The sequence below is a fragment of the Lissotriton vulgaris genome, chromosome 2_2 (genome assembly GCF_964263255.1).
Source record: "Lissotriton vulgaris chromosome 2_2, aLisVul1.2, whole genome shotgun sequence".
Lineage (NCBI taxonomy): Eukaryota > Metazoa > Chordata > Amphibia > Caudata > Salamandridae > Lissotriton > Lissotriton vulgaris.
The window spans coordinates 333,208,982-333,497,339 of record NC_141688.1 but is presented as its reverse complement, the minus strand read 5'-3'; the positions used below and the strand labels follow the sequence as shown (position 1 = coordinate 333,497,339).

Sequence of the window (288,358 nt, the reverse complement as noted above, 5' to 3'; positions counted from 1 at the left end):
TGAGGGGTGTGTGCTTCTAGGACTGTGAGAGCACCAGCAGGGCTCTTATTGAGGGGGGTGCTTCTAAGCGCTGTAAGAGCAGCAGGGCTCTTATTGAGGGATGTGTGCTTCTGAGAGCTATGAGAGCAGCAGGGCTCTTATTGAGGGGCGTGTGCTACTAGGACTGTGAGAGCAGCTGGGCTCTTATTGAGGGGTGTGTGCTTCTAGGACTGTGAGAGCAGCAGGGCTCTTATTGAGGGCGGTGTGCTTCTAGGACTGTGTGAGTAGCAGGGCTCTTATTGAGGGGTGTGTGCTTCTAGGACTGAGAGACCAGCAGGGCTCTTATTGAGGGGTGTGTGCTTCCAGGAGCTGTGAGAGCAGCAGGGCTCTTATTGAGGGGTGTGTGCTTCTGAGAGCTGTGAAAGCAGCAGGGCTCTTATTGAGGGGTGTGTGCTTCTAGAACTGTGAGAGGAGCAGGGCTCTTATTGAGGGGTGTGTGCTTCTAGGACTGTGAGAGCAGCAGGGCTCTTATTGAGGGGTGTGTGCTTCTAGGTGCTGTGAGAGCAGCAGCAGGGCTCTTATTGAGGGGTGTGTTCTTCTAGGACTGTGAGAGCAGCAGGGCTCTTATTGAGGGGTGTGTGTTGGACAGGCCACATGAAGGGCCGCTCTCCCCCGGCTCAACCAGGCCCGAGCCCGGTCACGCAAGTACCACACACCACCATTGCACGTCCTCCGTCCCCTCAGGGACCCCTGCCCCCGAGCACGTTAACCTCGTGGATCCGATCCACTGCCGGCCCACGCGCCCAGCCCGGGCCGCCATCTTGGACACTTCACCACGAGGCCGCCTGGCCCCCGATCGACCTCAACCCGGGGCCTAGCCCGGCCTCAGACATTCCGGCACCACCCTCCACCCAGGAGGTGAGCGGGCTACTTGGCAAGTCAATGGGAGAAAGAGGTGCCGATGGCTCTCCCCCGCCCAGTGCCGCTCGCCCATCGCCTCCCCGGGCACTGGCTCCACCCCCCTGCTGGGTGTCTGGACTCCCTCATCCCGGACCTCCCGACCTCCAAGTGCGAGGCTCCGGACATCAAAGCACACCAGCCCTATAACTGGGGCAGCTCCAGAGCAGGAAGGCAGTTGTATCTTGGAGTCGAGAGACGTAAAGAGGAACTCATCCTGGACGGACTACTGGCGCTGCCATAGCTCTGTCCTGTGCACCATCGTCCTGCCTGTTGGCGCTGCCACAGCCGTCGTAACCTTCATCCTTCATCGTCGTCGGGATCTGCTGGCGTGGCCGCGGACCGTTGTAACCGCCATCTTTCACCGGGACCTGCAGGCTCCGCCGCGGACCGTCGTCCTTCCTTCATCCATCTCGGGACCTGCTTGGCTCCTCCACGGCCCGATCATCTAGAACGCCGAGCTCGAGGATTGAGAGCTATTTTGTACTCATTGGTAACTAAGACTGTCCCGCTACCCCTTTCCTCAACCAAAGACTAGAATCGAGGGGACCCCTGAGTCCAGACCTCCTTGTATCATACCAACGTAACCTAAGAATTGCATATAAAGTCTCGTTAACCTTCAATCTTGTGTGGTGTCCGTCTGTGGGGGGGGGAAGTTACTTGTCTGTACAGTCGTTGGAGACGGCTCTCCCTGGAGACCTCTCCCCGTAATCTCGGCCGACCCTCCCGGTCCGTCTAACATTGGTGGCCAGCGGCGCGATCCGAATCACCGCATAACGTACAGAGAGTAGCTCACCCCACAACGAACCACAATGACAACTAAAGAGAGCGGATCAACTGAGAAGTTCCAAATGGAAAAACTAGAGGAGTACAGCCATCGTGAACTAAAGCAGTTCTGCATCGAACTAGGTATCGCTACCACCGGACTAAGCACCAAGGACGATTTTAAGCATGCCCTAGAATCTTGGGCAGAGACCGGGGATGCCGAAGCCCCTGAGCAAAGCACCGCGAAAAAAACCAACACGGCCCCTGAAGGGCAAAGAACCGGTCTCTCGCAAGACGAGATCCAAGAAAGAGAAAAAAACCCGACTACACGAGCTAGAAATGGCCCGACTCAAGATGGACGTAGAACTCAAGTTGGCCGAACAAAAAATAAACTTAGAGCACCTACGTCTCCGAGAAGAAAGAGAGGAGAAACAGAGACAAAGGGAGCTCGAGGAAAAGAAACTAGCGTACGAGCACGAACGGAACCTAGCCGAGATCAACCTGCGCAAGCAGAATAAAGAGTTAGGGGTGCCCGAGAGACCACACACCCCAGGGACCACGGAGAAAAAAGTACACATCCCCAAGGATGTTGTCCGAGAATATTTTCGAGAGGACGACATCCAGCAATGGTTTAAGGCCTATGAAATCGCTATGACTGCGCACCGGATCGATAGAAACGATTGGGGAGCCGGCCTATGGGGCAGATTCCTCAATGAGGGCCGCGATACCCTGTTACAGCTCCCAGACCACCAGATGACCTCCTACGACCATATGAAAGCGGCCCTCCTCACCCGCTATGGCCTCACGCCCGAGATGTACCGTCAGAGGTTCCGAGACTGCACACGCATCCCGGGTACAACTTGGGTGGACTATGTAACGTACTTTAGCCGAGCTTTCGAAGGCTGGATCAGAGGGAACAACGTCACGACCTACGAGCAGCTGTTCAATCTGATGGTATGGGAGCATCTGTCCAACAATTGCTTCATTGAACTACGCCAACACCTCCTCGACAGCAAGTTAACCGATCCCCGGCAGCTCGCAGCCGAAGCTGACCGGTGGGAGATCACCAGAGTGGGCCGGAATGGGTCCTACGAGCAGAACAGGAACAACAATGGTCACCACCGACCCAGAGGAGGAGGAGGGGGCCAAGGACGAGGAAGAGACAACACTCCGGCCGCCCCCGCTACCAGCACCACCCCCCCGGCCAACCGGGGCAGCACCCCGGCGCGACCGGGGTACAGAGCCAATGTCACGTGTCACCGATGCCAACGAATCGGCCACTATGCAAACGACCCAAGCTGCCCGCAGTATCAGAGTCCAAAACCCCGCCATATGGCCGCCGCGGCACTAGGGGAAGAACAGATCTCCGAGGAACAAGAAACAGACGAGCAAGAGTATCAAGAGTGGGAGCCAGCCGCCATGACTCTCGCGTGCTTAGGGGGAAGAGACATGGTCCTGCGGGTCCCCCTACCCGCTAACACCCAGAAATACAGCCAATGGGTGAGCATCAATGGACAACGGGCCGAAGCCCTTCGGGACACCGGGGCCAGTGTGACAGCCGTCCGCTGTCACCTGGTGACCCCAGAACAATATCTACCGAACATTCTCTGCCCTGTGCGATCAGCCGACAACTCGGAAAGTCTGTGTCGGATGGCCTGCGTCCCCTTTGAGTGGGGAGGGGTCTCCGGCATGTTGAAGGTGACGGTCCGAGACGACGCCCCCGTGGACTGCCTCCTCGGAAATGACCTGGAGAGCTCCCCGTGGGCAGCCGTGGAGCGAAAAGAACACTTGGGGATGTTGGGCGTCCCGGACTGGGCGTGCGTCACCACCCGGTCCATGGCCGCCCGTGCCAACCATCACCCGGAAGAACCAGAATGGCCGGCGCCACCGCCTCCGGTCGCCCCAGCCGAGACCCCCGACCATGACACCCCCCTCGAACCTGCTCAACCTTCCGACCTCGCTAACCTTGACCAGTGGGCTCAAGAGGGGGGACCCACACAAGAACAATTTCGCCAGGAACAGAAGACCTGTCCCTCCCTCGAGGGGCTCCGCCAACAAGCGCTCGCCCAAAGCGCAGGGGATACCTCCGGAACTCATTGGGTCTACTGGGACAATGATCTGTTGTACAGCGAGCAACGAATCGCCGAGCTGGGGGCCAACCGAGTACTAGTAGTGCCCCTCCGCTTTAGAGACTTCCTGCTAAACCTGGCCCACGATGTCCCCCTGGCAGGGCACCTGGGACAAGATAAAACCTACAGTCGCCTAGTGACCCACTTCTTCTGGCCCAAAATGAGAAACGATGTGCACCAGCATTGCCGATCTTGCCCCACGTGCCAAGCCAGTGGGAAGAGCGGCCGCAAACTAAAGGCCCCCTTGCAACCTTTTCCAGTAGTCACGACCCCATTTGAGAGGGTCGGAATAGACATTGTGGGACCCCTGGACCCGCGTACAAGACAAGGCCATCGCTTCATTCTGGTGCTAGTGGACCACGCCACCCGCTACCCTGAGGCTGTTCCTCTCCGGACCGTGACAGCCCCAGTGGTCGGCCGGGCCCTGATGGGGATCTTCTCCCGTGTGGGGTTCCCCCGAGAAGTCGTCAGCGACAGAGGCACGAACTTTATCTCTAAATACATGAAATCCCTCTGGCAACAGTGTGGGGTCACCTACCGATTCACGACCCCCTATCACCCCCAAGGGAACGGACTTGTTGAGCGGTTCAACCGCACGCTAAAAGGGATGATCGGGGGATTGGAAGAGCCCCTCCGTCGCCAGTGGGATGTGCTGCTGCCGTGCCTCCTCTTCGCCTACCGAGAGGTCCCACAGAAATCCCTAGGCTTCAGCCCATTCGAACTGCTATATGGGCACCCAGTGCGGGGGCCGCTCAGCCTGATCAAAGAAGGCTGGGAGATGCCTCCGGCCAAGAGCCCTCCAGATGTCTTCCGGTACCTCCTCACCCTCCGCAACCAGTCCCGGCGGTTCAGAGACCTAGCAAAAGCCAACCTAGAGGCCAGTCAAGAGGACATGAAAAAATGGTATGACCAGAACGCCTCATCCATTGAATTCGAGCCGGGGCAACAGGTATGGGTAATGTCCCCCACGGAGCCATGCGCTCTCCAAGACAAATGGACGGGACCCTTCAAGGTAATCGAGCGCAAGGGTCCTGCCACCTATCTGATCGATATGGAGTCCTCCCGGAACCCACTCCGAGTCCTCCACACCAACAGACTGAAACCCCACTTTGCACGAACAGAACTCAGCCTACTGATGGCCACAGACAATGGGGTTGAAGACGACTCCGAGCCTCTCCCTGACCTCCTGCGGACCCAGGAGCAAGACGGCTCCGTGGATGGGGTCCGACTCTCGGAGACCCTCACCAGAGAACAACGCCAAGAGTGCCAAGCCCTCCTGTCACGGTTCGCCAGTCTGTTCTCCCTCACCCCAGGTGTCACTTCCTGGTGTGTGCACGATGTGGACACCGGAGACAGCCCTCCTATCCGCCACCGGGCCTACCGCGTACCTGATCGGGTACGGGCCTGCATCCAGGCGGAAGTGGCTAAGATGCTCACGCTCGGGGTCATCGAGCCCTCAGACAGTCCATGGGCCAGCCCGGTCGTACTGGTCCCCAAAGCAGCCGCCCCCGGAACCACACCAGAACTCCGGTTCTGCGTCGACTACCGGGGCCTGAATGAAGTCACCAGAACGGACGCACATCCCATCCCCCGGGCAGATGAACTGGTCGACCGAATGGGAGCTGCCCGCTACCTCAGCATCTTCGACCTGACAGCAGGTTATTGGCAGATCGGCCTCACACCCCGAGCACAAGAACGTTCTGCCTTCTCCACCCCCGATGGCCACTACCATTTTACGGTCATGCCCTTCGGCATGAAGAATGCCCCAGCGACTTTCCAACGGCTCGTCAATCAGGTCCTGGCGGGGCTCGAAGGGTTCAGCGCCGCCTACCTAGACGACATCGCTGTGTACAGCCACCATTGGACCGAGCACCTCCACCACCTCCGAGCAGTGCTGCAAGCCCTTCAGCGAGCTGGCCTCACGATCAAGGCCAGCAAGTGTCAAATTGGACAAGGGTCTGTGACCTACCTCGGACACCAGGTGGGAAGCGGCCTAGTAGCCCCTCTACAGCTGAAAATTGCCGCCATCCAGGACTGGCAGCCCCCTATCACCCAAACCGAGGTACGAGCCTTCCTGGGCCTCACGGGCTACTACCGAAGGTTCATGAAAGACTATGGTACCATAGTGGGGCCTCTCACCGAACTCACGTCAAAGAATCAGCCCAAGAAGGTGAACTGGACCCCAGAGTGTCAAGCGGCATTCGAACAGTTGAAGGCCGCCATGTGTTCCGCTCCTGTGCTCCAGGCCCCAGACTACAGCCGGGAGTTCGTCGTCCAGACGGACGCCTCCGACCAGGGCATTGGGGCGGTCCTGTCTCAAGTGAACACCGAAGGCCTTGATCAACCGGTGGCCTTCATCAGCCGGAGACTCCTACCACGGGAGCAACGCTGGAGCACCATAGAGAGGGAAGCCTTCGCTGTGGTATGGGCCCTCAAGAAGCTCCGGCCCTACCTTTTTGGCACCCACTTTCGGGTGCAGACCGACCACCGACCCCTGCAGTGGTTGATGCATATGCGGGGGGAAAACCCAAAGTTGCTACGCTGGTCCATCTCCTTGCAAGGTATGGACTTCACAGTCGAACACCGGCCTGGGTCAGACCACGCCAACGCGGATGGCCTGTCCCGGTTTTTCCGCCTCGATGAGGAGAGTCCCCAAGAGGATGGGTAACTCTCCCCGCCTTCAGCTGGGGGGGACGCATGTTGGACAGGCCACATGAAGGGCCGCTCTCCCCCGGCTCAACCAGGCCCGAGCCCGGTCACGCAAGTACCACACACCACCATTGCACGTCCTCCGTCCCCTCAGGGACCCCTGCCCCCGAGCACGTTAACCTCGTGGATCCGATCCACTGCCGGCCCACGCGCCCAGCCCGGGCCGCCATCTTGGACACTTCACCACGAGGCCGCCTGGCCCCCGATCGACCTCAACCCGGGGCCTAGCCCGGCCTCAGACATTCCGGCACCACCCTCCACCCAGGAGGTGAGCGGGCTACTTGGCAAGTCAATGGGAGAAAGAGGTGCCGATGGCTCTCCCCCGCCCAGTGCCGCTCGCCCATCGCCTCCCCGGGCACTGGCTCCACCCCCCTGCTGGGTGTCTGGACTCCCTCATCCCGGACCTCCCGACCTCCAAGTGCGAGGCTCCGGACATCAAAGCACACCAGCCCTATAACTGGGGCAGCTCCAGAGCAGGAAGGCAGTTGTATCTTGGAGTCGAGAGACGTAAAGAGGAACTCATCCTGGACGGACTACTGGCGCTGCCATAGCTCTGTCCTGTGCACCATCGTCCTGCCTGTTGGCGCTGCCACAGCCGTCGTAACCTTCATCCTTCATCGTCGTCGGGATCTGCTGGCGTGGCCGCGGACCGTTGTAACCGCCATCTTTCACCGGGACCTGCAGGCTCCGCCGCGGACCGTCGTCCTTCCTTCATCCATCTCGGGACCTGCTTGGCTCCTCCACGGCCCGATCATCTAGAACGCCGAGCTCGAGGATTGAGAGCTATTTTGTACTCATTGGTAACTAAGACTGTCCCGCTACCCCTTTCCTCAACCAAAGACTAGAATCGAGGGGACCCCTGAGTCCAGACCTCCTTGTATCATACCAACGTAACCTAAGAATTGCATATAAAGTCTCGTTAACCTTCAATCTTGTGTGGTGTCCGTCTGTGGGGGGGGGAAGTTACTTGTCTGTACAGTCGTTGGAGACGGCTCTCCCTGGAGACCTCTCCCCGTAATCTCGGCCGACCCTCCCGGTCCGTCTAACAGTGTGTGCTTCTAGGACTGAGAGCAGCAGGGCTCTTATTGAGGGGTGTGTGCTACTAGGAGCTGTGAGAGCAGCAGGGCTCTTATTGAGGGGTGTGTGCTTCTAGGACTGAGAGCAGCAGGGCTCTTATTGAGGGGTGTGTGCTTCTAGGACTGAGAGAGCAGCAGGGCTCTTATTGAGGGGTGTGTGCTTCTATGCGCTGTGAGAGCAGCAGCAGGGCTCTTATTGAGGGGTGTGTGCTTCTAGGACCTGTGAGAGCAGCAGGGCTCCTATTGAGGGGTATTTGCTTCTAGGAGCTGCGAGAGCAGGAGGGCTCTTATTGAGGGGTGTGTGCTTCTATGACTGAGAGAGCAGCAGGGCTCTTATTGAGGGGTGTGTGCTTCTAGGAGCTGTGAGAGCAGCAGGGCTCTTATTGAGGGGTGTGTGTGCTTCTAGGACTGTGAGAGCAGCAGTAGGGCTCTTATTGAGGGGTGTGTGCTTCTAGGAGCTGTGAGAGCAGCAGGGCTCTTATTGAGGGGTGTGTGCTTCTTGGAGCCCTGAGAGCAGCAGGGCTCTTATTGAGGGGTGTGTGCTTCTAGGAGCCTTGAGAGCAGCAGGGCTCTTATTGAGGGGTGTGTGCTTCTAGGACTGTGAGAGCAGCAGGGCTCTTATTGAGGGGTGTATGCTTCTAGGACTGTGAGAGCAGCAGGGCTCTTATTGAGGGGTGTGTGCTTCTAGGAGCCTTGAGAGCAGCAGGGCTCTTATTGAGGGGTGTGTGCTTCTAGGAGAAGTGAGAGCAGCAGGGCTCCCTTTGAGGGGTGTGTGCTTCTAGGAGCAGTGAGAGCAGCAGGGCTCTTATTGATGGGTGTGTGCTTCTAGGACTGTGAGAGCAGCAGGGCTCTTATTGAGGTGTGTGTGCTTCAAGGAGCCTTGAGAGCAGCAGGGCTCTTATTGAGGGGTGTTTGCTTCTAGGAGCCTTGAGAGCAGCAGGGCTCTTATTGAGGGGTGTGTGCTTCTAGGAGCTGTGAGAGCAGCAGGGCTCTTATTGAGGGGTGTGTGTGCTTCTAGGACTGTGAGAGCAGCAGCAGGGCTCTTATTGAGGGGTGTGTGCTTCTAGGACTGAGAGAGCAGCAGGGCTCTTATTGAGGGGTGTGTGTGCTTCTAGGACTGTGAGAGCAGCAGGGCTCTTATTGAGGGGTGTGTGCTTCTAGGGCTGTGAGAGCAGCAGGGCTCTTATTGAGGGGTGTGTGCTTCTATGAGCCTTGAGAGCAGCAGCAGGGCTCTTATTGAGGGGTGTGTGCTTCTAGGACTGTGAGAGCAGCAGCAGGGCTCTTATTGAGGGGTGTGTGCTTCTAGGACTGTGAGAGCAGCAGGGCTCTTATTGAGGGGTGTGTGCTTCTAGGAGCCTTGAGAGCAGCAGCAGGGCTCTAATTGAGGGGTGTGTGCTTCTAGGACTGTGAGAGCAGCAGGGCTCTTATTGAGGGGTGTGTGCTTCTAGGAGCAGTGAGAGCAGCAGGGCTCCCTTTGAGGGGTGTGTGCTTCTATGAGCTGTGAGAGCAGCAGGGCTCTTATTGAGGGGTGTGTGCTTTTAGGACTGTGAGAGCAGCAGGGCCCTTATTGAGGGGTGTGTGCTTCTAGGACTGTGAGAGCAGCAGGGCTCTTATTGAGGGGTGTGTGCTTCTAGGACTGAGAGAGCAGCAGGGCTCTTATTGAGGGGTGTGTGCTTCTAGGACTGTGAGAGCAGCAGGGCTCTTATTGAGGGGTGTGTGCTTCTAGGACTGAGAGAGCAGCAGCAGGGCTCTTATTGAGGGGTGTGTGCTTCTAGGAGCTGTGAGAGCAGCAGGGCTCTTATTGAGGGGTATGTGCTTCTAGGACTGTGAGAGCAGCAGGGCTCTTATTGAGGGGTGTGTGCTTCTAGGACTGAGAGCAGCAGGGCTCTCATTGAGGGGTGTGTGCTTCTAGGACTGAGAGCAGCAGGGCTCTTATTGAGGGGTGTGTGCTTCTAGGAGCTGTGAGAGCAGCAGGGCTCTTATTGAGGGGTGTGTGCTTCTAGGAGCTGTGAGAGCAGCAGGGCTCTTATTGAGGGGTGTGTGCTTCTAGGACTGTGAGAGCAGCAGGGCTCTTATTGAGTGGTGTGTGCTTCTAGGACTGTGAGAGCAGCAGGGCTCTTATTGAGGGTTGTGTGCTTCTAGGACTGAGAGAGCAGCAGCAGGGCTCTTATTGAGGGGTGTGTGCTTCTAGGAGCTGTGAGAGCAGCAGGGCTCTTATTGAGGGGTATGTGCTTCTAGGACTGTGAGAGCAGCAGGGCTCTTATTGAGGGGTGTGTGCTTCTAGGACTGAGAGCAGCAGGGCTCTCATTGAGGGGTGTGTGCTTCTAGGACTGAGAGCAGCAGGGCTCTTATTGAGGGGTGTGTGCTTCTAGGAGCTGTGAGAGCAGCAGGGCTCTTATTGAGGGGTGTGTGCTTCTAGGAGCTGTGAGAGCAGCAGGGCTCTTATTGAGGGGTGTGTGCTTCTAGGACTGTGAGAGCAGCAGGGCTCTTATTGAGTGGTGTGTGCTTCTAGGACTGTGAGAGCAGCAGGGCTCTTATTGAGGGGTGTGTGCTTCTAGGACTGAGAGAGCAGTAGCAGGGCTCTTATTGAGGGGTGTGTGCTTCTAGGAGCTGTGAGAGCAGCAGGGCTCTTATTGAGGGGTATGTGCTTCTAGGACTGTGAGAGCAGCAGGGCTCTTATTGAGGGGTGTGTGCTTCTAGGACTGAGAGAGCAGCAGGGCTCTTATTGAGGGGTGTGTGCTTCTATGAGCTGTGAGAGCAGCAGGGCTCTTATTGAGGGGTGTTTGCTTCTAGGACTGTGAGAGCAGCAGGGCTCTTATTGAGGGGTGTGTGCTTCTAGGACTGTGAGAGCAGCAGCAGGGCTCTTATTGAGGGGTGTGTGCTTCTAGGACTGTGAGAGCAGCAGGGCTCTTATTGAGTGGTGTTTGCTTCTAGGAGCTGTGAGAGCAGGAGGGCTCTTATTGAGGGGTGTGTGCTTCTAGGAGCTGAGAACAGCAGCAGGGCTCTTATTGAGGGGTGTGTGCTTCTAGGACTGTGAGAGCAGCAGGGCTCTTATTGAGGGGTGTGTGCTTCTAGGCGCTGTGAGAGCAGCAGCAGGGCTCTTATTGAGGGGTGTGTGCTTCTAGGAGCTGTGAGAGCAGCAGGGCTCTTATTGAGGGGTGTGTGCTTCTAGGACTGTGAGAGCAGCAGGGCTCTTATTGAGGGGTGTTTGCTTCTAGGACTGTGAGAGCAGCAGGGCTCTTATTGAGGTGTGTGTGCTTCTAGGAGCTGTGAGAGCAGCAGGGCTCTTATTGAGGGGTGTGTGCTTCTTGGAGCCCTGAGAGCAGCAGGGCTCTTATTGAGGGGTGTGTGCTTCTAGGAGCCTTGAGAGCAGCAGGGCTCTTATTGAGGGGTGTGTGCTTCTAGGACTGTGAGAGCAGCAGGGCTCTTATTGAGGGATGTGTGCTTCTAGGACTGTGAGAGCAGCAGGGCTCTTATTGAGGGGTGTATGCTTCTAGGACTGTGAGAGCAGCAGGGCTCTTATTGAGGGGTGTGTGCTTCTAGGAGCCTTGAGAGCAGCAGGGCTCTTATTGAGAGGTGTGTGCTTCTAGGAGCAGTGAGAGCAGCAGGGCTCCCTTTGAGGGGTGTGTGCTTCTAGGAGCAGTGAGAGCAGCAGGGCTCTTATTGATGGGTGTGTGCTTCTAGGACTGTGAGAGCAGCAGGGCTCTTATTGAGGTGTGTGTGCTTCTAGGACTGTGAGAGCAGCAGGGCTCTTATTGAGGGGTGTGTGCTTCAAGGAGCCTTGAGAGCAGCAGGGCTCTTATTGAGGGGTGTGTGCTTCTAGGAGCCTTGAGAGCAGCAGGGCTCTTATTGAGGGGTGTGTGCTTCTAGGAGCTGTGAGAGCAGCAGGGCTCTTATTGAGGGGTGTGTGTGCTTCTAGGACTGTGAGAGCAGCAGCAGGGCTCTTATTGAGGGGTGTGTGCTTCTAGGACTGAGAGAGCAGCAGGGCTCCTATTGAGGGGTGTGTGTGCTTCTAGGACTGTGAGAGCAGCAGGGCTCTTATTGAGGGGTGTGTGCTTCTAGGGCTGTGAGAGCAGCAGGGCTCTTATTGAGGGGTGTGTGCTTCTAGGAGCCTTGAGAGCAGCAACAGGGATCTTATTGAGGGGTGTGTGCTTCTAGGACTGTGAGAGCAGCAGCAGGGCTCTAATTGAGGGGTGTGTGCTTCTAGGACTGTGAGAGCAGCAGGGCTCTTATTGAGGGGTGTGTGCTTCTATGAGCTGTGAGAGCAGCAGGGCTCTTATTGAGGGGTGTGTGCTTCTAGGACTGTGAGAGCAGCAGGGCTCTTATTGAGTGGTGTGTGCTTCTAGGACTGTGAGAGCAGCAGGGCTCTTATTGAGGGGTGTGTGCTTCTAGGACTGAGAGAGCAGCAGCAGGGCTCTTATTGAGGGGTGTGTGCTTCTAGGAGCAGTGAGAGGAGCAGGGCTCTTATTGAGGTGTGTGTGCTTCTAGGACTGTGAGAGCAGCAGGGCTCTTATTGAGGGGTATGTGCTTCTAGGACTGTGAGAGCAGCAGGGCTCTTATTGAGGGGTGTGTGCTTCTAGGACTGTGAGAGCAGCAGGGCTCTTATTGAGGGGTGTGTGCTTCTAGGACTGAGAGCAGCAGGGCTCTCATTGAGGGGTGTGTGCTTCTAGGACTGAGAGCAGCAGGGCTCTTATTGAGGGGTGTGTGCTTCTAGGAGCCTTGAGAGCAGCAGGGCTCTTATTGAGGGGTGTGTGCTTCTAAGAGCTGTGAGAGCAGCAGGGCTCTTATTGAGGGGTGTGTGCTTCTAGGACTGAGAGCAGCAGGACTCTTATTGAGGGGTGTGTGCTTCTAGGACTGAGAGCAGCAGGGCTCTTATTGAGGGGTGTGTGCTTCTAGGAGCTGTGAGAGCAGCAGCAGGGCTCTTATTGAGGGGTGTGTGCTTCTAGGAGCCTTGAGAGCAGCAGCAGGGCTCTTATTGAGGGGTGTGTGCTTCTATGAGCTGTGAGAGCAGCAGGGCTCTTATTGAGGGGTGTGTGCTTCTAGGAGCTGTGAGAGCAGCAGGGCTCTTATTGAGGGGTATGTGCTTCTAGGACTGTGAGAGCAGCAGGGCTCTTATTGAGGGGTGTGTGCTTCTATGACTGTGAGAGCAGCAGGGCTCTTATTGAGGGGTGTGTGCTTCTATGAGCTGTGAGAGCAGCAGGGCTCTTATTGAGGGGTGTGTGCTTCTAGGACTGTGAGAGCAGCAGGGCTCTTATTGAGGGGTGTGTGCTTCTAGGACTGTGAGAGCAGCAGGGCTCTTATTGAGGGGTGTGTGCTTCTAGGACTGAGCAGCAGGGCTCTTATTGAGGGGTGTGTGCTTCTAGGACTGTGAGAGCAGCAGCAGGGCTCTTATTGAGGGGTGTGTGCTTCTAGGAGCTGTGAGAGCAGCAGGACTCTTATTGAGGGGTGTGTGCTTCTAGGACTGTGAGAGCAGCAGGGCTCTTATTGAGGGGTGTGTGCTTCTAGGAGCCTTGAGAGCAGCAGGGCTCTTATTGAGGGGTGTGTGCTTCTAGGAGCTGTGAGAGCAGCAAGGCTCTTATTGAGGGGTGTGTGCTTCTAGGAGCCTTGAGAGCAGCAGGGCTCTTATTGAGGGGTGTGTGCTTCTAGGAGCTGTGAGAGCAGCAGGGCTCTTATTGAGGGGTGTGTGCTTCTAGGAGCCTTGAGAGCAGCAGGGCTCTTATTGAGGGGTGTGTGCTTCTAGGAGCTGTGAGAGCAGCAGGGCTCTTATTGAGGGTTGTGTGCTTCTATGAGCTGTGAGAGCAGCAGGGCTCTTATTGAGGGGTGTGTGCTTCTAGGACTGTGAGAGCAGCAGGGCTCTTATTGAGGGGCGTGTGCTTCTAGGACTGAGAGCAGCAGGGCTCTTATTGAGGGGTGTGTGTTTCTAGGACTGTGAGAGCAGCGGGGCTCTTATTGAGGGGTGTGTGCTTCTAGGACTGAGAGCAGCAGCAGGGCTCTTATTGAGGGGTGTGTGCTTCTAGGACTGTGAGAGCAGCAGCAGGGCTCTTACTGAGGGGTGTGTGCTTCTAGGAGCTGTGAGAGCAGCAGGACTCTTATTGAGGGGTGTGTGCTTCTAGGACTGTGAGAGCAGCAGGGCTCTTATTGAGGGGTGTGTGCTTCTAGGAGCTGTGAGAGCAGCAGGGCTCTTATTGAGGGGTGTGTGCTTCTAGGACTGAGAGAGCAGCAGGGCTCTTATTGAGGGGTGTGTGCTTCTAGGACTGAGAGCAGCAGCAGGGCTCTTATTGAGCGGTGTGTGCTTCTAGGACTGAGAGAGCAGCAGGGCTCTTATTGAGGGGTGTGTGCTTCTAGGACTGTGAGAGCAGCAGCAGGGCTCTTATTGAGGGGTGTGTGCTTCTAGGACTGAGAGCAGCAGCAGGGCTCTTATTGAGGGGTGTGTGCTTCTAGGACTGAGAGCAGCAGCAGGGCTCTTATTGAGGGGTGTGTGCTTCTAGGAGCTGTGAGAGCAGCAGGGCTCTTATTGAGGGGTGTGCTTCTAGGAGCTGAGAGAGCAGCAGGGCTCTTATTGAGGGGTGTGCTTCTAGGAGCTGAGAGAGCAGCAGGGCTCTTATTGAGGGGTGTGTGCTTCTAAGAGCTGTGAGAGCAGCAGGGCTCTTATTGAGGGGTGTGTGCTTCTAGGACTGAGAGCAGCAGGACTCTTATTGAGGGGTGTGTGCTTCTAGGACTGAGAGCAGCAGGGCTCTTATTGAGGGGTGTGTGCTTCTAGGAGCTGTGAGAGCAGCAGCAGGGCTCTTATTGAGGGGTGTGTGCTTCTAGGAGCCTTGAGAGCAGCAGCAGGGCTCTTATTGAGGGGTGTGTGCTTCTATGAGCTGTGAGAGCAGCAGGGCTCTTATTGAGGGGTGTGTGCTTCTAGGAGCTGTGAGAGCAGCAGGGCTCTTATTGAGGGGTATGTGCTTCTAGGACTGTGAGAGCAGCAGGGCTCTTATTGAGGGGTGTGTGCTTCTAGGACTGTGAGAGCAGCAGGGCTCTTATTGAGGGGTGTGTGCTTCTATGAGCTGTGAGAGCAGCAGGGCTCTTATTGAGGGGTGTGTGCTTCTAGGACTGTGAGAGCAGCAGGGCTCTTATTGAGGGGTGTGTGCTTCTAGGACTGTGAGAGCAGCAGGGCTCTTATTGAGGGGTGTGTGCTTCTAGGACTGAGCAGCAGGGCTCTTATTGAGGGGTGTGTGCTTCTAGGACTGTGAGAGCAGCAGCAGGGCTCTTATTGAGGGGTGTGTGCTTCTAGGAGCTGTGAGAGCAGCAGGACTCTTATTGAGGGGTGTGTGCTTCTAGGACTGTGAGAGCAGCAGGGCTCTTATTGAGGGGTGTGTGCTTCTAGGAGCCTTGAGAGCAGCAGGGCTCTTATTGAGGGGTGTGTGCTTCTAGGAGCTGTGAGAGCAGCAAGGCTCTTATTGAGGGGTGTGTGCTTCTAGGAGCCTTGAGAGCAGCAGGGCTCTTATTGAGGGGTGTGTGCTTCTAGGAGCTGTGAGAGCAGCAAGGCTCTTATTGAGGGGTGTGTGCTTCTAGGAGCCTTGAGAGCAGCAGGGCTCTTATTGAGGGGTGTGTGCTTCTAGGAGCTGTGAGAGCAGCAGGGCTCTTATTGAGGGGTGTGTGCTTCTAGGAGCCTTGAGAGCAGCAGGGCTCTTATTGAGGGGTGTGTGCTTCTAGGAGCTGTGAGAGCAGCAGGGCTCTTATTGAGGGTTGTGTGCTTCTATGAGCTGTGAGAGCAGCAGGGCTCTTATTGAGGGGTGTGTGCTTCTAGGACTGTGAGAGCAGCAGGGCTCTTATTGAGGGGTGTGTGCTTCTAGGACTGAGAGCAGCAGGGCTCTTATTGAGGGGTGTGTGTTTCTAGGACTGTGAGAGCAGCGGGGCTCTTATTGAGGGGTGTGTGCTTCTAGGACTGAGAGCAGCAGCAGGGCTCTTATTGAGGGGTGTGTGCTTCTAGGACTGTGAGAGCAGCAGCAGGGCTCTTACTGAGGGGTGTGTGCTTCTAGGAGCTGTGAGAGCAGCAGGACTCTTATTGAGGGGTGTGTGCTTCTAGGACTGTGAGAGCAGCAGGGCTCTTATTGAGGGGTGTGTGCTTCTAGGAGCTGTGAGAGCAGCAGGGCTCTTATTGAGGGGTGTGTGCTTCTAGGACTGAGAGAGCAGCAGGGCTCTTATTGAGGGGTGTGTGCTTCTAGGACTGAGAGCAGCAGCAGGGCTCTTATTGAGGGGTGTGTGCTTCTAGGACTGAGAGAGCAGCAGGGCTCTTATTGAGGGGTGTGTGCTTCTAGGACTGTGAGAGCAGCAGCAGGGCTCTTATTGAGGGGTGTGTGCTTCTAGGACTGAGAGCAGCAGCAGGGCTCTTATTGAGGGGTGTGTGCTTCTAGGACTGAGAGCAGCAGCAGGGCTCTTATTGAGGGGTGTGTGCTTCTAGGAGCTGTGAGAGCAGCAGGGCTCTTATTGAGGGGTGTGCTTCTAGGAGCTGAGAGAGCAGCAGGGCTCTTATTGAGGGGTGTGCTTCTAGGAGCTGAGAGAGCAGCAGGGCTCTTATTGAGGGGTGTGTGCTTCTAAGAGCTGTGAGAGCAGCAGGGCTCTTATTGAGGGGTGTGTGCTTCTAGGACTGAGAGCAGCAGGGCTCTTATTGAGGGGTGTGTGCTTCTAGGACTGTGAGAGCAGCAGGGCTCTTATTGAGGGGTATGTGCTTCTAGGACTGAGAGCAGCAGGGCTCTTATTGAGGGGTGTGTGCTTCTAGGAGCTGTGAGAGCAGCAGGGCTCTTATTGAGGGGTGTGTGCTTCTAGGAGCTGTGAGAGCAGCAGGGCTCTTATTGAGGGGTGTGTGCTTCTAGGACTGAGAGCAGCAGGGCTCTTATTGAGGGGTGTGTGCTTCTAGGACTGAGAGCAGCAGGGCTCTTATTGAGGGGTGTGTGCTTCTAGGACTGTGAGAGCAGATTTGCTCTTATTGAGGGGTGTGTGCTTCTAGGAGCTGTGAGAGCAGCAGGGCTCCTATTGAGGGGTGTGTGCTTCTAGGAGCTGTGAGAGCAGCAGGACTCTTATTGAGGGGTGTGTGCTTCTAGGACTGTGAGAGCAGCAGGGCTCTTATTGAGGGGTGTGTGCTTCTAGGACTTAGAGAGCAGCAGGGCTCTTATTGAGGGGTGTGTGCTTCTAGGACTGAGAGCAGCAGCAGGGCTCTTATTGAGGGGTGTGTGCTTCTAGGACTGAGAGAGCAGCAGGGCTCTTATTGAGGGGTGTGTGCTTCTAGGACTGTGAGAGCAGCAGCAGGGCTCTTATTGAGGGGTGTGTGCTTCTAGGACTGAGAGCAGCAGCAGGGCTCTTATTGAGGGGTGTGTGCTTCTAGGACTGAGAGCAGCAGCAGGGCTCTTATTGAGGGGTGTGTGCTTCTAGGAGCTGTGAGAGCAGCAGGGCTCTTATTGAGGGGTGTGCTTCTAGGAGCTGAGAGAGCAGCAGGGCTCTTATTGAGGGGTGTGTGCTTCTAGGACTGAGAGAGCAGCAGCAGGGCTCTTATTGAGGGGTGTGTGCTTCTAGGAGCAGTGAGAGCAGCAGGGCTCTTATTGAGGTGTGTGTGCTTCTAGGAGCTGTGAGAGCAGCAGGGCTCTTATTGAGGGGTGTGTGCTTCTAGGAGCTGTGAGAGCAGGAGGGCTCTTATTGAGGGGTGTGTGCTTCTAGGACTGTGAGAGCAGCAGGGCTCTTATTGAGGGGTGTGTGCTTCTAGGACTGAGAGAGCAGCAGGGCTCCTATTGAGGGGTGTGTGCTTCTAGGACTGTGAGAGCAGCAGGGCTCTTATTGAGGGGTGTGTGCTTCTGGGACTGTGAGAGCAGCAGCAGGGCTCTTATTGAGGGGTGTGTGCTTCTAGGACTGTGAGAGCAGCAGGGCTCTTATTGAGGGGTGTGTGCTTCTAGGACTGTGAGAGCAGCAGGGCTCTTATTGAGGGGTGTGTGCTTCTAGGACTGTGAGAGCAGCAGGACTCTTATTGAGGGGTGTGTGCTTCTAGGACTGTGAGAGCAGATTTGCTCTTATTGAGGGGTGTGTGCTTCTAGGACTGAGAGCAGCAGGGCTCTTATTGAGGGGTGTGTGCTTCTAGGACTGTGAGAGCAGCAGGGCTCTTATTGAGGGGTATGTGCTTCTAGGACTGAGAGCAGCAGGGCTCTTATTGAGGGGTGTGTGCTTCTAGGAGCTGTGAGAGCAGCAGGGCTCTTATTGAGGGGTGTGTGCTTCTAGGAGCTGTGAGAGCAGCAGGGCTCTTATTGAGGGGTGTGTGCTTCTAGGACTGAGAGCAGCAGGGCTCTTATTGAGGGGTGTGTGCTTCTAGGACTGAGAGCAGCAGGGCTCTTATTGAGGGGTGTGTGCTTCTAGGACTGTGAGAGCAGATTTGCTCTTATTGAGGGGTGTGTGCTTCTAGGAGCTGTGAGAGCAGCAGGGCTCCTATTGAGGGGTGTGTGCTTCTAGGAGCTGTGAGAGCAGCAGGGCTCTTATTGAGGGGTGTGTGCTTCTAGGACTGAGAGAGCAGCAGGGCTATTATTGAGGGGTGTGTGCTTCTAGGACTGAGAGCAGCAGGACTCTTATTGAGGTGTGTGTGCTTCTAGGAGCTGTGAGAGCAGCAGGGCTATTATTGAGGGGTGTGTGCTTCTAGGAGCTGTGAGAGCAGCAGGGCTCTTATTGAGGGGTGTTTGCTTCTAGGAGCTGTGAGAGCAGCAGGGCTCTTATTGAGGGGTGTTTGCTTCTAGGAGCTGTGAGAGCATCAGGGCTCTTATTGAGGGGTGTTTGCTTCTAGGAGCTGTGAGAGCAGCAGGGCTCTTATTGAGGGGTGTGTGCTTCTAGGAGCTGTGAGAGCAGCAGCAGGGCTCTTATTGAGGGGTGTGTGCTTCTAGGACTGTGAGAGCAGCAGGGCTCTTATTGAGGGGTGTTTGCTTCTAGGAGCTGTGAGAGCAGCAGGGCTCTTATTGAGGGGTGTGTGCTTCTAGGAGCTGTGAGAGCAGCAGGGCTCTTATTGAGGGGTGTTTGCTTCTAGGAGCTGTGAGAGCAGCAGGGCTCCTATTGAGGGGTGTGTGCTTCTAGGAGCTGTGAGAGCAGCAGGGCTCTTATTGAGGGGTGTGTGCTTCTAGGAGCTGTGAGAGCAGCAGGGCTCTTATTGAGGGGTGTTTGCTTCTAGGAGCTGTGAGAGCAGCAGGGCTCTTATTGAGGGGTGTGTGCTTCTAGGAGCTGTGAGAGCAGCAGGGCTCTTATTGAGGGGTGTGTGCTTCTAGGACTGAGAGAGCAGCAGCAGGGCTCTTATTGAGGGGTGTGTGCTTCTAGGACTGAGAGCAGCAGGGCTCTTATTGAGGGGTGTGTGCTTCTAGGACTGTGAGAGCAGATTTGCTCTTATTGAGGGGTGTGTGCTTCTAGGAGCTGTGAGAGCAGCAGCAGGTGATACGGTCTGTCATAGCACCCTTGTTCAACGCCTCAGTATCATTGGGATACAAGGAAAAAGCACTGGACTGGATCATCTCACTCCTCGCCGGAAGAACCCAGAGAGTCCGCCTCCCCCTTTCAGATCAGAGGCCACCGAAGTCATCTGCGGCGTACCACAAGGATCATCTCTCAGCCCCACCCTCTTTAACGTCTACATGAGCCCCCTCACATCCATCGCACGCCAGCACAACCTCAACCTCATCTCCTACGCCGACGACACCCAGCTGATCCTCTCCCTCACCAAAGACCCAAACACCGCCAAAACCAACCTACATGAAGGGATGAAAGATGTAGCCGAGTGGATGAAGAACAGCCACTTAAAACTGAATTCAGACAAGACGGAAGTCCTAATCCTAGGATCATCCCCCTCTGCATGGGACGACTCATGGTGGCCACCGGCCCTGGGCAAGGCACCCAAACCAACGCACCATGCTCGCAACCTGGGATTCATTCTGGACTCCTACCTCTCGATGACCAGACAAGTCAACGCCATCCCATCATCATGCTTTAACATCTTACGCATGCTCCGAAAGATCTTCCGATGGATCCCCACCGAAACAAGAAAGACGGTCACCCAAGCACTTGTCACAAGCCGACTGGACTACGGAAACACCCTCTACGCCGGAACCACAGCCAAATTACAGAAAAAACTCCAACGTATTAAGAACGCCTCCGCCCGACTCATCCTAGACATACCCCGCCACAATCACATATCTGGTCACCTGAGAGACCTTCACTGGCTCCCAGTCAGCAAGAGAATAACGTTCCGTCTCCTAATTTGCCTTTGTCTCCTCTTCTGTTATGTTCCCTGTAGGTGTTGCTTATTACCTGCCATGCGCCAGGACGCCCCTTAACTGGGGCAGCTGTGCGCAATACAAAAGTTCGTAACATAACCCACGCACACAAAGCCCTCTAGGACCCAGATACCTCAACAGCGCCTGACCTTTTACACCCCCACCCGCCAACTACGATCGTCCAATCAAGCCCTCGCCACAATTCCACGCATCCGAAGAGCCACCATGGGAGGAAGATCATTCTCCTACTTAGCGGCCAAAACCTGGAATTTTCTCCCCACCCACCTCTGCCTTACACAGAACCACCTCTCCTTCAGAAAACAACTCAAAACTTGGCTATTTGATAAGTAGCGAACCCCCCAGCCCCCTCAAGCGCCTTGAGACCCTCTGGGTGAGTAGTGCGCTATACAAATTTTGACTTGACTTGACTGCTTCTAGGACTTTGAGAGCAGTGTGTACCTAGTGGAGAAATAGTGGGAGTTTTGGACAACCATGATTCATGTGAGGCGTTATTATTGGACTCAATGGTTCTGTATGTGCGGTATCTGTCAGTTTAGGAGAGAGCAAATAACCTGGCCATTCACATCACTAAAATTTGGTACCTCAGCTATATCCACCTGGAAGTTCAGTTCAATGGTAACAGTGCTAACAGTCCCAACATCATGATGATCAAAGTCAAAGATAGCTTTATTCGGTTTTTGTTAAAAGACCATAAAAGCACATAAAAAATACATCCTTTTTTATCATGATAAAAAATTATATGAAAGAATTTTTATAAATACAATGCTAAAAAGGCGTTGCCGATGAAACATTTCATGCGAAAGATATCTAGAAGAGAACAGACATTAAAGTGGATTTTATCCTTCTTTTAAGTATTTAGGCCATCGTAGATCTGCATCTCATTATGAATTTAAAAAATTTAGCAGTTGCAACTCTGGTAGGTTCATCTTGTAGCAAATATAGTCTAAATAGGGCAATTCTACATTGTCTGAGGCCCCAGGCCTTTAGAAGGGGTAACAGGTACTTCTTCCGTCCCCATTCGTAGTACTTACAAAAAAGAATGCTGTGAATGTTTGACTACGCGGAGACATCGTCACATGGACAGTTTATTAATGTGCCAGACCAGTCATTGGGTACAGGAAATGTTATCATTCTATAGAAACATTCAGTCCTCATCCTGCTGAATAGCATCCGTGTATAACAGGAAATTTCGGGTGCCAAATATGGGTGTAGTCCTGGACCATGAAGAAGACGACGATGAGAAATGACAGAGGATTTATTACCGTCCAGATGCCATCGCCTGCCTTCTAACAGATCTAAACACATTTCCTTCAATGCTTTTTTAGATGTCAAGGAGCAAGAGGTAGGGGTTAGAAAGAATTCTGGATGGCCAATGGAGTTACAAAACTTTTTTACATACAGAAGCCATGTGATCTTTCTGGCCGCGGCTAAGTTCATGCAATCCTGTATCACTTCTCTATTAAAGAATGTTTCATCTGATGTCCAAATTTTATACCACAACATAATTGGTTGTATCTTAATTAGATCTACAATGTGTACTGTGACAGACAGTAGTGGATATCGATTTTGGGACTGCTAGCAAGTACTTAAGAAATGCATTTTCAGTTAATTGGATTTGATTGCAGTCACCTGTCCCCCAGATACCAGCCCCGTACGTTGCGGTGGAAACGCATTTAGCTGTGTAGACCTTCAGCAAGATATCGACAGGTTTACCACCCAGTTTCTTGGCGAACTGTTTAACCGCGCCAATGGTGCGTGAGTACGCCAGGTTACGCGAGGTGATAGCTGTGGTCCAAGTACCTCTGTTGTTAAAAACAATGCCCAAATAAGAGAAAGTTTTGGTCAGGTCTATCTTTGTACCATTTACGAAAGTTTTACATGCTAGTTTGGGATTTGGATTTGATGCACAGCACATCGTGTACGTTTTTCCCACGTTGATCTTTAGCCCTCTGGAGCCCATAAAGGTGGAAAAACCGTTTAGGGCCTTCTGCAGGCCCAGCTGGGTTCTAGACATGATGACGGCGTCGTCGGCATATAGTAAGATCGGGACCGACGCGCCGTTGATTTTAGGGAAATCCACTTCCAGACTAGACAAGTTATCAGCCACTTTATTTATATAAAGATTAAAAAGTAAGGGCGCTAAAATGCATCCTTGTCTCACGCCCTTCCCAATGTGAAATTTCTTGGAGCATTCACCATTTTTACCGTAGCGTACAGAAGCCCCTGGATCTCTATATAATTCTTTTACGAAGTTTAGTATTGTTGGGTCTATCTCCAGGTCTTTTAGGGTGCTCCATAGTACGTTATGACTCAGGCAGTCAAACGCCGAGCTCAGGTCGACAAACGTCATATAGAGCTTCCCTTTTTTTGCCACTGTGTATTTACTAGTGATCAATGCCAGGTTAAGGCCCTGCTCTACCGTGCCTAGCCCACTCTTAAACCCATATTGGAATTTGGACAGTACCCCTTCCATTGTGGCCCAGGTTTGTAACTTAGAAAGAATGACTCTACCTGCTACCTTCATCAGGGAGTCGAGAAGTGATATGGGCCTGTAACATTTCGGGTCCTCTCTATTTCCCTTCTTATATATTGGAATCACAATGGCTTCCTGCCAGGTAGCCGGGAACCCTAGCTTACTATAAGAGTTTACAACGTTTGAAAGGAGCGGGGCCCAAAGCTCCATGTTTTCCTTAAAAAGATCTATGGGGGTGCCGTCTGGGCCTGGGGCTTTGCCACTGGCACTCTCTCTCAAGGCCTGCTCAATCTCGTGTGGAAGGAAGGTCATATCTAGTGGGAATATGTCAGTGGTAGATGTCTCTATGGGAGGTGTGGGGAGGATGATGTGAGTATGTGCCGCAGGGGGGCCAGCCGTAGTCAAATTGTCGCTTGAATAAAGCCCTGTGAAGTATCTGACCCATGTATCCTCTGCAATGGCTACCTCTAATAAGTCAGTTTTCCTATCTGTGCAGAAGGGAGCGTTGACTTCTTTCCAAAAAGAGGCTCCATCACGCAAGGAACTGGCCTTAATCAGGGCCTCCCAGGCGTGGGCTTTGATCTCTTTTTTCTGATTCTGGATGGCATGTCTATATGTTGCCCTGACTGATCTCACTACCTCAGTTATTTTAGGTTTAGCTTTTATTGCTTGGAGAAGGTCGGTGTGGGCCTTCCTGCAGGCAGTGTCAAACCACCCGGTAATTTGGCTGCTTTTATCGCCATTGCTTTGCTTCTTTGTTAGTTTTATGTTAACAGTGTTTACTATACTGTCATAGGCTATTTTTATTTTATGCGGGTCAGGACGAGCTTCTAAGCATATCATGATCTCCCCCAGGTGTTCTGATAGCAATTCCTTTAGGAATTTTTTAGGGTCCACCTTAGCCCACTTGATCGTATACCCATTACGGCTTGCCAACAAGATGGAATGACGGTATAGTGATTCGGATAGTTTATTATCATTAGTGGCCATAGTACCTGTAGTGAAGATAGCACTGATTGGAAAGTGGTCACTCATCGCCATTTCCTCTGTCGCAAAGTCCTGTACTGTAGCCTGATGACTATTGGACATTAGCATGAAATATATAATAGTCCCCCTGCCCCTAGCATGGAAAGTTGTTTGAAAGGGAACCATCGGCTCACATAGTTCATTTACGAAGCCTAAGTCCCAGGTGTGCATAAGTTGGTTCAAGTGAGTACCGAGTAAGGTGTGCTCAAAGTGGGTACTCGGTTCACCTTTTAAGTTATAAATGCCACACCGGTCAGCACCACTGTGAGGGCACAGGTGGCAGTTAAAGTCCCCAACTATGCGGATGCCACCCGCCGTCTTAGACCCGTTGTTCAAACAGTTGTTTAAATCCTCTAGGAGCAGCTCACCCTCGTTGTGTATGATCTTGTTATATAGATTAATTAGCGTGAGACTCGCACCATTGCCCCTGAGGAGAAACCCTTGCCAGGGTTTAGACTTGCTGTACACGGGCCCCCCGTGATCTATTCTCTCTATTGTCAAATTTGACAGATAGGTGCATAAACCTCCTGAGCCCCTCCCCCGCTGCCCTAGGCTTGGTGCTGAGAAGAGTGTACTATACCCCTCGATATGGGTTGCCTCTTGATCCCAGCACTCCTGCATGCAGATTAAATCAAAGTTGTTTATAAAGGACAAAAAGGTAGGATCCTTAACATTTTTTGAAAGGCCTGCGATGTTCCAGGATGTTAAGGCAATAGTGCCTATACTTGCTACATGTGTCGGGATTTTTATTTGGGCGATTGGACTTGCACTTACTTTTAGCCTATGCAGCTCAAAGTTATATGAGAATCAGTCTGACTAGGGGTGGGAAGTTCATGTGTACCTAATAGGTCAGAATTAATGCGTGAGGGGGGCTGGCTTGTGTGATCAATCGGGTAGGTACTGTTGCTCCCTATGGGTTCACTCACTATCCTTGTGCGACATGGCTGAGAGCTATAAATCTGTGGGGTACTAGTTTGGGCCTCTCGTGGTCAATCGACCATGTCGAGACACTCGTATCTGTTTCTAGTGGTTAGCCCCCTCCAACCCTCTGTGTTAAAGTAATCCCTTCTAGGGGGACAGTATCTCGGTTCCCAGGCCCTGGGCCTATGCCTGTTCCATGGGTCCACCTGGTTCCAAGACCAATCCGAACCTTGATCCCATAACGATGTGGCTCCATGGTCATGGATGTTGGGAGATGGATAGAAAAAGGATAGGCGAGGGGAGTCGACCCTTCCCTTTTTCTCTAAAGAGGGCCATGAGCAGATGTAGTTGACTGAGGATGGATCATCACAGGTGACTATGACACAATCACCTTGTAGGCTTTTCCTGGTGTCTCCGATCCAATAAACTCTGCGAACGGTGGAAATTCTGCACGCAGAGTGTTGATTAAGTGGTCGATTGAGACCTAGCCATTGTAGCACTTTATTTTTGAGTGACCAAGATGGTTCATCCGTGTTATCTGCCAATTCAGGCAACCCCGTAAGTACAACAGTATAGGGGGATGACTCAGGTGGCAGATGTATAGGGCGCCTGGGTCTCGCTCCTTGCGTACCAGCCGCTGTGGGCTGAAACGCCACTGCGTTTGATGGTAGCAACGGAGTGGGTTTTTGAGGGCGGCTTTTTAATACAACAGGGGTTGGCTGTGACTCATTTTGAGGTGTGTTTATCTGCACTTGTTTGACTTTTAGGGGAGCCTGGGGCATGGCTACGGGTATCGTGATGATCTATTTTAGCTCGATCTGTGGGTTGCGAAACTAATACTGGGGATTTGGCTTTGCCTATAGCCCCTAAAGAAGATCTTTTATGACCCATAGATGAGCCTAGGGAAAGTCTTTTTTACGTTAAGATTATTTCACGCTGAAGGACTGATTCAGCCCTGTTTAAAAAGCATCCAAGGTTCCAACCACAACACCCCCCACGTTCCTTCCGTCCAGTTATTTTCCGTTTGGTTGCCATTCGTAAAGAAAACAAAGTCCACAAGAAGAAATAAAATGAACTAAATAACACTAACCAAGTTTACAATGGTCCTTAAAGCTGGCGAATTGCAGATGAAAAGGGAGCCCGAGCATCCTTTTGGGCGCCTCCTGGCGCTCTGGGCTGCCATCAGCGGTGTGCGCGGCGCAGGGGATGCTGGGAGGTGTAGTTCACTTCCCCTCCGGCGTCCGTCCGCGCTAAAATGGCCCCGGTGACTCTCGATGGTGGCGGCTGCTTTGTCCTCAATGCCCCCAGAAGGTGAAATGAAGAAAGCTGACTCTTGGCGGTGGCGGCAGATCAAGAACGAGAATATTGGTGGGGGTGTGATTAATTGCTGCCAGTTAATTGAGAAAATCTAGAAATTACTAGGCATTCCTCCCATACCAATAGTGTATAATCCCACTTCGAAAGTATCAGACAGCAACATGTTTTTTAATAAATATCTATGGGGTGAATCCAATGCAGCCAGTCAATTGAAAAGTGTAAGAAATGACTAGACGTGCCTCACAGATCAACAGTATGCAATTGGGTTTTGAATGTATTAGGGAGAAACATGTTTTTTGAGGAAAAATGTAAGAAATTTGCCTTTTGGCTGGAATATTGAATAGAAAAGTGATCATATAGTGATGTGACCGTTTATTATATATGTTTGTTTTGTGTAGGGTAAACGATAAAACATTGTGGAAAACACGAATAAGAGACAAAAAAATTGGTGTCTTGATAAAGATGGTATTATAATTTGGAAACCATCGAAACGCGTCGACTCTGTTGAGAACACAATTCAAGGAATGACACAACCTAGTTGAATGTCGATTGGATCAAAATATCAACTGTGGTGTCCTAGAATTCCTTTGGATGTGTACTGGTATTAGATAAGAGTTACGTCTAACATTTGTTTTGTCTCTCTTTTCATCTTGGTCATAATTGGAAATTGTCTTAACACAGAAAATTCTGCTTTTTGATGTATTAGTAGTACGTGTAGGAAGGAGGAATTATTTTTTACAATGGTATAAGTGTCTAATTTGATGTGATTTTAACTGTTTACAAATGATTTTTTTAATAAAAGGTAATGATCATATATTGAATGTAAGATGCTATATTCTATGTGTTTGACTAAAGTGTGTGCACTGGCCAAATCGACATGGCAGTTACAAACTGCGCCAGACTCTGCATTGGCAGGTCTGAGTTAACTTTTCAGGGCTACTCAATCAATCAGGCGTTTGTTAAGCGTGACTACTCACCCGTGAAGGTCTCAAAGGGCGGGTGGAGGAGAAGGGTTAGCAGGCTCCAGTCCATCAAGGGGTGGGGGGTCTTACCAAGAGCCAGGTCTTGAGGTTTCTCATGAAGATGGGGAGCGATGTCTCTCTGAGGTGGAGCGGAAGGGCATTCCAGGCTCGGGCCGCAAGGAAGGAGAAGGAGCGGCCTCCCGGTCTGGTCTTTCTGGTGCAGGGACTACAGCGTTGGAGAGCTGGGCAGATCGTAGGGTCCTCTGGTGTGTGTGGAATATGAGTGGGCTCTTCAGGTATGCTGGTCCAGTGCCATGGAGGGCCCTGTGGGCGTCGGTGAGCATCTTGAAGGTGACTCTTGGTTAGACGGGGAGCCAGTGGAGTGTGCGCAGGTGCTGGGAGATGTGGCAGTGTCTTGGCAGATCAAGGACCAGTCTTGCGGCGGTGTTCTGAATGTTCTGTAGCTTGCAAGTGAGGGTTTTGTTTATTCCGGCGTATTGTGTGTTGCCGAAGTCGAGTCTGCTGGTGACCAGGGCGTGAATGACGGTCTTTCTGTGTTCAAGAGGGATCCATTTGAAGGTCTTACGAAGGAGGCCGAGGGTGTGGAAGCAGGAAGGTGAGACAGAGTTGATCTGGCAGACCATTTTGAGCTCAGAGTCCAGGATGATTCCAAGTTTGCGTGCGTGGTCCGTGGGGGTGGGCGGACTTCCAAGGGCGAGGGGCCACCAGGTGTCGTTCCATGCGTCGGGGTTTGGGTCCATGATGAGTACTTCTGTTTTGTCGGTGCTTAGTTGTAGGCAGCTGTTTTTCATCCATTTGGCGACGGCTTCCATGCCTTCTCGAAAATTGTGTCTGGCGGTATTGGGTTTGTTGGGTCGTCTGCGTATGACACAATGTTGAGTCCGTAGGTTCTGACGATGGGGGCGAGCAGAGCCATGTAGACGTTGAAGAGTGTAGGGCTGAGGGAGGAGCCCTGGGGGACTCCGCAGGTGGTAGGTGAGAGTGGCACAATCCGTGCTGCAGGCCCACTAGTAGCATTTGATTTACGGGCCCTGGCACACTCAGTGCACTTAACTAGGAACTAACAAGTAAATCAAATATCCAGCCACATTCAAAAAGAGGAAAACATCTTTACGCGATTCCTCCTATCAACATCACGAGGCACCTCCATCTATGCCTCGCATATTGAATTGGGAATCCCCCTCATCGAAGACCTGATCAAAATCCAACCCTTAATGCTATGGAGAAGAGTCTGGTTATCCGAAGATAACAACTTGACAAAAAATATTCTTAGAGACATCATGGAGTTGGATAACGCAAAAAAAATACCCTGGCTCACATACATTAGAAACTTCCTCTACGATATGGGTATTGAGAAATACTATAATAACCCAGAACTAATGAGTGAAATCTCTAAAAAAGATCTAAAACAAATAGCATTGAGCCATCTAGACTCCCTGAGACTAGCAACGATGGCCACAAAAAAATCTGCCATCCACGCCATTTTGATCCAACAGACCTTGAAAATCCAGCCATACCTTACACTGGAGATTTCCACCTACGAAAAGATGCTCCTAACAAGGTTCAGATTGAACCAATTTTTTAGACTAGTGACTTTTCCTGATAAAAACAATTGGAGCACCCAAATGGTTCTGTGCCCCTGTGATGATCATTCCCGCCAGTCCACCATTCATACAGTACTTTTCTGTAAGTTCTATTACCCACAACGAAAGACATGGCTAATCCCCTTATTAAAAAAATGGGGTCATAGACAGTGTCGTCCAGCGATGTTATCACTCCAATGTTTGGACTCTGAATGTACAGTATACCATGTACTAAACTTTTTAAAAAGCGTCATGAGACATAGAAACAATTTGTAAACCTGTAATTTTCTACCTTTTTTACTCTTCGTAAAGTCCTCTTTTTTAAAAAAAACCTAAATGTAACTGCTTTTTAAATGATTGTTCTTAATATCATGTTATCTTTTATGGCTTTTCAAATTGTAAAAACCGAATAAAGATCATTATTATTATATAAAAAAAAAAAAAATATCCAGTCATAGAAACACCAATTCATAACACAATTTACACAGAGAGCATATGAACTTTAGCACTGATTAGCAGTGGTAAAGTGCCCAGAGTCCTAATACCGACACAAACAGGTCAGGAAAAAATAGGAGGAAGAAGCAAAAAGTTTTGGGATAATCCTGCAAAAAGGGCCATTTCCAATGCAACCCCCGTCCAGCCTAAAGCCAGGGTAGAGAAATCAATACCTCGATGGGCTTCCCTGCTTGGGGCAATAGAGCATGAGACCTGGCCCGCAACAGCAGGGTTTTCTTATCGTTCTACGCCTTCCTGAACCCAGTTGGATCCCTCTATCCATACTCTCAGGGCCCACTAAGCTGACCCATTGGGAACCTTTTTTCTCACCTGTGAACCCCATCTGTGCAGCACATAAACTTACTTTGCTCACAGATGTGTCCCAACAGGTAGACAGTACCCACATTGCCAACACAAGGGTGTGGCCCAGTCCACCCCCGGGGTGTGACTCTTGTCCCCCTCCCAGGGGCAACTCTGCTCATCTGGACAGCCAGCCACAGTGGCCACTGACAACTGTCAGTGATGCATGCCTTTCAGCCCACTCCAACCTTTGTGGCGTCAGGGAGTGGGGGGCGGCCAAGGCGTTGTCGTGAAGTGAGGCAGTGCGTAGTGCTGTGCCCAAAGGCCGCGGTGCGAGCAGCGGCTTGGTGGCGGCGTCATCGGTGTGACCAAAGTCATGGTGTGGCGTTGCAGCGGTGCCCTCTGCGGTACCGTCAGGACACAGAGTCGGCTGTGTTGTGGTGGACGGCGTTGTGTTGCTTTTTCTTCTGTAGCAGCACAAAATACACAGTCCCCAGTGCTGAGGGCAGAGTACTTGAAGTCTTTGCTGTTCCTGAGACTTCTTGAACAGGCGGCAAGCTCTACCTCAAGCCCTTGGAGAAACTCTCAAAAGTAGATTGCAGAAAGTTCAGTCCAGTCCTTTCACTGCCCAAGACAGAAGCAGCTATTGCAGACCAACACAGCAAAGCACACAGCAAAGTGGTAGTTCCTCCTCACAGCTTTCTCCAGCTCTTCGTCTTGGCAGTCTTCTTGGTCCAAAAGAGTTTTTAAGTTCTGGGGTCTGGGCCCCAATATTTATATATCCCACCTTTCACATACACTGAACCCTGCCCACAGGGGTACCTTGGGCCTACCTTAGGGGTGACTGACATGTAAGAAAAGGGAAGGTTAGTGTTAGACGGGAAACTTGAGGGTCGGCCGAGCAAGGGGGAGAGGCCTCCTGGCGAGGGTCCTCTCCTTAGATCGTACGGACGAGCAACCACCCCCCCACAGATGGACACCACACAAAGATAGGTTCTTAACTCTTTTATCAGTATTCTTTGGCAGGTTATCGTAACGATACAGTAGAAACAGGATTATAGGATCCCCTTGAACTTAGTCTCTGTGGGAAGAGGGTAGCGGGACAGTCTTGGTACCGGTCTGGTACGGGGATATCTTGCGGACAGCTCTCAATCCTCGAGCTGGGGGGATTCTTCGGTAGGGGGCGCGGCAGCGCCAGCAGAACTCCAAGGATGGTTCAAGAGGATGGGCCACGGCAGCAGGACCCCAAGATGGGTCACGAAGATGAGCCGCGGCAGCGCCAGCAGGACTACAAGGATGGTTCACGAAGATGAGCCGCGGCAGCGCCAGCAGGACTCCCAGGATGGTTCATGAAGATGAGCCGCGGCAGCGCCAGCAGGACTCCAAGGATGGTTCACGAAGATGAGCCGCGGCAGCGCCAGCAGGACTCCAAGGATGGTTCATGAAGATGAGCCGCGGCAGCGCCAGCAGGACTCCAAGGATGGTTCACGAAGATGAGCCGCGGCAGCGCCAGTAGGACTCCAAGGATGGTTCACGAAGATGAGCCGCGGCAGCGCCAGCAGGACTCCAAGCATGGTTCAAGAAGATGAGCCGCGGCAGCGCCAGCAGGACTTCAAGGATGGTTCACGAAGATGAGCCGCGGCAGCGCCAGCAGGACTCCAAGGATGAGTTCGTCTCGGTGTCTCTCGACTCCAGGATACAACTGCCTTCCTGCTCCGGAGCTGCCCCAGTTATAGGGCTGGTGCCCTTTGATGTCCGGACCCTCGCACTAGGAGGTCGGGGGGGTCCGGGATGTGCGAGTCCAGACACCCAGCAGGGGGGTGGAGCCAGCGCCCAGGGAGGCTGTGGGCGATCGAAACTAGGCGGATGGGGGACCATCGAAACTCCTTCCCCATTGACTCGCCAAGTGGTCTCTTTACCCCCTGGTCGGATCGTGGTGCCTCGATGTCGGGGCTTTGCTGGGCCTGCAGCCGTGGTCGGGCCGAGGCCACGAGGCCTGGTCGTGGAGGGTCCAAGATGGCGGCTGGGCCGGAGACGATGGTCCGGGAAATGGTCTGGGCCAGCCGGGGGAGTTGAGGAGATGAGATCGAGTTCCGTCGGGGGAGAGCTGGGGGCGGCCCGGAGGGGCGGCACTCGTGGAAGGTGGAAGGTGCCGCTCTTGGTCGTAGAACAAGGGTCGAGGTAGTCCGGGACCCGCCATGCGGGAGGAGTGGGGCCACGCCACGAGGCCCTGCCCAACAGTTAGGGACTGGCAAGTGGGTGCACTGGCCACATCAACATGGCAGTTACAAACTGCACACAGACTTTGCATTGGCAGGTCTGAGTTACCTTTTCAGTGCTACTCACGTGGGTGGCACAATCAGTGCTGCAAGCCCCGGGGTAGCATTTGAGTTGCAGGCCCTGGCACACTCTGTGCGCTTTACTAGGAACTAACCAGTAAATCAAATACCCAATCATGGAAACACAAATCCATAGCACAATTTACACATAGTGTGCCTGCACTTTAGCACTGATTAGCAGTGGTAAAGTGCCCAGTGTACTTAATCCAACACAAACAGGTCAGAACAAAATAGGAGGAAGAAGCAAAAAGTTTGGGGATAACCCTGGAAAAAGGGCCTTTTCAACATACAGGCCAACTGATCTTTTTAATCAAATTAATATTTAAGATATGCCCATGATAATAGTTGCAGGAGATTCTAACAGCACCTGTGAACCACGTGGAGATTACACAGCCATCTCACAAGTGAAAGTCCTATTTTGGGGCTTACCCCTGCTCACTGGTAACTACAGCACCTGTTGCACAAGAGATGGTCACCAATGTGTATTGATCATGCTCGTACACGGCTCGTGAACGTGCAGTGGTAGAACAGCCTTGGATTCCAACTCAAGAAGTTCATTCAAAAATAGGCTGCACTCGAGCGCAACTGAATTACAACATGCAGGATCAGACGAGCTGAAATCTTACAACTGATAGGGCTTTCAGGCGCATCACCAAAATGATCACAAATTTCTAATCCTATAACAGTCAGCGCCTTATTTGCTAAGGACGACATGGCTTCGTCCCAGCACCATTGAGCCTGGCTGTGCTGAGGGCAAGACCATCTCACCCACAGCACTTCAGAGGCCAGAAGACGTCTTCTATACCTCACCCCATGTACTGAGGATTGTGGTTGTAGGAGGCCACTGAAGCCTAGGAGACATCCCATGTTTCAAAAAGACTGCTGAGTGGCTAAGGCCTCTCTTCTGGAGGCAATATAGAGAAGGAACATAGAGGCTAAAACAATATGCAGCAGATATTACAAATCTGCTTTAGTTGAGAAAAGACAAAAGTAGGACAACGTGAGGTGGAAAGAGTTACTCAAGGCAGTCTGGTCAACAGCTGCAAAGGTATTTGGCTGGAAAATTGTTAATAGTAATACTGAAACACAAGAGGACGCCCTGACACATTGCTCATCGTTATACCACAAGACCACTTTGCAGTTGGTGACTGGGTTCCTTTGCCATTCGCCGCTCACAGATTGTGCAAATAGCGGGTGTTCGCAAAATGGGCTCCAAAAATGATCTGTCAAATCACCATCCAATCGGCCTTCGATGCAGCACCTTAAGGAACTCTTTCCTTACCTTCCGTACTGCAGATTTCTCACCTTAGAATCCTCCTCCGGGGTCACAGGTGAAGAGGCATGAAGAATCTGTGGTTAAATAGAGTATCCGCCAGAAAGAGCTCTACCGGAGGCAAGTCATTTGTTCTTCTGATGGATACTTCTACTTACATATTCCTCACCATAGCATCGATACCAGAAACTGCCCCTCACCAAGATGGAGGGTCTGCCGAGTGGACTCAGACCAAAAAGTCCTGCAGGACCAAACAGGCGAAAAATCCTTCCGAACCGACCGGGTTGTCTAGGGAGTAGTGCACTCCACATGCCAAGGCAGTGGCAGCAGCCTTGGCCCTGGTGGGATGGGCTCTCAGACTTCCGGGGGGCGGCCTCGTAGCCAGTGCATGGCAGATCTTCATGCAGAGGGCTATCAACTTCCACTTTTGTTCTGCACAGGCTTCCCTTTGTGCACTCGAAGACTGCCAATAAATGCTGATTGTTCATAATCAGTGTATAAACTTAAAGGCCATTTGTAGTCCAGTCAATGCAGCCTCTCCTCCTCTTTCGCAGTGTGAAGGGGCAAAGAGCACTGGTAGGAGGGTGGATTGCCTAATTTGTAAGGGAATCATGACTTTAGGCAAGAAGGTCTCCCGAAGCCTCAGCACCAGCTTGTCTGTAAAAAAGGTTGCACCAACAGTACCTGTTGACATGATAAACGTCAAACCTTTTTAAGTTCCCCCTGTGGCATCTCATTTTAGTCCTGTAAATACAAAAAGGCCCCAAAGTGCAGACAAACATCCTTTTATAGTGCCCTTTGCAGGGCCTCCAATAAACTATAGAACACCTTATAATTTGGCTTGTAAAAGAGCTGCCTTGTGGACTCCACACGGCCACACATTTGCCCCAGTGCTCATGGTGGGCACCTGGCGGTGAGGATGACATCCAACACTTTGAGGGGCAGATCAAATGTCGTTAAGTGCCTTTGCCTCATTTGTACGCATGGTGTTGTAGATTGTGTCTGCCCTGCTGCTGCGACAGAAGATCTTGTGGACGTCGGATCGGCGGATTTATACTTGTGCTCATAAGTTCCAGGTACCGCACTCTCCTGGTCCAGTACGGCGCCGCTAGGATGATTTGTGCCTGGTCATTCCTGATCTTCTTCAGAACTCTGGGCAGGAGTCGGGGGTGAGGAGGTGTACAGGAGTCCTGTGTTCCTTTCAAGCTGGAATGCAAGAGTTTCTTTCCTGAATCTCCCACATGCAAATCTTTGGACTCTGCGCGTTCTTTATGATGGCGAAAAGGGTTACCCAGGTTTCTCCCAATTTTGGAAGATAGCCTCTGTATCCTCTGGATGTAGATGCCATTAATGATCTGCCAGATGAGGAAAGCTTTGCTCATCTGTCCTCGCAATAAAGGAGCCGGCAGCGCTGTTCACAGTAAGGGAAAATCTCTAACACTCCAGCAACCTCCAGAGGCGCAGGGGGCTCTTCCATAGGATTCAGGACCCCACTGCACTCTGCGTTTATCAGTACAACATGGCAGTGATGTGGTCCTTGAGAAACTTCACTAGCCTCTCCTTGATGGATGGCAGGAAAACCTTCAATGCCTTTCGAATGGTGCACTACTCCATCAGATTGTCATGGAGCAGGGTTTCCATGGGAGACCGGTGTTATCTGAGCTCTACGTCCCCTGATGGCCCCCAACCCATCAGTGAGACCTCCATCGCCACCTTCAGTCCTGGATTGTGAAGGGAGGGGGCGTGCTGGTGGTCCAGTTAGTGTCGAGCAGTCACTACTGCAGGTAGCCTGCAGTCTCCTCCAGGATTTAAATGCCATCAAATAGGTTTCCTTAGCGCTCAGCTAAATGGAACTACAGAGTCCATTGCGGAGCCTGCTTGTGCCATAACTGGTGTCATTTACAAGGAGGATGCATGTGGCCAAAAGGCCCAGAACTGTCAGAGCTGCTATAACCAAGATCCAGGACAGAGGCTGAAATATCAGGACCTTAGTACAAATGTCACGCACTTGCTGTAGCGGACGGAAGGCGCTGACTTGTACAGTATTCAGGACAGCTGTAATGAAGGGAAGCCGCTGTAAAGGAGTCACATGTGACTTTGGCTGAAATGTGAACACTAATGATGTCATGAGGCGCACCGTCTCCAGGAGGTAGTCTATGACTGACTGTGGTGAGCATGCCTTCAACAGCCAGTCGTCGAGATTGGGGAAAACAGGCATGTCTAACATCGAAAGATAGGCGTCAATCACTACCATTTTCGTAAACACCAAGGAACACTGTTGAGGCAGAAGGGGAACACGGTAAACTGAAAATGCTCCTACCTACCTTGAATCGCGGAAAAGTCTGTGGGACTGTAGGACGGGTATATGAAAATATGTATCTGACAGGTCCAAACTCACCATCCATTCAGTCGGGCCCAGGGCAGCCATTATGGGGCCAGTGCGAACATTCTGAATTTGCCCTTCCACAAAAAGACATTATGAGGAAGATGGTCTAAGATAGGTTGAAGTCTCCCATCCTTCGTCGGCATGAGTCAATACTGAGAGTAAAACTTGCACCTCTTGCAACAGAATGGACAGGTGCTCTGCTGAGATTCACTCAGATGTTTGAAAAGATTTGGGGAGTATTAAGAAAGGGTAGGGCACTTCCTCCCAGCCTGGGAGGAAGTGTTGGATCCTTCCTGCTACAGAGTGATGATGTGTCACTTACGGCAAGCTAAGGTGGGTCAGTGGCTGTTGCCACAGGGGGAGGGGCCTGGGAGAACTGATGTACTTGGTGTCTGCCAGATCATTATACTTATTATACTTAATACCATTATCCCAATTCATCCCTCCTGAACACAACACCGTATTGGGTGCTCTACCCTTCAGTTCAACGGGTGACTTATGAGTCCTGGAATGAGGTGTCATACGAAGATCTGTGATCGATTTCTGTAACTCTTCCTTCCAATCTAAAACATTCACCCTGGACAATTGAATATTCTCTTTTATTACTCTGTTGAACCGCTCTAAAGGTCCATTTCTCTCAGGGTGATAAGTAGAACATGTCTTGTGTTCTTTCCGACATGAATTTTGAAGACCCTTCATTAGCTTGGAACAAAATTGGGAGCCATTATCAGATAAAAGAGATTTTGGAAAACTTTCTATTTTAAATATCTCCTATAAAAAACTACTAATACTATCTGTGGTCATTTCCCTCATACGAAAAAGTTACACCCACCTGGAATACAGATCTATCAAAACAACCAAATATGGTGTATGATGCTCACCTTCCAGCGGACCAGCAATATCATTTGCAACTTCTTGCCATGGAACATCTTATCTGACAATTTACAACAAACCACTGGCATGGTCCTTGATGTAAAAATGTTGTCACTATTTTTACATTGTACACATTCTCTAACCCTAGTTTTAGAGAGGGGGACTCTAGGAGCTGATTATTAGGCCCAGGGACCCATGCTCCCGAAAATTAACGAGTACACAAAGGCAGTCACTTTAAGAGGATGAAAGAGGAAGAAACGTTTTTCCGTGTGCCACTCTATCTGTGCGGGACAGTGTGTCCTCCTAATGCCCTCACACACCCCGAAGGATGTCATGATTCATCATTTTGGCTTTGCTCCTCATGGGGCCAGCGCTGCAACGTCCTACGGGTCCTTCGAAGGGTCTCTTTATCGAAGACCTTTTGATGTGAAGCCGTTTGGGTGTGTAGGTGTAAGTGGCAGTGAAGTCTAAAGTGGTGTGTTAAAAAATGACTGGAGGGAGAGTGGGTACCATTTATTAGGGTGATCCCTCTGCCATTGTTAAAAACATAGGGTGTAGTGCTGCTCTAGGGGATTTTATGTCCCTCTGCAGCTGGGTATATGTCCCTAATGGACATATATATATATGTCAACATGTTTCGCGCTGTATGTGGCCTCAGAAGGCGATCCAAAGCGCTTCTTCAGGACCAACGGTATCAGTGGCGGCATGAACTAACCAGTGCAACCAAGTTTTTAGAAGGGAGTAGCGTTTCTGAAAAGAGAGATATTGTAAGACAAAAGTAGGGTATGGTTAATATCTTGTCATGAGTAAGCATGAGCGAATTTTGCGGATCTCGCGTTCGCGAATTTTGCGGATTTGCGGATTCGCAATCCGCAAAATCCGCGAATTCCCGCGAATTTGCGGATTTTTTTTTTTTGTGTTCGCCCGTGTTTCTGCCAGTTCGCGAGGGTTTTGTACACTTTCGCAAATTGCGAACTTACCTGTCGGGTCGCAAGTTTCGCAAACTTGTTGTTTCTACGTGTCCAGCCTGTTTGGGACACTCTTCTTCATCACTGCCACTCTCTGTCACGACTGCCACTCTCTGACTACTCATGCCACCCTCTGGCCCACCCATGCCACCCTCTGTTTCATCACCACACCCTCTGGTTGTCCAGTGTACATTATTTTCGGCAAAGCAAAGCACACCTTCCCTGCCTCAAGTGACCTGAATTAATTTGGGGCTGATTAATGTGTCACAGAATATTTTTTTAGCTGGCACCTGCTTCCTTAGTGCGCCCTGATTAGTGATCTTTTGCACTTGCTAAGTGCTTTCATTGTTGCAAAATTAGTTACAACACCTGCCCTGCCCCAACTGACAATAATGAATTAGGGGCTGATTAATGGATTTTAACTTCCAGCCTGGCTCCTGCTTGTCTCCCTTAGCTGTAATTCAGGACCTTTGTGGCATATGTGTAACTATTCTGAGGTTCAGAGCAGGGTCACATAATAGTTTCAACTGGCAACTGAACTCTGGAGGGGCCCCTCAGGAAGCACTACAGGAAATGGCTACTAATGATGAGCCTGAACTTTTGAACCTGGTAAGTAGTTACTTTCAGTTTTGCTAAGATCGTATTTCTGCAATTTTGCACTTATTCGCGGGGCGCGAACTCACGCGAACTCACGCGAACAGTGCGAGCAAAATCCGCTGCTCGCGGATTTGCGGATTTTGCGGGAGATTCGCAAATCTCGCGGATTGCGGATTTCCCGAAAATCCGCAAAATCCGCGAGCGGAACGGATTTTCCGCCCATGCCTAGTCATGAGAGGTTGTCCGGGTCGTCCGTTGGAGGGCCTGGCGTGCATTACCCTTAGCGTGAACATTATTGCTATAGGTTGGCAAGGGTGCATGTGTAATAACAGTGATGTGAATAATTAAAATGATTTTTCTCAGCATAGTGAAAGACAAACATAAATAGGTATAAGATCAATGGTTAGATTTTGCCAGTGTCGTTCTATACCCATACGTTTACACGGTCATTCATACAGTACCCCTAGGTAAAGTACCCAGGTTGATGCGACTCATTCATAAGGTAAGTATATGAACCATAGCTATCTAGGTAGATAGTACCGCAAAGTAGGCCCCCACCATTGACGGCAAACCTCTACACACTGTTGTCTTGTTTTGTACAAAATACATCATGTTTCTCACCCCGTAATATTAGAGTCAGGACCTCATGAGATCAGTGGGGGCACTCAGGAACTGTGAAATGAGAGAAGGCTAAGAAAATAGTGTTAAAAGGTTTTGTTGTATCCCGCTGTCCAAAAACAAAACTGCTTTGTTTTAAAGACTAAGAAAAACGTAATAGCTGTTATACAGAGTCCAGGGACGATCCCCACATGCAGGAGGGATTTGCCCTGTACAGTTAGGGGGCGTTGACAGTACGCAGAGTTGTCCCGTTTCGTTATGATTTAATGGTTTTGGAGGCAGAGTGCTCTGCATAGACGTATGCTGCTTCATAGTGCCCCACTTATCAGGTCAAAAAAGTTCCAAGTGGGTCACTGAACTATGCATACTACAAGACCTTACTCACATTTTAGCCGGAGTCTAACGCTCCGAAGTTTGACCATGTGGTATTCCTCCTCCAAGGAGTCCTCCCTCTTGCTAGAGATGGAGATCCCTATGGAATTATTGGAAGCACTGGACTCGGCAGATGAAGACCTAGACCTTCTCTGCCTACTCTGAACCCTCCCAGGAAGAATAAAAGGGACCTACTTTTAGGGACACCCTCTGTGCCATCTGCACTATTCCCTCGGGGATCAGAATTTACCAGCGTTTAGCCCCCAGACTCCTCAAGGCCAGACACAGATTTAAGGTCACTAGGGGGAATACTCCCTGACCTCTCTTCTGGAGCATCCCCACCCACATTGCTTGGTCTTCTGACCTGTCAAGATTCTGGAGGTCATCCTGTATAAGTAGCTCCAAGAGATACTTTGTGGTGGGGTTATTACCTGCGTTTATCTTTCTAAAGCTACACAGGGACCTTAGTTCCTAGAAAGTTAGACCACTCTATCTTGAGGCTTGTGATTCACAGAGATCCACATTTAAAGACATGGTGACTAGGTGGAAACTAAAATTCTTTAGGTTGGAGTAAGGGTTGTGCTAGACCCTTCACAGCCAATCTAAAGGTTCAGTAGAACTTTCTTGTTATATGTGCCTAATGCTGCAGGGGGGCGCTAGAGGGCGCACTGCGGAATGGCTGCCTCTTGAGACAGCTCCCCCGGACAGGGGAATGTTACCGTAAATACTACGGTAAAATACTTGTCAGAAATGCCCTACTTCTGAACAGCAGACGTCGGAATGCCAGCGGCTCATCTGGAAATGGTTGATATGCCCTAAAACTGCCCACAAATGCAGGTAAAGACCTGAAAGGATCCTGCCGGCGGCTGAAGGTCCGAAATGGCGGCGCCCGCGACCTGGCGCTGGACTTGGCTGTGAGGCCGCCTGAGAGGTGATACGAATGGATCTGGACATCGCGTTGACCCTCGACTGATGGGCGACACTGGAGCAGAGGATCTCAGTGCTCGGGTGGCACCAGCGGCTATCTGTAAGTGCGAGCCTGCTGTGCATTTCAAGGGAGGCTTGCAAGCGGCGAAATGGCGGGTGCACTGGAACGCAGAGCTGCGGAAGGTGAGATGCGGCGATGAAGTGATCCTCTAACGGGCCGCGCAGGTGGCTGGATCGCTGAATGCATAGCGGTGGTCTACACGGCAGCCCCGCGCTGTTCTTTAGATCGATTGCTGTGCTGTATAACGTACCAAGAACGGGGGACCCATAACGGAGGTGAAAAGCGCGGTGTTGATCTGAGGAGCACTACGCGACGAACGCGGCCCCTAAGCCAGCTATGCTAAATCATACCAGACAGCGTGTTGGACAAGATCTGTAGCTGGGACGAGCTGAGGCACAGGCATAATGGTGCAGATGCGAGATCACTTACCTGCCACTAGTACATTTGCTAAATGTGAGGCGAAATACGACGAGGGACTCATAAACGTACAATTGGCACAATGGAAAATCACAATCTGGCAGTCCCCAGACAGGCAAGATTACCGCGAATGACACGCGTGGAGGATTGAAAACAAACAGAGAAAACGGAGTTGTCGCTGGAGGGCGAGCACACTGCCTCTGCAGGAAAACAGGCGGTAAACTGTAAGCAGTGACCAACTTGCTGACCATATACTCTGACGTTACTGACATTGCAAACATCAGCAACGCGATCGGATCCTGGTGTATTTTTCTTTTTCCTCGCACCGAATGAGTACGGTGACCAGACGGGGACAAGCTCTCCACGCCGTCCCGCGCTTAAGCAGTGGCACATCGCGCTCACAAGATAAAATGGGGAAACCAGAAAAACATGAAAAAATACAGTGGGAGGGTCAAGAAGGGCATTTTTAACGACCAGGGCAACTTAGGCCCTTATGTCAACTAGAAAAACAACAAGAAAGTAGCCTGGTCCCAAATCAATGCTTGTGTGCCATGTAGAGCCTAGAACCTAGAATCCATTAGTGACACTTGAGTGAAGACACTGAGCTAGAAAAAATCCCATCAGCCCACCCATTTGGTGGAGTATCGTCACGTGGGAGATGTATCATGAATCCAGATCTTAGTCAAGGCATCCAATATTGATGCAAAAGATGGATTCTGTAGATATAGTCTTAGCCCACAGTGTTTCACTGGTGATGCCAATGGAGTGCAGTGCAGGTGAAAAAAGTGAAAGTGAATATAAAATTGACTCAAAGAACCAAAAATAAGTTTATTGGGTATGGTGCCAGGGTCAAGATTAAAACAACAAAGCCCAATAGTTTTAAATAATAACTATATCGGGGCGTGATGTGGTGGGGTCGACATGTTTCAGCTAGATGGACAATTGGTCCTAGCTTTCTTCAGGACCTAGTGAATACTGCGACTGCAAATGAAAAGTGAATTACAAAAAGTGATGAACTTGTACACTTATAATGGATAAATCCTACCAGTCACTCTGAGCCCAGATGTATACTAGTGGCAATCCAATCATGCGGTCTTTCCTAAAACAAAAAGAAAGAGTGTACAACTCAATCAGAGGTGTATAATGGTGTCCAGGATACACCAGACAAGACAGGCACACAAACAGAACAGAGGAGAAACTCTCCTCAGTAAGCAGTAGTCATAAGGTACTACCTGGTATTATGTGTATAGATCACAAAACATTCAAAGATATATCAACTCACCCAGCTTTTTGTGGGATTAAGCCTCACCTCACCCGGCACCCACTCGGGAAGAAGGAGGCCCCGCTCTGTTAGAATGGAAATAAAATAAACGCCTCAGAAGAATATCAAAGGTATTAGGGTCCATGCGGTAACCTACTTCCAATATTTAACTAACAAAATCTAGTTGTAAAAGAAGGAGACTCAACCTCTTAAGAACACATGACATAAACTATGCAGGGAAGTCAAAAAGGGAAAGCCAAAACTAAATAACTGTATAGAAAGTATGGCTTGGGAGCATGGCAATAAGATGACAGAAATGCCAAATCAAACAGTATCTATTTGCAGATCCTTAAACATAGACTAGGGGTCATAGCAAAGAGCATCCTACCTCTCCGTCGTTACCTCAGCTTCTACGTCCGAGTGGAAGTGGAGGTAACTAACCCAGAAGCTCACATGACCTTTTATACCCAACCAAATTGGTTAATTGGCTGCAGCTGTTGGAAGAACATTGTTTTGCTGATAGGCTACGGGGTCTCAGTGTTAAAAACATGCTTGCGCCGCCTGACAATAATAATTTAGAACGCATGCGCAGTACACGCGAAGCGTTCTATATTGAGAAACTCTTGCGTCACCTGGAGTGTACTATCTGCTGCACATGCGCGCTGCGAGCAATTCCTTCAGCGCGATCTGCGCAGACTCATCATCCGGGCACTATTATTATCAGAACTCTGTCGGCGGATTCCTTATCTGCTTACATGCAAATGTCGCACTGTCTGCTCATGCGCAATAAGTGTATAGCGTTTGCATACGAGACGCGCTAGATTGTGTTATAATATGGTGTTACTGAAGCGCGCTTTGGACATGTGTGGCAAGTAAAGCGCTGCGCATAAACATTGGAGCTGCCTTTATGTGGTAATATTAGTGGCAGTCCATTAGGACGTTCGTTGTGCAATATATTAAGACACTATAAAGGCAAGTATATGTGCCTATACTGCCTAACAGATGTTCATATGTTTATATATTTCAGGTGTAGCGTCTATTTATACAGTCACGCTCAAGTAAACGGGATAGTATTCCCAAGGCGTGTTGGCACTGTGATCAGGAGGGTATATGTTTATATTACCAAGGTAATATGTAAGATGTAGCGCGATGTGTAATGGGCCTGAGAAGGGGATTTATGCCTTAGAGGACGCAGTGAGTGTGAGGGATACCACTCTGTATTTGGATGCAAATCTCAGAGTCACCTAGTCACATGACTACGTATCAATGGACCTCCTGGTAATTCATAATGATGTCCATGGTATTTCATCATTGAGTCCTTGGATATGGCTTTTAAAAAGGAAAATCCACTTCTGTTCCTTTCTAAATAAAAATTTTGACACATCACTAATGTGGGGAGGGATGTAGGGCTGTTCTAAAATAACCCATTTCATGTCATCAGCTGCATGTTTAGAATCCAGGAAATGATTAGTGAGTTTGGTTGCTTGTTTGCGACACCTGATGGTACTTTTGTGTTCCCCGATTCTCAGTTTGATTTTTCTAGTAGTGTAGCCGATGTATCTCAAAGAACAGGGGCATGTGATCATGTAGATGACGTTGTCGGTGTTACAATTTGTATGTTTCTTAAGGACCCACGTCCTACCTGTCCCGATGTTGACTGTGTTGGTTTTAGTTGTCTGAGGGCACACACTACATGAACCACATGGGTGGTGGCCAGAGACCGGTGGGAGACCCCATAAGGTAGCTGAACTTTCAATGTTATGTGTCCGAGGTCTAGTATGGACAAGGGAGTCTCGCAAACTTGGTGCCCTTTTGAATGCAAACAGAGGGGGGGGGAATGTTGGCATCAGTAGTGTTGAGAATCCCCCAGTGCTTGCGAACTGTCTTCTGAACATTGGTTGACAAAGCATTAAATGTGCTAACAAAAGTGAGTCGTTCCATTGGCGGTTTTGGTGGACGTCTTTCAATCAATGACTCACGATTATTATTAGATGCACGTTTCCATGCTCTTCTTACAAGATGTTTAGGGTACTGGCGTTCCTGAAGTTGGGTAGCTAGAACGGTGGCATGCTTTTCAAACAGATTTCTAGATGAACAATTCCTCCTAACTCGGAGGAATTGGCCTACCTGGAGATTCTCCCTTAAGGAACGTGGGTGATGGCTATTAAAGAGTAAAAGTGAGTTTCTCGCCATAGGTTTAGTGTATAACTCACTTTGAAGACCACCAGCTTCTGGAAAGATAGACAAGTCCAGAAAGGAGAGTCTTTCGTGACTGTATTCCAACGTGAAGTTAAGATGTTCATTGCGTTCGTTCAGCCATAGGTGGAATAGCTGAACTTCTGTCACTGAGCCTCGCCATACTACAAAAATATCATCTATATACCTCTTCCATAGCACCAGATGATCAAAGAATGGGTTGCTATGGTTGAGGATATGATTTTGTTCGAACTGATGTACGTAAAGGTTGGCGAGGCACGGAGCAAAGACACTCCCCATGGAGGTCCCGGAGATTTGAAGGAACAGTTGTTCTTCAAATTTGAAGAAATTTCTCTTCATGGCCAATTCTGCACAGGTCAAGATGAAATTGACCGGGGTGATGCTATCAAGATCTTCCGCCGACAGCAGACTCCTGATTGTGTCCAATGTATCCTGTTGAGGTATGCAGGTGTAGAGTGATTCCACATCAAAACTGACCAACAGGTCAGTCTCTACATTGTATTCCACTGTTGGTAGAAGCCTCAAAACATCCGCTGTATCCTCTAGATAGGTCGGCATTTTCTTGACTAAGGGTCTAAGACAAAAGGCCACAAAGGTGGAAAGCGGTTCCAAAAGGGAACCAATCCCTGAAATTATGGGACGTCCTGGTGGTGGTCTAGTGGCTTTGTGAATCTTGGGTAGACAGTAGAAACCAGGGGTGATGGGTTTCTCTGTCAACAAGAATCTGGCTTCCTGTGGTGTAATCCACCCTTCAGTGTTACCCTCATCTATCAGAGTTTTGATTTCGATGAGTAGATGTGGGGTGGGATCTTCAGTCAGACGTTGATAGAACTTGTCATTGTCCAATTGTCTCAGGAAGCCAGATTCTTGGTGACAGAGAAACCCATCACCCCTGGTTTCTACTGTCTACCCAAGATTCACAAAGCCACTAGACCACCACCAGGACGTCCCATAATTTCAGGGATTGGTTCCCTTTTGGAACCGCTTTCCACCTTTGTGGACTTTTTTCTTAGACCCTTAGTCAAGAAAATGCCGACCTATCTAGAGGATACAGCGGATGTTTTGAGGCTTCTACCAACAGTGGAATACAATGTAGAGACTGACCTGTTGGTCAGTTTTGATGTGGAATCACTCTACACCTGCATACCTCAACAGGATACATTGGACACAATCAGGAGTCTGCTGTCGGCGGAAGATCTTGATAGCATCACCCCGGTCAATTTCATCTTGACCTGTGCAGAATTGGCCATGAAGAGAAATTTCTTCAAATTTGAAGAACAACTGTTCCTTCAAATCTCCGGGACCTCCATGGGGAGTGTCTTTGCTCCGTGCCTCGCCAACCTTTACGTACATCAGTTCGAACAAAATCATATCCTCAACCATAGCAACCCATTCTTTGATCATCTGGTGCTATGGAAGAGGTATATAGATGATATTTTTGTAGTATGGCGAGGATCAGTGACAGAAGTTCAGCTATTCCACCTATGGCTGAACGAACGCAATGAACATCTTAACTTCACGTTGGAATACAGTCACGAAAGACTCTCCTTTCTGGACTTATCTATCTTTCCAGAAGCTGGTGGTCTTCAAAGTGAGTTATACACTAAACCTATGGCGAGAAACTCACTTTTACTCTTTAATAGCCATCACCCACGTTCCTTAAGGGAGAATCTCCAGGTAGGCCAATTCCTCCGAGTTAGGAGGAATTGTTCATCTAGAAATCTGTTTGAAAAGCATGCCACCGTTCTAGCTACCCAACTTCAGGAACGCCAGTACCCTAAACATCTTGTAAGAAGAGCATGGAAACGTGCATCTAATAATAATCGTGAGTCATTGATTGAAAGACGTCCACCAAAACCGCCAATGGAACGACTCACTTTTGTTAGCACATTTAATGCTTTGTCAACCAATGTTCAGAAGACAGTTCGCAAGCACTGGGGGATTCTCAACACTACTGATGCCAACATTCCCCCCCCTCTGTTTGCATTCAAAAGGGCACCAAGTTTGCGAGACTCCCTTGTCCATACTAGACCTCGGACACATAACATTGAAAGTTCAGCTACCTTATGGGGTCTCCCACCGGTCTCTGGCCACCACCCATGTGGTTCATGTAGTGTGTGCCCTCAGACAACTAAAACCAACACAGTCAACATCGGGACAGGTAGGACGTGGGTCCTTAAGAAACATACAAATTGTAACACCGACAACGTCATCTACATGATCACATGCCCCTGTTCTTTGAGATACATCGGCTACACTACTAGAAAAATCAAACTGAGAATCGGGGAACACAAAAGTACCATCAGGTGTCGCAAACAAGCAACCAAACTCACTAATCATTTCCTGGATTCTAAACATGCAGCTGATGACATGAAATGGGTTATTTTAGAACAGCCCTACATCCCTCCCCACATTAGTGATGTGTCGAAATTTTTATTTAGAAAGGAACAGAAGTGGATTTTCCTTTTTAAAAGCCATATCCAAGGACTCAATGAAGAAATACCATGGACATCATTATGAATTACCAGGAGGTCCATTGATACGTAGTCATGTGACTAGGTGACTCTGAGATTTGCATCCAAATACAGAGTGGTATCCCTCACACTCACTGCGTCCTCTAAGGCATAAATCCCCTTCTCAGGCCCATTACACATCGCGCTACATCTTACATATTACCTTGGTAATATAAACATATAGCCTCCTGATCACAGTGCCAACACGCCTTGGGAATACTATCCCGTTTACTTGAGCGTGACTGTATAAATAGACGCTACACCTGAAATATATAAACATATGAACATCTGTTAGGCAGTATAGGCACATATACTTGCCTTTATAGTGTCTTAATATATTGCACAACGAACGTCCTAATGGACTGCCACTAATATTACCACATAAAGGCAGCTCCAATGTTTATGCGCAGCGCTTTACTTGCCACACATGTCCAAAGCGCGCTTCAGTAACACCATATTATAACACAATCTAGCGCGTCTCGTATGCAAACGCTATACACTTATTGCGCATGAGCAGACAGTGCGACATTTGCATGTAAGCAGATAAGGAATCCGCCGACAGAGTTCTGATAATAATAGTGCCCGGATGATGAGTCTGCGCAGATCGCGCTGAAAGAATTGCTCGCAGCGCGCATGTGCAGCAGATAGTACACTCCAGGTGACGCAAGAGTTTCTCAATATAGAACGCTTCGCGTGTACTGCGCATGCGTTCTAAATTATTATTGTCAGGTGGCGCGAGCATGTTTTTAACACTGAGACCCCGTAGCCTATCAGCAAAACAATGTTCTTCCAACAGCTGCAGCCAATTAACCAATTTGGTTGGGTATAAAAGGTCATGTGAGCTTCTGGGTTAGTTACCTCCACTTCCACTCGGACGTAGGAGCTGAGGTAACGACGGAGAGGTAGGATGCTCTTTGCTATGACCCCTAGTCTATGTTTAAGGATCTGCAAATAGATACTGTTTGATTTGGCATTTCTGTCATCTTATTGCCATGCTCCCAAGCCATACTTTCTATACAGTTATTTAGTTTTGGCTTTCCCTTTTTGACTTCCCTGCATAGTTTATGTCATGTGTTCTTAAGAGGTTGAGTCTCCTTCTTTTACAACTAGATTTTGTTAGTTAAATATTGGAAGTAGGTTACCGCATGGACCCTAATACCTTTGATATTCTTCTGAGGCGTTTATTTTATTTCCATTCTAACAGAGCGGGGCCTCCTTCTTCCCGAGTGGGTGCCGGGTGAGGTGAGGCTTAATCCCACAAAAAGCTGGGTGAGTTGATATATCTTTGAATGTTTTGTGATCTATACACATAATACCAGGTAGTACCTTATGACTACTGCTTACTGAGGAGAGTTTCTCCTCTGTTCTGTTTGTGTGCCTGTCTTGTCTGGTGTATCCTGGACACCATTATACACCTCTGATTGAGTTGTACACTCTTTCTTTTTGTTTTAGGAAAGACCGCATGATTGGATTGCCACTAGTATACATCTGGGCTCAGAGTGACTGGTAGGATTTATCCATTATAAGTGTACAAGCTCATCACTTTTTGTAATTCACTTTTCATTTGCAGTCGCAGTATTCACTAGGTCCTGAAGAAAGCTAGGACCAATTGTCCATCTAGCTGAAACATGTCGACCCCACCACATCACGCTCCGATATAGTTATTATTTAAAACTATTGGGCTTTGTTGTTTTAATCTTGACCCTGGCACCATACCCAATAAACTTATTTTTGGTTCTTTGAGTCAATTTTATATTCACTTTCACTTTTTTCACCTGCACTGCACTCCATTGGCATCACCAGTGAAACACTGTGGGCTAAGACTATATCTACAGAATCCATCTTTTGCATCAATATTGGATGCCTTGACTAAGATCTGGATTCATGATACATCTCCCACGTGACGATACTCCACCAAATGGGTGGGCTGATGGGATTTTTTCTAGCTCAGTGTCTTCACTCAAGTGTCACTAATGGATTCTAGGTTCTAGGCTCTACATGGCACACAAGCATTGATTTGGGACCAGGCTACTTTCTTGTTGTTTTTCTAGAAACCAGAAAAACAGCAGACTAAACTGCACTTTGAAGCGAGAAAGCTAAATAAAGACAACACCATCGCGACGGAAACAGACGGGGATCCCGAAAGCGACGTGGGCATGGGAATGGAGGGGGTCCTGCGAGCCATACAACGCAGCCTGCAAGAAATGAATGGTAAACTAGACACCCTAACGCAGAGAGTGGACCACATGGCGGCAAAAATGGACAAACACAGTGAAAGGCTTGAAAAAGCAGAAACGAGAATATCGGCTGTGGAGGACGCCCCCAGCACCAATACCAAGAGCTGTGCCAACATGGAGAAAACATTGGAGGTGCTGCGCAACAAGGCGGAGGATTTGGAAGCGAGATCACGGCGCAACAATATCCGCATAGCAGGCCTGCTGGAATCGACAAACACAGGTAGAATGGAGCAATATGTGGAAACACTACACAAAGAAATATTTGGAGAGGGAGACTTCTCGTCGGTGTTCCTGGTGGAGCGGGCCCATCGATCCCTTGCGCCACGACTAAAACCTAGGGCTCCCCCATGAATCATCATAGCCCGTCTGTTGAATTATAGGGACAGGGATGCGATCCTAAGGCAAGCTCGAGAAAAGGGAGACATCACGCATCAGGGGAATAAATTAGCATTCTACCCGGATCACACCATGGCTGTCCAAATGGCCCGAAAGGAGTACTAATCAGCGAAGAAGAAACTACGGGATCTGGGAATAGAATACTCCATGCTTTACCCGGCGAAGCTAAAGGTCACACATGCAGGACACTCAACGGTGCTCTCTACGCCACAGGCGGCACATGAATTTATCAAAAAGCTAGGTAAACAGAAACAAACATCGAGTCGAGAAGAGCAGCAGAGTGAAGACGATTGAGCGGCTGTGAACAGGTAAAGATGTGTCATTCCTACCTACATAAGGGAAGTGCCTTGAACATTTAATTTGTATATTAACCACATTGACTAGCATGCTGTCGCACAGGACATTTGCGGTAAGCAGAGGTGTAGTGCAGCAAAAACTGTGGTACTGAATATTTAGGTGACTGCTAAGAGACTAGATGGACTGGGCAGCTCATGCTACATGTACCTGTGAACAATTGATTAAAGCAGCACAAGTGTGATACCTAGAGCAGATATATAGACTGCACCGAGGGATGGGGAGGCGGAGGAGGAGCTTTGCCCTGGCACTGCTGCGTAATGACCTGTTGGGGTGACAACACGCTTCCGTAGAACAATGTCGTTTAATAAAATAATATGTGCAAACAAGTACGATTGGGACCTGTAGACCAAACTAGGGCAACAACAACTGGTACTGTATTCATTTGTCATACAGAAATGCGCGATCAGTTAATGAAGGTAACGCGCCTGTCCATATCCACAATGTGGATGGAGATGTGTGCATCTGGTGGACCCCCTACGAGGGTGCTCCCCAAAATATGTTTGTTCTTAAGGTTGTTGGGCTCAGGGACTTGGCTTTGGCAGGGTTGGGTTGCTGAAGTGGGAGGGGGGAGGGTGTGGGGATTTGGGAATGGTTGGTATAGATTGCTGCACCTGAGAAGCACTGCGAACTCCGACTCACATGGCGAAAACGCAATAATAGATTTCTATGTACTACTTGTCGACACTCTATGACACGCATGAGAAAAGGGACTTCAAAACGATAAGATGTATAAACTTAGCTTGCGGATAGGATGAGGTCTAAACTACTAAATGTTATCACCTGGAATGTCAGGGGACTGAATAACCCCCCAAAAATTCGACAAATATTTGCATACTTCACTAGGCTGCAAATTGACATAGCTTTTCTTCAAGAAACGCATCTGGCACCAACAGCTTCAACTACGATAGGCAAACGATGGGCGGAAGCAGTGTACACCTCAAATTACTCCTCATATGCACGGGGGGGTCAGTATCCTGATACGCAAGGGGGTAAATTTTCAAGCCTCCAAGATTTTAAAAGATGCAGAGGGCAGATATCTCATAGTAGTTGGGCATCTTCAAAATCAAAAGATAGCGCTCATAAACACATATGGCCCGAACACAGATGACCCAGGGTTCTATACTACTCTCTGGCATACCATCACAGACCTGCAAGTAGGAAATGTACTGTGGGGAGGTGATTTTAACATAGCGTTGCAAGATGGACTAGATCGCTCCCCAAACACGACAGAAACACACAAAAGGGCACTTGCAGAACTAAATGATGTCATCACTGATCTGAGACTAACGGACCTTTGGAGGGCACGGCATCCAGGCCACCTAGAAGCCACACACGTAACTGCAGTGCATGATAGCTGGTCGAGAATAGATTATTGGCTAGGTACTAGTGAGACCTCACTGTGGACCACCTCCATCAAACACTTGCCACGCACATTGTCTGATCACAGCCCAGTATTTCTCTCCTTGCAGTTTCCACATTATAACCCCCCCTCTTTGCCTGGCGATTCAACGCTACAGCACTTCTTGACTCTACATTTACCAATACCATTCACAGGGCAATAGTGGAGTATTTTGAAATAAATGCACCCACCACAGAGGATAAAGGGCTACTGTGGGATGCGTTTAAGGCGACGATTAGAGGTACATGCATTAGTACGAATGCAGGCATTCTGAAAGATATCAGACGGCAGTTACAAATCAGGGAAACTGAGCTGGGTGAACTAGAGCAGCGATACGCCCAAACGAGAGATTCGACTCTATTAGAAGAAATAAAAACGATCCTGTCAGAGCATCAGACGTACGCAAAAGATGAAATTAAATATATCTCGAAGCGGAGATTGGCAAGGACCTATGGAGAGGGTGGTAGACCAGGGAGGGCCCTAGCTCAAAAGATATGCACTGGACATGCCCCACAACATATACAAATAATTAAAGACTCTGATGGCATAGCGAGGTATGATATAGAAGGCATATTGTATGAATTTCAACTCACATATGGCCAATTATACGAATCCCACCTGAATGTAGCAACGGCTGATGTTTTAAATTACACGGCAGACATTGAACTAGCGTGGCTCTCAGATGCACACCAAGAATACTTGTCCCGCCCCATCACAGTCAAGGAGATCACGGACACCATTAAAGCCCTCCCTAACGGGAAAGCACCAGGCCCGGATGGCTTTACGTGCGAATTTTATAAGGCATTTGCAGACATACTAGCACCACACTTAGTCGAGATGTACGGCGAAGCACATGAGAAGCAGTCCCTTCCAGGATCGCTTCGAGAAGCAATGCTGATTGCGTTGCTGAAACCGGGAAAGGATCCGGAACTATGTGATTCATATAGGCCTTTATACCTGATGAATGTTGATACCAAGATCATAGCGAGTACACTAGCGGCGCGGCTCAAACCATTAATGCCACTACTGATCAGACCAGATCAATCGGGCTTTATACCGGAAAGATCCACAACACATAACACACGTACACTTTTTGCACTATCACATTATTTGACACCTCAGACCAAAGCAGCGGCAGTACTATTAGATGCCGCAAAGGCTTTCGACACAATAGAATGGACATATTTACATGCAGTCCTACAGTGCATGGGATTCCCACTCATATTTCTGCAGTGGATGAAAATGCTCTACACTGACCTGACGGCCTGAATAAAGGTGAATGGATATATTTCTGATCCAATCACAATAAACCGGGGAACTAGGCAGGGGTGCCCACTATCACCGATGATATTCCCCTTGGTGCTAGAGCCGTTAGCATGCAAAATTAGCTAACACCATCATTACTCTGCTATCCAACTTCCTACACGACCTCTGCATATATCCTTATATGCGGATGATATGGTGCTCTATGTAAAAAACCCAGATGTAAACCTTAATCCCTTACTCTGGGAATATATCAAATTTGGACAACACTCCGGCTTGCAAATTAATTGGTCAAAATCGCAAATCTTGGCACTGACAGACCATACCACTCACTCCGCACTAGATTACCCACTGGAATGGCGGGAAGACCCTACACGTTACTTGGGTATCTGGTTCCATAGGGATCCGGAACAGGTAATACAAACAAACTATGGGAGGGTCGTGGTGGAACTGGAGGAAAAGATAGACCGCTGGATTAAAATGCCACTCTCACTGGCGGATAGAACTGCCATAGTAAAGATGGTACTATTGACCACATTTCTTTATCTTTTTAATAATATACCTATCAGACCATCAATGGAAGTCTTTCGCAATATCACCAGACTGGTCCTCAAACTAATCTGGGCGGGTAAGCAAGCGAGATTGGAGTTGCGTACACTTACACTGCCATACTCGAAAGGAGGGTTTCAGGTGCCGGACTTTTACCTTTACTATTTGTGTACACAAGCACAATTTGCGCATTACTGGTATCATGAAGTCCCGTTCATGTCCCATGTGGTGGTGGAAACGGGTGATGCTCAACCCATCCCACTAATGGCAATCCTACCACACAAACGACCGCCATTACACTCCCGCGATATAAACACAATTGACGCAACAAACGAAGCCTGGTACTTGATGGGCAAGAAAGCAGGGAAATTGCCATTATATGGGCCGGCTCTGCCATTGACACATCACCCAGAGCTCTCAATAACGCAGAGGAAGTAGGCATGAGACTCCTAAGACAAGTCGGAATAGACACAATGGGTGACCTATATGAGGAAGGCCAATTCAAATCACTGGGGAGCTTGAGCTACATCAGTAATCCCACACTACTGTTTAGCTTTAATTAAGGGCGATAAAAGGACTGTACAAAACATATCCAATAGAACCCCCACAAAGGACCTCCTTGCAGTACATGATTACAGCACCCACAGCGGCACACATGGTATCTAGACTGTACACCAGACTACAGGGTGACATAGTGGAAACCACTGAGAAAACGAGACAAAAATGGAATGAAATAACGTCTGAACAGATTAGTACAGATGACTGGACCATAGCATGCACGCTGACTCAGTTACTAACTCCCAATGGCAATCTACGAATAATTCATTACAAATACTTACACCAAATGTATTACACGCCACAAAGGTTGTATAAATATGGGCTAGCTCCGGACTCCAGATGCAAAAGATGCAAGGCAGAGGGGGCAGACTTTATTCACCTTGCATGGCATTGCCCGATAATAGCGCTCTATTGGGCCAAGGTAACAGAAGCGCTGAGCATCATGCTGGATGCACCTGTTGAATGTGCAATAAGGGTATGTTTATTGGGACTAGTACCACAAATAAGAGCACCCAAACGTAAGTTCTGTGTGGTAGCACTACTGATGGCAAAGAGAAGGATATCCATCAATTGGAATAGCTCCAGGTGGCCTACACTGAGGCATTGGTTAGAGGATCTAACGTACTGCAAGGACACGCTAACAACTTATGAAGAAGAGCTACCGGCTAGCTCTCGACCCAAAGACTATTGGCAGTATCTCATTAAATATCTACAAGAGCAACCACTGTCAGATCCTGAGTGAATAAATAATGTGGAAGTGTCGAGGTAGACAGAGTAATACAATTTGCACATGTGGGAGGGGAGGGAGAGTGCTGTGGAGCAGTGATCACTGTTAATGTTTTGTTAGAGCTTATACAAGGTTTGGAGTTCTAAACCACAAAAATGTTAAATTGTTCTACCACAGAGAGCGGATAATTATTTGAATACATGAGTGTGCTATACCTGTTACGGACATGCTGACCCTGCCACCGGACCTCCGGGTTGCCGGTATAACGGCTGTGTTAATATCGCATTGTCTCTAATTTCTTTGACTTGCCATAGTACTAATGCACCTAAAGAACATGCCACCGGCCTCCGGGTTGTAGGTGTGAAGCTGTGTCACTTGTGTATACCCTAATAAAGCTGGTTGAACTAAAAAGAAAAATATATGTGCCTAATGCTAGTGAAGGTTATTCAATTAATCCACACCTAGATTAGCTGGTAAAAAAGCAGGCTTGAATCCCAACCACTGCACACCAATGTAGGAAGCTGGCTTAGTGTATGGTGCTCACTTATGTTAGTGTAGCACCCTCAACTAATCCAGACAACACATATGGTCATTTTAGTGGTCATAGACACAATAGAAAGCTCTCTAAGTGGTAGCTGTGGAGAGCAGCCTTCAGGCTTAGTCTAGAAGGAGTAGCAAGCAGCTTGTTTTACCAGTACTAATCATATAGTGAAACAGAACCACACAGTGTAGCTATAAAGATATGTATTTATTATAAACACTCACTAAACATTGCGATATCTCCTTCCCAGAGATATAATCAGAATACACTCAATACTTCAGCAATAGAACATGTAAGTAGCACAAATACACAGTGGTCTCCAGGGGGAGACCAAACCATATACTAATAAAGTGGAATGCGACCCTTGACCTAAGTCGCGACTGGACCCAGAAGACTTAGAAGAGCCATAGACCCAAGGAACCACCAAGGTAAGTACCAAAGAACCCCACTGAGGCCATGTGTGGAGTAGCAACACAACCGCGTGCTCAATACAAGACAATGGTGAAGTTGCAGTTGCAGTTTTCAAAAAGGACCCTTCCCAGAGTACCTTGAAGAAACCCTTTGGAAGATGGAAGGTTGGAGAGGATACCTACACCAGGGAAGCCGGGTGCATAGGTGCGCAGTGACTTCAGAAATCGCCGTAGACCACAATGGAGGACTTCAGTAAAGTTGCCGCTGGCGAAGAAGGTGCAAGAGACCAGTGGAATCCAATGGTGGATTCAGGAGCAGAGGTACCTGCAAGCATAGGGGACAGAGTCTATGCCACTCAGGAGTGACCACGAAGCACGGAAGACGAATGCCCAACGATGTCGGAAGATGCTGGAGAGTTGATGGGGACCTTCGCACTACAGGTGTGTGGCTCAGACAATTATGTGAAGAGTCGGAGGGTCAGTGTCCGGCGGGTGCATCAACAAGCCTTGACAGCGGCAACAAACGTGGCAGACGAAAAAGGTGCTGTGTCTGAACCAGCCAGATCCAAAGGACTAACCAAGTGCAGGAAAGTCAAAGTAGGGCCAGAGCAAATAAGGGGGCCCTCTGAAGACAAAGAAGACCTTCAAGAGGAACACGGACCGAAGGCACAGGAGCCACAGGAGGACCTCTAGCAGCTCACCAATGATGCAGGCCCACAGTGCAGAGGATGTGGTGAGGACAAGATCTTGGTAGCCAGAGATCCTGGAGGCTTGACCTTCTTGAGCCGGAGGTTCTCTGGAGAAGAGAGTCAACAAGCCTTGGCAACTGCTAGTCGACGCAGTGCACAGGGTTACTGCTTCAGTGGTTCCGACGAAGGATACAGACTTTCAAACTTGTTGAGAAGACAGTGCAGGCCTTGAGGGAGTTGCAGAACCTGTTTTGCTGAACCTTTTGGAATCCATGGGAGCTCAGGAACAGCATACACAGCTTCATTGCGATGCCTGCAAATGCAAGGGAGATTCTTTGGGGTGTCTTGGATGCCCACAGGCCTGGAGAAAAACCTGTATGGAGCACAGGCACAGAAGATGCAGAAACAGGCAGGACGACGAGACCAGGAGCAGCAGGACTCTTCCCGGTGCAGTCTCTGTTCCCAAAGCGAAGTCCAACTAAGTGCAAAGAGCAAAGACGATTGAAAGTGAAGTGGTTTCGGATTGGAATCTTGTCCCACAACGAATCTAAAGAATCACCCACAGGTAAGCCCTTAAGTACCCTAAGGCAAGGGTTGGGACGATTCAGGGATCCCTCCCAGAGGAGGGGCTGGACAGAGGGGAGGATACTCCCATGTCCTTTTGTCCAGTTTCGTTCAAGAGCCAGCACCCAGAAAGGGTTGAACTGGAGGATGCAAGGATGGCAACAAATGTGCCCTTCAAGGCAGTCTGGTCGCGCTGGCAAGTACCCCCACCCTGGCCCAGTACACTAAGTCCTGTATGGGAGGTGGTCACACCTCTCTGTGACAGGAAACCTATTGTCCTACCTTCGAAGACACGTGGAGGCAGCACCAAATTGAAAGTAATTTGCAGAGGCGAAGAGTAGTGTAAAAATATATTTTTCTTTTTATTAATTTTTTCTTTTTTCAAGGTGCACAAGACAGCCAACGCGTTTCGCTCCCCAACCTTGGGAACTTCGTCAGGGCAAAATCAAGTGAACTGAAACCTGAATAGGTCTCAAGGTCAGATAAGAATGGCACCGTCCATTACACTGTAGCTTGACAGGCGCTGTGTGTAGGTATATGGCTCAAGCAAAATCCAGTTGGACAGAGATAGTACTCAGAAAAAAGAATAGAAATGACTAATTATTCCACGTCATTACATATTCATATGGGCGAATGTGAGTGCCGTCACGATGATAAGCAGTCCTTGATAAGCTGCAGGGTATAGTGAGTCTCACGTAAAGATGACAACCGGACAGGCCCCCGTGAAAAACGCTGTGAGAAGTTGGCCTGATATGTGATGTTTCCAATTCTGGAACCACCTTTTATCAGTCCAAACAACCCCTTATGGTATCTGGTTGTAAGTCAACTTATTAGACAAGCTATCCTAGTGGTAGCATGGACTAAGCAGCCTTAAAGGCTAAACTCAAGAGGTCGTGTTAAGCGAGCTGTTTTACCAATCACAATCCTGTAATATCAAATGAAAGGACACCACACAAGTACATATTATAAAAATATATGTGTTTATTACTAAAATAATCCCCAGTACTCTTTATGAGCAAAGGGGCACAAACGTTAAATCAAAAGCACAGTATAACATATGAAAGTTGCACAATTATGGAGAGGGCGGGTGGCCACTCAAACCATACATTAAAAAAGTGGTATAAGAGATACCAATCGAACAGTGGTTAGGCCTAGGGCCTAGGGAATCGCTGGGAGCAGTCGGGACAAGCAATGCTGAAGTCGGGAAAAGCCCGCAGGATTCGGGTGCAGCGCTTAAAGCACACGCATGCACCAATGCAAAGTCAATGGTGCGTAAAAGTTAGACAAATAGATTTTAAGGATACTTGCCCTGAACCTAGAAGGATAAAACTTTAGACAGAGACCCTAGAGGTGTGTACCAGTGTGGGAACACCGGCGTTGCTGAGTTACCTCACCCACAGGAAGCGGGTGCATAGGGTCGAAGTGGCGTCGGGTTTCGTCACGCAGGTTGTAGGTGCTTGAAGCTGAAGATGCTGCAGGCGATGTGAAGGAGAAGTGTCCGGTGTGATCCAAGGATGGATCAGAGTTGTAGAGTACCTGAAAGCAGAGGGGGCAGAGTCTGGGTCACTCAGCAGTGACCAGGGTGGAACCAGGACGGAACCAGGCAATGTCGGGCGCAATCAGGTGGTTGTCGAGGAGCTTCTCTCCGCTGCCACGTGGGCTCTGGGGCATCTGCGACATCCAGGAGCAAGTCACGAGCTGTCCCACACAGGCTCTCACCGTCGGCGCTGTCGGCTTCAAGATCAGAGCAAACAACATTTGGCAAGAGCAATCCACGCGGGATTGGAAGATTGCTTCTCACTCGGACCAGGAGGGTCAGAGCGGGTGCTCCTTTTTGGAGGAGCGAGTGCAAGTCTGGAGCAACCAGAATCACAAGTCGTATTTCGGTTTTCGCCGGCACAGGGGCCACAAGCCAGCTGGCAAGTGACCGGGCCAACGCGTTGAGCCAAAGAAAGCAGAAGGGCCCCACGCAGCACTCGTCAAGTGTAGAGGGGTGAGCTTCAGTGCAAAAGTGGCTCAGAATTTGGGATTCTCAAACCCCGGTGTACAGCTTTGAGGGTCACTCGTGGGCTGCACAGTCAACGTCTCGTTGTCTTTTCAAGATGGCGTGCCCCACGCTTCCGGTTGCCTCCACGGGTCTCAGCTCCGCAGGGACTGTGGATCGGGCTGTGAGAAGGCAGGCAAGCTTGATCTCGTCGATCTCTGTCGCTCGAGTTCCGGCAGGAACTGCAAAAAAAGCAGATGTCGAGGTGCAGGATGGTGCCTGTTTGCACAGGGTGGTCACTCCTTGACCACAAGGGGGATTCTTCAGTCTTCTACGTCGAGTAGGATGTCGAAGGGTCCAGAGTTTCATTTCAAATATTTCATCAGGATAATCTGAGTGCGTTGGCACTGCTCCCATTCTTATACCAATCTAGGGGGCTGGATTACCTGCTAGGTCCCCTCCTATGGGTGGGACCCAGGAAGGGGGTGGATACACCCCTTTCCCTTTGATCCAGGCCGCGCTGGGACTGGGGTTGGTGTACCCCAGAACCGGTTTGGCCGGATTATGCAAGGGGCAGCCTTGTGCTCCTCAGGCAGTGTCTGGTTTCTTTCAAACCTCCCTGCTACAATCCACTATCTCCTGTCTGGGGTGATTTAACACCTCCCTGCGACTGGAAAGCCTTTGTCCAGGCCTCCTCTGCTGAGTTTCGGTCAGCAGCAGGAGGTCAGACTTGCGTCTGTGGCAGAAGCATCCATTTTGTGGATCTGAGGCTCTTTTAAAAATCAACCGCGTTTCAGCAAAGTAACATGTCTTCTCCCTCTAGAGGGGTGGAATGCTATCCCCGTCGACAGAACTGTCAAGGGGATAGTATTCCAAATTGTATGACACCTTACACGACATGTTTTGATAAAGCCAAACCAAAGTTGCTATATAACCGCGAGGATTATAATGCACTTAATAGTATATGGTATGGCATTATCCCGGAACAGCTTAGGGAGTTGTTCCCGACAGCTGCAGACAGGCTCAGCTCATGCTAGAGCACCATCTCACATTAAACCACGCACTCTGCCTCCAGGATTGATAAGGCCTTCCATAGGAGTGGCTCACAGGTTTATATGTGTCCAGATATAGGTTTAGATATAGGTATACTATATCTAAGCAAGGGGTGATTACACCCACTTGCCCCAGCTGAGTGATCAGCCAGTTGTGTCAATTTAAGAACCAGACAGGGGTGGCAAAAGCTATGCTTCAGCCCCTGGTAGGCCTTGGTGGCACCTATGCCCTGGGCACCTATAGTGCTCTGTACAGGGGCTGATAAGGTGACCCAAGCCAATCTAGTTATGCACCTAGGGTACATGGAATCCATTTTACATATAGAGCAGATAGCCTGGGGCCCTGATTAGCAGGGAACCAGGCCAACTAAGTCGAAAACCAGCTAAACACAAGGCAAAAAATCTGGGCTAACGAAAGGAGATAAGGCTATCCTTGGCCAGGTAAGCCTATATTGCCTGAGTGGCCATATAAGGAAGTACCTGCACTAGCATGGGTACCCCCTGTCTCATGGTCCACTAAGCAGTCCCTCACCCTTGAGGTATTAGAGGGTCTCCACCATAGGGAATCACTACCTTGGGTGTGTTTATGCAAGGAAAAAGGCTGGTTTGGATATGGAGTATTGAAGTGAGGCTCCACTAATTTAGGGATCAGCTTCCTCCAATTATCTTCCACAATGTGTGCCCTTCTTTCTTCAACTGAGTTGCACTGTGCTCTCAGGGTCAACCTCTGGCTACCTAAAGCTGGAGGCTGGGTCCCTCTGTTTGGCTTGCTGGAGGGACAGTTCAGGTTTGGGCCCTTTGGGTCCCAGGTTTGGCTGTGCCTGTGTTGCATTTGCCATTTTACATGTGCTAAATCATATGTTGTTGCATTTGAAATCATATGTTGACCTCGATTCCATGCAATGCTCTGATCTTCCATTTTGTTGCATCGCACTTCCATCTTGAGCTGCCTTGACCTGGAGTTACACTTCAGCAGTAACATAAACATGTTATTCACGTAAACCAGTACAAGCAGGTGCGAGGCATCTCGTGAGGATGCCTTGTGAGGTTATGTTGTACCTTAAGAGTGTTTTCATGCATTCCATACTTATCGCTAGGACAGAGGGAGGATGGCCGTGCCAGTCTCCAAGGCCGGAGAGTGGGAAAGGAATGTCTTTTGCCTCGACACCGCCTAAACAGAATCTGGCCAGGTCTGTCTGGGTGGGTCTGATGCAGAGATGGGGGCCAGCACTTGTGAATAGATGGGCAAGAGCGCCTGCTAGAGGCTTCTCGAACAGGTTGATTTAAGCTATAAAAAGCGGTGTCTGTGGGGTGGAGCTCAGGAACTCAGTCTTGGAGTGGATGCACTCGCGGGACAACTTTGGTGCCCGAAGATAGTACTCCCTGAGCCCCGGTCTGCAGGGTTCCCGACTTGGCGTTCAGTGCTTGGCTCAGGGATGTTGAAGTCTCCGGTGCTGCAAATGAATCTGGTGAGGTGCTTTGTACATTAACTGTTTATGTACCTGTATGCACAGTTTCATATTTATGTAAATAGTGTGGTGTATTCATTGTTTATTGCCTTTCACTCGGTGCCTAAGACTTTCTTAGTTGCAGTGACTTATTGCCTTTGCCTACAAGATTAATAAAGCTCATTTTTACCTCCAGTGGAGTGTTGGAGTTTCTCTGTGAGTAAGTGGTGTGCGTAAGTTCAGATTACGCAAGTGGGCAAAGCAATACATTTTGGCGTAGTCGGTGGCAGGATTCGTAAATTACGCGGGGAGAAACATGTTTAAAAAGGCAAAAAGTGGTTTTAGTTCTTTGGCACCGAGTGAAATCCCTTTAGCCCCCATGCAAATTCCTGGATGGGAGGCGACGCCGTACTCCGCGCTGGCACGTGAGTATGCTAAAAGCTCAGGATTAAGTGCGAGCTGGTTTGACTGTCTGGGCGAAGCAATGCCAGAAGATGTTTTACATTGTTTACAGAAGGTTCCGGTGGAGAAAGGAAAGGAATTATACACAGTGGGGCGCAGAGGTTGGGCTCTCTTACATGCCTACCGTCAAGTTTTTGACAAATGTTTAACTCTGCAGCGAGAACAGTTGAGCTTAGAAAAACAACTTATTGAAGCCAAGAATCTTTCTACAATGCTTTCATGTCAGAATAAGTTATTACAGGATAAGTTAGAAACATATCAGACGATAGCAGAGCGGGCTGCAGTCCGTGTTGCTGAATACAGATATAAGAAGAGGAGAGGCCGAGTGAGTAAACGGAAGGTTCATTTAGCGATTGCCAAAGCAGGCTTAGATTTCGACCCGTCAACTTGGGACTCCAACATCTGGGAATCATCAGAATTCTCCTCAGAAGGAGAGCTGCCCTTGCAAGAGGAGGGAAAAGACGAGCAAGGAAAAAAGGCTAAGAGAGTGGAAGCACAGCCCATTCTAAGACGTAACTTCAGATTGCTCCAGGGAACCCGGATGGAGTCATGTTAAATAGTTTGGAGGATTTTACACAGCAAGAGATAAGTGATCTTTTAGCGAGGTTTAGACAGAAGCCTGGTGAGAAGCTCTTAGCTTGGATGGTGCGCCTTTATGATCACGGCGCTTCTGGGGTCATGTTAGATGAGGGGGATGCTGCCAAATTTTGTACTCTCAGTACTGATCCCACTGTGCAGGGATACTTTCGGACTTTTCAGGGTGATGATCAAACGACTCTGTTGCAGTTAGCTGCCCGGGGGTGCGGCCATAGGTACCCAACAGATTCAAATGGGCCTGGAAATGAAAAACCATGGTTCACTCTAAGAGATGCATCACAAAGAATTAAGGAGGAGGGGATGAAGTTAGCTGTTCTGGTAGGTGAGGCGCATAATTTAATGTGTCAGTTGATGACTGTGTCAATGCGAAACAAAATCATTCGGTTGGCGCCCCCTGCATACAAAGCAGTGATAATGACTTTGTTAATTAACTAAACTGGCAACACCATAGGCGAAGTAGTCGAGGCAGTCCGTGAGCTGGGAGAGCTTGGGGAATGGGCCAAGCCAGACAGAGCTTCACGCTCAGAGTCCCGTACTGATAACAACAGAGTGACCAGACGTGATATGTTTTTGGCGCTGTTAACGGATGGGGTGTCAAGAAGTGAGATTGATGGTATTGATACCAAAGGCATGTGGGAGATGTACCGTAAGCGAGGACTGGATAGGAAGGAGGGGAGTAGGCATGTGAATAGAAAAGATAACAAGAAAGTGAGTCGTAGGGAATCAGAGCCTGAGGAGAAGCCTGAAAAAGCAGGTCGGGAGAGAGAGAGGGAATCTCAGGTGAGGGTAACGAAAGAGAAAGGTTGGGTCCGAGAATGCACAGATTCAGATGGGGACCGGGATGAGGAGGAGTTGTTCCCTGAGGGTTACCCCACATTGTATTCAGATCTGCGCCGGGACCTGCGCCGGGCAGATGCAGAGCTGCGCAGGCGAAAATTAGATTAGGAAATTGGCCAAGCTCCGGTACAGGGATGGGCTCGCAAAGATAATAGACCACATGTGAGGGTTGAGATCTATTGGAAAAATAGGAATGTCCAGGAGGTGCGGGCTTTGGTAGATACTGGAGCGGAGGCCACATTGATACATGGCAATCCACGGAGATTTAGAGGACAATTTTTTACTATCACAGGTTTGGGAGGACAGGAAACCCCGGCAGTGCAAACAGTAATTCAAATGAAAATTGACAGACTTCCCAAGAGAGCATACACGGTTTTGATTGTGCCTATTCCTGAGTACATTATTGGCATTGACATTCTGAAAAGTATGACCTTATACTTAGATGACGGATGCTATCAGTTTGGGTCAAAGCAGTGCTTCTCGGTGGCTGCTGTGAGGGTGGGGCGCTTGAAGATTCCCCCAGTGAAGGTGCCCCAAGCAACAAAAGTGGTTCACATAAAGCAGTACAGGATCCCAGGGGGACATGATGAGATTACTGCAACCATTCGGGACTTGGTGGAGGCGGGGGTGGTGAGACCAATTACCACGGCGTGGAATAATCCTGTGTGGCCCTTGCGCAAACCGGACGGAAGCTGGCGCATGACAGTTGATTACCGCGAGCTTAATAAGCATACGCCCCCGTCGACAGCCGTGGTCCCAGACACCATTACTTTGATTGGGAAAATTCAGAAACACAATGGGACATGGTATGCGGTACTTGATATTGCCAATGCTTTTTTCACAATTCCAATTGCCCCTGAGTGCCAGGAACAATTTGCGTTCTCCTGGAATGGTAGGCAGTACTGCTTTCAATCTCTTCCTATGGGGTATTTACATAGTCCCACGATCTGTCACCGGCTGGTGGCAGAGCATTTGGACGAGGTGGCAGTTAGTTCTGGAGTTCAACTTTGTCATTACATTGATGATGTGTTGGTTCAAGGAGAGACCCAAGAACAGGTGCAGGCTCAACTAGACAGAGTGGTAGAGCACTTGCAAAGCAAAGGGTGGGTGATTAACCCCGAGAAGGTGAAGGGACCCTCTCAGAGTGTGAAGTTTTTAGGCATTCAGTGGCATCAGGGACACAGGGAAGTGCTTCCACATGTTAGGCAAAAGATCAAAGAGTTTGCAGTGCCAAAAAATGGGAAGGAAGCGCAGCGTTTCATTGGATTGTTTGGTTTTTGGAGGCAGCACATTCCCCATTTGAGTCAGATTTTGGCCCCTCTGTACAAGGTTACGCGGAAGAAGCATGAGTTTGAGTGGGGGGAGGTACAGCAAAAGGCATTTGAGTCAGCAAAAGAGCCTATACAGCGTGCCTTGGATTTATGGCCCATACTAGAGGGAAGCATGGATTTAAATTTAACTGTCCAGGATCAGTATGCAACCTGGAGCCTGTGGCAAAAGCAGGGGAGACAGAAAGTGCCTCTAGGGTTTTGGACAAAGAAATTACCTGATGCTGGAGAGCTGTATACTCCTTTTGAGAAGCAGTTGCTGGCATGTTATTGGGCTCTGGTGGATACCGAGCAGTTGACCCTAGGGCACAATGTGTTTTTGAGACCTGAGATACCTATCATGCAATGGGTGATGAGCTCACCCAAGACACACAGGATTGGGCATGCACAGGAGGCTAGCGTCATAAAATGGAAGTGGTATATACAAGACAGGGCACGAGTGGGTCCCAAGGGGACCGCAGTGCTGCATGAGCAAGTGGCGCAGACTCCCATAGCAGATGCAGAAATGTTGCAAGATGTACCTAAAGTACAAGAGTCCCCGGTGAAATGGGGTGGGCCTTTTTCAGAGTTGTCCGCGGAGGACAAAAAGCATGTGTGGTTTACAGATGGCTCAGCCAGATATGTGGGGACCAAAAGACATTGGAAGGCAGTGTCATATAATCCAGTGACCAAAAAGTTGTTGTCAACTACTGGAGAGGGAAGAAGTAGTCAGTTTGCAGAATTGTATGCGGTTTACCAGGCATTAAAGCAAGAGCTCCCTGGTACATGTCACATTTACACTGATTCATGGTCTACCGCCAATGGGTTAGCCACCTGGCTTCCCACATGGCATGCTCACAATTGGATGATTCACAACAGGAAGGTCTGGGGAAAGGAGTTGTGGCAGGAGATTTGGGAACTGTTGTCCCAGAGTACAGTTACAGTGTATCATGTTGATGCTCATTGCCCGACTGACTCACTAGAGCGTTGGTGCAATTCCTTTGCAGACCAAGAAGCGAAGATTCATGAAGCTGAGTTGGAGACGCAGGATTCTGACGTGGTGGGCATGGCTAAATGGGCGCACCAGAAAAGTGGACATTTGGGCGAGTGAGCCACTAGCAGGTGGGCTGAAAGTAGAGGGATGTATATTCCCCTAGATTTAATTAAGACTGCAATCATTCACTGTCCTGTTTGTCAGCATACTCAGCACAGACCAGTCCCACAGGTAGTGAGAGGCCAGTTAGGCAGAGGGAAGTTACCAGGGCAGATATGGCAAATTGATTTCATTGGGGCGATGCCAATGAGCCGAGGATGTCAATATGCCTGCACGGTGGTGGATACCTATTCTGGTTATCTCATTGCCTTTCCATGCAACAGAGCAACCCAGTCTAACACTCTGAAAACGTTGAATTTGTTGATCTTATACTACGGAAATCCATTGCAGGTCCAAAGTGACAACGGGTCCCACTTCAAGGGAAAGATGGTGCAAGATTTTTGTGTACAGCATAACATTGAGTGGATCTATCACATACCCTATTACCCACAGGCAGCTGGTTTGATTGAGAGAATGAATGGTTTGTTGAAAGAGCAGTTGAAAAAATTGTCTGATGGGTCATTAAAGGGGTGGCAGGATCACTTGTCTGAGGCATTGCAGATTTTAAACAACCGACCCCTTGCTGATGCAGAGACTCCTTTGAAGCGCATGTTGACCCCAGCTATGCAGATTAAGCCCCATGTGGCCACAAACACGATTCTGTATTGGGAGACAGCTCCCAGAGCTTTGGCTCCATATCGTGCCACACCAGAAGCTGCCGGTCTTGATTTACATGCTTCGAAACTCCATCGATTGCAACCACGAAACATTACCTTGATTGACACAGGAATTGGAGTTCAAATTCCCTCAGAGCGTTTCATGCTAATTGCTCCTCGATCTGGGCTTGCCCTTAAAGGCATCCAGGTTTTGGGGGGGTGGTCGATGCCGATTACCAGGGGGAGATCAAAGTTATCCTATTGAACAGTGGAAACAATGATCTGATTGTTCAACCTGGTGACCGTGTTGCCCAAATGGTCCTCATGCCGGTGTATGGAGGAAATGTCATGAAGGGGACCGCCCCAGCCCTTCTAAATGTGCGAGGAAAGGGCGTGTTCGGATCTACTGACAAGAACCCAGGGGCAAAATTGTGGGTGGAGTCCCCAAACAAACCTCCTGAACCTGCAGAATTGATCGCTAAGGGCAAGGATAACATCCTAGTCATCATGAAACCCGGACAGGAAAAGTGGGAAAATGTACCAGCGGAAAAATGTTATTTGCGAGAGTGATTATACCAGTCTGTTTTCTCTTTCTAGATCACAGTATGGCTTGCCGCTGCGATGCTTGCGCTGTGTGGTCGGTGTTTGGGCGTGTCCGGAGGGGTCCGGGAGGGCCCTGGGATGCCGAAGGGGATCAACCGCCCGAGTCGGATGACAGCATTGTTGCAGCAACCGGATAACATCTGGACCTACTTGGCCGGGAATGTGCTGAACACTTCCCACTTCTGTATGAGAAATCTTCAGAGTACAGCTGATATGATATCAACGTGTCTTGTTGCCGTAGCTACCCCGGCACAGGTGCTTCTGCACATTTTTAACCAAACTAACTTTGATGGGGTAGTGGAGGAAAGTGATGTTCAAACACATCTGAGTCTTTATGAGTACTGTCGCTTGTGCCCAGAGGCTACAGATAGCCTCTGGAGGAACATGACAAGTATATCTCTACTGGAGACGTTTGCTATCAATTAACTTGTGACCCTGCCAAGATTGGCAAGTGTGGCCAATTAAAACTAGAGAAAAGCAAATAATTGACCCCTGATCAACAAACATTATGTCAGTCACGACATGACAGTTTTTGTAGTAATGTTACCAATTATATGGTTTGTAATCACACAGTATTAGCCGCTAGCCATGTTAACCATGTGAAATTACCTAAAGGATGGTTGTTCTCGTGTGGTAATATTTCAAACACTTACATACCAGCTAACATAACTGGAGGACCTTGTGCCTTATCACGATTAAGTCTTATGCTTTTTCCATGCATTCTGTTACACGTATTCGCTCTTCTAGAGCCGCTATTCAATTACCTGAGGATTGTGACTCCGATATTGATCTGCTTTCTAGAACAGAATATACTAGTTTGGCCCTTTCCATTGTGGGAGTGCCAGGATTGTCCGTTTATAATGCCAGAACAATTGCTAAGCTTGCCTGTTTAATTGTAAAGAATCACAATCACTCTTCTGCCGCTTTAGCTGAATTATTATTAGATGTTCAAGGAACCAGAAAAGCTGTTTTGCAAAATAGGGCCGCTGTGGACTATTTGCTGCTAAAACATAACCACGGTTGCGAGGACTTTGATGGCCTATGTTGTTTTAATTTATCTGACCATTCTACATCTATCCATGCACATATTAATGCTTTGAAAGATTTAGTGAAAGGGGTTACCCAAGACGTTGACCAAGGATGGTGGGATTGGTTGTTTGGGTGGCTGCCTAATTTTGGACAGCTTCGGTGTATCTTGGGTGTTATTATAGTCATTGTTTGTGTTTTTATCTCATTATGTTGTTGCATTCAATGCATTCCTAATCTTTTCTCCCTTTTTCCTCCCAGATCCATGGTATTTAGACCAATGGGGTATGATGGGTGAATCGAAGGTCAAGGGGTGGAATGTGTTGCATTTGCCATTTTACACGTGCTAAATCATATGTTGACCTCGATTCCATGCAATGCTCTGATCTTCCATTTTGTTGCATCACACTTCCATTTTGAGCTGCCTTGACCTGGAGTTACAATTCAGCAGTAACATAAACATGTTATTCACGTAAACCAGTACAAGCAGGTGCGAGGCATCTCATGAGGATGCCTCGTGAGGTTATGTTGTACCTTCAGAGTGTTTTCATGCATTCCATACTTATCACTAGGACAGAGGGAGGATGGCCGTGCCAGTCTCCAAGGCCGGAGAGTGGGAAAGGAATGTCTTTTGCCTCGACACCGCCTAAACAGAATCTGGCCAGGTCTGTCTGGGTGGGTCTGATGCAGAGATGGGGGCCAGCACTTGTGAATAGATGGGCGAGAGCGCCTGCTAGAGGCTTCTCGAACAGGTTGATTTAAGCTATAAAAAGCGGTGTCTGTGGGGTGGAGCTCAGGAACTCAGTCTTGGAGTGGACGCACTCGCGGGACAACTTTGATGCCCGAAGATAGTACTCCCTGAGCCCCGGTCTGCAGGGTTCCCGACTTGGCGTTCAGTGCTTGGCTCAGGGATGTTGAAGTCTCCGGTGCTGCAAATGAATCTGGTGAGGTGCTTTGTACATTAACTGTTTATATACCTGTATGCACAGTTTCATATTTATGTAAATAGTGTGGTGTATTCATTGTTTATTGCCTTTCACTCGGTGCCTAAGACTTTCTTAGTTGCAGTGACTTATTGCCTTTGCCTACAATATTAATAAAGCTCATTTTTACCTCCAGTGGAGTGTTGGAGTTTCTGTGTGAGTAAGGGGTGTGCGTAAGTTCAGATCACGCAAGTGGGCAAAGCAATACAGTGCCCAACAGAATCCATCTGTGGGAGGTCCCTAACTACTTTTAAGAGGGATCCCTCAGGAGTTTTTAAAGTTTGTACCTTACTAGGGCTACTAGTTTTGGTGCCCCTAATCTGTTGATGGGGGTGCTTTGTTTGACAGGGGGCCCTCTGGATCTCACTGTCCTTCTTGTCCTCTGCAGCCCTGGGCTGACTAAGGCAAGGTAGAGAGGGGCAGGTTACCTGCTCCAGACTGGGTCCCACCTGAGAAGGGTCCACTGCCATCAGAAGCTCTGTCAGGCCAGGCCTAACAACCTCTGGGGCAGTTCCTTCATCAGGGGTAAGATCAGTTCCCTGAGGAGGCTGATCCTGTCCTAATGTCTGGTGAGGGGGGGATTTCTCTTCCTCCTCCATGCTCTCAGTTTGGGTGGAGTGATCCATAATTTCAGGCTTCACAACACACATATCTGTTTGAGTTTGGGCTGTGGCCATCACAGCCCCACCAACCTTTTCAGGAGGAGACTCAGTTTGGGTTTCTGCTGTTATCATAACAGCTTTGCTATTCTGTTTAGGAAGAGCTTCTGCTAAAGATGGGGCTGAGTCTTGCACAGCCCTACCAACCTTTTCAGGAAGGACATCTTGGGTTGGAGCTGTAGCCATTACAGCCCCACTAACCTTTCCATTGGCATTCACCATTCTGGAATGGATTTCCTGTTCAACCTCAGCCCAGGCTGAGATTTCCAAATCATTACCTAGTAGACAGTCTACAGGCAAGTTTGGTGACACTGCCACTCTCTTTGGGCCAGTGACACCTCCCCAGCTGAGACTTACTACTGCCATGGGATGATTGGTTTGTATTCCATCAATGTTTGTTACCTGGTATGTGGCACCTGGTAAAAGTTGCTTAGAGGGGACTATACAGTCAGCCACCATGATGATGCTAGCCCCTGTGTCTCTAAAGGCTTCATCTTTCAAACCATTGATGATGGGTTCTTGTCTATATTTGCTCAAGGTATTTGGGCAATCAGAGAAGTTGGCAAACCCCATGCCAGTCTCATAAACAAGATCATTTGGGGATGGGGACCTGGATAGGCCAGGGTCCACCTGTGCTCCAAAAGTAAACCCTCCCAGATTCCTGGGTGTGCTCCCACTTCCTGGGGGATTACTGCTGACATTAACAGGAGGTGTTGGAGCTGGCTTTGGAGGTATATTCTCTTTATTGCCATTCTTTGGACAACAGCTGTCTGATTTCCAATGGCCAGTCTGTTTACAGACATGACAGTATGGTATTTTCTGGGTAGATGAAGTGTCTTGGGACCCACCCCCATCCTTGGAGTTTTGGGGCCCTGGGGAAGTCTTTTCTTTACTTTTATCCCCACCCTTATCTTGAGGCTTGGTAGACTCCTTCTTCTGGTTATGGCCCTGATTCTTAGGCCTAATCCTGGTTCTGACCCATTTATCTGCCCTCTTTCCCAATTCTTGGAGAGAGGTCAAATCTGAGTCCACCAGGTGCTGGTGTAAGAGCTGGTTCTGACAATTACTTAGGATCTGCTCCCTCATAATCAAATTATACAATCCTGTGAAGTCATGTACTTTGCTGCCATGTAGCCAACCCTCCAGAGCCTTAGTAGCACAATCTACAAAATCAGTCCAGTCCTGTGTCTGTGTCTTCTGGGTGTCTCTGAACTTCAACCTGTACTGTTTAGTGGTTAAGCCAAACCCATCTATTAGAGCACTCTTCAGGACTTTGTAGTTTTTAGCATCCTCATGACTGACAGTGAGGAGCTTATCCCGCCCTTTCTCAGAAAAGGAGTACCATAAGATTGCTGCCCACTGTTCACCAGGAACCTACTGTACCATGCAGGCTCTCTCAAGAGCAGTTATCCACTTGTGGATGTCATCCCCTTCTGTGTAGGGGGGCACAATCTTTGTCAGGTTTCTAGTATTATAGGACCTGTCTTTCTCTCTAGGAATATTGTTGCTGCCACCAGTGGCATCTAAGCCACACATTTTCTGTTCCCTTGCTAAAGCAAGTTTAGCTTGGGCCAGGGCTAACTCTTCCCTCTCTATCTGGAGTTCTTCTACAGCTCTCATCCTGGCCTTATGCTCTCTTCTCTGGGGGAAGTTGAGAGTTTCTGGAGACACTAGAAATGTGAGAATCCACTGAGGGAGATCTCACCCTTCTATTGCCTGTGGGAACTAGGTTATAGGATCTGGGGAGGTGCAGGCCCTCTCCATTCCCATGTAGATCTAAGTTGGTCTGGTTAAGCCTGCCAAATATAACCTGGTTACCCCTCTGATCCTGATCAGGCTCATCTACTTCTGAGCCCTCCTCCTCCTCTTCCTCCTCTTCTTTTCCCTCTTCTGGAGTGTGCTCATTCTCAGGGGTGTTCACTCCATCTCCTGCATCTAAGGGAGCTGCACTCGCCTTATCTAAGTCATCCTTTTCCAGGATGGCTATCAGGGAAGGAATGGTGGGGTTTCTACCCCTTTTTAGCCCTCTTGCAGTGCATAAGGCACCCAAGTATTTATGGCTAAGTTTGTCATAACTGGAAATTGCCTTGGTAGGGTTAACTGTCACAGAGGCAGAGCCTGAAGCTCCTCCTGTGCCAGACATGACTGCTAGTGAGGTGCAAGTGGTGCACTTACCTACACTAAGTGATTTCCTACTGTACCTTGCTAGTGAGTTGTAGTCAGGGTGTGCTAATCCCTTTAATCTACAACTACTAAGTTCAGTAGAACTTAAATATGCTAAGCTTTTGATTTATATGTACCTAAGGTACTTGATGTGATCTTTCAATTTGATAAAAAGATTGCAATGGTAAAACAACAGCAAGCTCAAATCCCACCGCTGCCACCAATGTGAGAAGTTGGCCTGATATGTGATGTTTCCAATTCTGGAACCACCTTGTATCAGTCCAAACAATCCCTTATGGTGTCTGGTTGTAAGTCAAACTTATTAGACAAGCTATCCTAGTGGTAGCATGGACTAAGCAGCCTTAAAGGCTAAACTCAAGAGGTCGTATTAAGCGAGCTGTTTTACCAATCACAATCCTGTAATATCAAATGAAAGGACACCACACAAGTATATATTATAAAAGTATATGTGTTTATTACTAAAATAATCCCCAGTACTCTTTATGAGCAAAGGGGCACAAGCGTTAAATCAAAAGCACAGAATAACATATGAAAGTTGCACAATTATGGATGAGGGCGGGTGGCACTCAAAACATATATTAAAAAAGTGGTATAAGAGATACCAATCGAACAGTGGTTAGACCTAGGGCCTAGGGAATCGCTGGGAGCAGTTGGGACAAGCAATGCTGAAGTCGGAAAAAGCCTGCGGGATTCGGGTGCAGCGCTTAAAGCACATGCATGCACCAATGCAAAGTCAATGGTGCGTAAAAGTTAGACAAATAGAGTTTAAGGATACTTCCGCTGAACCTAGAAGGATAAAACTTTAGACACAGACCCTAGAGGTGTGTACCAGTGTGGGAACACTGGTGTTGCTGAGTTACCTCACCCACAGGAAGCGGGTGCATAGGGTCGAAGTGGCGTCGGGTTTCGTCACGCAGGTTGTAGGTGCTTGAAGCTGAAGATGCTGCAGGCGATGTGAAGGAGAAGTGTCCGGTGTGATCCAAGGGTGGATCAGAGTTGTAGAGTACCTGAAAGCAGAGGGGGCAGAGTCTGGGTCACTCAGCAGTGACCAGGGTGGAACCAGGACAGAACCAGGCAATGTGGGGCGCAATCAGGTGGTTGTCGAGGAGCTTCTCTCCGCTGCCACGTGGGCTCTGGGGCATCTGCGACATCCAGGAGCGGGTCACGAGCTGTCCCACGCAGGCTCTCACCGTCTGCGCTGTCGGCTTCAAGATCGGAGCAAACAACACTTGGCAAGAGCAATCCACGCGGGGTTGGAAGATTGCTTCTCACTCGGACCAGGAGGGTCAGAGCGGGTGCTCCTTTTCAGAGGAGCGGGTGCAAGTCTGGAGCAACCAGAATCACAAGTCGTATTTTGGTTTTCGTCGGCACAGGGGCCACAAGCCAGCTGGCAAGTGACCGGGCCAACGCGTTGAGCCAAAGAAAGCAGAAGTGCCCTACGCAGCACTCATCGAGTGTAAAGGGGTGAGCTTCAGTGCAAAAGTGGCTCAGGGTTGGGACTTCTCAAACCCCGGTGTACAGCTTTGAGGGTCACTCGTGGGCTGCACAGTCAGCGTCTCGTGGTCTTTTCAAGATGGCGTGCCCCACGCTTCTGGTCGCCTCCATGGGTCTCAGCTCTGCAGGGACTGTGGATCGGGCTGTAAGAAGGCAGGCAAGCTTGATCTGGTCAATCTCTTGCTCGAGTTCCGGCGGGAACTGCAACAAAGCAGACGTTGAGGTGCTGGATGGTGCCTGTTTGCACAGGGTGGTCACTCCTTGACCACAAGGGAGATTCTTCAGTCTTCTACGTCGAGTAGGATGTCGAAGGGTCCAGAGTTTCGTTTCAAATGTTTCATCAGGATAATCTGAGTGCGTTGGCACTGCTCCCATTCTTATACCAATCTAGGGGGCTGGATTACCTGCTAGGTCCCCTCCTGTGGGTGGGACCCAGGAAGGAGTTGGATACACCCCTTTCCCTTTGATCCAGGCCATGCTGGGACTGGGGCTGGTGTGCCCCAGAACCGGTTTGGGCAAGGGGCAGCCTTGTGCTCCCCAGGCAGTGTCTGGTTTCTTTCAAACCTCCCTGCTACAATCCACTATCTCCTGTCTGGGGTGGTGTAACACCTCCCGCGACAGGAAAGCCTTTGTCCAGGCCTCCTCTGCTGAGTTTCGGTCAGCAGCAGGAGGTCAGACTTGCGTCTGTGGCAGAAGCATCCATTTTGTGGATCTGAGCCTCTTTTAAAAATCAACTGCGTTTCAGCAAAGTAACATGTCTTCTCCCTCTAGAGGGGTGGAATGCTATCCCCGTCAACAGAACTGTTGAGGGGATAGTATTCCAAATCATATGACACCTTACACGACATGTTTTGATAAAGCCAAACCAAAGTTGCTATATAACCGCGAGGATTATAATGCACTTAATAGTATATGGTATGGCATTATCCCGGAACAGCTTAGGGAGTTGTTCCCGACAGCTGCAGACAGGCTCAGCTCATGCTAGAGCACCATCTCACATTAAACCACGCACTCTGCCTCCAGGATTGATAAGGCCTTCCATAGGAGTGGCTCACAGGTTTATATGTGTCCAGATATAGGTTTAGATATAGGTATACTATATCTAAGCAAGGGGTGATTACACCCACTTGCCCCAGCTGAGTGATCAGCCAGTTGTGTCAATTTAAGAACCAGCCAGGGGTGGCAAAAGCTATGCTTCAGCCCCTGGTAGGCCTTGGTGGCACCTATGCCCTGGGCACCTATAGTGCTCTGTAGAGGGGCTGATAAGGTGACCCCAGCCAATCTAGTTATGCACCTAGGGTACATGGAATCCATTTTACAGAGAGAGCAGATAGCCTGGGGCCCTGATTAGCAGGGAACCAGGCCAACTAAGTCGAAAACCAGCTAAACACAAGGCAAAAAATCTGGGGTAACCATAGTCAGGTAGCCACCTTCCTACACACGCCAACTGCATGTAATACGTGTGATTTCTACAGATATCTGCACACTATTGCATCTTGACAGTAGGGACTTACGCCCCCCCCTGACGCTTTTGGACTCACACGTGGAATAATTAGTCATTTCTATTCTTTTTTCTGAGTACTATCTCTGTCCAACTGGATTTTGCTTGAGCCATATACCTAAATACAGCGCCTGTCAAGCTACACTGTAATGGACGGTGTCATTCTTATCTGACCTTGAGACCTATACAGGTTTCAGTTCGCTTGATTTTGCCCTGACGAAGCTCCCAAGGTTGGGGGCGAAACGCGTTGGCTGTCTTGTGCACCTTGAAAAAAGAAAAAATTAATAAAAAGAAAAATATATTTTTACACTACTCTTCGCCTCTGCAAATTACTTTGAATTTGGTGCTGCCTCCACGTGTCTTCAAACTTTCTTCTGGGAACCCAGTGGGACCTAACCACAGCAGGTCTCGGAGGTTGAACAGCACAAGAGACTTAAGATTGTATGGGACTTCTTGAAGTTTGAGGTGCTTTTTCGGTTGGTCCGCTGTGGAAAGACTGTTCTATATTGTCCTACCTTCCCCTGCTTCAGCTTGGCTTAGCAGCAGGAGGGCAGAATCGGGTCTCTGGTCGGCAACAGCCATAGTTTGCTGTTAGACTCTGGAAGACTGGTACCGGAAGCACAGAGGGCTTCTCAGAGGAGCCCCACAGTGCATGGAGTCTTACCTTCAACACCATTTACGGTGTTGGAGGCATGATTCTAACATGTTTGATACCAAACATGCCAAGATTTGCTACAGCCGGTTTACAGTTAGCCATCGCGTAGTGACACATGGGCACTCTATGTATGGTAATGGCTGATGCAATTGCAACACCTGGAGAAGGACTACGGCATTTATAGGGATGTCCTGCTCATGCAAGGGCACTCTCACACTTACAACCAAGCACCCTGCCTTCAGAATTGAAATACCTGCCTTAGGTTGACTTATAGTGTTAGAATTGGGGGTCGCTAGTTGGCTCAGGTAGGTACTTGTGACAAATAGGGACCCTCTCCTCTAGTCAGGGTAAGGGGGTACACTCCTAAAATAACCCAAGCTCACCCCCTTGGTAGCTTGGCATGAGCAGACAGGCTTATCTCAGAGGCAGTGTGTAAAGCATTTGTGAACACATACAGTAATCAAGTGACAACACTACAAATAGACACCTCACAGGTTGTATATTTATAAAAAAATAAGTATCTTTTATATATATTTACCACAAGACCAAAAACGAAGAGAGTAATTCATAGTACTATTAAAAAGCAAGAGTTCTTGTTAAAAGGCTTAAATCAGGGTTCTATGCGAGTCGGTAGCCCTGTCCGGCTACAGCGTTGATGAAAATAACACAGAGTCTAACAATTCCAGTGGACCGCGTCGGTACGGGCCCACTCAAGGGTAGACAGACTCAGTCACAGTACCTTTACTTGATGCGGCCAGTACGGGTGTGCGAGCTGGGTTCGGCGTTCGGCGCGTTGCAGAAAAGAAAGCGTTGCAGGACGCGTTGTCCCTCGATGCGGTGCAGGCAGCGACCCTTTGACGGAGTCGTTTGGTCCAAGGCGTACGTTACAGGTCAAGACAGTGCTTCGTTGCGGTGTTTGCAGCTTGCGGTGCAGCGACAGAGCCGGAGTTCGGGAGCTGGCATCGATCAGTCCGGACAGCGGTACGTATTGGGCAGTGCGTCGCGAAGCGTGCGAGGCGACGCCCAACTCCAATGCGTTCACAGGACTCTAAGTCAGCAACAGTTACCGCGTCAGTCAGACCAGTACGAGTCGGTGTAGTGAGGCGTTGCACGTCGCGGTGTCCACAGGTTACGGTGCAGGCAACGGCTCGGTGACGGTGTCAGGACAGAGTCCGTGAGCTCAGAGCTTACGTTGCAAGATGCGGACGTTGTTCGATGCAGTTGTTTCCCTCAGCCAGCCAGATAACCCCTCCATTGATCTGCACTCTTGCCTGGGGGACATAGTCAGTTGGATGAACGCCTCCCATTTAAAACTCAATGGGGATAAAACTGAGATAATGGTAATGGGTAATCAGTCCCATTATCGTCCGGAGTCTCTATGGCCCCCGAGTATGGGCTCCCCCCCCAATCCCCAAAACTGACATCAAAAGTCTGGGGATCTGGTTGGATCATAACCTAACCCTTAACACCCAGGCCAGAAAAACAGCTGGAACATGCTTTGGCCTACTACGTCCCATCCGCAAGATTTCATTTTCGGTATTTATAAAGCGCGACACTCATCCCAAGGATATCACGGCGCTATGAACTAAGAGAGACTACTGAGGCATTTCTGGGGGGTTATGTTTTAGGGAAGGGTTATGTTTTAGGGAAAAGGTGGGTTTTCAGTTTTTGTCGAAACTGAAGATAGTTTGTGGTGTGTCTAAGGTCAGAAGGTAGGTCATTCCATCTTCTGGCTGCCAGGTAGGAAAAAGCGCGGCCACCTGTTCTGACTTTGTAAATACGTTTAGGTTTGGCCAGAGCTGATTGATTTGATCGTAGATTCCTGTTGGGAACGTAGAAATCGACCCTCCCTTGGAGAATTGTGGGGCCAGTTTTGTGAAGAGCTCTGTGCGTTTGACTTAGTAGTTTAAAGGCAGCTCTCTGGCGCATCGGTAGCCAATGAAGTTTCTTTAGGCATTCTGATGCCGAGTCTCGCTTACCTTTATTACAGACCAGTTTGGCAAGACCTGAAGGCGGGAGAAGAGTTGTTCGTTCATCCCTTTGAATAATGCGTTGCCATAGTCCAGGCGGCTAACCAGTAGGGCTTGGGTGACTGAGCGTCTGCAAACCAGGGGTATCCAGGGGAATATCTTTGAGAGAAGTTTGAGTATGGCAAAACCCTTGCCCCAGAGTGAACTGACGTGGTCCTTCATGGACAGGGCGTCGTCCATGATGATCCCCAAGTTTCACACGTGTTGTTTTGGAGTGGGGGCCAGTCCTAGTGTGGGTGGCCACCATGTGGCGTCCCATATGAGTTTAGCTCCCCCGAACAAGAGAATCTCTGATTTGCCGGCGTTTAATTTTAGGCAGTGGTTGTGCATCCATTGGGCCATCTCAGAGAGACAGTCGTGAAGCTTTTTCTTTGTTGTCTCAGGCCCTTCATCCATTGCCACCATCAGCTGTGTATCATCAGTATAAGAGCATATGCCAATGCCCCACTTCCTTCCAATGTCGGCCAGTGATGAAATATAGACATTGAAAAGAGTGGGGCTTAATGAGGCCCCCTGGGGGACCCCACAGCCGATGGTGTTGGGTTTTGAGTGGAACTGACCCATATGCACTGCCTGGGTACGATTGCTCAGGAAGGATCGAATCCAATTCAGTGCTGTTGATTGCACTCCTTTACTCAGGAGTGTGTTTAGCAGGCAGTCGTGGGAAACCGTATCAAACGCCGCTGACAGGTCAAGCAGTATCAGTGCCACCGATCCCCCTTGATCAGTGGAGCATCTGATACTGTCCGACACTGCCAGCAACGTTGCCTCGGTGCTATTGTTAGCTCTAAAGCCGGTTTGAGATGGATCCAGGAGAGAGTTATCTTCCAGATACCGGGTCAGTTGTATATTGACCGACTTCTCCAAGGCTTTCGAGAGATAGGGAAGCTGGGAGATAGGTCTGTAGTTCTCTGGATTAGAAATGTCGGATCCTGCTTTCTTCAAGAGGGGGGTCACGGAGGCGTGTTTCAAGGCCTCGGGAAGGTAGCGGTGGTTAATGACTTGTTGAAGAGTTGGGTGACAAGGGGGCAGAGCGTGGGTGCGATTTTGGAAAATACGAAGTGGGGGCAGGGGTCCAAGGGGGATCCGGATTTGACAGTGCTCAGTAGCGCTAATACCTCCTCCTCAGAGAGTAGTTGAAAACTAGTTAGACAAGGTGTGTTGCGTCTCTCTGATGTCATTTTTTGCTCGCCAGGGTTGTCCGGCTTGCTAGGGGTGTTTAGGGGAGTGAAGGTGGAGTATATTCTATAATTTTATCAGAAAAGAAAGTGCTGATGCGCTCGGTTGAGGGGGTGAGGGTTTGTGAGGTGCTGGATGGTTTGCTAAGCTCCTTCACTATTCTGAACAGTTCTTTTGCTGAGTTGCTGTTTTCATGAATGCGTTGAGTAAAGTACGCCTTTTTTTCATCTTTAATGGCCGAGATGTATTGTTTCCGTTTGGTAATATAGTTTGCTCTCGCTTCACTATCTTTCATCTGTCTTCAAAGATGTTCATTTTTTTGGCATTCCTTTTTAAGTTTCTTGAGGTGAGGGGTGTACCATTTCTCGTTTGCGTATTTTTTCCTCGATTCCCGCATGGGGGCTAGTTTGTCTAGCGTTTGCCGGATTCCGGCCTCTAATAGGGCGGCGTCTTTACAGACGGGAGAATCATCCGCCGGTGTAGTGGCTGTCTCAAGAAAATAGTTTTGTAAAATTCCCATATCGTATTTCAATTGGGAAGATCCAGGGGCGTCCGCTTTTTCATAATGGATGTTAAAATCCCCGACTACCATATAGTTTTTGTTTTTCAGACAGAGTGGTAGCAGTTGGTTCAGTAATTTGACGCTTAAGCTAGCTTGTTGCCCTGGGGGGTTATATATGACCGCTCCCCTCCTCCCCCTGCTTCCTTTCCAGTCAAAAAAACTACTCCTACAGGGCCTCATCCTGTCTAGACTGGACTACGGCAATGCCCTATATCTCGGTTCACCTAAAAAAGTTATAGCCAGGCTGCAGGTGGTGCAAAATGCGGCCGCCCGGATTCTCACGGGCACAAAAAATCGTTGCTCTGCCAAACCGGCGATCAGAGAACTCCACTGGCTTCCTGTGGAGCAAAGGGTGCAGTTTAAGGCCATGTGCCTAACTCATAAAATCCTCCATGGAAACGCCCCGCCTATCCTTAAAGATCTCGTGATTCCTTATATCACGTCCAGAACCCTCCGATCCTCTAATGTCCACCTCACTCAAATGCACAGGATTAAGAAAGCACGCTCCGGAGGCCGGCGGTTTTCCTATCAGGCATCCAAGATGTGGAATGTTCTTCCACTGGACCTCCATGCCCAACCCAACCTTCTGTCCTTCCGTAAATCCTTGAAGACGTGGCTGTTCCCTTGACCTTCTTCTCGCTTCCGCCTGACCTGACTTCCTGGATTTTCTGTCAGCGCTGGGACGCTCTTGGGCAGCCATGCGCTTTAAAAATCTCCTTCCATTCCATTCCAAACTCGGCACCTTCAAAGTATAAATATGCCTACATTTGCCCAGTCAAACACACCTTGGTTTAGGAGCAGATCGACTAACTACTTGCCCGACGCCCTGCTGCTGCAAGTGCCGAAGGAAGCCGACCCTCCGACTGACGCACTGCGACGACGCGGTCTTTTCTCTTGCCGAGAAATCCAGCTCTGGTGTTTCCAGGCTACCCTTGCGGGTCGCTGGGAGATCGAATCCTGAGAGAGAGATACAAGACCTCTATCATTCTAAACCAAGGTACGGAGCTGATTAGACCCTTAGAGAATTCTTGGAACAGATTCTTGGCAGCAAACTACTAGACTTAAGCTACATCACACTTATTCCTCCCTCGTACTAGACTTAGGTTAGGTACACCGGGGTAGGCGTATTTTAGAAGCACCAGTTAAGCACTTTTAGCTACTATTTTATCACTGTATGTATTTTATGCATTTTATGTATTATATGTTTATGGCTTAGAAACCATATCATGCTTTTACAGTACTATTCTATAATACTATTCGTATTATATGCATTGTACATCTTAACTAGCATTTAAATTGTAGCAGTGCATTTCTTATGCCTAAGAAATAAGACTGTTCAATAAATCCTTTTATTGAAAACGCCCGTCTCTCTATTTCTTAGCAACTCTGGTGAAACGAAGCACGCACAAGTGACTGAGTGAAATAGCCATCTATTGTTTCCGCAACTCTAGAGATACGTTTCATTCTGGGGAAACAAAGTTGTCATGTTATATGGTTGTCAGAGACTAATCCCTTCTTGTACTTTCGAGAAAGTTTCTAGTGACCTCTGAGCTAGCTGGCACACACAATTAAGTCTAATATATATGGCAGAGACCTAGTCGACCACAGTCCTACGTCTAAGCTGCAGTATATATTATTCCAATGATGAGAGCCTATTGGGAATATAGGAACTACACTACACTTTAGACAAGGAGTTGAGGGTACCTAGATTTAAATATCGAAGTCATGCAATACTTTCAGAATGTCTATTCACTTCTTGCGGCACGTGCAGCACAGGAGAAACTACATACAGATCATCCTTGCTCCACCACTTCCAGTCTTCTAATTTAATCACACATTCTTTCACCATTAGCAAAAAGAGGAAGGGTGGTAGTGTTCCCAAAGGGAAACGTCCGCACACACTCAACGCAAAACAATTGTTTGTTCTAAGTTAAGTACACATCATGAGAAAAAAAGTAATCAATAGGGTGCTATAGAAACTCAGGGCACCTACCACCTAAAGATGCCGTTTGTACACACTAAAAGTGTGTCACATGAATCCAAACAAAATTGAGAAGCTTTTGACAGCACTCCTGTGGGCCAGTAATTATGACAGTTAGGGCAAAAGTAAAGGGCCCCTAATAGATAGGACTCTAATAGTTATAGAGTAAGCACAGGAACACTTGATAAGGTAACATTCGAGGGCAATTATTCAGATATAGAGTTCCAAAATATAGTCCACTTGTTATTTGTATTCTTCAATCTTTATTCTTATAATTCCAAAACACAGGTATTCCCAGCAAAATTAGACATCACCAACACGTGTTTCGTCCTGCACAAGGACTTTTTTCAAGGCATAAAGAAGGCAAACTGGAGTGTAAGATGGGCACCAAATGTAGGCAAAGTAGACCGAAATGGAAAAGAATAATTTGTCCGATTTGTGAAATGAAACGGTGAGAAATGAGGGTACTAATGTAACATATGAGAATCTTCCGGTCCAAAGTATCAATCACAATGGTCAAATATGACCCAGCTCGTACGCTAGCTAGACAATTAAGTCATCATTGGCAGCATGTTATGTGAGTATCAGGTTCTAGTAAACGAACACACGAGTGCAGACCGGAGTTGTAGTTGAAGTGAAATTAACAACCATGATAAGTTGATACGCCTAAGTTGGGCTGTCACATATCCTCAACCGAACGGTTTCTGAAGCGCGACATTCTTTCACCACTAAAACTCTTGTGGACGACAAGAAGCGAGCACGGCCATTGAGGCGATGTTACGGAAGCTTGAGTCTTACCAAATTCCCCATACCAGCATTCTACCTGCGACCATGCTCATTCTCAAACTTCATCTGAGCATCTCATCTACTGTGGGCCTCTTCACCTACTTTCTCCACAAGTAGAACCCTGTTCTCTCTATCTAAGGTCTACTGAGTTTGGAGCCTGGCTCCAGCCCATCAACAAGACAAAATGAGATAGCTAGGTGTCACCATTTAGAGTGGTCTCAATGTCTCACAGACGGTTCTTCAATTCTGTGTCCAAGCCAAACTATTTGCATGCAATAACTGAACCTTATCTGTAATCACCCCATTACAGAGTTCCACTAACCTAATCCTCCCACGTAAAGCTGATCAATTCAAAACTCATCAAAACTTTCACTCAGCAGAATGGCTCTGGATTTTGACTGGCCTGCCAAAGGTGATGTCTGTGCCATAGGGGAGTGAAATGTTGTACATACCTTCCCAACACTACACTCAGTGTTCATGAGCAAAGGGATCCCACCATGGATAGTGTTAATGAGCTGCACTAGATCAATGAAGGGTTTAGCCTCGATGGAAGCAGAATCTGGCCCTGGCGGAGGGGTATCGTTAGTCTGGCAAATGAGAATATTTGAAATAACACTTGCCATAATGATACTTCTGCGATTCATTTACATTCTCATTCGAGTTTGCATTCATTGGCTCACTAATACTGAAGGCTCTTTTTCATGTTCTATCTCTTTTTCAAGGTCTTTCTGCACTCTTCGCATGAGAAAGCCTGCCACCTGGTAACACCTCTATCTCAGTCATGCGTATTCCATTCTGACTGCCTATATATAATATTCGGGAAATTTGGAAAGGACCTGGCATCATTTGCTCACTTGCTTTAGCAGTAAATACTCTGTTGCTCAGTAATGTAATATTAATATTTTGTTTTGTTTTTGCACAAAACATATATTCAGAATGCACATATGCTTAAGGGCTATTTCTCCCTTTTCGAAATCTATACATCCAAACTGATAAAAATAAAAACCTGGCATCTAAGCAAGATATAACTTATAAGTTGAATTGTGACTACACATGCATGATTTCTAATATCGTAAAAATAATTCATAAGCCAAAAAAACGATATAGCCTTCTTGGTGGGGCACCCTGAGATTTGATACATACATTTATGACAGCCATTGGCTTTAACTGATTCAGTTTATCCCTTATGTCCAAACACTGGTATTGACTTAGTTTAAATATACCCACAAAGCATAAGAGTCCCCACTTGTTTTTAATCTTCATATGGTAGTGCCAATGTATAGCAGTTTACATGGACAAACATACACACCAATAACGGCTCTTGGACATTAAGCTGCTAAAGAATTTTCGGTTCTACATTTGGGTTAGCAAGCGCATTTACAGTCTTTATTTCAGCTGGAACACATTCGTCAGCTAAAGAAGCCCTCTAAATGGTTGGTGGTGGCATAAGGAGTCCTAGGGAGTGGGATAGAGAACGCTTTCATTCAACGTCCACTACATATTGGCAGGTGCCTGAAGGTGACATCTGACCTCCCTATAATAGACTTCTACAAATTTGAATATTCATGTAGAATCGCCCATTTTTCATCAATACTTTACTTACTTTGAATCCTGTAGCCAGGTAGGAACCTCATTGCTGGTCTAGTTTATTTACTGGTAACCTCATGTGATGCTTTGAAACTTTACCCATTGCTGAATCAAGGAAATATTGTGATGCCCCAGTAAGTCAATTTCTTTATAATAAGCCTGAATTTCTACAGCAAATTCTCTTTGGTCTCAATAACTCACCACAGGATGGGATCATATCAAAACGTGGGGTGGTTGAATTTTGCAGCACACAATAGAATGTGCTGCTGTCTCCATTTTCCAAACAATTGTCAACCACCACGGGGCCTATTATTTAAAGAGTGTGCTGCCCTGGTCTGCACTGTGCAGCACCTTTAGTTGGGTGTACCGGGCACAGACCAGGACAGTGCGCCCATTGATAATGTGCTGCCCCAGGACAGTTGGGAACTGGCATTTGCTCTGGAGCAGCGTATTAGTGAAAGGCAGACCCACTGGTCAGTCTTCTCTTTACAGCTGGCTATATGGCCCGCAATGCAAAAGGGGGTAGAGATTTCCCAGCAGGTAAGTGCAGTGAGTGACTGTACCCGCCTGCAGAAGGGACAACTGCAGAGTATACGGGAGCTCTTCTCTCTCCCTTTCCCTGCATCCTTTCAGGGTGCTCCTTCAGAATTTGCGCACACTGAGCTCCAACCCCCTGTGGCACAAAGTTAGCACAACTCTTTGCAGCGCATGGTTAACAAACACCCTGATGGCCTCTTTACCTCTGCACCTGCATAATAAGGCACAGGCAGAGGGTCAAATCGTTTCCTCATTTCCCCCATTGAAATGAGGAAACCCCAGCTTAGGATTGTGCTGCTGCTATATCTGCACTGGGGGCCGTACAAGTATCTGCAACCCCTCTGTACTATCAAAGGGATGGATGTCACCCCAAACTCTCCATTCACAGCACCCAATGATCGGCCACAAAACACATGGGAGCAAAGGAAAATAAAAGTAATTAAACATGCACAGTTATTAAACGGAACTAAATCCATTACATTTATTTGGATTTGCTTAACAACCGATGTGGGTTGAACATTTAAAACTAGTACTAAATCAAATCTTTAAGTTCAAGGCACAAAAAAATTAAGGTTGATTAATAATCACATTTGATAGGGCTTATTCTGGGCTACATGTAACAAATCACATTTGAATAGAATAACTTCCAAATCAATACTTTAACGGTTTAAGGGTGTAACATACAATGCAATCAGAGTGTCCAAACAGATAGCTTTAGCTCCATTGAGTATCAAAAGACTGAGGTGCTACTGTTGAGACAAGAAGATTCACCAGATGCCCTTCTGAAGGCCATCTGTGTGGGCACACCATGATTCCCTCCCACAAGCCCAGCAACCTGGGAATCACTCCAGAGAAGCCTAACGTGAAAACAACATCACTAAAGGAGGCCCCACTACTGGCGGAATTGCACGTGTTGCAAAAAGGTATGCTGTTTCAATGGTGGTCATCAATGGCGTGGATTATTGAAAATGCAATGTATGAACCGGCCAGGGAATAGGACAAGAACCAAAAACAGGGGGGAAAAAAAATCACAAGACCTGCATGATAGGCACAAATCACACACTCTACTTTCACTCAACTGGTTCTTAGTCAAGCAAATATTTGAATTTAAAAACCTCAGTCTTTTGTATAAGGCCATTCAAGTACCACACCCTCACCAAGACAGTGCAATGCTAGCAGGTGAGCTGCTGAAGACGAGCTACACAAAACAGACCATTTATTCACACCCAAAATAAACAAACATTAGGGTATAGAACTACACGTGCTCATGGTTCTTTTCTATAGAGCTCTCTTCTTTTACATTTCATGTGATTGTAAAGCCCTTCTTAATGTGGGGCCTTTTCTAAGTGAGATTATTTTAGCATATACATGAGAATACCAACCCCCCTCCCAGCGCCTTGAGACCCTCACGGGTGAGTTGCGTCTTGAGACCCTCACTGGTGAGTAGCACGCTTTACAAACTCATGATTGATTGATTGACAACAAACCTCTTTCAAATCTCCTTAACTCAGGTGCATAGATTTCATGTGGTTATTACGTCAGCTATTCTTTTTCATGACTAACATCAGGTTATATAATATTTGCTCCCAGAATTAGGGCTGCCACTTTTGGCTTTGGTTCCTTTAACCCATATCCAGTGCAAATTTCTGAGTCTTGCAGCCTCTCTGCTGTGTGAGATATGGCTCTTTGCTCCTGTCACATTTACTGCATGTTATCACTTTGAGATTTAAAGTTGGCTTTGTTTCTCACATTTAATAAAGGTCCCAAGTTCCTCTCTTTACGTTTTGTTTGATGGCCTTTCCATGATTACCAGGTTGTTGAAAAGTTTCTCATATTCACTGAATCAACTCTCCCTCCTCTTGTATTTTCTGGGGTGGCTGCTTTGAGTACCTGAATAAAGACATTTTTCTTATATTCACTGCACATAAGGTTTGTCTTGTGCATTTGCAGATAGATCTTTAGGTTTGAGAACTGATTATAACCTTTTCTACATTCACTGCATTTATGATATTAACGTGTTCTCTGATGACTCCATAGCTCTTTTAAGTCACGAAAATGGATGCCACATGTCGTACATGAATATATTTTCACCTTTGTGGGATTGCTTATGGAATGTTATAAGTACGGACAGAGTAAATATTTTCCCACATTCACTGTGTGTATGCGTTTTCTAAAAGTGAGTGTTCACTACTGGTGCAGTAGGCAAACTAATTGATTAAAACCCCTGGCACAATCAATGCAAATTTAAGGTTTTTCTACTGTATGGGTGCTGGTGGATTCAAAGGCTTGATAAATCACTGCAACTCTTTTCACATTCACTGCACAGTGTGGGTTTTATCCTGTGTGTGTGTGTTTTCTAATGACCTTTAAAGGTTGATGATATTTTTATGGTTTTGCCTTGTGTGTTTGCTGATGTTTCTTTAGGTTTGATGATTGCATAAAGCTTTTTCCACATTCATTGCATTTGTATGGTTTTTCTCCCGTGTGTGTTCGATAATGACGCTGCAGGTGTATCAACTGATTAAACCTCATACAACATTCAGTGCATGTGTATGGTTTTTCTCCAGTGTGTCCTCGACTATGACATTTAAGGTTTGTTAACTGAGCAAAGCCCTTTCCACATACACTACATGTGTATGGTCTTTCTCCAGTGTGTATATAGTGGTGACGCTGTAAGTGTTCTGACCTATTAAAACTCCTACCACATTCACTGCATGTGTATGGTTTTTCTTCTCTATGTGTGCGCTTATGGCTCTGTAGACCTCCCAACCGATTAAAACCCATACCACATTCTTCACACTTGTATTGCGTTTCTCCAATATGCAACCACCGATGATCGCTAAGGCTAGATAAGTGAGTGAAACTCTTGCCACATTCACTGCAGGTATGTGGCTTTTCTCCAATGTGTGTTCGGTAGTGGCGATGTAGGTGGGATGACTGATTAAACCCTTTACCACATTCAATGCACACATGTGGTTTTTCTCCTGTATGTATTAGCTGATGAAGTATTAGATGTGGTAACTGAAAAAAGCTCTTCCCACATTCACTACATATATGTGGTTTGTATCCCGTGTGCATTTGTTGATGCCTCTTTAGGTTTGCTAACCGATTAAAGCTCATCTCACATTCACTGCACTTGTATGGCATTTCACCTGTGTGTTTCAGTTGATGGGTGGCAAGTATTGCTGAGGTAGTGTAACTCTTCCCACATTCACAGCACGTGTATGGTTTTTCCCCAGTGTGTGTCCTCTGATGGGCCTTAACCTTTGAAGGGGTACTGAAACTCTTACCACATTCAGAACATGTGTGTGGTTTTATTCCTGAGTGTATCTGCTGATGGACCTTAAGACTTGAAGAGCGACTGAAATGCTTCCCACAGTCCTTACATGTGTGTGTTTTTTCTACTCTGTGAGTTTGCTGATGAATCTTTAGACGAGATGGTCCATTACAGGTCATACCACATTCACTGCATGTGTGTAGTTTTATTTTCGTTTGCTCTAAACAAATGCGCTTTGGGTTCAATGATTGTTTAAACATCGTCTCACATTCACTATGCTTGATTTATTTCCTATGTGAGTTACTAAAACTCATCCCACATTCACTGCACATGTATTTTCTATTGTTTTCCGATGGGTTCCTGAGTGTGAAAATTAACTGAAGTGATTAATTCACACTGTAAATGTAAGAAATTTCTTGTGGCATTAGAATATCCAGTTTTTATATTTCTTTACTGACTTTCATAACACCGAAGCACAAAGGGGCAAATTAAAGAAGCAACATACATTAAGTACTACTAGAACCCAACAACATCAACAGACAGTGTAGACGACATGGGTTTTTAGAGCACTCCAAACCTTCAGTTTGCAGTTCCTGGCTTAGGTATGATGGTGGACATTTGAGAGCATGGTTCCAAGGAATGCTCCAAGGAAGGCTTTCTGTATACACTGGACTGGATTTCTTCACCAATGAGCCATCGCATTTAATCGAATTTGAAAGATATTTCTATGTTTACTGCATTGATATGGTATTTTTCTCACAAGTTTACAAATTTAACATTAGCACTAAATGGTCACTAAACATTTTTTCAATTTTCAGTTGTCTGGTTCACCATTAGCATTGGCTTAACCTTTGAACTCTTTTTCTGGCTGCTGTGGACTGACGTACAATGGATTTACTATGTTCCAACATCAAGGCAAGAGTTTATTTATAATTACTGTGCACATTCCAGAACCAATATTGGATTTGGTCCACTTTTTCCATTTGTCGGTGCGATCAATGCATTGTATTCACTGTGCACTCAGCTCAGATTCTGAGATCTGCTTCATTGATGTTTCTCAAAAGTGATGTATCTGTTCGTGTGTGCATTTCCATTTCTTACTGGATTCTTCTAGCTCCCAACACTGAAGACATTTATTAGAAGACTTATTGGAGATATTTCATTTTTTAATTTCTTTATTCTTCATGTGTCCACCTTTAGTTGTGTGAAAAGAGATAAAAAAAGACATTTAAAATCATTTAGACTGTCTACAGTGTGAAGTATGAAATGAGGCCAATGTGACAATATCTTTAAATAAATTCTAAAGCATGTGATTTTAAAACATTAGATCTTTCAAGCAAACAAACATGTAACTAGGTAGTGAAATATCCATATGATGTGCTCTCTGTAGTGCATGTCAAAGATGAGGTGGTCTGTGTTATTATAAACAAATCTGTTTCTTAGCACGTGATATCTCTCTCTCTCTCTCAATATATAAAGTCAGCTTTTGCTGCGGACTCGGTCACCCAAAAAACGTTCTCCGCTTAACATGAGGATGCTAATTAATATATTTTGACTGATAAGTCTCCTTCCTCAGTGTGCAAACATGATTAAAAAAAAGCCAACTGAAGAATATGACAGCAGTAAGTGACCTTTTTTCCTGACTCTAATATATACCAACAGAACAACATGGTTTGCAAAATACTGAAAATATTCTACAACATTTATTCCCCAGAGACAAATCGAGAGTGGCCCCTTTACTTCTCTTGATGAACTGGTGTCCATCCAGAAAAGTAGTCACAAAATCTGCATCACCAGTTTCCAATTATGGGGAGAACTCTCGCCTCTACTTTGGATTTATTGAAGATGACGGGAGTACTCTCTTAGAAATTTCTACATATTCTTCTTTGGATTACACGAGATATTTGAACTATATGGAGATATTGGACTTACACATGGCGTATGGAAACGCGATTGGTTTGAGGAGAATTGATTCAATCTAGTGTTGTATTATACTGGACCATAGACAGGTTATACCTGGAATGTGGTGTAATATCTCAAGAGGAATCCTTATGCCCTGATGAAGTCATTGGGTGATTGTTTCCTGTGACGAAACACGTGTCGGCTTGGCTATCCGGCTACATTCTGTATGATTTCAATGAACATTATATGAAGATTGAATATTTGATGGAAACTTCACGATTATGAAGAGAAAAGAAAGAGAAATAAAGGAATTGACTGAATGAACTTTAAATATGGAAAGAATTTGATTTAGTCTCTTTTCTCTTGGACTTACTAATCTCTTGTGTTGTGCTCAGGAACAATAACCTGTTCATTCAGGGGAGAACTCAGTAGTCATAAAAGTTCAATACACGTCAGATTTCTCCTTGAGCATGATACAAATCACAAAATGTTGATAGAGTCTCTCTCTTTTATTTCACGAGTTAATAATTTTTTAATCGAACCATAACAATGGAAGTGTTCATTAGACCCAGCTGGAATTTTTTAATCCACTCGCGGAATTGGCGGAATTTGCAACTCTGCGTTTCTTTTTTAACACAGAGTTCCGACCAAGTTACACCAATTGCAGTGTGATCATTTATTTACGATATGAGCAATGCAATGACAATGGGAGTAACACACGGCTCCAGCCAGCGGGCTGGTGAACGCAAGCCAGATTTGGCATCCTCCATTATGATTTCTGTTTGATAGGCAGCCTGCAGGCATGATTTTCCAACACGAGCAGTCACAAAAGTGCTTGGGGTTAGACGGCTGCTTCTGGAGTATATTTTCAACTCGAATGGACGCACGCTGTTACGCACGATGTGGTGCAGTTTGCGCTGATTTTTCAGCACAGAACACACCACCCAGTATTAAATCGCGGCAGGACATGCATTTTCTGCAACTATAGGCAGAACTCCGCACAGTTTTCAAGTAACTTCACATAATTCTGTGGAGTGAAATTCATCGAGTCCTGCCCCCCCCTTAGTGTTCATATGATCTTATAAATTAAAATTAGGCATTATTACTTCATGCCAGGAAGTATTGATGTGAAAATGATGATGTCTAGCATTGTTGTATAATGAATGAAAAAGATGCAAGATAAAATAAAATAGTGTATATTTGCGTAAATAACTTGTGGACAAACAATTGAGAGTACCGATCCATAGTAGAGGCGCTGCTTGTTTGATATAGAGATTTGTTTCGTTTAAAGCAGTGCACGGACTGTGATCCTACCAGGCATTTGTGACACTGGCACAAGGCACTTTACCTCTGTTTTCTGTGCAGTGCATTGTTATTGAGCACCTCTCAATATGTGTCCATTAAACGAGGTGAAAGGGTTTTGTACGCATGATACTGCCAAATGTCAAGCCTTGTTTTGGCTGCTTCCTGGCGCTATCCCTCCCTATCGTTTGCAGACTGGTGTTGCCGCATTATACTCAGGGCTCTGCTGTGCACACCAGTCACCTTTATGATGTAACCACTAGATCACACTACTGAAGGATACAGCCCGTATATATTACAATTAAGAAAATGTCAGACAATCCCACAAGTTTATTACAATAAATTTGTTTCTCTTCATTCTTAGACAAGAATGCAGACGTTTCCCTGTTTTATACTTTACAATTTCATTACTGTCCTAATAAAACCGAGGTTGCACTCCGAGCAAGGACAGCAACACTTAGATGAGATGGGATGCAGAGTGGCCACTCTTTCTCCTTCCTTCATGAACACCTATGATGAGAAAGAGGCAAAATCCAGTGAATTCTGCTTTCTACTAAAAAGCAAATATTTTATTGTCTATAATCAGCTTAAACTGAAAACCAAAAGCCTTCTTCCAAGATTTGGGACATGCAGCCTCCATGGTAGTACCAGGGACACACTAACAGTCGGCCTCACTCTTAACTCAGTTGGATGTAAGGTGAGAGGTGTGTGAGTGCAGGTTGAGAAGTGTGTGGGCACAAATGAGAGAGGAGTGTGTACTGTAAGTGCAAGAAGTGCAGTGATTATCTGACTGCAGAATAAATAGTGTGTATTATGGGTGCAGGGTCAGTGTCATAAGCTATCAGTGTTGGGTGAGTGGTTTGTGTGGTGAGTGTAAGCAGTGAACATGTATTATGAGTGTAAGGAAGTCAATGCATATTATGAGTGTAAGGAAGTCAATGTGTATTGTGAGTGTAAGGAGAGCAGTGTGTATTTTGAGTGTATGACGAGCTGGGTGTATTGTTATTGTAAGGAGACCAGTGTATATTGTTAGTATAAGGTGAGCAGTGCATACTGTGAATGTTAGGAGAGAAATGTGCATTTCGAGTGTAAGACAAGCAGTGTGTATTGTGAGTGTAAGGAGAGCAGTTTGTATTGTTAGTGTAAGGCGAGCAGGGTGTATTTGGAGTGCAAGGAGATGAGTGTGTACTGCAAGTGTAAGGGGATCTAAGTACTGTGAGTATAAAGAGAGCAATGTGTATTGCGAGTGTGAGGAGATTGGTATGTATGGTGAAAGAAAGGAGAGTGATGTGTATTCTGAGTGTAAGGAGATAAGAATGTTTGTGAGTGTATAGAGAGCAGTATTTATTGTGAGTGTAAGGAGAGCGGTGTGCATTGTGAGTGTAAGGATAGCAGTGTGTGGTGTGATTGTAAGGAGATTGGTGTGTATTGTGAGTGTAGGGATACAAGAATGTATTGTGCGTGAAAAGAAGAATTTATTGAGAGTGTAAGGAAGGTAATGTGCACTGTGAGTGTAAGGATAGCAGTGTGTGTTGTGAGTGTAAGGAGATTGGTGTGTACTGTGAGTGTAAGCAGTTCCGGCAGAACCCAGAGGATCCAACTCCCTCCCTTCCTCTCCTAACCCACGGAAATCAACTTCGGAGTACCCTAGGGACCTTCACTCAGCCCCACGCTCTTCAACATCTACATGGGCCCCCTTGCCGCCATCGTCAAACAGCATGTGCTCACCATCGTATCCTACGCCAACAACACCCAGCTCCTCCACTCACTCCCGAAGAATCCCGACTCTGTTTCCAGACAACATCAGTCAGCGCCACCACAGCACCACTCAGCACCACCACAGCATCACTCAGGGCCACCACAGCATCACTCAGGGCCACCACAGCATCACTCAGGGCCACCACAGCATCACTCAGGGCCACCACAGCATCACTCAGGGCCAGCACAGCATCACTCAGGGCCACCACAGCATCACTCAGGGCCAGCACAGCATCACTCAGGGCCAGCACAGCATCACTCAGGGCCAGCACAGCATCACTCAGGGCCAGCACGGCATCACTCAGGGCCAGCACAGCATCAATCAGGGCCAGCACAGAATCACTCAGGGCCAGCACAGCATCACTCAGGGCCAGCACAGCAGCACTCAGGGCCACCACAGCAGCACTCAGGGCCACCACAGCAGCACTCAGGGCCACCACAGCAGCACTCAGGGCCACCACAGCAGCACTCAGTGCCAGCACAGCACCACATCAGTATCACTCCGCAGCACATCAGTATCAATCAGCAGCACATCAGTATCACTCAGCAGCACATCAGTATCACTCAGCAGCACATCAGTATCACTCAGCAGCACATCAGTATCACTCAGCATCGCCTTTGCAATAGTACACCACCACATCATCATCACTCAGCAAGACCTAAGTATCACTCAGCATCACCTCAGCATCGTCTCAGCACCAGTCACCACCACCACCACCACTACCACTACCATCACACAACACCACCTCAGCCTGCTTTCGGAATCTGCCATCTGTTGATTCTCCCCTAGCATCTCGCAGCTGCTAGTCTTATAATACAGGTACTAGTTCACAACCTTCCACCTCCAATTGTTTATGCCCCCTCCAAAAAAACTTTAACAAACAACCATTGCAAAAGGCAAAAGCAAGTTGCCAGCATTGCAATAACAAAAGAAAAATGAGGAAATATTGTATTGTACATACATTTTTTAATATGGTTGTTCTGTTGGACAAAATGCCTTCTTGGACATATATAAGGTAACAAAAATGCTTCTGGCACTTTTTTATTACAACTTTTCAGCATGCTGCACAACAGCCACACTTCTCTACAGCACAGCTTAAACACATTGGGAAAGTCAATGGCTCTGCCTAAACACTTATTAGGCCCCAAAGGCGAGACCTTTTGGCTATGCCAATGCTTGTTTAACTTTGAGGTAGTTTGTTAAAAGTTTAACATCTTTTTTCTGACCACCAGAATATTTGGCAGAGGCTTGAAGTAAAAATTAATTTTAATTTTCTGTAGATAATTTATTAAAAGCAAATTTGGATTTAACGAGTTCCTCTAAACAAGTTTTAGGATTGGTATGGTAATAAGTGTTTTCCAATGGTTTAATACATCCTGTAAGTAAGTTCTTTGATTTCAACAAGGCTTTCTTTTTATGAGATACAAGCGAAATAATGAAATCTCTAGAGGTAGCTTTAAAGGTATCCCATCTATTCTGTGGAGACATTTTTAGAATATCATTTGCACGAAAAAGGTATTGGCAAAAAATGTAAATCTTTGAGTAAAATTGGAATCCAATGGGAATAATTAAGTCTCCACCTTCTGGCATCTGTAATAGGTGGAAAAAGATCCAAATTCAAAGTAACAGGGGCATGATCCTAAATGAATATGGAGCCTATATTAGAATGAGTAATGTATTGGGTAAGTGATTAAGAGAGGAAGAAGTAATCTAAAAACGAAATTGAAAGGAATGTACAGGAGAGAAGTACGTATATTCTAAAGTCATGGAATTACAGAGTCTCCAAGCATCCACTAGCGACCTTTGTTGAATAGTAGATGTAAACTGAGAATGCATGTAGGAAGGAACTAATTTAGATTTTGAATCGTGATCAATAATGGGATCAAAGACCATGTTACAATCATCACCTACTAATAAGCATCCTTGTAAGTAATTAATGTAGAAAGGATTCAGGGTCAAAAAGAGTTGTCTGGGGAAGTGGGTGCATAAAGGTTAAAGATAGTCACAGGGATTTTATTAACCAACAGAGAAACAGCAACCCATCTACCCATCACACCAGTGTCTTTTGTGAGCACTTGTATATTCAAACATTTGTCACATAAAATGGCCACACCATTACGTTTCCCGTTCCCAGAAGAAGATAAAACATGGCTAACACACTGACGTTTAAGCTTAGATACTTATTTGTCCAGAATATGTTGTTGTTGTAGTACTTTATTCGATAAAATTTTTTTATCATAAAAGTAAAACCAATTTCAAGTACCAACCACCCTTAAAATTCATACAAAACAATATACAGGTTTTAAGTGCATTAAAAACATATATACAATAAAATTGGGTGAACCAATAGAAACATTAAAATAGAGTAGTAGCATAATCAGTCACAGTTAACCTGAAATATCATTTAGCACCCTCATTTGAGATCGTCTTTAGCTGATTTGATCTTATCTGCCAGGCTCTTCCCAGATATTTTGCAACCCCACACACCAGAGCCAGTGATGTTACATCTGTTATAAGAATGTGCAGGGCGTTAAGGTGCTGTCTGAAGCCCAGTTCCCTACAAATTGGCCTAAGCCACCGTCTTCTTACACCCCTATATGCTCTACAAGCGAATAAAAAATGTGCTAAAGACTCTTTGGGGCATGGGCAACATGGGCATGAGGTATGGTCAGGCAGGGAGGGTCTCCACTTTTCAGTGAATGTATTTAACGGTAAGCTTCCATACCTGAATTTTAAGAAAAGTGTTCTGTCACCAGGTGATTGAAGGAAATCCAGAAATGGTTCGAGCTTCCTGACAGACTTATTGTTCAGAAATTGGTCGGTCAGAGGTCCCCACCTATGTCCCTCTAGCTCCTCTTTCAGAACCCAGTCCCAATACAGTTTAACAACATTTTTTGGTGAGGACTGGGTCAGCCAAAGCTCACCCAATCCTATCCACGTGACCATCTCTTTCAGCTTGCTCAGCCATCGGATCTTAGCACAGCCGCCCAAGCTGATGAGTTTGTCAAATGCTGCAGCATAATGGACTAGATCCGTAGATGTTCGCAGGCACACCCAAAACAGCAAAGGACGCAGTCGAACTATATCCTTGATTGAGCGTCTGCCCAATTCAAGAAAAAGTGGTTTTAGAGGTGTTGAGACTGGAAGCGAGGCCAAATCTCGAAGAAACTTGTTCTCTGCCTCGACCAATTCCAGGGTATTCTTGAACCCCCAGAGTTCGGATCCATAGACTGCTGAAGCCAATGCCTTCCCTTCGTAGACTGCCAGGGCCGGGGCTATAGGTCTGCTGGTCGAGCCTCGCTGGTCTCGTGCAATAGCTCCTGCCACTCTCTTGAGGTTCAGGAGCATTTTCGAGACATGGGAATTCCAAGTCATTTTGTTGTTAATTCTTATTCCCAAATAGTCGAAGGCCTCGACAACCTCCAGGGGCGCCCCATTAAGTGAGATGTTTAACCTTTTTACTTTTTGGGATACGGATAGTGCCATCAGCTTTGTTTTGGAGGTGTTGATGGTTAAGCCACGCTCTGTACAAAACAAGCTGAATTTGTCCAGGAGTTTCTGGAGGCCCATTGGTGTCTTTGAGATAAGGAGGGTATCCTCTGCGAAGAGAAGGGTTGGTGTTTTTTTCTCCCGCCAGGACTGGGGCGTCGGCCGGGTCCTCCCTCAGATGGTCCACCACCCCATTCACAAAGAGGGAGAACAGGGTCGGCGCCATCACACAGCCCTGGCGCACCCCTCTATTCACAGTCACCCTCTCTGTCAAGTATCCCTGGCTCCCCATCTAATCCTGGCATAATTGCCCTTGTGAAGTCTCTTTATTAATTCAAGGAGGTAGATCGGGAAACCCATGTCATGCAGCACTTGCCACAGTTTGCTGCGGGGCACGTGGTCAAATGCGGTTTTCAGGTCGATAATGGCCAGGAAAAGGGAACCCCTCTCGATGGACACAGATTTCAAGAAAACCACAAAGAATCTGAAAACCTGGTCCATCGTACCCACCCCCCGCCTAAAACCCGCCTGAAAGTGTGACAAAACACTACCCTCTTCCAACCATACTCCCATTCTGGAGACAATGACCCTGCCAACTACCTTCTGCACCACGTCGATTAAACTACTCGGTCTGTAGTTGGCAGAGTCCTCTCTATCCTCCTTCTTGTACATTGTCACCACCTCAGCCGTCTGCCATGACTCTGGGACATCCTGGCCCTGGGCAATTAGGTTCAACAGGAGACTTAAATATATGCAGCTCAAGTCTCTGGGTCGTGTAAGAGTAGGTCACCAGGCAGGCCATCCGGACCGGCAGCCTTGCCTGGGGCCATGTTTTTAATGGCTTGCTCGACCTCTTTAGGGGTGAAGGGGTCAGGGAGGCTTCCCAAGCTAGATTCCTGATAGGGCACAGCTATAGGCTCAGGGTCCAACTCCAGAACCTCATCATCACAATATAGGTTTGAGAAGTGGGCATGCCATTGTTGAGCGGTGATGTGGTTAACAATGGGATCCGATCCTTTCCTACTAGAGATGTTAATTCCCAAAACTTATAAGAATCTTTTGCTTGGGCTGCAAGTTTTAAATGTTGCCAATGGTCTTCTTCCCATTCCCGTTTTGCCACCCTTAAGATATTGTTGTAGTCCTTCCTAGCCTCTCTTACTGCTTTCATATTTTTTGCCCGTAGTGCTAGGGATATTGCCCGTCTCTTTGTCCTGCACAAGGGGGTATACCATAGGTTCCCCTGCTTTAGGCTTTTGCTATTTTTACTTTTTGAGAAATTTGTGAGGAAAAACAACCCCAACTTCTCCACCATTTCTCTATAAAGATTACTTGCCTGGGAGCTCTGTTTAATGTCCGGGAAGCATTAAGGCTGTCAAGGTCTATATTTCCTCGGATTACCGTTTCTTTAATACGATTTAGTGTGTCTTTTTGGGTTACAATCATATTCCATTTAAGTCTCCGATTGCAGTTAGAAGGGACTACTTCTCTTGATGACAAAGATGGGGCTTTAGGAACATCCCCGGTGGCTCCCCATCTAATTTCCATACATAAAGGATTATGGTCACTATCATGTGACTGCTTAATCTCCATATCCACGAGGTCCCCCCATGAAAGCATATCCAGCAATAGATAATCAATCCGGGATGGACAGTCAATTCTATTATAGGTATTGGCCCCTTCAGGGTCAGATGGTGTTCTTCCATTTAGAGCACGAAGATTAAACTCGGTAGTCAGGCCGTTAATTTGGATCGCCCTTGGTGACCACTTTTTTATTGGGGGCAGGGACAACAGAGGTATAAAGTATTTTGAATCTTCCTCGCTGGTTCCAAAAAAATCATCCTCACCCAGGGGCTCAAAAGTAGAGTTTAGGTCTCCTCCCACTAACACTTTAGACCATGGCTGAATGCCTACAAGGGCTGAGTCTAGGAGCGAGATAGTGCCCGATATTTGGGCCCCCGGCGTTCCTCGGGCGTACACATTAAAAAGCTCCGCCTTGAAATTATTCTGGGGCCCTTTAATTGTTAAATGTAGAATATCTACTGAACCAGGATCATTCATTTTGATGGACCAATTCAGTGCCACATTAACCCAAATGATGAGGCCACCTGCTGGCCGGCCTTTACCTGAGCTTATTGCTGGGCTAAAAAAGGTAGTGTACCCTGACTTGTATAAGGGGGTCCTACTCCATGTTTCCTGGAACATGCAAACGTCATAGTTGGAGATAAAACCATTCCATTCCGGGATAACCATCTTTTTCGCAAGGCCTGCAATATTCCAGGAAAGGAGCTTGATTACTTTAGCAGTCCCACTCTCCACAAGGAGGGGTGCCCCGGGTGGCTTGTTCGTAGGATGCAACACCCCGGGTACCTGGGTTCAACTGCACTATGGGTGGCAAGGTCTTTGGCCTCTCAGGTGCAGGTGTTTCTGCAAAGGGGGGGCGGGTCAATATCACTGTCACTAGCTAGTCAATCAACACTATTGAGCACAGAGTCGGTCTGATCCCCAATAAGAGACCAGAGTGGCATGTGTCTAATTTGAATATTTGATTGTTTAGGAGGGCAGGACCGGTACTCAAGGGCCAGCAAATTCTCCGCAATTTCCCTATTGTATAACTCAATTTTAATACAATCGGTCAAAGAACTGGGGAGGGTCATTCTTTCCACCTTGGCCGTATCTTCTCTGATGATCGAACAGCCCCCCCCTCACGTGATGCAGCCAGTGTATAGCTTTATTGTGAACAGCTTCCCTATCTTCTTTAATAGCCCTTGCGCCTAACTTTGGTCATGTAAACAACTAAAGGATTGTTTCTAGGTGGAGGATGATATTTAGGTGGTATAACCTGCCTGGTTCCTACGATCGCTCCTCCTGTGGTGCTTTCTTTGGGAAAATTGGAACCTCTACCTCCCTCCGGTGGGGCTTCCCTCCCAGAGTCCCAGCGCACTCCTTGCTTCCTCCCCGCACTGTTACACACCTGCAAAGTAATGTTTAAAATGCAGAGTTTAGCCTACCAAGTGGACGATTGGGTAATATTCATCTAGGGAGTCTACAGAGAAAATGCTATGAGGCATTCGCTGGATGAATTTGAATTCTATGACGCATCGACGTAAGGAAGTCCCTCTGTGTTAGAAAAGTATGACTGGCAATTATTAAGGACGCTATTTTGATTTCCTGTTTCGCACTGCTGGAAGTGTTACATTCCTATAATAAACTGTAAAACAAACTTTATTCAAAAGCTTTCAGAACATTATAGATGTCATTTTTTTTTATTGAATGGTGAGGAACATGTAAAATAATAAATACATGTCCTGTCAGTCATTTGGGGGTTTCATATTTTTCACACGTCTTGAAGCATTTATCGGACAAACTTTGTGTATTTTTCCATGGGGATGAAGCCAATGCGTGTATTCTTCTGCAAACAATGAAACATATAATGTACCCTAAGCCTCTGTTGCTTACAAGGTCAGATATAATCAAACATAACACACTTAAAGAAATCCAAAACACCCACCCGAATAAACTTGCTGCCATTACAGGACAAGCAAATGTGAAAGAAACAGAGGGACTTAGGCTAATTACTCCTTCTTCGAGGCCTCTTCAACGGTGTGCTGTCAACAGAACAACACTCACTCCCCCAACCCCTCTAACCTCTCAGAATCCATCCGTGTTAATCCCTGTTCGCACTAACCCCCACCTGCTTCGCACTCACTCCCCAACCCCTCTAACCTCTCAGAATCCATCCGTGTTAATCCCTGTTCGCACTAACCCCTACCTGCTTCGCACTCACTCCCCATCCCCTCTAACCTCTCAGAATCCATCCGTGTTAATCCCTGTTCGCACTAACCCCCACCTGCTTCGCACTCACTCCCCCAACCCCTCTAACCTCTCAGAATCCATCCGTGTTAATCCCTGTTCGCACTAACCCCCACCTGCTTCGCACTCACTCCCCAACCCCTCTAACCTCTCAGAATCCATCCGTGTTAATCCCTGTTCGCACTAACCCCCACCTGCTTCGCACTCACTCCTCAACCCCTCTAGCCTCTCAGAATCCATCGGTGTTAATCCCTGTTCGCACTAACCCCCACCTGCTTCGCACTCACTCCCCCAACCCTTCTAACTTCTCAGAATCCATCCGTGTTAATCCCTGTTCGCACTAACCCCCACCTGCTTCGCACTCACTCCCCTAACCCCTCTAACCTCTCAGAATCCATCTGTGTTAATCCCTGTTCGCACTAACCCCCACCTGCTTCGCACTCACTCCCCCAACTACTCTACCCTCTCAGAATCCATCTGTGTTAATCCCTGTTCGTACTAACCCCCACCTGCTTCGCACTCACTCCCCCAACCCCTCTAACCTCTCAGAATCCATCTGTGTTAATCCCTGTTCGTACTAACCCCCACCTGCTTCGCACTCACTCCCCCAACCCCTCTAACCTCTCAGAATCCATCCGTGTTAATCCCTGTTCGCACTAACCCCCACCTGCTTCGCACTCACTCCCCCAACCCTCTAACCTCTCAGAATCCATCCGTGTTAATCCCTGTTCGCACTAACCCCCACCTGCTTCGCACTCACTCCCCCAACCCCTCTAACCTCTCAGAATCCATCCGTGTTAATCCCTGTTCGCACTAACCCCCACCTGCTTCGCACTCACTCCCCCAACCCCTATAACCTCTCAGAATCCATCCGTGTTAATCCCTGTTCGCACTAACCCCCACCTGCTTCGCACTCACTCCCCCAACCCCTCTAACCTTTCAGAATCCATCCGTGTTAATCCCTGTTCGCACTAACCCCCACCTGCTTCGCACTCACTCCCCAACCCCTCTAACCTCTCAGAATCCATCCGTGTTGATCCCTGTTCGCTCTAACCCCCACCTGCTTCGCACTCACTCCCCAACCCCTCTAGCCTCTCAGAATTCATCCGTGTTAATCCCTGTTCGCACTAACTCCCACCTGCTTCGCACTCACTCCCCCAACCCCTCTAACCTCTCAGAATCCATCCGTTAATCCCTGTTCGCACTAACCCCCACCTGCTTCGCACTCACTCCCCCAACCCCTCCAGCCTCTCAGAATTCATCCGTGTTAATCCCTGTTCGCACTAACCCCCACCTGCTTCGCACTCACTCCCCCAACCCCTCTAACCTCTCAGAATCCATCCTTGTTAATCCCTGTTCGCACTAACCCCCACCTGCTTCGCACTCACTCCCCAACCCCTCTAACCTCTCGGAATCCATCTGTGTTAATCCCTGTTCACACTAACCCCCACCTGCTTCGCACTCACTCCCCCAACCCCTCTAACCTCTCAGAATCCATCCTTGTTAATCCCTGTTCGCACTAACCCCCACCTGCTTCGCACTCACTCCCCAACCCCTCTAACCTCTCAGAATCCATCCGTGTTAATCCCTGTTCGCACTAACCCCCACCTGCTTCGCACTCACTCCCCCAACCCCTCTACCCTCTCAGAATTCATCTGTGTTAATCCCTGTTCGTACTAACCCCCACCTGCTTCGCACTCACTCCCCAAACCCTTCTAACCTCTCAGAATCCATCCGTGTTAATCCCTGTTCGCACTAACCCCCACCTGCTTCGCACTCACTCCCCCAACCCCTCTAACCTCTCAGAATCCATCATTGTTAATCCCTGTTCGTACTAACCCCCACCTGCTTCACACTCACTCCCCCAACCCCTCTAACCTCTCAGAATTCATCCGTGTTAATCACTGTTCGCACTAACCCCCACCTGCTTCGCACTCACTCCCCCAACCCCTCTAACCTCTCAGAATCCATCATTGTTAATCCCTGTTCGCACTAATCCCCACCTGCTTCGCACTTACTCCCCAACCCCTCTAGCCTCTCAGAATCCATCCGTGTTAATCCCTGTTCGCACTAACCCCCACCTGCTTCGCACTCACTCCCCCAACCCCTCTAACCTCTCAGAATCCATCCGTGTTAATCCCTGTTCGCACTAACCCCCACCTGCTTCGCACTCACCCCCAACCCCTCTACCCTCTCAGAATCCATCTGTGTTAATCCCTGTTCGTACTAACCCCCACCTGCTTCGCACTCACTCCCCCAACCCCTCTAACCTCTCAGAATCCATCCGTGTTAATCCCTGTTCGCACTAACCCCCACCTGCTTCGCACTCACTCCCTCAACCCCTCTAACCTCTCAGAATCCATCCGTGTTAATCCCTGTTCGCACTAACCCCCACCTGCTTCTCACTCACTCCCCCAACCCCTCTAACCTCTCAGAATCCATCATTGTTAATCCCTGTTCGCACTAATCCCCACCTGCTTCGCACTCACTCCCCAACCCCTCTAGCCTCTCAGAATCCATCCGTGTTAATCCCTGTTCGCACTAACCCCCACCTGCTTCGCACTCACTCCCCCAACCCCTCTAGCCTCTCAGAATCAATCCGTGTTAATCCCTGTTCGCACTAACCCCCACCTGCTTCGCACTCACTCCCCCATCCCCTCTAACCTCTCAGAATCCATCCGTGTTAATCCCTGTTAGCACTAACCCCCACCTGCTTCGCATTCACTCCCCCAACCTCTCTAACCTCTCAGAATCCATCCTTGTTAATCCCTGTTCGCACTAACCCCCACCTGCTTCGCACTCACTCCCCCAACCCCTCTAACCTCTCAGAATCCATCCGTGTTAATCTCTGTTCGCACTAACCCCCACCTGCTTCGCACTCACTCCCCAACCCCTCTAACCGCTCAAAATCCATCCGTGTTAATCCCTGTTCGCACTTACCCCCACCTGCTTCGCACTCACTCCCCAACCCCTCTAGCCTCTCAGAATCCATCGGTATTAATCCCTGTTCGCACTAACCCCCACCTGCTTCGCACTCACTCCCCAACCCCTCTAACCTCTCAGAATCCATCCGTGTTAATCCCTGTCCGCACTAACCCCCACCTGCTTCGCACTCACTCCCCCAACTCCTCTAACCTCTCAGAATCCATCCGTGTTAATCCCTGTTCGCACTAACCCCCACCTGCTTCGCACTCACTCCCCAACCCCTCTAGCCTCTCAGAATCCATCTGTGTTAATCCGTGTTCGCACTAACACCCACCTGCTTCGCACTAATTCCCCCAACCCCACTAACCGCTCAAAATCCATCCGTGTTAATCCCTGTTTGCACTAACCCCCACCTGCTTCGCACTCACTCCCCAACCCCTCTAGCCTCTCAGAATCCATCCGTGTTAATCCCTGTTCGCACTAACCCCCACCTGCTTCGCACTCACTCCCCAACCCCTCTAACCTCTCAGAATCCATCCGTGTTAATCCCTGTTCGCACTAACCCCCACCTGCTTTGTACTCACTCCCCCAACCCCTCTAACCTCTCAGAATCCATCCGTGTTAATCCCGGTTCGCACCAACCCCCACCTGCTTCTCACTCACTCCCCCAACCCCTCTAACCTCTCAGAATCCATCATTGTTAATCCCTGTTTGCACTAATCCCCACCTGCTTCGCACTCACTCCCCAACCCCTCTAGCCTCTCAGAATCCATCCGTGTTAATCCCTGTTCGCACTAACCCCCACCTGCTTCGCACTCACTCCCCCAACCCCTCTAACCTCTCAGAATCAATCCGTGTTAATCCCTGTTCGCACTAACCCCCACCTGCTTCGCACTCACTCCCCCATCCCCTCTAACCTCTCAGAATCCATCCGTGTTAATCCCTGTTAGCACTAACCCCCACCTGCTTCGCATTCACTCCCCCAACCTCTCTAACCTCTCAGAATCCATCCTTGTTAATCCCTGTTCGCACTAACCCCCACCTGCTTCGCACTCACTCCCCCAACCCCTCTAACCTCTCAGAATCCATCCGTGTTAATCTCTGTTCGCACTAACCCCCACCTGCTTCGCACTCACTCCCCAACCCCTCTAACCTCTCAGAATCCATCCGTGTTAATCCCTGTTCACACTAACCCCCACCTGCTTCGCACTCACTCCCCAACCCCTCTAACCTTTCAGAATCCATCCGTGTTAATCCCTGTTCGCACTAACCCCCACCTGCTTCGCACTCACTCCTCCAACTCCTCTAACCTCTCAGAATCCATCCGTGTTAATCCCTATTCGCACTAACCCCCACCTGCTTCGCACTCACTCCCCAACTCCTCTAGCCTCTCAGAATCCATCGGTGTTAATCCCTGTTCTCACTAACGCCCACCTGCTTCGCACTCACTCCCCCAACCCCTCTAACCGCTCAAAATCCATCCGTGTTAATCCCTGTTCGCACTTACCCCCACCTGCTTCGCACTCACTCCCCAACCCCTCTAGCCTCTCAGAATCCATCCGAATTAATCCCTGTTCGCACTAACCCCCACCTGCTTCGCACTCATTCCCCAACCCCTCTAACCTCTCAGAATCCATCCGTGTTAATCCCTGTCCGCACTAACCCCCACCTGCTTCGCACTCACTCCCCCAACTCCTCTAACCTCTCAGAATCCATCCGTGTTAATCCCTGTTCGCACTAACCCCCACCTGCTTCGCACTCACTCCCCAACCCCTCTAGCCTCTCAGAATCCATCTGTGTTAATCCCTGTTCGCACTAACCCCCACCTGCTTCGCACTCATTCCCCCAACCCCTCTAACCGCTCAAAATCCATCCGTGTTAATCCCTGTTCGCACTAACCCCCACCTGCTTCGCACTCACTCCCCAACCCCTCTAGCCTCTCAGAATCCATCCGTGTTAATCCCTGTTCGCACTAACCCCCACCTGCTTCGCACTCACTCCCCCAACCCCTCTAACCTCTCAGAATCCATCCTTGTTAATACCTGTTAGCACTAGGTCCCACCTGCTTCGCACTCACTCCCCAACCCCTCTAACCTCTCAGAATCCATCCGTGTTAATCCCTGTTCGCACTAACCCCCACCTGCTTCACACTCACTGCCCCTACCCCTCTAACCTCTCAGAATCCATCTGTGTTAATCCCTGATCGCACTAACCCCCACCTGCTTCGCACTCACTCCCCCAACCCCTCTAACCTCTCAGAATCCATCCGTATTAATCCCTGTTCGCAATAACCCCCACCTGCTTCGCACTCACTCCCCCAACCCCTCTAACCTCTCAGAATCCATCCGTGTTAATCCCTGTTCGCACTAACCCCCACCTGCTTCGCACTCACTGCCCCAACCCCTCTAACTTCTCAGAATCCATCCGTGTTAATCCCTGTTCGCACTAACCCCCACCTGCTTCGCACTCACTCCCCCAACCCCTCTAACCTCTCAGAATCAATCCGTGTTAATCCCTGTTCGCACTAACCCCCACCTGCTTCGCACTCACTCCCCCATCCCCTCTAACCTCTCAGAATCCATCCGTGTTAATCCCTGTTAGCACTAACCCCCACCTGCTTCGCATTCACTCCCCCAACCTCTCTAACCTCTCAGAATCCATCCGTGTTAATCCCTGTTCGCACTAACCCCCACCTGCTTCGCACTCACTCCCCAACCCCTCTAACCTCTCAGAATCCATCCGTGTTAATCCCTGTTCACACTAACCCCCACCTGCATCGCACTCACTCCCCAACCCCTCTAACCTTTCAGAATCCATCCGTGTTAATCCCTGTTCGCACTAACCCCCACCTGCTTCGCACTCACTCCCCCAACTCCTCTAACCTCTCAGAATCCATCCGTGTTAATCCCTATTCGCACTAACCCCCACCTGCTTCGCACTCACTCCCCAACTCCTCTAGCCTCTCAGAATCCATCTGTGTTAATCCCTGTTCTCACTAACGCCCACCTGCTTCGCACTCACTCCCCCAACCTCTCTAACCGCTCAAAATCCATCCGTGTTAATCCCTGTTCGCACTTACCCCCACCTGCTTCGCACTCACTCCCCAACCCCTCTAGCCTCTCAGAATCCATCCGTATTAATCCCTGTTCGCACTAACCCCCACCTGCTTCGCACTCACTCCCCAACCCCTCTAACCTCTCAGAATCCATCCGTGTTAATCCCTGTCCGCACTAACCCCCACCTGCTTCGCACTCACTCCCCCAACTCCTCTAACCTCTCAGAATCCATCCGTGTTAATCCCTGTTCGCACTAACCCCCACCTGCTTCGCACTCACTCCCCAACCCCTCTAGCCTCTCAGAATCCATCTGTGTTAATCCCTGTTCGCACTAACCCCCACCTGCTTCGCACTCATTCCCCCAACCCCTCTAACCGCTCAAAATCCATCCGTGTTAATCCCTGTTCGCACTAACACCCACCTGCTTCGCACTCACTCCCCAACCCCTCTAGCCTCTCAGAATCCATCCGTGTTAATCCCTGTTCGCACTAACCCCCACCTGCTTCGCACTCACTCCCCCAACCCCTCTAACCTCTCAGAATCCATCCTTGTTAATACCTGATCGCACTAACCCCCACCTGCTTCGCACTCACTCCCCCAACCCCTCTAACCTCTCAGAATCCATCCGTATTAATCCCTGTTCGCAATAACCCCCACCTGCTCCGCACTCACTCCCCCAACCCCTCTAACCTCTCAGAATCCATCCGTGTTAATCCCTGTTCGCACTAACCCCCACCTGCTTCGCACTCACTGCCCCAACCCCTCTAACTTCTCAGAATCCATCCGTGTTAATCCCTGTTCGCACTAACCCCCACCTGCTTCGCACTCACTCCCCCAACCCCTCTAACCTCTCAGAATCCATCCGTGTTAATCCCTGTTCGCACTCACCCCCACCTGCTTCGCACTCACTCCCCCAACCCCTATAACCTCTCAGAATCCATCCGTGTTAATCCCTGTTCGCACTAACCCCCACCTGCTTCGCACTCATTCCCCCAACCCCTCTAACCTTTCAGAATCCATCCGTGTTAATCCCTGTTCGCACTAACCCCCCCCTGCTTTGCACTCACTCCCCAACCCCTCTAACCTCTCAGAATCCATCCGTGTTAATCCCTGTTCGCACTAACCCCCACCTGCTTCGCACTCACTCCCCAACCCCTCTAGCCTCTCAGAATTCATCTGTGTTAATCCCTGTTGGCACTAACCCCCACCTACTTCGCACTCACACCCCAACCCCTCTAACCTCTCAGAATCCATCCGTGTAAATCCCTGTTCGCACTAACCCCCACCTGCTTCGCACTCACTCCCCCAACCCCTCTAACCTCTCAGAATCCATCCGTGTTAATCCCTGTTCGCACTAACCCCCACCTGCTTCCCACTCACTCCCTCAACCCCTCTAACATCTCAGAATCCATCCGTGTTAATCCCTGTTCGCACTAACCCCCACCTGCTTCGCACTCACTCCCCCAACCCCTCTAACCTCTCAGAATCCATCATTGTTAATCCCTGTTCGCACTAATCCCCACCTGCTTCGCACTCACTCCCAAACCCCTCTAGCCTCTCAGAATCCATCCGTGTTAATCCCTGTTAGCACTAACCCCCACCTGCTTCGCACTCACTCCCCCAACCCCTCTATCCTCTCAGAATCCATCCGTGTTAATCCCTGTTCGCACTAACCCCCACCTGCTTCGCACTCACTCCCCCAACCCCTCTACCCTCTCAGAATCCATCTGTGTTAATCCCTGTTCGTACTAACCCCCACCTGCTTCGCACTCACTCCCCCAACCCCTCTAACCTCTCAGAATCCATCCTTGTTAATCCTTGTTTGCACTAACCCCCACCTGCTTCGCACTCACTCCCCCAACCCCTCTAGCCTCTCAGAATCCATCCGTGTTAATCCCTGTTCGCACTAATCCCCACCTGCTTCGCACTCACTCACCAACCCCTCTAGCCTCTCAGAATCCATCTGTGTTAATCCCTGTTCGCACTAACCCCCACCTGCTTCGCACTCACTCCCCCAACCCCTCTAACCTCTCAGAATCCATCAGTGTTAATCCCTGTTCGCACTAACCCCCACCTGCTTCGCACTCACTCCCCCAACCCCTCTAACCTCTCAGAATCCATCCTTGTTAATCCCTGTTCGCACTAACCCCCACCTGCTTCGCACTCACTCCCCCAACCCCTCTAACATCTCAGAATCCATCCGTGTTAATCCCTGTTCGCACTAACCTCCACCTGCTTCGTACTCACTCCCCCAACCCCTCTAACCTCTCAGAATCCATCCGTGTTAATCCCTGTTCGCACTCACCCCCACCTGCTTCGCACTCACTCCCCCAACCCCTATAACCTCTCAGAATCCATCCGTGTTAATCCCTGTTTGCACTAACCCCCACCTGCTTCGCACTCATTCCCCCAACCCCTCTAACCTTTCAGAATCCATCCGTGTTAATCCCTGTTTGCACTAACCCCCACCTGCTTCGCACTCATTCCCCCAACCCCTCTAACCTTTCAGAATCCATCCGTGTTAATCCCTGTTCGCACTAACCCCCACCAGCTTTGCACTAACTTCCCAACCCCTCTAACCTCTCAGAATCCATCCGTGTTAATCCCTGTTCGCACTAAACCCCACCTGCTTCGCACTCACTCCCCCAACCCCTCTAACCTCTCAGAATCCATCCGTGTTAATCCCTGTTCGCACTCACCCCCACCTGCTTCGCACTCACTCCCCCAACCCCTATAACCTCTCAGAATCCATCCGTGTTAATCCCTGTTCGCACTAATCCCCACCTGCTTCGCACTCACTCACCAACCCCTCTAACCTTTCAGAATCCATCCGTGTTAATCCCTGTTTGCACTAACCCCCACCTGCTTTGCACTCACTCCCCAACCCCTCTAACCTCTCAGAATCCATCCGTGTTAATCACTGTTCGCACTAACCCCCACCTGCTTCGCACTCACTCCCCCAACCCCTCTAACCTCTCAGAATCCATCCGTGTTAATCCCTGTTCGCACTAACCCCCACCTGCTTCGCACTCACTCCCCAACCTCTCAGAATCCATCCGTGTTAATCCCTGTTCGCACTAACCCCCACCTGCTTCGCACTCACTCCCCCAACCCCTCTAACCTCTCAGAATCCATCCGTGTTAATCTCTGTTCGCACTAACCCCCACCTGCTTCGCACTCACTCCCCAACCCCTCTAGCCTCTCAGAATCCATCCGTGTTAATCCCTGTTCACACTAACCCCCACCTGCTTCGCACTCACTCCCCAACCCCTCTAACCTTTCAGAATCCATCCGTGTTAATCCCTGTTCGCACTAACCCCCACCTGCTTCGCACTCACTCCCCCAACTCCTCTAACCTCTCAGAATCCATCCGTGTTAATCCCTATTCGCACTAACCCCCACCTGCTTCGCACTCACTCCCCAACTCCTCTAGCCTCTCAGAATCCATCGGTGTTAATCCCGGTTCTCACTAACGCCCACCTGCTTCGCACTCACTCCCCCAACCCCTCTAACCGCTCAAAATCCATCTGTGTTAATCCCTGTTCGCACTTACCCCCACCTGCTTCGCACTCACTCCCCAACCCCTCTAGCCTCTCAGAATCCATCCGTATTAATCCCTGTTCGCACTAACCCCCACCTGCTTCGCACTCACTCCCCAACCCCTCTAACCTCTCAGAATCCATCCGTGTTAATCCCTGTCCGCACTAACCCCCACCTGCTTCGCACTCACTCCCCCAACTCCTCTAACCTCTCAGAATCCATCCGTGTTAATCCCTGTTCGCAATAACCCCCACCTGCTTCGCACTCACTCCCCAACCCCTCTAGCCTCTCAGAATCCATCTGTGTTAATCCCTGTTCGCACTAACCCCCACCTGCTTCGCACTCATTCCCCCAACCCCTCTAACCGCTCAAAATCCATCCGTGTTAATCCCTGTTCGCACTAACCCCCACCTGCTTCGCACTCACTCCCCAACCCCTCTAGCCTCTCAGAATCCATCCGTGTTAATCCCTGTTCGCACTAACCCCCACCTGCTTCGCACTCACTCCCCCAACCCCTCTAACCTCTCAGAATCCATCCTTGTTAATACCTGTTAGCACTAGGTCCCACCTGCTTCGCACTCACTCCCCAACCCCTCTAACCTCTCAGAATCCATCCGTGTTAATCCCTGTTCGCACTAACCCCCACCTGCTTCACACTCACTGCCCCTACCCCTCTAACCTCTCAGAATCCATCTGTGTTAATCCCTGATCGCACTAACCCCCACCTGCTTCGCACTCACTCCCCCAACCCCTCTAACCTCTCAGAATCCATCCGTATTAATCCCTGTTCGCAATAACCCCCACCTGCTTCGCACTCACTCCCCCAACCCCTCTAACCTCTCAGAATCCATCCGTGTTAATCCCTGTTCGCACTAACCCCCACCTGCTTCGCACTCACTGCCCCAACCCCTCTAACTTCTCAGAATCCATCCGTGTTAATCCCTGTTCGCACTAACCCCCACCTGCTTCGCACTCACTCCCCCAACCCCTCTAACCTCTCAGAATCAATCCGTGTTAATCCCTGTTCGCAATAACCCCCACCTGCTTCGCACTCACTCCCCCAACCCCTCTAACCTCTCAGAATCCATCCGTGTTAATCCCTGTTCGCACTAACCCCCACCTGCTTCGCACTCACTCCCCAACCCCTCTAACCTCTCAGAATCCATCTGTGTTAATCCCTGTTCACACTAACCCCCACCTGCTTCGCACTCACTCCCCAACCCCTCTAACCTTTCAGAATCCATCCGTGTTAATCCCTGTTCGCACTAACCCCCACCTGCTTCGCACTCACTCCCCCAACTCCTCTAACCTCTCAGAATCCATCCGTGTTAATCCCTATTCGCACTAACCCCCACCTGCTTCGCACTCACTCCCAAACTCCTCTAGCCTCTCAGAATCCATCTGTGTTAATCCCTGTTCTCACTAACGCCCACCTGCTTCGCACTCACTCCCCCAACCCCTCTAACCGCTCAAAATCCATCCGTGTTAATCCCTGTTCGCACTTACCCCCACCTGCTTCGCACTCACTCCCCAACCCCTCTAGCCTCTCAGAATCCATCCGTATTAATCCCTGTTCGCACTAACCCCCACCTGCTTCGCACTCACTCCCCAACCCCTCTAACCTCTCAGAATCCATCCGTGTTAATCCCTGTCCGCACTAACCCCCACCTGCTTCGCACTCACTCCCCCAACTCCTCTAACCTCTCAGAATCCATCCGTGTTAATCCCTGTTCGCACTAACCCCCACCTGCTTCGCACTCACTCCCCAACCCCTCTAGCCTCTCAGAATCCATCTGTGTTAATCCCTGTTCGCACTAACCCCCACCTGCTTCGCACTCATTCCCCCAACCCCTCTAACCGCTCAAAATCCATCCGTGTTAATCCCTGTTCGCACTAACACCCACCTGCTTTGCACTCACTCCCCAACCCCTCTAGCCTCTCAGAATCCATCCGTGTTAATCCCTGTTCGCACTAACCCCCACCTGCTTCGCACTCACTCCCCCAACCCCTCTAACCTCTCAGAATCCATCCTTGTTAATACCTGATCGCACTAACCCCCACCTGCTTCGCACTCACTCCCCCAACCCCTCTAACCTCTCAGAATCCATCCGTATTAATCCCTGTTTGCAATAACCCCCACCTGCTCCGCACTCACTCCCCCAACCCCTCTAACCTCTCAGAATCCATCCGTGTTAATCCCTGTTCGCACTAACCCCCACCTGCTTCGCACTCACTGCCCCAACCCCTCTAACTTCTCAGAATCCATCCGTGTTAATCCCTGTTCGCACTAACCCCCACCTGCTTCGCACTCACTCCCCCAACCCCTCTAACCTCTCAGAATCCATCCGTGTTAATCCCTGTTCGCACTAACCCCCACCTGCTTCGCACTCACTCCCCAACCCCTCTAACCTCTCAGAATCCATCTGTGTTAATCCCTGTTCACACTAACCCCCACCTGCTTCGCACTCACTCCCCAACCCCTCTAACCTTTCAGAATCCATCCGTGTTAATCCCTGTTCGCACTAACCCCCACCTGCTTCGCACTCACTCCCCCAACTCCTCTAACCTCTCAGAATCCATCCGTGTTAATCCCTATTCGCACTAACCCCCACCTGCTTCGCACTCACTCCCCAACTCCTCTAGCCTCTCAGAATCCATCTGTGTTAATCCCTGTTCTCACTAACGCCCACCTGCTTCGCACTCACTCCCCCAACCCCTCTAACCGCTCAAAATCCATCCGTGTTAATCCCTGTTCACACTTACCCCCACCTGCTTCGCACTCACTCCCCCAACCCCTCTAACCTCTCAGAATCCATCATTGTTAATCCCTGTTCGCACTAACCCCCACCTGCTTCGCACTCACTCCCCCAACCCCTCTAACCTCTCAGAATCCATCATTGTTAATCCCTGTTCGCACTAATCCCCACCTGCTTCGCACTCACTCCCAAACCCCTCTAGCCTCTCAGAATCCATCCGTGTTAATCCCTGTTAGCACTAACCCCCACCTGCTTCGCACTCACTCCCCCAACCCCTCTAACCTCTCAGAATCCATCCGTGTTAATCCCTGTTCGCACTAACCCCCACCTGCTTCCCACTCACTCCCTCAACCCCTCTAACATCTCAGAATCCATCCGTGTTAATCCCTGTTCGCACTAACCCCCACCTGCTTCGCACTCACTCCCCCAACCCCTCTAACCTCTCAGAATCCATCATTGTTAATCCCTGTTCGCACTAATCCCCACCTGCTTCGCACTCACTCCCAAACCCCTCTAGCCTCTCAGAATCCATCCGTGTTAATCCCTGTTAGCACTAACCCCCACCTGCTTCGCACTCACTCCCCCAACCCCTCTATCCTCTCAGAATCCATCCGTGTTAATCCCTGTTCGCACTAACCCCCACCTGCTTCGCACTCACTCCCCCAACCCCTCTACCCTCTCAGAATCCATCTGTGTTAATCCCTGTTCGTACTAACCCCCACCTGCTTCGCACTCACTCCCCCAACCCCTCTAACCTCTCAGAATCCATCCTTGTTAATCCTTGTTCGCACTAACCCCCACCTGCTTCGCACTCACTCCCCCAACCCCTCTAACCTCTCAGAATCCATCCGTGTTAATCCCTGTTCGCACTAATCCCCACCTGCTTCGCACTCACTCACCAACCCCTCTAGCCTCTCAGAATCCATCCGTGTTAATCCCTGTTCGCACTAACCGCCACCTGCTTCGCACTCACTCCCCCAACCCCTCTAACCTCTCAGAATCCATCAGTGTTAATCCCTGTTCGCACTAACCCCCACCTGCTTCGCACTCACTCCCCCAACCCCTCTAACCTCTCAGAATCCATCCTTGTTAATCCCTGTTCGCACTAACCCCCACCTGCTTCGCACTCACTCCCCCAACCCCTCTAACATCTCAGAATCCATCCGTGTTAATCCCTGTTCGCACTAACCTCCACCTGCTTCGCACTCACTCCCCCAACCCCTCTAACCTCTCAGAATCCATCCGTGTTAATCCCTGTTCGCACTCACCCCCACCTGCTTCGCACTCACTCCCCCAACCCCTATAACCTCTCAGAATCCATCCGTGTTAATCCCTGTTTGCACTAACCCCCACCTGCTTCGCACTCATTCCCCCAACCCCTCTAACCTTTCAGAATCCATCCGTGTTAATCCCTGTTTGCACTAACCCCCACCTGCTTCGCACTCATTCCCCCAACCCCTCTAACCTTTCAGAATCCATCCGTGTTAATCCCTGTTCGCACTAACCCCCACCAGCTTTGCACTAACTTCCCAACCCCTCTAACCTCTCAGAATCCATCCGTGTTAATCCCTGTTCGCACTAAACCCCACCTGCTTCGCACTCACTCCCCAACCCCTCTAACCTCTCAGAATCCATCCGTGTTAATCCCTGTTCACACTAACCCCCACCTGCTTCGCACTCACTCCCCAACCCCTCTAACCTTTCAGAATCCATCCGTGTTAATCCCTGTTTGCACTAACCCCCACCTGCTTCGCACTCACTCCTCCAACTCCTCTAACCTCTCAGAATCCATCCGTGTTAATCCCTATTCGCACTAACCCCCACCTGCTTCGCACTCACTCCCCAACTCCTCTAGCCTCTCAGAATCCATCGGTGTTAATCCCTGTTCTCACTAACGCCCACCTGCTTCGCACTCACTCCCCCAACCCCTCTAACCGCTCAAAATCCATCCGTGTTAATCCCTGTTCGCACTTACCCCCACCTGCTTCGCACTCACTCCCCAACCCCTCTAGCCTCTCAGAATACATCCGAATTAATCCCTGTTCGCACTAACCCCCACCTGCTTCGCACTCATTCCCCAACCCCTCTAACCTCTCAGAATCCATCCGTGTTAATCCCTGTCCGCACTAACCCCCACCTGCTTCGCACTCACTCCCCCAACTCCTCTAACCTCTCAGAATCCATCCGTGTTAATCCCTGTTCGCACTAACCCCCACCTGCTTCGCACTCACTCCCCAACCCCTCTAGCCTCTCAGAATCCATCTGTGTTAATCCCTGTTCGCACTAACCCCCACCTGCTTCGCACTCATTCCCCCAACCCCTCTAACCGCTCAAAATCCATCCGTGTTAATCCCTGTTCGCACTAACCCCCACCTGCTTCGCACTCACTCCCCAACCCCTCTAGCCTCTCAGAATCCATCCGTGTTAATCCCTGTTCGCACTAACCCCCACCTGCTTCGCACTCACTCCCCCAACCCCTCTAACCTCTCAGAATCCATCCTTGTTAATACCTGTTAGCACTAGGTCCCACCTGCTTCGCACTCACTCCCCAACCCCTCTAACCTCTCAGAATCCATCCGTGTTAATCCCTGTTCGCACTAACCCCCACCTGCTTCACACTCACTGCCCCTACCCCTCTAACCTCTCAGAATCCATCTGTGTTAATCCCTGATCGCACTAACCCCCACCTGCTTCGCACTCACTCCCCCAACCCCTCTAACCTCTCAGAATCCATCCGTATTAATCCCTGTTCGCAATAACCCCCACCTGCTTCGCACTCACTCCCCCAACCCCTCTAACCTCTCAGAATCCATCCGTGTTAATCCCTGTTCGCACTAACCCCCACCTGCTTCGCACTCACTGCCCCAACCCCTCTAACTTCTCAGAATCCATCCGTGTTAATCCCTGTTCGCACTAACCCCCACCTGCTTCGCACTCACTCCCCCAACCCCTCTAACCTCTCAGAATCAATCCGTGTTAATCCCTGTTCGCACTAACCCCCACCTGCTTCGCACTCACTCCCCCATCCCCTCTAACCTCTCAGAATCCATCCGTGTTAATCCCTGTTAGCACTAACCCCCACCTGCTTTGCATTCACTCCCCCAACCTCTCTAACCTCTCAGAATCCATCCGTGTTAATCCCTGTTCGCACTAACCCCCACCTGCTTCGCACTCACTCCCCAACCCCTCTAACCTCTCAGAATCCATCCGTGTTAATCCCTGTTCACACTAACCCCCACCTGCATCGCACTCACTCCCCAACCCCTCTAACCTTTCAGAATCCATCCGTGTTAATCCCTGTTCGCACTAACCCCCACCTGCTTCGCACTCACTCCCCCAACTCCTCTAACCTCTCAGAATCCATCCGTGTTAATCCCTATTCGCACTAACCCCCACCTGCTTCGCACTCACTCCCCAACTCCTCTAGCCTCTCAGAATCCATCTGTGTTAATCCCTGTTCTCACTAACGCCCACCTGCTTCGCACTCACTCCCCCAACCTCTCTAACCGCTCAAAATCCATCCGTGTTAATCCCTGTTCGCACTTACCCCCACCTGCTTCGCACTCACTCCCCAACCCCTCTAGCCTCTCAGAATCCATCCGTATTAATCCCTGTTCGCACTAACCCCCACCTGCTTCGCACTCACTCCCCAACCCCTCTAACCTCTCACAATCCATCCGTGTTAATCCCTGTCCGCACTAACCCCCACCTGCTTCGCACTCACTCCCCCAACTCCTCTAACCTCTCAGAATCCATCCGTGTTAATCCCTGTTCGCACTAACCCCCACCTGCTTCGCACTCACTCCCCAACCCCTCTAGCCTCTCAGAATCCATCTGTGTTAATCCCTGTTCGCACTAACCCCCACCTGCTTCGCACTCATTCCCCCAACCCCTCTAACCGCTCAAAATCCATCCGTGTTAATCCCTGTTCGCACTAACACCCACCTGCTTCGCACTCACTCCCCAACCCCTCTAGCCTCTCAGAATCCATCCGTGTTAATCCCTGTTCGCACTAACCCCCACCTGCTTCGCACTCACTCCCCCAACCCCTCTAACCTCTCAGAATCCATCCTTGTTAATACCTGATCGCACTAACCCCCACCTGCTTCGCACTCACTCCCCCAACCCCTCTAACCTCTCAGAATCCATCCGTATTAATCCCTGTTCGCAATAACCCCCACCTGCTCCGCACTCACTCCCCCAACCCCTCTAACCTCTCAGAATCCAATCGTGTTAATCCCTGTTCGCACTAACCCCCACCTGCTTCGCACTCACTGCCCCAACCCCTCTAACTTCTCAGAATCCATCCGTGTTAATCCCTGTTCGCACTAACCCCCACCTGCTTCGCACTCACTCCCCCAACCCCTCTAACCTCTCAGAATCCATCCGTGTTAATCCCTGTTCGCACTCACCCCCACCTGCTTCGCACTCACTCCCCCAACCCCTATAACCTCTCAGAATCCATCCGTGTTAATCCCTGTTCGCACTAACCCCCACCTGCTTCGCACTCATTCCCCCAACCCCTCTAACCTTTCAGAATCCATCCGTGTTAATCCCTGTTCGCACTAACCCCCCCCTGCTTTGCACTCACTCCCCAACCCCTCTAACCTCTCAGAATCCATCCGTGTTAATCCCTGTTCGCACTAACCCCCACCTGCTTCGCACTCACTCCCCAACCCCTCTAGCCTCTCAGAATTCATCTGTGTTAATCCCTGTTGGCACTAACCCCCACCTACTTCGCACTCACACCCCAACCCCTCTAACCTCTCAGAATCCATCCGTGTAAATCCCTGTTCGCACTAACCCCCACCTGCTTCGCACTCACTCCCCCAACCCCTCTAACCTCTCAGAATCCATCCGTGTTAATCCCTGTTCGCACTAACCCCCACCTGCTTCCCACTCACTCCCTCAACCCCTCTAACATCTCAGAATCCATCCGTGTTAATCCCTGTTCGCACTAACCCCCACCTGCTTCGCACTCACTCCCCCAACCCCTCTAACCTCTCAGAATCCATCATTGTTAATCCCTGTTCGCACTAATCCCCACCTGCTTCGCACTCACTCCCAAACCCCTCTAGCCTCTCAGAATCCATCCGTGTTAATCCCTGTTAGCACTAACCCCCACCTGCTTCGCACTCACTCCCCCAACCCCTCTATCCTCTCAGAATCCATCCGTGTTAATCCCTGTTCGCACTAACCCCCACCTGCTTCGCACTCACTCCCCCAACCCCTCTACCCTCTCAGAATCCATCTGTGTTAATCCCTGTTCGTACTAACCCCCACCTGCTTCGCACTCACTCCCCCAACCCCTCTAACCTCTCAGAATCCATCCTTGTTAATCCTTGTTCGCACTAACCCCCACCTGCTTCGCACTCACTCCCCCAACCCCTCTAGCCTCTCAGAATCCATCCGTGTTAATCCCTGTTCGCACTAATCCCCACCTGCTTCGCACTCACTCACCAACCCCTCTAGCCTCTCAGAATCCATCTGTGTTAATCCCTGTTCGCACTAACCCCCACCTGCTTCGCACTCACTCCCCCAACCCCTCTAACCTCTCAGAATCCATCAGTGTTAATCCCTGTTCGCACTAACCCCCACCTGCTTCGCACTCACTCCCCCAACCCCTCTAACCTCTCAGAATCCATCCTTGTTAATCCCTGTTCGCACTAACCCCCACCTGCTTCGCACTCACTCCCCCAACCCCTCTAACATCTCAGAATCCATCCGTGTTAATCCCTGTTCGCACTAACCTCCACCTGCTTCGTACTCACTCCCCCAACCCCTCTAACCTCTCAGAATCCATCCGTGTTAATCCCTGTTCGCACTCACCCCCACCTGCTTCGCACTCACTCCCCCAACCCCTATAACCTCTCAGAATCCATCCGTGTTAATCCCTGTTTGCACTAACCCCCACCTGCTTCGCACTCATTCCCCCAACCCCTCTAACCTTTCAGAATCCATCCGTGTTAATCCCTGTTTGCACTAACCCCCACCTGCTTCGCACTCATTCCCCCAACCCCTCTAACCTTTCAGAATCCATCCGTGTTAATCCCTGTTCGCACTAACCCCCACCAGCTTTGCACTAACTTCCCAACCCCTCTAACCTCTCAGAATCCATCCGTGTTAATCCCTGTTCGCACTAAACCCCACCTGCTTCGCACTCACTCCCCCAACCCCTCTAACCTCTCAGAATCCATCCGTGTTAATCCCTGTTCGCACTCACCCCCACCTGCTTCGCACTCACTCCCCCAACCCCTATAACCTCTCAGAATCCATCCGTGTTAATCCCTGTTCGCACTAATCCCCACCTGCTTCGCACTCACTCACCAACCCCTCTAACCTTTCAGAATCCATCCGTGTTAATCCCTGTTTGCACTAACCCCCACCTGCTTTGCACTCACTCCCCAACCCCTCTAACCTCTCAGAATCCATCCGTGTTAATCACTGTTCGCACTAACCCCCACCTGCTTCGCACTCACTCCCCCAACCCCTCTAACCTCTCAGAATCCATCCGTGTTAATCCCTGTTCGCACTAACCCCCACCTGCTTCGCACTCACTCCCCAACCTCTCAGAATCCATCCGTGTTAATCCCTGTTCGCACTAAACCCCACCTGCTTCGCACTCACTCCCCCAACCCCTCTAACCTCTCAGAATCCATCCGTGTTAATCTCTGTTCGCACTAACCCCCACCTGCTTCGCACTCACTCCCCAACCCCTCTAGCCTCTCAGAATCCATCCGTGTTAATCCCTGTTCACACTAACCCCCACCTGCTTCGCACTCACTCCCCAACCCCTCTAACCTTTCAGAATCCATCCGTGTTAATCCCTGTTCGCACTAACCCCCACCTGCTTCGCACTCACTCCCCCAACTCCTCTAACCTCTCAGAATCCATCCGTGTTAATCCCTATTCGCACTAACCCCCACCTGCTTCGCACTCACTCCCCAACTCCTCTAGCCTCTCAGAATCCATCGGTGTTAATCCCGGTTCTCACTAACGCCCACCTGCTTCGCACTCACTCCCCCAACCCCTCTAACCGCTCAAAATCCATCTGTGTTAATCCCTGTTCGCACTTACCCCCACCTGCTTCGCACTCACTCCCCAACCCCTCTAGCCTCTCAGAATCCATCCGTATTAATCCCTGTTCGCACTAACCCCCACCTGCTTCGCACTCACTCCCCAACCCCTCTAACCTCTCAGAATCCATCCGTGTTAATCCCTGTCCGCACTAACCCCCACCTGCTTCGCACTCACTCCCCCAACTCCTCTAACCTCTCAGAATCCATCCGTGTTAATCCCTGTTCGCAATAACCCCCACCTGCTTCGCACTCACTCCCCAACCCCTCTAGCCTCTCAGAATCCATCTGTGTTAATCCCTGTTCGCACTAACCCCCACCTGCTTCGCACTCATTCCCCCAACCCCTCTAACCGCTCAAAATCCATCCGTGTTAATCCCTGTTCGCACTAACCCCCACCTGCTTCGCACTCACTCCCCAACCCCTCTAGCCTCTCAGAATCCATCCGTGTTAATCCCTGTTCGCACTAACCCCCACCTGCTTCGCACTCACTCCCCCAACCCCTCTAACCTCTCAGAATCCATCCTTGTTAATACCTGTTAGCACTAGGTCCCACCTGCTTCGCACTCACTCCCCAACCCCTCTAACCTCTCAGAATCCATCCGTGTTAATCCCTGTTCGCACTAACCCCCACCTGCTTCACACTCACTGCCCCTACCCCTCTAACCTCTCAGAATCCATCTGTGTTAATCCCTGATCGCACTAACCCCCACCTGCTTCGCACTCACTCCCCCAACCCCTCTAACCTCTCAGAATCCATCCGTATTAATCCCTGTTCGCAATAACCCCCACCTGCTTCGCACTCACTCCCCCAACCCCTCTAACCTCTCAGAATCCATCCGTGTTAATCCCTGTTCGCACTAACCCCCACCTGCTTCGCACTCACTGCCCCAACCCCTCTAACTTCTCAGAATCCATCCGTGTTAATCCCTGTTCGCACTAACCCCCACCTGCTTCGCACTCACTCCCCCAACCCCTCTAACCTCTCAGAATCAATCCGTGTTAATCCCTGTTCGCAATAACCCCCACCTGCTTCGCACTCACTCCCCCAACCCCTCTAACCTCTCAGAATCCATCCGTGTTAATCCCTGTTCGCACTAACCCCCACCTGCTTCGCACTCACTCCCCAACCCCTCTAACCTCTCAGAATCCATCTGTGTTAATCCCTGTTCACACTAACCCCCACCTGCTTCGCACTCACTCCCCAACCCCTCTAACCTTTCAGAATCCATCCGTGTTAATCCCTGTTCGCACTAACCCCCACCTGCTTCGCACTCACTCCCCCAACTCCTCTAACCTCTCAGAATCCATCCGTGTTAATCCCTATTCGCACTAACCCCCACCTGCTTCGCACTCACTCCCAAACTCCTCTAGCCTCTCAGAATCCATCTGTGTTAATCCCTGTTCTCACTAACGCCCACCTGCTTCGCACTCACTCCCCCAACCCCTCTAACCGCTCAAAATCCATCCGTGTTAATCCCTGTTCGCACTTACCCCCACCTGCTTCGCACTCACTCCCCAACCCCTCTAGCCTCTCAGAATCCATCCGTATTAATCCCTGTTCGCACTAACCCCCACCTGCTTCGCACTCACTCCCCAACCCCTCTAACCTCTCAGAATCCATCCGTGTTAATCCCTGTCCGCACTAACCCCCACCTGCTTCGCACTCACTCCCCCAACTCCTCTAACCTCTCAGAATCCATCCGTGTTAATCCCTGTTCGCACTAACCCCCACCTGCTTCGCACTCACTCCCCAACCCCTCTAGCCTCTCAGAATCCATCTGTGTTAATCCCTGTTCGCACTAACCCCCACCTGCTTCGCACTCATTCCCCCAACCCCTCTAACCGCTCAAAATCCATCCGTGTTAATCCCTGTTCGCACTAACACCCACCTGCTTTGCACTCACTCCCCAACCCCTCTAGCCTCTCAGAATCCATCCGTGTTAATCCCTGTTCGCACTAACCCCCACCTGCTTCGCACTCACTCCCCCAACCCCTCTAACCTCTCAGAATCCATCCTTGTTAATACCTGATCGCACTAACCCCCACCTGCTTCGCACTCACTCCCCCAACCCCTCTAACCTCTCAGAATCCATCCGTATTAATCCCTGTTTGCAATAACCCCCACCTGCTCCGCACTCACTCCCCCAACCCCTCTAACCTCTCAGAATCCATCCGTGTTAATCCCTGTTCGCACTAACCCCCACCTGCTTCGCACTCACTGCCCCAACCCCTCTAACTTCTCAGAATCCATCCGTGTTAATCCCTGTTCGCACTAACCCCCACCTGCTTCGCACTCACTCCCCCAACCCCTCTAACCTCTCAGAATCCATCCGTGTTAATCCCTGTTCGCACTAACCCCCACCTGCTTCGCACTCACTCCCCAACCCCTCTAACCTCTCAGAATCCATCTGTGTTAATCCCTGTTCACACTAACCCCCACCTGCTTCGCACTCACTCCCCAACCCCTCTAACCTTTCAGAATCCATCCGTGTTAATCCCTGTTCGCACTAACCCCCACCTGCTTCGCACTCACTCCCCCAACTCCTCTAACCTCTCAGAATCCATCCGTGTTAATCCCTATTCGCACTAACCCCCACCTGCTTCGCACTCACTCCCCAACTCCTCTAGCCTCTCAGAATCCATCTGTGTTAATCCCTGTTCTCACTAACGCCCACCTGCTTCGCACTCACTCCCCCAACCCCTCTAACCGCTCAAAATCCATCCGTGTTAATCCCTGTTCGCACTTACCCCCACCTGCTTCGCACTCACTCCCCAACCCCTCTAGCCTCTCAGAATCCATCCGTATTAATCCCTGTTCGCACTAACGCCCACCTGCTTCGCACTCACTCCCCAAACCCTCTAACCTCTCAGAATCCATCCGTGTTAATCCCTGTCCGCACTAACCCCCACCTGCTTCGCACTCACTCCCCCAACTCCTCTAACCTCTCAGAATCCATCCGTGTTAATCCCTGTTCGCACTAACCCCCACCTGCTTCGCACTCACTCCCCAACCCCTCTAGCCTCTCAGAATCCATCTGTGTTAATCCCTGTTCGCACTAACCCCCACCTGCTTCGCACTCATTCCCCCAACCCCTCTAACCGCTCAAAATCCATCCGTGTTAATCCCTGTTCGCACTAACACCCACCTGCTTTGCACTCACTCCCCAACCCCTCTAGCCTCTCAGAATCCATCCGTGTTAATCCCTGTTCGCACTAACCCCCACCTGCTTCGCACTCACTCCCCCAACCCCTCTAACCTCTCAGAATCCATCCTTGTTAATACCTGATCGCACTAACCCCCACCTGCTTCGCACTCACTCCCCCAACCCCTCTAACCTCTCAGAATCCATCCGTATTAATCCCTGTTTGCAATAACCCCCACCTGCTCCGCACTCACTCCCCCAACCCCTCTAACCTCTCAGAATCCATCCGTGTTAATCCCTGTTCGCACTAACCCCCACCTGCTTCGCACTCACTGCCCCAACCCCTCTAACTTCTCAGAATCCATCCGTGTTAATCCCTGTTCGCACTAACCCCCACCTGCTTCGCACTCACTCCCCCAACCCCTCTAACCTCTCAGAATCCATCCGTGTTAATCCCTGTTCGCACTCACCCCCACCTGCTTCGCACTCACTCCCCCAACCCCTATAACCTCTCAGAATCCATCCGTGTTAATCCCTGTTCGCACTAACCCCCACCTGCTTCGCACTCATTCCCCCAACCCCTCTAACCTTTCAGAATCCATCCGTGTTAATCCCTGTTTGCACTAACCCCCCCCTGCTTTGCACTCACTCCCCAACCCCTCTAACCTCTCAGAATCCATCCGTGTTAATCCCTGTTCGCACTAACCCCCACCTGCTTCGCACTCACTCCCCAACCCCTCTAGCCTCTCAGAATTCATCTGTGTTAATCCCTGTTGGCACTAACCCCCACCTACTTCGCACTCACACCCCAACCCCTCTAACCTCTCAGAATCCATCCGTGTAAATCCCTGTTCGCACTAACCCCCACCTGCTTCGCACTCACTCCCCCAACCCCTCTAACCTCTCAGAATCCATCCGTGTTAATCCCTGTTCGCACTAACCCCCACCTGCTTCCCACTCACTCCCTCAACCCCTCTAACATCTCAGAATCCATCCGTGTTAATCCCTGTTCGCACTAACCCCCACCTGCTTCGCACTCACTCCCCCAACCCCTCTAACCTCTCAGAATCCATCATTGTTAATCCCTGTTCGCACTAATCCCCACCTGCTTCGCACTCACTCCCAAACCCCTCTAGCCTCTCAGAATCCATCCGTGTTAATCCCTGTTAGCACTAACCCCCACCTGCTTCGCACTCACTCCCCCAACCCCTCTATCCTCTCAGAATCCATCCGTGTTAATCCCTGTTCGCACTAACCCCCACCTGCTTCGCACTCACTCCCCCAACCCCTCTACCCTCTCAGAATCCATCTGTGTTAATCCCTGTTCGTACTAACCCCCACCTGCTTCGCACTCACTCCCCCAACCCCTCTAACCTCTCAGAATCCATCCTTGTTAATCCTTGTTCGCACTAACCCCCACCTGCTTCGCACTCACTCCCCCAACCCCTCTAACCTCTCAGAATCCATCCGTGTTAATCCCTGTTCGCACTAATCCCCACCTGCTTCGCACTCACTCACCAACCCCTCTAGCCTCTCAGAATCCATCCGTGTTAATCCCTGTTCGCACTAACCGCCACCTGCTTCGCACTCACTCCCCCAACCCCTCTAACCTCTCAGAATCCATCAGTGTTAATCCCTGTTCGCACTAACCCCCACCTGCTTCGCACTCACTCCCCCAACCCCTCTAACCTCTCAGAATCCATCCTTGTTAATCCCTGTTCGCACTAACCCCCACCTGCTTCGCACTCACTCCCCCAACCCCTCTAACATCTCAGAATCCATCCGTGTTAATCCCTGTTCGCACTAACCTCCACCTGCTTCGCACTCACTCCCCCAACCCCTCTAACCTCTCAGAATCCATCCGTGTTAATCCCTGTTCGCACTCACCCCCACCTGCTTCGCACTCACTCCCCCAACCCCTATAACCTCTCAGAATCCATCCGTGTTAATCCCTGTTTGCACTAACCCCCACCTGCTTCGCACTCATTCCCCCAACCCCTCTAACCTTTCAGAATCCATCCGTGTTAATCCCTGTTTGCACTAACCCCCACCTGCTTCGCACTCATTCCCCCAACCCCTCTAACCTTTCAGAATCCATCCGTGTTAATCCCTGTTCGCACTAACCCCCACCAGCTTTGCACTAACTTCCCAACCCCTCTAACCTCTCAGAATCCATCCGTGTTAATCCCTGTTCGCACTAAACCCCACCTGCTTCGCACTCACTCCCCCAACCCCTCTAACCTCTCAGAATCAATCCGTGTTAATCCCTGTTCGCACTCACCCCCACCTGCTTCGCACTCACTCCCCCAACCCCTATAACCTCTCAGAATCCATCCGTGTTAATCCCTGTTCGCACTAATCCCCACCTGCTTCGCACTCACTCACCAACCCCTCTAACCTTTCAGAATCCATCCGTGTTAATCCCTGTTTGCACTAACCCCCACCTGCTTTGCACTCACTCCCCAACCCCTCTAACCTCTCAGAATCCATCCGTGTTAATCCCTGTTCGCACTAACCCCCACCTGCTTCGCACTCACTCCCCCAACCCCTCTAACCTCTCAGAATCCATCCGTGTTAATCCCTGTTCGCACTAACCCCCACCTGCTTCGCACTCACTCCCCAACCTCTCAGAATCCATCCGTGTTAATCCCTGTTCGCACTAACCCCCACCTGCTTCGCACTCACTCCCCCAATCCCTCTAACCTCTCAGAATCCATCCGTGTTAATCTCTGTTCGCACTAACCCCCACCTGCTTCGCACTCACTCCCCAACCCCTCTAGCCTCTCAGAATCCATCCGTGTTAATCCCTGTTCGCACTAACCCCCACCTGCTTCGCACTCACTCCCTCAACCCCTCTAACTGCTCAAAATCCATCCGTGTTAATCCCTGTTCGCACTAACCCCTACCTGCTTCGCACTCACTCCCCCAACCCCTCTAACCTCTCAGAATCCATCCGTGTTAATCCCTGTTCGCACTAACCCCCACCTGCTTCACACTCACTCCCCAACCCCTCTAGCCTCTCAGAATCCATCCGTGTTAATCCCTGTTCGCACTAACCCCCACCTGCTTCGCACTCACTCCCAACCCCTCTAACCTCTCAGAATCCATCCGTGTTAATCCCTGTTCGCACTAACCCCCATCTGCTTCGCACTCACTCCCCAAACCCCTCTAACCTCTCAGAATCCTACTGTGTTAATCCCTGTTCGCACTAACCCCCACCTGCTTCGAACTCACTCCCCCAACCCCTCTAACCTCTCAAAATCCATCCGTGTTAATCCCTGTTCGCACTAACCCCCACCTGCTTAGCACTCACTCCCTAAACCCCTCTAACCTCTTAGAATCCATCCGTGTTAATCCCTGTTCGCACTAACCCCCACCTGCTTCGCACTCACTCCCCCAACCCCTCTTACCTCTCAGAATCCATCCGTGTTAATCCCTGTTCGCACTAACCCCCACCTGCTTCGCACACTGCTCTGCTGACGTCACTCGTATGCCTCAGACTCAGAGCCGCCGGAGGGGGTGGGGCCACCAGAATGTCCCGTTCAAAGTACGGCAAAGTTCTCTTGCCAAGAAAAGAGATGTCACCCCCTTCAGCTGTGGGTGACCTGAAGCCACTCCAAGCCCAGCCTGCCTCGAAGCTCCTCCGGCCATCAGGAGGTCACCATCCAGGGTACGGGTGAAGGCTTTGGGCAAGAAATGTAGATTTCTGAGGAGAAGGCGGCGCCACCATTAAAAAACAAGCATTTACAATGCAATGGTCTCGGCATTATTAAAGGTAGAGCTATTGGCATTGCTCATGACTTTTTTTAAAATCATAAATAAATAGCATTGTCATTTACAATGCCAATAGCTTAATCGCTCGCAAATGCATGACCTATTGCATTTACACCCACACAGAGCCACACACAAAGCCACCCACACACACATACAGAGCCACCCACAGTCATTCACATAGAGCCACCTACACAGAGCCACCCTCACACAGCCAGAGCCACCCACACATAGAGCCATCTACAAAACAAGATTCAGGCACACAAACACATTTATATGGCACAACGCAAAGGAAAGGCGTCCCCTGCAGTGGCCTGGTAAACAATGCCTTGGACTCGGCACTTTTTTATTTACAAATTAAGCACTGAATTACTAATAGGTTGTGGGTGAAGTGGGATCTGAGAGGAATAAAACCAGTAACTGTAGTGCCTTTTTAATAGAACACTTTGGAGCATTTTCCTGCATATTAAATATCTGATGTTAGTTAAGCTTAGTAGCTATAATGGCACTCCATGTACTGACCCCTGTAAGCATAGAAGGCTGAACTGATTTTGAGGAGATGTGAACCCGTAACTTTCTTCCTGCCTCTATGACATTGTGACCCTGCCTGCCTGTGTCACGAAGTCACGTTGTTCTTGTGTGGTCAGTGTGTCCACGGCTGTCTGATGTTGCCTACCTCTGACTGTTGCTGTGAGTCTGCCCTTCCATCTTCCTGTCTTTTCTCTGACTGTGTGACCCTGTCAGAGTCTCACTGAGTCAGATTGTTGTTTTGTCAGCCTGCGTGTCCCATGACTGCCTGACAGAAAGACAGGAATGAAGGAGGGGTGAAGAGACTGAAAAGAGCCAGCGACTGACAGCAGAAAGGGGAACCGTGAACATATGAGAAGCAGTGACTAACAGAGCGGCATCTCAGGGAAATGCAACATTCATAAAATTAAGAACAAGCGCAATTGCTAGATGCCCTCATGGCATGTGTGACAACTTCAACCAGTTCTGTATCTTCAACTAAAGGCATGTTGCATTCTGGGGCTTGTAGTTTCCCTTTTGAAAATTATAAGTATGGGGTTCAGAAGTCACAGCATGCAAAGTGACACACATGACATTGGGCTCCTTGTCTGCCGTGAGAGCCTTGTCTGAATGCATGGACCAGACAAAATGGTGCCATTGTAAAGGATACCTTGTTGGAAATAATACAGCTGTATGCGTCTCGAAATTGGAAAATGAGAAGCCTCAACAAAGCAATATTTCTTCACAAATGCAGATGTTATTTCAAAGACCAAGCTGCCTCTGGCAATGAGTTAATTACTGCAACATTTATGACCTCTCCTCCTACTTGCGCCTGCCAAAAGCGAAACCGAGGACAGCACAGTTAGTGTACACACATCACATCAATAGGTTTGAGATTAACTAAGCAGCGTCACTTGCATGAGGTACAATTTTTTTTCTTATGATACTGCTGTCTCATAAAAGGCATGCGCCCTATGTGAACTGCTGCAGCCTACGATGTCTTCTGTAGATGAGCTCACACAGAAGGTGTACCTAGAAAAATATCTAGAGGCGTTACCATTCTAACACTAGAGCTTGGATAAAAAAAAACATCCTAACCGAACGGTTACCCTCGCAGTAGATTTAGCCTGTGCCTATCACCGTTCTCCTGAGTTTAAGGCCCCCTCCCATAAACCAAAGGTTAGACCCCCACGGACCCTAGTAAGACCCAGTCTGAGCCCAGCAGAACAGAAGGGACAAAGCCACCCACGACCTCAACTCCGACCAACAGCACCATCGCCCGTCCTACCCGGACCTCAGTGTTTCCACTGTGCAGAATGGGGACGCATAGCCCTCAACTGTCCCTCCCGTCTTCCCCCACAGGAGCCTATGGAAGTAGGGTATACTCGAACAAGAGTATTAGTAACAGGGAATCCACCAGAAAGATATAAAAACCCTATATACGTGAATGGGAGACCCGTGATAGCATTCCTAGATACAGGATGCCATCACACTGTAGTTGATTACTCCTTAATAAGAGAATCCCAACTAGTTACAGAAGAATGTATACAAGTCACCTGTGTTCATGGCGAAAAGAAACTATATCCCCTTGCTGAAGTCCTACTGGACATAGACGGAGAATCCCAGCTTAGGAAAGTGGGGGTGGTACCAAACCTTCCAGAAACAGTCCTATTGGGGACGGACCTTCCCCGGTTTCATGAGTATTTACAGGCATACACCAGCCCTTCTCTTACGACTCTATGGTTGAACAGTGCCCCTTTCTTTGAGGAAGAGATAGTAGCACCTCTCACTAAGACACCGAAAACACGCAGTGAGAAAAGATATGATAAAGCCAGGTATGCCCACGAAAAACCAACCATACCCACTAGTATCTTTACTTCCTCAGAACCATCACAGGAGCCATGAATGAGTTCCGCAACGCTCAAAAAGATGACACCACGCTCCAACACGCTTGGAACCAGGTCCAGGAAGATCAACCTGATAAGGTAGGCCCCTTCTTTTGTATAAAGAAGGACCTTTTATACCGGGTTTCTCAGGAAGGGGATAAAAGAAAAGAACAGCTACTAGTCCCACGGTCTTATAGACAGCAAGTATTGTCACTAGCTCATAGCCAAACGGGGGTGGACATTACGGTAAAGAACACACCCTCAAATATTTGTTACCTAGATGCTATTGGCCAGGAATATATCAAGAGGTAGCCAGATATTGCTCCACATGTCCTCGCTGTCAACTCGTTAATGCCCCAGCGGTACCCAAAGCACCCCTGCAACCCCTTCCCATCATTGATGTACCCTTTAAAAGGGTTGGAATGTATCTGGTAGGGCCTCTCATTCCCTCTGCTAGAGGTCACCAATATATTCTCGTGTTGGTTGACTATGCTACCAGATATCCCGAAGCTATCCCTCTGTCATCCACCACTACCTGAGCAGTAGCCCATGCAATGGTTACCTTCTTTTCTAGAGTAGGGTTTCCTCATGAGTTGCTAACGGATCAGGGCACCCCCTTTATGTCCCGCCTAATGAAACAGGTGTGTAACATCCTCAAAGTGAAACAAATACGCACATCGATATACCATCCTCAAACCTATAGCTTAGTAGAACGTTACAACCGCACCATTAAAACTATGTTGCGGAAAAGCATAGACAAAGCAGGGAGAGATTGGGATAGGAAGTTACCCCTTGTCTTGTTCGCTTCAGAACACACAAACAGAAATCAACCTGGTTCTCCCCTTTTGAGCTCCTATTTGGGAGACAACCCAGAACCCTTCTGGACATGGCAGTGGAAAAATGGACCGAAGAGGAGGGTCAACCCTTGTTACAATACTCAGCAAACCTGAAAGAAACCCTATACTCCCTATGGGAAGAGGTACAGGTTAACATGGAGGGGGCTCAAGATAGGCAGAAACGCCTGTATGACCGCCAAGCTAGTCTTCGAGAATTCCAAATAGGAGACAAAGTACTTATACTTTTACCCAGTACTGAGAAAAAACTTCTGGCTACCTGGCAAGGTCCGTACAAAATATTGGACAAAGTGACACCCGTCACATACACTGTAGATGTACCCCACAAAAAGAATGAGGGACAAATATACCACGTAAACCTCTTAAAAGCCTGGGAAGAGCCCCTTACAAGTACTTCAAGGGGAGGGACTTCTATCCACCACATCACGACAACCAAACCTGTTGTTGTATCCTTTATACCAAAAGAGAGTAAAGAAGGGAACCAAGTGCTCTCTCTATGCAAGAAGTATACAGATGTCGTTTCCGCAGATCCGGGAAGAACTACATTAGTTGAGCATGACATTCACACAAAGACTGAACATCCAGTAAAACTGAAACCCTATCGCATCCCTGAAGCCAGGAGGGAAGCAGTGAACCAAGAGATACAGGCCATGCTATAGGCTGACATAATCGAACCCTCTAACAGCGCCTGGTCATCTCCAATCGTACTCGTACCAAAACCGGATGACAGCATCAGATTTTGTATCGACTTCCGCCTGGTAAACGCAATGTCGAAATTTGATGCCTATCCGATGCCATGGGTGGACGAGTTGATTGAGCGTTTAGGAGAAGCCAGAGTAATGACCACCATAGACCTAACCAAAGGTTATTGGCAGATCCCCTTATCCTCCTCTGCCAAAGAAAAGACAGCCTTCTCTACACCAACAGGTCTATACCAGTTCAAAGTCCTACCCTTTGGACTACATGGGGCTCCTGCGACTTTTCAGCGGTTAATGGACAGAATACTCACACCCCACCATAACTTTGCTGTCGCTTATTTGGACGACATTGTGGTTCATAACCCCGATTGGGAAACACACCTTGTACACCTAGAAGCGATACTCCAATCCCTAAGACAAGCAGGGCTCACTCTTAACCCTAAAAAGACCACTTTTGGAACTGACAGTATAGAGCACCTGGGATACACCATCAGTGAAGGTTGCATAAAACCGCAGGTGACAAAATAGAAGCCATCACTAAAATTCCCTGATCCATGTGCAAGAAAGATATACGATCCTTCCTTGGATTAGTGGGTTATTATAGGAGGTTCATACCCCACTTCTCTTACCTCGCTAGTCCCCTTTCGGACTTACTCACAAAAAAACATACAGCAAAGCATCTTCCCAGGCTAGCTCCCCAAGAAGACAGTTTCCAAAGGCTGAAAGCCATTCTTTGCACGTCTACAGTGCTTACCTGACCTGACTTCAACAAAACATTTGTGCTACAAACAGATGCATCCGGAAGAGGCCTGGGTGCAGTATTATCCCAACCAGACAATTCAGGGGACTTATGCCCTGTTTTATATCTAAGTAGGAAGCTGTTCCCGAGGGAAACCAATTATGCAACTATTGAGATGGAATGCTTAGCACTAAAATGGGCCATGGAAGTACTACAATATTATCTATTAGGACACTCCTTTTTAGTGTTAACAGACAATGCCCCCCTGACTTGGCTTTCTCTACATAAAGACTCCAACCCAAAAGTTTTACGCTGGTTCCTTGCATCGCAGCCTTTCACCTTTGAAGCCATACACGTTCCAGGGAAGCTACAAACCAATATGGACTATTTATCCAGGTTTTCGGTTCTGGAATGGCCCGATCGTCCATTCCCAAGGGGGAGGCAATGTGAGGGTTTCGAACCGTCCAAAGTGTCCGACCAACCCAAGATGGCCGCCACGGAGGACACGACCGACCAACCCAAAATGGCCGCCACGGAGGACGCGACCGACCTACCCAAGATGGCCGCCACGGAGGATAGACCGGAAGTCAGGTTAGCGGTCGAAAGGCAGACGGCATCACAGGGAAAGAGACTGTTAAAAAGGACGAGGAGGAGAAAAGATGGCGCTCGCTTTCGGGAGGAGAGGAAGCAGACGCCAGAGAGTTTGAGGTACCCACAGGTGTCCCGGAGGAGCCGAGGAGTGAAGGAGAGCCAGCGCGGAGTGGACAGGACGCCAGCGGGGGACAAGAAACAGCTCGAGGAGCAACACGTTCGGGACTGCGAACCTCTGTGACAAAGAGGAGTCGGAGTCTCCCACAGCCACGGCCCAGGGGAGTCGTGGTAGCAGGCAAGTACAGCCTGCATGTCAGGGGATACTACGGGGGTTGTGGGAGCGGGTCAGGGGTCACCAAAAGTCACCAACCGTTTTCCCCACCTAGACACCAGACGTTAGGGACTTGGTGAAGGTACACTACCCCTTCCTGATTTCTGTATGCTTTTAAAGCCCCAGCCTAAACCCCTTTCTTGTGTTTTTTTGTTCTGGGTACGGTCAACCCTTTGGGAGGAGGACAGAAGTAAAAAGAAGAGTCCCCCTTGTTTGTTGGATCTTCGAATTGAGAAGAACCCTGATTCATCTCCAAGGCTACAGTTGTTTTGTTTTGTGGTGAACTAACAGAGACTACCTGAGACAATTCCCATACATACCTAGACAATAAAGAAAGCCTTAACTGCATCACTATAAAGTATTGGACTATCCTTAAAATTCAAGGAGCTGACAGTAACCTAAAAGGGGGGGGGACTAGGAGAGCCTCTACCACAACCTCATTCCTGCAAAACAGATCACAAAGATTCAAGGTAAACCAATCCTTGTCCAATCTTATGCCTGTAACACTTGGGAGTCCCACAAGACTCCTCCTTCTCACTGACAGTTTTCAACCTTTTATGGAACCTTTTACCGATCTTCTCACCCTCACTAAAATCCATTTCCATATGTATACAGACAACACCCAAATCTACATCAAGATCCACTCACTGGATGACATCAAATCTCTCAACTCCACCTAATTAAAAACCCAAACTTGGCTGGCCGAAAATCACCTGAAACTAAACTGCCTCAAAACGGAATTCCTCTTTTCCGCACCCCCCCCCCCTACAAATCACCCACGATCCTAGATTGGTTGAAGCATTTAACAGCTCTCAAAGCTCGCCCGCACATCGTCGATTCAGCAAAATCACTTGGGATTATTCTTGACAGCAACTTAAAGATGCAGAATCATATCAGCACTTCCACAAAAGGAGCCAAATTCCACTTGAAAACCTTGTGCAAACTGAAACCCTTTCAGGCAGCCATCGATTTAAAACAATCAGTTCAAGTCCTAGTATTACCTAGAGTGGAATATGGGGCGATAACCTTATGTGGCCTCCCAAGGGCATCAACAGTCCCACAAGAGCCACTATCAACTCAGCTGCGAGACTCATCACAGGCTCAAAGAGAAATTCTCACATATTCCCTGACCTCAGATCCCTCAACTGGCTACCGTTTGAAGCTAGAATTTATCTTAAAATCACCTGTATGACTCATAAGGCCCTTCACCACAACTCCCCATACTACCTTGCTCAGAAACTGGAGCTCTCTGCAGGCAGCTGAGCCTCTAGGAGTGCTAAGACACTTCTTCTAAAACCCCAATGATTTGCCCAAAAAAAAAACTGTATCCGTTCTTTCTCTTGTATGGCTCCTAGGATCTGGAACGCTTTGCCCACTGAAACAAGAACAAACCCGTCATCTACCTCCTTCAAAAAAGAAGTGAAAACGATCCTCATGGCGCAATTCACATAAACTTTGGCAATTCTGCTAACCTCCTGTATTTTACACATATCGTGGTCTCTGTGCTCAATATCAGGCTTTTGATCCCCCAAGACAGTTGACTGTACTTGTATACGTTATGTAACTCTACTTCGCACATCTCTTGTTCTTGTTACTTTTGATTTCTCTCTTACATTTGACTTGTAAAGCGCTCTGTTACTCGCAAGAGTCTTGTTCGCGCTATATAAAACCCTCAAAATAAATAAATAAATAAAAGGGAAGGTTTAGGGACTGGCAAGTGGGTGGACTTGCCCAGTCAGCATGACAGTACCAGACTGCACGCAGGCTCTGAAATATGGTAACAATAGAGCATAATAGCAATAATAAACAAGGGTTATGTGGGATGTCAAAGAGAGAGAAGGAGGCTCACAGCGAAGAATTGTTGATAATCGTATCGTATCGTAAGGGGTGCTTATATAGCGCACTGACACCATGGGTTTCCTGGCGCTGGTTGGTAGTAGAGGAGACAGAGAGACTAGCCAGTTTGAGGGAAAAGCCAAGTTTTTAAAGATTTACGAAAGAGGATCAGAGAGTTAGAAATTTTAAGAGAAAGGGGGAGAGAGTTCCAGAACTTGGGGGCCAGGTATGCAAATCTCCGGCCTCCAGATCTGCAGAGCTTGTAAGAGGGGACAGTCAAGAGGTGAAGATGGGAGGATCTCAAGTTACGGGACGGGCAGTAGGGACGGATGAGAGATTTTACAAAGATGGGACAAGAACCAGCCAAAGATTTGAAGATAAGGCAGCCGATCTTGAAGGCTGCCCTAGAGGCGACAGGGAGCCAGTGGAGTTTGACGAGGAGGGGCCTGGCAGATTGCCACTTCGGAATCCCTAAGGCCAATCTCGCCGCCTGGTTTTGGACCACCTGTAGTCTGCCCATCGATGTTTTAGGCAGACCATGGTAGATCGAGTTGGAGAAATCTAGGCGGGAGAGGACGAGGGCCATGATGACCTGCAGGAGGGCATCAGGTGTAAAGAGGTATGCCACTTTCCTGATGCTGCGCAGTTGGTAAATGCAGGACGAGACCACGGTCCCCACCTGCGGCCCTAGGGATAGAGCGGAGTCGATAGTGACCCCTAAGCTCTTCACCGAAGCCACGGGGGTGGGAGAGGGGCCCAGTTCCGCCGGCCAGAATTGAGGCCCCCAGAAGGTGGGGCTCTTACCAGGAAGGAGGAGCTCCGTCTTACCGGGGTTCAGCTTTAACTGGTTGTGGTCCATCCACTGGAGAATATGGGACATGGCTGACTGAAAGTTAGAAATAGCAGAGGGGGAATTAAGAGGGAAGATGAGCTGCAGGTCGTCCGCGTAATTAAACACGGTGACGTCCCACAGCCTCAGAGAAAGTAGAAGGGGGCGAAGATAAAGATTGAAGAGGAGAGGGGACAGAGAAGAACCCTGGGGAACCCCACAGAGCGAGTGCTCTCTAGGAGCCCTAAAGGCACCCAGGCTTAGGGTCTGAGACCTGCCCGTCAGGAAGGATCTGACCCAGGCCAGAGCCAGGCCCTGGATGCCAGCCTGCTCGACACGGTGGAGAAGGATGTTATGATCCACCGTGTCGAAGGCAGCTGACAGGTCTAGTAATACCAGGGCCTGGGGGGTACCCTTGTCAACACCGTCTCTCAGGGCGTCCAGCACGGCCAGGATGACTGTCTCCGTGGAGTGGCCGGGTCTGAAGCCAGCTTGGTTGCCCTCGAGGAAGTCGGAGCTCTCGATAAACTGTGAGAGACAGGTGGTGACGTGGGCTTCCAGGATTTTTGAGAAGAAAGGTAAGAGAGAGATGGGGCGGTAGTTTGCCGGGACAGCCGGGTCGGCCCCCGGCTTCTTCAGAAGAGGCACCAACACGGCCTCCTTGAAGGGGTCCGGCACCGTCCCAGAAGAAAGAGAAGAATTTAGCAGGGGGAGGATACAGTCAGGTAGGGTGTGGCAGATGTCCCTAAGAATGGAGGGGGGGCAACAGTCATCTGGGGAACCCGACTTAATGCGGGTTGCAAGAGTGGCCAGAGAGGTGGAATCTAGAAGAGGGAATTGTGTGAAAGAAGAAGTATTGTGAGGGGGGGAAACAAGTCCAGCGCCAGGAAGGGTGACAGGAATGGTGTCCTTGATCGATACGATTTTTTCAATAAAAAAGGTGCTGAGGGCATTGCATGCTTCCTGTGTAGGGGCCTGAGTAGGAAGCGTCCTGGGGTCAGAGGTAAAATCATTAAGGACTTTAAAAATGTCCTTAGACTGGTAAGGAGCAGATAACATTTTTCCAGAGGCATAGGTTTTTTTGGCAGCCCGAATGGCGAATTTGTACCCATTACGGGCGGCCACATATGCGTCTCTGCTTACGGGACTGTAGTCTCTCCTCCACTTGCGCTCGAGCTGGCGGAGTTCCGAGTGGAGAGTTTTTAGGTGGGGGGTAAACCATTTGTGGGAGTTACTGTGCCGGGATTGAGGAAATTTAGTGAGGGGAGCAAAGATGTCACTGGCTGTAGTAAGCCAGTCTGCCACGGAACCATGGAGCTCGTCGGTGTCAGTGTCGTTAGGTAACAGAGGATAGGTTTGGGACAGATGAGCTAGAAATTTGGAGGGGTCGACAGCCTTCCACTTGCGAGCCATGCCACCCTCCCGTGAGGGGACCTTGATGTGGCCGACCGCTGAAAAGGTGGTGTCAATCAGGCAGTGGTCCGACCACACACAAGGTGTTATTAGTGGGCAGGAGGACGTGACTCCATGGGTCCAAACATGGTCGAGGATGTGGCCACCCTTATGGGTGGCAGACCTGACTAGTTGGGTGAAGTTCAGGCTTGAGAGACCCTCGAACAGTTCGGAAGCATGTGGGCCAGCGTCCTCATGTTGAAACCAGTAGTTAAAGTCCCCTATGATGATAATACGGGGGGAGCAGGTAGCAATATTGGTTAGCTGGTCGATAAAGGATGAGGGGAAAGACGGCATGGGATGGGGAGGGCGGTATAATAGCACAAGAGTAACTGCACCTGCTCGGTCCCTAAGCTGAGGACCAGGGTGTCTACGTCCGATAAAGTCATGGCCGCTGACGCAATAATCTTAAGGTCCTTGCGTATTACCGCCGCCACCCCTCCCCCGGTACGGCCCCCTGATCGGTTGTTGTTCAGCAGAAAGTAGTCAGGGGGAAGCGTAGCCAAGATGTCTGGGAGGGAGTCGTCAGTGAGCCAAGTCTCTGATAGTAATAAGACATCGGGGCTTTCAGACATGAGAAGGTGCAGGATATCGACTTGGTGCTTAACCATTGAGCGGGTGTTTAAATACAGGACCCGGATGGACGACTCAGAGGGAGCCGGAGCGGTAAGTGATGGTGTCGGCGCAAGATTAGGGGTTAAAATGCCTGCAATGCCGAGTGAGGTAATGCGGGCCCAGATGGCGGGGGAGAGAGGACAAGCCGAGGCGTTTAAGCGCCTAAGGGAAGAGGCCGAATAAAATAGAGGAGTAGCAGCACTACTGGCCCCTGGGCCCGTCCGGCCGCGGACGGGCGCAGACGGGCTGGACTTAGGCGCGACTTCGGCGCGCTGACGGCGTGCCCGCTGCGCCCGTCCGCTGCGCTCCCTGTGAATGGGCGCCATTTTATAGGGCAGTTGCGGTGCTGGTCCGAGCGCTGCACCGCCCACCCACACACCCTCCTCACCCAAGATGGCGGCCACCAGCGCGTCCCGGCAGGGATTGGTCTCCTGCGTGGGCGTCCGTGGAAAGAGGCGGCAAGCTGCGAGAGCGCGAGAAAGACTGCTGAGCGCGCAGCCAAGGTGAGCCCTGGACAACAAAAGGGGGGTTAGACAGGCGCAAGCATGCACAATCAAATGCAGATAAAAATGCTTTACAAAGCTTTTAAAATATGCGTGGCGAGCGCGTTACACAGCGCGAGTTCAGGCGAGTTCCTGGAGTCCGACTGACTCCTTACATCCAATCAACTGGGTTACCCAGCCCAATAGTTTTTATAGGGCAGTTGCGGTGCTGGTCCGAGCGCTGCACCGCCCACCCACACACCCTCCTCACCCAAGATGGCGGTCACCAGCGCGTCCCGGCAGGGATTGGTCTCCTGCGTGGGCGTCCGTGGAAAGAGGCGGCAAGCTGCGAGAGCGCGAGAAAGACTGCTGAGTGCGCAGCCAAGGTGAGCCTTGGACAACAAAAGGGGGGTTAGACAGGCGCAAGCATGCACAATCAAATGCAGATAAAAATGCTTTACAAAGCTTTTAAAATATGCGTGGCGAGCGCGTTACACAGCGCGTTACACAGCGCGAGTTCAGGCGAGTTCCTGGAGTCCGACTGACTCCTTACATCCAATCAACTGGGTTACCCAGCCCAATAGTTTTTATAGGGCAGTTGCGGTGCTGGTCCGAGCGCTGCACCGCCCACCCACACACCCTCCTCACCCAAGATGGCGGCCACCAGCGCGTCCCGGCAGGGATTGGTCTCCTGCGTGGGCGTGCACTTATATTTACATAAATAAATCAAGTTATATACGTTTACAAGAATATTTCAGTGCAAAAAGTGTCCCCAGTGTATATATGAAGAACCAAAAGAACAATTGAGTGATTACTGGCGACCGTATTTACAAGGTTTCTGTGCAATTGTTATTTCAAGGAAAGCGACCATCCTGAATATATACAAGAGTAGGGGGACATCTGAAGGATGAGATAAAGATAGGGTGAGGACTGGACCTGTGGGAATGCCCAAGCAACACAAGTAGACAGCTCAAAAAAGCGGGGCGATATGCACCTGCTTTATACAATGGAGGTCACGTTTAGTGTACTGTGTCAACCCTGTGCATGAAGGTGAAATGAAAGTACTCACAGAGAAACCAGCTGGGTTCTGGACAGTGAATAATTGGGGAAAAAAAGAACATGAAAATAGAAATTAAAAAACGGCTACTCTTGGTCCTGATGAGACCCTCTATTCCTCACAGGGTCGAAACGCCGTCGACGATAAAAAGGAAAACGAACCTTGCAAACAGCACTTATGATTGTGTAAAGTGCCTGTGTATTTCTCTTGTATATATTCAGGATGGTCGCTTTCCTTGAAATAACAATTGCACAGAAACCTTGTAAATATGGTCACCAGTAATTACTCAACTGTTCTTTTGGTTCTTCATATATACACTGGGGACACTTTTTGCACTGAAATATTCTTGTAAATGTATATAATAATAATAATAGGGGGATTTATAGAGCGCATGGTGACGCCTAAAAATGATTTATTTATGTAAATATAATTGTATTATCAACAATTTTTCGCTGTGAGCCTCCTTTTCTCTCTTTGACATCCCACATAACCCTTGTTTATTATTGCTATTATGCTCTATTGTTACCATACAAAGTAATTATATCACTCCACTGGTACCGCTGTTTCCTATATAAAGTATAAACCCTGGTTCCTTAGTGAGTAGGGTTCCCTTGTTCTTTCATTTCGACGCAGGCTCTGCAATGGCAGACCTTAGACACATTTTACCAGGCTGCTTCTGTGGGTGACACAACCAGTGCTGCAAACCCACTAGCAGCATTTGGATTTACACGCCCTGGGCGCACTCAGTGCACTGTACTAGGGTCTGATAAGTAAACCAAATAGTCAATCATGGAATCACTAATTAATTCATTCATTTACAGTAGGGAGCACTTGCACTGTGGCACTGGATAGCAGCGGCACAGTGCCCAAAGCATCTAACACCAGCAAAAACACGAGGCAACAGCAAAAATGGAAGGGAGACCCACGCCAATGGTGACAGGTCTAACACCGAAGGAGGGAAAGAGAGAGACCGAAGGAGGGAAAGAGAGAGAGACCGAAGGAGGGAAAGAGAGAGAGACCGAAGGAGGGAAAGAGAGAGAGACCGAAAGAGAGAAAGAGAAAGACACCGAAGGAGGGAAAGAGAGAGACACCGAAGGAGGGAAAGAGAGAGAGAGAGACCGAAGGAGGGAAAGAGAGAGACCGAAGGAGGGAAAGAGAGAGACCGAAGGAAGGAGGGAAAGAGAGAGAGACCGAAGGAGGGAAAGAGAGAGAGACCGAAGGAGGGAAAGAGAGAGACACCGAAGGAGAGAAAGGGAGGGAGGGAAAGAGAGAGAGACCGAAGGAGGGAAAGAGAGAGACCCCAAAGGAGAGAAAGAGAGAGACCGAAGGAGAGAAAGAGAGAGACACCGAAGGAGAGAAAGGGAGGGAGGGAAAGAGGGAAAGAGAGAGAGACCGAAGGAGGGAAAGAGAGAGAGACCGAAGGAGAGAAAGAGAGAGACCGAAGGAGAGAAAGAGAGAGACACCGAAGGAGGGAAAGAGAGAGAGACCGAAAGAGAGAAAGAGAAAGACACCGAAGGAGGGAAAGAGAGAGACACCGAAGGAGGGAAAGAGAGAGAGAGAGAGACCGAAGGAGGGAAAGAGAGAGACCGAAGGAGGGAAAGAGAGAGAGACCGAAGGAGGGAAAGAGAGAGAGACCGAAGGAGGGAAAGAGAGAGACCCCAAAGGAGAGAAAGAGAGAGACCGAAGGAGAGAAAGAGAGAGACACCGAAGGAGAGAAAGGGAGGGAGGGAAAGAGGGAAAGAGAGAGAGACCGAAGGAGGGAAAGAGAGAGAGACCGAAGGAGAGAAAGAGAGAGACCGAAGGAGAGAAAGAGAGAGACACCGAAGGAGAGAAAGAGAGAGACACCGAAGGAGGGAAAGAGAGAGACACCGAAGGAGGGAAAGAGAGAGAGAGAGACCGAAGGAGGGAAAGAGAGACCGAAGGAGGGAAAGAGAGAGACCGAAGGAGGGAAAGAGAGAGAGACCGAAGGAGGGAAAGAGAGAGCGACCGAAGGAGGGAAAGAGAGAGCGACCGAAGGAGATAAAGAGAGAGACCCCAAAGGAGAGAAAGAGAAAGACCGAAGGAGAGAAAGAGAGAGACACCGAAGGAGAGAAAGGGAGGGAGGGAAAGAGAGAGAGACCGAAGGAGGGAAAGAGAGAGAGACCGAAAGAGAGAAAGAGAAAGACACCGAAGGAGGGAAAGAGAGACACCGAAGGAGGGAAAGAGAGAGAGACCGAAGGAGGGAAAGAGAGAGAGAGACCGAAGGAGGGAAAGAGAGAGACCGAAGGAGGGAAAGAGAGAGAGACCGAAGGAGGGAAAGAGAGAGCGACCGAAGGAGATAAAGAGAGAGACCCCAAAGGAGAGAAAGAGAGAGACCGAAGGAGAGAAAGAGAGAGACACCGAAGGAGAGAAAGGGAGGGAGGGAAAGAGGGAAAGAGAGAGAGACCGAAGGAGGGAAAGAGAGAGAGACCGAAGGAGAGAAAGAGAGAGACACCGAAGGAGAGAAAGAGAGAGACACCGAAGGAGGGAAAGAGAGAGACACCGAAGGGGAGGGAAAGAGAGAGAGAGACCGAAGGAGGGAAAGAGAGAGAGAGAGAGAGGCCGAAGGAGGGAAAGAGAGAGACCGAAGGAGGGAAAGAGAGAGACCGAAGGAGGGAAAGAGAGAGAGACTGAAGGAGGGAAAGAGAGAGCGACCGAAGGAGGGAAAGAGAGAGCAACCAAAGGAGATAAAGAGAGAGACCCCAAAGGAGAGAAAGAGAGAGACCGAAGGAGAGAAAGAGAGAGACCGAAGGAGAGAAGGAGAGAGACACCGAAGGAGAGAAAGGGAGGGAGGGAAAGAGAGAGAGACCGAAGGAGGGAAAGAGAGAGAGACCGAAGGAGAGAAAGAGAGAGACACCGAAGGAGAGAAAGAGAGAGACACCGAAGGAGGGAAAGAGAGACACCGAAGGAGGGAAAGAGAGAGAGAGAGACCGAAGGAGGGAAAGAGAGAGAGAGACCGAAGGAGGGAAAGAGAGAGAGAGAGACCGAAGGAGGGAAAGAGAGAGAGACCGAAGCAGAGAAAGGGAGGGAGGGAAAGAGGGAAAGAGAGAGAGACCGAAGGAGGGAAAGAGAGAGAGACCGAAGGAGAGAAAGAGAGAGACCGAAGGAGAGAAAGTGAGAGAGAAAGGAGGGAGTGAGAGAGGTCGAAGGAGGTAAAGTGAGAGAGAGACCGAAGGAGGTAAAGTGAGAGAGACCAAAGGAGGTAAAGTGAGAGAGACCAAAGGAGGGAAAGTGAGAGAGACCAAAGGGAGGAAAGTGAGAGACCGAAGGAGGTAAAGTGAGAGAGGGAGATCGAAGGAGGGAAAGTCACAGAGAAAGGAGGGAGAGACCAAAGGAGTGAGAGAGAGACTAAGAGACCGAATGAGGAAGAGAGAGAGAAAAGAGGAGGGAGAGAGAGAGAGAGACCGAAGGAGGGAAAGAGAGAGAAAGGAGGGAGAGAGACCGACGGAGGGACGTTATATATGATTTTTGTTTATAAAGATCGGTCCCTTAGCATATGTGTGCTTTGTAATAATTTGGATAATACATTTGTATAGGAGGGATAATACATTTGTACATGTACATGTATAATACATTTGTATAGGATACAATTGTATATAATTGTATACAATTGTCTATAATACATTTGTATAGGAGGGAGGGACCAAAGGAGGAATGTATAATACATGTGTATAGAATACAATGAATGTATAATACATATACATACAGGATACATACATATACAGTATAATTCATAATGCATACAGGAATGTATAATATATTTGTATAGGAGGGTTAATACATATTACATTTGTACATGTACTTGTATAATACATTTGTATAGGATACAATGGTATATCATTTTTAGGTTTCGACCTGGCGAGGGCACGCAGTGCCCCTCCCAGATCGAAAACTTTTGTCTTCAGTATGGATGTTCGGACCGCCTCTGTTTCCCATTGGCTAGCTCCATAAATGGACGCTAGCCATTGGGAGACAGAGGCTGTCAATCACGCTTTCTGGTGAAAACGCGATTCGGGGGCGTTTCTGGGACTTTTTTTAAGTCCCGCCCCTTTGTCCCGGGCCGCGCTGTCATTGGCTGCCGGCCCGGGACACCCCCGTGATGTCATTCCCTGGGCCGCGCTGTGATTGGCTGGCAGGCCCGGGACCCGACTTGTTGCCGTCTGGAGCTTATCTGCGTTCCGAGAGGGGAAAAAACAACAGGAGGATTTGTCGTTGGCCAGGCTTGTTTACCATGGTGATCACAGAAGCAAAGTCCTGTGTTTGTTTAGTCTGAGGCCAGCCTTGCTGTGCTTCTGCTGAAATATCTGACACTGCGGCTCCCAGCTACCCTTTGTCCCAAAAGATATCTCTGTGCCCAGCACACTGTGACAGACGGTACCAGGTGGTGTGTCTTTAAAAAATCTCTCTAACCTCTCTCAGTGAAACCCATGTAAATATCTGCAGTAATGCACAGTTGATGGTAACGGTGCTATTATCGCAACTGTCCTGCGAATACATATATAGAGCTTCTCAGCCAGGCAGGGTCGCGCGCTGCTTCCGGTTTCTAGAACAATGGCGGCCCCCGCCTCTCCTCCCCCACCGCCCTGCCGGGTGACATTTGGCAGGTGCGAGTTAGGATGTTGGAGACAGATGACAAATGGCAGCCCGCGCCAGGGTCAGTGCTGCTGCCTGCACCCCCACAGGCCCCACTACCCGGATGGATTGCACCGAGAGATCCCCTGATAACACTTCCGCCTGACCTTCCCCAGGCCCGGTTGCGCAGTTCAGCGCAGGCTTTATACCCAGGGCGCTCGGATATATAGTTACACGGTCTATATTGATAACAATCTTTGCTGTATGAGGCGCGGGAGCCTCTCGCCGCCTCTCTCTCCCTCCCCCAGCCTCGGCAGGACAAAGGAGAGGGGCTTTTTTTTCTGTTTCCATATCGTGCGAGGGGAGTATATCACAGACCCCGGTAACAGCCTGCTGCTGGCAGGATCAAGGTGTGACTGGAGCCCGCTCATGCGTGTCATTGAAAATAGCAGCCCCTGTGAGCCGGCCGAGGTGTCTCCCACGTTGAGAATAGCATTAATTAATTAATTAGGAGTTTGAAAGCGAGCGAATGTAAAGTCGCATTACTATTAAAAAAATGTAATTTACTCCGAGCGGGCGTGTATTGTGCTGTTCGCTCATATCCCCCCTCCCTACTTCCACGCACACACGATAAAGTACAGGCAGACATATATTAAACCAGCACATATGAAAAGGCGACATACACCCATGCAAACGGCGCGCGGGTGAAATACAGGCTCGCGGACACGTACAGCTCGAAACTGAACACAAATAAAGGCCGCTTTTCTTTTCAGCTACCAACGCGAGTGAGTTATCTCAGCTCTGGGAGACGTCATGTTGTCAAAGCAGAGGACAAATCTCTTTCTTTCCAAGTTCACACTGGGGTGGAATTCAAATGTGTTTACGTGTTCAGCGCGGCGAACAAAACCGTGCCTTTGAATATGATATGTGCTGTATTTAATGGGTGAGAAAGTCTATTTGTTGTCCATCTGTAATTCTGCACGGTCGCGTTCAGTTCCTAATATATTTCCCATGAAGGCCTGAGTGCATAATCCGTCCTGAGCTCTGCTGTATCTCATTGGTTAATGCCTGATTTGCTTCAAACTATTTGCATGTCTCTGCGAGGAGCCATTTTAATAAGCTAGGCACGCAGGTAATGTCAAGTTATCCAAAAACGCGCAATGCAGGGTATTCATGTGTTTTTTAAGCACTACCAATTTGGAGGGGGGGCAGAAAGAAAGAGGCACAGGGAGGTAAGGTGATTTGCTCAGCCTGTAGCAAACCATTTAGTAGAGTGTGGCAGACGGAATAAGAAAGCAGGTTATGCAGCCTCCAATTAAATTACTATCATGTCCCCATGGTTCCCATGTAGTTGTAATTTGTATTTGTAAAATTGTACTCGTATAACACTTACTACCTTTCACAAGGCATTATAGGGTAATGGCAGACTTTTGACAGTACATCTGCTGTTTGAGACTTCATTCTCTTGTTTGATTGTCAATCAGACATCGAGCCCAGGAAAGAAACATAAAACACCATGATGGATATCTGATGAGGCCTACCAGCTGCTGTCATTAATGCCAATACATGGCCGGGCTAGTGGGGATCAGGTGTTTTCCGAGAGGCTGGAAGGGTAAGGGGCCAGTTTTGCAGCAGTAGGGGGGGGGAGAGGGCGTTTCTGTTGTTACTGGGGGTTGGTTTTGCAGCAGTGCTGCATTATCAGGCTGCAGTAACAAAAATGGCAGTGCTTTACACTTGCACCCTGCCGCGCCGCAGCGCCCCCCCCCCCTTCTGGGAGGGGGGGCCAGGGGGAGGCTGGTCCTACAAAATTGCCAGGGCTGCTTTATTATATTTTTTTGGTAAGTTTTATATAGCGCTAGCTTGACCCGTAGGTATCAGAGCGCTTTACATACACACTGTAAAAACAGAAGGAAATTGCATTACATAGTAGGAAGGCAGTAAGGAAGCAAAACAGAGATAACAAATACAACATGACAAATAGGTAAACCATGCAGGGGAGGGAGAGAAAAAAAACGCCCTATGCCAAGAAGGCGGTCCTGATCATGTTCAGCACTATTGTCTCCTATCAACCACACCATCCAATCACATTGGTTGCAACTGTATATGAATATCAGGGATCCCCATCCTGTTTCCACCATCTGAAAATCCTTTCCTATTTACCCGCCCTGATTGTAGGCAATCTCAAAAAAGATTCTAATGAAAATTGACCTTAACTTAAACTTCCAAGTTTTGCCTCTCCTTTCAAATTAACCTATCTTTATTTTCCATCCTGTGCAGGCCCCCTTTCTCTGAGCACAGTCTACTCTTACCCTACTTGTATGTTGGCCTTACTCCCTATTATTGTGTTTATGCAAATTTCCCAGACCTCATCCCAAAGATTACAGCCTCCCTTTTAAAAGTCCTGCCCCTGCTATCTAATAGTACATGATCTTCTGTTTCTATTCCTCTGGTAACTATTATAACTGCAAACCATTTTCATGAATTCACATACCCCGCCCCAACAAAAGATAACACACAACTCTTATTCATTTAATCTACCACATAGAAACTGGAATAAATGCATGGAATGGTGTCCTTAAGAGTGCAGGACTAACCTGATAGCCAGCAATAACCACTGAAAAGAAGCATTTACAATGCAACGGTTTCGCCTTTGGAAAACTTAGAGCTATTGGCAATGTAAATGACAATGCCATTTATTTATCTGTTTTCAAAACCAACACATAAATACAAATGTTGTCATTTACAATGCCAATAGCTCAAACTTTTCCAAAGGCGAAACCGTTGCATTGTAAATGCTTGTTTACAATTGCCTATAATAAATTTGTATAGGAGGGAGAGACCAAAGGAGAAATGTATAATACATGTGTATAAGATACAATGAATGTATAATACATATACATACAGGATACATATACATACAGTATAATGAAAAATTGTCTAGCAGACGCGACAAAGAATTTTCAATTCTATTAAGGACACGGAGGCGAGGATTATGCTTCTCTTCACTTTACTGACATAAACAGCAGCCAATAAAAAAACTTTAAACTGGCATGACCCCGGAAGGACAACCCCCTCCAACAGTATGCACCAATCACTATCAAGTCCACTGTATATCTGTCCATGTTTATCAATACGACCTCCTCTTTCTTTGCGACACATCATCAGTCCAACAAGACCGGAGGCCAACGTGGCAACCATCGCATCCATCGTCGAGGAAGGCACCTCCTGCACCACGTCACAGATTTCCAGAGCATAGACTGTACACCTCATGTCTGCTTGTGCTGATCTCCTGAAACAAGAACATAAGTCGTAATGGCCATTCCCAAACTTGGAAATACAACAAGCCAATAACAATCATTCGGGTGGGTACAAGAATTCATCAACATATAACATTGCATGAAATACAATCCTGCAAGCCCGGGTGGGATAATCCTCGCCTCCGTGTCCTTAATAGAATTGAAAATTCTTTGTCGCGTCTGCTAGACAATTTTTCATTCTATGTCAGTCCACGGAGGCTCAGATTATGCTAGTTTAAAGTTTATCCACCACCACCGAGGCCACATCCACAATAGGCTTATGATAAAACACGTTAAAGGTGGAATCAGAAGACCAATCTGCCGCAGTCATGATATCTTGAAGCCGGGAGCCGGCACCAAAGGATTTTGAGGCCATAGCCCCTCTCACAGAATGAGCCCCAAATTTAGAGGTATCAATACCCGCCAGGCCCAACAACCAGGTAACCCACCTGGCCAGAGTTGCACTGGTGACTGGGCGGAAAGGTTTCTGTAATGAAATCAACAGTTGACCAAAACCAGTTCTAAATTCCCTAGTACAATCCTCATATACCTTCAAACATTTGACCACACATAATTTACTGTGATGAGGAAATGCAGGATATGCAATACATTTTGTATGCGTTTTTGTACGCCTAGAGATCGTAAAAGAAACTCCCGTGGGAGTGAATACTCTACCTGATAAATCCAAGGCCCGAATATCCGACACTCGCCTGCATGAAACCAGGCAGAGGAGAAGTGTAAGTTTAGCTGAGAGCTGTTTGCGAGACAGACCCTCATTAGCCGGCCAGGCCGCCAAAAAACGTAGGACCACTGACACGTCCCAGAGTTCAGTATACCTGGGTTGAGGGGGCTTCACTAAGCGGACCCCCCTGACTACCCTGCACACCAAAGGGTGTTCCCCAACGGGCTTACCGTCAACATGCGGGTGCCCCGCGGAGATCGCCGATCGGAAGTTATTCACTGTGCGATAAGCCAGACCAGACCGCGCCAGTTCCGATAAGAAATTCGCTATGACAGTAATATCGGATCCCATCGGATCCCCCTGCCGTTCGTTACACCAACCAACCCATCGTCTCCAAGCTGACTCATATCGCTTGTGGGTGGAAGGTGCCCATGCCTGAGATAGGAAAAAGAGAGTGTCCTCTGAAACTCCCGGCACTTGCCAAAGTCGCCGGAAAGTCTCCACGCCATGAGGGACAACTGATTCTGAAGGACCAGCGGGTGGGGAAGACCCACCGGGTCCGTGAGAAGATCCGGGAACGTCGAAATTTGCACCGGCGCTGCACAGGTGAGACTCATTGCCACCGGGAACCACGCTTGTGCTTTCCAGCACGGTGAGACCAAGACCAATTCCGCTTTCTGCCTCCGAACCTGAGCCAGAACTCTCGGGATCATGATAAAAGGAGGAAACGCATACAGAATGCCCGTCGTCCACGATTGAAGGAAGGCGTCCGAGCTGATCGCCAAGGGATCCGGGCGCCAGCTGTAAAACTGGGGAAGTTGCCTGTTGAGCCGAGAGGCAAAAAGGTCTACCACACACGGACCCCATTTGTGGTTCAATGCCCCGAAGATTCGAGGGTGCAGTCTCCAATCGCTCGCATCTCTCAAGTATCGAGAGTTCCAATCCGCCGCTACGTTGGCAGACCCCGGAATATATTCCGCCGTCACCGAAATTTGATGGGCCAGGCAATAGTGCCAGAAATCCTTCGCTATCTCCGCCAGGAGGCGAGACCTGGTCCCTCCCAGGCGATTTATGTATCGCACCGCGGACACATTGTCCATGCGTAGGAGAATGCAGCATGACACTTTCTGAGGGGACAGGGTGCGAATCGCAAAGGAACCCGCCAGAAGTTCCAGGCAATTGATGTGGAGACTCAGCTCGTCGCTGGACCATCGGCCCCCCGTCTCCACCGAGCCGCAACGGGCTCCCCAGCCCCAGCGGCTGGCATCCGACTCTATCACCACTTCCGGGGTGGCCGCGAAAATGGCTCTGCCATTCCACGCATCCATATGCTCTAACCACCAGTTCATCTCCGTACGAGCCTCTGGCGAAAGGGAAACGTGTTGAGCGTAAGTCAGACCCTTGCGCAAGTGCAATGCCTTCAAACGCTGCAAGGCCCTGTAATGTAAAGGGCCCGGAAATATCGCCTGGATAGATGACGCTAGAAGTCCGACCAGACGCGCCAAAATCCTCAAGGAGATTGTCGGAGAGGCAAGCGCTCTCCTCAACTCCTTCCTGATAGCCACCCTCTTCTTGAGGGGCAAGAGTAGTTGAGCTTTCACAGAGTCGACCTGGAAACCCAGGAATTCCATCACCTGAGAAGGTTGCAAGATGGACTTCTGCAAATTCAGAAGGAAACCCAAGTCCTGAAGAAGTTGAATCGTCCAGGACAGATGGAGAGATACCATCTCCGGCGACCGACCTAAAATCAGTATGTCGTCGAGGTAAATGATGAGGCGAACGCCCCGTTCCCTCAAGTTCTGAACCACGGGTCTCATCAACTTGGTGAAACACCATGGGGCGGACGACAGCCCAAAGGGCATGGCCGAAAACTCGAACCACTGGTCGCGCCACTGAAACTGTAGAAAACGCCGGTGAGGGGGGTAAATGGACACCGCCAGGTAGGCGTCTTTTAAGTCCAGGCGTACCATCCAATCTTGCTCTAGGAGGATGTCGCGTAGCAGGTGTATACCTTCCATTTTGAAGTGTCGATACACCACCCAGCCGTTGAATTCCCTGAGGTTCAACACTAGCCGATACCCCTGGTCCTTTTTGGGGACCACGAAGACTGTGCTCACGAAGCCCAGGTCGTGTGGAATGGCTTCCACAATCGCGCCCTTCTGGAGTAAGGAGCATATCTCTGCGTCGATGAAACTCTGCTCTGTCTGGGAAAAATGCAGGGCATTTGGTCTCCGCCGTTGGCTCGGGGAGGCATAGAACTCTATGTGAAACCCCTGTACTGTCTGCAACACCCAAGGGTCGCTCGTGAGCGTGCGCCACCTGTGGAGAAAAAGAGACAGTCTGCCTCCCACCATATGTTCCGACGGACACAAAAGTCGTACCTGAGTAGGAGTTGTCTCCAGAACCATTCTGCTGGCCACGATAGGATCCTCTCTGTCCTTTGCCCCTGCCTCCTCTATCGCGGGAGGGGTAGAAGTTGGAGCGTCTGTTGCCTCTGCCTCTCTGATCTGCTCCACGTGAGGTCTGTGCATAACCTCGGCCGGACCCTCGACCTCGTGGGCGTCCGGCCCTATCAAAAACACCAGTGTGGAAAACCTTCTTGATATTTGATTGCGCCCGGTCCAGCGCGGAGAAGGTGGCAACGTACTTGCCCATTTCTCTAACAAATTTGTCTCCAAAGAGCATACCATTGGCGAGGGAACCAGGTTCGGTAGGGGCCATTTCCGCCAGCTGGGAGTCGATTGTCATAAGAAAGGAGCGTCTCCGCTCCGTAGACAGGGCCACATTTGCGTTCCCTAAAAAGCACATGGCACGTTGTGCCCATTCAAGGATCTCTGACACATCCAGTGGCACCTTCCTATCCTTTGCCTTGACAGCTGCGTCCAGAATCTTTGTGAGGGGTCCAGCTACGTCCAACATTTTGTCCTGACACCCTCGCCAGGCCCTATCTAATCCTTTTTTCGGATCTTTCGCAAACTTTCTCATAAAGGCCGCCATTGTGGGGTCCAAGTCCGGCGTATCTGCCACCTTCCCTGTCAAGGATGGCCTGGGACATTCAGATCTGAGCGTGGCCCTGACACTATTGTCGAAACCCTGTCGCAGGTTATTACTCACATAATGCGCCACCTCCGGGCACGGCACCCATTCCGTGGACCTAGGGTGTACAATGTTGTTTGGATCAAACAGAAGATTCTTCGGCGCCTGACTATCATCAGCCTTATAGGCGGTGTGTTTCACCTTCTTCGATCTCTTCCTGGACATCACCGAGTCCACCTCAGAATCAGAAGTGACAGGTGGGGACGGGGACGAATCCCCGGACGTATCCATAACCATTGAGCCATGATCCTTCATCACATTCCTGGCCATCTGTGCTAACACCTGGGCCGAGGCTTGAGGAGAGGTATCACTCTGCCGGGCTGACTTAAACTTCCTCTTGCCATATTTCTGAAGGGTGTGAGTAAAAGGCTTGAGAGCCTTGATCAATGCCTTATTCACCGACCCCTGGACATGGGTATCCAGAGCCTCAACCAAATTTTCCTCCAATTGCTCTTCCTGTGGCTCATACTCATCGTATTCATTATAATCTGCCCATTGGGTATCCTCCTCGGCGTAGTACGCCATAGCGCTAAAGCAGGGAGGTGTGGAGGAACTTCAACAGGGGGGGAGCAGCCCAGGGGTGCCTCAAATACACACACACACACTGTAGTCCGAAATAATCACCACTCTGTGAGGCTAAGATCGAGGTGGAAGGAGACCCCTTTGTGCACACCAAGCTCCCCTAGAGCAGAGCTCTAATACGGATACGCTCCGTTTAGCGTTCTGATGAGGCCAGGACTTATGCAGTCTACAAACGCGCGCTGCGTGAGGAGCCGGTAATGTGAGGAAAACGAAAGCCGGCTCTTCGCGCATGCGCGTTGCGTGTGGGGCCGGGCTCGACTGCCTCCTGAGCGCGAGCGTCTCGCGTCTGCCTCCTCCTGCTCCACCGCCCCCTACCGAGCGCACAGCATGCCTCGGATCGCGCGCGGAAGACAGAAAACACCCGCACGGGCACAAACAATGCAACGGATCAAGCCCTGTAAAATAAGGCGCAATCACAAAATACACCAACAAAACAAATCACGAGCGAGGGTCCGCTCCGTGTCAACAAATCACAGGCGCGCGCGCCGTCAACAATCACCGCCCCGACACACATTACCCCCAAGAAAAGAAGTAATATAGAAGGGCACTTAACTCGCTGCTGCAGCAGCAAAGAAAGAGGAGGTCGTATTGATAAACATGGACAGATATACAGTGGACTTGATAGTGATTGGTGCATACTGTGGAGGGGGTTGTCCTTCCGGGGTCATGCCAGTTTAAAGTTTTTTTATTGGCTGCTGTTTATGTCAGTAAAGTGAAGAGAAGCATAATCTGAGCCTCCGTGGACTGACATAGAATACATATAGGATACATGCATACTACATACAGGATACATACATACATAATACATACAGGATACATACAGTATAATTCATAACACATACAGGAATAATATGTTTGTATAGGAGGGATAATACATTTGTACACGAACATGTATAATACATTTGCATGGGATTGAAATCCAAAGATAGGATAATTAAATGTTTTCTCTGATAAAATAAAATCCAGATATTGATTCCTCCAGACCTGTATGTGAGCTCTCTACAAACGCAGTAGAAGGTGCTGACAATCTCCTACCTGAGCAGGGACTGCCAGGCTCCGCTCCTCCTCCTCCTGGGACTGGGGGCAGTTTTGGGGTCTGAGGGGTCTGTGGGGGTCTAAAGATGGCTGCACAGACAGACAGGGCCCCTCCTCCTCCAGGCCGCCGTCACCGGAAGTGCTGTGCGAGGACCCATCTGTTGTCTCTGCTACTGCTGACTCTGACGTCACTGACCCGGAAGCAGAAACGCGCCCCTCGCGCCGCGCGCAGGTTCTCCTGCACTGCATGCTGCGCCTCGGATACTGGGGCCCTTCATTCATTCATGTCTGGTTCTAAAATGCTGAGCGCCTCTAAGCATGTTTTGCATGATGATGCTGACATGTAGAGCATGTCAGATCCGGCAGTGGAGCTGCTCCTCGATGCGCATGCGCCAGAGACCAAGGTCTCTCAAGGTGCTGCACGGCGCGTCTACGCATGCGCCAGAGAGCAGTCTCGCTCAAGGTGCTGCACGGCGCGTCCGCGCATGCGCTACAAAGAAGTAACGCCTCAAGAACCGTATGACCCGAGTACGCATGCGCCGTACGCTTGAAACTAGATGTGGCAGGGTATGGCTGCGTCAAACAGCGCATGCGCAGAGCCCGGATACTGCATCTCATCTGTGAGCACTGAAGGGGGCACTGGAGAGACCCTGAGTCCAAGCAGAGGTGAGAGCAGCAGGGGGGGAGAGAGCAGCAGGGGGGGAGAGAGCAGCAGGGGGGGGAGAGAGCAGCAGGGGGGGAGAGAGCAGCAGGGGGGGAGAGAGCAGCAGGGGGGAGAGCAGCAGGGGGGGTGAGTGCAGGAGGGGGGGAGGGGTGAGAGCAGCAGGGGGGGTGAGTGCAGCAGGGGGGAGGGGGGAGAGCAGCAGGGGGGAGAGCAGCAGGGGGGGAGGGGTGAGAGCAGCAGGGGGGAGAGCAGCAGGAGGGGTGAGAGCAGCAGGGGGGAGAGACCCTGAGTCCAAGCAGAGGTGAGAGCAGCAGGGGGGGAGAGAGCAGCAGGGGGGAGGGGGGAGAGAGCAGCAGGGGGGAGGGGGGAGAGAGCAGCAGGGGGGAGAGCAGCAGGGGGGGAGGGGTGAGAGCAGCAGGGGGGAGAGCAGCAGGAGGGGTGAGTGCAGCAGGGGGGAGGGATGACAGCAGAGGGGGGGGGGAGAGCAGCAGGGGGGGTTTATTTTATTTATTTATGCATTTTTATATAGCGCGGACTTTACCCGAAGGCGTCAGAGCGCTTCACATAGGAACACAAATGATACATGATGAGAACATTACACAGGAACCGATTACAAAAACAGACGTTACGTTACATAAGGTAAAAGTGACAATTGTGAGCAAACAAAACACATGAGGTAGTAAAAATTGTGAGCAACCAAAATTACATGAGGTAGTAAAAAGTGCACAAGAGGAAAAAGTGACAAGTGTGCAGGATATAAGAGAAAACAAGGTATAATTTGAGGTAAAATACTGCAATATGTGCTAGACACTCAGGCACAAGAACAAGCGTTAAGTAGGCAAAGGTGGCACTTGTGCAAGTATCAAAGGCAAAAACATGTGAGAGGTAGCAAACCGTGTGTTACAAGGGCCAAGTGGTGTGTGCATGTTACAAAAGGGTACCAAACACAAGTATATGGAAAATACTGCATAAAAAAAAGGCAAGCATTCCAACCACAAGAACACACTGGGAAGGCACTTCCATGGTCATGGAAAGTAGAATTTATCAGTAGTGGGAAGTCTTCCTCCAAATAACACGAGGACGTCAATTACTTTTGGAGGTGTCTCTGGAGGAGGAGAACTTTGAGGTCCCTTTTGAAGGTCTGGGAGGAGGCGGTGGTCCGGAGCTGAGGCGGAAAGGAGTTCCAGATTCTCACTGCGTTGCCTGAAAAGGATTGGGCCATCGTTCTTTCCTTCTTGAAAGTGAGAGGTTCAAGCAGTAGATTCTCCGCATTGCGTGAAGGTCTAGAGCCTCCAGAGAGTTTCAGTTTATTCGCCAGGTAGCGAGGAGAGGAGGAGTGCAAGGCATTGTGGGTGATACAAGCGATGGAAAACAGACTTAAGTGGGGACAGGTGAGATTTGAGGAGGCCAGTAAGAAGAGAATTGCAGTAGTCTAGTCTGGAGAGGACCAGCGATTGCACCAGGGTTATAAGGTCCTGCTCCGGGAAGAAGCGACAGATTCCCCAAAGAACACGCAGTTGGTATTGAGCAGATTTTGCAATGGAATTGATGTGGGGAGTTAGATTGAGTTTTTTGTCTAGTATGACACCAAGGGATTTTGCGCTGTCGACAATGATGGGTTTATTGTTTAGTAGATTCATCTGATCCATCCATGATTGAACCGGGGGAGGAGAGAGTGAGGAGGAGAAGAGGAGGAATTCAGTTTTGGAGGGATTCAGAATCAGTTGATGAGTTGACATCCAGTTTTGAATGCAGTCGAGAGTAGAACTTAGGATGGAGAGATCGTGAGTGGAGGCAACCTTGAGGTAGAGTTGAGTGTCGTCTGCATAGAGATGATAGTGAATCCCGGATTTGCTTAGGAGATTTCCCAGTGGTTCTAAATAGAGATTGAACAATGTGGGTGCAAGTATAGAGCCTTGGGGAATACCTTGACCTACCGCCACAGGAGAAAAAAGACTGTTCGCTATTTTGATCATTTGAGATCTGTCCGAGAGGAACAATGCAAACCATTTAAGCACAGTGCCCTCCATGCCCATTCTCTGTTGAAGAATATTGAGGAGGGTATTGTGATTGACAGTGTCAAAGGCTGCAGACAGGTCAAGGAGAATTAGAAGACAGGGCCCCCCTGAATCGAGTATCCTCAGCGCGTCATCAACCACTTGCAGTAGGGCTGTTTCAGTGCTGCAGTTTTGGATGAATCCAGATTGACAGTTGTCAAGAAGATCATTGTCCTTGATATGACGATAGAGTTGTTTTGCTACACATCTTTCTGTGATCTTCGCAAGAAAGGGAAGGTGAGTGATGGGGCGGAAGTTGTTGAGATCATTCGCATCAGCAGTGAGTTTTTTAAGCAGAGGGGTGACCTGCCCAGTTTTGAAGGAGACAGGAAGGGAGCCTTGCCAGAGGGAGAGGTTGATCAGAGTGGTCCAATAGGAAAGGGAATGGGTATAGAAGTCAATGGCAATGGCACTGGGGATAGGGTCAAGAGAATGGTTGGAGGGCTTTGTTTCGCATATGCACTTGAGAAGGGCATCCTCAGATATGGGGTCAAAGCTCTGCCTAATGGCTAAGGATTTGGGCTCCCCTGGAGGGGTAGGATTAGCGACCTGATCCACAAGTGATTTCACTTTTTCATCGAAGAAAATAGTGAAATCCGCTGCTCTCTTTGTAGAATCCTCCACCTTGGAGGTTGGGGGAGAGCAGCTAGGAATCTTGATGAGATCGAATAGTTTTTTGGGTCTATTTTTGGCAGTCAAGGAGGGTTTTGAAGTGCGCCACTTTCTCAAGGAAGATGTGTTTGTGGTACTTGGATCTTGCTGAGCGAAGCATGGCCACATTGTCGGTGGAGGGCACTTGCCTCCTTTGTTTCTCCAGGAATCTTAGCTGCTTCCTTTCCTCATAAAGGGATTTGTTGAACCAAGGTGCTGAGGGAGTGGGCCTTGTCCTTTTGCTTATGAGTGGAGCGACGTTATTAATTTCAGTTGCAAGAACTGTGAGGCATTGGGAGGTGAGATCGTCAACAGCTAGGTTTGGGTCTAGTGGGGGAAGTGATAACAAAGCTGATTCACAGAGGGGACCGACATCAATATTTTTGGCGTCACGGAACCAGGAGATGGCCCTCTTGGGTTGCCCAAGAGTTATAGAGTTTGAAAGTTGAAGAGAGAATGGGATGAGGAGGTGGTCAGACCAATCTACATGAATTGGGGTAGTGGTAGAAAGCATGCCTGCTTTAGAAATAACAAGGTCCAGGATTGCGCCCTTAGAGTGTGTTGTTTCAGAACAGTGTTGAATAAGATCGTTTGCAGAGAGGAAGGTGGCCAGTGAGTTCGCCCCAGTGGAGATTGAAGTCACCCACGAAGGTCTGATTGTCACTTTGCGAGTATTGGTCGCTGATGAAGTCAGTGAGATCTTCCATAAACGAGGGGCCGCTACGAGGCGGGTGGTAAATGACATGGAATCTGAGGGGTGAACGGTGTTGCAATTGAAGCTCAAGAAGAAGGCGTTCAAAGGTGTGGGAGGAGCTGATAGGAGAAACCTTAAGTTGGAGGGCGTTTCTAAAGATGACTGCAACACCTCCCCCCGTGTTCTTGTCAGTTCTGTCATTCCTCAATATAGAATAGCCTGTGGGTAATAGGAGATCAAACATAGAGTGAGAGGTATCTTTGAACCAGGTCTCTGTGAGGAAGAGCATGTCAATATTGTGAAGGGTGATGGTATCAGAGATTTCAAGTTTGTGTTTTACTGCAGATCTGCAGTTGTGAAGCATACAGCGCAGCTCTGTCAAGACTATTTTGGTGACGGGGGCACTTGGGCTCTGAAGGGTGTTCGGGATATTGTACTTATGCGGAGGTGCTCGGGAGGGTTTAGGTGGATGCTTTATTCTGACAGAGGTGATGGTCGGAATAGTGTAGATAGTGGGGTTGCTAGGGTATGCCGGATGAAGAGGGGTGGCGTTCAAGGGCTTGTGTGAGTTAACTAAGTTTGCGATTGTGTGTGTGGGATGCTAGTAAAATCGTCCTGAGGCGGAAAGCCAGGACTTACTGAGTGTACTTGACTGATATTTTATATTCCCCGGATTTTAAATCACTTTTGAACATTTCTCAGGATTTACTCACAATTCGTCTCTCACCTGCCTAAATACCGCTGGACCTTAGCGGTTTATTGCTCTCTGAAAACGGACTAGTTTTAGAAATATTTGGGCTCATCTGGCTGTCGATCTTTGCCTGATCATACCTCCTGCAGCCGATTGGACGCTGCCTGGGGTGCCGCCATCTTAGGTGAGGAGCTGGAACAGGGATAGCAGTCTAGTGCTAGGCCAATCCCGCCCTCGGTCACTACCAAAAGCCCTTGTACCCACACCCCAATGATTGCGATTGTGTTTGTGGGATGCTAGTAAAATCGTCCTGAGGCCGAAAGCCGGGACTTACTGAGTGTACTTGACTGATATTTTATATTCGCCGGATTTTAAATCACTTTCGAACACTTGTCAGGATTTACTCACAATGCGTCTCTCACCTGCCTAAATACCGCCGGACCTAAGCGGTTTATTGCTCTCTGAAAACGGACTAGTTTTAGAAATATTTGGGCTCATCTGGCTGTCGATCTTTGCCTGATCATACCTCCTGCAGCCGATTGGACGCTGCCTGGGGGGCCTCCATCTTAGGTGAGGAGCTGGAACTGGGATAGCAGTCTAGTGCTAGGCCCCTCCCGCCCTCCCACCCTCGGTCACTATAAAATGGAGCCCTCATCCCGGAGGCGCAGCGGACGGACGCAGCGGGCGTGCCGGCGGCGCGCCGAAGGCAAGCCCGTCTTCGCCCATCAGGGCCCAGGGGCCAGGAACCCTGGCCAACTCACCACCTATCCAGCTAAGGTACTTAAAGAATTGCAGTTCTCAAACCCTCCATTACCGCTAGGTGTGTCTGAGCGTATTGTACACCTGGAGATTTCCAGAAACTTACCGGGCCCATGTACCCGGACTGATCATGGTACCATCCACCCTCGCCCAAAGGCGCCCCCACATGTATTAAGCAATGAAACACTACTTCGAGTGCTCTACCTTAACACTCGCTCTATGGTGAAACACCAGCTAGACCTATTTCTCCTGCTCACTACGGATAAACCTGATGTCTTGCTATTAACTGAGACATGGCTCACCCCTGACTCCCACCCGGATGTTCTGGCGGCCCTCCCTCCGGACTACTATATCTTTAACGTAAATCGACCTCTGAACCGCCCCGGAGGAGGAGTAGCGGCCATCATACATAACATTTTTAGATTCCTCACCTCCGCCTCGCTTACCTTACCTGGGGTAGATAATATAGTCATCAGCTTGGAAACTGAAGATGGTTCCCTCGCTCTTGCACTACTCTATCGCCCCCCTCAGTCGATGCCATTGTTCCCCCTGTCTCTGAGCGAACAGGTAGCCGACCTGCTTACCCATCACACTAGAATCGCCATATTTGGCGATTTTAATTATTGGTTTGACAACGACCAAGCGGGGCCCCATGCTACTGAACTTTTTGAAATTCTGACCAGTCTTAACTTGGCACAACACATTACTTTACCCACCCATATTAAGGGTCACATCCTTGACCATATTTGGACTCACAACCTCGCCCTGTCTCGTCCAATTATCTCCCCTTGTCTCTGGTCAGACCATCACTTGATAGAGGTCACCATCACGATCAAAGGGAGGATTAGGGCCCCTACCCTTCCTGGTGGACTGTGCCGCATGTGGAACTCCTATGACTCCCAGGGGTTCCTTGACTTTGTGGCCAACACCTGCCCCACTATTAACCCGGAATCAGGCATTGACTCTATGGAGGATGGGATAACCACCTGGCTGCAATCAGCTTGTGACAGATTTGCCTCTCTCACTAAATTTGCACATACCAGACACGGTAATTCCCATCGCTGGTTCTCTGAGGAACTCAAAGCACTAAAATCTAAGCTACGCCACCTAGAACGCACCTGGAGACGGGGCTACTCCAAGGAGGACCGCGTAGAGTTTGTGAGGGCCCGTAATGAATACAAAAACGCAATCACCAAAGCTAAGGCCTCACATATCTCTGAAAGAATCGACTTAGCCCGCAACAAATCCAAAGAAATCTTCAAAATCATGAATGATTTTTCATCAGATCACAGAGTAACCTGTAATGCGCTTAACACCTACTTTATCCAGAAAATTGCAGATATTAAGAATGCTATCTCTCCCTCTATCCCCGCCAGTCCATTAGACTCCTTCCCTCTCAACCCCTGCTCCCTCACCCAGTTCCCAGCCATCACTTCCAATACTCTTTCTGAGCTCACTACCCGTATCAAATCAGGATCCTAAGGACTGCTGTCCTCCTCCAGTCCTCAGGGCGGTCTTCTCAGCTTTACCTGACAGTATTCTCCCCCTCCTGAACACCTCCCTGAGCACTGGCACGGTCCCCAGCGCGTTCAAGGAGGCCATACTAGTTCCCCTCCTAAAAAAAAGCTGGAGCTGACCCCGCCAACCCTGCCAACTACAGGCCCATCTCCCTTTTGCCTTACACCTATAAACTCTTGGAGGCCTATGTGAACACTTGCCTGTCGGCATTCTTGGAGAGTTCTGGTTTCTTGGAACCTAATCAAGCTGGCTTCAGACCAGCACACTCTACTGAAGCAGTTATCCTAAAAGTCCTCAACACTCTCCGGGAGAATGCCGACAGAGGGTCCCCACAGGCACCGGTTCTCCTGGATCTATCGTCCGCGTTCGACACAGTGGACCATGACATCCTTCTCCACCGTGTCGGACAGGCGGGCATCCAGGGCCCTGCCCGGGAATGGATAAAGTCCTTTCTCTGTGCATCAGTCCATCTAGGTCCCTTTACAGCAACCCAGGTACCCACTGCCTGTGGAGTCCCTCAGGGATCCTCCCTCTCACCATTACTGTTTAATTTATACCTTCGGCCGTTAATCCATTCACTGCGAAACTGGAAATGCACTGTCCTCAACTATGTAGATGACATGCAGATTATCTTCCCCTTAGACACCCATGATGCCGCGTCTGATTTTCAGGCTGTAATGCTCCACATCCAACAATGGACGATTTCTAACCAGCTCAAATTAAATCGGGAGAAAACTGAACTCATCTTGCCTGGCAGAAGCCCGGCACATTGGGGCCCACATTTCTGGCCAAATGAGCTAGGTACACCTCCTAGCCCGTCGAGCTCGTTAAAGAGCCTGGGCGTTACCTTCGATACCGACTTCTCTCTTAAAACCCATGTCGGAGCCATCATCTCATCCAGCATGTTCCAGTTACGGAAAATTCGTAAAATCTCCCACCTGCTCTCCCATGAAGCATTGGTGCAAATTGTCCTTTCCCTTGTTCTCTCCCGCCTCGACTTCTCCAACTCTCTTTACTGGGGCCTACCCAGGTCCCTGCTCCATCGTCTCCAGATGGTGCAGAACCAGGCAGCAAGGCTCATTTGTAAAGCCCCTAAATGGCAATCTGCTAGACCCCTTCTGTCCAAGCTGCACTGCCTGCCCATCGAACAAAGGGCTGCTTTTAAAATCGGCTGCCTAACTTACAAGGCCCGGCAGAGCAAGTGCCCGGCCTTTTTGAAATCTCTCATCAATTCACACTGCCCGGCCCGTAACCTACGTTCTGCCCATCTCCACCTTCTCACCACTCAGGTGGTTAAACTAAAGAAGCTGGGTGGCCGCAGATTCAGCTATTTGGCACCCAAACTGTGGAACTCCCTCCCCTTACAAATCAAAACCTCTGACACCCAGCTGAGCTTCAGAAAGAGCTTAAAGACCTGGCTCTTCTCGAACTCCCACTAGCCCTCTGCCAACACCCTCAATCTCAATCTCAGCGCCAGGAAACCTCCGGTGTCAGTGTGCTTTATAAATGTAGCTTAACATTAACATAACATTAACATTGCAGACGATAGGTTGAGCTCGGCTGTATTGGGGTGAGGGGGCGAGGTGCATCTCGTGGGAAGTTGGGAAGGAGTAGAGGTGCATGGAGGGTAGAGATCTTAGAGCATAAAAGTGAAATGGCAGCTGTAAGCTGGGAGATGGAGGTGATAAGAGAGCCTAGCGTATTTTCCAGTGAGAATGAGGCAGAGCACGGAAGGTTGGGTGGCTCGATTGAAACAAGGGGGGTGGAACTGGTGGTGGAAGGCAGGGAGAGGTGGGGGGACCGGAGGTAAGTTGGGGTGTGGTGTTCACAGGTGGGAAAAGGTGGAGGTTGAGAGTGGGAGTTAGTGAGTTGGAGGTTAAGGGGGAGTTGTCCTTGTTGGTGTTGCAAGAGGGAGAGGAGTTAAGGACAAATTTAGGGGGAGAAGGGTGCGGAACACGGCGGTAGGGAAGAAGGAGAGGGGAGGCCTGTGTGGAGTCATGGGAATGTGGGAGGTTTGGGAGGAAAAGAGGTGCGGTGGTTGTGGAGGTCCTGTCAGTTAGGAGAGGCGGCTGTGAGGGAACGGGCATCTGGCAGAGTGAGGGGGGTTGAGAGAAAGGGAAGTTGAGGAAAGGAAGTGGTTCTGCTGGGCTCGAGGGAGGGAAATGGAAGGGGTTACTAGGAGGGGAAAGGGAGTAGTGCAGCAGTACTGGAGGAGTAGGAGGAAGGAGAGAGATGCAGTGGGATTGTGGAGGTAACGGGGTGAATAACGAGGGGATGGAAGGAGGGATAAGGGGAGCATATAGAAAGTTCATTGGGGGAGAGGGTTGGAGGAGAGGTGGACTAAAAAGGGGGGTGATGGGGAGGAATATGGGGGAGGAGAAGAGATTGGAGTATCGGGATTGTGCAGATGGGACGAGGAGCGTATTAGCTAGTGGTAAGGCTGAAGTAATGTAGGAGGGGACATACTGTGAGGGTTGAGGAATAGGAGAGGAGGTCACAAGGGAGGGGGAGGAAAGAGGGCCGACCTGTGCTTCTCGAGAGTGCAACCAATTGGAGTGGGGTGGGGTCGGCGGAGGAGAAAGGGAGTATTGGGTGGAGCTGGAAGGAGAGTCAGGGGGAAACCCGGTTGCAGAGGAGGGGAGTAAGGAGGGGAAGAGGAGGTCAAAGAGCGAGAGGCAGGTGTCTTTGCCTTGGATCATGACAGTACCGTTGTTATAGAGTGAGATAGTGAGGTAACCTTTGAAGCGCGCAGGGGGGACATTTTTAGTTGTTTCCCATAAGGGATAGAGGAGGAGGAGGTGACGTTAAGGGAATTGTAAAAACTGTTGGACCACGAGGGGTTGTCGTGGGTGAAGAAAATGAAATCGTTTTAAGCCTCCCAAGACTACCATTGTAAAATTGGTCAACAAAAAGGGAGTCCGGGAAACGTTCAATAGTGTTATGCTTCAGTCGTTTTATTGTAGCTTTAGTCTGGTCGGGAGGATAAATGATTCTGTAGCAATTGGCTCAAGACTTAACTCGCGAGGTGGCCATGTTGGGAAAATGAGGCGGAGGAGGGTGGGGGGGAAATGAGAGGAGTGTTACTGGGAAAGCGGAGGTGAGGAGAAATAAAAGGGCAAAAAGGGGGCGCATAATCCAGACGTTTAAGGTGGGATAACCGAGCTAAAGTGCCGTCCGGGAAGTGAGGTGGGTATTTGTTGGGCCCTTCATCTAGGAGTACAAGGTGCCACCTGTCACTCGATAAAATTTACAAGGGGAATGTTTGCACATAGTAGGACCAGGGAGTCATAACTCAATTTGAACTGTCCCCACGGAGAAAGTTGCTTAACAGGTGCAGCAGACACTACTAGATGCACAGCCGTAAAAGGCCTAAACGGTATAGCTGGCACTACTAGCTGCGCAGCTGTAAAAGTGTACAAAATAAATGAGAGCAGCAGGGGGGGAGGGTGAGAGCAGCAGGGGGGTGAGAGCAGCAGGGGGGCAGGGGTGAGAGCAGCAGGGGGGGTGAGAGCAGCAGGGGGAGGGGTGAGAGCAGCAGGGGGGGTGAGAGCAACAGGGGGAGGGGTGAGAGCAGCAGGGGGGGGTGAGAGCAACAGGGGGAGGGGTGAGAGCAGCAGGGGGGGGTGAGAGCAGCAGGGGCGAGGGGTGAGCGCAGCAGGGGAGGGGTGAGAGCAGCAGGGGGGAGGGGTGAGAGTATCAGGGAGGGGGAGGAGTGAGAACAGCGGGGGGTGAGAGCAGCAGAGGGGAGGGGTGAGAGCAGCAGGGGGGGAGGGGTGAGAGCAGCAGGGGGGAGGGGTGAGCGCAGCAGGGGAGGGGTGAGAGCAGCAGGGGGGAGGGGTGAGAGTATCAGGGAGGGGGCGGAGTGAGAACAGCGGGGGGTGAGTGCAGCAGAGGGGAGGGGTGAGAGCAGCAGGGGGGGAGGGGTGAGAGCAGCAGGGGGGAGGGGTGAGCGCAGCAGGGGAGGGGTGAGAGCAGCAGGGGGGAGGGGTGAGAGCAGTGGTGGGGAGGGGTGAGAGTATCAGGGAGGGGGAGGAGTGAGAACAGCGGGGGGTGAGAGCAGCAGGGGGAGGGGTGGGAGCAGCAGGGGGGGTGAGAGCAGCAGGGGGGAGGGGTGAGAGCAGCAGAGGGGGGAGAGAGCAGCAGGGCTCTTATTGAGGGGTGTGTGCTTCTATGAGCTGTAAGAGCAGCAGGGCTCTTATTGAGGGGTGTGTGCTTCTAGGAGCTGTGAGAGCAGCGGGGCTCTTATTGAGGGGTGTGTGCTTCTAGGACTGTGAGAGCAGCAGCAGGGCTCTTATTGAGGGGTGTGTGCTTCTAGGACTGTGAGAGCAGCAGCAGGGCTCTTATTGAGGGGTGTGTGCTTCTAGGAGCTGTGAGAGCAGCGGGGCTCTTATTGAGGGGTGTGTGCTTCTAGGAGCTGTGAGAGCAGCAGGGCTCTTATTGAGGGGTGTGTGCTTCTAGGACTGTGAGAGCAGCAGGGCTCTTATTGAGGGGTGTGTGCTTCTAGGACTGTGAGAGCAGCAGGGCTCTTATTGAGGGGTGTGTGCTTCTAGGAGCTGTGAGAGCAGCAGGGCTCTTATTGAGGGGTGTGTGCTTCTAGGACTGTGAGAGCAGCAGGGCTCTTATTGAGGGGTGTGTGCTTCTAGGACTGAGAGCAGCAGGGCTCTTATTGAGGGGTGTGTGCTTCTAGGACTGTGAGAGCAGCAGGGCTCTTATTGAGGGGTGTGTGCTTCTAGGACTGTGAGAGCAGCAGGGCTCTAATTGAGGGGTGTTTGCTTCTAGGAGCTGTGAGAGCAGGAGGGCTCTTATTGAGGGGTGTGTGCTTCTATGACTGAGAGAGCAGCAGGGCTCTTATTGACGGGTGTGTGCTTCTAGAACTGTGAGAGCAGCAGGGCTCTTATTGAGGGGTGTGTGCTTCTAGGAGCCGTGAGAGCAGCAGGGCTCTTATTGAGTGGTGTTTGCTTCTAGGAGCTGTGAGAGCAGGAGGGCTCTTATTGAGGGGTGTGTGCTTCTAGGACTGTGAGAGCAGCGGGGCTCTTATTGAGGGGTGTGTGCTTCTAGGAGCCTTGAGAGCAGCAGCAGGGCTCTTATTGAGGGGTGTGTGCTTCTAGGAGCTGTGAGAGCTGCAGGGCTCTTATTGAGGGGTGTGTGCTTCTAGAACTGTGAGAGCAGCAGGGCTCTTATTGAGGGGTGTGTGCTTCTAGGAGCCGTGAGAGCAGCAGGGCTCTTATTGAGTGGTGTTTGCTTCTAGGAGCTGTGAGAGCAGGAGGGCTCTTATTGAGGGGTGTGTGCTTCTAGGATTGTGAGAGCAGCAGGGCTCTTATTGAGGGGTGTGTGCTTCTAGGAGCCTTGAGAGCAGCAGCAGGGCTCTTATTGAGGGGTGTGTGCTTCTAGGAGCTGTGAGAGCTGCAGGGCTCTTATTGAGGGGTGTGTGCTTCTAGAACTGTGAGAGCAGCAGGGCTCTTATTGAGGGGTGTGTGCTTCTAGGAGCCGTGAGAGCAGCAGGGCTCTTATTGAGTGGTGTTTGCTTCTAGGAGCTGTGAGAGCAGGAGGGCTCTTATTGAGGGGTGTGTGCTTCTAGGATTGTGAGAGCAGCAGGGCTCTTATTGAGGGTTGTGTGGTTCTAGGCGCTGTGAGAGCACAGGAGCAGGGTTCTTCAAGAGAACGACTGCTTACATCGTCTTGGAGTTAAGTGAACAGAACTTTTTAGGTCTCGGCTAGTAACGCGCTGAAAGCGCGTTCTCGTCAGAGAACTATAGTCGGCGTCTCAGCAGTCTGAGAACGCCGAAGTGAGACAAGACCTGGCAGCGCGCAGCGTTTCCCCATACTTTAACGTTGTGCGCGCGGCCAACTCTTCTCTCCACAGCATGCCAATGCAGACCGGATCGCGCCGTGCGCCTCTTGGAATGCAGGGGGAGTTTGCAGAGAGGCGCGCGGCGCTGATGAAAGCTTCGCTGAGCGGCCCCCTCCTTCCTGTTGCTGGAGCAGCTCTGTTTTGTTCTGTTCGCGGCGCTGATAAAAGCTGCGCCTTCACTATAACAGTGATCGTGGGAGCAGTCGTGCACCGCTATGGGGCACCGCATTTGCCACTATGTGTGCTTCAGTGCACACACCGAGCCCACCCCGTCCATAAACAATAAAATAACGCACAGCCCGTGTGAACTGGAGCAGTCACCCGTTCTGCAAGCAATGTACACGCTACCATGTGTGCTCCGGTGCACACGCCGAGCCCGCCCGTCCTTAAGCAGCAAACTAATGCACAGCCCTTGTGAACAGCAGCAAAAATGTACAGGGAGGTGATAAGTAGTACCCGGCGCTCCCGCTCTACCCACGTGGCACTGTGCTGCGGCAAGCCACGGGGCTTTCCATGTGGAGCTGTTCACACAGCCCCGGCAGGCAAGGAGTCATCAATGCCCCCTGAGGGTAGGAGGCACCCTGCTTCTGAGAGGTAACTCACATCGTGAAGGGAGTACCCGAGACTAGGTTGGGGGCGGCCGTCTATACTGTTCAGCTGCCCACGCGGGCTGAGTTGTCAGAGAGCTGTGTGCTCTGATGGATTCACCGTCCCCTGCGGCAGAAGCGGGCAGTGTGGACCCCAAAGCGCCCACTCTACCCTTTTCCCCTCCAGGGTCCACTGCCCCCGTACCCACCAGCATCACCGCACGCACCTTGGGTTTAATCTTAAAGCTGCCCTGCTCTGTAAGGTGTATGGGGGTGATAGGGAGGGGCGACCAGCTACCCTCCCTGTCCCAGCTCCCCTGCCCTAGAGAAGGAGCTTCTAAGCACTCTCTTGCGAGCTCCTCCCTGTCCGGACCAGAGGATCTCTCTGGCAGCAGGCCGCGAGATCAGATCCACGGGGTCACCCTGTGTCTCTGAGCGCCTCTGAAGGCGGACGCTCCTTAAGAAAACAAACCCGGGAAGTGACATAAATCCGCATTTTATCTATTTGTTGATGTTTATTGTGCAAAAGAAATGCGCACTTCTCCTTACAAAGGAGGCACTTCTGCCTTGAAATGACAAGTTTCAACTTTGAAAACACACCTTTCATCCGTGAACTGCAATCACCGCCCCAAAACACACCTTTCATCCTTGCATGCAAGCACCGCCCAAAACACACCTTTCATCCTTGCACTGCAAGCATCGCACAAAAACACACCTTTCATCCTTGCACTCCAACATCGCCTCAAAACACACCTTTCGTCCTTGCACAAGCAAGCCACGCACAAAAACACACCTTTCTTCTGTAGAAATGCCAGTTTCTCTTGAAAATGCGCCTTTTCCATTGGGGAATGCACACGCATTGTTTCAAAATACAATTCACGGCTTTGAAAATGCGCATTTGGCTTCAAAGAAGCACATTTTTAAGTTCAAATTACACACTGCAAGCTTTATATTTTGAATCAAACGTTTTTTTTTATATTTAAAGGGTAGTCCGTGATCCGTTTTAACATTACAATTAGGAATTTTAATTTTTGAGTTTAGAGTTTGTTTCGGTGTTATACTATTTATACTGTTATTGTGTTTTATTCTTGGGGGTGGGGAGGGGGGGGGGGGTTTCAAAAGCCGTTTCCGTCCGATGTCCCAGCTCAGTAATTACTCGCCATGTTCTGGGGTGCGCCTCGAAGTGTCCCTCACTATGCAGTGCATGAGCACGTGTCTTTTTTTATTGTGCCGTTTCCTCTCTTCTGTTATTTTTATAAACATTGGCTTTCTTATTTTAAGGCTTTTCCCCGCGGCTTTACAGAGAACTTTTAAGTGAATTTACGATCTAGGGAGCTGGAGGCGAAATTCAATTTTTTTTCCGTATCCAGGAGTCACGTAAATTGTGTCCGAATGCAATTACTCCTTTGTTATAAAGACGCATTTTAAGAAATGTGTGTCTCTGAAGAATTATTTGAAAAATGTGGTGCCTGAGAGGCTGTGAATGGAAAAGGGTTGTAAGTGTAAGATCAAAAGAGCTGGTTGAGAAACGTAGAGGGGGGAGTCGTGCTAACATGTCCGTGCCGCGTGGACACCCCGAACAATGGGACAGTCTCGCCCTACACTCCATCCCTCGCCCCACCCTCCATCCCTCGCCCCACCCTCCATCCCTCGCCCCACCCTCCATCCCTCGCCCCACACGCCATCCCTCGCCCCACACACCATCCCTCGCCCCACACGCCATCCCTCACCCCACACTCCATCCCTTACCCCACACTCCATCCATCGCCCACACTCCATCCATCGCACACCCTCTATCTCTCTCTCGCCCTCCATCTATCTTTCTCTACCGCCCTCCCTCTATCTCTCTCTCGCCCTCCCTCTATCTCTCTCTCGCCCTCCCTCTATCTCTCTCTCGGCCTCCCTCTATCTATCTTTCGCCCTCACTATCTATCCTATCAGCAAAGCATCACTCGGCACCACCACAGCATCACTCAGGGGCACCACAACATCACTATGCACTACCAAAATGCTTATAAGTACAACAGTAATTTACAATATTATTATAATATAATATTATTGCCAACATTGCTTAATATTTTGCAACAGCTATCATCTTGCAAATCATCTTTATACACCAATACAGACTTTGCTAAAAATGTAATGCAAAACATTGTCATATACAATGCCAATAACTCAAACTTTAATGCTGCGAGACCTATTGCATTGCAAATGCTTGTTTTTAATTGTTTTAGTTGAAGGAAGGAGCTGTGCCCGCCTCACAGCGCTGACATTTGCAGAGTTGTTTCCTTCGAAGGGCTCTGATTCCCCTTGGTTTCATTGGAGGTGCAGCTCAGACCTGAAAACCAAAGATTTCACCTGAAAAACCTTAAAACCGTGGAATCGAGATGTACCGCCTGGAGTCCAGCAAGGTAAGTGATGATGTCTGTTTGCATGGTGGCGACTGTACCATGTATTAAAACCGTAGAGTATGTATGGGATAAAGTTCATTCTGCTATACATTGTAAGGATGCTGCAAGTCACCAAGGAGCAGAGAGGCCACACCGAGGATTGAGGCCGAAGGCAGAGTTCCTTCATAATTCACTGAACTTCAAGGGCTTACTGTATTATTTTGAGGTTCAACAGGGGGTATTTTGTACCTTATAATACATGATCACACCATTACTATTTCCGATAAGGCTTTCTTGGTCTTTTGCGCCTTCATATGAACAAGAAGTTGTACATATATCTAAAATAAATGTGGAATCTGGAGTTTGAAATTAAACACATAAATAGATAACTAGAAATGTGTTGCCAAACATATTTTGTGCAGCACTTTCAAAAGTTAATTTAGGTTTTTAATGTGTGCAGCGACCTTTCCTGTTTTCCTGCAATGGCTTCTTTCTGCACGTACCTGTTTTTTCAGGCACACAGTTCAGAGGCGCTTGAAAGCTATTTTTGATCTTTACTATTAAACCACAGACACAGGTCTGCTTCGTGATCTGTCTTTCATGCTGTCTGCATTGACATCGCAGCTCAGCTGTGAAAGTTGTTGAGCAGCCTTGCCATTTGTTGTTGCAGGCAGCTTGTGACGTCACAGCTCGACTGGAACAGGAGGATTAGGGACATGATTGTCTAAAGGGATTTCAGGCTCCCATCATTTAATATTGGGTAACACATGGGACGTGCAGCTGATCAAAGTCGGTGATTCCTCATCACAAGAGTGGGTTTTTTGGAAGTTAAAGCAACTTATCTGCTGCTCTAACTTTAGTCCTTGACTATTTCATGTAAAGTTGAAAACTGCAAAATATTTATAACGCTGTAATCACCTTTGCCCCCAAGTAGATATAAGGAACCCTAGTTCTAGCCTTTGTTTTTAAATGTTTTATGTTCAGTCATCAGAGCTGTTACTCAAAAGCATTCGATGATAATAAATGAGTGCAGTTTCCTCAGCAGGGGTGATAGGACAGTTCCAAGGTTGTTGGTACAGGAGCCTGGCTGCCTGATTTTGGACCTGTTGGGTTCTGCGGTTCAGACCCTTCGGAAGGCCCAAGTACAGAGAGAGATAGCATAATCTATCCTTGAGATGACCAATGCAATAATAACCTGAGTGAGAGTCTCGAAGGAAAGGAGTTTACTGAACTTTCCAACTTTAGGAGTTGTAAAATACAGGAAGAACTTACAGCCCCTAATTGAGATTTCATAGACCGATTCACATCGACCAGTATTCCGAGGCTCTTAACTGATTCCTTGGGCAGAGGCGGAGAGCCCATTGTGGTCAAAATATGAACCTCCGTGTGACATGTTTTGTTCTGGGAATGACAACCTCTGTCTTATCGGAATTCAGTTTAAGTTGATTGGCCTTCATCCATCCAGTCACAGATAAATAACATTGTGTTTTGGAAAGAAGTTTTGCATTCCCGGGAGTTGTCCAAAGCGAAGATCAGTTGCAGATCATCTGCATAGTTATAAACTTTGACCTTCATTTGGTTCGAGGCATGCACCAGTGGACGAATGCGTAGATTGAAGAGGTAGGGTGACAAGGAAGATCCTTGAGGAACACTTCAAATCAGCCTGACCATAGAGCAGAAGGCGAAGAGCCAGACCCCCGGGGCGCGGCCCTTAAGAAGTGAAGTACCACAGTCCTGCGCAGGTCTCTGGAAGCCTGTGGCCTCAACACGATCCACCAGAGTATCCTGGTCGACCATGTCAAAAGCCGCAGAGAGATCGAGAAGCACCAACGCCTGGATGGTATCCCTGTCAGCTGCCTCAAGGAGGTCGTCTGCCGCTGAAAGAATGACCGTCTTGGTGGTTTGGGGGGAGAGGTTGGTAGCCCTCTTGGTGAGGATCAAGATAATTGGTTTTACTCCACAAAAGAACAGATGCATTTAGCTACTTGAGCCACGAGTACCTTTGCCAGGTACAGAAGCAAAGAAATAGGGCGGTAGTTTTTTAAATAGATGGATCATTGCCAGCTTTCTTCAGTGGAGGGACCACAGTCGCTTCCTTAAGAGAACAGGGAACCTAGCCACAGCTCGAGGACTTGTTAAGGAGAGATAGGGCTGGATCAGGGAAGTGAGAAAATACAATTTTTAGGACCTCAGCAGGGCTCGAAAAATCATAAAAAGTTTACTAGACCTGTAGGTCTAGTAACTTTAATAATCTACTCGACCTAACTGTAATGTACTTGAACCGTGAACTGGTCTCAAATTATGTGATCCTAGACAAATAGCCGCCTTTTTCGTTATTATCACCTAAGAGAGCACCTGCAAATATGCAAGCTCACTATTTCTGCTGTACAAAAAGCGTTTTATTTACTAGACTAAATGTTTGCTCCACGTATAACAGGAATCGAGTCCATATAAAGGGTACACATAATTCCTGGCTTACCTCTTAGTTCACTAATAGCTTTGTCATCTGGGCAGGAGCAGTAATAATTCCCATTTCATGTTTAAAAACTCACTTTTCATAATCTATTACCAAAGCCTGATGTGGTCGTGCATTGTCATTTACAGATAGCATACTTTCCATTGAAATGGTCACAAAACGTTCCCATTAAAATGTAGTTTTACTGATAATAGCGCATAAAGAATGTTTGGAAATTGGGTTTCAGCAAAAATATGTAACATTTGCACATCACCAAGTAAAATGTTCTAATTTGTTTTGATCCGATAAACATGTTTTTTCCACCACAGAATTACAAAAATTTGTCTTCCTAACTAGTGGAATATATTTGAAAGGTTTGTACAGTTCATTTCGCTATTTCAGTGTTGTGTTAGAAAAAGCCTGACATCTCACACAGCCTTCCATTTCACAGGCTTTGCACAGTTCACTTTACAATATCCCCTAACTTCAGTCACAGAAAGAAAACTAAATATAGGAAGACAAACTGACATTTGACCTCTTTCTCTGAAAATGGAGCAAATGTGACAAGATAACAAGATTTAAAGGCATTTTTATTGCTCTTCCACTTTGTGAGCAATAAAGATGCCTTTAAGTCCTGTTATCTTGTCACATTTGCTCCGCTGTCAGAGACGGAGGTCAGTAGTTTGTCTTCCTACATTTACTTTTTATTCTGTGACTGAAATTAAGAGGATTTTCAACTCGCCAGAAAGGGCGAATAGTCCCTAAAAGTAGCTCGTCCTGATTAAATCTTACTTGATAATGCGAGTGGATCTTTGGAGCCCTGCTCAGTGGGGCTGGTATCAGCGAGGAACCCAGATTTCATTTTAATCAGTAAGTCCCGTCCATAAGACGTGCCTCGCTAATGGTGGGCAGAGCACACATCAAGGCTGAGTTCAGTCTGTCAAAGATGTATCTAGATGAGCTGCACTGTAGAGGACGCTGGCTTTAATGTTCAAAATCGTATCGATGACAAATGAGTGAAGGGCCTCACATCCGTTCTGAGTGGGAGTCCTTGTATGAGTCGCTCTATCAGGATTGGACAATTCTTCCACAATTTTAAAGAAATGCCTTTTGCAATCCCTGTAAAGACAAGTATCGCACATCTATGATCTTTGCCCCAAACCACCTCTGTGATGGTCATGCTTTTATCGAAAAATGGTCAATCTTTATCCTAAAATGTTTCCTTTATTGTTCATATCCCATCAATATCCTTTTAGTAATGTCCTTTGATACAAAAAATATTATTAATGAAAGCATTTTAGTTATATACTTTGAATAAGGATGCAACAAAATATATTCTGATCTGGAAAGTCCTTCAAAATAAAAAATAATAATATTAATGCCAAGATTCAAACACCCAAAAGGTAGCAGTGCATTCCTATCTACGCATATAAAATCATCCCTTGGCTACCTTACCCAGTCAACACGACCATCCTAACAAAATTCTAATACATATTGAATTATTTGCAGTCGTATGATAAATGTAATGGGTAAATATTTAAAAGCTTAATGAGTGTAAGTAGTTATAAAAATAGTCCTAGCTTGCTCACTGTTATCATCTTGCTTTCTGTGGAGACGGGATGTCTGAGGTTACTTTTCTATAGCAGTGCGACGTTCCTCTAGAGTCGTGCTGTACATATAGACCGCTCTATGGACGGACGACTCCTGTTACCTTGGAGTGGTATGAACGAACGTCTGACTAGTGGCAATAACCTTTTGGGCATATTAGTCAGCAGAGGTTGGGTGAAATAGTAGAGAAGAGAGATTTGAAGGTGGGACCTTAGGAATATATTTCAGTAGACAAAGAGAAGAAGAGGTAGTGTCAGGGAAGGAGCTGTAGAGGACCAGGAGCACAAGGTTTAGAGTAGTAAGGTGAAGGAAGATGCAGGCATATGGAGGCAGGAGGTCTGATGCAGAGGAGACTGGAAGGGCAACTAGGATACATTTGAGGGAGCGGCAAATGAGATTGAAACAGAGAGCATCAGATATATTTTAGGTGGGGAAGCTGAAGAATAGAAGATGATCCGGTGTCTGGGTCCAACATTTTCAGTTTCTTGTAAATTATCAGTAGGTCGTCTTGGCATCGTAATTCAGCCATGAGTGAGTTCTGGAGAACAATGGCTGCTAGAGAGTAGGATTGAAAGCTGTCCAAATGTGTTTCAAGTCGGAGGATGTCTTTGCTTCTGAATTGATTGTTTCCTCCTGAGATTTTTAAGGTGGGTCATAAGTACCCTGGCTCCGTGTTCCGAATGGCTTTGTACGTTTTACAGGCCCCTTGCATTGGATCATAGCCTCTAGTGGAAGTCAATGTAGCTGTTTTAGTACAATAGCGATATGGTCACTTTTTCTACTTCCAGTTATGAGTCGAGGTCCTGAATGTAGTTGTGAGAGAGTAGAGTGTAGATTAGGGTGTTCCTATCTGGGTGGTGGTTCCCTAGTTTAATCAAAAGATATCTAGGGCTTGTACAGCTAGTCTAAAGTCAGGGTGTGAGTGTTGTTAGGGAGAGTAGTGTTGCCTAGCGCATTGGACAGTGTGGTGGACCTGTGAGGATGTAGAGAGTAAGCTATCCAGATTCCAAGGGATTACACTTCGCTTTTCATCTGAGGGCTCTATCCAGATTCCTTGGGATTATACGTACTTTTCATCTGATGGCTCTATGCAGATTCCGAAGGATTACACTTCACTTTTCATCTGAGGGCTCTATCCAGATTCCAAGGGATTACACTTCACTTTTCATCTGAGGGCTCTATCCAGATTCCATGGGATTATACTTACTTTTCATCTGGGGTCTCTATCCAGATTCCAAGGGATTACACTTCACTTTTCATCTGAGGGCTCTATCCAGATTCCAAGGGATTACACTTCACTTTTCATCTGGGGTCTCTATCCAGATTCCATGGTATTATGCTTACTTTTCATCTGGGGGCTCTATCCAGATTCCATGGTATTATACTTACTTTTCATCTGAGGGCTCTATCCAGATTCCAAGGGATTACACTTCACTTTTCATCTGAGGGCTCTATCCAGATTCCAAGGGATTACACTTCACTTTTCATTTGAGGGCTCTATCCAGATTCCAAGGGATTACACTTCACTTTTCATCTGAGGGCTCTATCCAGATTCCAAGGGATTACACTTCACTTTTCATCTGAGGGCTCTATCCAGATTCCAAGGTATTACACTTCACTTTTCAGTCGAGGGCTCTATCCAGATTCCAAGGGATTACACTTCACTTTTCATCTGGGGGCTCTATCCAGATTCCATGGGAGTATACTTACTTTTCATCTGAGGGCTCTATCCAGATTCCAAGGGATTACACTTCACTTTTCATCTGGGGGCTCTATCCAGATTCCATGGGATTATACTTACTTTTCATCTGGGGGCTCTATCCAGATTCTAAGGGATTATACTTACTTTTCATCTGGGGGCTCTATCCAGATTCCATGGGATTATACTTACTTTTCATCTGAGGGCTCTATCCAGATTCCATGGGAGTATACTTACTTTTCATCTGAGGGCTCTATCCAGATTCCAAGGGATTACACTTCACTTTTCATCTGGGGGCTCTATCCAGATTCCATGGGATTATACTTACTTTTCATCTGGGGGCTCTATCCAGATTCTAAGGGATTATACTTACTTTTCATCTGGGGTCTCTATCCAGATTCCATGGGATTATACTTACTTTTCATCTGAGGGCTCTATCCAGATTCCACGGGATTATACTTACTTTTCATCTGGGGGCTCTATCCAGATTCCATGGGATTATACTTACTTTTCATCTGGGGGCTCTATCCAGATTCCATGGGATTATACTTACTTTTCATATGGGGGCTCTATCCAGATTCCATGGGATTATACTTACTTTTCATCTGAGGGCTCTATCCAGATTCCAAGGGATTACACTTCACTTTTCATCTGAGGGCTCTATCCAGATTCCAAGGGATTACACTTCACTTTTCATCTGAGGGCTCTATCCAGATTCCAAGGGATTACACTTCACTTTTCATCTGAGGGCTCTATCCAGATTCCAAGGGATTACACTTCACTTTTCATCTGGGGGCTCTATCCAGATTCCATGGGATTATACTTACTTTTCATCTGGGGGCTCTATCCAGATTCCATGGGATTATACTTACTTTTCATCTGGGGGCTCTATCCAGATTCCATGGGATTATACTTACTTTTCATCTGGGGGCTCTATCCAGATTCCATGGGATTATTCTTACTTTTCATCTGGGGGCTCTATCCAGATTCCAAGGGATTATACTTACTTTTCATTAGAGGGCTCTATCCAGATTCCAAAGGATTATACTCCCTTTTCATCTGAGGACTCTATCCAGATTCCATGGGATTATACGTACTTTTCATCTGAGGGCTCTATCCAGATTCCAAGGGATTACACTTCACTTTTCATCTGAGGGCTCTATCCAGATTCCAAGGTATTACACTTCACTTTTCAGTCGAGGGCTCTATCCAGATTCCATGGGATTATACTTACTTTTCATCTGGGGGCTCTATCCAGATTCCATGGGATTATACTTACTTTTCATCTGAGGGCTCTATCCAGATTCCAAGGGATTACACTTCACTTTTCATCTGAGGGCTCTATCCAGATTCCAAGGGATTACACTTCACTTTTCATCTGAGGGCTCTATCCAGATTCCAAGGGATTACACTTCACTTTTCATCTGAGGGCTCTATCCAGATTCCAAGGGATTACACTTCACTTTTCATCTGAGGGCTCTATCCAGATTCCATGGGATTATACTTACTTTTCATCTGGGGGCTCTATCCAGATTCCATGGGATTATACTTACTTTTCATCTGGGGGCTCTATCCAGATTCCATGGGATTATACTTACTTTTCATCTGGGGGCTCTATCCAGATTCCATGGGATTATACTTACTTTTCATCTGGGGGCTCTATCCAGATTCCATGGGATTATTCTTACTTTTCATCTGGGGGCTCTATCCAGATTCCAAGGGATTATACTTACTTTTCATTAGAGGGCTCTATCCAGATTCCAAAGGATTATACTCCCTTTTCATCTGAGGACTCTATCCAGATTCCATGGGATTATACGTACTTTTCATCTGAGGGCTCTATCCAGATTCCAAGGGATTACACTTCACTTTTCATCTGAGGGCTCTATCCAGATTCCAAGGTATTACACTTCACTTTTCAGTCGAGGGCTCTATCCAGATTCCATGGGATTATACTTACTTTTCATCTGGGGGCTCTATCCAGATTCCATGGGATTATACTTACTTTTCATCTGAGGGCTCTATCCAGATTCCAAGGGATTACACTTCACTTTTCATCTGAGGGCTCTATCCAGATTCCAAGGGATTACACTTCACTTTTCATCTGAGGGCTCTATCCAGATTCCAAGGGATTACACTTCACTTTTCATCTGAGGGCTCTATCCAGATTCCAAGGGATTACACTTCACTTTTCATCTGAGGGCTCTATCCAGATTCCAAGGGATTACACTTCACTTTTCATCTGAGGGCTCTATCCAGATTCCAAGGGATTACACTTCACTTTTCATCTGAGGGCTCTATCCAGATTCCATGGGATTATACTTACTTTTCATCTGGGGTCTCTATCCAGATTCCATGGGATTATACTTACTTTTCATCTGAGGGCTCTATCCAGATTCCATGGGATTATACTTACTTTTCATCTGGGGGCTCTATCCAGATTCCATGGGATTATACTTACTTTTCATCTGGGGGCTCTATCCAGATTCCATGGGATTATACTTACTTTTCATCTGAGGGCTCTATCCAGATTCCATGGGATTATACTTACTTTTCATCTGGGGCTCTATCCAGATTCCATGGGATTATACTTACTTTTCATCTGGGGCTCTATCCAGATTCCATGGGATTATACTTACTTTTCATATGGGGGCTCTATCCAGATTCCATGGGATTATACTTACTTTTCATCTGAGGGCTCTATCCAGATTCCAAGGGATTACACTTCACTTTTCATCTGGGGGCTCTATCCAGATTCCATGGGAGTATACTTACTTTTCATCTGAGGGCTCTATCCAGATTCCAAGGGATTACACTTCACTTTTCATCTGGGGGCTCTATCCAGATTCCATGGGATTATACTTACTTTTCATCTGGGGGCTCTATCCAGATTCCATGGGATTATACTTACTTTTCATCTGGGGGCTCTATCCAGATTCCATGGGATTATACTTACTTTTCATCTGAGGGCTCTATCCAGATTCCATGGGATTATATTTACTTTTCATCTGAGGGCTCTATCCAGATTCCAAGGGATTACACTTCACTTTTCATCTGGGGGCTCTATCCAGATTCCATGGGAGTATACTTACTTTTCATCTGAGGGCTCTATCCAGATTCCAAGGGATTACACTTCACTTTTCATCTGGGGGCTCTATCCAGATTCCATGGGATTATACTTACTTTTCATCTGGGGGCTCTATCCAGATTCCATGGGATTATACTTACTTTTCATCTGGGGGCTCTATCCAGATTCCATGGGATTATACTTACTTTTCATCTGGGGGCTCTATCCAGATTCCATGGGATTATACTTACTTTTCATCTAAGGGCTCTATCCAGATTCCTTGGGATTATACTTACTTTTCATCTGGGGGCTCTATCCAGATTCCATGGGATTATACTTACTTTTCATCTGGGGGCTCTATCCAGATTCCATGGGATTATACTTACTTTTCATCTAAGGGCTCTATCCAGATTCCTTGGGATTATACTTACTTTTCATCTGGGGGCTCTATCCAGATTCCATGGGATTATACTTACTTTTCATCTGGGGGCTCTATCCAGATTCCATGGGATTATACTTACTTTTCATCTGGGGGCTCTATCCAGATTCCATGGGATTATACTTACTTTTCATTAGAGGGCTCTATCCAGATTCCAAAGGATTATACTCCCTTTTCATCTGAGGACTCTATCCAGATTCCATGGGATTATACGTACTTTTCATCTGAGGGCTCTATCCAGATTCCAAGGGATTACACTTCACTTTTCATCTGAGGGCTCTACCCAGATTCCAAGGTATTACACTTCACTTTTCATCTGAGGGCTCTATCCAGATTCCAAGGAATTATACTTCACTTTTCAGTCGAGGGCTCTATCCAGATTCTATGGGATTATACTTACTTTTCATCTGAGGGCTCTATCCAGATTCCATGGGATTATACGTACTTTTCATCTGAGGGCTCTATCCAGATTCCAAGGGATTACACTTCACTTTTCATCTGAGGGCTCTACCCAGATTCCAAGGTATTACACTTCACTTTTCATCTGAGGGCTCTATCCAGATTCCAAGGAATTATACTTCACTTTTCAGTCGAGGGCTCTATCCAGATTCTATGGGATTATACATACTTTTCATCTGAGGGCTCTATGCAGATTCCAAGGGATTATACGTACTTTTCATCTGAGGGTTCTATCCAGATTCCAGGGGATTACACTTCACTTTTCATCTGAGGGCTCTATCCAGATTCCAAGGGATTACACTTCACTTTTCAGACGAGGGCTCTATCCAGATTCCATGGGATTATACGTACTTTTCATCTGAGGGTTCTATCCAGATTCCAGGGGATTACACTTCACTTTTCATCTGAGGGCTCTATCCAGATTCCAAGGATTTATGCTCACTTTTCATCTGAGGGCTCTATCCAGATTCCAAGGGATTACATTTCACTTTTCAGCCGAGGGCTCTATGCAGATTCCAAGGGATTATACTTCACTTTTTAGCTAAGGGCTCTATCAAGCAACCGCATAATAACGCACTATGCAAAGTAAAACAACACTTATTTTCCTATAAAAGTTACAGTGATTTCATAAAACATAGAAGTATATCATTTACATATAATACAAAAGATTAAATTATTATATGTATTATGTTAGGCGCAGAATGTCTGCTGGGAGACCATCCTGCTTGGAGTTCGCCTCAGTACAGATGTCTGTGATTAAGTGTAAAATCCTTACAAGATTAGTAGTAAGTCTAAAATTGATCATTCCCAGCGAATAAATACCAGTAAATTGACAGCTACTTGGATTGCTAACCAGTATTTTGAAAGGCTGCCAAGCTTAATTTTGTTTTTACTACGCTCATGAAGCAAACAAAGCTGCAGGCTAACCGGACATCCCCCCCCCTCTCGCCCCGCCGAAGCAAGCCTTCACCGCCTGTCTGCATGTTCGTATCTGATTTTCATTCAACCGCGGCTTTAGAAGCTGTCTTCGTTCCAGATCTAAACTCTTACAAATGCACAGTAGATGTAAAATGTCCTCTTTGGGGTTGCCGCATAATCTGCAGTGGTTAGTTGGATGTGTGCATTTCCACGGCGGTAAGTGTGGTTTTTCCGGTAATATTCCCAGCCTCCTCACCAAAAGGCTTTCCTTCATACTTCTCGAAGCTTGTACCTAAACATGGCTGTGGTGCACGTTTTGAGTAGCTCTGAATCACAAACCAGCTGTGAGCCCTCTTATTTAGGTCTGTTTTATCTTCTTTGTTGGAAACAATTTTTACCAAGGCCTTAAAACTGTTATAACCTCATAGCTGCTATGGAACATCCAGCTCCAGTGCTGGACGTTCCATTGCGCATGTGAGGTTCGAACGTTCAACGGCCGACGGCAGCACTACGGAGGTAGTGGTGCCGTCTGCCGCCGAACGTGCGCAGCACCTAAGGGGATAAGGAAGACTGGATTTCCACAAATCCTGTAAAGAGAGCAGCCTTATTCCTGACTGAAGATAAACCATAGCGGGGCAGTCATTTTTCCTTGTCATCTCTTTCAACAGGTATGAGTTTAATGAACCCGACTTAGCACTCTTTATGTTATACCAGCATTTGGCGTAGGCGCCCTTCCGTGTTGTTTGCTGCTTTTGTAGGCTGTTATGTACCCGCAAGGTGCTTCGTCAGGAACAGATTCACACCAGTGAATGGTTAGAAGAATTCTCAGCAACAATCCTTCCCAATGTTCCTTGTCCAGCGGACCTGGATCCATGGAGGGAGGGAATCTACTCTAATTGTGATCTCATGTTCTTGTACAGCAGCTCTTTAAGTCTTTCTTAGCTAACAAAAGTGTGTTTTCATGCTGCGTTCGTCAAGGTCTCTTCTGTTGAGTACCCCACCTCCCTTCACTTGACATTTCCCCTCCTCCCCCTACTTGTTCCTGGTTGGAAGACAGAGTCTTATACTAAGTCATGCTGTCATCAGGAGACCCAAGTGTTTCGGCGGATGGCGCTGTCGCTGGATCTTCTTCAGGACTAGAGGAGACGATCGCCTCTTCCAAAAGGAGGGAAGGTCTTTATCCAGAACCAATTTGGAGATTGGAGATTGCCCTTCTTTATAAAAATAAAAGATGGGCACCTCATCCTGATAGTACGTAATGCTGTTTTACAAAGCTGTAGTTCGTTGTTGGGTAATATACTGTTGACCTAAATATTAAGATGAACAACAAACTAAAATAGATTGCTAGGTTTTGGACCCTCGTCCGCTCTGAGTGGTGTGCCCACTCCGTTTTGGCTCATGAGGTTGTCTCCTGACCAGACCTCGATGGTGCAGAGAAATCGCGCAGTGCTTCACCTGCGATGGGTAACAAGTTGTGCCTTCTCTGGCTTCACTGAATTGTTGGTTTGCAGGTTTAACCTTGTGGGGCACGAGCAGAGAATGTCCTCTTTCACATGACAACCTGCATACATGCTTGCAGTATATAATGTCTCTTTATTTGACGTAAGTGTGCCTCATTTCCTACAGGTGTGCGTTTCGTTCCACGATGTTGCAGCTGGCTTCTCCGAGGAGGAATGGGAACTCCTGCACAAGTGGCAGAAGAGTCTGTATGAGGCTGTGATGAGAGAGATTTACCACGTGCTGGACTCGCTGGGTAAAGTTACATTAAACGCAGCTTATATCATTTATAAAGTAAACCAGCCACTTCACGTTTATCCTTTAAACTTTCCTTTCCAATCCTTGTGGTGATTCTGCATGGTTTTCTTCTGATCTTCAGTTCTATTTTAGGATTTGTTCAAAATGTGGAACTTTGCCTTGATCTAGCCTAAAAATTAAAATACGTTTTTATATATATATATTTGTCAATGCATGTAGGAGTTTTGTTATGCAACTGCGCTCAGGCAGATGCAATGCAATAGAACAATAAACGAAGGTTATCGGGCAACATTTCGGTGCAGCTGAAGGTGATCATGCAAGTATGTAAGGCATAGCAGTGGATGGAGCACGGCAGAGTTTAGAGCATGTTAGTGGGTGGAGCATGGCAGTGGGTAAGGTATGGCAGTGGCATACTCGGTGAGTAAGGCACGGTAATGGGTAAGGCACGGTAATGGGTAAGGCACGGTGAAGGGTAAGGCACGGTAATGGGTAAGGCACGGCAGAGGGTAAGGCACGGCAGAGGGTAAGGCGCGGCAGAGGGTAAGGCGCGGCAGAGGGTAAGGCGCGGCAGAGGGTAAGGCGCGGCAGAGGGTAAGGCACGGCAGAGGGTATGGCACGGCAGAGGGTAAGGCACGGCAGAGGGTCGGGCTCAGCAGTGGGTCGGGCACAGCAGTGGGTAAGGCAAGGCAGTGGATAAGGCAAGGCAGTAAGTAAGGCACGGCAGTGGGTAAGGCACGGCAGTGGGTTGGGCTCGGCAGTGGGTCGGGCTCGGCAGTGGGTCGGGCTCGGCAGTGGGTCGGGCAGGCCAGTGGGTAGGGCACGGCAGTGGGTAGGGCACGGCAGTGGGTAAGGCACGGCAGTGGGTCAGGCACGGCAGTGGGTCGGGCTCGGCAGTGGGTCGGGCTCGGCAGTGGGTCGGGCTCGGCAGTGGGTCGGGCTCGGCAGTGGGTCGGGCTCGGCAGTGGGTCGGGCTCGGCAGTGGGTCGGGCTCGGCAGTGGGTCGGGCAGGCCAGTGGGTAGGGCACGGCAGTGGGTAGGGCACGGCAGTGGGTAAGGCACGGCAGTGGGTCAGGCACGGCAGTGGGTCGGGCACGGCAGTGGGTAAGGCACAGCAGTGGGTAAGGCACAGCAGTGGGTAAAGCATGGTAATGGGAAAGACCTGGCAGTGGGTAAGGCACGGCAGCGGGTACGGTGAGACATTCATTCCAGCTGATAGACCAGGAGACGGCAGGCACCTCAGATCAGGTTTGTGACTTTTGATCTAAAATGAAAGACATTTCAAGAAGGACGCCACCCATTGAAACTGAGTAATGTCTGTCACTGTGTTGGGTGACCAATGTTCATCACAGTTAGGTAGAATGATTCTTGGCTTGAGGTCTGTTCATCTCTGTCTGCTAAATAGCAGTATTTCCCTATTGATTTCGGAAACCGTACACATGGTCTTACTCAGAGCATTCTGCAGGATATTTCTACAACCTCCTCTTTTTATTCATTTCTTAGTCATTATCAGCTTTAAACGTGTACACCTTCGTTACTACTGCATAATTAGTGAGCTGAGACGGCAGAACTGGCTTTAGATGTAGCAATAAAAGCTGTCTCTTTCCAAAATATACCTGCTTCAGTGTTATTGCTGAGAATATCTAACTGTAGAATACCCCGGGTATAGCCTGATTGTTAGACGGACCGGGAGGGTCGGAGGGACCGGGCTCGGGCCTGGTCGGGTAGAGGGGGAGCGGGCCCTTCATGTGGCCTGTCCAACACTGATGAATGCTGCTACTGACACGCAGCGACAGGTGAAGGAGGGAAGTAAATGTACAGGAATTTCCCAGCTCAGGATTCTGTAAACTTAGAGTATAATGAGATTTGTAAACTGTCAGTGCTTGGACCCCGAACTGTACTGGAAATCTGCAAACGGAGAGTGTGTTGGCATCGCCTCTCATGTATGAATGCTGTAAACTGGGAACAGGAATGTACTTCATCAAGCTAGGACCCTGCAGCTAATCTGAAACCAAAATCAACGGGTGTTCTGCAGACAAAGATTGTGCTGTGTACCAAGTGTACTAGAATTCTGCAAACACAAAATGCACTGGTGTCCATAAACCGAGTGTCCAGAGATTCTTCAGTCTTCAATGACATTGAATTTGTAAACTGGGAATGTGCTGGAGTTCCGCAAACAAAGTGCACTGGGGTTTATCAGTGTGGCAATCTACATCGTTCTGTGAATTACGAATACACTTGGATGAGGGACAGCTACCTCAACCTCAACTCTTACAACGCAGAAGTACTAATCTTCGGGAAGAACACCTCCGCATGGGACCACAGTTGGTGGCCAGCGGAACCCGGGCCAACACCCAGACCGACAGACCATGCATGCAACCTCTGCATCATACTCAACAGCCAACTGAGCATGAAACAACCAGTCACCGCAGCTGCCTCCTCTTGCTTCCACACTTTCCGCATGCTTTGCAGAATCTTCAGATGGATTTCAATAACCCTGGAAAGACCGTCACACAGGCCCTTGTCTCCTGCAACCTCAACAATGGCAATGCTACCTACACCAGAATTCCCACCCAGCTCTAGAAAAGACTCTGGAACATACAGAACACCGCAGCCAGACTTATCCTGGACCTCCCCAGACGGACCCTTATCACCCCCACCTCCGAAACCTCCAATGGCTACCCATCCCGAAGAGATGCCGGCTCAAGAACCTCACGGGGGCATGCAAGTCCTTGCACAACCAGGGACCATCCTACATCAACCATCGACTGAACTTCCACCTACCTCCAAGACACCTGTGCTCCGCCTCTCGCGCCCTCGCACACACCCCTTGCATCCATCACAGCTGCAGCGGGGGCCGCTCCTTCTCTTTCTTCGTGGCCAAGACCTGGAACACCCTGCTCCTCTGACTCCGTACAGCACCCTCCCTGGCGGACTTCAGGAAGAAACTCAAGACCTGGCTCTCCGACGGAGACGCATCACGCAGATACCCCTAGGGGGGACAGTGCTGCGCTATACAAATACTGATTGATTGATTGATTGAGCAGTACATTGTAAGGGCCTGCACTGAGTCTGGTGCTGAGTGTGGCTCAGCCATTTATTTGCATTTTTGTGGTTTACTGTGTTAAAAATTTACTTTTAGCAAAGTTAAAGCACATTCAGAATACAGCAAGAAAAGTAAATGTTCACATTCAAAACGAAGCAGCACAGGAATAGGGTTCAGTTCATCATTTTTCCAAGTGTCAGCGTCTTTCTGTTCCGGTAGCAGTATTCTGTTGTTCTGGTGTATTACAACTCCGTTTTTATCAGGTATTCCAGTAGTTATTAACCGTGATATTTCCATATAGGTGATCATGCATTAACGTAAACCTGTGCCTGATTATGTACAGCACATTACCTTAAAAACGGATGTTAGAAAAGTCACAGTTGCATTTATGGGGCATCCCACATTCATTCTGCACTGCAGTGAAGACCCACTGTGTGAAAAGCCGGTTTCAAAGCCTGGTTAGGAGGAGCCGGAAAGCAAAATGGTTGAGTTACTGTAAAAACGTGTTGTTCATGATTGGGAGTCTGCAATGTATACAATATAGGCCATGCCGTCTCCAGGAGACCCGAGAGTTTCGGTGGATGGTGCTGTAGCCGGGTCTTCTTCAGGACTAGTAAGTAGAAGAGATGATTCTCATACAATATGGCCATGTCCTCTCCAGGAGACCCAAGAGTTTCGGTAGATGGTCCTGTAGCTGGGTCTTCTTCAGGAATAGAGGAGACGATTGTCTCATCCAAAGGGAGGGAAGTTCTTTATTCAGCCCTCAAGCCATCTGTTAGACCCTTGCTGAGCCAGCCTGCTGTCAGCCTTTAATTGTCTATCTTACTCTTGCGTTACTACCTGCACCCAATCTGAATTGCCTTTTACTGATAGTCAGGCATCTTCTCTCTGGAACAGTACAACTTATTGGCCGAACCACAATAGCTGCACAAGCCACTAATATATGGTGTATAGCTAATACACAAGCCCTCCTCTCTCGGTACGATAGGGCTCATTATGATCAATTAGAGACACTACTACAGCACCTTCCAGATCAATATAAAGATCAGGCAACTGACCTTATACACGAAGGCAAGTTAATTTCAAATGCCTCAATAAAATGTGCACTAGATGTCGCAGACACAGCATCTAGAGCTGTAAATACCAGTGTCGTACTTAGGAGACATGCGTGGCTATGCATTTCCGGGTTCAAACAGGAAGTGCAAACGACCATTTTGAACCAACCATTTAATCAGAACAAATTATTTGACCCAGAAATAGACGCAGCACTCGAAAAGATGAAGAAAGATACCGACACCGCCAAGTCTACTGGGGCTTTACAGTCCACACCAGCTAGAGGTTCCTTTTTGTTTCTCCTTCTACAGAGGAGCATCCAAACAAACTGGAGCAGACACTACATCTTTCAAATCTCACACACAAACATCCTCTAACAAGGGATATATTAGAGGAGGATACAAAGGCAATAATAACAAAGGAAGAGGTTGCTGTAACAACAGCAATCGATCCTCTTCCGCCACAAAACAGTGACTTCCCTCTGCTCCCCCAACAGCATTCCACTCCTGTAGGGGGTAGACGAAAAGACCGCACCAACCAAACAGGAGGAGGAATCGCCATCATCCATAAGAACACCAGCAAAATCACGACCAGCAGCGACGATAATCTTGCAACGGCCGAACATCTCCACTTCTAGGTCCACTCCGACCCCAGGGCCACACTTAGAGGCACCCTCATCTACAGACCACCAGGAACCCGCACTCAATTCAGCGATGACATCACTGACTTCGTCAGCCCACATGCCCTAGCCTCCGAGAACTACATTCTATTAGGCGACATCAACTTCCACCTTGAAAACAAACACAACAGCAACACCAACTCCCTTCTGGACAACCTGGCCAATCTCGGACTCAAACAACTTGTGGACACCCCCACCCATGTAGCCGGACACACGCTCGACCCTATCTTCTCCTCCAGCAAGCACATCTCCTTCGACCGCACCACAGCTCTCCATTGGACGGACCACAGCTGTGTTCACTTCAGCTACAAAACCACCTTGACCCACAACCGCCCACAACCTATTCCTCGAAGAAACTGGAACAAAATCACCTCCGAACAACTCCTCACTGCACTCAACCAAAACCCTCCCACCCTCTCATTGGACCCAAACCAAGCGGCCACCAACCTCAAACAATGGATCACCCACAGCGCTGACGAATTAGCACCCCTGAAAAAGGACCAGATCAATTCGGCCATCAAAAATGCCCCCTGGTTAAATGATGACCTTAAAATATCCAAGAAGCTATGCCGCACCCTAGAGAAAACTGGGAGAAAAAACCCAACCACCGACAACATGGCCACCCTCAAGGCGGCCACCCGCAAACGCCACCAACTGATTCGATCCACCAAGAAATCAGCTCTCAAGGATCGTCTCGACAACAACGCCCACAACAGCAAGGAACTTTTCAACATTGTCAAAGAATTCACCAACCCTGCCGCAGCATCTAATGACATCACTCCTTCCCAAGACCTCTGCGACGCGTTATCCTCCTTCTTCTACAACAAAATTGCCGACATTCACAACAGCTTCGAGAACTGTCCCGGCGAACAACCCTCCCCACCCCCTCAGATCCTACACCGCCAACTAACAACCTCTGCGCCTGGAACCCAATCCCCACCGAAGACACCATCCGCTTAATGAACTCAATCCACTCTGGCTCTCCAACCGATCCCTGCCCCCACCACATCTTCAACAAAGCTGACTCTGTCATCGCACCCCATCTCCGTGATGTCATCAACTGCTCGTTCAACTCTGCCACCTTCCCAGAAAGCTGGAAACATGCCGAATTCAGCACCCTCCTGAAGAAACCCACAGCAGACCCCTCTGAACTTAAAAACTACCGACCCATATCCCTCCTCCCCTTCCCCGCCAAAATCATCGAGAAAGCCGTCAACAGCCAGCTCGCCGCCTTCCTCGAATCCAACAACTCCCTCGACCCCTCACAGTCCGGCTTCCGAGCCAAACACAGCACCAAAACCGCCCTAATCGCAGCTACAGACGACATCCGAACGCTACTGGACATCGGAGAAACAGTGGCCCTAATCCTACTCGACCTCTCCGCTACCTTCGACACAGTTTGCCACAACACCCTTATACAACGCCTCAGCAACATCGGCATACAAGGAAAAGCCTTGGACTGGATCATCTCATTCCTCACCGGGAGAACTCAGAGTCCGACTTCCCCCATTCAACTCAGAGGCCACTGAAGTCATCTGCGGTGTACCACAAGGATCTTCACTCAGGTATGTTATGTTATGTTATGTTACCTGTTTTGTAAAGCGCAAACAGCTGCCCCAGCAACGGGGCGTCCCGGCGCTAGAACCGTAACACAATCAGCTGACAACGAAAGAGGGACCTACGCAGAGGGAAAGAGATGGGTTTTGATCGATCTGCGGAAAGCTAACAAATTATCCATGCATCGGATGTGGAGAGGGAGGGAGTTCCATAACTTGGCCCCCAGTAGTTTGAAAGAGCGCCCTCCGATGCGACAGAACTTTGTATGGGGTATCAAGGCTAGGTGTTGCCCCATAGACCGGAGATTCCGTTTGGGATTATAGGGGGTCAGCAATGAACGGAGGAGCTCTGGACCTTCGTTCTTCAGGATTTTAAAGGCAAATATGAGGGCCTTGAACTGGATGCGGGCTTCCATGGGCAGCCAATGTAGTCTGTAAATGGTCGCTCTCACTGAGCACCTTCTTGGAAGAGCTACTATAGCTCTTGCCGCCGAATTCTGGATTCGTTGGAATCTTTTTATCTCAGCTTTGTTTGCTCCTAGCAGCAGGACACTCGCGTAGTCCAGTCTGGACAAGATGGTAGATTGTACGATGAGTTGTCGTGTCTTGGAGTCGAAGTAGCCTAAGATGGGGTAGAGACTTCTCAGTAGGCCAATGCAAGTTGCGGCAACTTTTTTGGTGTGCGACTGGAAGCTAAGAGTCGAGTCCAGCCACACTCCTAGATTTTTTACTAAATTTTTTGGAGGGGGTGCTGGGCCCAGCGATTGGGGCCACCAGAGATCGTTCCAGTTGTTGCTGTTTTCCCCCATTATCAGCACCTCGGTTTTGCCACCGTTAAGTTGGAGGCAGTTTGCTGTCATCCATTTAGCGACAGCAGTCAGTCCATCCCTGAAATTGGTGGCATCAGGAGAGGGGGCCTCACTAAGGCTGATGACCAACTGAGTGTCGTCAGCGTACGACACCATTGTGAGGCCCCATGTCTTAGCAACCTCCGCCAAGGGTTGCATATATAGGTTAAACAGGGAGGGACTGAGAGCAGAGCCCTGTGGGACTCCTTGTCCTATATCTTGGGGTTGAGAGATAAACGGAGGGGCAGATACCCTGAATGATCTGTTGGTTAAAAATGATCGAAACCATTGAAGCGCCGAGTCTACGATCCCTATATTTTCAAGGCGTTTTAGTAGAATGGCATGGGAGACCGTATCAAAGGCCGCGCTGAGATCGAGCAGTATCAGCGCGGCACTTTTGCGGGTGTCCATAATTTCCTGTAAGCTTTCCGTGGAGGTGAGGAGCGCGGATTCCGTACTATGGCCCGGCCTGAACCCGTGCTGAGAGGGGTCCAGGATGTTATTTTTCGCCATATACTCACTGAGTATTTTATTCGCGTGCGCTTCCGCTAGTTTAGCGACCCATGGAAGCAGTGAGACAGGCCGGTAATTCTCCGGTTTAGAGGGGTCTAGGGAGGGTTTTTTATAATCGGAGTTACCCAAGCCTGTTTCCAGCAGGAGGGTACCGTGGCCGTAGCAAATGAGAGATTAAGGATTACGGTTAAGGATGGGAGGAAGAATTCCAAGGCTCCTAGAAAGTGAATTGGTCTCATCGGGTCTGTGGGTGCACCCGATTTCACCTTCCGACAGAGTTTGGTGAGTTCTTCACTGGAGATAGCGGGTAGGCATGTGAGCCTGACGTCTCCGAAGGTGGCGTTGGGAGGGCTGATGTCCTCTGGACTGTCCTTGGTGAAGGTGTTGTATATTTTCTTCACTTTATCCGTGAAGAAGGTAGCTAGGTCTTCACATTGCTGCGTGGAGGTGATGTGAGCAGCCGGCTTACCCCCGTTTTGTAATTTTTGCACGATTTGGAAAATAGTTTTCGTGGGGTTTGAGCTAGCTTTTATTTCAGTAGCGTAGAAGGCAGCACGGGCTGCCCGAATTGCCTTGTGGTATGATTTCAGAGTAGCCAAGTATACGATTTTGTCCTCCTGCTTATATTCCTTCCTCCATTGCCGTTCCGCTTTTTTGCAGGCTTTCCTCATTGTTTTGAGGTTCTCGTCATACCAGGGGTTGGAAGGAGTATTTCGCCCTTTAGTCCACTTGGCTGGTATAATAGCGTCCAGTCCCTTGGTGATCCAGTCCTGGAAAGACGCATACGATTTTTCTATGTCGTTTATGTTCTCCAGGGTAGGTCGCCCTAGGCTGGCCGCAAGGTCACATTGTTGGAGTTTGTGCCAAGGTCGCTTTAGACAGGAGGTGGGTGATTTTTTTACAGGAGGGGAGTTATTCGGAATAGAGAAGGTTACTAGCGAGTGATCAGTCCAGGCCATGGGTTTAGGGTCGTCAGCTCTGGCCTCGGGAATGTTAGTGAATACCGGATCAAGCAAGTGTCCCGCTACATGTGTGGGGGATTGGACGAGCTGGGTTAGTTGCAAGGCAGCTAGGTCCGCTACAAAGTTGCTAATTTTAGCATCCGACAAAATGTCTAAGTGGAGATTGAGATCTCCTAGAATCGTGAAGTTAGCCGAGCCAGTGATCAAGGCATGCGTTACTTCAATGAGCTCTTCCGTGAAATTAGTAGAGGGCCCCGGGGGTCTATAGATAAAAAGGCCCGAGAAAGTGCAATGGTGGCTCGTGGAAATTTTGAAGCGGGCGCATTCGCAGTCCGCAATACTTTCATTTTGAAAGGAGCAGGTAAAGGGGGATCTATAGATGGCTGCAATGCCACCTCCTCTTGAGTCTCTATTGATGCAAGTCATAGAGAACCCGTCCGGTATTGCTAGATTGGGGATGCTAGTGAGGTCGTCTTTAAGCCATGTTTCACTTAGAAACATTATATCTGGGTTCTCGTCCATTAGGAGCGTTCTTACCTCCGCATGGTGTTTAACCAGAGATCTGACGTTCAACTGCATGATGGTGAGTGACGTTTCGTTCCTTTTATTCTCTTTATGGCCTATAAGGCGTGGTTCCGGTATGGCCAGATTACAGCGCTTGCAGTAAAGGGCGGTTCGACCAATGCAACCTTCTATATTGTTGCATCTAGGGCCGGTGTTGAGCGACCACAGTATGTTACTGTCATAAACGAATTTTTGGGCAGGGGGTCTGGCGAGAGGCGAGGACTTGGCGAGGACGGGCGAAGATTGGCTTGCCTTGGGCGCGCCTTCGGCGCGCTGACGGCGCGCCCGCTGCGCCCGTCCGCTGCGCGTCCGGTGATTGCACATTCTTAAAAGATGGAGAGGGGGCGAGTGGGCGTGGCCTAGAGGTAGGCGTGGCCTCTACTCCTCGCCGTCAATGGCGGCAAATCATTTGTTTTGTTGGGGATCGTTGCAGCGAAGGAGTCGCTGTTTAAGCGTATCTCTAGCCCGCTATGGAGGTGGCAGACGGGTGAGTGCGCGTTTTAAAAACAGATATAATTCAGTAAGTGACACAAGAAAAATGCAAATTTTAAAAAGTCCGTCGTCTCCCGGCTTCCGCCTCAGGAGATTGCAGGGTTCCCACCCTCTTCAACGTTTACATGAGTCCTCTCGCCTCCATCGCGCGTCAACGCAACCTTAACATCATCTCTTACGCCGACGACACCCAGTTGATCCTTTCCCTCACCAAAGACCCCAACACCGCCAAAACCAATCTTCACGAAGGCATGAAAGAAGTAGCCGAATGGATGAAACCTAGCCGCCTAAAACTCAACTCAGACAAAACAGAGGTGCTCATCCTAGGAACCTCCCCCTCGGCCTGGGACGACTCTTGGTGGCCTTCTGCCCTGGGCACCGCTCCCACACCCACAGACCACGCACGCAACCTGGGATTCATCCTAGACTCCTCTCTCTCGATGTCCAGACAAGTCAACGCAGTCTCATCCTCCTGCTTCAACGTACTTCGTACTCTCAAAAAGATCTTCCGCTGTATTCCCATCGAAACAAGAAAGACTGTAACCCACGCAATGGTCACTAGCCGACTGGATTATGGTAACACACTATACGCCGGAATCACAGTAAAATTACAGAAAAAACTCCAACGCATCAGCGAGACTCATATTGGACATCCCTCGCCAAGATCACATCACCGGACACCTAAAAGACCTCCACTGGCTTCCCGTCAACAAGAGAATTACATTCTGCCTTCTCACCCACGTACACAAGGCCCTCTACAAACTTGGACCCAAATGCCTCATCACTCGACTGTCCTTCTAGACACCCACCCGCCAACTTTGATCGGCCAATCAAGCCCTCGCCACAGTCCCGCGCATCCGAAAATCCACCATGGGTGGCAGGTCCTTCTCCTTCCTGGCTGCCAAGACCTGGAACTCACTCCCCACTCACCTCCGCCTCACTCAAAACCACATCCACTTCAGAAAAGAACTCAAAACCTGGCTTTTCGACAAACATTGATTTCCCCCCCCCTTTCCCCAAGCGCCTTGAGACCCTCTGGGTGAGTGGTGCGCTATATAAATCCCTGAACTTGAACTTGAACTAACACAGTTCCTGCCTGTCTGGAACTCCATTACAACAGACAAGTGGGTAAGACAGATTATCCAGCATGGCTACTGCCTAGAACTTACAGCAACCCCTCCAACCATACCTCCCAGGCAGCGTCCAATGTGTACAGACCACCTGACTCTGCTCAAACAAGAAGTTCTGTCACTTCTACAAAAGGATGCTATTCAAATAGTTCCCTTAGAAGAACAGGGAACAGGGGTTTACTCGCTGTATTTTCTAATTCCCAAGAAGGACGGGACACTGAGACCAATTCTCGACCTCAGGCCCCTCAATCATTACATACAATCAGATCATTTTCATATCACTCTACAACAAGTACTCCCACTACTACAACAAGGCGATTTCCTTTCGACACTAGACCTAAAGGACGCCTACTTTCACATTCCTATACATCCTGCTCACAGGAAGTATCTAAGGTTTGTAATACAAGGACAACACTATCACTTCAAAGTCCTTCCTTTTGGCGTAACAACAGCACCACGCGTGTTCACAAAGTGCTTAGCAGTGGTAGCAGCACATCATAGAAGACAGCAGATACATGTCTTTCCTTACCTAGACGATTGGCTCATAAAAGCCAAGTCATTCAATCAATGTGTTCAACACACACATCAAACAATTCAAAGGTTGCACAACTTGGGGTCCACGATCAACTACACCAAGTCGCACCTGCAACCCTCTCACATACATCAGTATCTAGGGGCTACAATAGCTCTAGAGTATCCCAGTCCAGCCAGGATACAGAGCATTCAAGCCTTAGTCTCCACTTTTCAACACCAACAGTCTCTGCAAGCCAGAGTGTTCATGAGATTGCAAATGCGTCCATTACAAGGGTGCCTAGCACAACAGTGGAACCAGGCTCAAGGTCAACTAACAGACCTGGTGTTGGTGGACAGCTGCACGCATCGCTCTCTGCAGTGGTGGAACACCAAAAACTTCACAAAGGGGCGGCTGTTCCTCGAGCCTGTTCCGCAAGTAGTGCTCACAACAGATGCATCCCTCACAGGATGGGGAGCCCACCTCCTACATCATACAACTCAAGGTCAATGGAACAATCAACAAAAGAGGTTCCATATCAATCATCTAGAGCTGCTAGCAATATTCTTAGCACTCAAAACTTTTCAAGTACAAGTACAAAACAAGCATTGGCATAGCCAATAGGTCTCGCTTTTGGGACCTTATAAGTATTTAGTTATACTGCACAATATCCTTGGTGCAACAACCAACTGTTGCATGGCTAAACACTTATAAGGTCTTAAAAGCGAGACCAGTTGGCTATGCCAAGGCTTGTTTTTAGTGACTATCGAGGCAAGGAAGGGCTGCTGTGATGAAAGTGTGTTGAATTCTCTTCAAAATTCAAAAAAGTGTATTCCTTTAACAAAGAGGCCGTGACACTAATAGATACAGCATAGCACTGCATTCTTAAAAAGTAGTCTGACAATTGTGGGAGATTCTATTAAGTTTTTCTTCAAGTTTACCAACTTAATCATTCATGAAATTGCACCATAACTCGCAGCTAGAAAGAAGCCCAACCAAAGGTCACATGACTGGTTTAGTTAATACCAAGTACAAATACAGTCGCATATAAGTGCTAAAATACTTCTGTAACCAAATTAAACATAGTCGTGAAGCAGCAGCAAAGTTGACTTATTTATTTTAAAATACAGAAGTAAGCGGTTCAGAGTTGGTGCCAAAGTTTCAAATACATCAAGTAGGATGTAATTCCGTCCTCAGCCCAGACTTCTAATTAGCATCTATCACGCTGACAACTGGCAAAGTCTAAGGTTCCAAAACGTAAGCGAATCACATAAAAATGGCGTTCATTGCAACTCTCCAGGTATAAAAGTAGATTATTTGACAGAGTTGCACTTTTATCGCACTTTAAAAGCTGCTTTCATGAGTTCATGAGTGCAATCCATCAATGTCGCCATGATTAATATTTCATGACAGCCGCTGAGCGTAAGTCCTCTGCAGAACAAGCAGGCCAAGGGTTGCCACTTTGATCGTTGCAGCAGGTGCATCAGCCAACTCAGAGGCATGACTGGCATTCGAGCCTCTGCCCTGCAGACTCCATGTCGTCAGAAGGTGATTACTCTGATGCATTGGCTACCCGGGGCCCAGACCCTGCACACATATCTGTGCAGTAGTGACACTGACCCGCCAACTATCTTATTGGAATCAAATCTGTCTTCAGGGTTTACAGTAAGGCCGCCGCCCACACACCCTGCACAGCTGCACAGATCTTATTAGCGTGCATACGCACACGCACACAACGTAACATATATCACTGATTACCATATCATTTTAACAAACTAAATTATATGACGACATGCCATATAGCTTGGCATTCTACCACAATATGGAACCGAACAGTGGTACTTAAAATAGTTCACCACACTATACAACACCACACTATATCATTCCATAGTCCACGCCATGCTATACAATCCCAACATGGTCACCATACAGTAGCACAGCATACCACAGCACAACTGCTTACAATTTAGTATGCCATATTTTGCTATATATCACAGTAGGCTCCCAACAAATATTACCATACTATCGCATCACTTTACTATGCATGCGGTGCCATACAATAAACCTCAAATGCATGTACACAGTAGGTCTTATGCCATACTGTGCCAAAGCATACCAGGCCACGCTATGCCATACTAAACGCAGAGTGGCCACTTGTTCCCCAATACTCACATGTACTGTGATCCTTGCTACGCCGCTCCTGGCCTTTGACGGGCCCCTGCAGCAGGCTTTTAAGGTTCACCATTCCAGCCCGGGCACCGCTGCCAGCGGAGGACTGGCATGCAGCTGGCCCTGCATCCTTTCGCTAGCACCCAGCTGGACGCCTGGCCTGGCCATGTCGTCGTGTCTGCCGCTCCCTTCGGAGTCCCTCGACTGCTCCTGAAGGGATGTCCAAGCACGAGTGGGTGCCAGTCGCAGAGCAGGCACCGGCCAGTTCCAACAAGGGTAGTAAGCACACACCGGCCCCTGGTTATATTCACTCTTAAACCGGTTTTACGTGCAAGACAAGAGAAGAATCAGTGCAAAATGTACACTAGTAAATGTGGGTCAGTCACGTGGTTAGGTTGTTAGTACCATCACTCAGACAGGGCCTGGGTTTGCCATTTAACCAGAAGGTTATTGACTTGAGGAAGTCACTCTATCTCCCTGTGCCTCGATTCCTTTCTCCTCGCCAACTGGGCACATTCACCAATATGCAAAATGTTGTCGACAAGCGCCACGTGAAGACACTGTACCTCGTGTCCAGCCTTGGTCTGTAGGACGGAAACCATGCCAGGAGTTTTTCAAATGTTCAAGATAACCACAGGCTGTGTATGGGATTCTTATTAGAGGGCGTGTGCGTGGATTTATCGCTTGGCATTCTGTATTTCTGTCACTCCTCCTTGTACCCAGGTATTCTGCCCCTGGTGTGCACACACCAGCTCAGTGCACACAGACACTGACATAAGAGTATATGATTAAATATTGTACGGAGTACGCCATGAGAGCGTATATGAGTAGGGCTGTGTAAAGCAGACTGCAGGCATAAAAAATCAATGTGAAAAACTGACAAAAGTATCAGAACAACAGTCATGTACTGCAGATAACTCTCTGGGGTTGCCGGTCATGGAGAGCTCACACAATATCAGCTTAAAACGCTTCAAGGCACTCAAATGCCACTTATAATTCATATTTCTTTTGCAGCTAGAAGGAACAAAAACACCGACATTATAGAAAAGAAGAAAATAAAAGACAGAGAAAAAAACGAACTACAGCATGGTATGCTTTGCACACAAATACCATCTTTACTACCGATTCTACATACTAGAAAGTATTCTGCGCATTCAGCATGTCACGCCTGTCAGAATAAATGACAACGTGACGTGCGTGACACCTTGAAACATCCAGCTCCCCAAACGGCACGGATTTCAGAAGAAGGCATTCTGCAAAGGTGCTGACTATAAAATAACATTACTATTAATGATACCAAAAAAATGACGCAATTCAGCCCCAAAGCCCAGCACACCTTACCGAGGTACTTGATGGCGAAGCCCTTGGGGGGCCAAAGCGCCCTGCGCACCCAGCCCTCCCGCAGCGCCCCCAGGTGCTCTTCTTTGCCCTGGATGAGCAGGACGTGCTCGTCGATCCAGCCCAGGAAGAAGGTCTCGGCGATGGCCTCGGTCACGCGCCGGTTCCAGAAGTGCTGTATGATCTCCGCCTTGAAGTTGGCGAAGACCTCGTAGCCCAGGCGGTGCTCCTGCAGCCGCTCGTCCACCACCAGCATGTGGCCGCGGAGCTCGTCCGGGTGGCTCAGCACCACGGCGAGGGAGTGCGGTGCGATCTGTACAAGTTTATCCATTTGCTGGGGCATCACCTCGAACCAAACAACATAACAAGGCACTTAATTCACTGTTTGTCTCCGATCTATAACTAAGGTTTAAATCTACCTTTTGGAGATTAACTGCTCATCATGATGGTGTTTATGTCGTTGCAAACATAAATAAAAACCAGCACCGCCTCTCCCCTACCTACTCCACCGCCGAGGAACGCGCAGGGATGCCTGCAAAAATGCGAAAGAAAAAAAAATTGCCCGGAAACGCGATAATTAATCCCACCCCTCCCGAACTGGTGACCTGGCTCAGGGTTGCCATGGCGATATTTCAGAGAATACGCTTGCGACACTGTAAGTCATGTCACCGAGTCCTCAAAAGGCGGGATCACAGCCGGACAAATCATCCAAACAGGGGCATTGTCCAATGGCAGGCCTCCGTTTTGCGAGGCCGGCCAATGGCAGAAGGGGCGTGGTTTCATGCCCCTTCTTGTTTACAAGAACTCTTGCCTGCAGCAGCGCATGCGCCGCAACGCAGGCTTCGACCTAACAAGGCTGTCTTAATCTGGACGGACAATATGACAGCCATTTACTATATACAAAAACAGGGGGGGACACACTCTCTGCAACTGTCCCAGCTCGCAGAGAACATTTGGAGATGGGCCATTCCTCAAAATATACATCTGTTAGCAGAACACCTTCCAGGAGTTCACAATCTGATAGCGGATCTGTTAAGTCAGCAGTCACAGCAGATTCACGAATGGGAACTACATCATCCACAAGTTCTTCAGCCATTCTTCCAGAGGTGGGGCCATCCACACATAGATCTCTTTGCCACCCACGAAAATGCAAAATGCCCAGCCTTCGCCACCAGGTTTCCACACCCATTGTCCAAGGGCAATGCGATATGGATACACTGGTCAGGCAGATTTGCGTACGCTTTTCCACCTCTCCCACTGATTCCATTAGTAGTGCGCAAGCTCAGACAACAGTCTCAAATTGATCCTGGTAGCTCCACATGGGCACGCCAACCGTGGTTCACCACACTACTAGATCTCTCTCTGGTTCCACATCAAAAGTTACAGCTCACACCCTCCCTGTTAACACAGAACCATGGAGAAATCGGACACCCAGATCCAAACCAACTGAATCTGGCGATCTGGCTCCTGAAGTCTTGGAGTTTGGTTATCTAAACCTACCACCAGACTGTATGAACATCATTAAAGAGGCTAGAAGACCTACTACCAGAGCGTGTTATGCCGCTAAATGGAAAAGATTTGCAATATATCGCAAAAATAATCAAATTGATCCCCTGGATGCTTCCATCCAAAATACCATTTGTTACCTTTTACATCTACAAACGTCTAATTTGGCATATTCTTCCATACGCCTACACTGTGCAGCCTATTTACAAAACAGACAACATCTGTCTCTCTTCAGAGTACCTGCTATCAAAGCATTTATGGAAGGATTAAAACGAATAATCCCACCCAGGTTGCCGCCTTCTCCTGTGTGGAACCTGAACATTGTCCTTACAAGGCTCATGGGGCCCCCTTTCGAGCCTCTACATAAATGTGAACTGCAATTCCTAACATGGAAAACAGCTTTCCTTGTTGCTATTACTTCTCTTAGAAGAGTAAGTGAGATACAAGCTTTCACTATACAAGAACCATTTTTTCAAATACATCCTAACAAAATGGTTCTTAGATCTAATCCAAAATTCTTCCAAAGGTCATCACTCCTTTTCACTTAAATCAACCTGAAGAGTTACCTGTGTTTTTCCAAACCCCAGACTCTGTAGCAGAAAGAGCTTTACACACACTAGACGTTAAAAGAGCTATTATATACTATATAGATAGAACTAAATTTCTTCGAAAAACAAAACAACTGTTTGTATCTTTCTCTCCTCCACACAAAGGCAACCCCAACTCTAAAGGGGGGGTGGCAAGATGGATTGTAAAGTGTATACAAATATGCTATATAAAAGCTAAACGTACATTAACAGTTCCACCTAGAGCGCACTCCACTCGCAAACTAGGAGCCTCTATAGCTTTCTTAGGAAACATACCCCTAGAGGAAATATGCAAGGCAGCAACATGGTCTACACCACACACCTTCACTAAACACTATTGTGTTGATGTGCAAGCCAAGCATAAAGCTGCAGTAGGCCAAGCTGTCCTTAAAACACTATTTCAGTATGCTGCAACAGATACAAGCGACCACCGCTAGGGGAGACACTGCTGCACAATCAATGCTAAGTGTATAATCTGCAGCTCATATGCCTCCAACGGAAAATGCTACTTACCAGTATGCATCTGTTCTTGGCATGTAGAGCTACAGAGTTGTACACGCCCTCCCGCCTCCCCGGCACTTGTATCCGTTCCAGTACTCATCTTACTTAGATGCACACGCATGGACATCCTTTTCTCTTTACTTCTACTAACTCCATCATTTCCCATCATGGCGAAAAACAATCTAAGGATGGAGCCGATGCCCATGCGCAGTATTGTCCAAGGGAGGAGTCACCTATCTCGTGACCACAAAGACTTCTTCCAAGAAGACAACAACCTGCAATCACCCGAGCCCAACACCAGGTGGCGATCTAATGCTAAGTGTACGACTCTGCAGCTCCACATGCCAAGAACAGATGCATACTGGTAAGTAGCATTTTCCTTTCTAATGCCTCCTTAGTGCCATGCTGCTGTTCTTGGTATACTTCGCCTACACTTTAGAGCTGCAGGTTACTTACATCTTATTTGCTTCCTTTTAACAGGTCCTGCGATTGCCACCTCTGTCTTTTCATTAAGAGCCACAGAAAATGAAGCTCGCTACCCAGTGGGTGATGCAGGCTCCGAGAGAAGATGCAGTGAAATGGATTCCGCAGGTGGGTGAAAGGCGCAGTGATCTCACAAGGAAGGACATGTTCTCCTCGCAGACACATTTATTTACCTTCATTCCCAAATACTGAGCCAACAGACGCAAGCCCCGACACAAACAGCCTTCACATCAGCCTGTCAACATCATGGCTCTGAGGCCCTACATCCTGGCCACGCCACTACTCTGTCTCTTTCTCTGTGCTAGCCCCTCACTTTGAGCTGAGTTTCTGTCCTCTGCTGTACCCGCGTACTCCCTGCGTGCTCCCTAGCTGCACCCTTCAGTACCCACGTACTCCCTACATACTCCCTGGCTGGTAGCTGCATCCTGTCCTTTCATTTGCTGGCGGCCTCTGATGTTCTCTGTGTAGCAGATATTGGATGGAGGCTGCAGCTTCCCAAGGTGTATGTGTTCATGAAGAAGCGAGCCATCCTCACACCCCAGATATTTCCATAAAAAGGAAGAAACCAGAGGAGGTGAACTGACTGTTAAGATCAACTAGATACACAAGATCAGAAGGTTCGAGCAAAGGAGTATCCTGCCTTAAGAGAAGTGGGCTGAGCACATTGTTGCATGGAAACTCCTAAAATGTAAGACCGAGAACAACAAAGGTTCAGGGCCCGCCCTCTGAGAGCGAGTGCAGTTAGGGCAAGGGAAGGTGTCACAAGGGTAACTGGAGATAGGCTACCATGCAACGTATCTGGTTAGAGAAAAGACTGCATCTGTAAGTTGAAGGCTTGATGGGGGTGCAGCAGGATGGACGATTCTATCGAAGTATTAGGGACAAAGCAGTGGATTAAACCTTTCTTATTATGAAGGATGCGGATGCAGTGTCAAGATGGGCGTCCTTTGAATTTTTTAAAGGTTAAAATACTATTTGTTGAAGATATTAAGACATCCTTACCGTGGGAAACGGACTGAACAAGATGTAGATGGCACTGAAGGATGGTTTTCAACTGTTTTATGCTGACTTTTTTTTAATCGCTTTAAATAGTGCAGTTGGTTTTAATTTTCCATTTGATATGCCGCCAACTAAGTAAGCATTCTAGTTATGACCATTTCCACACCCCAGCTTCAAAGTGTCATTCTGTCTGATCTGTCATTTAGCACATGTTGTTCAGATTTTATAATTCAGTGATCAGAAATAAAAGTAAATTGATGTGGCCTCCTGCATCAAGCAGCTACTGGAACATATGTTATCATTTTAGGAACAGACCACCCGGCACTTCCTATTTCTATATCTGATACTAGCAGGTTCTTTTTCATCCCTACAATCGCCCTTTTTGCGGGTTTCCTTAATTTCTTTTCCTCCATTCTTTTCTCTTTTCTGCCATTGTTTCTGCAGCTCTAGGAATGCCTCTGCTGCAAGTATTTCCACGTTCGAAGAAACCACCTTGCAAATTAATTGGCAATGTTCCAACTTTAGAGACATCATGAATTATGTGTTTGGAACTGGCTCACATATTGAATGAACATGAAATGTTTTTAGGCCCCTTTTTGTTTGAATGTTTTTACACTAACCTTTGCCTTGCAGAGAACTTTCTGCACTTATCACGGAGCACCTCAGCAGAAAGCATTGTATAATTTATTGATGCAAAGTGTTCATAAACTAATATCCTACAGAAGCACTTCATATGAGACGACATTTTGAGCCCAGGTTCTTAGGACACAGGGTAATCCGTTATAGATAGTGGCCTGTGTACACAGGGATCACACAGTGACATTTCTGTTCATGCAGGACACAAGAACGCTGGAGAAGTGACGTCACCAACCAGCATTAAAGATGAAGCCGAGGCTCGCCATACAAGCTGTCTGGACACTCGGGGCTCGGGCTGCTCCACAGGTAAGAAGGCATGTTACTTTTGAATGATGTGATCTCTCTTCCCTCTCCTACCAGACATTCTTCTGCCTTCCCTGGCCGTCACCCTACCTCCCTGCAGTCAGGTCCCTGGCCTGGCTCCAACATGTTGGGGCTGACATCGGAGTTGGCACCAATGGATCCTCCAGTTTGTGTGAGGCTGCTGGATCCTCTGCGTCACAGGTATCCACTGGTACCGCGTCATCGTGCAGCTGTAAATCTGCCAGATGGATAACGTGACGTGGTAGTTCCACCAAGGTCTTCCTCAGCAGCGGAGAGTCTCCAGAGAGTAAGTGCCTCTTCTGCACAAATCGCAGATCGTCTGGTATCAGTCGCATCTACATTAGGCTTTTTGAGTCCGATTCACGCATCGCTTGGACTCCACTGTGCAGACACTCAAGTTCACAAGTGTAAATCCCCTTTGTGTTAACGTAACTGTGAGTCTCCATCTGTTCCTTGCCTTGCTGTCATGCTATGATGGAGCAAGTTTGCATCCATTGTTGTGTTGAAGAAGTTGTAGGACAGGACTGTGTGCCTGAGATGGCAAACGTGCAGGATTGTAGGTGTTCACTTACCATGGGCCATCCCCACTGTGGATACGGTGCATGTGCACCGTCTGGAAGTAGGGTGGGGGTTGAGAGGGCACAGCCAGAACCCTGGCAAGGCTGTGTGGGAACGGGTGTTGTCACTGGAGTATCCATTGGAGAAAAACATTATTATATAACCTATAAAGGTACGCATTCTACATTTACTCATGTTTGTACACGTGACTGTCATGGAAATCACAAAAGAATTCCAGAACTGCAGCCGATACATTGTCACAGTTTCCCCCGAGCACTCTTGAATTCACTGAACAACATAATCAGATGTTTGCTCCTGAATTCTACAGGAACATTTAGGTTGAAGCTTTTGTGTTTTTCTTTAATGGGCTGATCTAAAAACGATTCTTAGGACCGGATTTAGAGTTTGCGGACATCGGACTCTGTTGCAAACGAGGCAGACACCCACCCTGAGCGCCCAACTGAGGGTCCGTCCACTCTGTTGTGAGTCTGGCGCCCGTCATGTTCCCATCAGAACTGCTCCCGTTGGCTCTGCCATCAGCAGTCTGACACCAATGGCCCTCAGCAAAATGATCTCCACATTCTGGGAGAAAACCTCTGTTGTGTCTGGGTCAAATGTTTTGTTATTGAAAAACAAACTCCCACTTTGGAAGTTTGTTTTTTGAAAAACAAAAAAGTTTGATAAGTGGCCACCAGAAACATGAGGCTGTTGCCCAAACTTTAGTGCCTTCAGAAGCGCCCCGTGGCCGTGGCTGCTGTGAACGCGCAGAGATCTTTGCAGTGCCTGGGGAGGCCTCTTAGTGGTGGGTGGGAGCCAGGGTGCCCAGCCAGGGTGGCACATAGGTAAGGGTCCCAGACTATGTAGAATTTATGCGCACAAAAAATTCACAAACTTTAGATACATATTACTCGTACCCTGATTTTAAGAGGGATGTTGTTTATTCACATCCTTTTTAATCATACATCTTATGTATAATGCATAATCAACATTTACATTTGTGGCCATAGAGTAGGAAAAAGGAGGGTGGGGAAGGAAGGTTTCGTGAAGGTGAAGGTAGTGAGTGAACAGTTATAGAAGTTGCATGTGATAGAACAACATTCAATTGGTTTGAATCACATGGGTGGTACAGTCAGTCACCACATACAATGATGAACATCCGTTCAATCCTATCCCATGTATTTTGTAACACAGTATTAATACATTGTTGAAAAATGGGTAGGTCACATGTAAGACAGTCAACGTTTCGACCCCTGTTGTGTGTAGGTTGGTTGCACCTTACAGTGGGATCTTCATCAGGACGTGATTTGAGGAGGGGCACCTGAAGTTAAAAACGGGAAATTAGGTAAGTGGACCATGAATTAGCTAACTTGCAAAAGACAACATCTAATATGTTGTATTTACCAAAAATGGTTGGAAGGTAAGGATATTTCTCGAAAGGGCCGGCAGGCTCCTTTTGGGGGTGAGCGTGGGGTAGTACCTATAAATGGGAAAGGTTGGCATACTAATTATCAAAAGGTCCCACTAAGGGTAGGATACACAAATGAACCATGTTTATCATGGATCCCAAATGGGAAACAATTAACAAAAACACACACATACTGAGGCATAACATTAGAACCAATGTGCTGATATTTACATGTTGAAACAAAAAAAAAAAGTTATGCATCGCATATATCCAACTAATAATGTGTCGCATATATCCAGCTGCATTTGGGCAATTAAAGTCTTGATGGACACAGTAGTAAACCCATCCGGGTTATACAACCTTAACATTTGCAAAATTATTATGAGGTGTACCCATCCGGGTTAAAAATTTTCGTGCATCGGTGAATCCCTGAGAAACTCATGGGTTCATCACAAGCTAAGTGCCTTATAATTGAAGTATTTATTCTGGACATCGTCTACACCCTTGAATGTAAAAGCGACTAGACCATAGTCACAAAAAACTTCAATTGGTAAAGTATACCCAACCGGGTCAGACACATTCAAGTTATAAGACGTTTTAAGTATACCAAGGAGGGATAGACAACGTCGAGCTTCGTGGAGTGGTTAAAAACGTACTGAAATATCAATGGAGTTCACTAAAATGCACAAACAACTATGAGGGGTTGATAGATGGGATAGACAACGTCTAGCATGGTAGAGTGGTTAAAACGCGCTGAAACATCTATGGAGTTCACTACAGTGCACAACAACTTGGAGGGGTTGATAAATACCGATACACGGCCCGTCAGTGGCAGTGTCCACAGGATAAAGCGTGGTGATCCCCAAGAAAACAGCAATTCATGTATCAATCTAAAAATAAATAGAGATACTCAGGGCCTTGTTGACTTGGTATTAAAGGCTAACCGCTAAATGTGATGTGTTTTATCTAGGAACGCGATTCAATATTGTGACTTTATGCCCCTATACGGCTATAATCAATAATATCCCTATAATGGCATAATAATCAGATCCATATTTCAGTAAATCGCCCTTGCAGTCCAAGGCTCGGCAAAAGCTACTTCCTTGGATTCCTAGAGATCACACCGTGTTCTTTCGACACACCAAACCTCCAGCAACCTGGGAAAGCCCCGCTTGCGTTGTTTTGATTTGTAATAGAACTCCTGCGAGCACTGTAAGAACGGCCAGTTCTTAATGACATCTTTATTGACGTCTTATGTCCAAACCTTACGTCAAACTCGGCACCTTTCAGGTATAAATATACCAACGTTGCCTTAAGCAAACACCCGGTGGTGATTCTAGAGCCCAGCAAAAGCGAGAAGCCCACGGACGCTGCCCCTCCTCTTTGACGCGCTGAGAAAGACGCTGTCTTTTCTCCTGCCGAGAAAATCCGGCTCCGACGTTTCCAGCCTACCCTTGCGGGTGGCTGGGATATAGGGTCCTGAGAGGGAGATACCAGACCTCCTACATTCTATTCCTAAGGTACAGTGCTGACTAAACCCTTAGAGATAATTCTTGAACAGATCCTTGGCAACAAACCTACTTAACTTAAACTGCTACTTACTTACTCCTTCCCACGTATTAGGCTTAGGTCAGGTACACCGGGGTAGGCGTATTTTAGAAGCACCAGTTGAGCACGTTAGCCTATGTATATATGTATATATGTTTTATACATTTTAAAGTGTCTTATGGTTAAGAAACCATATCAATGCTTTTACAGTATTATTTCATAATACTCCTTTTACTGTACGTACTTTACTTTACATTAAGTATTGCAATTGTGGCAATTCATTTCTCTTGCATGAGAAGGAAGACTGCTCAATAAATTATACCTTTTATTGAAAACGCCCGTCTCTCTATTCTCTACACCCTGGTGAAATTAAATGTGCACAACTGACTGAGTGAAATAGCTGTCTATTGTTTCACACGACTCTAGAGATTGACTCTTATTCTGAGGGAGCAAAGTTGTCATGTTTATGCGGTTGTCGGAAGCTGAATCCTTCTTGTCTGAGCCAGGGAAGCTGATCACTTCCTATTCAGTCAAGAAAGTTTCCAGTGACCTCTGAGCTAGCTGGCGCAAACCTAAATTAAGTCTTAGCGTAGTCAGTAGAGACCTAGAAGACCTCAGTCCCTACGTCTAAACTGCTGTTTATGTTATTCCAATGCGCAGGGCCTATTGGGAAAATAGGAACTACACTACAAATGTGAGAAAACTCTCACGGGCGTGCTTACCACGGAGACTGTTAACTCATCCCAGCGGCTCGATCAGGGGAACAGCCGCTGCCCGGCGTGGTCGCGTTTTTGTTACCGGCGCGCGCGCGCATGCAGCAGCTGGATGCTGGTGCTGCGCGGCCAGTGAAAAAAGACTAATGTAACGAGTCACGTTGGTGATGTGATTTGGAAAAAAGGCTGATAACCGTATAAAATGTCTACTAGATGTAGAGAAAAGTACATTGATTGATGCAGATAATTAAATGAACCAACAATTGTTGTAAAGGCTGACACGGTGACCAATAAACATTTTCACAACTCTGGCATTAACGTAAGATTAACCATTACAAATCTTCTGTGTGTTGGTCTGTGCCTTGATCGGTGGGGAAAATTGAAAACATTGAAACAGTACATAAAAACCAGTACATACAAACCAGTGTCAGTGTTCAACGTAAACAGGCTAATTGCGCGTAGCTTGCGTCCTGCTGTTAAGACAGCTAAGGATAGTATCAAGCAACGCCATCCATTTGCTCTCCCTGAGGTTGAGAATACCCAATACATTGCCTCCTCTTGGGCCTAGGGTAACCTTTTCAAGGACCAGGGTGGCAGCGGGAACACCTCTGTCACTGTGAGCCCAGCCAGGGCGGCAGAGGCACACCTCTGTCATTGATGAAGAGAGGGCCACCTCTCAAAGTATATGTCAGGCCTTCTTGTAAATTGTGTGCTAAAGAAGAATAATGTAAGCGCATATTCCAAGGAAATGAGTAGATCCACGTAAAGCCAGATCATCCTGTCCTGTAAGCACACTTTTATTTAATTGTGACCCATTGTGATTCTTCACCAGGTTTACCTTTCCGTCTGTCCGAACCTGAAGTGCGGGTTATGAGTCACAACAATGACGGAGGCGAGGGGAGCACTGCCGTCAACTCAGGTAATTAATGATTTTCCACCTGCCTCACAGCGCTGGTGTTCATTCCAGGAAGACGCATCCAAACCACTCCGCTAAACTGGAAATGCAAGTAATCGGTAAATTGTTCCTTTCTGTTGGTTTTCCTACAAGGTGTAGATTCATCCTTTCACCGTACATCCCTTTCCTGTTCTAACTTTAATTTGGTATCCAAGGCATTGGCCCACCAGCCCAGCTGCCTCCTTCCCACTGCATCCCCCTGCCCATGTTACTTGTACCCCTCCCCCTCTTTATCCTTCCTTCTCCTTTACCTTGTTTTGGGGGAAGAAAGCCTCCAAACCCCTTCTTTACCCATTTTGAAAATCATATTATTTTCCCACTCCCTCCTGATCCTCTATTTTTCCTCCTTTTTTTGTTTATTTCCCATCTGTAATCTTACTTTTTATCTTAACCCTTGCCTGCTTTTTATTTAGCATTAAAACGATGGCTCTTAAATAATAAACTGTTCAGTGGTTGAAATACATGTAATAATTAAAATCTCAGACTTTGCACCTGCAAAACAATGAGTTGCGATATGCAACGTGTACCTTGCAACCCGTTGTAATTGGGTAGTAGAGGGGGGTATTAAAGGTGCACCCCCTCCTAGTCAGTCCAAATCATTGATAAGATACTGACTTGTCAAAGGCAGCTGTTGGCTCTCCATGCCAGCCAGTCAGCCTCCACTTTCTGGATGCCGGCCAGTAGCCCCTGGACCGCGGCAGGCTCCCCGGTATCATTCACTGAACATCAACATTTGTATCTGAAAGAAACACATAGTGATAGATTCCTTACCTTGGAACAACCCTAGGAGGGGTAGGGGAGGACTGGGAGGGGTCTGAGGACCCTCTCGCAGCTGCTTGCGAGTCTGAACAGGACTGGGCAGAGGAGTCGGGGGACGCCAGTGGTTTCACCAGACCTTGGCATGCCGTCTCCTCCTACCGTGGCTACGGAGGAGGGCGCCCGAGGCCCTACACCTTGTGCTCCCTACTCCTACTGTGGCCGTCTGGACTAACCTCTGACAGAAGTGCTTCAGTCAGCAGCTACTTCTGCAAAACCGCTGCTTCCCTTCAACTAGGCACTTTCTGAGGTTCTGTTCTTGAGGGCACTTGGTCCAGGTCCAGCACAGGGGCTCCTGTGATCGGAACGTGGCTCAACGCCATCGCCCAGCTCCGGGTGACCCCATTTTCCTCTCCCCATACCGGAGAGCTTGGTTGTCCAAGCCTCTGCTTCCCCAACTGCCTTCCCTTCCGCACCTCCGGATAGGGAATCCAAGAAACTGGATCATTTCGGAAAGAAGCAAATTTCTTCCACCAGTTCTGTGCTGCGGTCCGTGAACACCGCATGCCTCTTGGGCTGTTACTCCCACTCTCTGTGGGATACAGTGGCACAAGTGCTGCCTCAGTGTCCGGAGGAGGCCCGGACAGCTCTCTCCCAGGCTGTTGCAGAGGAGAGAGACGCAGCAAAGTACATGATTCATTGTGACCTAGACACCGCCGACTCACTGGGCAGATCGATGACAACGATGGTGGCGGTTCAACGCCATGCCTGTTTGAGGACAACTGGATTCTCGGGGGATGTCCAAAACACACTTATGGACATGCCCGTTGATGGCCATCGCCTATTCGGCGACAAAGCAGTCGGAGCCTTTAAGGAATCACAGGCTATGGCCAAGTCCTTGGAACTTTCCGCAGTCCGCCCTCCTCCGCCTGCTGCTTTTTGCTGCTTTCGTGGCAATGGAAGGGGCGCCCGCAGCGTTCGCAACAGAGCCACAAGCCTGCGCAGCAACCATCCCAGCTCGGACACGGGTTCTGCTGTGGCGGACCAAGGGGCCAGCGGGCGGGTCAGTACACCTCCACCTCCATTCCGGCCACCACTGCCTCCAAACCTTCCTAGTAAGAGCTTTCAGGCTTATCAGACGCCAGTGGGCAGCAGGCTTCGCTATCACCTCCCCCACTGGCTCACTATCACATCGGACAGGTGGGTTTTAGAAATAGTCTGAAGGGGCTACTCCCTCCCCTTCGAGACTACCCCTCCAGCCATGCCACCTCAATACCACCGCATGTCGGGGGATCACTTGGTGCTTCTTCAGCAGAAGGTTGCGGCCCTCTTGGCCAAGGGGGCCATCGAGCGCGTTCTGTCGCCAGAAGTAGGAAGTGGTTGCTATTCCCACTACTTTCTGGTGCCAAAGAAGGACACGTGCCTGCGTCCTATCTTAGATCTGTAGAACGTCAATCGCTTCCTCTGCAAAGAGAAGTTCAAGATGCTCACTTTGGCTTAGGTCTTGTCTGCTCTCGATCCACAAGGCTGAATGGTAGCGCTGGACTTGCAGGATGCTTACTTCCACATCCCAGTCCGGCAAGCCCACCGGCATTACCTGTGGTTCAAGGTAGGTCACAAGCATTTTCAGTTCACTGTGCTCCCTTTTGGATTACCAGCGCCCCTCGGGTGTTCTCGAAAGTGATGGCGGTGGTCGCAGCTCATCTGCACAGATCAGGGGTTTGTCTTCCCCTATCTCCACGAGTGGCTGTTGAAGGCGGGCTCGCCCCAGGCAGCTGTCTCCCACCTCCAGACTACGGCCGACCTTCTGCATTTGCTGGGGTTCTCCATCAATGTGCCAAAGTCGCACCTGATTACCTCTTCGAAGCTCCTCTTCATCGGAGCGGTTCTGGACACGGCCCAGTTTCTGGTCTATCCTCCCAAACAGCGTGTCCGGGATATTCGGGCTCTGATTCCAATCTTTCAGCTGTTATCCGGCGTTTTGGTCAGACTGACCCGGAGGATGCTGGGCCTCATGGCCCCCTGCATCCTGCTGATCAATCATGCCAGATGGCATATGCGGGCTCTGCGGTGGGACCTGATGTTCCAGTGGGTTCCAGTGGCCTGTCCGATCATGTCCAGATCTCGGAGGATGCTGCACAACAGTTGCAGTGGTGGCTCATGGACCGGCATTGGGTCGACGCAGATCCCTCTCCCAACCCCAACTGGAGTTCACAGTAGTGACGTACGTGTCACACCTGGGATGGGGCGGCCACATGGGAAAGGCGGAGATCAGAGGCCTCTGGTCTCTGGCGGAGTCCAGGCTCCATATCAACCTTCTGGAGTTTCAGGCGATCCGACTTGCACTGAAAGCATTCCTTCTCTCTTTTCAGGGGAGAGTGGTGCAGGTGTTCACCGACAACACCACCGCCATCTGGTACTCCAACAAGCAAGGCAGGGTGGGGTCGTGGACGCTATGACAGGAGGCTCTGCGCCTCTGGACATTGCTGGAACATCAGGGCATTTTCCTGGTGGTTCAACACCTGGCAGGTTCTCTGAACGCCAGGGCGGCCAAACTCAGCCACGGTTCCATGATGGATCTCAAATGGCGTCTTCACTTGGACGTGGCGCATGGCCTCTTTCAGCAGTGGGGAGAGCCTTGGTTAGATCGATTTTCCACCAAAGAGAACGCGCAATGTCATTAGTTCTGCGCGTTGCAGTTTCCCAGGCAGCACTAGCTCAGCGACGCTTTTCGTCGCAAGTGGAGTTGCGGTCTGTCGTACGCCTTTCCGCCTATACCACTTCTACCCAGAGTGCTGAAGATCAGGCGAGACCAGGCCCAAGTCATTCTTGTGGCTCCAGACTGGGCTCGAAGAGTTTGGTATCCCGAGCTACTCAATATGAGCATCGATCCTCCCTTCAGACTGCCTCTTCAGGAGGATCTTCTGTCGCAGCAGCAGGAGACTGTCCTCCACCCTAACCTGTTCAGCATCCACCTCATTGCGTGGAGATTGAGCGCGGCAGTTGATTCCTTTCGACTTGCCTCCTAAAGTTTGTGATGTCATTCTGGCAGCCAATCGTCCCTCCACTATGGTGGCAGGTGGAACAAATTCATTGCATGGTTCCCCTTTCTGCCCCTCTTTCTGAGGTCCTTTTGTTCCTTCTATCTTTAGCCCGGCAGGGTTCTGCTCTGGGCACTATCAGAGGTTATCTTTCTGCCATTTCGGCCATTCTCAGGCTTCCTGATCAGCCCTCTCTTTTCAAGTCCCCTGTTGTAAACAGATTTCTCAAAGGCATTACACACCTTTTCCCTCCTATTCCGTTTGTGATGCCGCAGTGGAACTTGAACCTGGTTCTTACTTATCTCATGTGTGCTCCTTTCGAGCCCCTTCACAACTGTCCTCTTCATCCCTTGACCCTGAAGACTGCTTTCCTGGTTGCCATCACCTCCGCTAGGCGAGTGAGTGAGCTCCAGGATGTTCCTTGTAAGCCTCCTTTTCTGTCGGTCCATCCAGTCAAGGTTGTGCCCAAGCCTCATCCGTCCTTTTTGCCAAAAGTTGTTACGCCCTTTCACATTGGGCAAACTTTTACCTCGCCCACCTTCTTTCCGCCTCTGCATCCTTTCAGAGAGGAAGAGAGACTCCATCGTCTGGACCCAAAACGTGCGCTTTCATTCTATTTGAATCGCACACTGCAGTTCCGGGTGGAAGACCAACTCTTTGTTGGCTACGTTGGCACCAAGAAAGGTCGCGCAGTGTATAAGAGGACTATCTCCCGCTGGGTCGTCTTGTGAATCAAAGCCTGTTATTATCTGGCTAAAAAAGAACATCCGGTGGGGCTGCGCGCCCATTCTACTAGGGCGACAGCAGCTACTACTGCCTTCGGACGAGGCATTCCCTTGCATGACATTTGTCAGGCAGCCACGTGGGCCTCGCTGCACCATGTTTACGAAACATTACTGCCTTGACAGTCAAGTCCGGAGAGACTGCTTCTTTGGCCGTTCTGTTCTCCGGTACTTTCTGGTGTGATCTTGGTTCTTGGGCCCACCACCGGGGTTGGTATTGCTGGGGTATCTATTCTAAGGTAAGGAATCTATCACTAACGTGTCTCTTTCAGATGCACAAGTTACTACTTGTGTAACGATAGACCTGCAAGAAACATTAGTAGTGATAGATTCCTTACCGCCCCAACCATCCTCCCCGTTCTGAGAACTGATTTCTAAGGTTAAGGTCAACCCTTTTAGGGCCCTAGTTTCAATGCACCAGTGGTCAGTTTCTTGCATGGCTCTGCGTTCCTGGCGTGGAAAGTCGTGTACAGAACTGATGTCAGTGCAAGTGGACGGCGTCTAAGTAGCACCGTGACGTCATCACGGCGACCACAACAACAGACGAGGAGCCACGCGATGCCACCTACCGACGCGCAGGGTTACTGCTGACAAACTTTCCGGATAGAGTCTGATGCCTGGGGGTAATTCTAAGGTAAGGAATCTATCACTACTAATGTTTCTTACAGGTATATTGTTACTAAAGGTAAGTAACTTGTTCTTTAAAAGTAGTCCCTGTCACTTTAAGGGACTGCTTTATACAAGGACTGGCAAGGCCAATAGGTCTCGCCTTTGGGTATTATTGGTTTTACCAGTAGTTTTTGGAGATGCTGTATTCTCATTGCTGAGCAGCATGGCTAAAACAGGAAAATAAGGTACTGTGATGCAACATGGCCATGTCATGTTGTGGCCGTGCACATGCTTCCCCCACAAGTGCACGTCTGCAAAATGATGCAGACAAGTGTTTTTCTTTTTATTTACTGATCAGAGAGGGAGTTGTTAGAAACGTTTTTGCGCTTTTATTTAAAAAATAATAATAATCAAATGTGGATGGGGGAAGCTGCACGGAAGGTGCGGGTGAGGGAAGCAAGCAACACAGAGAGCACAGGTGAGGGAAGCAAGCAACACAGAGAGCACAGGTAAGGGACGCAAGCAACACAGAGAGCACAGGTGAGGGAAGCAAGCAACACAGAGAGCACAGGTGAGGGAAGCAAGCAACACAGAGCATGGGTGAGGGAAGCAAGCAAGACAGCATGTTTGAGAGAAGCAACAAAGCACATGTGGGAAAAATACAGAGAGCACGGGTGGGAGGAGCAAGCAACACAGAGCACAGGTGAGGGAAGCAAGCAACACAGCACGGGTGAGGGAAGCATGCAACACAGAGCACGGGTGAGGGAAGCATGCAACACAGAGCATGGGTGAGGGAAGCAAGCAACACGGAGAGCACGGGTGAGAGAAGGAAGCAACACAGAGCACGGGTCAGAGAAGCAAGCAACACAGCACGGGTGAGGGAAGCATGCAACACAGAGCACAGGTGAGGGAAGCATGCAACACAGAGCATGGGTAAGGGAAGCAAGCAAAACAGAGCACAGGTGAGGGAAGCAAGCAACACAGAGCACAGGCGAGAGAAGCAAGCAACACAAGCATGGGTGAGGGAAACAAGCAACACAGAGCACCGGTGAGGGAAGCAAGCAACACAGAGCATGGGTGAGGGAAGCAAGCAGTACCGAGCACGGGTGAGGGAAGCAAGCAACACAGAGAGCACGGGTGAGAGAAGGAAGCAACACGGAGCATGGGTGAGAGAAGCAAGCAACACAAGCATGGGAGAGGGAAGCAAGCAACACAGAGCAACGGTGAGGGAAGCAAGCAACACAGAGCACAGGCGAGAGAAGCAAGCAACACAAGCATGGGTGAGGGAAGCAAGCAACACGGAGAGCATGGGTGAGGGAAGCAAGCAACACGGAGAGCACGGGTGAGGGAAGGAAGCAACACAGAGAGCACGGGTGAGGGAAGCAAGCAACAGAGAGCCCGGGTGAGAGAAGCAAGCAACACAGAGAACACGGGTGAGGGAAGCAAGCAACAGAGAGAGCCCGGGTGAGGGAAGCAAGCAACAGAGAGCCCAGTTGAGGGAAGCAAGCAACATAGAGCCCAGTTGAGGGAAGCAAGCAACAGAGAGCACGGGTGAGGGAAGCAAGCAACGCCGAGAGCACCGGTGAGGGAAGCAAGCAACACAGAGCACAGGCGAGAGAAGCAAGCAACACAAGCATGGGTGAGGGAAACAAGCAACACAAGCATGGGAGAGGGAAGCAAGCAACACAGAGCACCGGTGAGGGAAGCAAGCAACACAGAGCACAGGCGAGAGAAGCAAGCAACACAAGCATGGGTGAGGGAAGCAAGCAACACGGAGAGCATGGGTGAGGGAAGCAAGCAACACGGAGAGCACGGGTGAGGGAAGGAAGCAACACAGAGAGCACGGGTGAGGGAAGCAAGCAACACAGAGAACACGGGTGAGGGAAGCAAGCAACAGAGAGAGCCCAGTTGAGGGAAGCAAGCAACATAGAGCCCAGTTGAGGGAAGCAAGCAACAGAGAGCACGGGTGAGGGAAGCAAGCAACACCGAGAGCACCGGTGAGGGAAGCAAGCAACACAGAGAGCATGGGTGAGGGAAGCAAGCAACACAGAGCAAGGGTGAGGGAAGCAAGCAACACAGAGCAAGGGTGAGGGAGCAAGCAACACAGACAGCACGGTTGAGGGAAGCAAGCAACACAGAGAGCACTGGTGAGGGAAGCAAGCAACACAGCACGGGCGAGGGAAGCAAGCAACACAGAGCACCGGTGAAAGAAGCAAGCAACACAGAGAGCACGGGTGAGGGAAGCAAGCAACACAGAGAGCACGGGTGAGGGAGGCAAGCAACACAGAGAGCACGGGTGAGGGAAGCAAGCAACACAGAGAGCACCGGTGAGGGAAGCAAGCAACACAGAGAGCACCGGTGAGGGAAGCAAGCAACACAGAGAGCACAGGTGAGGGAAGCAAGCAACACAGAGAGCACCGGTGAGGGAAGCAAGCAACACAGAGAGCACAGGTGAGGGAAGCAAGCAACACAGAGCACAGGCGAGAGAAGCAAGCAACACAAGCATGGGTGAGGGAAGCAAGCAACACGGAGAGCATGGGTGAGGGAAGCAAGCAACACGGAGAGCACGGGTGAGGGAAGGAAGCAACACAGAGAGCACGGGTGAGGGAAGCAAGCAACAGAGAGCCCGGGGGAGAGAAGCAAGCAACACAGAGAACACGGGTGAGGGAAGCAAGCAACAGAGAGAGCCCGGGTGAGGGAAGCAAGCAACAGAGAGCCCAGTTGAGGGAAGCAAGCAACATAGAGCCCAGTTGAGGGAAGCAAGCAACAGAGAGCACGGGTGAGGGAAGCAAGCAACACCGAGAGCACCGGTGAGGGAAGCAAGCAACACAGAGAGCATGGGTGAGGGAAGCAAGCAACACAGAGCAAGGGTGAGGGAGCAAGCAACACAGACAGCACGGTTGAGGGAAGCAAGCAACACAGAGAACACGGGTGAGGGAAGCAAGCAACAGAGAGAGCCCGGGTGAGGGAAGCAAGCAACAGAGAGCCCAGTTGAGGGAAGCAAGCAACATAGAGCCCAGTTGAGGGAAGCAAGCAACAGAGAGCACGGGTGAGGGAAGCAAGCAACACCGAGAGCACCGGTGAGGGAAGCAAGCAACACAGAGAGCATGGGTGAGGGAAGCAAGCAACACAGAGCAAGGGTGAGGGAGCAAGCAACACAGACAGCACGGTTGAGGGAAGCAAGCAACACAGAGAGCACTGGTGAGGGAAGCAAGCAACACAGCACGGGCGAGGGAAGCAAGCAACACAGAGCACCGGTGAGAGAAGCAAGCAACACAGAGCATGGGTGAGGGAAGCAAGCAAGACAGCATGTTTGAGAGAAGCAACACAGCACATGTGGGAAAAATACAGAGAGCACGGGTGGGAGGAGCAAGCAACACAGAGCACAGGTGAGGGAAGCAAGCAACACAGCACGGGTGAGGGAAGCATGCAACACAGAGCACGGGTGAGGGAAGCAAGCAACACAGAGAGCACGGGTGAGGGAGGCAAGCAACACAGAGCACGGTTGAGGGAAGCAAGCAACACAGAGTAGCGGCGAAGGAAGCAAGCAGTGCCGAGCACGGGTGAGGGAAGCAAGCAACACAGAGAGCATGGGTGAGGGAAGCAAGCAGTACCGAGCACGGGTGAGGGAAGCAAGCAACACAGAGAGCATGGGTGAGGGAAGCAACACAGAGCATGGGTAAGGGAAGCAACACAGCGCATGGGTGAGGGAAGCAACACAGAGCATGGGTAAGGGAAGCAACACAGCGCATGGGTGAGGGAAGCAACACAGAGCATGGGTGAGGGAAGCAAGCAACACAGAGAGCACGGGTGAGGAAAGCAAGCAGCACAGAGAGCACGGGTGAGGAAAGCAAGCAGCACAGAGAGCACGGGTGAGGGAAGCAAGCAACACAGAGAGCATGGGTGAGGGAAGCAAGCAACACAGAGAGCACGGGTGAGGGAAGCAAGCAACACAGATCACAGGTGAGGGAAGCAAGCAACACAGAGCATGGGTGAAGGAAGCAAGCAACACAGAGAGCACCGGTGAGGGAAGCAAGCAACACAGAGAGCACAGGTGAGGAAAGCAAGCAGCACAGAGCACGGGTGAGGGAAGCAAGCAACACAGAGAGCACGGGTGAGGTAAGCAAGCAACACAGAGCATGGGTGAGGGAAGCAGGCAACACCGAGAGCAGCAGTGAGGGAAGCAAGCAACACAGAGCACAGGTGACGGAAGCAAGCAACACAGAGAGCACGGGTGAGGGAAGCAAGCAACACGGAGAGCACGGGTGAGGGAAGCAAGCAACACAGAGAGCACGGGTGAGGGAAGCAAGCAACAGAGAACACGGGTGAGGGAAGCAAGCAACACAGAGAGCACCGGTGAGGGAAGCAAGCAACACAGAGAGCATGGGTGAGGTAAGCAAGCAACACAGAGCATGGGTGAGGGAAGCAGGCAACATTGAGAGCAGCAGTGAGGGAAGCAAGCAACACAGAGCACAGGTGACGGAAGCAAGCAACACAGAGAGCACGGGTGAGGGAAGCAAGCAACACAGAGCACAGGTGACGGAAGCAAGCAACACAGAGAGCACGGGTGAGGGAAGCAAGCAACACGGAGAGCACGGGTGAGGGAAGCAAGCAACACAGAGCATGGGTGAGGGAAGCAACACAGAGAGCACGGGTGAGGGAAGTAATCAACACAGATCACAGGTGAGGGAAGCAAGCAACACAGAGAGCACCGGTGAGGGAAGCAAGCAACACAGAGAGCACAGGTGAGGGAAGCAAGCAACACAGAGCACGGGTGAGGGAAGCAAGCAACACAGAGAGCACGGGTGAGGTAAGCAAGCAACACAAAGCACGGGTGAGGGAAGCAAGCAACACAAAGCATGGGTGAGGGAAGCAGGCAACACCGAGAGCAGCGGTGAGGGAAGCAAGCAACACAGAGCACGGATGAGGGACGCAAGCAACACAGAGCACGGATGAGGGACGCAAGCAACACAGAGCACGGATGAGGGACGCAAGCAACACAGAGCACGGATGAGGGACGCAAGCAACACAGAGCACGGGTGAGGGAAGCAAGCAACATAGAGCCCAGTTGAGGGAAGCAAGCAACACAGAGCGCCCCGGCGAGGGAAGCAAGCAACACAGAGAGCACGGGTGAAGGAAGCAAGCAACACAGAGAGCACGGGCGAGGGAAGCAAGCAACACAGAGAGCACGGGTGAGGGAAGCAAGCAACACCGAGCACGGGTGAGGGAAGGAAGCAACACCGAGCCCGGGTGAGGGAAGCAAGCTACACAGAGAGCACGGGTGAGGGAAGCAAGCAACACAGAGAGCACCTGTGAGGAAAGCAAGCAACACAGAGAGCACGGGTGAGGGAAGCATGCAACACAGAGCATGGGTGAGGGAAGCATGCAACACAGAGCATGGGTGAGGGAAGCATGCAACACAGAGAGCACGGGTGAGGGAAGCATGTAACACAGAGAGCACGGGTGAGAGAAGGAAGCAACACAGAGCACAGGCGAGGAAAGCAAGCAACACAGAGAGCATGGGTGAGGGAAGCAAGCAACACCGAGCACGGGTGAGGGAAGCAAGCAACACAGAGCACATGTGAGGGAAGCAGGCAACACAGAGCACATGTGAGGGAAGCAGGCAACACAGAGCACATGTGAGGGAAGCAGGCAACAACAAGAGTAGCCGTGAGGGAAGCAAGCAACACAGAGCACGGGTGAGGGAAGCAGGCAACACAGAGCACATGTGAGGGAAGCAGGCAACACCGAGAGCAGCAGTGAGGGAAGCAAGCAACACAGAGCACAGGTGACGGAAGCAAGCAGCACAGAGAGCACGGGTGAGGGAAGCAAGCAACACAGAGCACGGTTGAGGGAAGCAAGCAACACAGATAGCACAGGTGAGGGAATCAAGCAACACAGATAGCACAGGTGAGGTAAGCAAGCAACACAGAATGGATGAGGGAAGCAGGCAACACAGAGCTATGGCTGAGGGAAGCAAGCAACACAGATAGCACAGGTGAGGGAATCAAGCAACACAGAGAGCACAGTTGAGGTAAGCAAGCAACGCAGCATGGATGAGGGAAGCAGGCAACACAGAGCTATGGCTGAGGGAAGCAAGCAACACAGAGCTATGGCTGAGGGAAGCAAGCAACACAGAGCATGGGTGAGGGAAGCAACACAGAGCATGGGTGAGGGAAGCAACACAGAGCATGGGTGAGGTAAGCAGGCAACACAGAGAGCACGGGTGAAGGAAGCAAGCATCACAGAGAGCACAGGTGAGGGAAGCAAGCAACACAGAGCACGGGTGAAGGAAGCAAGCAACACAGAGAGCACAGGTGAGGGAAGTAAACAACACAGAACACGGGTGAGGGAAGCAAGAAACACAGCACGGGTGAGGGAAGCAGGCAACACAGAGAGCATGGGTGAGGGAAGCAAGCAACACAGAGCACAGGTGAGGGAAGCAAGCAGCACAGAGCACGGGTGAGGGAAGCAAGCAACACAGAGAGCACAGGTGAGGGAAGCAAGCAACACAGAGCACAGGTGAGGGAAGCAAGCAACACAGAGCACAGGTGAGGGAAGCAAGCAACACAGAGCACGGGTGAGGGAAGCAAGCAACACAGAGCATGGGTGAGGGAAGCAACAGAGAGCACGGGTGAGGGAAGCAGGCAACAGAGCCCGGGTGAGGGAAGCAAGCAACACAGAGAGCACGGGTGAGGGAAGCAAGCAACAGAGAGCACAGGTGAGGGAAGCAACACAGAGAGCACAGGTGAGGGAAGCAAGCAACACAGAGAGCACAGGTGAGGAAAGCAAGCAAGACAGCATGTTTGAGAGAAGCAACACAGCTCATGTGGGAAAAATACAGAGAGCACGGGTGGGAGGAGCAAGCAACACAGAGCACAGGTGAGGGAAGCAAGCAACACAGAGCACAGGTGAGGGAAGCAAGCAACACAGAGAGCACGGGTGAGGGAAGCAACCAACACAGAGAGCACCGGTTATGGAAGCAAGCAACACACAGCACGGGTGAGGGAAGCAAGCAACACAGCACGGGTGAGGGAAGCATGCAACACAGAGCACGGGTGAGGGAAGCAAGCAACACAGCACGGGTGAGGGAAGCAAGCAACACAGAGCAAGGGTGAGGGAAGCAAGCAACACAGAGCACGGGTGAGGGAAGCATGCAACACAGAGCACGGGTGAGGGAAGCATGCAACACAGAGCACGGGTGAGGGAAGCATGCAACACAGAGCACAGGTGAGGGAAGCAAGCAACACAGAGCACAGGTGAGGAAAGCAAGCAAGACAGCATGTTTGAGAGAAGCAACACAGCACATGTGGGAAAAGCAAAAAATACAGAGAGCACGGGTGGGAGAAGCAAGCAACACAGAGCAAGGGTGAGGGAAGAAAGCAACACAGCACGGTTGAGGGAAGCAAGCAACACAGAGCACGGGTGAGGGAAGCAACACAAAGCACGGGTGAGGGAAGCAAGCAACACAGAGCATGGGTGAGGGAAGCAAGCAACACAGAGCATGGGTGAGGTAAGCAAGCAATACAACAGAGAGTACCGGCATCGAAGCAACATGGATAATGGTGGAAACCACAAAGAGGGTTGCGGGAGAAGACCCTGGGCAGGAGAGAGCAGTTTGGAGCTGGAGGAAAGAAGCACACGGGCAAGAGAGTAAGTGGGTGGAAAGAAGCACGTGGGAAAGAGAGGGTTGTAAACCCGGTTCAGGAGACGAATGGGAAGGCAGGGGCTACTGGACCACAACTTTGAAGGTTCTGGTCTTTTGCCACTTTTGACCCAGTGATGCTTCACTGTGGCTCTGCAAACTGGGGAAATATCCAGCCTTTATGCACTTGACTCAGTGTTGGGGTGGCGAGCAGTCACATGCTTCTCAGAGAGGTTTGCTTAATGATCAATAATGGCCCCCAGAACTCCGCCTCGAGGGCCGTTCAGTCTCACATCATGTTAGTAGCAGCAGCGCTGGGCCAGGCTCGGCCTCCAATGGTCACGGATATCATCGGTGTACGGAAGCCTCAGTGGCTTGTGATAGTGTTCTTTGGGGTTGCGTGGTCGCAGTGTGTCCATCAGTGGGTCGTGGCCGGATCGGGGGCTTCTGGTCTGGCCCTCTCTGGATACAAGCTGCTGATCGCAGCTCACTCCTGCTCTTCCTTCCTGGCTTGGCTCACTTTCATACTCAGATACGTTCTTGGTGCTTCTTCTTGCAAGTGACCGTCCTACACCTGCAGGTGAAGAGTCTTCGGTGCAGTGGATTCAAGACCCTATGTGCGGCACACAGTGCCTCGAGGGGTCCGCCTTGACTTTTCTAGAGGCACCCCGATGGGACCTCTCAGTCACTCAATATTCAGGGCTGGCTCCGACCCAATAAAATACTCTCCGTATCACTGTCACAGAGATGACCTGTGGGGCAAACGGGCTACCAGTCGGCTCTTAGCCTTGCTTCAGTTGACCCTACCACAAGGACACACCGCCCCAATGCTTAGAGACTATGATGTGGATAATTGGCGCTTGTCATACTGCACAAACCGACAGGACCATGAGTTTTTCGTGGCACTTGCTTAGCTCGTCTGTTATATGGTCCCGAAGTGAAGATCAGTTCCAGCAGCCCTTCCGTGATCCGCTCCTTCTTCAGGGTTCGCGCTGCTATTCTTCGTCACAGGCAGGACATCCTGGCACCCTGGGCAGTCCAGTAATTCCTCCTTCAGATCGGACTCCAGGCACTGTTCCCTCGGCTCTGGGGAGTTAGTGTTCAATGCGACACCAGCCCTTGGCTGTATAGTAGTCCCTTTGGACTCTGCGTAGTAACCCTTCTTCAGTAGAAGAGACAACAGCAACAAACAAGAATGGGTCGTGAGCTCCCATCTTTTACAGCGGTTTTGCCGATAGAGAATGTATATCCCAGGTCTGCCTCCCTGGAACCGGTTTGGGTCGTTCCCTTTTTCTGTGTTTGGGCCTGGCCACCTTCCAGGCCTAGCCTTTGTCTGCGAGGCTGCTATGACCAGCAGGACAGTCTCCAGGTGAAGTGTCCACCACAGAAGTACAAAGAGATGAGATCAGCTGCAGCCAGTATTAACAAAACCTCTTCACAGAGCTCAGGAAGAGAGACAGGAATACGTGCCCCTTCAAAGGACTAATTACCCTTACAACAGATACTGGAGGCCTCGCCCTGTACCCCCACCATAGACTTAAGAGCAGCTGCCACCAGAATCATTTGCAGTCCAACGTTTCAGGAAGAGCTCTGGCACTTCTAAGGAAAGCCCATCTCTTTTTTTTCTCCCCATCGTGTCTTGTGCTCCCCCCTTCCTTTTAAAAGATGTTGGCAATACACAGAGAGAGCAGCTCTCCTCCATTTTTTTTGTTCAATCATTTTATCAATATTTTATCTTCCTGGATAGCCAGGAAGAATGCGTCAGGAGGTTGCAGGGGTTGGGGGTTGCTACAAAGGAGGTTGGGTCCCCACATTTCAAACCCTCCTGGCTGGAGTCGCGAGTGATAATCGCAGCTGCTCCGTTATCGACTCAATGGGGACGTGTATATTCTCCAGGCTCCTCCCCCAGGCAGTCCATTATCCGTCCCACGCCCTGGCTGTTGGACATTTCCAAAGGGCTCAGTTTTCCTCTCTGTGTAAAGCCTTCCTTTCATCCAGGACCCAGTTCAGGGCCTCTGATCGCCAGGTGCCCACCAGAGGAACCAACAATGAATTCCTTCTACTGGTAATCGCCCTCTTTGGTACAAGGAGGCCCAGATCCAAGAAGCGGGCTGCAGCGTGGCGCTTTGTATCGGGCAATGGGAAATACTGAATGCGCAGCTTCCCAGGTGGATAACGAGGGTCGAACGGTGCAGGCGGCCTGGTCCAGCGGATACAAGTGCCGTAGGGAAAGAGAGACGGGCAACTCCATAGCTTATGTTCAAACTCTGCAGCTGATGGAGCTCAATATGGACAAGAAGCTGTGGCTTCAGAGAATAGTCTGTTTGTTTTTCCAGGGCATCGGTAGGGCCGGTGCAGAGTTAAGAACTGGATTACTTTAGATCTGGTGTTGTGAGGAATGACGTGTGGGTATTCGGGAGCCCTTGACCCCTCCTTTTCATGCAAGACCCTTCCTACCTCAGCCGCCCCGATATCTCGTGGGTGCAACGGGGTACTTATGGAACCCGCAGGCCTGTGTCACCTGTGCACACTATCATGCCTATCACATACAACTCACAGGATGGTGCATTTAGTATTCTGGCTTCATTGTGAATGGCTGTAAGCATGAATCCATGTCTCACAGGTAAAAGCATGTCACTAGATTTCACCAACATGGCATTCGGCCATCATCATGCTCCAAGCGTGGAACCCGTGACCGGACCATAGTCTCCTGCCACTCTGAGGGAGAAGTTTGAAACACCTATCCCCGCTCACTGGGACTGCGTTGGTGCATGCACACGGGATTCATGTGTAGCACGACCAAAAATCAAAGAACCAAGAGCACAGATATGCAGTTCATGCACGCAGTGCAGGGGAGAGCATGCTGCATATCCTGCAGCAAACATTCCTGTCCGACAAGGGGCAACACGGAATGGGAGGAGGGAGAGAAGCGCACGAGGAAGGAAGCTGAAAACACATGCACTTTATGGAGGGTTTAAGGAAAAAGAAGAGAAGCTTTCTGAAAGTGAGCAGTGAATGGAGGAACAGAAGTAAAGAGGCCAAGCCACTGGGGAAGGGCGGACACAAGACGGACACGGCAAGCGAGTTAAAAGCAAGAAAATAAAAGTGAAACTAATGCAACCAATAGGAAGCTGTGGGCAGACTGTAAGCCCACTGCAAGCTGGTAGTGACAAAAACTCCTAGGCAATATCAATAAAGCAAACCATATACACAGGAGATATTGCCTAGGCGATATTGTATATTGAGTATTGTTTGCTTCATTGATATTGCCCAGCAGTTCTTGTCACTACCATTTAAGTCCCTGTCCTAGGAATTGAACTACCCATTGTTCAGGGGGTCCTTGATTTTGCTCCTTTATTAGCCCGCTGCAAGCTGGGGATATAGACAGCGTGCACGGTCTGGTAGGCCAGACCTAATTTGTTGCCATTCAGGACATGAGAATGCAGGGGGAGGTATGCCCCGCCTCCCCCTCCCCCCCAGGCCTCAGTCTTTGCGTCTGCAGGGATGCAGGGGGCGGTATGCCCCGCCTCCCCCTCCCCCCAGGCCTCAGTCTTTGCGTCTGCAGGGATGCAGGGGGCGGTATGCCCCGCCCCCCCCTCCCCCCAGGCCTCAGTCTTTGCATCTGCAGGGGGCGGTATGCCCCGCCTCCCCCTCCCCCCCAGGCCTCAGTCTTTGCGTCTGCAGGGGGCGGTATGCCCCGCCTCCCCCTCCCCCCAGGCCTCAGTCTTTGCGTCTGCAGGGGGCGGTATGCCCCGCCTCCCCCTCCCCCCAGGCCTCAGTCTCTGCATCTGCAGGGGGCGGTATGCCCCGCCTCCCCCTCCCCCCAGGCCTCAGTCTTTGCATCTGCAGGGGGCGGTATCCCCCGCCTCCCCCTCCCCCCAGGCCTCAGTCTTTGCATCTGCAGGGGGCGGTATGCCCCGCCTCCCCCTCCCCCCAGGCCTCAGTCTCTGCATCTGCAGGGGGCGGTATGCCCCGCCTCCCCCTCCCCCCAGGCCTCAGTCTTTGCATCTGCAGGGGGCGGTATCCCCCGCCTCCCCCTCCCCCCAGGCCTCAGTCTTTGCATCTGCAGGGGGCGGTATGCCCCGCCTCCCCCTCCCCCCAGGCCTCAGTCTTTGCATCTGCAGGGGGCGGTATGCCCCGCCTCCCCCTCCCCCCAGGCCTCAGTCTTTGCATCTGCAGGGGGCGGTATGCCCCGCCTCCCCCTCCCCCCAGGCCTCAGTCTTTGCATCTGCAGGGGGCGGTATGCCCCGCCTCCCCCTCCCCCCAGGCCTCAGTCTTTGCATCTGCAGGGGGAGGTATGCCCCGCCTCCCCCTCCCCCCCAGGCCTCAGTCTTTGCGTCTGCAGGGGGAGGTATGCCCCGCCTCCCCCTCCCCCCCAGGCCTCAGTCTTTGCGTCTGCAGGGGGCGGTATGCCCCGCCTCCCCCTCCCCCCAGGCCTCAGTCTTTGCATCTGCAGGGGGCGGTATGCCCCGCCTCCCCCTCCCCCCCAGGCCTCAGTCTTTGCGTCTGCAGGGGGCGGTATGCCCCGCCTCCCCCTCCCCCCAGGCCTCAGTCTTTGCATCTGCAGGGGGCGGTATGCCCCGCCTCCCCCTCCCCCCAGGCCTCAGTCTTTGCATCTGCAGGGGGCGGTATGCCCCGCCTCCCCCTCCCCCCAGGCCTCAGTCTTTGCATCTGCAGGGGGAGGTATGCCCCGCCTCCCCCTCCCCCCAGGCCTCAGTCTTTGCATCTGCAGGGGGAGGTATGCCCCGCCTCCCCCTCCCCCCCAGGCCTCAGTCTTTGCATCTGCAGGGGGAGGTATGCCCCGCCTCCCCCTCCCCCCCAGGCCTCAGTCTTTGCGTCTGCAGGGGGCGGTATGCCCCGCCTCCCCCTCCCCCCAGGCCTCAGTCTTTGCATCTGCAGGGGGCGGTATGCCCCGCCTCCCCCTCCCCCCCAGGCCTCAGTCTTTGCGTCTGCAGGGGGAGGTATGCCCCGCCTCCCCCTCCCCCCAGGCCTCAGTCTTTGCGTCTGCAGGGGGCGGTATGCCCCGCCTCCCCCTCCCCCCAGGCCTCAGTCTTTGCATCTGCAGGGGGCGGTATGCCCCGCCTCCACCTCCCCCCAGGCCTCAGTCTTTGCGTCTGCAGGGATGCAGAGGGAGTTGCTTATGTATATTGTGTGTTTCATTGTTTGCCCGATGTTTACAGCTACAAATGTATTTTCAAAACTAATCCTGAACCGGTTAAAGCTTTGCCCTTTATAGATAAAATAATCCATCCAAGCAGCTGAGAATGAGGGTATTAAATGTTCATGCTTTAAAATCTCATTTTTATCTGCATCACAGACATCAAAATATTTTTGCTCATGAAGATTGGTTTTGGTTTACATTTGAAATTAACCCGGTAGACCATATCATTTTCTTTTGTTAGTTATATAATCATTTTTTCTCCATTTTACAGAACTCACATCTTTCCATTCTGGGGACTTTTCGAGGAAGGAAGAACAGCAAAGCGCCATCGCGCTGGATTCCATTGGTGCAGAATCACATAAGAGACACACTGGGGCCACCTCAGGTGACATACAAATGAACTGGGAACAAACAAGTTGTGGCTGTTTCAACCTCACAGCTCCTGTAAATTACACGTGGCCCAGAGCAGACAGTGCGCGTCCTTCACAGCTCCAGTCAATTACACGTGACCCAGAGCAGACAGTGCCCGTCCTTCACAGCTCCAGTCAATTACACGTGACCCACAGCAGACCTTGCGCGTCCTTCAGAGCTCCTGTAAGTTACACGTGACCCAGAGCACACAGTGCACCTCCTTCACAGCTCCTGTAAGTTACACGTGGCCCAGAGCAGACAGTGCACTTCCTTCACAGCTCCAGTCAATTACACGTGACCCAGAGCAAACAGTGCCCGTCCTTCACAGCTCCAGTCAATTACACGTGACCCAGAGCAGACAGTGCAAGCCCTTCACAGCTCCAGTCAATTACACGTGACCCAGAGCGGACCGTGCTCGTCCTTCACAGCTCCAGTCAATTACACGTGACCCAGAGCAGACCGTGCACTTCCTTCACAGCTCCAGTCAATTACACGTGACCCAGAGCAGACAGTGCACTTCCTTCACAGCTCCAGTCAATTACACGTGACCCAGAGCAGACAGTGCACTTCCTTCACAGCTCCAGTCAATTACACGTGACCCAGAGCAGACAGTGCACATCCTTCACAGCTCCAGTCAATTACACGTGACCCAGAGCGGACAGTGCACGTCCTTCACAGCTCCTGTAAACTACACGTGACCCACAGCAGACCTTGCACGTCCTTCAGAGCTCCTGTAAGTTACACGTGACCCAGAGCGGACAGTGCACGTCCTTCACAGCTCCTGTAAACTACACGTGACCCACAGCAGACTTTGCACGTCCTTCAGAGCTCCTGTAAGTTACACGTGACCCAGAGCGGACAGTGCACGTCCTTCACAGCTCCTGTAAACTACACGTGACCCACAGCAGACCTTGCACGTCCTTCAGAGCTCCTGTAAGTTACACGTGACCCAGAGCAGACAGTGCACCTCCTTCACAGCTCCTGTAAGTTACACGTGGCCCAGAGCAGACAGTGCACTTCCTTCACAGCTCCAGTCAATTACACGTGACCCAGAGCACACAGTGCACCTCCTTCACAGCTCCTGTAAGTTACACGTGGCCCAGAGCAGACAGTGCACTTCCTTCACAGCTCCAGTCAATTACACGTGACCCAGAGCAAACAGTGCCCGTCCTTCACAGCTCCAGTCAATTACACGTGACCCAGAGCAGACAGTGCAAGCCCTTCAAAGCTCCAGTCAATTACGCGTGACCCAGAGCAGACAGTGCACTTCCTTCACAGCTCCAGTCAATTACACGTGACCCAGAGCAGACAGTGCTCGTCCTTCACAGCTCCAGTCAATTACACGTGACCCAGAGCAGACCGTGCTCGTCCTTCACAGCTCCAGTCAATTACACGTGACCCAGAGCAGACAGTGCACATCCTTCACAGCTCCAGTCAATTACACGTGACCCAGAGCGGACAGTGCACGTCCTTCACAGCTCCTGTAAGTTACACGTGACCCAGAGCGGACAGTGCACGTCCTTCACAGCTCCTGTAAACTACACGTGACCCACAGCAGACCTTGCACGTCCTTCAGAGCTCCTGTAAGTTACACGTGACCCAGAGCAGACAGTGCACCTCCTTCACAGCTCCTGTAAGTTACACGTGGCCCAGAGCAGACAGTGCACTTCCTTCACAGCTCCAGTCAATTACACGTGACCCAGAGCAAACAGTGCCCGTCCTTCACAGCTCCAGTCAATTACACGTGACCCAGAGCAGACAGTGCAAGCCCTTCAAAGCTCCAGTCAATTACACGTGACCCAGAGCAGACAGTGCACTTCCTTCACAGCTCCAGTCAATTACACGTGACCCAGAGCACACAGTGCACCTCCTTCACAGCTCCTGTAAGTTACACGTGGCCCAGAGCAGACAGTGCACTTCCTTCACAGCTCCAGTCAATTACCTGTGACCCAGAGCAAACAGTGCCCGTCCTTCACAGCTCCAGTCAATTACACGTGACCCAGAGCAGACAGTGCAAGCCCTTCAAAGCTCCAGTCAATTACACGTGATCCAGAGCAGACCGTGCACGTCCTTCACAGCTCCAGTCATTACACGTGACCCAGAGCAGACAGTGCTCGTCCTTCACAGCTCCAGTCAATTACACGTGACCCAGAGCGGACAGTGCACGTCCTTCACAGCTCCTGTAAACTACACGTGACCCACAGCAGACCTTGCACGTCCTTCAGAGCTCCTGTAAGTTACACGTGACCCAGAGCGGACAGTGCACGTCCTTCACAGCTCCTGTAAACTACACGTGACCCACAGCAGACTTTGCACGTCCTTCAGAGCTCCTGTAAGTTACACGTGACCCAGAGCGGACAGTGCACGTCCTTCACAGCTCCTGTAAACTACACGTGACCCACAGCAGACCTTGCACGTCCTTCAGAGCTCCTGTAAGTTACACGTGACCCAGAGCAGACAGTGCACCTCCTTCACAGCTCCTGTAAGTTACACGTGGCCCAGAGCAGACAGTGCACTTCCTTCACAGCTCCAGTCAATTACACGTGACCCAGAGCACACAGTGCACCTCCTTCACAGCTCCTGTAAGTTACACGTGGCCCAGAGCAGACAGTGCACTTCCTTCACAGCTCCAGTCAATTACACGTGACCCAGAGCAAACAGTGCCCGTCCTTCACAGCTCCAGTCAATTACACGTGACCCAGAGCAGACAGTGCAAGCCCTTCAAAGCTCCAGTCAATTACGCGTGACCCAGAGCAGACAGTGCACTTCCTTCACAGCTCCAGTCAATTACACGTGACCCAGAGCAGACAGTGCTCGTCCTTCACAGCTCCAGTCAATTACACGTGACCCAGAGCAGACCGTGCTCGTCCTTCACAGCTCCAGTCAATTACACGTGACCCAGAGCAGACAGTGCACATCCTTCACAGCTCCAGTCAATTATACGTGACCCAGAGCGGACAGTGCACGTCCTTCACAGCTCCTGTAAGTTACACGTGACCCAGAGCGGACAGTGCACGTCCTTCACAGCTCCTGTAAACTACACGTGACCCACAGCAGACCTTGCACGTCCTTCAGAGCTCCTGTAAGTTACACGTGACCCAGAGCAGACAGTGCACCTCCTTCACAGCTCCTGTAAGTTACACGTGGCCCAGAGCAGACAGTGCACGTCCTTCACAGCTCCTGTAAACTACACGTGACCCACAGCAGACCTTGCACGTCCTTCAGAGCTCCTGTAAGTTACACGTGACCCAGAGCAGACAGTGCAAGCCCTTCAAAGCTCCAGTCAATTACACGTGACCCAGAGCAGACAGTGCGCGTCCTTCACAGCTCCAGTCAATTACACGTGACCCAGAGCACACAGTGCACCTCCTTCACAGCTCCTGTAAGTTACACGTGGCCCAGAGCAGACAGTGCACTTCCTTCACAGCTCCAGTCAATTACACGTGACCCAGAGCAGACAGTGCTCGTCCTTCACAGCTCCAGTCAATTACACGTGACCCAGAGCAGACCGTGCTCGTCCTTCACAGCTCCAGTCAATTACACGTGACCCAGAGCAGACAGTGCACATCCTTCACAGCTCCAGTCAATTATACGTGACCCAGAGCGGACAGTGCACGTCCTTCACAGCTCCTGTAAGTTACACGTGACCCAGAGCGGACAGTGCACGTCCTTCACAGCTCCTGTAAACTACACGTGACCCACAGCAGACCTTGCACGTCCTTCAGAGCTCCTGTAAGTTACACGTGACCCAGAGCAGACAGTGCACCTCCTTCACAGCTCCTGTAAGTTACACGTGGCCCAGAGCAGACAGTGCACGTCCTTCACAGCTCCTGTAAACTACACGTGACCCACAGCAGACCTTGCACGTCCTTCAGAGCTCCTGTAAGTTACACGTGACCCAGAGCAGACAGTGCAAGCCCTTCAAAGCTCCAGTCAATTACACGTGACCCAGAGCAGACAGTGCGCGTCCTTCACAGCTCCAGTCAATTACACGTGACCCAGAGCACACAGTGCACCTCCTTCACAGCTCCTGTAAGTTACACGTGGCCCAGAGCAGACAGTGCACTTCCTTCACAGCTCCAGTCAATTACACGTGACCCAGAGCAAACAGTGCGCGTCCTTCACAGCTCCAGTCATTACACATGACCCAGAGCAGACAGTGCAAGCCCTTCAAAGCTCCAGTCAATTACACGTGACCCAGAGCAGACAGTGCGCGTCCTTCACAGCTCCAGTCAATTACACGTGACCCAGAGCACACAGTGCGCGTCCTTCACAGCTCCAGTCAATTACACGTGACCCAGAGCGGACAGTGCACGTCCTTCACAGCTCCAGTCAATTACACGTGACCCAGAGCAGACAGTGCACGTCCTTCACAGCTCCAGTCAATTACACGTGACCCAGAGCGGACAGTGCACGTCCTTCACAGCTCCAGTCAATTACACGTGACCCAGAGCGGACAGTGCACGTCCTTCACAGCTCCAGTCAATTACACATGACCCCGAGCAGACCGTGCACCTCCTTCACAGCTCCATTAAATTACACGTGCCCAGAGCAGACCGTGCACTTCCTTCACAGCTCCAGTCAATTACACGTGACCCAGAGCAGACAGTGCACGTCCTTCACAACTTCAGTCAATTACACGTGACCCAGAGCGGACAGTGCACGTCCTTCACAGCTCCAGTAAATTACACGTGACCCAGAGCAGACCGTGCTTGTCCTTCACAGCTCCAGTCAATTACACGTGACCCAGAGCGGACAGTGCACGTCCTTCACAGCTCCAGTAAATTACACGTGACCCAGAGCAGACCATGCACGTCCTTCAAAGCTCCAGTCAATTACACGTGACCCAGAGCAGACCGTGCGCGTCCTTCACAGCTCCAGTCATTACACGTGGCCCAGAGCAGACCGTGCGCGTCCTTCACAGCTCCAGTCAATTACACGTGACCCAGAGCAGATAGTGCCCGTCCTTCACAGCTCCAGTCAATTACACGTGACCCAGAGCACACAGTGCACCTCCTTCACAGCTCCTGTAAGTTACACGTGGCCCAGAGCAGACAGTGCACTTCCTTCACAGCTCCAGTCAATTACACGTGACCCAGAGCAAACAGTGCCCGTCCTTCACAGCTCCAGTCAATTACACGTGACCCAGAGCAGACAGTGCAAGCCCTTCACAGCTCCAGTCAATTACACGTGACCCAGAGCAGACCGTGCACATCCTTCACAGCTCCAGTCAATTACACGTGACCCAGAGCGGACAGTGCACGTCCTTCACAGCTCCTGTAAACTACACGTGACCCACAGCAGACCTTGCACGTCCTTCAGAGCTCCTGTAAGTTACACGTGACCCAGAGCGGACAGTGCACGTCCTTCACAGCTCCTGTAAACTACACGTGACCCACAGCAGACCTTGCACGTCCTTCAGAGCTCCTGTAAGTTACACGTGACCCAGAGCGGACAGTGCACGTCCTTCACAGCTCCTGTAAACTACACGTGACCCACAGCAGACCTTGCACGTCCTTCAGAGCTCCTGTAAGTTACACGTGACCCAGAGCAGACAGTGCACCTCCTTCACAGCTCCTGTAAGTTACACGTGGCCCAGAGCAGACAGTGCACTTCCTTCAGAGCTCCTGTAAGTTACACGTGACCCAGAGCGGACAGTGCACGTCCTTCACAGCTCCTGTAAACTACACGTGACCCACAGCAGACCTTGCACGTCCTTCAGAGCTCCTGTAAGTTACACGTGACCCAGAGCAGACAGTGCACCTCCTTCACAGCTCCTGTAAGTTACACGTGGCCCAGAGCAGACAGTGCACTTCCTTCAGAGCTCCTGTAAGTTACACGTGACCCAGAGCAGACAGTGCACCTCCTTCACAGCTCCAGTCAATTACACGTGACCCAGAGCAAACAGTGCCCGTCCTTCACAGCTCCAGTCAATTACACGTGACCCAGAGCAGACAGTGCAAGCCCTTCAAAGCTCCAGTCAATTACACGTGATCCAGAGCAGACCGTGCACGTCCTTCACAGCTCCAGTCATTACACGTGACCCAGAGCAGACAGTGCTCGTCCTTCACAGCTCCAGTCAATTACACGTGACCCAGAGCGGACAGTGCACGTCCTTCACAGCTCCTGTAAACTACACGTGACCCACAGCAGACCTTGCACGTCCTTCAGAGCTCCTGTAAGTTACACGTGACCCAGAGCGGACAGTGCACGTCCTTCACAGCTCCTGTAAACTACACGTGACCCACAGCAGACTTTGCACGTCCTTCAGAGCTCCTGTAAGTTACACGTGACCCAGAGCGGACAGTGCACGTCCTTCACAGCTCCTGTAAACTACACGTGACCCACAGCAGACCTTGCACGTCCTTCAGAGCTCCTGTAAGTTACACGTGACCCAGAGCAGACAGTGCACCTCCTTCACAGCTCCTGTAAGTTACACGTGGCCCAGAGCAGACAGTGCACTTCCTTCACAGCTCCAGTCAATTACACGTGACCCAGAGCACACAGTGCACCTCCTTCACAGCTCCTGTAAGTTACACGTGGCCCAGAGCAGACAGTGCACTTCCTTCACAGCTCCAGTCAATTACACGTGACCCAGAGCAAACAGTGCCCGTCCTTCACAGCTCCAGTCAATTACACGTGACCCAGAGCAGACAGTGCAAGCCCTTCAAAGCTCCAGTCAATTACGCGTGACCCAGAGCAGACAGTGCACTTCCTTCACAGCTCCAGTCAATTACACGTGACCCAGAGCAGACAGTGCTCGTCCTTCACAGCTCCAGTCAATTACACGTGACCCAGAGCAGACCGTGCTCGTCCTTCACAGCTCCAGTCAATTACACGTGACCCAGAGCAGACAGTGCACATCCTTCACAGCTCCAGTCAATTATACGTGACCCAGAGCGGACAGTGCACGTCCTTCACAGCTCCTGTAAGTTACACGTGACCCAGAGCGGACAGTGCACGTCCTTCACAGCTCCTGTAAACTACACGTGACCCACAGCAGACCTTGCACGTCCTTCAGAGCTCCTGTAAGTTACACGTGACCCAGAGCAGACAGTGCACCTCCTTCACAGCTCCTGTAAGTTACACGTGGCCCAGAGCAGACAGTGCACGTCCTTCACAGCTCCTGTAAACTACACGTGACCCACAGCAGACCTTGCACGTCCTTCAGAGCTCCTGTAAGTTACACGTGACCCAGAGCAGACAGTGCAAGCCCTTCAAAGCTCCAGTCAATTACACGTGACCCAGAGCAGACAGTGCGCGTCCTTCACAGCTCCAGTCAATTACACGTGACCCAGAGCACACAGTGCACCTCCTTCACAGCTCCTGTAAGTTACACGTGGCCCAGAGCAGACAGTGCACTTCCTTCACAGCTCCAGTCAATTACACGTGACCCAGAGCAGACAGTGCTCGTCCTTCACAGCTCCAGTCAATTACACGTGACCCAGAGCAGACCGTGCTCGTCCTTCACAGCTCCAGTCAATTACACGTGACCCAGAGCAGACAGTGCACATCCTTCACAGCTCCAGTCAATTATACGTGACCCAGAGCGGACAGTGCACGTCCTTCACAGCTCCTGTAAGTTACACGTGACCCAGAGCGGACAGTGCACGTCCTTCACAGCTCCTGTAAACTACACGTGACCCACAGCAGACCTTGCACGTCCTTCAGAGCTCCTGTAAGTTACACGTGACCCAGAGCAGACAGTGCACCTCCTTCACAGCTCCTGTAAGTTACACGTGGCCCAGAGCAGACAGTGCACGTCCTTCACAGCTCCTGTAAACTACACGTGACCCACAGCAGACCTTGCACGTCCTTCAGAGCTCCTGTAAGTTACACGTGACCCAGAGCAGACAGTGCAAGCCCTTCAAAGCTCCAGTCAATTACACGTGACCCAGAGCAGACAGTGCGCGTCCTTCACAGCTCCAGTCAATTACACGTGACCCAGAGCACACAGTGCACCTCCTTCACAGCTCCTGTAAGTTACACGTGGCCCAGAGCAGACAGTGCACTTCCTTCACAGCTCCAGTCAATTACACGTGACCCAGAGCAAACAGTGCGCGTCCTTCACAGCTCCAGTCATTACACATGACCCAGAGCAGACAGTGCAAGCCCTTCAAAGCTCCAGTCAATTACACGTGACCCAGAGCAGACAGTGCGCGTCCTTCACAGCTCCAGTCAATTACACGTGACCCAGAGCACACAGTGCGCGTCCTTCACAGCTCCAGTCAATTACACGTGACCCAGAGCGGACAGTGCACGTCCTTCACAGCTCCAGTCAATTACACGTGACCCAGAGCAGACAGTGCACGTCCTTCACAGCTCCAGTCAATTACACGTGACCCAGAGCGGACAGTGCACGTCCTTCACAGCTCCAGTCAATTACACGTGACCCAGAGCGGACAGTGCACGTCCTTCACAGCTCCAGTCAATTACACATGACCCCGAGCAGACCGTGCACCTCCTTCACAGCTCCATTAAATTACACGTGCCCAGAGCAGACCGTGCACTTCCTTCACAGCTCCAGTCAATTACACGTGACCCAGAGCAGACAGTGCACGTCCTTCACAACTTCAGTCAATTACACGTGACCCAGAGCGGACAGTGCACGTCCTTCACAGCTCCAGTAAATTACACGTGACCCAGAGCAGACCGTGCTTGTCCTTCACAGCTCCAGTCAATTACACGTGACCCAGAGCGGACAGTGCACGTCCTTCACAGCTCCAGTAAATTACACGTGACCCAGAGCAGACCATGCACGTCCTTCAAAGCTCCAGTCAATTACACGTGACCCAGAGCAGACCGTGCGCGTCCTTCACAGCTCCAGTCATTACACGTGGCCCAGAGCAGACCGTGCGCGTCCTTCACAGCTCCAGTCAATTACACGTGACCCAGAGCAGATAGTGCCCGTCCTTCACAGCTCCAGTCAATTACACGTGACCCAGAGCACACAGTGCACCTCCTTCACAGCTCCTGTAAGTTACACGTGGCCCAGAGCAGACAGTGCACTTCCTTCACAGCTCCAGTCAATTACACGTGACCCAGAGCAAACAGTGCCCGTCCTTCACAGCTCCAGTCAATTACACGTGACCCAGAGCAGACAGTGCAAGCCCTTCACAGCTCCAGTCAATTACACGTGACCCAGAGCAGACCGTGCACATCCTTCACAGCTCCAGTCAATTACACGTGACCCAGAGCGGACAGTGCACGTCCTTCACAGCTCCTGTAAACTACACGTGACCCACAGCAGACCTTGCACGTCCTTCAGAGCTCCTGTAAGTTACACGTGACCCAGAGCGGACAGTGCACGTCCTTCACAGCTCCTGTAAACTACACGTGACCCACAGCAGACCTTGCACGTCCTTCAGAGCTCCTGTAAGTTACACGTGACCCAGAGCGGACAGTGCACGTCCTTCACAGCTCCTGTAAACTACACGTGACCCACAGCAGACCTTGCACGTCCTTCAGAGCTCCTGTAAGTTACACGTGACCCAGAGCAGACAGTGCACCTCCTTCACAGCTCCTGTAAGTTACACGTGGCCCAGAGCAGACAGTGCACTTCCTTCACAGCTCCAGTCAATTACACGTGACCCAGAGCAAACAGTGCCCGTCCTTCACAGCTCCAGTCAATTACACGTGACCCAGAGCAGACAGTGCAAGCCCTTCAAAGCTCCAGTCAATTACACGTGACCCAGAGCAGACAGTGCACTTCCTTCACAGCTCCAGTCAATTACACGTGACCCAGAGCAGACCGTGCACGCCCTTCAAAACTTCAGTCAATTACACGTGACCCAGAGCAGACAGTGCACTTCCTTCACAGCTCCAGTCAATTACAAGTGACCCAGAGCAGACCATGCACGTCCTTCAAAGCTCCAGTCAATTACACGTGACCCAGAGCAGACCGTGCGCGTCCTTCACAGCTCCAGTCATTACACGTGGCCCAGAGCAGACAGTGCTCGTTCTTCACAGCTCCAGTCAATTACACTTGACCCAGAGCAGACAGTGCGCGTCCTTCACAGCTCCAGTCAATTACACGTGACCCAGAGCAGACCGTGCTCGTCCTTCACAGCTCCAGTCATTACACATGACCCAGAGCAGACAGTGCGCGTCCTTCACAGCTCCAGTCAATTACACGTGACCCCGAGCAGACAGTGCACGTCCTTCACAGCTCCAGTCAATTACACGTGACCCAGAGCGGACAGTGCACGTCCTTCACAGCTCCAGTCAATTACACGTGACCCAAAGCAGACAGTGCACGTCCTTCACAGCTCCAGTCAATTACACGTGACCCAGAGCGGACAGTGCACGTCCTTCACAGCTCCAGTCAATTACACGTGACCCAGAGCGGACAGTGCACGTCCTTCACAGCTCCAGTCAATTACACATGACCCCGAGCAGACCGCGCACCTCCTTCACAGCTCCATTAAATTACACGTGCCCAGAGCAGACCGTGCACTTCCTTCACAGCTCTAGTCAATTACACGTGACCCAGAGCAGACAGTGCACGTCCTTCACAACTCCAGTCAATTACACGTGACCCAGAGCAGACCGTGCGCGTCCTTCAAAGCTCCAGTAAATTACACGTGACCCAGAGCAGACCGTGCACTTCCTTCACAGCTCCAGTCAATTACACGTGACCCAGAGCAGACAGTGCGCGTCCTTCAAAGCTCCAGTAAATTACACGTGACCCAGAGCAGACAGTGCGCGTCCTTCACAGCTCCAGTCATTACACGTGACCCAGAGCGGACAGTGCACGTCCTTCACAGCTCCAGTCAATTACACGTGACCCAGAGCAGACAGTGCTCGTCCTTCACAGCTCCAGTCAATTACACGTGACCCAGAGCAGACAGTGCGCGTCCTTCACAGCTCCAGTCAATTACACGTGACCCAGAGCAGACAGTGCACATCCTTCACGGCTCCAGTCAATTACACGTGACCCAGAGCGGACAGTGCACGTCCTTCACAGCTCCAGTCAATTACACGTGACCCAGAGCAGACAGTGCGCGTCCTTCACAGCTCCAGTCAATTACACGTGACCCAGAGCAGACAGTGCACATCCTTCACGGCTCCAGTCAATTACACGTGACCCAGAGCGGACAGTGCACGTCCTTCACAGCTCCTGTAAACTACACGTGACCCACAGCAGACCTTGCACGTCCTTCACAGCTCCAGTCAATTACACGTGACCCAGAGCAGACAGTGCTCGTCCTTCACAGCTCCAGTCAATTACACATGACCCAGAGCAGACCGTGCTTGTCCTTCACAGCTCCAGTCAATTACACGTGACCCAGAGCGGACAGTGCACGTCCTTCACAGCTCCAGTAAATTACACGTGACCCAGAGCATACAGTGCACGTCCTTCACAGCTCCAGTCAATTACACGTGACCCAGAGCAGATAGTGCGCGTCCTTCACAGCTCCAGTCAATTACACGTGACCCAGAGCACACAGTGCACCTCCTTCACAGCTCCTGTAAGTTACACGTGGCCCAGAGCAGACAGTGCACTTTCTTCACAGCTCCAGTCAATTACACGTGACCAGAGCAAACAGTGCCCGTCCTTCACAGCTCCAGTCAATTACACGTGACCCAGAGCAGACAGTGCAAGCCCTTCAAAGCTCCAGTCAATTACACGTGACCCAGAGCAGACAGTGCACGTCCTTCACAGCTCCAGTCATTACACGTGACCCAGAGCAGACCGTGCTCGTCCTTCACAGCTCCAGTCAATTACACGTGACCCAGAGCAGACAGTGCTCGTCCTTCACAGCTCCAGTCAATTACACGTGACCCAGAGCAGACAGTGCACATCCTTCACAGCTCCAGTCAATTACACGTGACCCAGAGCGGACAGTGCACGTCCTTCACAGCTCCTGTAAACTACACGTGACCCACAGCAGACCTTGCACGTCCTTCAGAGCTCCTGTAAGTTACACGTGACCCAGAGCGGACAGTGCACGTCCTTCACAGCTCCTGTAAACTACACGTGACCCACAGCAGACCTTGCACGTCCTTCAGAGCTCCTGTAAGTTACACGTGACCCAGAGCGGACAGTGCACGTCCTTCACAGCTCCTGTAAACTACACGTGACCCACAGCAGACCTTGCACGTCCTTCACAGCTCCTGTAAGTTACACGTGGCCCAGAGCAGACAGTGCACTTCCTTCACAGCTCCAGTCAATTACACGTGACCCAGAGCAAACAGTGCCCGTCCTTCACAGCTCCAGTCAATTACACGTGACCCAGAGCAGACAGTGCAAGCCCTTCAAAGCTCCAGTCAATTACACGTGACCCAGAGCAGACAGTGCACTTCCTTCACAGCTCCAGTCAATTACACGTGACCCAGAGCAGACCGTGCACGCCCTTCAAAACTTCAGTCAATTACACGTGACCCAGAGCAGACAGTGCACTTCCTTCACAGCTCCAGTCAATTACACGTGACCCAGAGCAGACCGTGCACGCCCTTCAAAACTTCAGTCAATTACACGTGACCCAGAGCAGACAGTGCACTTCCTTCAAAGCTCCAGTCAATTACACGTGACCCAGAGCAGACCGTGCGCGTCCTTCACAGCTCCAGTCATTACACGTGGCCCAGAGCAGACAGTGCTCGTTCTTCACAGCTCCAGTCAATTACACTTGACCCAGAGCAGACAGTGCGCGTCCTTCACAGCTCCAGTCAATTACACGTGACCCCGAGCAGACAGTGCACGTCCTTCACAGCTCCAGTCAATTACACGTGACCCAGAGCGGACAGTGCACGTCCTTCACAGCTCCAGTCAATTACACGTGACCCAAAGCAGACAGTGCACGTCCTTCACAGCTCCAGTCAATTACACGTGACCCAGAGCGGACAGTGCACGTCCTTCACAGCTCCAGTCAATTACACGTGACCCAGAGCGGACAGTGCACGTCCTTCACAGCTCCAGTCAATTACACATGACCCCGAGCAGACCGTGCACCTCCTTCACAGCTCCATTAAATTACACGTGCCCAGAGCAGACCGTGCACTTCCTTCACAGCTCTAGTCAATTACACGTGACCCAGAGCAGACAGTGCACGTCCTTCACAACTCCAGTCAATTACACGTGACCCAGAGCAGACCGTGCGCGTCCTTCAAAGCTCCAGTAAATTACACGTGACCCAGAGCAGACCGTGCACTTCCTTCACAGCTCCAGTCAATTACACGTGACCCAGAGCAGACAGTGCGCGTCCTTCAAAGCTCCAGTAAATTACACGTGACCCAGAGCAGACAGTGCGCGTCCTTCACAGCTCCAGTCATTACACGTGACCCAGAGCGGACAGTGCACGTCCTTCACAGCTCCAGTCAATTACACGTGACCCAGAGCAGACAGTGCTCGTCCTTCACAGCTCCAGTCAATTACACGTGACCCAGAGCAGACAGTGCGCGTCCTTCACAGCTCCAGTCAATTACACGTGACCCAGAGCAGACAGTGCACATCCTTCACGGCTCCAGTCAATTACACGTGACCCAGAGCGGACAGTGCACGTCCTTCACAGCTCCTGTAAACTACACGTGACCCACAGCAGACCTTGCACGTCCTTCACAGCTCCAGTCAATTACACGTGACCCAGAGCAGACCGTGCTTGTCCTTCACAGCTCCAGTCAATTACACGTGACCCAGAGCAGACCGTGCTTGTCCTTCACAGCTCCAGTCAATTACACGTGACCCAGAGCGGACAGTGCACGTCCTTCACAGCTCCAGTAAATTACACGTGACCCAGAGCATACAGTGCACGTCCTTCACAGCTCCAGTAAATTACACGTGACCCAGAGCATACAGTGCACGTCCTTCACAGCTCCAGTCAATTACACGTGACCCAGAGCAGATAGTGCGCGTCCTTCACAGCTCCAGTCAATTACACGTGACCCAGAGCACACAGTGCACCTCCTTCACAGCTCCTGTAAGTTACACGTGGCCCAGAGCAGACAGTGCACTTCCTTCACAGCTCCAGTCAATTACACGTGACCCAGAGCAAACAGTGCCCGTCCTTCACAGCTCCAGTCAATTACACGTGACCCAGAGCAGACAGTGCACGTCCTTCACAGCTCCAGTCAATTACACGTGACCCAGAGCGGACAGTGCACGTCCTTCACAGCTCCTGTAAACTACACGTGACCCACAGCAGACCGTGCACCACCTTCACAGCTCCAGTAAATTACACGTGACCCACAGCAGACCTTACACGTCCTTCAGAGCTCCAGTAAATTACACGTGACCGTCCTTCACAGCTCCAGTCAATTACACGTGACCCAGAGCAGACCGTGCTTGTCCTTCACAGCTCCAGTAAACTACACCTGACCCAGAGCAGAGAGTGCGCGTCCTTCACAGCTCCAGTCAATTACACGTGACCCAGAGCAGATAGTGCGCGTCCTTCACAGCTCCAGTCAATTACACGTGACCCAGAGCACACAGTGCACCTCCTTCACAGCTCCTGTAAGTTACACGTGGCCCAGAGCAGACAGTGCACTTCCTTCACAGCTCCAGTCAATTACACGTGACCCAGAGCAAACAGTGCCCGTCCTTCACAGCTCCAGTCAATTACACGTGACCCAGAGCAGACCGTGCACGTCCTTCACAGCTCCAGTCAATTACACGTGACCCAGAGCACACAGTGCACCTCCTTCACAGCTCCTGTAAGTTACACGTGGCCCAGAGCAGACAGTGCACTTCCTTCACAGCTCCAGTCAATTACACGTGACCCAGAGCTAACAGTTCCCGTCCTTCACAGCTCCAGTCAATTACACGTGACCCAGAGCAGACAGTGCACGTCCTTCACAGCTCCAGTCAATTACACGTGACCCAGAGCGGACAGTGCACGTCCTTCACAGCTCCAGTCAATTACACGTGACCCAGAGCAGACAGTGCTCGTCCTTCACAGCTCCAGTCATTACACGTGATCCAGAGCAGACCGTGCACGTCCTTCACCGCTCCTGTATATTACACCTGACCCAGAGCAGACCGTGCACGTCCTTCACAGCTCCTGTAAGTTACACGTGACCCAGAGCGGACAGTGCTCGTCCTTCACAGCTCCAGTCATTACACGTGGCCCAGAGCAGACAGTGCACTTCCTTCACAGCTCCAGTCAATTACACGTGACCCAGAGCAGACAGTGCTCGTCCTTCACAGCTCCAGTCATTACACGTGACCCAGAGCAGACAGTGCTCGTCCTTCACAGCTCCAGTAAATTACACGTGGCCCAGAGCAGACCGTGCACGTCCTTCACCGCTCCTGTATATTACACCTGACCCAGAGCAGACCGTGCACGTCCTTCACAGCTCCAGTCAATTACACGTGACCAATAGCAGACAGTGCTCGTCCTTCACAGCTCTAGTCATTACACGTGACCCAGAGCGGACAGTGCACGTCCTTCACAGCTCCAGTCATTACACGTGACCCAGAGCGGACAGTGCACGTCCTTCACAGCTCCAGTCATTACACGTGACCAAGAGCAGACAGTGCACGTCCTTCACAGCTCCAGTCATTACACTTACCTCAGAGCAGACAGTGCGCGTCCTTCACAGCTCCAGTCATTACACGTGGCCCAGAGCAGACCGTGCGTGTCCTTCACAGCTCCAGTCAATTACACGTGACCCAAAGCAGACCGTGCACGTCCTTCAAAGCTCCAGTCATTACACGTGACTCAGAGCAGACAGTGCGCGTCCTTCACAGCTCCAGTCATTACACGTGACTCAGAGCAGACAGTGCGCGTCCTTCACAGCTCCAGTCATTACACGTGGCCCAGAGCACACAGTGCACCTCCTTCACAGCTCCAGTCAATTACACGTGACCCAGAGCAGACAGTGCACGTCCTTCACAGCTCCAGTCAATAACACGTGACCCAGAGCACAGTGCACGTCCTTCACAGCTCCAGTCATTACACGTGGCCCAGAGCAGACCGTGCACGTCCTTCACAGCTCCAGTCAATTACACGTGACCCAGAGCACACAGTGCACCTCCTTCACAGCTCCTGTAAGTTACACGTGGCCCAGAGCAGACAGTGCACTTCCTTCACAGCTCCAGTCAATTACACGTGACCCAGAGCTAACAGTTCCCGTCCTTCACAGCTCCAGTCAATTACACGTGACCCAGAGCAGACAGTGCAAGCCCTTCAAAGCTCCAGTCAATTACACGTGACCCAGAGCAGATAGTGCACGTCCTTCACAGCTCCAGTCAATTACACGTGACCCAGAGCAGACCGTGCACGCCCTTCAAAGCTCCAGTCAATTACACGTGACCCAGAGCAGACAGTGCACTTCCTTCACAGCTCCAGTCAATTACACGTGACCCAGAGCAGACCATGCACGTCCTTCAAAGCTCCAGTCAATTACACGTGACCCAGAGCAGACCGTGCACGTCCTTCACACCTCCAGTAAATTACACGTGACCCAGAGCAGACAGTGCACGTCCTTCAAAGCTCCTGTAAATTACACGTGACCCAGAGCAGACAGTGCTCGTTCTTCACAGCTCCAGTCAATTACACTTGACCCAGAGCAGACAGTGCGCGTCCTTCACAGCTCCAGTCAATTACACGTGACCCAGAGCAGACAGTGCACCTCCTTCACAGCTCCAGTCATTACACGTGACCCCGAGCAGACCGTGCACCTCCTTCACAGCTCCATTAAATTACACGTGCCCAGAGCAGACCGTGCACTTCCTTCACAGCTCCAGTCAATTACACGTGACCCAGAGCAGACAGTGCACGTCCTTCACAGCTCCAGTCAATTACACGTGACCCAGAGCAGACCGTGTGCGTCCTTCAAAGCTCCAGTAAATTACACGTGACCCAGAGCAGACTGTGCACGTCCTTCACAGCTCCAGTCAATTACACGTGACCCAGAGCAGACAGTGCGCGTCCTTCACAGCTCCAGTCAATTACACGTGACCCAGAGCACACAGTGCACTTCCTTCACAGCTCCAGTCAATTACACGTGACCCAGAGCAGACAGTGCACCTCTTTCATAGCTCCAGTCAATTACACGTGACCCAGAGCAGACAGTGCTCTTCCTTCACAGCTCCAGTCATTACACATGACCCCGAGCAGACCGTGCACCTCCTTCACAGCTCCATTAAATTACACGTGGCCCAGAGCAGACCGTGCACCTCCTTCACAGCTCCAGTCATTACACGTGGCCCAGAGCAGACCGTGCACGTCCTTCACAGCTCCAGTCAATTACACGTGACCCAGATCGGACAGTGCACGTCCTTCCTAGCTCCAGTCATTACACGTGACCCAGAGCAACCCTTGCACGTCCTTCACAGCTCCAGTCATTACACGTGACCCAGAGCAGCCCTTGCACGTCCTTCACAGCTCCAGTCATTACACGTGACCCAGAGCAGCCCTTGCACATCCTTCACAGCTCCAGTCATTACACGTGACCCAGAGCAGCCCTTGCACGTCCTTCACAGCTCCAGTCATTACACGTGGCCCAGAGCGGACAGTGCACATCCTTCACAGCTCCAGTCATTACACGTGACCCAGAGCAGCCCTTGCACGTCCTTCACAGCTCCAGTCATTACACGTGACCCAGAGCAGCCCTTGCACGTCCTTCACAGCTCCAGTCATTACACGTGGCCCAGAGCGGACAGTGCACATCCTTCACAGCTCCAGTCATTACACGTGACCCAGAGCAGACCTTGCACATCCTTCACAGCTCCAGTCATTACACGTGACCCCGAGCAGACAGTGCACCTCCTTCACAGCTCCAGTATATTACACGTGACCCACAGCAGACCGTGCATGTCCTTCACAGCTCCAGTCAATTACACGTGACCCAGAGCAGACCGTGCGCTTCCTTCAAAGCTCCAGTAAATTACACGTGACCCAGAGCAGACCGTGCACGTCCTTAAACGCTCCTGTCAATTACACTTGACCCATAGCAGACCGTGCACGTCCTTCACCGCTCCAGTCAATTACACGTGACCCAGAGCAGACCGTGCACCTCCTTCACAGCTCCAGTCAATTACACGTGACCCAGAGCACACAGTGCACCTCCTTCAAAGCTCCAGTCATTACACGTGACCTAGAGCAGACTGTGCACGTCCTTCACAGCTCCAGTAAATTACACGTGACCCAGAGCAGACAGTGCACGTCCTTCAAAGCTCCTGTAAATTACACGTGACCCAGAGCAGACCGTGCACGTCCTTCACAGCTCCAGTGAATTACACGTGACCCACAGCAGACCTTGCACGTCCTTCAGAGCTCCAGTAAATTACACGTGGCCCAGAGCAGACAGTGCGCGTCCTTCACCGCTCCAGTCAATTACACGTGACACAGAGCGGACAGTGCTCTTCCTTCACAGCTCCAGTCATTACACGTGACCCAGAGCAGACCGTGCACGTCCTTCACAGCTCCTGTAAATTACACCTGACCCAGAGCAGACCGTGCACTTCCTTCACAGCTCCAGTGAATTACACGTGACCCAGAGCAGACAGTGCACGTCCTTCACAGCTCCAGTCATTACACGTGACTCAGAACAGACAGTGCGCGTCCTTCACAGCTCCAGTCATTATACGTAACCCAGAGCAGACAGTGCACGTCCTTCACAGCTCCAGTCATTAGACGTGACCCAGAGCAGACAGTGCACGTCCTTCACAGCTCTAGTCATTACACGTGACCCAGAGCGGACAGTGCACGTCCTTCACAGCTCTAGTCATTACACGTGACCCAGAGCAGACAGTGCTCTTCCTTCACAGCTCCAGTCAATTACACGTGACCCAGAGCAGACCGTGCACGTCCTTCACAGCTCCGGTCATTACACGTGACCCAGAGCGGACAGTGCACGTCCTTCACAGCTCCAGTCATTACACGTGACCAAGAGCAGACAGTGCACGTCCTTCACCGCTCCAGTCAATTACACGTGACCCAGAGCAGACCGTGCGTGTCCTTCACAGCTCCAGTCAATTACACGTGACCCAAAGCAGACCGTGCACGTCCTTCAAAGCTCCAGTCATTACACGTGACTCAGAGCAGACAGTGCGCGTCCTTCACAGCTCCAGTCATTACACGTGACTCAGAGCAGACAGTGCGCGTCCTTCACAGCTCCAGTCATTACACGTGGCCCAGAGCACACAGTGCACCTCCTTCACAGCTCCGGTCAATAACACGTGACCCAGAGCACAGTGCACGTCCTTCACAGCTCCAGTCATTACACGTGGCCCAGAGCAGTCCGTGCACCTCCTTCACAGCTCCAGTCAATTACACGTGACCCAGAGCAGACAGTGCACCTCCTTCATAGCTCCATTAAATTACACGTGGCCCAGAGCAGACCGTGCACTTCCTTCACAGCTCCAGTCAATTACACGTGACCCAGAGCAGACAGTGCTCTTCCTTCACAGCTCCAGTCATTACACATGACCCCGAGCAGACCGTGCACCTCCTTCACAGCTCCATTAAATTACACGTGGCCCAGAGCAGACCGTGCACTTCCTTCACAGCTCCAGTCATTACACATGACCCCGAGCAGACCGTGCACCCCCTCACAGCTCCATTAAATTACACGTGGCCCAGAGCAGACCGTGCACTTCCTTCATAGCTCCAGTCAATTACACGTGGCCAGAGCAGACCGTGCACTTCCTTCACAGCTCCAGTCATTACACGTGACCCAGAGCACACAGTGCACGTCCTTCACAGCTCCAGTCAATTACACGTGACCCAGAGCAGACAGTGCACGTCCTTCACAGCTCCAGTCAATTACACGTGGCCCAGAGCAGACCGTGCACTTCCTTCATAGCTCCAGTCAATTACACGTGACCCAGAGCAGACAGTGCATGTCCTTCACAGCTTCTGTAAATTACACCTGACCCAGAGCAGACCGTGCACGTCCTTCACAGCTCCAGTAAATTACACGTGACCCAGAGCAGACCGTGCACGTCCTTCACAGCTCCAGTCATTACACGTGACCCAGAGCAGACCGTGCACGTTCTTCACAGCTCCAGTCAATTACACGTGACCCGGAGCGGACAGTGCACGTTCTTCATAGCTCAAGTCAATTACACGTGACCCAGAGCAGACAGTGCACCTCCTTCATAGCTCCAGTAAATTACACTTGACCCAGAGCAGACCGTGCACTTCCTTCACAGCTCCAGTCAATTACACGTGACCCAGAGCAGACCGTGCACCTCCTTCACAGCTCCAGTCAATTACACGTGACCCAGACAGTGCTCGTCCTTCACAGCTCCAGTCATTACACATGACCCCGAGCAGACCGTGCACCTCCTTCACAGCTCCATTAAATTACACGTGGCCCAGAGCAGACCGTGCACTTCCTTCACAGCTCCAGTCATTACACATGACCCCGAGCAGACCGTGCACCTCCTTCACAGCTCCATTAAATTACACGTGGCCCATTGCAGACCGAGCACTTCCTTCATAGCTCCAGTCAATTACACGTGGCTCAGAGCAGACCGTGCACTTCCTTCACAGCTCCAGTCATTACACGTAACCCAGAGCCAACAGTGCACGTCCTTCACAGCTCCAGTCAATTACACGTGACCCAGATCGGACAGTGCACGTCCTTCATAGCTCCAGTCAATTACACGTGACCCAAAGCAGACCGTGCACTTCCTTCACAGCTCCAGTCAATTACACGTGACCCAGAGCAGACAGTGCTCTTCCTTCACAGCTCCAGTCAATTACACGTGACCCAGAGCAGACAGTGCACGTCCTTCACAGCTCCAGTCAATTACACGTGACCCAGAGCAGACCGTGCACCTCCTTCACAGCTCCAGTCAATTACACGTGACCTAGACAGTGCTCGTCCTTCACAGCGCCAGTCAATTACACGTGACCCAGAGCGGACAGTGCACGTCCTTCACAACTCCAGTCAATTACACGTGACCCAGAGCGGACAGTGCACGTCCTTCACAACTCCAGTCAATTACACGTGACCCAGAGCAGACAGTCCGTGTCCTTCACAGCTCCAGTCATTTACACGTGACCCAGAGCAGACAGTGCGCGTCCTTCACAGCTCCAGTCAATTACACGTGACCCAGAGCAGACAGTCCGTGTCCTTCACAGCTCCAGTCAATTACACATGACCCCGAGCAGACCGTGCACCTCCTTCACAGCTCCATTAAATTACACGTGGCCCAGAGCAGACCGTGCACTTCCTTCAGAGCTCCAGTCATTACACATGACCCCGAGCTGACCGTGCACCTCCTTCACAGCTCCATTAAATTACACGTGGCCCAGAGCAGACCGTGCACTTCCTTCATAGCTCCAGTCAATTACACATGACCCCGAGCAGACCGTGCACCTCCTTCACAGCACCAGTAAATTACACGTGACCCAGAGCAGACCTAAGCACGTCCTTCACAGCTCCAGTCATTACACGTGAACCAGAGCAGACAGTGCACGTCCTTCACAGCTCCAGTCAATTACACGTGACCCAGATCGGACAGTGCACGTCCTTCATAGCTCCAGTCAATTACACGTGGCCCAGAGCAGACCGTGCACTTCCTTCACAGCTCCAGTCAATTACACGTGGCCCAGAGCCAACAGTGCACGTCCTTCACAGCTCCAGTCAATTACACGTGACCCAGAGCGGACAGTGCACGTCCTTCACAGCTCCTGTAAACTACACGTGACCCAGAGCGGACAGTGCGCGTCCTTCATAGCTGCAGTCAATTACACGTGGCCCAGAGCAGACCGTGCACTTCCTTCACAGCTCCAGTCAATTACACGTGGCCCAGAGCCAACAGTGCACGTCCTTCACAGCTCCAGTCAATTACACGTGGCCCAGAGCAGACAGTGCGCGTCCTTCATAGCTCCAGTAAATTACACATGACCCCGAGCAGACCGTGCACCTCCTTCACAGCTTCAGTCAATTACACGTGACCCACAGCAGACCTTGCACGTCCTTCAGAGCTTCAGTAAATTACACGTGGCCCAGAGCAGACCGTGCACGTCCTTCACAGCTCCTGTAAATTACACCTGACCCAGAGCAGACCGTGCACGTCCTTCACAGCTCCAGTAAATTACACTTGACCCAGAGCAGACAGTGCGCGTCCTTCACAGCTCCAGTCAATTACACGTGACCCAGAGCAGACCGTGCACGTCCTTCACAGCTCCAGTAAATTACACGTGACCCAGAGCAGACCGTGCGCGTCCTTCACAGCTCCAGTCAATTACACGTGACCTAGACAGTGCTCGTCCTTCACAGCTCCAGTAAATTACACGTGGCCCAGAGCAGACCGTGCACGTCCTTCACAGCTCCTGAAAATTACACCTGACCCAGAGCAGACCGTGCACGTCCTTCACAGCTCCTGAAAATTACACCTGACCCAGAGCAGACCGTGCACGTCCTTCACAGCTCCAGTAAATTACACGTGGCCCAGAGCAGACCGTGCACGTCCTTCACAGCTCCTGAAAATTACACCTGACCCAGAGCAGACCGTGCACGTCCTTCACAGCTCCAGTAAATTACACTTGACCCAGAGCAGACAGTGCGCGTCCTTCACAGCTCCAGTCAATTACACGTGACTCAGAGTAGACAGTGCTTGTCCTTCTCAGCTCCAGTAAATTACACGTGGCCCAGAGCAGACCGTGCACGTCCTTCACAGCTCCTGAAAATTACACCTGACCCAGAGCAGACCGTGCGCCTCCTTCACAGCTCCAGTAAATTACACGTGACCCAGAGCAGACATTGCACGATCTTCACAGCTCCAGTAAATTACACGTGACCCAGAGCAGACAGGGCACCTCCTTCACAGCTCCAGTAAATTACATGTGATTCAGAGCAGACCTAAGCACGTTCTTCACAGCTCCAGTCAATTACACGTGACCCAGAGCAGACAGTGCGCGTCCTTCACAGCTCCAGTCAATTACCCGTGACCCAGAGCAGAGAGTGCGCGTCCTTCACAGCTCCAATAAATTACACGTGACCCTGAGCAGACAGTGCTCGTCCTTCACAGCTCCAGTCAATTACACGTGACCCAGAGCAGACCGTGCACTTCCTTCACAGCTCCAGTCAATTACACGTGACCCAGACCAGACAGTGCTTGTCCTTCACAGCTCCAGTCAATTACACGTGACCCAGAGCGGACAGTGCATGTCCTTCACAGCTCCAGTCAATTACACGTGACCCAGAGCGGACAGTGCATGTCCTTCACAGCTCCAGTCAATTACACGTTACCCAGAGCAGACAGTGCACGTCCTTCACAGCTCCAGTAAATTACACGTGACCCAGAGAAGACAGTGCACGATCTTCACAGCTCCAGTAAATTACACGTGACCCAGAGCAGACAGTGCACCTCCCTCACAGCTCCAGTCAATTACACGTGACCCAGAGCAGACAGTGCTTGTCCTTCACAGCTCCAGTCAATTACATGTGATCCAGAGCGGACAGTGCATGTCCTTCACAGCTCCAGTCAATTACACGTGACCCAGAGCGGACAGTGCATGTCCTTCACAGCTCCAGTCAATTACACGTGACCCAGAGCAGACCGTGCACGTCCTTCACAGCTCCAGTCAATTACACGTGACCCAGAGCAGACAGTGCACCTCCTTCACAGCTCCAGTCAATTACACATGACCCAGAGCAAACAGTGCGCTTCCTTCACAGCTCCAGTCATTACACGTGACCCAGAGCGGACAGTACACGATCTTCACAGCTCCAGTCAATTACACATGACCCCGAGCAGACCGTGCACGTCCTTCACAGCTCCAGTCAATTACACGTGACCCAGAGCAGACAGTGCTCGTCCTTCACAGCTCCAGTCAATTACACGTGACCCAGAGCAGACAGTGCACGTCCTTCACAGCTCGTCATTACACGTGACCCAGAGCAGACCTTGCACGTCCTTCACAGCTCCAGTCAATTACACGTGATCCAGAGCAGACAGTGCACGTCCTTCACCGCTCCTGTCAATTACACGTGATCCAGAGCAGATCGTGCACGTCCTTCACAGCTCCAGTCAATTACACGTGGCCCAGAGCAGACAGTGCACGTCCTTCAGAGCTCCAGTAAATTACACGTGACCCAAAGCAGACAGTGCTCGTTCTTCACAGCTCCAGTCAATTACACGTGACCCAGAGCAGACCGTGCACGTCCTTCACAGCTCCAGTCAATTACACGTGGTCCAGAGCAGACCGTGCACGTCCTTCACAGCTCCAGTCAATTACACGTGACCCAGAGCAGACCTAAGCACGTTCTTCACAGCTCCAGTCAATTACACGTGACCCAGAGCAGACAGTGCTCGTCCTTCACAGCTCCAGTCATTACACGTGACCCAGAGCAGACCGTGCACCTCCTTCACAGCTCCAGTCAATTACACGTGACCCAGAGCAGACAGTGCACGTCCTTCAGAGCTCCAGTAAATTACACGTGACCCAAAGCAGACAGTGCACGTCCTTCACAGCTTCTGTAAATTACACCTGACCCAGAGCAGGCCGTGCACGTCCTTCACAGCTCCAGTCAATTACACGTGGCCCAGAGCAGACCGTGCACCGCCTTCACAGCTCCAGTCAATTACACGTGACCGAGAGCAGACCGTGCACCGCCTTCACAGCTCCAGTCAATTACACGTGGCCCAGAGCAGACAGTGCACGTCCTTCATAGCTCCAGTCAATTACACGTGACCCAGAGCAGAGAGTGCATGTGGCCCAGAGCAGACCGTGCACCTCTTCACAGCTCCAGTAAATTACACTTGACCCAGAGCAGACAGTGCGCGTCCTTCACAGCTCCAGTCAATTACACGTGACCCAGAGCAGACAGTGCACGTCCTTCACAGCTCGTCATTACACGTGACCCAGAGCAGACCTTGCACGTCCTTCACAGCTCCAGTCAATTACACGTGATCCAGAGCAGACAGTGCACGTCCTTCACCGCTCCTGTCAATTACACGTGATCCAGAGCAGATCGTGCACGTCCTTCACAGCTCCAGTCAATTACACGTGGCCCAGAGCAGACCGTGCACCTCCTTCGCAGCTCCAGTAAATTACACGTGACCCAGAGCAAACAGTGCTCGTCCTTCACAACTCCAGTCAATTACACGTGACCCAGAGCAGACCGTGCACTTCCTTCACAGCTCCAGTCAATTACACGTGGCCCAGAGCCAACAGTGCACGTCCTTCACAGCTCCAGTCAATTACACGTGGCCCAGAGCAGACAGTGCGCGTCCTTCATAGCTCCAGTAAATTACACATGACCCCGAGCAGACCGTGCACCTCCTTCACAGCTTCAGTCAATTACACGTGGCCCAGAGCAGACCGTGCACGTCCTTCACAGCTCCTGTAAATTACACCTGACCCAGAGCAGACCGTGCACGTCCTTCACAGCTCCAGTAAATTACACTTGACCCAGAGCAGACAGTGCGCGTCCTTCACAGCTCCAGTCAATTACACGTGACCCAGAGCAGACCGTGCACGTCCTTCACAGCTCCAGTAAATTACACGTGACCCAGAGCAGACCGTGCGCGTCCTTCACAGCTCCAGTCAATTACACGTGACTCAGAGTAGACAGTGCTTGTCCTTCACAGCTCCAGTAAATTACACGTGGCCCAGAGCAGACCGTGCACGTCCTTCACAGCTCCTGAAAATTACACCTGACCCAGAGCAGACCGTGCACGTCCTTCACAGCTCCAGTAAATTACACTTGACCCAGAGCAGACAGTGCGCGTCCTTCACAGCTCCAGTCATTACACGTGACCCAGAGCAGACCGTGCACGTCCTTCACAGCTCCTGAAAATTACACCTGACCCAGAGCAGACCGTGCACCTCCTTCACAGCTCCAGTCAATTACACGTGACCCAGAGCAGACCGTGCACGTCCTTGACAGCTCCAGTCATTACACGTGACCCAGAGCAGACAGTGCTCATCCTTCACAGCTCCAGTCAATTACACGTGACCCACAGCAGACCGTGCGCGTCCTTCACAGCTCCAGTCAATTACACGTGACCCAAAGCAGACAGTGCACGTCCTTCACAGCTCCAGTCATTACACGTGACTCAGAGCAGACAGTGCGCGTCCTTCACAGCTCCAGTCAATTACACGTGGCCCAGAGCAGACCGTGCGCGTCCTTCAAAGCTCCAGTAAATTACACGTGACCCAGAGCAGACAGTGCGCGTCCTTCACAGCTCCAGTCAATTACACGTGACCCAGAGCAGACAGTGCTCGTCCTTCACAGCTCCAGTCAATTACACGTGACCCAGAGCGGACAGTGCACGTCCTTCACAGCTCCAGTCAATTACACGTGACCCAGAGCAGACATTGCACGATCTTCACAGCTCCAGTAAATTACACGTGACCCAGAGCAGACAGGGCACCTCCTTCACAGCTCCAGTAAATTACATGTGATTCAGAGCAGACCTAAGCACGTTCTTCACAGCTCCAGTCAATTACACGTGACCCAGAGCAGACAGTGCGCGTCCTTCACAGCTCCAGTCAATTACACGTGACCCAGAGCAGACAGTGCTCGTCCTTCACAGCTCCAGTCAATTACACGTGACCCAGAGCAGACAGTGCACGTCCTTCATAGCTCCAGTAAATTACACGTGGCCCAGAGCAGACCGTGCACTTCCTTCACAGCTCCAGTCAATTACACGTGACCCAGACCAGACAGTGCTTGTCCTTCACAGCTCCAGTCAATTACACGTGACCCAGAGCGGACAGTGCACGTCCTTCACAGCTCCAGTCAATTACACGTGACCCAGAGCAGACAGTGCTCGTCCTTCACAGCTCCAGTCAATTACACGTGACCCAGAGCGGACAGTGCATGTCCTTCACAGCTCCAGTCAATTACACGTTACCCAGAGCAGACAGTGCACGTCCTTCACAGCTCCAGTAAATTACACGTGACCCAGAGCAGACAGTGCACGATCTTCACAGCTCCAGTAAATTACACGTGACCCAGAGCAGACAGTGCACCTCCCTCACAGCTCCAGTCAATTACACGTGACCCAGAGCAGACAGTGCTTGTCCTTCACAGCTCCAGTCAATTACATGTGATCCAGAGCGGACAGTGCATGTCCTTCACAGCTCCAGTCAATTACACGTGACCCAGAGCGGACAGTGCATGTCCTTCACAGCTCCAGTCAATTACACGTGACCCAGAGCAGACCATGCACGTCCTTCACAGCTCCAGTCTGTTAGACGGACCGGGAGGGTCGGCCGAGGTTACGGGGAGAGGTCTCCAGGGAGAGCCGTCTCCAACGACTGTACAGATAAGTAACTTCCCCCCCACAGACGGACACCACACAAGGTTGAAGGTTAACGAGACTTTATATGCAATTCTTAGGTTACGATGATGGATACAAGGAGGTCTGGACTCAGGGGTCCCCTCGGTTCTAGTCTCTGGTTTAGGAAAGGGGTAGCGGGACAGTCTTAGTTACCAATGAGTACAAAATAGCTCTCAATCCTCGAGCTCGGCGTTCTAGATGATCGGGCCGTGGAGGAGCCAAGCAGGTCCCGAGATGGATGAAGGAAGGACGACGGTCCGCGGCGGAGCCTGCAGGTCCCGGTGGAAGATGACGGTTACAACGGTCCGCGGCCACGCCAGCAGATCCCGACGACGATGAAGGATGAAGGTTACGACGACTGTGGCAGCGCCAACAGGCAGGACGATGGTGCACAGGACAGAGCTATGGCAGCGCCAGTAGTCCGTCCAGGATGAGTTCCTCTTTACGTCTCTCGACTCCAAGATACAACTGCCTTCCTGCTCTGGAGCTGCCCCAGTTATAGGGCTGGTGTTCTTTGATGTCCGGACCCTCGCACTTGGAGGTCGGGAGGTCCGGGATGGGGGAGTCCAGACACCCAGCAGGGGGGTGGAGCCAGCGCCCGGGGAGGCGATGGGCGAGCGGCACTTGGTGGGGGAGAGCCATCGGCACCTCTTTCTCCCATTGACTTGCCAAGTAGTCCGCTCACCTCCTGGGTGGATGGTGGTGCCGGGATGTCTGAGGCCGGGCCAGGCCCAGGGTTGAGGTCGATCGGGGGCCAGGCGGCCTCGTGGTGGAGTGTCCAAGATGGCGCCCCAGGATGGGCGCGTGGGCCGGCAGTGGATCGGACCCACGAGGTCGACATGCTCGAGGGCAGGGGTCCCTGAGGGGACGGAGGACGTGCAATGGTGGTGGGTGGTACTTGCGTGACCGGGCTCGGGCCTGGTTGGGCCGGGGGAGAGCGGCCCTTCATGTGGCCTGTCCAACATGCGTCCCCCCCAGCTGAAGGCGGGGAGAGTTACCCATCCTCTTGGGGACTCTCCTCGTCGAGGCGGAAGAACCGGGACAGGCCATCCGCGTTGGCGTGATCTGGCCCAGGCCGGTGTTCAACTGTGAAGTCCATACCTTGTAGGGAGATGGACCAGCGTAGTAACTTTGGGTTTTCCCCCCGCATCTGCATCAGCCACTGCAGGGGTCGGTGGTCGGTCTGCACCCGAAAGTGGGTGCCGAAAAGGTAGGGCCGGAGTTTCTTGAGGGCCCATACCACAGCGAAGGCCTCCCTCTCTATGGTGCTCCAGCGTTGCTCCCGTGGTAGGAGTCTCCGGCTGATGAAGGCCACCGGTTGATCAAGGCCTTCGGTGTTCACTTGAGACAGGACTGCCCCAATGCCCTGGTCGGAGGCGTCCGTCTGGACGACGAACTCCCGGCTGTAGTCTGGGGCCTGGAGCACAGGGGCGGAACACATGGCGGTCTTTAATTGTTCAAATGCAGTTTGACACTCTGGGGTCCAGGTGACTTTCTTGGGTTGGTTCTTTGACGTGAGTTCTGTGAGGGGCCCCACTATGGTACCATAGTCTTTTACGAACCTTCGGTAGTAGCCCGTGAGGCCCAGGAAGGCTCGTACCTCGGTTTGGGTGATGGGGGGCTGCCAGGCCTGGATGGCGGCAATTTTCAGCTGTAGCGGGGCCACTAGGCCGCTTCCCACCTAGTGTCCGAGGTAGGTTACAGACCCTTGCCCAATTTGACACTTGCTGGCCTTGATCGTGAGGCCAGCTCGCTGAAGGGCTTGCAGCACTGCTCGGAGGTGGTGGAGGTGCTCGGTCCAATGGTGGCTGTATACAGCGATGTCGTCTAGGTAGGCGGCGCTGAATCCTTCGAGCCCCGCTAGGACCTGATTGACGAGCCGTTGGAATGTTGCTGGGGCATTCTTCATGCCGAAGGGCATGACCGTGAAATGGTAATGGCCATCGGGGGTGGAGAAGGCAGAACGTTCTTGCGCCCGGGGTGTGAGGCCGATCTGCCAATAGCCTGCTGTCAGGTCGAAGATGCTGAGGTAGCGGGCAGCTCCCATTCGGTCGACTAGTTCATCTGCCCGGGGGATGGGGTGCGCGTCTGTTCTGGTGACCGCATTCAAGCCCCGGTAGTCGACGCAGAACCGGAGTTCTGGTGTGGTGCCGGGGGCAGCTGCTTTGGGGACCAGTACGACAGGGCTGGCCCAGGGACTGTCTGAGGGCTCGATGACCCCGATCGTGAGCATCTTGGCTATTTCTTCCTGGATGCAGGCCCGTACCCGGTCTGGCACGCGGTAGGCTCGGTGGCGGATAGGGGGGCTGTCCCCGGTATCCACATCGTGCACACACCAGGAAGTGACACCCGGGGTGAGGGAGAACAGGCTGGCGAACTGTGATAGGAGGGCTTGACACTCCTGGCGTTGTTCTCTGGTGAGGGCCTCTGAGAGCCGGACCCCATCCACGGAGCCGTCTTGCTCTTGAGTCCGTAGGAGGTCAGGGAGAGGCTCGGAGTCTTCTTCAACCCCAGTGTCTGTGGCCATCAGGAGGCTGAGCTCTGTTCGCACAAAGTGGGGCTTTAGTCTGTTAGCGTGGAGGACCCGGAGAGGGTTCCGGGAGGATTCCATGTCGATGAGATAAGTGGCAGGACCCTTGCGCTCTATTACTTTGAAGGGCCCCGTCCATTTGTCTTGCAGGGCGCATGGCTCAGTGGGGGACATCACCCATACCTGTTGGCCAGGTTCGAATTCAATGGATGAGGCGTTCTGGTCATACCATTTTTTTATGTCCTCTTGACTGGCCTCTAGGTTGGCCTTCGCTAGTTCTCTGAACCGCCGGGTCTGGTTGCGGAGGGTGAGGAGGTACCGGAAGACATCTGGCGGGTTCTTTAGCGGAGGCATCTCCCAGCCTTCTTTGACGAGACTGAGCGGCCCTCGCACTGGGTGTCCATATAGCAGTTCAAATGGGCTGAAGCCCAGGGATTTCTGGGGGACTTCTCGATACGCGAAGAGGAGGCACGGCAGCAGCACATCCCACTGGCGACGGAGGGGCTCTTCCAACCCCCCGATCATTCCCTTTAGCGTGCGGTTGAACCGCTCAACGAGTCCGTTCCCTTGAGGGTGATAGGGGGTTGTGAATCTGTAGGTGACCCCGCACTGTTGCCAGAGGGACTTCATGTATTTGGAAATAAAGTTCGTGCCTCTGTCGCTGACGACTTCTCGGGGGAAGCCCACACGGGAGAAGATCCCCATCAGGGCCCGGCCGACCACCGGGGCTGTCACGGTTCGCAGAGGAACAGCCTCAGGGTAGCGGGTGGCGTGGTCCACTAGCACCAGGATGAATCGATGGCCTTGTTTTGTGCGTGGGTCCAAGGGCCCCACAATGTCTATTCCGACTCTCTCAAACGGGGTAGTGACCACGGGAAAAGGTTGCAGGGGAGCCTTTAGTTTGCGGCCGCTCTTCCCACTGGCTTGGCACGTGGGGCAAGATCGGCAATGCTGGTGCACATCGTTTCTCATTTTGGGCCAGAAGAAGTGGGTCACTAGGCGACTGTAGGTTTTATCTTGTCCCAGATGTCCTGCCAGGGGGACATCGTGGGCCAGGTTTAACAGGAAGTCTCTGAAACGGAGCGGTACCACTAGTACTCGGTTGCTCCCCAGCTCGGCGATTCTTTGCTCGCTGTACAGCAGATCATTGTCCCAGTAGACCCAATGAGTTCCGGCGGTATCCCCTGCGCTTTGGGCGAGCGCTTGCTGGCGGAGTCCCTCGAGGGAGGGACAGGTCTTCTGTTCTTTGCGAAATTGTTCTTGTGTGGGCCCCCCTTCTTGAGGCCACTGGTCGAGGTTAGCGAGGTCGGTAGATTGAGCTGGTTCGGCGGGAATGTTACGGTCAGTGTTTTCGGCCGGGGCGACCGGAGGCGGTGGCGCCGGCCATTCGGGTTCTTCTGGCTGGTGGTTGGCACGGGCGGCCATGGAACGGGTGGTGACGCACGCCCAGTCTGGGACGCCCAACATCCCCAGGTGTTCCTTTCGCTCCACGGCGGCCCACGGAGAGCTTTCCAGGTCATTGCCCAGGAGGCAGTCTACGGGGGCATCGTCTCGGACCGTCACTTTCAACATGCCGGAGACCCCCCCCCATTCGAAGGGGACGCAGGCCATCCGACACAGGCTCTCCGAGTTATCGGCTGATCGTACAGGGCAGAGAATGTTCGGTAGATACTGTTCTGGGGCCACCAGGTGACAGCGGACGGCTGTCACACTGGCCCCGGTGTCACGAAGGGCTTCGGCCTGGTGTCCATTGATGCTCACCCATTGGCTGTACTTCTGGGTGTTAGCGGGTAGGGGGACCCGCGGGACCATGTCTTTCCCCCCTAAGCAGGCTAGAGTCATGGCGGCTGGCTCCCACTCTTGATGCTCTTGTTCGTACTCTTCCTGTTCCTCGGAGATCTGTTCTTCCCCTAGGGCTGCAGCGGCCACTTGGCGGGGTCTTGGGCTCTGGTACTGCGGGCAGTTTGGGTCGTTCGCATAGTGGCCGACTCGTTGACATCGGTGACACGTGACATTGGCTCTGTACCCCGGTCGCGCTGGGGTGCTGCCCCGGTTGGCCGGGGGGGTGGTGTTGGTAGCGGGGGCGACCGGGGCGTTGTCTCTTCCTCGCCCTTGGCCCCCTCCTCCTCCTCTGGGTCGGTGCTGACCATTGTTGTTCCGGTTCTGTTCGTAGGACCCATTCCGGCCCACTCTGGTGATCTCCCACCGGTCAGCTTCGGCTGCGAGCTGCCGGGGATCCGTTAACTTGCTGTCGAGGAGGTGTTGGCGGAGTTCAATGAAGCAATTGTTCGACAGATGCTCCCATACCATCAGGTTAAATAGTTGTTCGTAGGTCGTGACGTTGCTTCCTCGGATCCAGCCCTCGAAGGCTCGGCTAAAGTATGTTACATAGTCCACCCAAGTTGTACCCGGGATGCGGGTGCAGTCTCGGAACCTCTGACGGTACATCTCGGGTGTGAGACCATAGCGGGTGAGGAGGGCCGCTTTCATATGGTCGTAGGAGGTCATCTGGTGGTCCGGGAGCTGTAGTAGGGTGTCGCGGCCCTCATTGAGGAATCTTCCCCAGAGACCGGCTCCCCAGTCGCTTCTATCGATCCGGTGTGCAGTCATAGCGATTTCATAGGCTTTAAACCATTGCTGGATGTCGTCCTCTCTGAAGTATTCTCGGACAACATCCTTGGGGATGTGTACCTTTTTGTCTGTGGCCCCTGGGGTGGGGGGTCGCTCGGGCACCCCTGCTTCTTTATTCTGCTTGCGTAGGTTGATCTCGGCTAGGTTTCGTTCGTGTTCGTACGCTAGTTTCTTTTCCTCGAGCTCCCTTTGTCTCTGTTTCTCCTCTCTTTCTTCTCGGAGACGCAGGTGCTCTAAGTTGATTTTTTGTTCGGCCAACTTAAGTTCAACGTCCATTTTAAGTCGGGCCATTTCTAGTTCGTGTAGTCGGGTCCTTTCTCTTTCCTGGATCTCGTCTTGCGAGAGACCCGTTCTTTGCTCTTCCGGGGCCGTGGTCGTTTTTTTTTACGGTGCTTTGATCAGGGGTTCCGGCAGCCCCGGTTTCTGCCCAAGATTCTAGGGCATGCTTAAAATCGTCCTTGGTACTCAGTCCGGTGGTAGCGATACCCAGTTCGATGCAGAATTGTTTAAGTTCACGATGGTTGTACTCCCCCAATTTCTCCATTTGGAATTTCTCGGTTGATCCGCTCTCTTTCGTGGTCATTGTGACTCCGTCGTGGGGTGAGCTACTCTCTGTACGTTTATGCGGTGATTCGGATCGCGCCGCTGGCCACCAATGTTAGACGGACCGGGAGGGTCGGCCGAGGTTACGGGGAGAGGTCTCCAGGGAGAGCCGTCTCCAACGACTGTACAGATAAGTAACTTCCCCCCCACAGACGGACACCACACAAGGTTGAAGGTTAACGAGACTTTATATGCAATTCTTAGGTTACGATGATGGATACAAGGAGGTCTGGACTCAGGGGTCCCCTCGGTTCTAGTCTCTGGTTTAGGAAAGGGGTAGCGGGACAGTCTTAGTTACCAATGAGTACAAAATAGCTCTCAATCCTCGAGCTCGGCGTTCTAGATGATCGGGCCGTGGAGGAGCCAAGCAGGTCCCGAGATGGATGAAGGAAGGACGACGGTCCGCGGCGGAGCCTGCAGGTCCCGGTGGAAGATGACGGTTACAACGGTCCGCGGCCACGCCAGCAGATCCCGACGACGATGAAGGATGAAGGTTACGACGACTGTGGCAGCGCCAACAGGCAGGACGATGGTGCACAGGACAGAGCTATGGCAGCGCCAGTAGTCCGTCCAGGATGAGTTCCTCTTTACGTCTCTCGACTCCAAGATACAACTGCCTTCCTGCTCTGGAGCTGCCCCAGTTATAGGGCTGGTGTGCTTTGATGTCCGGACCCTCGCACTTGGAGGTCGGGAGGTCCGGGATGGGGGAGTCCAGACACCCAGCAGGGGGGTGGAGCCAGCGCCCGGGGAGGCGATGGGCGAGCGGCACTTGGTGGGGGAGAGCCATCGGCACCTCTTTCTCCCATTGACTTGCCAAGTAGTCCGCTCACCTCCTGGGTGGATGGTGGTGCCGGGATGTCTGAGGCCGGGCCAGGCCCAGGGTTGAGGTCGATCGGGGGCCAGGCGGCCTCGTGGTGGAGTGTCCAAGATGGCGCCCCAGGATGGGCGCGTGGGCCGGCAGTGGATCGGACCCACGAGGTCGACATGCTCGAGGGCAGGGGTCCCTGAGGGGACGGAGGACGTGCAATGGTGGTGGGTGGTACTTGCGTGACCGGGCTCGGGCCTGGTTGGGCCGGGGGAGAGCGGCCCTTCATGTGGCCTGTCCAACACAGTCAATTACACGTGACCCAGAGCAGACAGTGCACCTCCTTCACAGCTCCAGTCAATTACACATGACCCAGAGCAAACAGTGCGCTTCCTTCACAGCTCCAGTCATTACACGTGACCCAGAGCGGACAGTACACGATCTTCACAGCTCCAGTCAATTACACATGAACCAGAGCAGACCTAAGCACGTTCTTCACAGCTCCAGTCAATTACACGTGACCCAGAGCGGACAGTGCTCGTCCTTCACAGCTCCAGTCATTACACGTGACCCAGAGCAGACCGTGCACCTCCTTCACAGCTCCAGTCAATTACACGTGACCCAGAGCAGGCCGTGCACGTCCTTCACAGCTCCAGTCAATTACACGTGGCCCAAAGCAAACAGTGCTCGTCCTTCACAGCTTCTGTAAATTACACCTGACCCAGAGCAGGCCGTGCACGTCCTTCACAGCTCCAGTCAATTACACGTGACCGAGAGCAGACCGTGCACCGCCTTCACAGCTCCAGTCAATTACACGTGGCCCAGAGCAGACAGTGCACGTGACCCAGAGCAGACCGTGCACCTCCTTCATAGCTCCAGTCAATTACACGTGACCCAGAGCAGACAGTGCACGTCCTTCAGAGCTCCAGTAAATTACACGTGACCCAAAGCAGACAGTGCACGTCCTTCACAGCTTCTGTAAATTACACCTGACCCAGAGCAGGCCGTGCACGTCCTTCACAGCTCCAGTCAATTACACGTGACCGAGAGCAGACCGTGCACCGCCTTCACAGCTCCAGTCAATTACACGTGGCCCAGAGCAGACAGTGCACGTGACCCAGAGCAGACCGTGCACCTCCTTCATAGCTCCAGTCAATTACACGTGACCCAGAGCAGAGAGTGCATGTGGCCCAGAGCAGACCGTGCACCTCTTCACAGCTCCAGTAAATTACACTTGACCCAGAGCAGACAGTGCGCGTCCTTCACAGCTCCAGTCAATTACACGTGGCCCAGAGCAGACCGTGCACCGCCTTCACAGCTCCAGTAAATTACACTTGACCCAGAGCAGACAGTGCGCGTCCTTCACAGCTCCTGTAAATTACACTTGACCCAGAGCAGACAGTGCGCGTCCTTCACAGCTCCAGTCAATTACACGTGGCCCAGAGCAGACCGTGCACCGCCTTCACAGCTCCAGTCAATTACACGTGACCGAGAGCAGACCGTGCACCGCCTTCACAGCTCCAGTCAATTACACGTGGCCCAGAGCAGACAGTGCACGTGACCCAGAGCAGACCGTGCACCTCCTTCATAGCTCCAGTCAATTACACGTGACCCAGAGCAGAGAGTGCATGTGGCCCAGAGCAGACCGTGCACCTCTTCACAGCTCCAGTAAATTACACTTGACCCAGAGCAGACAGTGCTCGTCCTTCACAGCTCCAGTCAATTACACGTGACCCAGAGCAGACAGTCCGTGTCCTTCACAGCTCCAGTTAATTACACGTGACCCAGAGCAGACAGTGCATGTCCTTCACAGCTTCTGTAAATTACACCTGACCCAGAGCAGACCGTGCACGTCCTTCACAGCTCCAGTAAATTACACGTGACCCAGAGCAGACCGTGCACGTCCTTCACAGCTCCAGTCAATTACACGTGACCCAGAGCAGACAGTGCTCGTCCTTCACAGCTCCAGTCAATTACACGTGACCCAGAGCAAACAGTGCGCGTCCTTCACAGCTCCAGTCATTACACATGACCCAGAGCAGACAGTGCAAGCCCTTCAAAGCTCCAGTCAATTACACGTGACCCAGAGCAGACAGTGCGCGTCCTTCACAGCTCCAGTCAATTACACGTGACCCAGAGCACACAGTGCGCGTCCTTCACAGCTCCAGTCAATTACACGTGACCCAGAGCGGACAGTGCACGTCCTTCACAGCTCCAGTCAATTACACGTGACCCAGAGCAGACAGTGCACGTCCTTCACAGCTCCAGTCATTACACGTGACCCAGAGCGGACAGTGCACGTCCTTCACAGCTCCAGTAAATTACACGTGACCCGGAGCGGACAGTGCTCGTCCTTCACAGCTCCAGTCAATTACACGTGACCCAGAGCGGACAGTGCACGTCCTTCACAGCTCCAGTAAATTACACTTGACCCAGAGCAGGCAGTGAGCGTCCTTCACAGCTCCAGTAAATTACACGTGACGCAGAGCAGACCGTGCACCTCCTTCATAGCTCCAGTCAATTACACGTGGTCCAGAGCAGACCGTGCACCTCCTTCACAGCTCCAGTCATTACACGTGACCTAGAGCACAGTGCACGTCCTTCGCAGCTCCAGTAAATTACACGTGACCCCGAGCAGACAGTGCACGTTCTTCACAGCTCCAGTCAATTACACGTGACCCAGACAGTGCTCGTCCTTCACAACTCCAGTCAATTACACGTGACCCAGAGCAGACAGTCCGTGTCCTTCACAGCTCCAGTCAATTACACGTAACCCAGAGCAGACAGTGCACGTCCTTCACAGCTCCAGTCAATTACACGTGACCCAGAGCAGACCGTGCACCTCCTTCATAGCTCCAGTCAATTACACGTGATTCAGAGCAGACCTAAGCACGTTCTTCACAGCTCCAGTCAATTACACGTGACCCGGAGCGGACAGTGCACGTTCTTCATAGCTCCAGTCAATTACACGTGACCCAGAGCAGACCGTGCACCTCCTTCACAGCTCCAGTCAATTACACGTGGCCCAGAGCAGACAGTGCACGTCCTTCACAGCTCCAGTCAATTACACGTGACCCAGAGCGGACCGTGCACCTCCTTCACAGCTCCAGTCAATTGCACGTGTCCCAGAGCAGACAGTGCACGTCCTTCATAGCTCCAGTCAATTACACTTGACCCAGAGCAGACAGTGCGCGTCCTTCACAGCTCCAATAAATTACACGTGACCCAGAGCAGACAGTGCGCATCCTTCACAGCTCCAGTCAATTACACGTGGCCCAGAGCAGACAGTGCACGTCCTTCATAGCTCCACTCAATTACACGTGACCCAGAGCAGACGGTGCACGTCCTTCACAGCTCCAGTCAATTACACGTGACCCAGAGCGGACAGTGCACGTCCTTCACAGCTCCAGTCAATTACACGTGACCCAGAGCAGACAGTGCACGTCCTTCACAGCTCCAGTCAATTACACGTGACCCAGAGCAGACCGTGCACCTCCTTCACAGCTCCAGTCAATTACACGTGACCCAGACAGTGCTCGTCCTTCACAACTCCAGTCAATTACACGTGACCCAGAGCAGACAGTCTGTGTCCTTCACAGCTCCAGTCAATAACACGTGACCCAGAGCAGACCGTGCGCGTCCTTCACCGCTCCAGTCAATAACACGTGACCCAGAGCAGACCGTGCACGTCCTTCACAGCTCCAGTAAATTACACGTGACCTAGAGCAGACAGTGCTCGTCCTTCACAGCTCCAGTCATTACACGTGACCCAGAGCGGACAGTGCACGTCCTTCACAGCTCCAGTCATTACACGTGACCCAGAGCGGACAGTGCACGTCCTTCACAGCTCCAGTAAATTACACGTGACCCAGAGCGGACAGTGCTCGTCCTTCTTAGCTCAAGTCAATTACACGTGATTCAGAGCAGACCTAAGCACGTTCTTCACAGCTCCAGTCAATTACACGTGACCCGGAGTGGACAGTGCTCGTCCTTCACAGCTCCAGTCATTACACGTGACCCAGAGCGGACAGTGCACGTCCTTCACAGCTCCAGTCATTACACGTGACCCAGAGCGGACAGTGCACGTCCTTCACAGCTCCAGTAAATTACACGTGACCCAGAGCGGACAGTGCTCGTCCTTCTTAGCTCCAGTCAATTACACGTGATTCAGAGCAGACCTAAGCACGTTCTTCACAGCTCCAGTCAATTACACGTGACCCGGAGTGGACAGTGCTCGTCCTTCACAGCTCCAGTAAATTACACGTGACGCAGAGCAGACCGTGCACCTCCTTCATAGCTCCAGTCAATTACACGTGGTCCAGAGCAGACTGTGCACGTCCTTCGCAGCTCCAGTAAATTACACCTGACCCAGAGCAGACCGTGCACGTTCTTCACAGCTCCAGTCAATTACACGTGACCCAGACAGTGCTCGTCCTTCACAACTCCAGTCAATTACACGTGACCCAGAGCAGACAGTCCATGTCCTTCACAGCTCCAGTCAATTACACGTAACCCTGAGCAGACAGTGCACGTCCTTCACAGCTCCAGTCAATTACACGTGACCCAGAGCAGACCGTGCACCTCCTTCTGATCTGATCTGATCCGAAGCGGCCGCTCCCCCCACGCTCCCTCACTGGCCATTGACTCGACCACGCTGGTGTCTGGTATCGTGTGCATTTCAGCCTATTTAGCGCTCCTCACCAGATTATAGCGCCTAGCATCGCGCTGCAATCACCCTTAATAGCGCGAGTTTGCTGTTGTCTGTAATTGCTGCATTTGACTATTATACATTGTGCGCTGGGTCTCTGAATGCTTAATTTGTAAGCTATCTGTACTACTTTGATAATATTTCCCTGCTGTTGCTCGGACCCTTAATCCTCCTGCCCCCCCGTTTCTTGACTTTCTATCCCGCCCTCCATTTCCCTGTTGTTCATTCCCCTGGCCCACCTACCCTCCTCGCTACCGCCTCCCTGCTGCCCCTCCCACCCACAAACGGAGAGATCACCTCCTCCTCTCTACAGCTGTGACCGTCCGGATCTGATCCGAAGCGGCCGCTCCCCCCACGCTCCCTCACTGGCCATTGACTCGACCACGCTGGTGTCTGGTATCGTGTGCATTTCAGCCTATTTAGCGCTCCTCACCAGATTATAGCGCCTAGCATCGCGCTGCAATCACCCTTAATAGCGCGAGTTTGCTGTTGTCTGTAATTGCTGCATTTGACTATTATACATTGTGCGCTGGGTCTCTGAATGCTTAATTTGTAAGCTATCTGTACTACTTTGATAATATTTCCCTGCTGTTGCTCGGACCCTTAATCCTCCTGCCCCCCCGTTTCTTGACTTTCTATCCCGCCCTCCATTTCCCTGTTGTTCATTCCCCTGGCCCACCTACCCTCCTCGCTACCGCCTCCCTGCTGCCCCTCCCACGCTCCGCCCCCCCCCCCCTCTCTCCATTTATGACCAATGACCCAACGCGCAGCGTCCACGCGCTTCGGCCTCGCCGAAGGTGCGCCAAAGGTAAGCCCGTCCGCGCCCGGACCGCGCCCAGCGCCATACCCCCTGCCCCTCGCGCTGCCCAGCCCTCCCGCATTACCTACGATGCCGCCACCCTCCTAGCCCTTAACCCCGGTCGCGCCCCCAACTGCGTCCAAGCCGCTCCTGGTCACACCCATGGACCTTTCTCTTGCTACTCCTGCAAATTCGTCGGCACTGTCAACATCTCCGCTACGCCCACAGCACAGATCCCCGACCCCAATCACCTTCAATGCATCCTTCTCAACACCCGATCAGTCCACAGGCATGCCATTGACCTATGGAACCTACTAGACACCATTTCTCCGGACATCGCCTTCCTTACGGAAACATGGATGAATGCTTCCTCCGCACCAGACATCACCATTGCCATCCCTGAAGACTATAAGATCACTCGCAAAGACCGTACCAGCCACACAGGAGGAGGAATCGCTATCGTCCATAAGAAATCAATCCGCATCTCAACCAGCTCTGACGCCAACCTCGCCAACTCCGAACACCTCCACTTCCAGATCCACATCGACCCCAAAACCACACTCAGAGGCACCCTCCTCTACAGACCACCAGGACCCCGCGCAAAATTCAGTGAAGACATCACGGACTTCATCACCCCACACGCGCTCCCCTCCAAAGACTACATCCTTTTGGGAGACCTCAACTTTCACCTTGAAAAGAGCTACGACCGCAACACCACCACCCTCTTGGACAACCTCGCCAACCTCGGACTTAAACAACTAGTCACTTCCCCCACCCACATCGCAGGTCACACACTCGACCCCATCTTTACATCCAGCAATCATGTCTCCTTCAGCCACACTACGGATCTCCTCTGGACTGACCACAGCTGCGTTCACTTCACCTACAACAAACCAAAACCCAACATCCACCTCCAACCTACCCTGCAAAGAAACTGGAACAAAATCACCACGGACCAAATCTCCGCATCGCTCCTTCGAAACTCCCCAGCCCTCTCTTCTAACGCTAACGAAGCCGCCGCCAACCTCACCCTATGGCTATCCAACACCGCCGACACCTTAGCTCCTCTGAAAAAACGTCAAAGTAAACCTGGCAGCAAGAAGGCCTCATGGTTCAACGATGATCTCAAGAAGTCCAAGAAACTCTGCCGTTCCCTCGAAAAGGCCTGGAAAAAAGACCCAACCACCAGCACCAAGGACGCCTTCAAAAGCGCCACCCGCACTCACCACCAACTGATCCGAAAAGCCAAGAAAACAGCATTCAAGGATCGACTTGACAACAACGCCCACAACAGCAAGGAACTTTTCAACATCGTCAAGGAATTTTCCAATCCCTCGGCCAACTCCAACGACATCACCCCCTCTCAAACCCTCTGCGACTCCCTAGCCTCTTTTTTCCACAACAAGATTGCAGACATCCACAACAGCTTTGACAACCAACCCGGAAACCATCCCACCCCACCATCTGCTGACCATCTTCCCCCCGTGAACACCCTTAACGCCTGGAACCCAATCTCCACTGAGGACACCATCCGCCTGATGAATTCCATCCACTCAGGATCACCCACAGACCCATGCCCTCACTACATCTTCAACAAAGCAGACTCCGTCATAGCACCGCACCTCCGAGACGTCATCAACTGCTCCTTCAACTCCGCTACCTTCCCAGAAGACTGGAAACACGCTGAACTCACCGCCCTTCTGAAAAAACCAACAGCGGACCCCACCGAACTCAAAAATTACCGCCCCATCTCGCTTCTTCCATTCCCGGCCAAAGTCATCGAGAAAGCCGTCAACAACCAGCTCGCCGCCTTCCTCGAAGCCAACAAATCCCTCGACCCCTCACAATCTGGCTTCCGAGCAAAACACAGCACTGAGACCGCCCTCATCGCAGCAACAGACGACATTCGAACTCTACTGGACAATGGAGACACAGTCGCCCTCATCCTCCTCGACCTCTCTGCAGCATTCGATACAGTCTGCCACAGCACCCTTCTACAACGCCTCAATAACATCGGAATTCAAGGAAAAGCACTTGAATGGATCACCTCGTTCCTCACCGGAAGAACCCAGAGAGTCCGCCTTCCTCCATTCAAGTCCGAGGCCTCTGAAGTCATCTGCGGCGTACCCCAAGGATCCTCACTCAGTCCCACCCTCTTCAACGTATACATGAGCCCCCTCGCGGCCATCGCACGCCAACACAACCTCAACATCATCTCTTACGCGGACGACACTCAACTGATCCTTTCTCTCACCAATGACCCCAGCACCGCCAAAACTAACCTACACGAAGGAATGAAAGAAGTTGCCGAATGGATGAAACAAAGCCGTCTGAAACTGAACTCAGACAAAACAGAAGTCCTCATCTTAGGTACATCCCCCTCTGCTTGGGACGACTCCTGGTGGCCGGAAGCCCTCGGAAAAGCACCCATCCCGACAGACCACGCACGGAACCTTGGCGTCATCCTGGACTCCTCACTCTGCGCCGTATCCTCCTCCTGCTTCAACATTCTTCGCATGCTCAGAAAAACATTTCGCTGGATCCCCTCCGAAACAAGGAAAACAGTCACCCACGCTCTGGTCACGAGCCGACTGGACTACGGAAACACCCTCTACGCAGGTACTACCGCTAAACTCCAGAAGAAACTCCAACAAATCCAAAACGCCTCAGCCAGGCTCATATTAGACATCCCACGCAACGAACACATCTCTGGTCACCTTAAAGACCTCCACTGGCTACCCGTCAATAAGAGAATCACTTTCCGACTGCTTACCCACGCACACAAATCACTCCACGACATCGGACCAGATTGCCTCAACTCTCGACTGTCCTTCTACACCCCCCCCCGCCAACTACGTTCTTCCGGCCAAGCCCTCGCCACTGTACCTCGCATCAACAAGACCACCATGGGAGGCAGATCCTTTTCATACCTGGCTGCTAAGACTTGGAACTCACTCCCCGCTTACCTTCGCCTCACCCAGAACCACCTAGCATTCAGAAAGCAGCTTAAAACGTGGATATTTGACAAATAATCCTCCTCCCCTTCCTAAGCGCCTTGAAACCCTCTGGGTATGTAGTGCGCTATACAAATTTTTTTGACTTGACTGACTTGACTTCATAGCTCCAGTCAATTACACGTGATTCAGAGCAGACCTAAGCACGTTCTTCACAGCTCCAGTCAATTACACGTGACCCGGAGCGGACAGTGCACGTTCTTCATAGCTCCAGTCAATTACACGTGACCCAGAGCAGACCGTGCACCTCCTTCACAGCTCCAGTCAATTACACGTGGCCCAGAGTAGACAGTGCACGTCCTTCACAGCTCCAGTCAATTACACGTGACCCAGAGCGGACCGTGCACCTCCTTCACAGCTCCAGTCAATTACACGTGGCCCAGAGCAGACAGTGCACGTCCTTCATAGCTCCAGTCAATTACACTTGACCCAGAGCAGACAGTGCGCGTCCTTCACAGCTCCAATAAATTACACGTGACCCAGAGCAGACAGTGCGCATCCTTCACAGCTCCAGTCAATTACACGTGGCCCAGAGCAGACAGTGCACGTCCTTCATAGCTCCACTCAATTACACGTGACCCAGAGCAGACAGTGCACGTCCTTCACAGCTCCAGTCAATTACACGTGACCCAGAGCAGACAGTGCTCATCCTTCACAGCTCCAGTCAATTACACGTGACCTAGACAGTGCCCGTCCTTCACAGCTCCAGTCAATTACACGTGACCCAGAGCAGACAGTCTGTGTCCTTCACAGCTCCAGTCAATAACACGTGACCCAGAGCAGACCGTGCACCTCCTTCACAGCTCCAGTCAATTACACGTGACCCAGACCGTGCACCTCCTTCATAGCTCCAGTCAATTACCCGTGACCCAGAGCAGACAGTGCGCGTCCTTCACAGCTCCAGTCAATTACACAATCAGGCAGTGGAAGAAGTGAATTCTGTCATGAACCATGCTTCTTCCTACCAGGATGAGGGATCAGGGCTGGGGTGATCGAATGCCTTAAGGTGTGTAGGTTTGTGCAGGAGTGGAACCCTTTATATCTACTCATGAGACGCCCTGTGTTTTTGTTGTAGTGACATCATTCCTAGTTAAACAAGAGGATGATGCCAATAGCATGGGCCCCCAGCTCTCGAAGAAAGGAAATTACCACGTCAGACATCCACGTGAGTAAATGATAGTGCACATCTCTCTCACTCTCTCTCTCTCTCCTGGAAGTGCTGCATCCGATAACTCAGATGAGGCACTTCACTTTGTCCTACCACTTGATTACAATATTCTCGGATACAGCAGTCTGTTCACATCATTTGTTCCGTGCACCTAGAATCGCTTGAAAAAGAGTCAGTGATGGACGCAGAATGATGCATTATGCCTGTGCTTCCCTTCTCCATGTCCTCCTCCTTCTCCCCCTCCTCCTCCTCCTCCTGCTGCTCCTTCTCCTCCTCCTCCTCCTGCTCCTCTCCCCTTCCTCCTCCTCGGTTGCAGAGCCTGAGAGTGCGTTGTCTTTGAATCTCTGCACCACCTCCTAGGCTTCTCTTTGGTACTTCAACCTGCCCAACGTCACCACCTACTTACACCCCCCTCATAGGGAGTCCAGGTAGAGAGAGGGAAGATTATGGAGGTGTCTTCCGTATCTGAGCCTGTTATGGCACGGGAAGGGGCTAGAGCCAGGCTGGTGTCACCGCTCCTTTGCCTTCGGAGCCCTCCCCCTTTATCTTCTGCAAACTAGCTGAATTTCTCCCTAAAGACGACTTACTGAAGCCTAAAGGCGCTGCCTCAGAACAGCACCTCCTATGGTGGGTCGTGACCATGCTACTTCTGGGTGGCCATCACATACCTAATACTGTGGCTGTCTGTGCTTATTGTTGGTCATGGAACATCCACCCTAGGGGGCTCCCCCCTAGACCTTCGACTGTAGTCATTCTAGATCTTGACATCTCCACTTTAGGGTAGATGCCATCGAACACCTTTAGTTATCCTTAGTTTGCTTAAGCAGATTCATAGTAATGCAAATGGATTCTGGTGACTCGCACCTTCTGTCCAAGAGTCCGCGACCGGCGCTGCTAGAGAATGGAAACTGGATTCCGTTCTTGTTGTGACATTGAATCTTCTTTGATGGCCCCAATGGGATGACATCAAAACTGCTCTTGACTTCAGTTGATTAGCAGTTCTCCTTCTACTTGACCTTTCTTCAGACTTCGATACACTTCATCCTACTTAGCAATATGGTCAGAACAAAGACTTTGCTGTCACATCTTCATGATGCAGTAAGCAGAAGCCATAAAACCCGCTGAGGTATCTTCCATCCCACTAGGAAGATAACCGCATTGTGTCACCCCTGCCCCATTGTCACCTTGGAACGCGCCGTGGCGACATCACTTAGAATGTCACCACGGACAGCGTTCCAAGGCGAGCGCCGGGGATTGCGAGAGAGATTGTTTTGGTGCCAGTCAGCTGTGGCTGGGGTCCGATGTATCTTAATGAATCTGAATAAATCCTCCTTACAAATCTATCGCCTTCGCCTCTCATCTTTTGGCTGTTGCTACACCCGCTTCGGATGTTAAGAATAGGTTCTTCACTACTCAGTGTCAGTTGCACATCCAGCCCTTTTGAGGCTCTCCCGGTCACTGCACACTTGTCACATACCTGGATGTTCTGCAAAGACACACCAGCTACACTAAGCAAATTAGCAAGAGCCAGGAAGTGCGAAGAAATAGCTCAGTTTATGGCAGCTTCAGTGACTTTTCTAGGAAGTCCTAATCAACATTCAGATGCCTCTGCTTCGTGCACAAGGTGCACTGTGTAAAAAAGCATCCTAGGAACTGGACCAGCTGATCATTCTTGGACAGTCCTGCTCTCCCCGAGTAGCCTCCGCTCTCTTCAGTTTAATAAACATAACTCCCTGCTGTCACCCCACTGATGGATACGTTCATGGAAACTGGTCAAACAGTTTGTACATATCCTGTAGGTAAACCTGGCTCCTTTTGCTACCAGGCCGCGCCCCCACAAGCTGTCTCAATGGCAACTCTACATTGTCCTGCGTGGAATGGATGTGATAATGATAGCCTGGATCTGTGAGGACAGTTTTTCCAGATTAAGTTCCATTTGTGAAAGTCAGGGTCCCTTTAGGATGAGCCCTGCAAGTAATCAAGCTTCCGTAAGCGTGCCAACGGAAAAACAGGGGCTGCTATCTCCTGCCCAGGTGGTGCATCCTCTCACCCTTACTGGTAAGAAGTGGTATCATATGTCACAGCATGCCAAACCTTTGTTGCCCGAGTCATTTCATTTAACATTTCAAAATCAATTGTTTTTACTTGTAGACCAATTGTGATATTGATAGAAAAAAATAGCAATGGAAGAGCAGGTCAGATGGAATTACACTGGCGCACGTCCCCAACCCTGACTGTGTGTTGAAACATGATTGATAAGTGGATTCCAAACATGCAATTTTATTTTGCCTGTTATTGGCACAAACATGCATGTCTAATACATGTTACTTGTTAAGTAGACATCTCTATAGCCCTACTTCCTTGTCTGAGTTCTGTCCCTGTTTTTAAAATCTGGTCACTGTGTCTGATGCTACCTCCGGTGTCCAAAGCCGGTGGTCTGAAACCCACTTCCTCCTGTGTCCAACGTAGTTCCAGAAAGACTGGTTCAAGCTTAGGTTTTCAGGATCTTGACAAGACAAATTTGCTATACAATGAACAGCATTTAAATAGTTGTCCTGAAAAACTGTCATACATGTGTTTCTCCGGTACTTGTGCAGGGCCCTACTGCCCCAATGCTGTAAGAAAAGGAGGAGTGAAAAGAATGGCTTGTACGACCGCCACGGTGGTCACACTTCATGGGCAGGATATTTGAAGTTGACTATTTACTTTTCACACAGATTCACATTGTACTCTGGCTCACTGGGTAATTCACAGCTTCGACAGGGTCTTCTTTTCAGTGGCCCCTGGTCCTGAAATTCAAGCCATAATATTGAGGCCACAGCAGCGATTTTGCCCAGACCTTACATTGTTTCCCGACAGCCCTATTAAAACATAGTTTAGCCCCAGAGCAATGTTGTTAATATTGGGCAACGTATGCACAATTTAAACATGTCATAGATGCTAATATTTCTGTTTTGTACACATAACTGGACACCTACTGATTGTGAATGTTTAAATCCTACAGGTGATGGAAGCGTAAACACAGAAATGAAAGTGAGATGCCCTGTGGTATCTGCTGATAAAACTGGAGAATTCAAAGCATTATGCGGACAAGAAGGCACGGTGGGACCACAGTCTAAAAGTTACATTTGGCCAGAAATAAATCTGGATTTCGAAGTGGAGAAAAATGCCCAGCATGAAAGTGGCTCCAGTCATCAAGTATACAAGGGGCATCTTCAAGACGTGGCTTTCGATTTTCATAGTGCACAAAAGAGTGACGTGAATACTGAAAATATTCTTGGATACCAATCAAAGACCCAGAAATACTGGAGATCACAAAACCATTATCAGGTAGAGAGGACATTTCCTATGCAGCGCCCTCCTGGACACCGGTGCCTACATACTAACAAGTCTAGTGTTGCTGACTGTGAAAAATGCTTCACGAGAAAGGGGGCCCTCTTTGAACACAAGACAACCCTTGTGGTGGAAAGACCATATCAATGTACTGAATGTGAGAAAACCTTCAAGCACAAGGAAAACTTTATTGAGCATCAGCGAACACACACGGGGCAAAGGCCTTATCAGTGCACCGACTGTGGGAAAAGTTTCATTCGAAAGAGAACGCTCATTGCCCACCAGAGAATACATACAGGCGAGCGGCCATATCAGTGTACTGGCTGCGGCAAAAGCTTTAGTCTAAAGCATAATCTTAATACGCATCAGAAAACATGTCGACATTTTCTATGAGAGAAAAGATGCATCTCGGCCTAATGTATACAATCTATACTATGCCTATACTATGCAGTCAGTGGAGGGAAATGAGGGCTAGCATCACTTGAAGGCTCAGCTTATTTCAGTTCAAGAAACATGCTTGAGCTGATGGCCGACATACCCAAGGTACAACTCCTGTGGCATTGTGCGAAAAGGAGACCTAGGCACGCTTATTTAATTTGTACCCATCTGTTTACAATAGTTATGCTTATATTTTTTAAAATGTGTTTCATTTAACTCGCTAGATTGGTCTTTACATATTTAGGACCCGATTTAGAGTTTGGTGGAGAGGGTACTCCTTTGCAACAGTGATGCAGAACCCTTTCTGCCAATTTATGGCTGGGAAGATCGACAGTTTGTCTGATTAAGCCTACTCCAGCTCAGTCACCGATATGCTCCTCAGACGCCCTCACAGAGTTTGGCCGTGAGAGTTAAGCCATCCGACCTCCTGCCCAATTTAGAATCGGTGATCTGTAGATTTTTTATTATTTTGCTGTCCATGGCTGCCAGGGAAAAACAAAATAATTACCCCACACCGTGGGTGAACATTTCTATAGGGTGGGTGCTATTAGTTTAAAATGTTTCTGAAACAAACTCTCGCTTTAGGAGTGGGTTTTTGGCAAATGAAAAATGTTCAGTTTGGTGTAAGTGTCCACCATCAATGGTGGATACAAAGCAAGCTTAGAACGGCCTTTATGCTTTGTCAGGAAAACAGTGTCGGAGTTGACCTGCTGCACATAACTGATCTTTGGCACTCCTTTGGTTCAGCAGTTGGAGGCCATTGAGCTGCTGGATGACCTTGCTTCCGTTGCCTTGGGACACGTCTAGTCTTCATTGTTGGCAGCGCAACCTTGATTTAAATTTCCATAAACTCTAACTCAGACATCAATCAGTGTGTACCCAAACTCGAGTTGACCAGGGCATAGCTCTGTTTTACAGTTGTACGGTCAGTTGCACTTCCTTCATGAAATAATTGCTTATTCCTGAGCATGTTTTTCAGTAATTCATGTTGCCAATTCCTATAGTATTTGGGCTTTACCAGAAAGAATAATCGGAATAAATGACTGTGGCTGATTCTCAAAACGTTCTCCAGTATTTCTACACAATAGGAGTAATATGGTTAATGAACTCTAGAAGAAAAAGGAAGTAAATGATTTGGACGTAGGGACTGGGTAACTGGAAATGCATGTGTGTCTTACCTCTGAGTGTCTTACCTCTGCGTGTATTGCTCTCTATAGTGCAAATCTTGCTGGGCAGCAGCGAACCGCCGAACACTGGTGGAGATGCTCCGAGACGATACAAGACTGTACTCCATTTGGGGATTTACACACTTCAGTTTCACAGTGAATTTTCATTTCAGCTCGTGACATTACTCATATAGTAACAATTTTAAGCACCGGGATATTAAGGGTTTTCTCTGAATCACACTATTTTAAGTCAAGCGCCAGATCAGCATCTTGGGGCCAAATGTAGGACCATTTGCTTTTGCGACTCGCAAAGTGCGAAAAATTGCAAGTCGCAATTTGAGAGTCGCAAAAGCAAATGTAAGAGACACTGTTAGCGATTCCCAATGGGGTCGAAAAATGTGAGGCTCATGCATATTAATGAACCACTCACAATTTGTGACCCCTTTGGAAATGGCTGGGCCTCCCAGGGATGGTGGCCTGCTGGGCTCAGCAGACCTCCATGTCAGGGACTGATTTTAAATAAAGCAGTTTTTTTAAAATGCAGCCCGTTTTCCTTAAAGGAAAACACGATGAATTAAAAAAAAAAAAAACATTTTCATTTAATTTTTTAAAGGCAGACAGTGGTCCCTGGGACCAATGCCTGCCCTTAAAAAATATGTTCGAGGCATATGGGCTGTAGATTGTATACTGTAGCATAGATCGCCATCTAGTGTTGGGCTCGGATGTTATTGTAGAAGTTTTGTAGTCACGAGATAGGTGACTCCTCCTTTGGTTAGTAGTGCGCATGGGCATCGACTCCATCTCCAGATTGTTTTTTTCCTCCAATGGGTTCGGGTGGGACATGCTGCGCTCTAGCTCGGTACCGTATTTTCGAAACTTTTCGGCGCGCAATCTATCCTCTTCGACAGTATTGTCTCCTTCGCGTGCTTTCGAATCGCAAACTTATATTTCTCAACTCCATTTGTCAATACGGGCCGTTGGGCCTATCGATGCCATTGGGACCTACGGCTAATGGAAAGAACTCCATTTAAAAAATGCCCCTGGTGTGGAGCTAAATTTCCACACAGTGATCATCACCAGGTCTGCATTCTTTGCCTATCGCCAGAACAAGAGGAGAAGGATTGCCAAGCCTGTGCTTCCTTTCGCTCGAAGAAGACCACCCGTGATTGCCAATTCGACGACACGTCATGGCTCAACAAGCTGCACCGGTGCCAGAAGACATCTTTGATGAAGGCCCCCGATAATCCAGAGGCAGAGGATTCTGAGGATCTCAAGATAGTCTAAAGAGGATGACTCTGGGTCTGATGACATCACTCGAGGTCAACGAGTGAGTACAAAAGCCCCTACTCCTGCCCACAGAAAAGCAGAAGGCTCTAGTCAAGATTTCGCCTGCAGGCCCTAGTCGAGACCAGAAGAAAACTTCAGAAGCCCCGCCTCTGGGCCCGGCTCAGAGGAAAATGGAAAAACCTTCCGGCAGCTCGTGACCGAGCAAGCCGCACATCACTATCCTTAAAACACCTTCGGTGCTGAAATCTGGGATACACCCCATTCAGTCACTTTCAAAAAGACCTCGGTACCGAGTCCTTCAGGACCAAAAGACCATAAGGCCTCGGAACCGGACAAGCACCAGATATCTTTGGCTCCAAAGAAAAGGTCTGAATAAACACCACCTTCGATGCCGACGGAGCATAAAACTCCTTCTAAGGCTCCAGAGACCCAATTAAAGCCACGCTCGGAACCGAAAAAGTCAGCACCGAGAACAGACGCCAGTATGAACTGTTTCGACCAGATCCTGTCGACCCAAGGCAAAAACATTACAGGTGGACACTAAACGAGGCCATATTGTCACTATTGCAGCAAAAAAAGAGGAAATGTGATACTTTGGAACATCACCTATAAGACCCTCTTCTCCTATTCTTCCTGCAAAACCTTTATCTCCTAAGAACTCTCCTATACAATCTCCTGGATTGTCTCCAAGCTCACCCTTAGTACCACAGGATGAGGATGGTTTAGGGGGTGGCAAGGGACACGGTAATGATCCTGTAGATGACCCTAATAATAACAACACTACCCCTCCACAGGATACATGGGATGATTATGACGATCCTGCAGGTCCGCCAGACATCTCTGCGCCAGACCCATCTAAGCCATCACCCCCAGACGATACTATAGGCTTTAGCCAACTTATTAATAGGACTGCACTATACCATGCCGTGTCACTACATTCAGTCCCCATGGAAGAAGATTTCTAAATTGACACTTTTGCTCAGTCCCACAAGATCAAATATACATTACCCATGCTTAAAGAGGTCATTAAACACACACCCGACATAGTTAAAGACCCTGTCATGGCCAGGATTCTCAATCCACGCATTGAGAAAAAATATAGACCAGCCCCTAAAGATCCCATGTACATCAAGGCACAACTACCATTAGACTCCTTGGTAGTCTCCAATGCAAGAAAACGGGCTAAATCCCAAACTTCTGGTGATGCACCACCCCCAGATAAAGAGTCTAAACTGCTGGATGCATCAGGCACACATGGTGCTTCCCAAGCAGCCAATCACTGAAGAATAGCCAATGCACAAGCTCTACTCGTTAGATGAGACAGGGCTCACTACATTGAGCTGGAAAATCTTACATAACACTTACCTGACCAATACAAAGCCAAGGGCAATGATTTAGTCCAGGAGGGCAAGTTAATTACATTTTGCCTCCATCAAATGTGCCCTTGATGCAGCTGACACTGCATCTAGATCAGTTAACACTAGTATCTTACTCCGCAGAAATGCATGGTTACGCATTTCCGAATTTAAACAGGAAGTGCAAACAACTATTTTAAACCAATCATTTGATCAGGAACACCTCTTTTGGGCCAGCTGTAGACACAGCTCTAGAAAAAATGAAGAAAGACACAGACGCTGCTAAATATATGGGAGCAATACAATTTTAGACTAGACAAGGGGGTCCTTTCGTCGCTCCTTCTATAGGGGCGGATCCAAAAACATTACCACAGAGGTGACAACTTCCTCCTATAAAACTAATACACAAACATCCCCCAACAAGGGATATCGTAGGGGTGGGTACAGAGGAAATAATAACAAAGGGAGAGTACAAGGTAACTACAACCGAACCTCCCCTACTACCAAGCAATGACTTCCCTCCGCTTCCTCCAGACCATTCCACTCCGGTCGGAGGAAACCTATCACAGCTCCTACCTGTCTGGAACAACATCACCACAGACAGGTGGGTGAGAAAGATTATCCAGTATGGTTACTGCCTGGAACTCACCTCTACCCCTCCTCACATACCACCCAGACAATGGCCAATGTCCACATAACATCTTACGCTTCTAAAGCAGGAGGTTCTCTCTCTTGCAAAAACATGCAATAGAACCGGTTTCTCCACACCATCAAGGTACAGGGGTTTATTCCCTTTGGACGGTTCTCTCAGGCCAATACTAGACCTCAGGTCCTTAAACCTGTACATACAATCCGACCACTTCCACATGGTCACTCTGCAACAGGTTCTTCCACAGCTCCAACAAGGAGATTCCCTTGACACCTTAGACCTCAAGGGCGCCTACTTTCACATTCACCCTGCTCACAGGAAATACCTACAGTTGTTAGTGGACGGTCAACACTACCAGTACAAAGTCCTTCCATTCGGAGTGACAACAGCACCCAGAGTCTTCACAAACACATTGCAGTGGTTGCAGCCCACTTAAGAAGACAACACATTCATGTGTTTCCTTACCTGTACGACTGGCTCATAAAATCCAAGTCACACACAGATTGTCTACAACAAAACACAAGACAATTAGTCTGCTGCATAACTTAGGGTTTACAATAAAGTCACATCTTCAACCGTCCCATACCCAGCAGTATCTAGGTGCAACAATAGATACTTCCAAGGCACTAGCATTCCCCAATCCTGCCTGGATATCCACTATGCTAGCTCTCATAACAAAATTTCAACCACAAAAATCACTCCCAGCATGAGTTTTCATGCAGCTCATAGGGATGATGGCCTCTTGCATCTAAATTGTCCCTTACGCAAGACTCCAAATGCGTCCATTACAGGAATGTTTGACACATCAGTGGAACCAGGCTCAGGGTCAGCTTACAAATCTGGTGTTGGTGGACAGACGCACACATCGCTTCTTGCAGTGATGGAATACACAAAATCTTTATAGAGGGCGGCCGTTTCTGGACCCGGTTCCACAGATAGTGCTGACAACAGACGCATCGCTCACCGGCTGGGGAGCTAATCTCTTAACCCATACCATTCAGGGTATATGGACCCCTCCACAGAAACTCCTTCACTTCAATCATCTGGAGTTACGGGCCATGTTTCTCGCTCTCAAGTGGTTTCAGGTACACCTCGTAGGCAAAGCTGTCCTTTTCCGTACGGACAACATGACAGAAATATACTACATAGAAAAACAGGGGGAGGGCACACTCCCTACAGCTATCACAACTAGCACAAAGCATATGGAGATGAGCCATTCCTCAAAAAATATCTCTTCTAAGGAATAAACTCCTTTATACTTTCCCAGTGTCCAGTGCATCTTTACACTGGCGACAGAGGATGTTTGGATCGAGTTTCTTGTTGTAACTACTCGGATTCAAAGTTTTTCCTGCTTATTATTGAAACTACCGTTACCGCTCAAATCTCTGACTGTTTATGCTACCTATGCTTCAAATTCATGTAAGTACATGCACTTTACCTACGCGCTGATGTACCGATTTAAAAGAGAGCCGCCGCATTAAATTATTCAACCTGCAACAATTTAAGCATAGACTATCTTCATTTTAAATATACCTTGTATCTTGCCGTTTTACCTTCATCTGAAGTGTTGCCTTCATTGTTGATGCGTAGTGAGACTGCTGACTGTTCTACCAAAAGTATTTTGGGATTCTTTGCTGCCTTGCTGTACTTTGCCGTTTCTAACGCTCCGCTTCCATTACTCGTGCTTTGCATCGCGCTATGCGCCTAAATACCGTGCTATCATTTTTAAAGCTACCCTTATAACTATTTGTGTTCTTCTTAGTTGTATTTTGCCCTGATTTTAATAGGACTTATTGTAACCCCCTCACCTGCACTCTAATCGGCTCCTTCACCGCTGTTTTGGCGGGTCCGGTTTATGGGGTGGGATTGGCTTTGGGCGCCATCTTGGAGTGGTGTTCACTTTGGGTGCCATCTTGGAGTGGTGTTCACTTTGGGCGCCATCTTGGAGTGGTGGTGTTCACTTTGGGCGCCATCTTGGAGTGGTGTTCACTCTGGGTGGGTGTTGCTGACGAGCGGTCTAGCGCTCCGGCTGAGTGGAGGGACGCCTATTTAAGGCGACCTGCCCTGTGGACTGCCCTGAGAAGGTACTCGCGCTTTGCATCGCGCTATGCAATGTGACCATCTTGCCTCCAACGCGAGTGGTCGCTCCCCCCGCTTCCTCCCTCACCTGTGGTATCGTAGCGCCTACATCTGCTTGCTGACTGGGCACTGTTATTGTACTTGCTAGCGCGCACTGTTGCTCATTTATTTGCATAGCGCTTTGGCTGATTGTTAACTGCTATCGCTTTTACCGTGCAGTACCTGTAATTATTGTAGCTGCGCATTGTCCGCATTGCATTGGCTGTGTTTTATTCAAAGTGTGTCACGATCTCCACTGTCTCCGCGCACGAACTCGCATCTTTTTGGCCCTCATAGCGCTCCATTGCTCCTTGTTGTTGTTGTTGGTCGGCCATTTCCCAGGTTGACCCGAGCCCTCCCTCGACCTCGCCCCCGCCTCCCTGCTGACCCTCCCACGCTCCGCCCCCTCCACTCTCCATTTATGTCAGATGTACCAACGTGCAGCGTCCACGCGCTACGTCCGCGCCGAAGGTGCGCCAAAGGTAAGCCCGTCTACGCCCGTCCGCGCCTGGACCGCGCCCAGCGCCAGAACCCCTGGTCCTCGTAATGTCCACCCCTCCCGCATTACTTATGATGCCACCACCCTCCTAGCCCTCAACTCCGGCCGTTCCCTCAACTGCGTTCAAGCCTCCCCTGGACACACCCATGGACCCTTTTCCTGCAACTCCTGCAAGTTCGACGGCACCAAGAACAACTCCTCATCTACGATCACACAACAGATATCCGACCCCAACCACCTACAATGCATCCTGCTCAACACCCGATTGGTCCACAGGCACGCCATTGACCTCTGGAATCTACTAGACACCATCTCTCCGGACGTTGCCTTCCTAACAGAAACATGGATGAACGCCACATCAGCCCCAGACATCACCATTGCCATCCCGGAAGACTATAAGATCATACGCAAGGACCGTACCGACCACACAGGAGGAGGTATCGCTATCGTCCATAAGAAATCCATCCGCATCTCAACCAGCTCAGACGTCAATCTCGCCAACTCTGAACACCTTCACTTCCAGATCCACATCGACCCCAAAACCACACTCAGAGGCACCCTCCTTTACAGGCCACCAGGACCCCGCGCACAGTTTAGTGAAGACATCGCGGACTTCATCACTCCACACGCGCTCCCCTCCAAGGATTACATCCTTTTGGGAGACCTCAACTTTCACCTTGAAAAGAACAACGACCGCAACACCACCACCCTTTTGGACAACCTCGCCAACCTCGGACTTAAACAACTTGTCACCACCTCCACCCACATCGCAGGTCACACACTCGACCCTATCTTCACCTCCAGCAAACATGTCTCCTTCAGCCACACCACAGCTCTCCTTTGGACTGACCACAGCTGCGTTCACTTCACCTACAACAAGCCCACTTCCAACAACCACCCCCAACCCACTCTGCAAAGAAACTGAAACAAAATCACCATCGACCAGATCTCCTCATCGCTTCTTCAAAACCCCCCAGCCCACTCCTCAAACCCAGACCAAGCAGCCTCCAACCTCACCCAATGGTTATCCAACAGCGCCGACATCTTAGCACCACTGAAAAAACGACAAATCAAACTAGGCAGCAAGAAGGCCTCCTGGTTCAACGATGATCTTAAGAAGTCCAAGAAACTCTGCCGCTCCCTTGAGAAGGCCTGGAAAAAAGACCCAACCACCAGCACCAAGGACGCCTTCAAAAACGCCACCCGCATACACCACCAACTGATCCGGAATGCCAAGAAAGCCGCTCTCAAGGACCGACTAGATAACAACGCCCACAACAGCAAGGAATTATTCAACATCGTCAAGGAATTTACTAACCCCTCGGCCAACTCCAACGACATCACCCCCTCTCAAGCCCTCTGCGACTCCCTAGCCTCATTCTTCCACAACAAAATTGCAGACATCCACAACAGCTTCGACAACCGACCCGAAGACCAACCCACCCAACCCCCTACAGGACCCCCACCCCCCCTGAACATCCTCAATGACTGGAAGCCAATCTCCACTGAGGACACCATCCGTCTGATGAACTCTATCCACTCAGGATCCCCCACAGACCCATGCCCTCACCACATCTTTAACAAAGCAGACTCCATTATAGCACCGCACCTCCGAGACGTCATCAACTGCTCCCTCAACTCCGCAACCTTCCCGGAAAGCTGGAAACATGCCGAACTCAGCGCCCTACTGAAGAAACCCACAGCTGACCCCACCGAACTCAAAACCTACCGCCCTATCTCACTCCTTCCATTCCCGGCCAAAGTCATCGAGAAAGCGGTCAACAACCAGCTCGCCGCATTCCTCGAAACCAACAAATCCCTCGACTCCTCACAATCCGGCTTCCGAGCCAAGCACAACACTGAAACCGCCCTCATCGCAGCAACAGACGACATTCGAACTCTACTGGACAATGGAGACATAGTCGCCCTCATCCTCCTCGACCTCTCCGCAGCCTTCGACAGGGTCTGTCATAGCACCCTTTTACAACGCCTCAGAAACGTCGGAATCCATGGAAAAGCACTGGAATGGATCACCTCGTTCCTCACCGGAAGAACCCAGAGAGTCCGCCTCCCACCATTCAAGTCAGAGGCCACTGAAGTCATCTGCGGCGTACCCCAAGGGTCCTCACTCAGCCCCACCCTCTTCAACGTATACATGAGCCCCCTCGCGGCCCTCGCACGCCAACACAACCTCAACATCATCTCCTACGCCGACGACACTCAACTGATCCTATCACTCACCAAAGACCCGAACACGGCTAAAACCAACCTGCATGAAGGAATGAAAGAAGTAGCCGAATGGATGAAGCACAGCCGTCTGAAACTGAACTCAGACAAAACAGAAGTCCTCATCCTAGGCACCTCCCCCTCCGCCTGGGATGACTCTTGGTGGCCAGAAGCCCTTGGAAAAGCACCTATCCCGACGGACCACGCACGCAACCTGGGCGTCATCCTGGATTCCTCACTCTCGATGAACAGACAAGTCAACGCCGTTTCTTCATCTTGCTTCAACATTCTTCGCAAGCTGAAAAAAACATTTCGCTGGATCCCCACCGAAACTAGAAAAACAGTCACTCACGCTCTGGTCACGAGCCGACTGGACTACGGAAACACCCTCTACGCCGGTACCACCGCAAAAATCCAGAAAAAACTCCAACGCATCCAGAACGCTTCAGCCAGGCTCATATTAGACATACCGCGTAAAGAACACATCTCTGGCCACCTGAAAAACCTCCACTGGCTCCCCGTCAATAAGAGGATTACTTTCCGGCTCCTAACCCACGCACACAAAGCACTCTACGGAATCGGACCCGAATGCCTCAACACACGACTGTCCTTCTACACCCCCTCCCGCCAGCTACGATCCTCCAACCAAGCCCTTGCCACTGTACCTCGCATCAACAAAACCACCATGGGAGGTAGATCCTTCTCCTACCTGGCAGCTAAAACCTGGAACTCACTTCCCACTCATCTTCGCCTTACTCAGAACCACCTAGCATTCAGAAAGCAACTTAAAACGTGGATATTTGACAAATAATTCCCCACCCTTCCTCAAGCGCCTTGAGACCCTCTGGGTATGTAGCGCGCTATACAAATTTATTGACTTGACTTGACTTATGCGCCTAAATACCGTGCTATCATTTTTAAAGCTACCCTTATAACTATTTGTGTTCTTCTTAGTTGTATTTTGCCCTGATTTTAATAGGACTTATTGTAACCCCCTCACCTGCACTCTAATCGGCTCCTTCACCGCTGTTTTGGCGGGTCCGGTTTATGGGGTGGGATTGGCTTTGGGCGCCATCTTGGAGTGGTGTTCACTTTGGGTGCCATCTTGGAGTGGTGTTCACTTTGGGCGCCATCTTGGAGTGGTGTTCACTTTGGGCGCCATCTTGGAGTGGTGTTCACTCTGGGTGGGTGTTGCTGACGAGCGGTCTAGCGCTCCGGCTGAGTGGAGAGACGCCTATTTAAAGCTCCCTCCAACGCGCAGCGGTTACGCGCAGTGGGCGTGCCTTCGCTGTGCCAGAGTCCTGCCCGTCTGCGCCCGTCCGCGCTAAGGAGGCGCGGCCCACGGCAGAACTCTGGACCTGGCCATCATGACTTTACCTTTGAGAACTTATAGTAGGGCCGATCTACTAGCCCTTCAGGACCGATGTACACATTGCGAGTTGTGCTTTTTCTGACGGAAACGTGGTTCCAGGACTCTGACTCCTCGATAATTAACCTAGCCTTTCCCCCAGAGTATGCTATTTTTACTTTAAATCGGACGACTAGAGGTGGAGGCATTGCGATGGCCACCAAACGGTGTTATCCCTACGAGTGGAAAGCCGCTGAACTTTTGGGGTGTGAGGGTGCCTTATTTAAAATAGCGTTTAGTCACCAGTTTACCTTCTCTGGTTTATTAATTTACTGGCCTCCGGGCTGTGACTCTGTTTTTAAGGCTGCTCTTCCTGAGTACATTAGTACAGAGGCACTAGGATGCGCAAATTTTAATGTTGTGGGAGATCTTAATCTCCATTTGGACTGCCCTTCTTTACCCTCTATTAGGAGCTTTCTGGCGGATCTTGAGGCTCTACAGCTCTCGCAGATGATTACTTTCCCCACACATAGAGGTGGTCATACTCTTGACCCGTTCTTCACAAATGTAGAAGGATTCAGAGTTCTTGGTTCCTCCCAGTTGGTCTGGACAGACCACATGCTGGTGAAAACGACATGCTCTTTGTCTGACTCTCCTTTTCTATCTCAGGACAGACTTGTTCTTAAACGACACTGGAATAAATTAAGACTGGAGGATTTTTACCATCTGCTCGAGGAGGTTCCTTTAGGTACGCTCACCGAGGTCGATTATGGATACGACTCCTTCTGTGAGTGGATATCTGGTGCCCTCGATTCTATGATTCCTATGTGTTGGTCCAAGTGTCATCGGAAGGAGCCGAGTCCTTGGTATGACACTTCCTTGGCATCTCTTAAGAGGGCCTGTAGACAGGCCGAAAGATTATGGAGGAAGTCGTACAACCCAGATCTGAAGATATGTTATCTGGCCAAGGTCAGGATCTACCACAGGGCAGTGTGTCAAACTCGCGCTTCCTTTTATGCTCAACAGTTTCAGAATTCTGCCAATCCATCGAAACTTATTTTTAAAGTATTAAAGGACCTGATGGCGAAGAGAGCAACTGCAGTGGAAATATGCTCGGACTCACATTGTGAGGGTTTGGCCTCTTTCTTCCATGAAAAAGTGCAAGCCATCTATCGCACTTTTCCAACGGGTTCCCTGATGCTAGAGCAGGTTGGTCGCACCTTAGGTGAGGGGGAATGTCTTTCTATCTTACCCCCCTTATCTCTGGAGGTGTTTGACTCTCTTAGCGCCAAATCAAGTCTGGATCTCCGGCAGACCCGCTGAAACCGTCCCAACTCAAGAGCCTGGCGAAGGTTTGCCGTACCCCGGTGCTGTCCTTGATCAACCTGTCCCTCTCTTCTGGAGTGGTTCCCGTCAGATGGAAGCAGGCAGTAGTCACGCCAATTCTGAAGAAGGCGACCCTTGACCCCCTTAAACCTGAAAGCTACCCCCCTATCTCCCTTCTCCCTTGGGCCACGAAAATAGCGGAGGCCCATGTGAATGCCACTCTTACAGACCATCTTGGTAGGCTTAACATTCTCGACCCTACCCAGAACGGGTTCCGTGCGGGTCACAGCACGGAGACGGCCCTTCTCTCGATGGTCGAGCATCTGCGTTCCGTGCTGGATTCCGGTCGGACGGCGGCACTATTATTATTAGATCTCAGTGCCGCCTTCGACACGGTCTCGCACGGGATTCTGATTCGGCGTCTTGAGGAGGTGGGCGTTTCTGGCTCCGCCTTGCACTGGTTTCGATCCTTTCTTACGGATAGGTCATTCCAGGTAGTGATCCCGCCTGGTAAGTCGTCATCCTACCCGTTAGACCAGGGAGTCCCACAGGGGTCATCACTGAGTCCCACCCTTTTCAATCTGTATGTGAGACCGTTGGGTGCGGTCGTCAAGCGGTGGGGCCTGACCATGGTCTCTTGCGCAGATGACACGCAGCTGGGGGTCACGCTGAGTGGGGACTCAGACCTGGAGGCTCCCAGGTTCTGTGATGGTCTGCGGGAAGTGGCTAACTGGATGAATTCCAACTGTCTCCAGTTAAACACCAAGAAGACGGAGATTATGGTGGTTGGTAAACAGGTGGCTTTGTGGGGTGACAAATGGTGGCCTTCGGAGTTGGGTGTGACTCCCCTCCCAGCGGCAGAGATAAAAAACCTGGGGGTGTGGCTTGATCCTTCTCTGAGTTTCATCTGTCATACCAAGAAGGTGGCGGCTTCTTGCTATGGCATCATCAGAGGACTTCGACCCATCCTCAAATTCTTTGATGCACCCACAAGACAGCTGGTGGTCCAAGCATCAGTGCTGTCCAGGCTGGACTATGCCAGCTCCCTACTGGCGGGGGTTAACCAGTCAGAATTTCTGCGGCTCCAGCGGGTTCAAAACGCTGCGGCCCGACTGGTGACAGGTCTGCCCAGGCGGTGCTCGGTGTCCAATGCCCTGCGCTCTCTCCACTGGCTCCCTGTGCAGCAGAGGATTAGATTCAAGGTTCTCTGCCTTGCATTTAAAATCCTCAAGGGTACTTCCCCACAAATCTTGGAGAAACTGCTGATCCCCTATGTCCCCTCTCGCACTCTTAGATCGCTAGGCCAGAACTTAGCAGTGGTCCCGCGTTTTAAGTTGAGCAGAATTGGTGGCCGCTCCTTTCGAGTCCTGGCAGCGAGCTGGTGGAATACTCTTCCTCCACAAATCCGGGCCATCGATGAGCTCCTTCAGTTTAGACGGGCTATCAAGACCTTTTTATTTGTTTAGCTCATCTGTTTTGTCTCTTCTCCTTTCTGCCCGCTTTTAATGCTGTGTTGTGTTTACCTTCTCAAAGCGCCAGGACGCCCCTTTGCTGGGGCAGCTGTGCGGGGTATAAATAAAAATAGCATAACATAACATAACATAACATTACATTGCTGCGAGATGTTTTCTGTCTGACATTCCGGCTCAAGTGATGATGCAGTAGAACTCCCCGTCTCACTCAGTGAAGCCTTCACGCCTTCGTCATCCCGTTCTCTAGACGCACCATCGTGCAGACGTGCAGAGTCTTTGTTCTGTCTTCACTGATGCGCACAGTTCCATTTCAAGACGCATCATTGTGCTGACGTGGAGAGCATTTTTTTTTTCTTCAGCGCCGACGCGCACAGCTTTGTTTTTGTTTCAAGAGCAGCACCGTAGCACATGTACATTGATTGAGCACACGTAATCACTACCATGAGGATTCCACAAACATAATCGGCCACGCTGACACACACAGCAACTTCTAGTGTTTGTCAAGCATTATTATTATTATTATTATTATTTAAGATTCTTGTAAAACTACGCTGACACACACAGCAGTGACATGTTTTCATCTTAGGTTATTTTATTATCTCTGCATTTATTGAAATATTATACTCAGCAATTTTAAGGGCACATCTAACTCGGAGTTGTATTTTTTCATGGTGTTTTTGGTTGAAATGCAATTTATGATTTGAAAAAGAGGTTCAGTGATTCTTTAGCCCCATCTTGTGGGTCAAGTTTGTATTCCCATTCCAAAAGTGTTTTCAATATTTATTTTGTACAACTTGCTTATCCATTCAGCCTATTATCACTGTTAATTTAACATGCAGAGTGTTATACCTCCAGCACCTTTTCTACAAGATCCTGGTGATCCACCTCTCGAGTGGAAATTGTGGTACAGATCTTTGAATGCATATTTAGGAGCTATTGACGGTCTTAGATATAGAGCTGAAAGAAAAAAGAACCTCATGTACTATCATTTAGGAGTGGAGGGACAAAATATTTTTGATCATCTACCTCCATTTGTACAACCTGAAGGTGGGAATCTGGATGAGTTTGACCAAGCTGTCGCGCAATTAGATAAGTACTTTACTAAAACTAAGAACCTAGTAGTTCATAGATATAAATTCTTCTCTAGAATGCAAAAACCTGATGAGAATATTGACAGTTTTATTACAGCTTTAAAGGTTCTAGCAGCAAAATGTGAGTTTGAAAATTTCACATCTCAACTGATAAGGGATCAGCTTGTTGCACGTTGTCATTGTAAGAAGACGCAGCAAAGACTGCTTACTTGTAAAGATCCTTCACTGGATAAGGCTGTGGATATTGCAAAAAGCATTGAGACTTCTATTGATGATGTCAAACAGCTTGAAACTGCCCTATCGAATTCAACTGTTTCTGGTGCTGTTTCTTCCAAGCAACAACTATCTAACAACAAGCTTCCAACTCCTTTAAACCAGAATACCACTAGAGGTTATGTCAGAAGACCATACGGGTTTAGAGGAGGTAGAAATTTTGTACAAAATAGACAACAATTCAATTCAAGAATGTTTTGCTACAGATGTGGTTTGAATCAACACGTTTCTTCTTTCAAAAATTGTCTGGCATCTAATCAGCAATGTGGTCAATGTGGTAAAATGGGCCATTTTGCGAAAGTTTGTATGAGTGGTAAGAAAAATAATGTTAGATGTGTTATTAATGATAGTGATGAGCTTGTTAACAGTGAACAAGATAGTGAACAAGATGTCACCAGTCAAAATTATGCTGTTATAGTCAATCAACAGCCTAACAAAGAAGAGATGTTCCATGTGCCTGATCCTGAAGTTGATATTTGTATTGGAAATAATCATATTCAGCTATTAGTTGACACTGGGGCACGTATCACTATTGTTTCACAAGAAAAGTTCTTAAACTTTGGAGAGACAAAAATCTACTACCACCAGATGTTCTTACTGTAGCCTTCGAAGGAAGCAAAATTGAATTACTAGGCTATTTTTGGGAAAGTATTACAGTTTTTGGAGTAACTATCAAAGGGAAAGTATATGTGGCAAAAAGGGGCATAAATGTTCTAGGTCTTTTGCACCAAGCTGAATTTGGTTTGACTATCAGACCTGGTAAAGCCAATCCAGTTATGATTGATCAGGACAGCAACAATTTAGTATCACTTATCTCAAGTGTTTGGGAGCATAGGTTTAGCAAGATTTTTGAGAATCGTTTAGGTTAAATAAAATTTCAACACTTTATAAAGGTAAAGAAAAATGTCTGTCTTGTAAAACATAAGTTACGCAATGTTCCTTTAAGCATCAGGAGTGATCTTTCTAAACATTTACAAAGCATGTGTGACCAAGATATCATTGAAAAAGTTGAATCCACCCTTAGGCTTAGTCCCATTGTTTTAGCTAAAAAGAGGTCAGGGGATTTAAGGATGTGTGTTGACCTGAGAAGCCTTAACGAAGGTATCTGGGTGATGGTTTTCCTCTTCCTCGTATTGAAGAGCTCATTGCCAAAGTTGGGTCATCGTCGTGGTTTACACAATTAGATCTTAAAGCAGCATATCATCAGGTTGAACTACATCCCCAGTCTAGACATCTGACTGCATTTGTCACCCCTGATGGAGTCTTTCAATTTTGTAGACTTCCCTTTGGGCTAGCTGCGGCAGCCGCCGTTTTTCAGAGACTTATGACCGAGATGTTTTGTGACAATCCCAATGTGGTAGTTTTTCAAGACGACATTCTTATCTTTACAAAGACTGAAAGTGATCATGATATTGCCATTGACCATGTTTTTAGCACTTTAGAAAATAGAGGGGTTACCTTACAGAAGAGTAAATGCATTTTTAAGGTAAAAGAAATTGAGTTCCTCGGTCATATTATTTCTAAAGAAGGTATTAAACCTAGGCCAGGTTTAATTAAAAGCATTATAGAGGCACCTCCTCCGCAAAACAAAGAACAACTCTTGTCCTTTCTTGGTCTTTGTGAGTTTTATGCGAAATTTATGAGAGATTTTGCAAAGACCACAGAATGTTTTATAGAGTTACTTAAAAAGGGCAGTGCGTACATATGGTCGTAGAAATGTGAGGAAGGTTTTCGATCCACCAAGGAACATATTCTCAAAGCTCCCGCGTTGCAGGCTTTTGTTGAAGGTAAACAAACTGTGGTCACTGTTGACGCTTGTGAATATGGATTGGGTGCTGTTTTATCACAGTATTCTGAAGGAAAAGAACATACCATAGGTTTTGCATCTAGAACGCTTCGGCCTGTTGAACGAAAATATTTGGTTATGGAAAAAGAGCTACTAGCCTGTGTCTGGAGTATTGAAAAATGTAAATCTTATCTATGGGGCAGGTCATTCATTCTTAAAACTGATCATCGACCTCTAGTTGATATTCTGTCAGGTAAAAATGTGAAACACACCACAGCTCGTTTAGCTAGACTTTCTACGAAACCTTTAGAGTACAGGTTCAGGGTAGAGTATATTCCTGGTGGAAAAAATACAAGGGCCGACTGTTTATCTAGACTGCCTATTGAAGATACAGAAGAGCAAGAATGGGAGAATGAAATTGAGGAATGTTTTGTAGCTCATATTAGTCAGGATAGTTTATCTTTTGAGGAAGATTGCTGGGCACTAGAGGTTGATAAAGATCCCATACTTAAAGAGGTTGTTGTTCTAATTAAAAAAGGATGGCCAAGAGAAAAATGTCTTTCACCAGATCTACAGATGTTTTGGAAGGTGAATAATTAACTTTCAGTAGAAGGTGGAAAAGTGGTCAGGGGTAATAAACTGGTACCCCCTTCGTGTTATAGTGAAAGGATTGTGTTGGCTGCACATTCTGGTCATCCTGGTTCTCCTATTACCAAGAGAAAAGTTAGAACTGACTTTTGGTGGCCTAAAATGGATTCTCAGATAGACGATTTAGTGAAACAATGTTCATGATGCAACACTAGTGATAAAGTACTAGTACTTTAAGGAGCGAGTAATTCTCCTGTTTCTCCTCCTGAAAGAGCCTGTCAAAAATTAGGAATGGATTTTTTAGGACCATTTCATGTCTTACCTTCAAACTCGAAGTATTTTCTTGTCTTGATAGATCATTTATAGATGGGTTAAAGTTGAACCCATTAACATTCCAAATTCTAAAAGTGTGATTAACTGTTTAAACTCGATTTTTCTTAGGGAGGGTTATCCTGAAGAAATTCTAACTGACAACGGTGTGCAATTCGTTTCTGAAGAAATGAATTCTTTTCTACGTGCCTGTGGTATTAAGCACACTAGAACTCCTCTTTACCACCCACAGAGTAATGGTAAAACAGAAAGGTTTAATAGAGTTGTGGTTGAGTGTGTGCATGCAGCTTATAGATCAGGGTGCTGTGTGTTTCAAGCTGTTAAAGATTTAATTTGGTCATATCGCACCTCACCTCATGTCTGTACTAAGTTTAGTCCATTTGAACTTATGAGGGGAAGAAAAGCTCCATCACAGGTTTACCTTTTCTGGATGGTGAGGTCTTTTCATCAAGATTGTGACATAAAACACATGTGGGACTCTGCCAATATGAAGTCAACTGAAATGTGTTCAAAGAATTGTGAAACGATTTCAAGGAAGTTGCCCCACAAACTTTCTATTGGTGATTGGGTTAAAATTAAGAATCATATTTCTGTTAGAAAAGGGTTGTCAAAATTTTCCGTTTCTGAACAAATTGTAGATATACGTAAAAATGCAGTCAAATTGTCAAATGGGAATTGGTGGAGCACCTCTCGTGTTGCTAAAGATCCAAGTTTTTTCATCTGAAATTGTTGGAGGTAACAACAAGGATGTGAAAAGTAGTAGTAACACAAGAATGAGCAGAAGAATATGTAACAGATCACAGTATTTAAAAGACTATGTTTAGCTAAAGTACTTAAGAGTCTATTTTTAGTCAAATGTATGTACTCCTTGTATTTTTGATTGAAATTTACAGACTGTTAGTGTTTTTTGTTTTTGTTATTGAGGGGGGAGGTGTGGTGATGTGTTGTAAGACATCATTGACTGATGTCATACAGAATGCCTCTGGGCATGTGTTCTATGTAAGGCAGTTGCTCTGAGGACTTGGGCTGTGCCAGCTGCGGTGGCTCTCTTCTAAGGAATAAACTCCTTTATACTTTCCCAGTGTCCAGTGCATCTTTACATATACCTCTTAGCAGAACATCTACCTAAAACACACAATCAGATTGCGGATCTGCTCAGTCGTCAGCTACAACAAATTCACAAGTGGGAACTTCATCCCAAAGTTCTTGATCTCTTTTTTCAAATGATGGGCCATCCAGACATAGATCTGTTCGCCACACACTTAAACACAAAATGCCCAAGCTTCGCCTCCAGGTATCCACACCCACTGTCCAAGGGCAATGCACTATGGATGAACTGGTCAGGCAGATTTGCGTACGCTTTTCCGCCTTTCCCACTCATTCCGCTACTAGTCTACAAGCTGAAACAACAGTCTTTCACAATGATCCTAGTTGCTCCAACTTGGTCCCGGCAACCATGGTCACAACACTACTGGAACTCTCTGTAGTTCCACACCAAAAGTTACACCTTTCCTTAAAGCTTCTCACACAGAACCATGGAGAGATAAGGCACCCAGAGCCAGCTCAACTGAACCCAGCGATCTGGCTCCTGGAGTCTTAGAGTTTGCATACCTCAAACTCCCACCAGACTGCATAAATGTAATCAAGGAGGCTAGACGTCCATGTGCACTAGTTACCTATCTCGTGACTACAAAACTTCTTCAATAATAAAGTGCAAACATCCGAGCCCAACACCAGATGGCGATCTATGCTACAGTATACGAATCTACAGCTCTACATGCCAAGAGCAGATGCATACTTGTAAGTAGCATTTTCCTTTCCCAAGCATTCCCATAGGGGAAGGGGTCCCCTAGGAACCCCTTCCCGTTTGCGAATGCTTTACCACCTACTTGAAGTAGGTGGTAAACTTTGACTGTTTTGCGACCGTAATGTGGTCGCAAAACGGTCATACATAGGGCTAAACCTCGCTATTAGGAACGAACACCATTGAAACGCCCCTTCCTGATAGCGAGTCGCAAATCCTAATGAGCAAGTTGCAAATAAATTATGACCCGCTAATTAGGGTTTGTACATGGCCCTTAGGTATTTTTGCATGCGCAAGCTGGTCGCAAACCCGTTTGTGCATGCAAAAATACGTCGTACATCTGGCCCTTAGTCACTAGACCATGATCGTTTATTGCCGGTCTAATCCGTTTGC

General features: G+C 49.9%; 2 protein-coding genes and 1 pseudogene across 3 annotated transcripts; 2 read left to right on the top strand and 1 right to left on the bottom strand.

Moving 5' to 3' along the window:
- Positions 1 to 65,635: 65,635 nt before the first annotated feature.
- Positions 65,636 to 66,881, top strand: LOC147729425 (uncharacterized; annotated as a pseudogene).
- Positions 66,882 to 83,169: 16,288 nt separating this feature from the next.
- On the bottom strand, positions 83,170 to 150,075 carry LOC147729424 (uncharacterized). Of its 2 annotated transcripts, none has more exons than XM_086959775.1 (2): positions 149,689 to 150,075; positions 83,170 to 87,192 (listed from the first exon to the last, which is right to left on the bottom strand). In XM_086959775.1, exon 2 carries the CDS (start codon positions 86,256 to 86,258, stop codon positions 85,107 to 85,109), a length of 1,152 nt encoding a protein of 383 aa, XP_086815901.1. In that variant the 5' UTR covers positions 86,259 to 87,192; positions 149,689 to 150,075; the 3' UTR covers positions 83,170 to 85,106. The 2 variants fall into 2 exon arrangements, with proteins under 2 accessions (XP_086815901.1, XP_086815902.1); XM_086959776.1 differs by having other exon boundaries at positions 83,170 to 87,298; positions 149,881 to 150,075.
- A 15,319-nt stretch (positions 150,076 to 165,394) lies between these two features.
- Positions 165,395 to 269,709, top strand: LOC147729423 (uncharacterized). The gene is made up of 8 exons (XM_086959766.1): positions 165,395 to 165,571; positions 177,822 to 177,948; positions 195,883 to 195,993; positions 197,722 to 197,826; positions 202,901 to 202,987; positions 221,289 to 221,402; positions 264,784 to 264,873; positions 267,881 to 269,709. The coding sequence occupies exons 1-8, from the start codon at positions 165,548 to 165,550 to the stop codon at positions 268,600 to 268,602; spliced, it is 1,380 nt and encodes a 459-aa protein (XP_086815892.1). The 5' UTR covers positions 165,395 to 165,547; the 3' UTR covers positions 268,603 to 269,709.
- Positions 269,710 to 288,358: the final 18,649 nt, after the last annotated feature.

Excerpts from the sequence above, each read along its gene's own strand:
- LOC147729424 (XM_086959775.1), bottom strand. The coding sequence starts at position 86,258 with ATGTTTAAACAATCATTGAACCCAAAGCGCATTTGTTTAGAGCAAACG.
- LOC147729423 (XM_086959766.1), top strand. The coding sequence starts at position 165,548 with ATGTACCGCCTGGAGTCCAGCAAG. Across the intron at positions 165,572-177,821 it reads ACCGCCTGGAGTCCAGCAAG|GTGTGCGTTTCGTTCCACGA; the intron begins GTAAGTGATGAT and ends CATTTCCTACAG. Across the intron at positions 177,949-195,882 it reads CCACGTGCTGGACTCGCTGG|GTCCTGCGATTGCCACCTCT; the intron begins GTAAAGTTACAT and ends TCCTTTTAACAG.